The sequence below is a fragment of the Anopheles cruzii genome, chromosome 3 (assembly GCF_943734635.1).
Source record: "Anopheles cruzii chromosome 3, idAnoCruzAS_RS32_06, whole genome shotgun sequence".
Taxonomy (NCBI): Eukaryota; Metazoa; Arthropoda; class Insecta; order Diptera; family Culicidae; genus Anopheles; species Anopheles cruzii.
The window spans coordinates 35,222,266-35,500,942 of NC_069145.1; the positions used below are offsets into that span (position 1 = coordinate 35,222,266).

General features: G+C 47.9%; 32 protein-coding genes across 36 annotated transcripts in view; 18 read left to right on the top strand and 14 right to left on the bottom strand.

Annotated features, from left to right (window-relative positions):
* LOC128272055 (5'-3' exoribonuclease 2 homolog) overlaps window positions 1-1,688 on the top strand; it is a 10,316-nt gene extending 8,628 nt beyond the window's left edge. Inside the window, exon 4 of the mRNA XM_053009781.1 lies at window positions 562-1,688. Coding sequence (XP_052865741.1) covers window positions 562-1,031 — 470 coding nt within the window. The 3' untranslated portion in view covers window positions 1,032-1,688. The remainder of the gene's footprint in view (window positions 1-561) is intronic.
* A 27,498-nt stretch (window positions 1,689-29,186) lies between these two features.
* LOC128272382 (thyroid transcription factor 1) lies at window positions 29,187-55,267 on the bottom strand. The gene is made up of 7 exons (XM_053010183.1): window positions 55,121-55,267; window positions 54,810-55,039; window positions 47,098-47,252; window positions 42,807-42,902; window positions 30,476-30,562; window positions 29,861-29,957; window positions 29,187-29,509 (listed from the first exon to the last, which is right to left on the bottom strand). Exons 2-7 carry the CDS (start codon window positions 54,967-54,969, stop codon window positions 29,187-29,189), a joined length of 918 nt encoding a protein of 305 aa, XP_052866143.1. The 5' UTR covers window positions 54,970-55,039; window positions 55,121-55,267.
* Window positions 55,268-66,153: 10,886 nt separating this feature from the next.
* On the top strand, window positions 66,154-67,912 carry LOC128271757 (28S ribosomal protein S5, mitochondrial). Its single transcript, XM_053009389.1, has 2 exons — window positions 66,154-66,407; window positions 66,478-67,912. The coding sequence occupies exons 1-2, from the start codon at window positions 66,209-66,211 to the stop codon at window positions 67,620-67,622; spliced, it is 1,344 nt and encodes a 447-aa protein (XP_052865349.1). The 5' UTR covers window positions 66,154-66,208; the 3' UTR covers window positions 67,623-67,912.
* A 1,758-nt stretch (window positions 67,913-69,670) lies between these two features.
* LOC128271755 (autophagy-related protein 2 homolog A) lies at window positions 69,671-86,174 on the top strand. The gene is made up of 9 exons (XM_053009384.1): window positions 69,671-69,855; window positions 76,863-77,226; window positions 78,209-78,311; window positions 78,387-80,948; window positions 81,007-81,227; window positions 81,303-84,710; window positions 84,776-84,930; window positions 84,998-85,144; window positions 85,208-86,174. The coding sequence occupies exons 1-9, from the start codon at window positions 69,688-69,690 to the stop codon at window positions 85,436-85,438; spliced, it is 7,359 nt and encodes a 2,452-aa protein (XP_052865344.1). The 5' UTR covers window positions 69,671-69,687; the 3' UTR covers window positions 85,439-86,174.
* LOC128270311 (translation initiation factor IF-2-like) lies at window positions 85,575-93,145 on the bottom strand. Its single transcript, XM_053007712.1, has 3 exons — window positions 93,141-93,145; window positions 92,816-92,907; window positions 85,575-86,362 (listed from the first exon to the last, which is right to left on the bottom strand). Exons 1-3 carry the CDS (start codon window positions 93,143-93,145, stop codon window positions 85,848-85,850), a joined length of 612 nt encoding a protein of 203 aa, XP_052863672.1. The 3' UTR covers window positions 85,575-85,847.
* Window positions 89,310-89,696, top strand: LOC128271760 (non-specific lipid-transfer protein-like 1). Its single transcript, XM_053009392.1, has 2 exons — window positions 89,310-89,436; window positions 89,506-89,696. The coding sequence occupies exons 1-2, from the start codon at window positions 89,310-89,312 to the stop codon at window positions 89,694-89,696; spliced, it is 318 nt and encodes a 105-aa protein (XP_052865352.1).
* Window positions 91,455-92,037, top strand: LOC128271759 (uncharacterized). The gene is made up of 2 exons (XM_053009391.1): window positions 91,455-91,619; window positions 91,743-92,037. Exons 1-2 carry the CDS (start codon window positions 91,493-91,495, stop codon window positions 91,931-91,933), a joined length of 318 nt encoding a protein of 105 aa, XP_052865351.1. The 5' UTR covers window positions 91,455-91,492; the 3' UTR covers window positions 91,934-92,037.
* Window positions 93,146-93,306: 161 nt separating the features above from the next.
* On the top strand, window positions 93,307-95,181 carry LOC128271758 (solute carrier family 25 member 45). The gene is made up of 6 exons (XM_053009390.1): window positions 93,307-93,497; window positions 93,576-93,688; window positions 93,976-94,082; window positions 94,157-94,290; window positions 94,399-94,760; window positions 94,828-95,181. Exons 1-6 carry the CDS (start codon window positions 93,455-93,457, stop codon window positions 94,957-94,959), a joined length of 891 nt encoding a protein of 296 aa, XP_052865350.1. The 5' UTR covers window positions 93,307-93,454; the 3' UTR covers window positions 94,960-95,181.
* A 3,616-nt stretch (window positions 95,182-98,797) lies between these two features.
* LOC128271756 (serine/threonine-protein phosphatase 2A 56 kDa regulatory subunit epsilon isoform) lies at window positions 98,798-113,612 on the bottom strand. Of its 3 annotated transcripts, XM_053009385.1 has the most exons (9): window positions 113,537-113,600; window positions 105,644-105,736; window positions 104,878-105,284; window positions 104,414-104,613; window positions 104,113-104,307; window positions 103,846-104,036; window positions 102,590-102,923; window positions 102,296-102,525; window positions 98,798-102,115 (listed from the first exon to the last, which is right to left on the bottom strand). In XM_053009385.1, exons 3-9 carry the CDS (start codon window positions 105,014-105,016, stop codon window positions 101,731-101,733), a joined length of 1,674 nt encoding a protein of 557 aa, XP_052865345.1. In that variant the 5' UTR covers window positions 105,017-105,284; window positions 105,644-105,736; window positions 113,537-113,600; the 3' UTR covers window positions 98,798-101,730. The 3 variants fall into 3 exon arrangements, with proteins under 3 accessions (XP_052865345.1, XP_052865348.1, XP_052865346.1); XM_053009388.1 differs by lacking the exon at window positions 105,644-105,736 and having other exon boundaries at window positions 113,537-113,612; XM_053009386.1 differs by lacking the exon at window positions 105,644-105,736 and having other exon boundaries at window positions 113,436-113,597.
* A 273-nt stretch (window positions 113,613-113,885) lies between these two features.
* LOC128270313 (tRNA (cytosine(38)-C(5))-methyltransferase) lies at window positions 113,886-114,971 on the bottom strand. Its single transcript, XM_053007713.1, has 2 exons — window positions 114,884-114,971; window positions 113,886-114,820 (listed from the first exon to the last, which is right to left on the bottom strand). The coding sequence occupies exons 1-2, from the start codon at window positions 114,969-114,971 to the stop codon at window positions 113,886-113,888; spliced, it is 1,023 nt and encodes a 340-aa protein (XP_052863673.1).
* A 621-nt stretch (window positions 114,972-115,592) lies between these two features.
* Window positions 115,593-117,684, top strand: LOC128272649 (translation initiation factor eIF-2B subunit epsilon). The gene is made up of 2 exons (XM_053010491.1): window positions 115,593-115,691; window positions 115,770-117,684. The coding sequence occupies exons 1-2, from the start codon at window positions 115,593-115,595 to the stop codon at window positions 117,651-117,653; spliced, it is 1,983 nt and encodes a 660-aa protein (XP_052866451.1). The 3' UTR covers window positions 117,654-117,684.
* Window positions 117,685-118,050: 366 nt separating this feature from the next.
* LOC128273590 (39S ribosomal protein L43, mitochondrial) lies at window positions 118,051-118,676 on the top strand. The gene has a single exon (XM_053011593.1). The coding sequence runs from the start codon at window positions 118,068-118,070 to the stop codon at window positions 118,614-118,616; it is 549 nt and encodes a 182-aa protein (XP_052867553.1). The 5' UTR covers window positions 118,051-118,067; the 3' UTR covers window positions 118,617-118,676.
* A 596-nt stretch (window positions 118,677-119,272) lies between these two features.
* Window positions 119,273-121,463, top strand: LOC128270314 (uncharacterized). The gene is made up of 3 exons (XM_053007714.1): window positions 119,273-119,365; window positions 119,440-120,969; window positions 121,452-121,463. Exons 1-3 carry the CDS (start codon window positions 119,273-119,275, stop codon window positions 121,461-121,463), a joined length of 1,635 nt encoding a protein of 544 aa, XP_052863674.1.
* On the bottom strand, window positions 121,188-128,196 carry LOC128271283 (retinaldehyde-binding protein 1-like). Of its 2 annotated transcripts, XR_008269215.1 has the most exons (5): window positions 127,767-128,196; window positions 122,584-122,767; window positions 122,348-122,507; window positions 121,518-122,286; window positions 121,188-121,457 (listed from the first exon to the last, which is right to left on the bottom strand). XR_008269215.1 is itself a non-coding variant. In XM_053008740.1 (4 exons), exons 2-4 carry the CDS (start codon window positions 122,756-122,758, stop codon window positions 121,623-121,625), a joined length of 999 nt encoding a protein of 332 aa, XP_052864700.1. In that variant the 5' UTR covers window positions 122,759-122,767; window positions 127,767-128,196; the 3' UTR covers window positions 121,188-121,622. The 2 variants fall into 2 exon arrangements, 1 of the variants encoding a protein (XP_052864700.1); XM_053008740.1 differs by having other exon boundaries at window positions 121,188-122,286.
* LOC128271282 (NADH-ubiquinone oxidoreductase 49 kDa subunit-like) lies at window positions 124,476-125,882 on the bottom strand. Its single transcript, XM_053008739.1, has one exon. It carries the CDS (start codon window positions 125,880-125,882, stop codon window positions 124,476-124,478), a length of 1,407 nt encoding a protein of 468 aa, XP_052864699.1.
* A 1,185-nt stretch (window positions 128,197-129,381) lies between the features above and the next one.
* LOC128272878 (formylglycine-generating enzyme) lies at window positions 129,382-130,496 on the top strand. The gene has a single exon (XM_053010761.1). The coding sequence runs from the start codon at window positions 129,415-129,417 to the stop codon at window positions 130,462-130,464; it is 1,050 nt and encodes a 349-aa protein (XP_052866721.1). The 5' UTR covers window positions 129,382-129,414; the 3' UTR covers window positions 130,465-130,496.
* A 178-nt stretch (window positions 130,497-130,674) lies between these two features.
* On the top strand, window positions 130,675-132,236 carry LOC128270315 (uncharacterized). The gene is made up of 4 exons (XM_053007715.1): window positions 130,675-130,775; window positions 130,854-130,949; window positions 131,081-131,170; window positions 131,239-132,236. The coding sequence occupies exons 1-4, from the start codon at window positions 130,718-130,720 to the stop codon at window positions 132,186-132,188; spliced, it is 1,194 nt and encodes a 397-aa protein (XP_052863675.1). The 5' UTR covers window positions 130,675-130,717; the 3' UTR covers window positions 132,189-132,236.
* Window positions 132,218-134,243, bottom strand: LOC128271335 (traB domain-containing protein). Its single transcript, XM_053008806.1, has 2 exons — window positions 133,932-134,243; window positions 132,218-133,853 (listed from the first exon to the last, which is right to left on the bottom strand). The coding sequence occupies exons 1-2, from the start codon at window positions 134,017-134,019 to the stop codon at window positions 132,526-132,528; spliced, it is 1,416 nt and encodes a 471-aa protein (XP_052864766.1). The 5' UTR covers window positions 134,020-134,243; the 3' UTR covers window positions 132,218-132,525.
* Window positions 134,244-134,606: 363 nt separating this feature from the next.
* Window positions 134,607-135,330, bottom strand: LOC128272975 (NADH dehydrogenase [ubiquinone] 1 alpha subcomplex subunit 6). Its single transcript, XM_053010869.1, has 2 exons — window positions 135,108-135,330; window positions 134,607-134,959 (listed from the first exon to the last, which is right to left on the bottom strand). Exons 1-2 carry the CDS (start codon window positions 135,235-135,237, stop codon window positions 134,715-134,717), a joined length of 375 nt encoding a protein of 124 aa, XP_052866829.1. The 5' UTR covers window positions 135,238-135,330; the 3' UTR covers window positions 134,607-134,714.
* Window positions 135,331-135,623: 293 nt separating this feature from the next.
* On the top strand, window positions 135,624-136,094 carry LOC128273235 (ubiquitin-like protein 5). Its single transcript, XM_053011169.1, has 2 exons — window positions 135,624-135,692; window positions 135,782-136,094. The coding sequence occupies exon 2, from the start codon at window positions 135,793-135,795 to the stop codon at window positions 136,012-136,014; it is 222 nt and encodes a 73-aa protein (XP_052867129.1). The 5' UTR covers window positions 135,624-135,692; window positions 135,782-135,792; the 3' UTR covers window positions 136,015-136,094.
* Window positions 136,095-139,080: 2,986 nt separating this feature from the next.
* On the bottom strand, window positions 139,081-159,840 carry LOC128272553 (myosin-I heavy chain). Its single transcript, XM_053010379.1, has 13 exons — window positions 159,730-159,840; window positions 157,557-157,619; window positions 147,596-148,681; window positions 146,361-147,532; window positions 145,025-145,561; window positions 143,663-144,947; window positions 143,367-143,596; window positions 142,202-142,379; window positions 141,185-142,133; window positions 140,459-140,965; window positions 140,022-140,323; window positions 139,489-139,932; window positions 139,081-139,350 (listed from the first exon to the last, which is right to left on the bottom strand). The coding sequence occupies exons 1-13, from the start codon at window positions 159,805-159,807 to the stop codon at window positions 139,081-139,083; spliced, it is 7,101 nt and encodes a 2,366-aa protein (XP_052866339.1). The 5' UTR covers window positions 159,808-159,840.
* Window positions 159,841-174,686: 14,846 nt separating this feature from the next.
* LOC128272603 (cytochrome c oxidase subunit NDUFA4) lies at window positions 174,687-175,668 on the bottom strand. Its single transcript, XM_053010439.1, has 3 exons — window positions 175,517-175,668; window positions 175,205-175,351; window positions 174,687-175,072 (listed from the first exon to the last, which is right to left on the bottom strand). Exons 1-3 carry the CDS (start codon window positions 175,556-175,558, stop codon window positions 175,013-175,015), a joined length of 249 nt encoding a protein of 82 aa, XP_052866399.1. The 5' UTR covers window positions 175,559-175,668; the 3' UTR covers window positions 174,687-175,012.
* Window positions 175,669-176,482: 814 nt separating this feature from the next.
* On the top strand, window positions 176,483-183,844 carry LOC128269655 (saccharopine dehydrogenase-like oxidoreductase). The gene is made up of 4 exons (XM_053007036.1): window positions 176,483-176,529; window positions 182,378-183,200; window positions 183,276-183,629; window positions 183,691-183,844. The coding sequence occupies exons 1-4, from the start codon at window positions 176,511-176,513 to the stop codon at window positions 183,794-183,796; spliced, it is 1,302 nt and encodes a 433-aa protein (XP_052862996.1). The 5' UTR covers window positions 176,483-176,510; the 3' UTR covers window positions 183,797-183,844.
* On the top strand, window positions 176,499-177,371 carry LOC128269656 (NAD(P)H-hydrate epimerase). Its single transcript, XM_053007037.1, has 2 exons — window positions 176,499-176,758; window positions 176,818-177,371. The coding sequence occupies exons 1-2, from the start codon at window positions 176,619-176,621 to the stop codon at window positions 177,368-177,370; spliced, it is 693 nt and encodes a 230-aa protein (XP_052862997.1). The 5' UTR covers window positions 176,499-176,618; the 3' UTR covers window position 177,371.
* LOC128269654 (osmotic avoidance abnormal protein 3) lies at window positions 177,520-179,886 on the bottom strand. Its single transcript, XM_053007034.1, has 3 exons — window positions 179,815-179,886; window positions 179,597-179,746; window positions 177,520-179,520 (listed from the first exon to the last, which is right to left on the bottom strand). Exons 1-3 carry the CDS (start codon window positions 179,884-179,886, stop codon window positions 177,520-177,522), a joined length of 2,223 nt encoding a protein of 740 aa, XP_052862994.1.
* Window positions 183,845-184,300: 456 nt separating the features above from the next.
* Window positions 184,301-185,734, top strand: LOC128273157 (ruvB-like helicase 1). The gene has a single exon (XM_053011081.1). It carries the CDS (start codon window positions 184,333-184,335, stop codon window positions 185,701-185,703), a length of 1,371 nt encoding a protein of 456 aa, XP_052867041.1. The 5' UTR covers window positions 184,301-184,332; the 3' UTR covers window positions 185,704-185,734.
* An 86-nt stretch (window positions 185,735-185,820) lies between these two features.
* On the bottom strand, window positions 185,821-189,918 carry LOC128271648 (glycine dehydrogenase (decarboxylating), mitochondrial). The gene is made up of 4 exons (XM_053009259.1): window positions 189,574-189,918; window positions 189,345-189,423; window positions 186,039-188,629; window positions 185,821-185,970 (listed from the first exon to the last, which is right to left on the bottom strand). Exons 1-4 carry the CDS (start codon window positions 189,811-189,813, stop codon window positions 185,857-185,859), a joined length of 3,024 nt encoding a protein of 1,007 aa, XP_052865219.1. The 5' UTR covers window positions 189,814-189,918; the 3' UTR covers window positions 185,821-185,856.
* Window positions 189,919-192,697: 2,779 nt separating this feature from the next.
* On the bottom strand, window positions 192,698-201,691 carry LOC128274115 (uncharacterized). The gene is made up of 6 exons (XM_053012204.1): window positions 201,571-201,691; window positions 198,271-198,464; window positions 197,559-198,193; window positions 197,284-197,484; window positions 195,159-197,213; window positions 192,698-194,588 (listed from the first exon to the last, which is right to left on the bottom strand). The coding sequence occupies exons 1-6, from the start codon at window positions 201,689-201,691 to the stop codon at window positions 192,698-192,700; spliced, it is 5,097 nt and encodes a 1,698-aa protein (XP_052868164.1).
* Window positions 201,692-210,735: 9,044 nt separating this feature from the next.
* LOC128273978 (piercer of microtubule wall 1 protein) lies at window positions 210,736-211,246 on the top strand. The gene is made up of 3 exons (XM_053012051.1): window positions 210,736-210,867; window positions 210,951-211,059; window positions 211,120-211,246. Exons 1-3 carry the CDS (start codon window positions 210,774-210,776, stop codon window positions 211,229-211,231), a joined length of 315 nt encoding a protein of 104 aa, XP_052868011.1. The 5' UTR covers window positions 210,736-210,773; the 3' UTR covers window positions 211,232-211,246.
* Window positions 211,247-215,790: 4,544 nt separating this feature from the next.
* On the bottom strand, window positions 215,791-239,029 carry LOC128275766 (synapsin). Its single transcript, XM_053014380.1, has 8 exons — window positions 238,765-239,029; window positions 238,321-238,694; window positions 237,812-237,916; window positions 219,437-219,657; window positions 219,253-219,349; window positions 216,380-216,547; window positions 216,031-216,307; window positions 215,791-215,966 (listed from the first exon to the last, which is right to left on the bottom strand). Exons 1-8 carry the CDS (start codon window positions 239,012-239,014, stop codon window positions 215,791-215,793), a joined length of 1,668 nt encoding a protein of 555 aa, XP_052870340.1. The 5' UTR covers window positions 239,015-239,029.
* On the top strand, window positions 221,681-237,750 carry LOC128275767 (tissue inhibitor of metalloproteinase). The gene is made up of 4 exons (XM_053014381.1): window positions 221,681-222,206; window positions 236,137-236,292; window positions 236,733-236,815; window positions 236,915-237,750. Exons 2-4 carry the CDS (start codon window positions 236,154-236,156, stop codon window positions 237,335-237,337), a joined length of 645 nt encoding a protein of 214 aa, XP_052870341.1. The 5' UTR covers window positions 221,681-222,206; window positions 236,137-236,153; the 3' UTR covers window positions 237,338-237,750.
* Window positions 239,030-252,115: 13,086 nt separating the features above from the next.
* The window catches only part of LOC128270421 (uncharacterized), a 39,458-nt gene continuing 12,896 nt past the window's right edge, over window positions 252,116-278,677 (top strand). The window contains exons 1-3 of one of the 2 annotated variants that reach the window (XM_053007818.1): window positions 252,116-252,186; window positions 254,673-255,158; window positions 275,629-275,874. In XM_053007818.1, the coding sequence (XP_052863778.1) occupies window positions 255,036-255,158; window positions 275,629-275,874 (369 nt within the window). In that variant the 5' untranslated portion in view covers window positions 252,116-252,186; window positions 254,673-255,035. The remainder of the gene's footprint in view (window positions 252,187-254,672; window positions 255,159-275,628; window positions 275,875-278,677) is intronic. The other variant, XM_053007819.1, reaches the window with a different exon arrangement.

Genomic DNA, 278,677 nt, shown 5'->3' on the forward strand with positions numbered 1-278,677 from the left:
GTCCGGAGTTTGGGTTCAGGCGCCATGACACTGGTAAAGCCAGAAGTATGTGGTGAACGTTGAGTTTAAAGATACTGAGCGAAGATACCCGTGAACGCGTGGAGTCTCTGGGGACAAATGTGTCCTTTTGTCACGCCAAGCATTCACCGGAGCACACGGTTCAAATTTTGCGCTTCTTTCGGAGATAATTTGGCAAATCGGATGCGCTTCGTTTACCAAACGATGGGCGCGCTATGCTGTGCTATCAATTTACTGCCCTTTAGTTCACTGCGTAAGCAAATAACTAGCATTAGTATTGTACTGTGATAATATATGTTTGCGAATAATTATATTGTTAATATTTGATTGATAGAGTGAGTTTTCATATCGATCTACCCATCGACCGTTCACAAAATTCACCTAAAGTAGTAGTTCTTCTTATTGTGCCGTTATTTCAAGTTTTTTTTAAATTCAAAAACACAATTTCAAAAAGTACGTGCTCACGTCAATTTATTTTTCCTCTGGGCATTCGACAGAACCTATGATAATAATGATCGTGCATGATTGTTGGCATCGTTTCAGATTCTTACAACAACTACTCAAGCTACAACACGGGCAGTAACAGTTCAGGCAGTAGCAGCAATAACTGGCGTAACAAACAGGACCGTCAGCCCAATAATTCAACCAACGCAAACCAACCGTTTAACGATGCTGCTGGCTCACAAAACCGGAGTGTGTTTGAGCAGCTAAGCAGCCAAATTCAGCAGTACCAGCAGCAGATGGTACGTGAAATTTCGCGCCATTCCCAGGCAATTCCGAGCACTGCCCTCCCGAATCCGTTCGCCAACCAAGTCCAGTACAACTACGACACCGGTAATAGTAACTCCGCTAACAACTGGATGGCCAACAATGGCGGACGAAATAATAACAACCATCGCGGTGGCGGAAGAGGAGGTGGAGGAGGAGGAGGTAATGGCGGTGGAAGACAGTTCCAGCAAGGCGGTGGCCGTTACGGGGGCGGAAACCGTTATAATCAACGGAAGCAGTACTAAGAACTAAGTCTAGCGATACGGCACCAGTTCAAACGATGACTGGATAAGTGTGTCGCGGTATTGGAAGTTGGTGCTTTGAACCACCGATCACACAGACTCAACTATGGCGGCATAAAATTAAATTTAAAAGGTATGGCATAACATTGATTAGCGACTCTGCATTAAAATATTCGCAGTTTGTCGAAAAAGGCAAATTGTCGGATCGTGAAAATCGAATTCCCCTCTTTCTTGCTTCCCGTTTCGATAGAGTACAAAACGAATTGGTGTGGTGATTTGTAGTTTTGAAAATGATTCGAAAGTAAGGGAAGCGTGGAGCTAGAAAACAAAAACAGATTTAGGAAAAGATAACAACCAAATCCGACGACATCGTCAGTGAACAGTTTATATCTTTTTGTGGAGTATTTTTATTTAAGAAAACTATGAACGGTAACCATATTTAGAATTCCGATTGTCGCCATAGCGACGTGGAAGAGTATTTTAATTGATTTTTTTTGTAAATAAACGAATGACTTACTTCACCAAACAACAACTGCGGACAGAGAAAGGGTAGCGTAGAAACGTTCCGTGTTCGGTGTAGGTACCGTGTCGGAATGTGTCTGAGGACACCACACACATTTTAATGGAACCATACATGGAAGATGAAATAAATCATTTGTTTAACAGCACCTTCAACGTGAAATTTATCTCTTGATGCACGCATCTTCCATAGAAAGTTTGATCACAACGAAGATTGGCATTGCTACTGTGCAATTTAAGAACAACCATCGACATTTATTTGGCCATGGTCTGCATGGTTATATTTTGAGAAATAATATAAACAATCAATCGGAAAACTTATGTCTGAACTAATCTGGAATAGTTGGAAGTTTTAATGCCAACTTTTGCAAAATTGAATTAACAAAACCACAAAAACATTGCATAAAAACGTAACATGTCAATAAATATTACCAGCACCCCATCTTGAACGTGAACGGACCATCATGGTAATGCCGATTAAAAGTGTAAACTTATCTACTGAGTTCCCAGTTAGGGGAGGGTTTTGTTTTTTCGTTATTTCTCACGATGTCCTTAACGCGCCATAAACGAGAATCATAAAAGTACCCCGCGGTTGGGGCCGCGATTTCCCGGTGGCCTGGTGAAAGAAACAAACGAAAAATCGCTGGGAACCACGAGAGAATCAAACTCCTTCCGCAATCGGCAAGGAAAGCACTCGACGATTTTTCTCGCGATCTTTTGACACTTATTATGTTGTGCAGAAGAAATTTTTCTCAATCTTTGCGCCGTTCGACTTCGGTCGTGGAACAATCGAGTGGTAAAGGTCATCCTATTGTTTCGAGCCACGGCACCCGGAGATTTTTCCGGGCGCATTATGCGCTGCGGGTGCACCGTAGCTGTGTAGCGGGGCTGTCTCGAGGCTGGCGCGCCCGACTTGTCGCACTCTTGGGTCGTTCCACCCCTATCCGATGGTAGGTCGTGGTCAAAAGGATAGCCGGGAATCGGTCCAAAAATCGATGGGAAACGTTTTTTCCGCGTAACTTGATGCTGATATGGATGGCGATTGTGATTCAGGATTATGATCGCCAATGGCATGCGGGATACTGGCACGAAGACGCGCAAGTTAGGCCCTTACTGCACTACCCGAGTTAGTCGAAGAGTCAACGTCCTGCATCTCTACGAATGGTGTATCTCATCTTTGATTTGGTAGCCTCGAATGGGACCCACCATAAAGTGGGAGCACGGAGCAAGAGAAAACTGAATAACGTTGGCGGTGGCATCTAAACAGAATGAACGAGATCCACCAATCGAGAAATTTTTTTTTATCCAATGTATCACCGCCATGGCGAGAGGGTCCCGAAGAGAACAATCACGAAACACGGCCACTGCACCGCGACCGGCATTTTCGGTCAACCGGCGAACGGCAAACTGCTGCTGAGGGGGACATCCTGCGGCCAGCTATACCGCTGGGACTGAAAATGAGACATCAATTAGCGCACCGAAAGATGCCAGACGATGCCAGAGAAAAGAACATTTCCGTTTCTTTGCGAATGTGCAACTCCGCTCCCGTGGTCTCGTGGAGTCGTTTTGAGTTACGCTGGCGGGGCTGGAACGGCTACCACCAACTGGGCGGTCACACGACCTCTATGTGTTGGGGTCTTCACGTAAGTTCTGATTCACTTTAGGCCGTCTACCGAGCGGATGCTGCCGAGCTGCTGGAGGGTTTGATTGAGCATGCGACCGGAGCGCGCAATGCGCTTCCAACTGCGAAGTTTGCCATTGTCCGGAAGGATGTTTCAGTTTTAGCTTTGTGCATATTTTGGGACTTGACGATTGACGATTAGAAGTGATTGGGCCAATGTGCGGAACTAAGAGACATAGTTCCAAGTTAACTATATTTCCTTAGTCTGAAATCTTCTCGTTTGTAATCTTTTGAGAAGTGAATGTCAAGCATTGCATCTACTATATAGCTTACAGTTAAGCTTCACACTTTGGACCAATAAAACCCGCAATCTGCGCGAGCGGTCCCCAAGAATTATGAGTCGACGACGAACGTTATCCAAAACACATTCAAACTGGCGAAACAAGTGACTAGCAATGTTGAGGAGTTGAGGTCCGAAAACGAATGGCCGAGGCGGATGGTGGCGTAAAATGAATATGCAAAAGGCCTGTCGAAAAACTGTGGACCAGCTTTCGCCCGGCCCGGGGCATACACGTTGACAGGTGAGCTCGTAAGGTTTCCATCTCTGCCCACTAGTTACACGCTGGCGGTGGAAGTCGGCGTTTGGCCACCGTCAAGTGATGCACTGAAGAAACCCCCGGTTGAACTGATGATGGCTAACTCATCACTGTCATGGGCTGGCGCCATCAAGAGCCGCTGTTCAGGCAGATTTCGGGGAGCGGTGCGCAGAGTGGTACTAAATTTTTCTCGGAACCATCTCGCCTCCATCTCGGCAGCAGCAATGGCAGCGAGACAACCCACTACTGTGGTGGCGCTTGAAAACGGTAATGATCAGCGGTAATTAACAAAAAAAAGGAAAATAAACGAAATGTCGATCTGAAGATTGCACGTTGGTTTCCTTTAGCTTTTTCTAACTGTCTTCGGCTATGCCCCGAATGTTGTGTTGTAGATATTCAAACTTTCTTTCCACAAAGTCGGATCTTGGGGTGTTAGATCAACATCACTCTGAGTTCATCTTGTGTTAATTCTAGGAAACATCCGGTTGGTTCTAAAAATTGAACTGTCCCAACCGATACTCTCGATAACGACAGAAGTCGCGTTTGTTAGCGACCCATTTTGCCTTATTCAGTATTTCAAGTCCATGGTTTTGAGTATTTTTGCAAATATTAGCAAACCTCGCGCTATTCCGCCTCTAGCTCATAAATAGGATAATTATGCAACCCCTAATTACGATCGACAGCTCAGCGGTGGACCGTGACGGCGTCCGCCGGCAAACGGAGGTGAGGCCGGAGCTTCGGAACCAGCGTCGTCCAGTGGTCTTCCGAAAATTATGGCTCATCAACGCCTCAAAATGGTGTCGCTGGTGAAGTTGGTTAAGCACAGGAAGTGTAGTGGGAGCCGAGTCCCGGGCGCCAGGGCACTTCCAACGCGGGGCTTGCTGGCTGGCTGGCTGGCTGGTAGCCAACTGACGGCACTTGTGTATGCGTAGCCAACGAGCTCTCCAAACTCCCCGCGGATCACTCCACGGCCTGGCCGGCGTTGTTCCCTGCTGCCGCCGCCGCCGCCAGCCGCCAGCCGCCAGCCCAAATTCTTGCGTGGCGCGGAGCGGCCACGCGAGGTGATGAAGTGGAACCACACGAAAGGATGCGCTGCTGCTCCGCAGCTGACGGGCATGCGGAGGAACAGGGCCGCGCTGTTTGCTTTTCTTTCCCATATTTTTCACCGTTTCTGCGGCTTCCCACGTCACGACCGCAAGCGGCGTACGCTTTCGTGTTGGCTGCAAGATCGTTTTGACAGGTTTGACAGTTGATTTCCGCCAATGACTTCGCCTCGCGCGTATCACTCCGATCGGCACGGGTTCGGCGGACCGGACTGCGGGCAGCAGAGGTACTACTACGAAAAACTCCCGGCGACCCGGCCACTTCACTTCGGCGTCACCGCGGAGTCGACAGAGTCGAAAACAACAACGTTGAAACGTTAAGTGGGGGCCACTCGAAAGGAAAAACTACTAACTTTTTCCTTCGGACGCTTCTCTCTTTTTCCCGGCTCCTTTCTCGTTCGCTTTGGCACTCGCATTCAAAAACTATTCCGCGGCTGTCGCTGACGCTGCTGCTGCTGCTTCACTCGCGTTTGCTTTGTGCGCCACTCAGTCTGGGTGTTGATTGGTTGTTGATTGAAGAAGAGTTATCTTTTTTGTTTCCCACAATTTCTTCCCTTGGCTTTTTGTTTTAAGCTCGGCTTTTCTGCATAATTTTCAGCCCTCAGCGAGCGGGCCCGCTAGGCTCCAAAGAGCCCTTTCGACAGCCCGCGGCCCAGGGTGATCGATTTTTTTTTTACTCAAACCAAATCGTCGAATGCGCGTCGGTTGACCGAGTTCTGAAGTTTCCGGCGCACTGCTGCGTGCTGCTTGGCACGCTTCCGTGAAGGATGCCGTTGGGTGAGAATTGGTGCGAGCCTATTATAGCCTAATTTTTTCACCTCATTAGCGGATGTGCGGCGACAGTACTATTCGTTTGAACGAACTTGTTTCAAATTTCGTGGGTCGTGTCATACAAGTCATCCGGTGTGCCAATGGCGTGATTTGTAGAAACAGTCAAACAGTAGCGAACAGATAAAACGAATGAACGATGCGGGAGTTGTGTGGTAAAAATAATGAACGGGGAAAAAACGTCGGAAAGTGAAACAACGCACAACTCTACGCAAAACCAACCTTCCGGGGACAAGCTGTTCATGATTTGTTCTCCTTTCATCTCCGCTAAAGACCTCGCCTTGGTCCGACTCTCGGATTGCATATGTTGCCGACCGAATGTCCCGTTTCCGCTCCCCCCGGGCAAGGCCAACATAGAATGCCAGCGTACATAACAATGTCCCTCGCGTAATTCCACACGGTACCTACCTACGGTACCACTTGAGTCCTTTTAACGGAAACTTAGCCGCAGCATGCTCGGGAATCTGGAGCATAGCGAACGGCGGCGGGCTGGACGAATGGACTCCCTGTTGTCGGCCTGCCCGGGACCGGTGGGAGCCCAAAACCGAATGCGCGGATGTTAGATTTCGGTTATCGCGTGTCCGTTTATTTTAATGTTTGCTTCGTAACACTCCGGCAAGGACATAAAAAGGCATGATAGGCGAGCATGGAACGCGTCATAGCTCAAGTCTTTGGCAGGCCTTAAAAGATGAAATGGGTTTTGGTATCCCTCGATGTACCAACTAAGTCATCTTATCTAAGTCGGCTATGCTAAGCCAGCAAATCGATTAATAGCTCTCGGTTCATGTTACGTCACCTATCGTTTATATGACAATATTCATTAAATTTAATTTATCAGTCGGCGTTTTTCCAATAGTAAATAAAAGTAACCGATGGAGAGGAAATTCGCCATCTTAATGCTACTAAACGCTGTTATACGCTCTGCCCATTAGTGCACAGAACAATTTTCCAGGATGGAAGCGTTGTTGCTTTGTATTTTCGACTTGCCAGTTATCGTTTGACCACTTTCTACATCTTGCATGACCCAGAATCGGGGCAATGTTGGCGCCAAAAATTAAAATGCAAACTAAAATCTGTCCAAAAACATGTGTTCTGAATGGAGTATGCCCGCTGCTGTACGCCTCGGGAAGACTCCGTGTGGCTCCGGAAAACGGAAATGGCTTCGGCTACACTCTCGAGGGGCATCACGCTGGTGGTGGGTTGATAGTAAAGGAGCAATGCCGCGGGGACAGCCCATAGGCTTTTATGGCTGTGTGTGTGTGTGTGTGTGTGTGCGTGCGTGTGTGACTGCAACACCGGTGAGATCGCGCTCCTTCAGAAACAAAATCCTCGAGTGGCCACTCATGATCGAACAATCGATGAACAGCGGCGACGACGACTACGACGGCGACGGCGACGTTGATGATGGCGTATGATATGGGATGCAATAGCCCGCCGAGCGAGTGAGAGTGTGCGTGAGGAATGGGCCCGTAAGGACTCTTGACGATTTCATATGCCATTCGGAAGGCGGGCGGCGAGTCACCGAGCGCGCGCACCGGTGGCCGCGCGGAAAACCGTGAAATGGAAATCCAGCTGCCTCCCATAAACCACTGCGCGCTGCTGGAGGAAGAAAATTGTAGAAAAAAGGGGAAACAGGAACAAAACAACATAAAAAATCCACACACATACAGCCGGGCAGTTCACCAATTCCGCTGGAAAAAACAATACACACTTGGCGCGCAGCGGTAGTAGCGCTTTCGTTAAAACTGGAAAGCGAAAGAAACGAACAAAGGTGATCATGAATGCCACAGACGTTTGACAGCTTGAAGATGTAAATTCCATTGGGGGAGAATGAAGGGGCCGTAGCATATTGGATCGGAGGCTGGCACGAGTTGGCTCTGAGTAGATATGTGGTGCACGATCAGGAAGCAGAGCGTCCGTGTATAACATCGTAGTGAAATTTCTTTGAAATATAGCATTTAAATCTCTATTAGGTACAAATGGTCCAATACATGCATTCACCCATTGTTTTTGCAGCAAAATGATAACCGGCAACCACCTCTTTACAATCCTTTTATTTTATTTTATTTGTTATATAAAAATGTAACAGTGCGTAGGGTTGAAGTGGACCCCACAAAGTTTGCCGTTGTTTGGTTTGGTTGATTGAGCGGTCAAGAATCCACAGATTAAGTTTATATTTTCTTACGGGGCTTCTTGAATTGTAACGAAATGTGAACCTTTATAAGGAATTGACAAAGCTCTTTTGAAAATACAATAACGTATTATTTGATTCACCATGAAACATTTACTACCATTGTAGAAATTTTGTGATTCTTACTGCAGCTCTAATCATTTCTGCTTATGTAGATTTTAGTTTCCTATGAACACTTTCCTATCCTCGAATATTAGTTTCAATCACCATCCAAAATGGTGTGAATCAGAGATTTAATTTATTCGATGCCCTACATCAAAAAGTTGCTACTATTTTGGCGCAATAAAATCTAGATACAGTAGGCAGGAAAATAACTGCTATTGGACACACGGCACGGCCAAGAACCACAAAATAGACAAATGGAATGAAGTGTCAAGGTACTCGAGAAAAATTGACGAAAAACATCGGCGATAAAACACAAGCTTTGGGGTTCAAAAATGTCAGCTTCATAACCGTAATAAATTGTGCACTCACTTCGACAGGATTAATGCCACGAATCGTGTTGCCGGTGCAGCACTTCTAACACACTCTACTAATACTGCGCCCCATCGGTACGCTCATCCCATGTTTGCCGGACATTTGTTTTGTAGATTCTGTGTTCGCCAAAACACGAATCGGTCGCCAAAACACGAATTCCAAATGTCTGTCGATAGTTTCCGCTTCATCGTGAATGATTCAATTTAAAAGTCTAATCTTGGAGAACGCAACACAAAAGTAGACTGTCAAGACAGTCAGTCTCATGCAGATCGTTTTTGTCGGCTACCTTTAGTGTTGATATTCCTCAGTTTTAAGTGGAAAATCCAGGCTTCAAGAGAATGACAATCGAAAATCGAAAAACGAATGAAAATCATATCAGTCCGTGTGAATGAATGCAGAATGCATCCACGCTTAGTAATAATTTTTTGTAGTAAGTTTTCATTGAAAGAAACTTTATATAACTTGTAAATGTTGTCCTCGTTTATGTTATATTATATTGTTTCGTACATTATATTGATCCTGTTAAATAAAATATCCTTAGTGGAAATTCATGTGGAATTGCTTTCAATTGACAACAGAAAAAAGCACACGACTTGCTGAAGGAAGTTCTATATGATTCAAATGGTTCACTTTCCACTTTTTAAAGGTGTGTGTTTCGCAATTGTCGCTTAGATGTCCAACACGGTAGCATTATTCAATGGCGTAGAATGCTCCAGAACTACTACGTAGAAACTCTTATTGTCGTTCCGGTGAACCGGAAGTTACTTCTGTTGAAGCGGCTGAATGACTAGTAAATTGCAGCCTGTTTGGTACGAGCCCTCGAGAAAGTGCACCGCAAAGATATGCCAGTTAAACGCCGAACCCGTGCCCCTACCCGTGGCCTAAGAAACGGCACATACCTCAAACGTGTGTGACGGTACGAATTGTAAAAAAGCACAATTGCAAAAGTAACAATATGGCGCACCCAAACAACGGCGCGTAAAGTGCCGGCACACAGAGAGCCGGGTTGCCAATGGTTGAAAGCATTTCATCCACAGCCTTGATCTGCTGAGAAATAATAAGACGACAAAAGTGCATTTTCACGGAAGCAATTTTGTGCAACGACATAAAAGCTAGAATCACATTTTTGTTACAAGTGCAACCAGAACAATCAACTCGCCCAAGCCAACAAAGTGATCTTTCACAGTCCCTGAGAAATTGTTTCCGAAGTGATGAAACATGTACTTGTTGCTAGGATTTTTGTGGAACCATTAGACCTGGGCCTGGAGGAATGATTAAAGCCGTAGGCTTTCATAGGCAGACACATTTCTGACAATACTCTGTTTTGAATTAAATAATTTGAAGCCTGGAAGATCAAGAGAAATCGCTAGACACGTTTCATCTCTGCTGGTACTTGAAACGCATGCGACGGGGTTTATAGGGATAATTGTGTCGAATACTCTTCTAGTACAGACAGAAATTGAAATGAAACAGAAAGATTGAAATTTTAATTACGTACATACAATGTTCCAATGTGATAATGCCTTATTTGTTTGTTTGAGCTTATCCTCCACGCCACTGACAAACAAATCGAGGAATATAGCTCAATGACCAAACCAGGACGTCTTATCTATTCATTCTTAAGTTTAAGCTGAACCTATTTCCAAAGGTTGGGTGTATGTAATCGTGTTTGATTTGAGTAGGAACTTTATGGTTTATTGCTCTCAATACAAATTTTTACTGGTGAAACAAAAGTTAAATAGCATCCGGAATCGCTATCGTTTTTACCGTCTTACTAATTATATTAGAACTGTTCCGTGCAGAGCAGTGCATCCACAAATCGGTGAATCCCAAGGATAGGATTCAGATTGTTCGTCTTCCGAAAAGGTACATTTTGCGCTGTCTGCAAATCATTCTGTCGTAGCTCCATTATTTCCAAAATGGCTCCCGCTATGTTCGCTCGGTTCACGACCCGTGAATGAGGAAGCGATGTAAAACTTCTCAGCAATCTACCTTCTCAGTTAATCAACACAATCAGAGAAATCCTTCTAAATGATGGCTTAGTGGGGTCGTGTTGGTTAGCCCTATTCAATATTTAAGCTTGGCAATGTGCACAAACAATCAAACGAATGACTTGGGCAGCGCCTTGGAAATCGGACAGAACGCCCATCCACGTACACGGTACACTCTAAGCCGTGGCTCCTGGCACATAATAGTGTGGAGTACAATTATAAAATGCTACTATTAAACCATACAACTCTTTTGATGTAGACTAATGCATAACGCAGTCCATTTCGGTTGGTATTCTTTTAGTACGTTCTTTTCCATACGTTTAAATACCTATGTTTAAATATCTGTGTTACCGACTTTTTGCTTGGGGATTTTCTGGTCGATTTCTGGAGTTTTTATAAATAAAAGATAAATTGATGCATATCCTTAAGGTTATAGTTTTTCGAAACGGAGCGCTTTGGCCCGGTACTTCGAATGAGTCCGAAATTACTTTGTAATTGGCGAAATTGCGGCTAGCGGTAGTCAGTTGTCGCCCCTGACCTATCCGTCGTGAAAACCTTTGGAGACCTGCAACCCTTCTGCGTTGAGCTACAGTTTCGATTGCGCATTCGATTGTGTATTTATGCGATTCGGAGCGATAGCCGCCAATCATGTGAGCGCATGCTCTCGACTTGCCAAATGTATCGAAATTTCGTTTAGGGCGCGCTCTACGCATTCGGCGCACTACTTCCTGTGACATCCGAGAACATATAACCGGCAGGACGACATCGGATCGAATCTCCCGACCCACGCTCAAGTGTGTGTGTGTGAGAGAAAGGGCTGCCGCTGCGAGTGTATTGGTAGGCTCGACATCGATTTGGTCTGTGTTGGTCTGCGTGTAACGAAATGTTGCCTTTTTGACTTCTTCCATGACGGTTCCATTATTTGATTCCGCTGTCTTTCTCTTTCACACCCAGTGGGTGTCACTGGTGCCGATGGGAAGATTCTGAATTCTGGCTTCCGAAAATCAATCACCGGACGCCATCTTGAAATTGGGGGCCTCAGTGTATGTCCCCCGACCGGATGGTTTAGCAGACTTCGGTTGCTCTGCCGTTGTTTGATTCGCGCGGGTTGATGAATTGCAAATCGATAATATGATGGAAGTTGCTAGATTCGCCAGCGGAGGTTTTGAATAATGCATAAAGTGTTTAAATTGAATGATTTTAACGCGGCCAGCAATGCGTGAGCGCAAGAGACGAGTTGCCGTTTGATGTTTTCATGTAATTGTAATTGAATTTGTCTTTGAAATGAAACTTTAACGTGATTTTGAATACTGAACTAACAGTCTACATTCCCGATTTATTACAAATCTTACCTTCTATTCCTATTCCTTTTTACTATTACTAAAATTAAACCCAAGTTTAACCCTAATCTATTTCGAGTTAATCAACTAAAGAACATTTAGTTGGTTTCCTATTTGTAGTGTTTCTATGTTTTTTATCAAGCACGAATAATTTCGTATGATACAGGTTAAGTAAGAAACGGACTCCGTATCTGGTCTCAGTAAAGTAAGTTAAAGTTAAATCCTGCCGTTAAGCAACCTTAATGTTAAAAATTTTAATGGCTGACTGCAGAGAATTTCAATGTTATACCAGGAGAGGATACCAGGAGAATTTCAATGTTATTAATACCAGGTAAGTGCTAAGAATCTTACAATGTGTTTTAAATTCAGCAAAAAAACTTCTGTTTTACGGCCATTTATTTTATTTTTACATTTTCGACAATATTTTGTGTGTATCTTTACTGATTTATTTAAATACTTTGATATGGGACACGATAGATCTTTTCCATTCGATTCATACGATTTAGTCACTACGTTAGTAATGCTAGCTGTATAAAATAGATAAATGTAGCATACTAAATAATAGTTTTACATGTGATAGTTATACCTACGAATCAAACAATATTTGGTGGTAACTTTTTTCAGAATCATAGAAGAATGAGAGGGTAAAAAAATTCAGGCCAACAAAAGACCAGATTGTGATTTCAAACGAATGAAAAAACATTCACGGAACAATCCGCTGGCCGAAGAAAAGTCCGATGAAATAGCAATAGCCAGAACGATGCAGCTAAGTCACGTTTTCGGTCGAAGGATATGGGCGCACGGAATGGTTAAAAATTTTCGGACTGGATAAACAGAACGGTTTCGTAGGACGCAGAGTAGGATCACATCACTGTCCGAGGTTTGAAAAGCTTACGACATGCGAGAAAGTTGATGGCGTTTTCAATAGTGGGATGCTGCCGTGCCTTGACGTGCCCGTTACTGGGCGTCCGTTCCGTTCCCGACCTTCATTTGTAAAGTAAATATTATTTCTGATAATAACCGAATATTTTCGTTCCCTGCAACATGGCTGTGCATTTTTCGTCCACTGACCAGCCCACTGCTGTCAGCCAGCGCTCTTTTTCGTTTCGTTTCGTTTCTGGTTTCAATGTCGTGGTTCCATTCCATTTCTTTTGTCCACCCAATGGGCATCGGTCCATCCACAAATTGGAAAAGAATTAAAGAAAGGGGGATAATATTTTAGGAGAAAAAACGAAATAACATTTTGGCCATTGTCCGCGGAGCGAAGATTTGTTTGAGATTTTGAAACTCCGGCTTTCGTTCCTGGGGTTTTTGCTTCCTTAGCCTGCGTTGCTGTCACTTTGGGGCTTTCGACCGAGAGCGTGACAACAAAGTTTTCTACTTTTCACGGCTTGAAAGCCAATTTTATTGCGCTCAATTATTCTGAGCACAGGCATTGTACGAGTAGAGTGTTGTTCTTGATGGTGTAATATTATCAGAGCAGAGCCGGCGCACAACTTGGTTGATTTTCTTCGATCGCTATCCGAAACACATGCCAGCCACAATCATGCGGGTTTGTTGTTCCAGCCTACTTTCTTGTTGTCTACAAGACACGTAACACTTCACGCTGAGGGTTATGGTTAGTAACTAAGAAGAAAAGAAAACGATATGTTAAATAATCAATTTATTAATTGCTGAAATTTGTGGTTCTAGTGCACTAAGACCTACTAATAGGCTAATTAACACTAGCGAATAGTAATAGTTTAATATTTTTGAGTATAAACCTATTAAAACCATTTTTACTATTGTCATACTTTTGTAATTTCAAGCAACTAGCGAGACTGACGAAGGTGCTATATTTTATTAACAAAATAATTTTAGAACAATTCGACATATCTTACGATACCACAAATTACTCGATTAGTGATGGTATCTGTAGCAATAATTAGCGCAGGATTGTGTCATTACTACCAACAATTCAATGCGATGTCAATCAACACTGACGTTTTGTTACATTAACATGGCTAATAAATTGAAAGCACCTGCACAGTCTCGATGGCCAGGGTATTTTGCATCTCAATAGCGTACACCCGTCCACTAAACCACTTACGTGTCCGCACTTCCTGGTTCTGGAGAGCACTAGGAGGAAGCTCACTTGACACCAAGCGGGTGTGGCAGAGCAGGTTTTCGTCGCATATCGCGATTTTTCCGTCCGATGGCAGGAAAAAGATATGATCACGCCACGTGGCACATTCGGTTGCTTCCGCCGGAACAGTGATACCAATCCGGCGTGACGGGTATCAAATTACGTTCCTTTCATACGGGCCGGGGTATGCGATCGGCAAACCGGGTGTCTCGGGTGTCACGGGTGTCCACCGCATCGCCTCCCAACTAGCGACGGCTAGTGCGTGTGTGTGATGACATTCCATTTCACGCCACATCCACAACAGAACCTGTCCGGGGCTTAATGTGTCGACGACGGTGACAAATTCTGTGCCCGTGCCACTGGACGTGAAGGACCGGCAGACGGGCGCTCCTTGGCCCGGCAGAAGTGGCGCTGGTCAATTCGGACAAGCCGGACGCTGGGTCGCTTTAGGTATGTCCTCAAAAAAAAAATGTTTCGAAGGATTTACTGCTGTGTATGGAAGATGGTTAAAAGTGCAGTGAATGGAAACGGAAAAGTATGACTTTTATAGTACGCAATCAGCCACTTTGTAGGATGTGGTGTAAAAGTTGTAAAGATCGGAATCTTTTTAGAAGAAAACAAAGGAAACATAATTTTGGACAATCCACAAAACGGAGTATATTAAAATTGCTGTTTCTACTCCCTTTTCGATGGGATGAATTTTACGGCAAAGCACTGTGTCTATCGGTACATCGCAAATTCTTGTTCATCAGGACGAATCTGGCGATGGATGAGTCGTGGTTTTTTTTGCTTTTACGTTCTCCAACAAAGGCTGCTAACTGCTGCCAACCGTTCCACACAGAAATTGGCTTTTTCCTGTATAAGGCGCTTTTTGATTGCTCTGGTCCTTCGGCCTGCGGACGAGCTTGGCGCGGTACATGTGTGGGGGACCGCGCTGCATCTCAGTGCCGCAAATCTCATTTTGGTTCCCCTTTGCACCTTCAGCAGGCTACGGACACAGATACAGGCGCAAGCGCGTGTATAATCGAACGAGTGACCAGGAACGCAGGATGAGCTTCCCGGTGATGGGAAATGGGCAAATAAAACCTCCGGTCAGTGGAAAACATGTCAGCGACAGACATTGGACTGCCGCTTTTCATTTCAGTGCCCGCACACACACGCCCGGTACCAGGATCATAGGGCCGGTTAACCTTCGTTAGGATTTGAGTTTCTTGGCCACGCCGCCGATCGATGTGCTCGGGAATGTTTTATGGAAGTAATTTTGGGGTTTGGAAATTGGAATTGAGTGAGAGCGGGGCCTTTATTGCCACCGCCCCGCTCCGATGGTCACAGGCCCCGGGTTAAAGGAGGTTGGTCAAGTCGATTCGATTTTGGTGAAAAATGTTGCATTCTGTTGGTAAATTTCTTAAAATTTCGGAACTAACGACCGATGGTAGGAATTACTCGGACTAATTTCACATTAAAGGACTCAAAGTAGTGCGTTTGAATAGCGAGCCGCTTCTTTAGCTTTGTGTGGTCAACTCACCGAATTTCTTCTACTTTTTACCGATTTCATGCAACCTGACGTCCTTTTTCGACCGCTGGCCTCCGTTTGACTTCAATTTTTGTGGCTTCGATTGAGTGTGCTGCGGTTGCTGAAAGGAAATGAATATTCCGTGCGTTCCGTGCCGATGGGCAAACGGTCTGCGGGCACCACAAATCCCCTATCCCACACCGCACGGGCCGCAATCGGGACGAGAATGGATCGTAGGATTCACTTGAAAAATTTCAATGGTTGAATGCCAATTCCGGGTTCGGACTGCTAATTCCTACCCTAATCCGTACCGACGGCCCCCGGGAACGACCGGCCGGGGATCGGAAATGCCGAATTTCCCAACCCGAAACAACCTTACCCAGCGCTGCGGTCAGTTATATAATATACTTCATTTGCCAGCCTTTTGTAAATGAAGCGCCAGATCTGGATGTAAATTTGACGTTGTATGTCGCTCGCTCGCTCGCAACCGTTCCGGTTGATTGACTCGGGGATGATTAGGTAGGGAAAATCGATTCAAAACAGGAGTTGAACACGTTAATTGACCCAAGCCTTCCTCGGTCCTTGTGTGTTCGAAACGAATCGAAAATGTTCTATACATTGCCGTTGTCCTGGACAATCGAAATAAAAAGGATTCCGGTTTTTATACTCTCCTTTGACCACCGTATTTTATTGAGTTAAGCAAACGGGATCTTTGGCTGGAACTACACAGTCAACAACTGCCTTACGATCACACACTTACACTTTATGAGCCACCAGCAGCCGCTTTGGTTGGTTTCGGGGACACGCGGCCAGCATTCGATCGATTTCACCTCACGCCAATGCCATCGATTCCGCCAGACGAAAACTGGGTTAAAGTCAAGTAGAAGTCAAGTGTTGGCACAAGAAATGGCTCGAAACTGCAGTAGAAATTGTTTTCAAGTGGTTTGTGTCGCTTGTCGGTTTCGCAACACCGTTTGCGCCGTCGCCGTTGGGATCAGCAAGGCGATCGGCACAATGGCGGGCTGCGCTGTTGTGGCGAAACAATATATGGCGTGAGGCAAAAGGTGAGAAAACATTTTAGGACACAATCCACGTGACCATACAAGCGTTTTCCGCCGGCAGTTTGGGGCTGCGGTGGAGTTCTGTAACAGAACATTCTGTGTGCGAAAGCTTCGTTCTTCTCCTAGCAAAAGATCTCACCGACACAGCATGGCTCGGCTAGCTCCGCTTCATTTGACTTTTTCTTCATTTTTTTTGGCCCGTTCAAGGGTCCGCGCTCTTGAACGATTATCTCAGCGGCACAGGCACACGGCTCCTGGCGCTGGTGGTCTGCCCCGAGTGGCCCGGAGTTCCTGGGCCACTATCTCCGGCTTCCCACCCAGTCCTGCGTCATTCATTGCCGCCAGTGCGCTGAGGAGTCCGATGGCCACGGGTCAATCACGGTGCACGCTGCAATCGATCAGCAACCGGCACCTCCACGGCGGAACGCTCCGGTTCAAGTGCCTCGAGGTTGAAGGGGAAGAATTTGAATTTCGAAACCGGCAGCAGCCCGCCAGAGACAACATTCCCGGACGCCAAATGGCGGACGGAACTACGAGTCATCATCGTTATTGTGATTGTGATTCGTTGTTTTAACGAACGAACCGTCTTCGGGCGGCAGTCGGCAGCTGCTGAATGGGGCGGGGGATCGGTGCGAGAGATGTCCGTCGTCGTCGTCGTCCCCAGTTCGTCGTGGGGCCAGTTCGTGCGCAGGTTAGTTAGCAAAACACTTCAGCTGTTACGCAAGAAGTTTACATTTCTAGCGCTGCGCGGTGCGACCAGACCCGTAGACAGGGAGAGAGAGAGCGAAGGGCCAACCCCGCCGTCGAACCTGCTTGAAGTTTATGCTCTGTATGCAAAGCAGTCCAAAGGATCCGAATGCGGGATTCTGTGTGTGTGTTTTTTTTTGCTGGCTTCATTTTTTCTCCCCGATCTGCTTGGTGATGTTGTTTTCCATCCTCATTTGAAGCTCAGCTTCGGCCACCACAGTCTTCTGCTTCTTCGTTCTCGGGTTGTTGCGGCATCCAGCTCCATCCGCAACGTCTTCTCGTCGTTCTGCGACCCGTGCGGCCTAAGGAATCACGCCACGAAGACGCGCAGACGATTTTGGGCAATCGTGCTGGGCTAGGAGCGGAGCGGCACGAGATGAGTTAGCCGGCTGTGGGCTGTGTATGGTGATGAATGAAGATGAATCGATAAGTTTGTGTGTAAATTAATTTCGATGGTTTTCTAAGTAGAATCCACTCGTCAGTCACCAGCGTGAAGTGTTCTGGCGACGGCGAGTCTTTCTTTCGCGGGGCTCACGCAGTCGCGCCTAGCCCCTGGACCGTTAGCTGCCCGTAAACTGAGGCATCCAAATATATTCATATTAGACATTTGCTGTACAGGTTCGAGCCACTACGGGGGTAGCCAGTTTAGTGAATGATACGAACACGTTCGTCGATGTTATTCTTATTTCTTTTTAAAGTTTTACTTCATGCTTATTCATCATAGGTTATCGATTTTGGCTCATTAAGTAAAGCAGATACTGTGACTTGAAACGTGACGTTTTGAGCCAATTTTCGGTAATCACAGATTAGTGACAGGGTAATTAGTACAGGGTGATTCATTAAGGACACATGTTTTCATTTGGTTATAAGAAAACGGTTGAATATTTTTCGATGTTTGAACATTTATTTCAAAGGTAGACTAATCAAATTTCTGTATAAAAACAATTTTGGTTGCAGAGAAATTGAAATTGCATTGCATTTGCAATTGCATTGAGAAATGTGAAAAATGTATTGCCAAAATAGTAGGTCTTCAACTCAAACGGTACGATATTTGAAAAGCTCATTTCCTCGTCGGTGGCTATGTTAATAAGCAGAATTGTCGTTTTTGTGGTTCAGAAAACCCATATGCCGTGCAAGAGAAGCCAATACACCTACAACGAGTGACTGTTTGGAGCGGATCTTCGACGAAGCTGAAGCTAAGAACTTGGACAGCATTTGTTTTTAACAGGACGGCGCTACGTGTCATACAGCGACGGCCACAAACGATATTTATGTTATGCGAACAAACCAGCAACTATTGACAACCTCAAGACCTAAACTCAAATTGCCATTGCCGAAATAGGACCAGATACAATCAAAAATGTTCTTTTAAACATAGGTCGACCGAATGAGCTACTGCCAAGCCAATCGTGGTGATAATTTGACTAAAATTGTTTTACATAAATAAATGTTAGTAGAAGTGACAAATCACGGACAATGAAAAGTGGATAAACCACAGAAGTTTTATACCGATGGAACTGTAAAGCTATTCGAAACATGACAAAAAGTCATAGAAAATGGCGGGCAATAGGTGATTGATTGAAATCGATTTCCAGTAAAACACCAAGAAAAACATCATAGCTTTGTTTATCTTTATCACTTTATGACATTTTCGTGGACGATATGAGTTTCATAGACTACATTTTTATTATAACTTCAAAGTAACAACGAATGCTTACCAACGCTTTGCGGCGTGGCGTTGCGTGGTTAATTCAAAAGAAATTCCAAAAAGGTTGTCCTCGCGGGTTTCATGCCCGGTACTTTTGCTAACAATTGTCATTAGGTGCCGGAGATCGTGACCAAAATACCTTCCGGCCCACGTGAGTGAACACGTTCGCCGCCGACGGCAGCGTGTCAATTAATGGTGTTCTTTCGCGCACCGCCCAGTAACACCGAACCTCGGCCGGGCCTTGGCGTTTGACTTGCGCCGTTCTTGGGAAGCAATTATTTTTTAATAATTCAACCCAACCCCCGGCGGTGGCGACGACGGCGGCGGCGGCGGCCGCGCGTCGGCTTCACACCGTGTGGCCACCGGGAGCTGGACCACCGTTTTCTCGACGGAAGAACCATATTTTCCATTATAACAGAGCACACAACGCACGCACACAGCAGCAGCAGCAGCTCATCGGAAAACAATCAGGAAATCATAATTTGTTTTCACAAAAACATGACATTCGCGTGGTGATGGTGGACGGGGCTAGGTCAAGAGAGGTGCCAGCGGTCCCCGTGAGCGCCCCCGGGTAGAGAGGCCGACAAACGGCCGCGCGCGCGCGCCCTCTGGCACGTGCCGGAACCGGGCGATGACAGGCCAGAGTTCGGCAAGCCGGTCGCAGGAGCCGCCCGGCAACCCGTTCCACCGACGGGGCCGACGGCACGTGCATCTTATTTCAGAAGTCAGGTTAATCCCCTCCGGCCTTCTCCTTCGGCGGGTGGCGGCGCGCCCGTACGGAGGACAACCAAATCGCGAATTTCCCGGAATTCGAAATTTTCACCGTGCGCCGTTAAGCCGCTTTTTTATTTAAAAAAAAAACACTCGCGACCGGGGCGCTACCCGAGACGCTCGGGTCCCCCCCCATATCTTTCGGCGGGGCCACGGTAAGGGATTTTATTTGTTTAATTTATTGCCCAGGTAGCCGCGCCCGGTGGCCAGAAATTCACCTAGGAATGCTCGCCCGGATCGCGCCCGGTGCCACTAATCGCCTGTTATTGGAAACAGGAGCAGCCCGGCAGTCTCCGTCGGCACCGGCAACCGAAGATCGTTCCGAAATCACTTTATTAAATTGCCGTTACGGTTGCGGGGTGCCCGGGCACCGTGGGCCGCTGGATGGCGGGTAGTGGAAGGGAAGCGAGAAACACGATGCCTTCTCGCCGTCGGGTCGCCGTCGTCGTTCCACGTCACCGAAAACCGAACGAAGGGGAACGGCGAATCCTTGGCATTATCCTTGGCGACGGAGCCGCGCTCCGATTCGCTGTTACGTAAATTCGCCTGGCGTGAGCGAGTGAGAGAGAGAGAGCGCGTGAGTTCGCTCCCGTTCCCTCGTGTTCGGGCGTTTGTGTTGATAATTTGTTTCATATGTTCGGATTAAGGACCCCGACTGGCCCTTTCACCTACGGCGAGGACGAGGGAACCAGCACCCGTCCGCAGGCCGCGGCCATGATTTGCGTTTTTTGCCAACGGGTGAGGGAAACCCGGGCGAGTCCGGGGCTTCGGTTTGCAATGTAATTGTCATAACTGTCAATTATCGTATCATCCGGCAACGGTCGGAGAAGCAATAACGGGCGCTCGTTGCTACACTTCCGAACAGGCGTTGGCCAAGGTGAAGTGTGCGGCCAACTAGGAATCGACAGGAACTTGTTAACAACTCCCCGTGGGGCTGGCTGGGGTTCTTTACTCTGTACGAACTGATGCCTCATCCGGAGCTCAAGGGATGTACCGTCTTAACACGTGATTTGCAAAAAGGAAGGTTTTAATTACTACGGTATTTAGGTTTAAACTCGGTAATGTTTTGTAGGGATCATGTTTACAAGAGTATTATGAGATAGGTCTCGTGAAAGTGTTTAGTAATCCAGGGATAACGATCAAATTTTTTTCTCACCTTTATTAACTACAATCTTTCGTTATGGACGTTATACATCATGAGACACCCTTACAAAATTTATCCTTAAACTTATGCAATCTTCGACACAATTTTCTAACATCACAATTACAATACAATTTTCTTTTATCGTCGGTGGAACATTCACTTGCCATGCAGGAGTTCGATTGTAACGGAATTTGACCAGACAAACAAATTTGCCAACAAAAAAATTTTTAAGGGAAAATTTAAGGGATTGCCTTAGAAAAAGGAAAATTGTTTAGTCAATAATGGCCAATAATCTGGCCGATTTACATGTTTCAGAAAAGTGAAAACTTTTCCTATTTTTGGAGAACAAATTTCGGAACCAGAGTCAGATTACCAGAGTTATGATTTTTTGAACACCACCAGAACAGCTATCCAGAACGTAGATGATTTATAGAAATAGAAATACAGAGAACAGAAATACGCAGAGTGAAATGTTAAGTAAGATGATTAGACAAACGATTGGACGAATTGGAAAAGGAGGACAACGAGGTAGGACTAAACGAGGTAGGAAATAAATTAGCAAACAATAATTGTCTATAATATGAGTTTTTGCGCAATTCTAATTGGACTTTAAACTTGGCTCCAACTGTTGGGAATATCTCGACCACTCTAGTACAACAGCTTAAGGTGAGCTGGTGAGCTAGGATGAGCTGCTATTAGCAAAGAAATAGCAATTAATTGCAAAGAGATTTGGTTTGTTGGTTTGTTGCAAAGAGATTTGGGCAAATGACACTGCCTTGCGGAACACCAGCTCTCCGAGCTCCAAGGCGCTGTTTCCCATTGTTACGTTGATCAGCCAACTTGTGTCAAAGGCTCCTTCTGTGCCCAAGAGAGCTTCGAACCTAGTGTGGGTAACCAAATTAGTGTCAGCTTAACTTTTAGGAAGCAAATATCGAGCTCCGATACTCGGTGGGCGTTCGATTCAATGGATTGCAATGAAAATACGTTTTAAAGCCAACCAATTAGGCTTTATTTTCGTACATCAATCCATGCTCGGGACGCTAGGCTTCTCACAACACTAATCGGCGAGCAATTAAAATCATTACGCCTCCGGTGGTGGCACGTATCGGCGGCTACCACTTCTGTGCTGCCTTTGGCACCAACTAGCGCGGTGCGTCCCCTTTTCGGCTTCCGCGAGTGTTGCTGCCAACAATATTTTCCCACCCTTAACCAGGCCACCAGTACAGAGTAGTGTCGGGCAGAGTGCCGCGGTCTCGAAGGTTTCGCTCTAGGAGGGGAAGTCAGATGCCCTCCGGGGTGCACCTACTGCGGTGCCGAAACAAACAGCACATTAAAAACGGCTAATCCCTGGCGAAAACGCGCGGCACGTTGCCATGGGGGAAACCCTTTCGTCTTGTCAGCGCCCTCTGATAATTGCTGTATCAGGAAAATTGGTTTACTCTGCGATCTGCGGACGCACACAGGCCTACGAGTGGCCCCCCTGATGAGCGGGATAGGACGGGATGTGGGTCCTTCTAATACCTCCGCCGCATCTCTAAATGCTCCGTCGTCAGCTTTTGGTGGCCGTCGCGAGCTTAGCCGTTCGTCGCCAACTTCGTCAGTGCGGGACTTTGAAGACGCCACACAGAAGATTGACGCGCTCCACAACAGCGCCCAAGCTCATCCTGCGCGGCCATTGTCCGGTGCGGGGCGGTCGATTCTGGGAAGAATGAGCCCGCTGAAAAGCTGGCCTGTCCGCTTGGCAAGGAGAGAATAAATAAGACCCGGCGACGGACGGACAGTCGGCCCTGTTGTCGAAGGCTCTGCCCTGTCAATCCTTGCTTGGAAAACGTGTGCCCCGTGCACTGAGTAGGCTCCGGACAAAATGGACAGATACTGGGTGGCCATGGCCCGGGGTCCGCGTTTGGAAAGGTCGCAACGCATCGTATCCAGCGAGCATCGTGCCACACGAGCCGATGAATGCACGAGCACTGTAACCTGTAACCCGTGGTTGGGCTTGCGCGTGAAGACGCTATAAACGCCGAGAATGTCCGGGACGGTTAGTCAGCGCTTTTGGATGCGAAGAGCTGTGGGTCACGCAGTACTGGGAATCGCCCGGAATCAGATTCCTGGAGAATGCTCGACGTTCGACGACCACGACGACGACTCGGTGTCGCTGGTGTCCTCCTCCACACGGGAGTTCCGTCGGAGTTGGAGTGCTCTCGCAGGACTTCCCGGCCGCTGGGTTCCTGATGGTGCAGTAATTAAATAATTATACAACTTTGACCACTTCTCGACGGGCTCGTGCCTCGCCGGTGGTCGGAGCGGCTGTCGACAGCATCGGCTACGGGCCACGATAAATTGGGCTTTGGTCTGTCTGACATTGGAACGGTTCGCGGAACATCGGCACGCTAGAGGCGGCGAAAGGAGCTACGGTACACGAGGCCAGTACAAGATACATGTCGAGGCCGGGGTGTGGCTGGGGTGTGTGTGTGTGTGTGGTATGCTGTCAGCAGAACCCCTTGTGCCGAACCCGAACAAAGGAACATTCCGGAGGTTAAAGAGTGAAAAAAGTAACACTTCTGTCAAACGCCGCTGGCTGGCAAACCCACCATATAATCGATTCTGGGTAATTGCTGGCGCAAGTCTTCACAATGGCGTCTTTTTTCTGGCGTTTGTGGCGTGCAATGGGCCAGGCAGGCACCATGAATTGGGGTTTCGATGGGGAGTCGACGCTAATCACATGACAGCGATCCGTTCCGATGTCCTGCGCGTGATGCGATCCGTCATCGCGGTCGGCGTGTTGGGGTACACTTTCTGAGGTGAGGTTCCGTTGGGGCCGTTCGTTCGCCGGTGAGCCCAATTTGTTGTGTTAACGGCCCGCGAAACAATCGCCCGAGCAGTTCGACTCGTGACGGGTTGAACGGCGATGCAAATTTGCGCTCATTAGATTCTCTACCTGTCAGCAAAACTGTCACCGCGTGGCGCGGGTTATCGTACGTCAGGGCGGGTTTGTTGAGTGGCCACCACCACAACCACCGTCTCCCATGGCAAAACCGATGATGGGCCGACACGAAAATTCAACCCTCGGCACGTACTTCCGCGAGGCCCGGAACTTCACGGCCGGAAGTAGCGTTCCCGTAGACCAGCCGCCACGTATAGAGTTACGCATGCGGGCGCCCGAGCAGGCCCAAGATTGCTTAATTTCTTGCCCTATGCCATGAGGGTCTGAGGCTCGGTTGTGTGTGTGTGTGGGTTTTTCTTCCTTAAATCGTTCCCATCTTGCAGAGATACACCATGTTTCGCCGTCGGCCGCCAGCCGTTTCGGAGTAGCAAATGTTGACGAGGAAGTTCGTTGCAATATCTGCAATATCTGGTACCGGTAATAGGGTATCAAATTAATTGCTGCGCCACATCCGTGGAGCTCTGTTAGACTCCTTTGAGGTATGATGTCAAAATTGGTTGCCTTCAAATTTGCGCTATGTTTTAAAGTACAACTTAGTGGAACAGTTTCTTCGGTTATCATTGAGCATTCGTTTCGCAACTATGCTTCATCGAGTTAGTTTCCTCCTTAGTTTCTAGGTTTGAAAATGTAAATTTTCAAGTGGCGCAACCGAGTTCTACGAGTACCCATACGGCTGTTTGAAGCAGATAACTCTTTTTCGAATTTATGTTATATTTTGGTAAATTCATTGATATTTGCGCACTAAGAGCTGTTGACTGTGACAATCAATCGACATTCGGGTCGTGTGAAAACTTTGATCCAGCCAGGATTCGGTTTAGACATTTATATGGTGAAAACCTAAGCCAGTTCCAAGGTTTGCCTTACGAGACACCTAAAATAATCGGATGTCGATAAGATGTGTTGTCCAAATTTTAAATCACGGTCCGGGCAAGGGAACTTTCTTTTGTGGAAAACGCCGAACGTCGAACGTGTGGTTCCGGAATCGGGAAAACTCATCCATCGGTTCGGTGCGACTTTTCCTTACCTGACAAGTTGGAGTCCAATTGTTTACGTCACGTACCCAGGCCGTCCGCCGCGTCTCGCCGCTTCGGGCCCTCGAGCTCCGCCAGAAAACAATAGGACCACAACAAAAGGACAATGCCAAGAGCGGCTGGCGAACTCGATTCGACTTCCCTTCCCCGAACCGAAACGCCAGAACGACGGCTATCTCGTTGGCGAATCACCGTTTCCCTACCGAGGAGGAGACCACAGGAACGTGTCGTTCCGGACCTGTCACAGAGACGCTCCACTGTCACCCCCGGTGCTGACGTTGTCATTGTCGTCGTTTCGAATTTCAATCGCCCAGCCAGGACTCGTTAGTGCCGGTTCGCCTGGAGTGTGGTGGCCAAAACTCACGCTGGCACCACTTGTATCGGGGTTTTAGGTTTTGCGGAACTAGAATTTTGTCCGTTATTTTTGGGTGATGATCTCGACAAGAGTTTTACAAATTAGATTACAGATTACGTCAAACTCTGGGTTAAGTCTGTTTTAGTGACATGTAAATTTGTCTGTAACAATCAATGGTCTAATAACTTATTAATCAAAACAATTTCTAACATTTTCTTGGTCGTTAGTCGTCAGTTTTGTTATTTCAATAAAGATTTTCTAACATTATTGCGTGTTGGCATCAATAGCAATTTGAAACTATTATTTGCCACACAGAACCCACCTGACTGCTAACTATGCTGAAAAATTATGTCAACAATATTACACCATTTCAACGGAACAGAAAATGGGAGAAACCATCAGAGAACTTTAAGCACTTGAAGCGTTGGATAGAATGTAGTAAAACATCAAGAACACGGTCTCATTAAAGCCTTTTACCTTGACGCCCAGCGTGACCTGCTTATGAACCCGAAACAAAATATTGCACTACGTCAATAAATTTTAATATTCATAACCTTTTTATTCCGGCACCTTTTTTGGGGCCCATTAATCTTTGTCGCATTTTCCAACGACACGCCTCCGACGGGGCCAGAGGGTACTTCTCTCGGTTTGAAGACCGAATTTCGCCCAGGAATCGTCTGCCAGTACAACTTTTGTCAGCTTCGCGCACCCGTTGCGCCTTTCCTTTCTCGCGCAAGCAATCAATCCGATAACAATCTGCAAGACGTCATCTTCACAGTTTCGCTCGCCCTCCCCGGAAGAATCTGAACCCCTCCGAGCGACCGGTGATTTCTTCAACTGTTGGCAAGTCGTGGGCGGAACGACCGATGGCGTAGCCAAGACGGTCTTTACGCTGCGGTCTTGCGATGGCAGAAAGAATCTGCGCCTATTCAAAATTCATCACCATTTCAGCGAACACGACGTTGTTTCTAACAACGGGTTGCCCGAAACGGGTTTCTGGTGTGGGGACCCTTTTTTTGGACGGAAGTTTATCTTAATATTGCGCCGGTGATAGGCAGCAGAAATGAAAAATGGCCGAAAAACCAACCGTTTCGTTTTCTTCAGCCTTCGACATCTTGTGCCGGGTTGTGCCCTTGCACTGTAGGACGTGTTTCAGCCAAAAGATTTGATAGCGTGTGCTTTTCATCACCATTTTTAAATTATAGAACATACGAAATACCTAAAGTTTATAATATACTATTATAGTTAAATGTTTTCATTGCTAGCTTTTCAATAAGGTGTTCAAATCAGCAGGATCTTCATGAAATCGCGCAAATTTTGGTCATCGATTTGTCTACAGTGTGCCTTCATGTTTTCGCGTAGTACACCGCATTTAGTGGTGTCGTGCTCTAGACCAGTATGAATACTGGTTGTTGGCTCCATTGCCGGCCCAAAATAGGAACAAAAACTGCATCTGGAAAAAAGGACCCGGGGACCGCATTTCTCTGTTGTCTTGAATACCATTCCTTGGAATATTCTAATGATATACGATAAGATATTCCCCTTTCAGAAGGTCTTAAGAACGAAAAAGGTCTTAAGACGAACAGATCTGGAAGGAAGGGAACGAAACAAGGGATCGCTTCGCAGTGTTTGGACTTCCTTTCCTCAGTTTACCGTTCTCACCTGTTTAATGGATGAATGTGTAAAATTGTGAAGTTCATTTACACCAAAAAAATTGTTTTGGAGAAAGTCTAACTTGTTTATTATTGACTGACGTCTTTCGAATAGACTAGCCGCGATATCTAAGCTATCGGTTTCACGTATTTTTTTAATAAAAATATGAGTAACGATGAAACACGGGCACACAAATTGCGAACATAAAATGTGATCAGCGTGATTTCAAATCAGCTTGGCTTCTTGAGCTCTAGCCCATAAGACGTCGAACGCGGACAAGAACGAATGTTTTATTCATAAGAATAAATTCAATTAATATCATAATTGAAAACCAGTCAATTAGCTGGAGGCACAACATCAATTCTGTCAAGTTCGCACCGCTGTCTTGCGGTACGGTAAATTATTTCGCGACGGCTCTCTACCTACCTGTTCAGGTCTTTTTGCGCGCTGTCCGGCTGCTGCGGGGAAACAATGATCAAGAGACCGGCCAGCGAATGTTTCAGTTATCCGACAACCTGTTAATTACTTCATGTGCCCTCTCCTCTAAAGCATCGTTTGCTCCGTCGTCTTGGCGCAATTGCAAGAAAGCGGATGCTGGAATCGTGCACACCCAGCACGGAAAGAGTGATAGGGCACGCCCGAAAAGGAATCCCGAGGTTCGTTTCGATTCTTTTTTTTCTTCATCTTATTTATTTTCGCTGATTTATATTTTTCTTTTAAACTCTTACGTTTTGTTTTCTTATCCGGCCCTGCTCCGGGGTTAGCTTTGCGCATACACTTTAATCTCGCATCTCCTTGACACCTCGACGGGCTGAGTTTACATATGACTTGCAAACGTTTGCTGGCTGGCTGGCCGGCCAACCTCTACGAACTACGAATGATTTGCACATTTCCAATTCGGGACCTTTATCATTGATACTGCTGCTGGCTACCCTCCTGCCCAACCGTGCGCTCGGCACGCCAGACGCGGTGGTTGGTGTTTCACGTGCTCGGGAACGTGCTCTCGGGGTGCGCTGGCGTTAGTAACAAACAAGTGGCTGCAACACTACTGTATTTACTTTCTCACGAAACACTGGCCACTACAGCGAACGGCACAGTGCACACCCCCAGGCATTTGCGTTTTCGTTCAGTGTTTATTTACTTTATTTTATCATTTAAAAATCATTTCTGGAATCATCTGTTTCGTCCTTAGCCGCAAACTGTACAATTTTGCTACTTGCTCCGTCCGTGCCGTGGACACACGCTTCATTGCCCTGGTTTTGTGTTGTGTTTTTTATTTAATTATTCTTTATTTTCACCTACTCATCGGCTCCTCATCCTTCGGGACACTAGGCGTAGTTTGTTTGGCCGCCGATTAAGTGCGATCGAAAATAATGACGACGACGCATCGAAATGAGATGAGTGCTGCCAGCACGTCCTTCCTTCGTCCTGTTTTGTTAGCAATACCCATTTCCGTAATTGAATGTGTTGAATAGAAATTCCATCGATTTCTGCGTTTGTTTGTTTTTCTGTTTGTTTACGTGCCAACAGTCCGTCAATGCGATCCACACAATCGTTCTGCTCTAGCCGTTAATACGAATTACCTTACGTACGATCGTTAATATATTATAATTAATCCTCTTTGTCGCGCTTATTCGGTTTCGGTGGCTGAGTCGAGCCATTTCAAATCTGTCAAATCTGTCTTCCACCCGGATCCGCGGATATAAACATTTAGAGTTTGCCAGGGCAAACAAAACGATCAAAACACTAGTGCCTCGTGCATCTGGCCGGTCGGTCGGTGTGTGAGTGGGTTTTAAACGATTTTGCTACGATAATTGGTTTGGTTAGTGTTTTGCTCTTTGCTCCTGCTAAGGTTTCGGTTCCGTTCCAGCCGTTCCGTCGAGATAATTCCGCGGTTTCGGCCACCGAGAGCTCGGTTCCGCCCTAGATACTACAGCCTGGTGTCTTGATCGATGCTCAATAAAACAGTTATATACAAACGTGTTACGGTGTGTGTGTGTGTGTGCTTCCTACTTCTTATATTTGTCATTCCGGAATTAGGTACACTTGAAACGATGCGCTTTTGGACGATGTGGTTACAGTTTTTCCGATTTTCCTTGCCTTGTTTTTTTTGGTATTTCAGAATTCTGTCTAATGCGGAGTAAACAATATTGGTGACGTCACACCGACGACGTCCGGTACCATTTTCGACGGCGAGGCCATTTTGAAAACCGCACAGAGACCTTGTCTTGCCGGCCAACCGAACGAAAGCAACAGAGCAAAAGCACAAACTATCGATCGCGGTATCGCAGAGTATGTACAGAGCAGGAGTGCCGGTGTCCGACCTACCGAAGGAGACAGTACACAGCACACAGCACACACACACACGCAAGCACGCACCCACGCAAACATGTCAGCCCGAGGCAGACGGAATACGGAAACGGAAATGGGTCCACTAATATTACCACGCACGCGTCTGCAGCGGCAGGTAGCCGCCGCACTGCTGCTGGTGGCTGTTGGCCATGAAGTTGTTCTGGTTCCGGTAGGCCATCGCCAGGCTGTTAGACATGAGGGCGTTATTGCACGGTTGCTGCAGCATTTGGTGCTGGTGGGCGGCGCCGGCATTGTACGACGACAGCAGCGCCGCGGTGGCCGTGTCCGGCGAGTGGGCGCTCGAGTCGTTCAGCATCACGATGCTGCCGCCGGAACCGCCGGAAGTGCTGCTGCCCGGGCCGCCGCTTCCGTTGCTGGCGCTACCACCGGCCCCGGCACTGCCGTTGCTGCCTCCACCACCACTGCTGCTGCTGCTACCGCCGCCGCCGGAACTTCCTCCAACGCCGCCGGAGCCACCGCCGTTCGAGCCGGACGAACCGGCGGATCCGGCGGTAGCACCACCACTGCTGCCTACGGTGGACTGTTGAAGCGAATGCTGAGCCTGCTGATGCTGGTGTTGCTGCTGCGACGGGTGCTGGCCGTGCTGGGACGGATGCGGTCCATGTTGATGTTGTTGATGCTGCTGGTGCTGCTGCTGTTGCTGCTGTTGTTGCTGCTGCTGCTGGTGCTGCTGCTGTTGATGCTGGACGGCGGCCGCGGCTGCGGCGGCAGCGGCTGCTGCGGCGGCGGCGGCCGCCGCACTGCTGCTGCTGTTGCTGCTGCCGTTCGACCCGCCAGAGCACGGCTTGCCATCTTTAACTAGTACTGGTACGGCCACACGTCGTGGTGAGCTGGCTGACTGGGATGAAAAACAAACCTCGCATTAGTCGACGTCGCCGATGGCCGCAGCGGCGGCGACGACGGGGGCAGTGCCAGTGCCACCATCATGCCACCCGCCGGGTGCCCGGGATGCGCGTACTGGGCCGCCAGCTCGTCCGGATGGTGATGATGATGGTGTTGCTGTACCAAGTGGTTCACCAGTAGCTCGTGCTGCTGCTGCTGCTGTTGCTGCTGCCGTGGATGTAGCAGGTTTTGTTGTGCTTGTAGTTGTTGTTGCTGCTGCTGGAGCTGCTGCTGCTGCTGCTGAAGGCTGTGGTGCTGATCCGGTGTCCGATGGAGAAGCGCAAAGTCCGTGGCCGGCGGCGTAGTACTCGAGTCGGCAGCGACCGACCGTCCATCGTCCGAGGCATCGGCGACGTCGACAACGGAGGTGGCAGCGGCGGCGGCGGCCGCCGCGGCAGCAGCAGCAACAGCGGCAGCAGCAACAGCGGCACCACCACCGGAGAGCCCGGCACCGTGGGACGCTCGATTACTAACCTGATTGTGCTGGTTCTGCTCGGCCATGGCTTTCTCCTTGGCCTGCCGCTTGCACTTGTACCGATGGTTCTGAAACCAGATCTTCACCTGTTCGCCGCCAGAGAGGGGATGGAAAAGTGGAGTGGAAAACGGGAGGAAAACATTAGCTTCGTGTGTGCGTGTCCTAATCCGCAGCGCGCTCGGTGAAGTGGATTGCAGAAGCAGAAGCAGACGCGAGGGCTGCCTAAAGAGCCTTCTTCAGACCGTTTTTGATTTTGTTACGCCACACCGTAAGATGCTGTGCCCCCGCACACATAAACACACGGACACACGAACACAAGGTTCTTCGCGCGTGAATCGCGTGCTGACCTCAAAAAGCCCCAGGACGGCAGGACCAACTCCCCGCAGGACCGAAGCACAACTTTGTCGTTGTCGGCTCCAACACGGGGCACGTCACGCGACTGATTTAATGGGGGGCGCGCGCGTGCCCCAACAGACATCTTGGGCCCCGCCCGGGAAGAAGCTGGAAGTTCTTCAAAGGCGTGTGCGCGGATTTGCCAGGCCATGCCGTCGCCATGCACACCGTCACCCGAACGACCGTCGCGAGCCAGTGCCGGTCCGGGCCGGGTTCTTTGATGATTGCGCCAGCCAGCGCCACACGCGGATCCGGTGTGCCAAGTGCCAAACAGCTCTGTTCCGCTAAGCACCCTTGGTGCTAAAGACCCCGAAATAAGTGATGCAGTTTCATACAGCGCTGCACAAAGCGACCTTCGGGGAATTCGAGGGCCACAAATTAAACCCGCTGCCCGAGGCTCGCGGCCATTTCTGTGTAGGCTTTTTTTGTGTTTGCTACCCCGGCTGGCAGGACTGGCTTTGCGTCCTGTTATCCCGTGCGCCTTGGTACGTGGTGTGAGATGAGAGCTGCCCGGACCAGTTGAATCCTCCCGGGGTGTCTTCTGAGCTGAGCTCGGGAATGGTCATTACTGTTTTACGGCGGATTATTCGAATGGCTTGCACCAAGCACCGTTTAGAAAGTAACTTTAAAGTTCCTTTGCGGTTCGTTAAACTAGTAGAACCAAACAAACTGATATATACTAAAAACTGGAATATACTAGATTATTTTGGTTGGTTTCGCCTTGCTGGACTCTGCGCCTGCACAATGTAATCCCCAATTCGAATACACTTGAGAAAGGTAACACATAAAGTCTGAAACGATCTGCCATTCCTGAGTTAGATAGTCATAACATAACATCTGGAGAAGGTACGAAATTAATTATCTCTGTGCATAAACACTTGTAAACAAAAGCTAGAGAATTTCATCTGTTGACAGTTACTCTTCCTCCTTTAATTTTTTTTATAATTAGCACAGTTGTTCGAGGATGTTCGATAGGTCTTGAATAGAACAAGGAGCCTGGCAACATTATTCATCCTAAGAGACATGCTGATTGTAATGAGCGTCTGTTTCAGAAATTTCCAGAAATTTAATTCCGCTTGTTAATGAATGTTAATGAAGAAGCCAGGAACGCAACGCAAGAAAACGCATTCTGCCAGCAACCATATCTCAGAAATTTGGAATGTCAGTTTATGTCAGAATGTCAGAGTGTGTGCAACACACGTACATATGTTGCATAATTCTTCACTTGGAAATTGGGAATCTCCACAATTTCGGTCTTTTTTGAGGCACAGCATAACGCGTTCCCGTTATTTTTTGGCCACAGTCATAAATCAGTATGTTTCAGTGTTAGTTCGCGAATCAAGGTATCAACTTCTGTGGGATGGGGCTATTCTATCTTCCAGGTATACGGGCCGTGTTTCCAATAGACCACTATTTACGCTTACAGTTCACTTACAGTTACAGTCCACTACGAATTCCAGTTTTTGACGAATTACAACCCAATTTTTATGCGATTTTCAGTTTATTGATAGTTCTCACAGTGTCGCGATATCGCCCAATAACAAATAGATTGACTAGGACCATTTCAATTGTGGAAACACTAATCTTTTTTCCACTTTGGTTTAGCAGAGTAAGGCAAATGAAGAAGCGTCCAACTATTTACTTTTTTCCAAGCATTCAAGCTCGCTGCATGAATTGCTAATTAACATTCATTATTCGGGAAATTTATTGTCAATTTTAATTTTAACAGAAGACTTCAACATAATCAGTCCAGCAGCTTTTCCGCAAACACCATTCCAAAACCCACCATGTTTTTGACCGACATATGTTCTAATTTTCATTTTTTGTTTCGTATTACAGCCAACAGAATGCGCCATTGCCATTTTGCAGCACTAAGTTAGCAGCCTAATGAAGTATGCCGCCACCGAGCTAACGAAGTAATTTCAATACCGAACGCACGTAAAGTGGACCACGTCCGCCGGTGGTCGCACTAGCAAAGCACCCGAATGATAGCCCACAGGTGCAGGTGGACCACAGGATCACAGGTGAGTTTCACTTCGCACGATCGCGTGCTGCGGCCAGGAAGATCTTGCCGCATAAACGACGGCGGCGACGTTCCCGGACGGTCAGATGGGAGTCGGCCATTTGAATGGTCGGCACTCGACACGGCACGCCACAGTGCGCGGCCATAGTTTGTGCCCATCGAGCCACTGTGCCCCCGAACGGAACGTAAACAGTAATTTCGTATTCTCTTTCACGGAACTTCAGCGTTCTCGCCTCGGAAGAGGTTCTCGGTTCGAGGTGCAAGGATATCTGGTTTTCTTCTTTTTTAGGTGAACGGATGAAGGCCCCCGCCAGCCATCCCACCATCCACACCCCACGCAGTCGCTGCAGGCCAATTCGTGTGGCCGGCGACGAGTGTGTTGGCGAAAGTTGTTGAGTTTCTTTCAGAAATTGAACGCTCTAAACGTGTGCAGCCCACTTCGGCGGTGGAGTATGTGGCACCACGCACGGAGAGGGGTCTTCTAGGGTGCTACTGGAGTGCTGTACCAGCGCCACGGTCCAGCTGGGCGGACGGCCACACAAACTAAAGCCGCGCGGATGCGCCTCGGATTAGGCTCATTTCGGGTCTCGGCCGAGGAAGTGAAAGAAAAACTGAAAATGATTTTACGCCCCAAGTAACCACTAGCGCGGTGTTATTATGCAACACTCGAGTGCTGCACAGAGCGGCCCCGAGCCTCGCCCGCAGAACGCGCTGGCTGCATCGGATTACACGAATGAATAGACCCGAGAGATATGAGACCCGGAGAAGGAGCCTGCAGCATTTGCATTAACGCCTTAGCAGCTACTTTCTTGCTTTTAATTATGAGCAGCACTACGTGGCTGGGCCCACCCCCAATGGCACCGTACTGGGCACAATGGCAATATGTGCGCGGGTGAATTGAATGGATTGCAGTTTTTGCACCCGATCCCGGGTGCATGCTGACGAGGCTCTATGCAAACAACTTCTTCAGCAGAATCCTCAATGCCGGCGCACACGGCCGGCGCTTTCAGACGCGCGTCGAGTGTTCACATTATCTCATCAGCAGCTTTCTCGGGCCGCAATTAGCAACGTAATCAAGCAGTGAAAGCCGGTGGGGCGGGAGCGGCCAATCTTTTTTAGGTCCATCCGTTAGGATCTGATTTGAAGAAAACCCCAGGCGGGGCAGCGCGCTGTTGCGCTACGACACGAGGAGCAAACAATGGCTGTCATTGTGCGGCCGCAAGCGAGCATTGCTACATTAACATGTTGCAGCATTTCACCGACATTTCGTGGACTCACGCGTTGCCGGTCTCAATGTTGCTCGTGTGCTTTTATGTAGTAAATGGACCGACAGTCCCGGTTGTCAAAGCGAAAGCACCGTCAAAACCGGCGGCTCCCGTTTATTACGCCATTTTATTCATCAAATCATTTACCACTTATTTTAATTATTATGCTCGCCACGGTGGGTGAAAGAGGCGCTCAGTAGCGTAGGCAGCTCGTGAAAAGAAAATAAATCCATTTACCAAATTTGAATAATAGTTCTCCTAATTACCATTACTGCATTCCGGTGCAGAGCGCGGAACTGAACGAAGATATAGTTATTCTTTGTTTAATTCAGGTTTAATTGAAATTAAACCGTCATATCAATTCATAATCCGCTGCCATCCGGCGAACTGCAGCATATCCGACGGCCCGAGCATTAACTCGCTAGGTTCGACCCATCCGACTATCTATCTTGATCCTGGTGGTTAATTAAGTGAAATTAAATAAATCCCTTTTTGGAATGATATTCCGGAGCAACTTTTGTATTTAAAAACCGTTCTCTGGCCTATGCTGATGTTCCGATGGTAAGTTTTACACAAACAATTCTTAACTATGTCGCCTTCACTTTCAAAATCCTTCACTATGTCGACAATTCAACTTAAATGTTTGGGGTCCTGTCTCGTGATAATGGTCTTCCTTTTTTTCTTACAACCGTTCTGCATAGAACATATCAACAACGGTTTAACCTTGTTGGTTAATATCCGCTTTTCCCGCGTGACCGTTAATTAAGTTGTTCCTTCATTTTTAAAGATTCCACCGGTTTTTTTTATGGCTGCCAACGAGGCGTGCAACCGAGCGCTGATCTTTCACCGATCATAAGCCACCCGCACTCGTTAATTGGCAATAAGCTTCGTGGGAAGGCAAGGCGAGTCGCCTCACCTGATGCCCCGAATGCCTCGAATTCGGCGAACGGTCCGCTCGGTCCGTGCAACGTTTCGCCGAAGGAAGGGCCTCCGCACGCTCTGTTTATTTTGGATTTTCCCGCCAGGACGGTTCGATTCTGGGGCCCGAGAGGACCCGGACCATGTTTACGTTGGCATGACCGATGAACGCCTTCCGGTTCACCGCCGGAGCGGGCGGATTAAAAAGGTAATCATCATGCTGCGCCGCACTCGGGGTCCGCTTCCCCGGGGGCTATGTTTTCTTTACCGTCTTTGCCACCGCCCGACGGTTTCGATGCAAATATCTGGTGTTTCTCGGTCCATTGCCATTCTTGCATTGCGAACGGCCATGAGGCCGTTGGGTTTGGGGAAACGAAAACAAAAAAACATACCAGACCAACCGGATGGGAAGGATTAGGTAGATTATTAAATTATAAAAAAATAAATTTCATATTATAATCACTCGCATCCGGCCAGCGATCGTGTGCGGAATATGGTCGCCATGTCGCGGGTGTCATCCTGTCGGTTAACTGCATGCTTCCCTCGTTCGAGACACTAGCGGGAAAACGCTTTGCTAATGCTAATGGGTCACTAGCCCTCGGGGGAATTCCCTATCCATCCAAGGGCTTACGAAAAACTTTACCAAACGCAACATAATCGGTGCTTGCCAACGAGGAACGTGGCGGAAGTGGCCAGTAGGTGGACTTTTGTCAACTTGTTCAACTTCAATCTTCAACAAATTCTGTATGGGAGATGAATTATGACAAAAATCATTATTTTTTGAGAAATCTTTAAGTAATAATTCTTAAGCACTTTTATTCGAGTAAAGCCCATATGTTAAAGAAACTTTTTACTTGTTCACGTTAACAATGGTGTTCAATGATACAAAAATTTTATAATCAGCAAGGAAAATTGTTTACTGTTGAGCACCAACCATTATTATCCAAAAACCAAGGAAAAAATATTATGAAAAGAGAAGGGAACCGATTTTTTTTACAGATAACAGGAATGTGCGAATTTAAAAAGGCTAGTAAAGGATAGTACAGTACGAGTTGAAGTTCTAAATGGCTTGCCCGTAACGTCATTCTTACTTGATCTAACTTCGATCAAATATGACTTTATTATGATTATTTTAACTGACGACAAAACCTCAAAGAACCAAATGCAGTAGTGCTCAGACGATACTTTGCTGATGATTTGAAAATAATCCGAAAGTTTTATCATTTGTAAGGACGTCCAAAGCCGTTTGGAATGTTTTATAATCAACGGATAAAAGATGGGAAAATGCTTAGGTTTCAAATTTTAGTATTCGGCCTGATTTTTGTACTTATTGTTCGACTTGCGAGTACCATTGCAACAATGTTTGGCGTGCCGAGCTTTTCGGCTGGCTACACTCGATGAAATCGACGAGGATCTCCACCCAGCCGGGGCTAATTTTGCGCCCGGCTTGCGCCGGAACATTCCGAATATACGACCTAGGCCCAGTTCGAAATCTCACTGCGTGTGACGTCAACCGCTCAAGTGGGGTTGGTTCGCCTCGCTTGGCTCCGGCTCTTGGCACGATTATTATTTTTGCCTTCACTTTCCACCGTTGGTAGGCTGGTTGTGTGGGCCACCATCCACCAAGCGGGTTGCATTGTATTTAAGGTTATGTTACCTTTCCCTCGACGTAACCAACCCGGGCCCGGGTTCCCGAATAACCGGGGTGACACGTTAAATATGTCTGACCAAAAAAAAAACAAAAAAATGCAAGGAAAATCCGTAGGGTCATGATTACCAGATGTTTAAGAGAAATCCGGAACGCGGCGCGTCAAGCACCGTAGTGAACCTTGACGGGCTCGAAAGCCTACACGAGACGAGAGCCCCGCACGCATGCGAAACCGACTAGAGGGCAACAACAAAAAAACGGAAAACGGAAAATAAGGAGCAAAACCACTTGAACCGCTTTCAAACCGGGCCGATGCGGCCACCGCCGCCGGTAAAAACTGTCCGCCCTGCCAATTCCGGGCTGGCCGCGCTCTGATTCAGGATGCCCGAGAGCCGCTTGACGTGTGGTGGTGGCGATCCGCAAACATCTGCCAGCGATCGATTATAACGCGCCCGAGGACCTTGGTTGCGTTGCGCGATGGCGCAAAAATGGCGTCGTGTGCTCTCTCTGTGTGTGCGGGTTTGAAACAATGCAAAATCGGAACAGATTTAAGGCTTCCGAGTGTTTCCGGCCCTTGAGCGTCCCGAGTGCGCGTTTGAAAGAACACCCTCGCCCAAGAACCAAAACCAAATCTCAGACGGAAACGAATCGGTGTTCCGTAGTGCCGTCGGGCGAAAAACAATCTTTCAATGTCCTACCGCAGCAGCACGTAGTAGGTGAGCGATGATTACGAAACAAACGACGTGCTAATGTGTTGTTCCAACGCAGTAATCTTACAATTATCCATCCATCCGGTCCGGACGATCACTCGAGGCGATCGATCAATATTTTTGGGAGAGATTTTGAAAGAACGCCCCGCAGAATCTTCCGTCGGAGTGCCGCAGGAATAAGGACGAAGGTTTTTTAGCTTTATCCGCTGTTCGTAAACATCCACCGGGGAAAGCCCCGGTTGCTGCGATTCGGTTCACAAAACCTGCCAAATTTTGTTTCCTGTGCTGATGCTTTCGCCAGGCTGAATGGCTGAATCGACATCGTCTTCCGCCTGCGTCTTCGTGTTTATTGTGATAACCAAATCTTTACTCGGCCCGTTGGCGGTCTCCATTGTTTATGTTTGTTCTCGCTAAGCCGAGAGTTTGCTGTACGCTGTTGTTTTGGCACCAAAATCCGCACCAGGCTTCCGGCTGCGCCATTAACTTCTGACACTTGCTGTCCGTGGTCCCAATCGGGGGAATTTCCATGCTCTGCAGCTGGAAATTCCCCCGGAGGCGGTGACTAGCGTAAAAATCCTTCAAATGGGGCTTTCCACAAAATCGCTCCACTGTTCACTGGTAGCAGGCATTTTTAAAACTGTGCCAAACTTCAAACTTTATGGTTTGAAATACACTCTATTATCAGTATGGCCTTCCTGAACTTCAATAGACTTGTTCTAAGAAGATTCCAATTTATAAATTCCATTCCTGAAGTGAGAAACTGGAAGGGCTTCAAAATACGCTTTCGCAGCTGTGATGAAAAACACGCATGATTTTTTTTGGATCTGAAAACAGATGGAAGTCCCTATAGGCCAAATAATAAAAAATTAATTGTTTTACCAGTTTGCAAGTAATCCGCTAACAAAATTTCATTCGCATCCCACAAAACTAATGCTAATACTTTTTTGGGCGATTTCTGGACACGAACTCATTCCGGAGCCGAAAAACCAGGTTCAAACCACTCCTTAGCCTCTAATTTTGATTCAGGATCATGGTGATAGACCCAAGCCTCATCCATAGTGATGAATCGAGGAACAAAATCCACTTTATCCTATCGAAAAAGTTCAAAATGTTACTGAGATACATGCATTCGAATGCGTTTTGTTCCATTTTTAGCGAATTAGGCACCCATTTTGCACAGAGCTTTCTGAAACCCAATACTTCAGTCAAAATGTTGGTAATACTTCTCAATGAGATGACTAGGCTTTGTACTAAATCTATTTCAATGAATCCACGATTTTTCAATACGATATCCTGTATTTTTTCTACGATTTAAATAAAACTTCACATACGTTCATATGAACGCATTCATAGCATAACAAAAAAAAATTAGACTCGTCCTCTGTCAGCGACCCTAGTATAACCCTAGTATTGAACTATATCTTCATTTATTCCCACGTACGCTATGTTTAACAAAATGGCTGTTGCTGTTCGTTTCCACTTTGATGTTCGCCCAACGTTATGGAACACATTTGGGGCCGTGTTAAACTGCAATTCAACATCATGAAACATTAGACCGCGAAACGTGGGCACGCTTTTATCACCGAGAGAAAGTACCATCCCCATTTCTCTGGCGCCTTGGATAAATCGTCCGCCTGTAGCAAGTAATGGAGCAAATTTCATGCGCAATTTTGAACAATGCAAACCGAATCGGACTTTTGCCGACCATTTTATCTGCCCGTTCTGCCTTTCGGGGATGTTTGAAACGTCGGCAAGGTAAACTACAGCTGAAAGCTGCTGCCGAGCGAGCAAACATTAAATGCAGTTATCACACGAAAACCGACCAAATTGGGAAAACCAACCAAACAACGCGGGAGAAAAGGATAACAAACAGAGCGAGGCGCACGCTGAGTGCTCGGCGTAAAAGTGTATCTTTCGGACGTGAGCTATGTATATGCTACGGGCGAAATGTTTCGCAAAATTGATTCCCGGCTCGCGGCGGCGCGATGGCCCAAAAAAGCTTCAGGAGCACAAGCAAACGCGCGCCAACCGGAAGTAGGCGTGGGCGCGGGCCCCGTGTAGTGTTATTGACGTTGCCACTAAACTTGTTTTATCATTTTCGCGTCCGCGCTGCGCCCGCATAATCTACTCGCATTAGTTCTGCCCAATCTGGGGCGCAGAAGGTAAAAGAGCTAGAGGCTGTGTGCGAGACAGACGGAGAAGTGTGTTGCATGGCAGCCATATTTTTATATCCGGCAACCCGGGAGTCCCTGCGGCTGCAGCCCGTCTGCACCGTATTCATGTTCCGGTTGCGTTAATCACGGTCGCTGCGCTTTACGGTGGCCGTTTCCGGCGCTCGTTTGATTCAAATCGATCGTTTTTTTTGTTGGAGCATTGTGTCACGCTCGGTGCTAGTGCTGCTTCCGGCTGTGCTCCAACTTTGCCGGCTTATTTGGTGTCAGGTTCGCCAGCTCCTATTGCCCCACGAGCGCACAGTAATGGCCGGGAAGCCGACGAAGGAGCGGCCGCTACTACAATGGCACTTAACGACCATGCTGCCGCCCCGTGCGCCTGCCGCTGCTGCCGTCGCTACTGCTGCTCGTTCAGCGGCTGCTTCGATTTCAGCTGACAGTCTCGTTTGTCAAATTGAATTTCTAAAACGAAGTATCACTTGAAACGTTAATCAAAAGTGACATCGTCAGTATGGGAGAGAGTGCGTTTCAATAGAAGCGACCTGCGCATGTGTGGGATACGTGGAGCCAGTCCACACCCACACGCGCAGTTACATAGATTAGAGCCGATAACGGACGCAATCGCGGCCTCAGGAACGATGGCGCGAGTCGGTATCGTTTAAAATGGCGTGTGTCCCGCGGGAGAGTGCATTCTCTGTTCTACGCCCAACTGAACTATTGTTTCGTTTTATTTCGATTTTTGAGTCCTTCTAAAGCTCGTCCGAAAAGCGGCTTAAAAAGTGTTACTACACAGACAGTTCAGGTGCTATAATTCCGGCCACTTTCACGTCTCTCTCTCTGGGATCTGGGTTTGGTAAGGCAGATATTTTTTTTTCTTCATTCGATCACACTTTGCCGCAAGGTTAAGTTTCATCCGATATCGGACGGGACCCGGATCGCTGGGCCCGGCTTCGGTGGTGGTTGCATTTCGATAGCACTTGGCGAGTCTGTTTGCGCAACCAATTGTCAATGGCGACCATTTACCACTCTGGCGCAACCGAGAGAGCGCCCGCGCCCTATTTTTGCGCGTCTTTCTTTTTTATGATCATTCCATTTTTTTGCTTCTTCAAAAAATTTCCCCTTGAGAACGCCAAAAAGATGTTTGTTCAGCAATTCGGGCGAATCGACCCCGGGAGAAGGATTACCCGTGCTCGTGGGTTCTCCGTTCCGTCGCCGGTACGTGGCGCGGCCCGGCATCCCGTCGGTAATCTGATTAATGTGTGTTGTTATTTCGTTGCTAATGTAACAACGCCTTCCGTCGGGCTCCCGGAGGCCGATGCGCACCGTTTTGTGTTGCCAAACAGCATGGAACTACCCGAAACCCCCCCGCTGGGAGACGGTCTGTATCCTGCTGTGGTATCTTAGTAGGTTGGAACCCACAGCAATGAAAGGATTTTCGCGCCTGATAAAATCGCCAAAAAGGGACGGCTACAATGGCCCGGTAAAGAAACCACAATTGGGATAAAAATCAAATTCCTTTTGCGTGGTGTGCCTCATTCGATTGCTATTCATTGCTAGACATCGAGTTTGAAACCGGCAGCTGCTGTAAATTCCAATGTGTTTTCCTGTGGTGCAACCTCCAGCCGAAAAATGGGTAAAGTCCTGCCACGATCGTGCCAACAGATTGAACCGGCAATTGGACGATACCACGCGGTAATCGAATGGTAAGAAACATGTTAAAATAAATTATGTTTTAATCGCTAGAATCGTTGAATAAATAGAAATTTGGTAAAGGAGAGTAGAAGACGATTAAACGCTTGTGCGGAAGTGGAAAAATAATGGCGGAAAATTGGGAAAATCTGTAGCTTCTACATTCAACACAAGAATACTACCGCATTGGCCATTCAAAGGTATTGGAATCTTAGGTAATTAACGATCCAAAGGTCGATTGTTAAAAATTGCGTAAAAATGAGGAACGTTTGTAAAAATTAGGAACGCCTTTCTAACACAATGTGCTGTATCATTGCGAGCGATGCGTGGAACGAAATTAAAAATTAAAAATAAAATGAATAAATTAAATGTACCTTTTACCATAAAGGACCTTCCGGACTACTTCTCGGTTCAGTTTAATATGCCCTGCCAACAATGATATTTTATCAAAAAAACTGTCGCAGATCCGTTTTATCATTCACCGAAAGTTTAATTAGCTTCAGTTTGGTTGATCTATAGAGATTTCTCATTGTCCCCATGAAACCCTCTTGCAATTTGGAAAAGGAAAAACTAAAAACAATTTAGCAAACCACGAGTACTACCTTTACCACTATCCACGAGTACCACCTCTCCTGCTGCCGCCTGATGGCGAACTGCCTTTTCACACTTTCACCGTACCGCTCTCAAGTGTACATTATGCTTCCGCTCGGACAACTCGGATTGTCCCCGGCACCGTTTCCCGACCAGGCGGCTCCCGATGGGCAAACAACCCGATGTGCGAACGGTAGCGGAAGCGATTAGAATCGATTAACCGTCGCCGCAAACAAACTGTCACCGGCAGAGCCCCGCGGCTGGGCCGAGGCGGATTTCGGAGACGCGTGCGTGAAAAATTTCATCTTGTGCGGGGTGTCCGGAAAAACAACATACACAGGCGTCGGCGTCGGTGGCCGACACCCGAAATATCACTGCGAGCGAGTGCCTCGCCTCGTTAAGCGATAGAATAGCCGGAACGGCGTAACTGTCATAATCGCACGGTCTATTACTTCTTCCCACACCAGCAGGCCAACCCTTGGAAAGCCCACGCACGCCGCCACACGCGTCGCCGGTGTCGCGGGGATAACTGTCAAACTCAAACGCGGCCGCGGTCCTAGAGCGCGGGGTGTTCCGTGAAAAAATAAATGACACTCACCACCAGGCACGCACGCACGCAAACACTGATGGTGACACGCGGAGCGAAACGGAAACCCCGGTCCCGGGCGATCGCGGCCATGGGCTCCGATCGAATTGCGCTGCAAGTGGTGTTTGTTTGTTTTATCGAAATATATTATCCCCGTTTCTAGTGCGCCAAATGGGGACGCATCGCGCCCAGTGTAAAGTTTGTGCGGTTGTGGATGGATCGTGTGTTTGTTTTTTTACGGACCAACGCTGATGAGGCATCTCGACACTTCTAAACGGCGCCACGGGTGCAGGCGAGCAAACCGGAAACGAATTGCAACCGCCACGGAGGGCTTACCTGTGTGGGGGTGAGGTGTATTAAGCTGGCTAGGTGCTCGCGTTCCGGGGCGGACAAATATTTCTGCTGCTTGAATCTTCGCTCTAGCTCGTAGACCTGAAAGTGCAAACAAAATGAGGGCAAGTTTCAGTGTTGTTTTCGGTACGATGAGATGAATTATCTCGGCGACTTGTTACAGTATCATCGCCAATACTCAAGCTAATATACTAGGGTGTTCATTAAGTTTTGCGGGTCGATAAACACATTTTTATGCCTTGAAACACACTTTATTATTCAGTATGGCCTTCCTGAATATCAATACACTTGTTCCAAGAAGACTCCAATCCCCTGAAGTCAGAAACTGGAAGGGTTTCAACATACTCTTCCACAGCTGTTATGACGATATCATTTGATAAAAAACACTTTTCACACAAGATTTCTATTGGGTCTGAAATCAGATGGAAGTCGCTAGGAGCCAAATCTAGTGAATACGGTGGATACTCAAACAATTCGAACTCTAATTCATGGATCCCAAAACTAATGCAAACACCTTTTTGGGCGATTTATGGTCACGAACTCATTTCGGAGACGAAGAACAAGGTTCACACACAGGTTCAGCCTCTTGTTTTGATTCAGGATCATAGTGATAGACCCAAGCCTCATCCACAGCAGACATTTTGCAAACAGCTTTCTCAAACTCAATACTTCACTCAAAATATTGGTTATACTGCTCAATGAGTTGGCTAGGTCTTGTACTTAATTTCTATCAGTGATTGGACGATTTTCGAAAACGATATCCTGTATTTTTTACGATTTCAGGCGTTGTGTCTGTTTTTTTACGTTTTTGATATGGATCGTGTTGAAGGCTAGTACGACCACGTTTAAACTCAGAAACCCCCATTTTAATGTACTAATTGAAGGCGAAGAGTCCTTATAGACTTTCAACAATCGTTCATAAATTTTCCTTTGCTTTCAAACCTTAAAAATAAATTCAATCACTGCACGATACTTGATTTGTGACACGTCGACATTAAATGGCTAGTAAAAAAATAATTAAGTGACCGATTGAAATGAAGCTTCGCATACGTTCATATGAAGAGTGTACCAACATAACAAACAAAATAAGGCTCGTAGCAGCGCCCTCTGTTATCGAGGCAAATAACTTATTGAGCACACTGAAAAAAAAAAATTTGCGACCATGCTTTAGGAACGGAACAACGGCCCAGTCCGGTGTTCTCCATTAGTTGACATGTCCTACCGACAATCGATAACCGACTGTGCAGCGCTCCAAACCGAAACTCGTCCAACAAATCACCATAAGCGCGGACCACTGCTGGAACCGCGTAACCTTCTACGCAAATTGCTTACGATTCACGATTTCATCTTTAAATTACATTTCAAAATGCAAACAACTGCGCCAACGCAGTCACAGGTCGTCGTCGCACGGTGTAGCTCCCCACGAGGGGTCCATTGTTGTTGAGCTCAACCGAACCGAACTGAACTGCCAGAAAGGGCACGACCGACTGCGCGCGAGAGAGGGTGCGTTTCCGGTGGGGCAGGGCCAGGCGAAAATGTTCATCTCGGGCAAATATTTGCTCGGCAGGCGGCGCGCGGCGTTCGGAGCGAACATGAAACATGCATAAAAGTATTGACAAACATGCACAAACCCACCGGGTTGGGCAGAAAGGGTCCGCCGCCGCCGTCGCCGAGAAAATCATTATCCCGTTCGGAAGCTGGCTACCGCGCGGCGGTCCTCCCAGTCCTGGCAGGATAACGTTATGATAATCCCCCAATTCCGTTTGCTCTCCATCGGGCTGACAGGCTGACGGGCGGCCAGCTTTGCCCGGCATCGGGGCCGATTCCCGGCTTTAATGGTTCATGGTATTTAAGCAAGAAAAACACCGGCCAAGACACGGGGACTTCCATCGGCGGCGGTTCGGGCCAAGAACTCACCGGGCCGGGGCCAGTGAGAAAGTTAATCAAATATTTAAACGCAAACCGCAGCCCGTCGAAAGTGGTTTGGTCGGGATTATTTTGGACCACAGGCCACCGAGGAGTGTAACGATTTGGGGCGCACCGCGCTCGGCTCGTGACGATCCGATATATCCGCCCGTTGATGATTCACTTTAATCCGGTCCCGGCCCCCGTGGCCAACGGCCTCGGGAGATGACTCTCGGGGTTCGTGCTGATTTCAAGTGGGAAAACATTGACAAATCGATCGCTGCGCACAAGACACAGAAGCTCCGGACAGCGCACCTTGCTCGGCTTGACTTGTGCGCTGCTCCGTGCCACAGGAGTCAGCAGGGGCTGTTTGCATTGGGGATTGTTTAATTTTTTGACTACCATCCGGGGGCTCTGTGTGGAGGGAGTTCCAACGGTGACATCCACTTTAAATTAAAACTGAAGCAAATATTTAAACACGAGCCCCCGGAGCGCGCGGTTATCGACTTGTTTTGTTGTTTTTAATCGGTAGGCTCGCAACCAAGCACACGCACACGCACACACACACACACACGAAACAGGAACGTGGGGCTTCGTGGTTGATTGTGTTGTTTTGGGGTTTGTTGACAGTCGTTGAAAGTTTGGTACCCCCCTTTGATGGCACTTTGTCCCGAAAAAGGGCTCGAAAGCTGATCGTTGACCTTGAGCAACTTGACGCACGCACGTCAGGTGCAAAGGTCCCGAGCAGAGCAACTTACAAACGTCAGCGTAACGTATTGTGCTTTAAACCAGATATTAATGTTGGCCTTCGATTCGCTTCGAGGTTCTTCGTTTCGTCGAGGAGTCTCGTAAGGTACAAGTCGGGATTGAAAAAGGCGATGTTTAATGTGATTGGCGAAGCGTAATGAAGCCCAAGTCAGGCCGGAACCAAAAACGGCGCAAAATGGGTCCCGTTCGTGAGTTCCATCTTTGCCGTTTGCCTAGAACCTTGCGCTGAATCAACCATCTCCGAAGAGGTTGTGCAGGTTGTGCGATGGCGCTGGGTAGACTGGGAGAGAGACAGACCGACCGAGAGAAAGAGTGACGTGGGGGGAAACAAAGGCGGGGAATGACATAGAATGCTGGGAATAAATAGCGACCGGTCAAATCCGTCTTGTTCCTGGAACAGAACCAGGAACAGCGAGCGAGCGCTGCAAAGAATGATGCTGCTGCTGCCGGGTTTTATATAAACACGAAGAAGGTCCAGGGAAAAAATACACACCCGGGGAGTATCTATTTACAAAGCACTTGAAATGAAATGCCAAGTTTCATCAGCAAACTAATATAGGAAGAGCCGCGCATACCGGTCGTTGTAGTTGATGCTATGACAATAGTGAGCTGCAGCCGGAGGAGAAGCAGGGAGATGGCCACGGATACGGTGGCACACGGGTTGAGCGTGAAGCTGGCGAAGCTGCAACGGCACAGCGTCCGCACGGGGTGGGACAAAAACGGCATCATCCGGGCCTGGTCCGGGGTGTCCTGTCGGCAATAGCGCACCAGACGGCGGCGGTGTTGTGACAGTGCCTGCCAGTGTGTTGGTGTGCAGCGAGCCGCGTATTGTCACCATCACCCGGTCAGTCCGGTCGGATCGGTCCGTATTGACTTCAGCAGCGGACAGAGCAGCAGCAGCCAAACGGTAGCGCTAGATCAGCGAAATGTCAACTTTGGCCACTGTTTGACACACACAAACATACGCCGCCAGGGCACGTATCGAACGCGCACAGTAAATGCACCACGGGGACATCTTCGACGGCGTAAGATTTTAGGCGTCCGGTACAGCGATCCGGTTTTCGCTTTTTGTTTCCGACCACAGAGCAAATGCAGATTAGGGTTAAGCGTCGGGAATGAGCCTGATAAGAGTTTTAGTGGTTCAACAATCGGCGAGTTCAGTTTGGCGACGGCTCCATTTCGAACCCCTTAATTCAAGTTAAAGCAAATTAAAGAAAAAGGAACGAAAAGAAGATGATGCGCCTTTTCTTCCACCGCGGCTACCAAACGGATTCGGGTTCGGGTTTTTTTATACCGACAACCGGTAATCACAACACGCCATTGGCAAATGTCCACAACAGTGACAGCTGTCGCTTCAGCCAAACACAGTTGACCAAACAGGTTGGATAATCAGCGTCTCGCGGACGCGATGAAAAACTGAAGAAAAACAACTGCTTTTTGCAGGCACGCGGTGCCCCGGGGGTGGCCATCATCGTCGTCGTCGATCATCTGTGAAGGTCGCTGCTATCAGTTGCGAAACGATTACGCCAGCCTCAATCAGTCAGTCTCGTCGGCAAAATAAAAACGCAAACCCCGAACGCAAATGCAATCGAGCGGCAATTACCTGCGCCTGCGTGAAGAGTACGCGTCGCTTCCGCCGCTGTGCAAGCGGAAACTGCATCGGTTTGGTGTCGGACACGCTGCACGCCGCCAGGCTGCCCATGTTTGACATTGCATGACCCATCGTACCGCCGGCCGAGCCGCCCATAAGTCGAGATACTGGAAAGGATACGAGTAGAGAGAGAGAAACAACACTTTATCAGAGAGAGGTCACAGAATGGCAACGATTTAACCTAAAACAGAGAAAATAATATCATGACATCTTTCAGCATTATGAGCACTGGATTTTATCACAGTCAGCTTACAGGACAAAGCTGACAATAACGACCACGTAACTGCATTGTAACAGATTTTTGGCAATGTTTCATTTAACTCTAATTTAACGCAATCTTATATTAGGTTGGCTGAAAAGTAATCCATTATTTCAGGGTGAAATATAAAACTATATTAAACAGGTTTTCAATGGTCCAATTTGCGTCAATTATATACCATTTTGTTGGAAATGTATTGCCTTTTTAAAAATATGCTTATAATGCCTTTCTTATAGAAGGTTTAGTCGTTATTGACGAAAAACTCGAGCAATCCATTTTCACAATCCTTTTTCACAATTTTCACTGATCTCAGTTTTTGATCACTCAGGAAATTTTCGGAATGCGCGAAAAGGTGTCAATCGTTTGGTGCAAGGTCCGAACTATACGACGAATGCAATAACACTTCCCAACCAAGCTCCCGGACTTTGGGGCGAGTCACTAAAGACGTGTGTGACATTTTGTTGTCCTGATGGAACACAGCACCTCTTCTGTTGACCGATTCTGGTCGTTTCTGGTCAATTGACCGGTGCATTGATTGACAGTAGAGATTTAGTTTTTGACCACACGGAAGCAACTCATAATAAACGGTTCCTTTCAAGTCCCGCCATATACCCGGTAGAACCAGGTCGTCGTCACCGTCGGTCGTTCATTCGGTTTGGCCAAAATTACGCAGATGGAAATTCGATCCATCACGTTTTTTAATGTTAATTGGTGTGGCACCGAAACATCGAGCTTCTTTGTGAATCCAGCTTTGTGCAAATGTCTTAAAATGTGTTGATAGTTAATCTTCAGCTCTTGACCGATGCTCTGACTACTAACATGGCGATCAACTTTGTCATTTTATCAACATTTTCGGAAAACGGAAAAAATTTATCGCAACTAGCTGTAGAGTATTGACACCACAATCGCCATGCAAAATTTCAGCGGCCTAGCTTGAATTTTCACCATTTTCAAAGAAAAACTGTAAAATGTAGCGAAATTTCACAGCTGAACTCACAGCTGAATGGAGTAAATAAAAAATAGTGACTGCATTGTTTGAAGTTTAAAGTTTCAGCTTTAAAACGAGCACAAACTTGATACTGTACGATTGATACTTTGCGAGATATCGATCACTAAAGTAATCTACAGTGAAAATAATGGATTACTTATTAGCCAATCTTATATAATAATTTGTAAGTGTTACAACTTTGATGGAATGATTGATGACACTGTGTCAACTGCACAGGAAGAGCTGAAACTTCGGAAGTCCGTGAGATGAGCCACCGCCATTCGCACGGAAACAAAACCAGGAGAATAAACAAAAGAAGGAAGGAAATGTTACACTAAGTAAAGGCAGTGGGCTTCGTTTGAAGAGTGTATCCCAAGTGTGCCTTGAGCTCCCATCCTCTGCCCGTCGAGTGGCCACATTCCAATGGGTTCCCAAAAAACGCACAACAACCCCGTAATACGCACATCCTCATCGCGTTCTCCAATTACCTTTAGCCCGAAAACTATCCTTTAACTCTTCTTCGAAAAGTGTCCCGAAAGTCATTTTCCGTTGACTCCATCACTTATGCACAGAATTCCTTGTGGTATCCGGGGTTGTGGCAACATAGCAGAGTGTCTTAGACCCGATCAAACAAGAAGTGCCACAGTGTGCTCACTCAAGCTGAGGGCTGCAGGACACAAAGAGTCTCGATGTGGAGAAGAAAAATGTAGAATGTTACCACAAATATGCAGCCGAAGGAAATTTTGGTCGACGCTCGGGGGTGAGACCTAACAGCACTTTCACCACATACACCACACATCAGCCAAGGATACGCATACGCCCTCAAGGACGGTTTTAATCACAGCAAACAAATAGCGAATGGAATGTGACAAAAGAAAGGTTAAACAAAAAGGCCCACGAGACCGACGAGGACTCGGGTTACCGAAAGGGGAACCCGTCACTGGAACACGTCTCCAACGCCTTCGCCGACGCCCCTTTTCGGGTGGGTTCTTAAGGAAATTAGCTAAAAATCTGACTTCCTAATGCTGCGCCGGCTTTAGGGAGCGCTCTGAAGTGCACAGATCCTACGGTCCAAGTAAATCCTTTTTTCCCGAATGCCCGTCGGTAGGCTTCGAAGGCGAATGTAACCGGATACGGCCACACGGCCTGGGTTTCATTGCAAGTGCCAAGCCGCGCCAAATTGGTCGGATTGCTCTCCGCCACCGAAATCTAGCCCCGGTCTGTCCGGGACCCGTGTCAACACCATTTTCGAAGGCAATAAAATTCTCCAATTTCATCCACAACATTCCGGGCCACCCCTCGAACAACGGGACCGGACTGGAATTCATTCCACTGACGAAGGGTTTTGTTTCCGAACGAACGAGGAATTTTCTCGTTGGCAGCTCACTCACTACTACTACACCGAAGACCATAGTCCAGATACGTAGTAGGTCCGAGGCAAATTGGGGTGGTGATCATGGGCTACCGATGTTACTGACAGGCGCCATCACTCTCAATTAACCTGTCTGCTATGAGAAGTTACGTTAATTCTTTTGACGTAACTATAGGAAACCGAAACCAGATTAAAAACCATTGGCAAAACGCTGATTTACTAGAAGCTCTGCGAACCACGCTAGAATTGATAATGCTGAATCCTTTCTTCAAATGATTGGATCGGTGGCGGACCTCGTAATCTTATGTGGCTCAAGGACACATGCTGATGAAAAAATCCACCTTCGTCCAAATCCTCTTATTTTGCACCGACCCGTTCATATCGATCTTTTCCAGCTCGTTTTGTTTGTCAATATTTGCACTCTTGTCTTCGTAGCAACGCGTTTTGCCAGGATGGTTCGAATCCATTGGGCCACGTAATCCTATTGCGTCCGTCCCACTGTTCGGTCAGTGAAGCGGTACGTGATAGTTTTCATCTTTTCCACCACAGGTGCTGGTATACGGTCAGCCTGTCAGTACTTTGCAAGGTCTTAGGATTTATTGGAACAGCATTATTTCGTACGATTGTCCTGATTGTCCGTCTCTACGCAACCGATGCCGGTAAAGGACATCGTGGGGATTTTGGTTTTGTTTTCAATATTTGTGTGGCCCCATCCTATGCAGGGAAGACGTGTCCGCATTCGTAGGAAAACACAAAGAAATGCTGTAAAGACTACGGCAGAAAATCTGACGTTCGTCAACTGGTACACGTCTAAGTCCTAGCCGTTCATAGAGCTACCAGTCGTAAGCGTTGGAGCATTTCTCTCTCTCTCTCTCTCTCTCTCTCTCTCTTTGCTTCTTTTCTGGTCCATCTCTTCATCTCTCGAACATCAGAGTAGCCAGCATCTCGGGTCTTTCAAAGCCAAAAACCAGCCAAAAATGGTAGCCGTGCTGGTAAGTTACAAACGATGCGACCCAAAACGCTCCCTATCTCTCGGCCATGCAAGAATGCCCTCTCGTGGTCCGCCCTTCGTTTCCAGGGCACTTGGGCCACTTGAAAGAAGTTGCACTTAATCGAAAATTTATTGTTTCCATTCCTGGTCGACCCTTCGTTCGCCGCGCCGACTACCAGCGAATGGGGATCAACATTCAGAAAGGCCGACCATGGCCGTTCTACACACCCCATACACGCCGATGTTGTCGTCGCTCGGCTGTCTCAACAAATCAACGCACTATGCTGGCCGCTTACATGTCTGCGGTTCCGGTAATAAACCCTCCACGTTTGCTACCACTATCTGGTTGAACCAATCAAAGTACACCGACGCCGCGGCTGAAGGCGCTCGGGCCGGGGCCGATGATTAAATCACTTGCTTCAGGCGGCGGAAAAAAAGCGTTGCGCCCCCTATTGTGCTCCTGACCACCCTCAAAATCCGGCCATTTAAGGCAGAAAAAAACCGGGAGCCATTGGAACCTACTTCTAGTGAGCCGTGTGGCGGAAAACCCGAAATTGATCGTTTCCTTTCGGTGTGCATCTCTAAGAATGCTCGGGCGGAACCCCTCAGCCACCGAGCAACCAGCGTCTGCTCCTGTCTGGCGAGAAACAATGCGTGAAATAGCGCACCGAACCGGATCCTGGCGTCCGCCGGGGGAAATAGATCCCTTCGGTCGACACCTCAACGCAGCGCAGCGAATTGACATGTTACCGGTACACTTATGCAGAATTAGCATATGCGGCCTTGCTCACAAAAGGATGACCAGCTGGGGCAATACTTTCCAAACAGTTGTAACGTTTTCTTGTTGCAAAACTTATAGTTTGATGTGTAGAATGTTTACGTTTAAAAACAGCAGCAGATACAGTAGGACATATTGATTGATTTTTATCAAGAAACGTAAAAACAGCTTTTGTCCGATAAGTTTCAATACAAAACTAAAAAAAACCATTCGCAGCATTCCTCAGAACTTCGCGGTACCATTAACTTTTCCATCCTGTTGCCAGGACTGCCAGGGTGCCTGAGGCAGAACAGCATCAAATCACCCCGATGCTGATGCTGGCCACAATGTCGTGCCGTGAAGTTTTGGGCGTAAAGTTTTGGGACCAACAATTAATATTATTCCAACCCAAAAATCTAATTTCCCCTCGCTCGCATATTGTGTCTCCCCGTGTCGGGAAAATGCCCTCGGCAGCAGAAAAGATCAACCGCAACAATAAGCCCTCGCTGATCGGTTCATAATTGTGCGGCAAATTGGTTATCAAAATAGGTCCGGGTGGTGGGGCTCGCCGTTGGCTCGTTTGGCTCGTACACTGGCTTAGACGTGTCGTGGTCCCGCTGTGACGAGGGGTGATTGGCTGTAATTTTGGGCAAGCTTGTTGCAAGACGGTAATTCGATAAGCTTAGTAGTTGGGCTTCACTCACTTCTAGTTCTCCGGTATTGGGCGTACCATGAGGAGGCTAATTGACCAAATCGAGGTGAATTATCATATTCAATAAATCCACTTAAAGTCTCCTCCAAGGATAACACAATTTTGCATGTTGAAGTACGAGTTGCATGAAAAAAATCGGCAGATTCACCAAAATATGCCACATTCTAGGTATTCCGTGCAGCATAGCATTATTGCTGTTATTATAAAAGAATGAACAGCGTTGTATTAGCACCAACAAACATTTTGCGCTCAAGTTGAAACACTTGAGGGTCGTCCATTTCGTAGTTTCGAAATCACAGGGCTGGCCTTTTACAGTTTTCGAATAATATCAGTCCAACCCAAGTGTCAAACTTTCAGCTGAATGTCTACCATTTTAGAAAATTAATCGCTTATCAACACAACAACGTGTTTAAATAGTTAAAACTTATTACAAAAGTGGGAATGCGAAAACGATAATTGAGTGACTGTATGATGCGCATTATGGGCTGATTTTTTTCCCTATGTGGACCGTATGTTTTTTTAAAACGATGTAGGGAGGACCACTATCGCCAATTTCAAGCGATTTTTGGGCTGCAATTGAAGATATGGACTAAGAAGATATGGGGTTTCAGCAAGACAAACTACAAACAACAACAAACTTATGAAAGAACGTACAAACTTTATGAAAGAACAAATTTTAAACTTTCAAAACTTAATTTTTCATGCGTTTTTTAAGTTTGATTTTGTAACTACAAAATGGATGTATTTTTTTTCCCTGTATTATATTTTCTACAGATTTCTAAGCAGATTGTTTGATCAATCAGATGGCCATAAGATGATTGAACAAGCTGAACTAAGCGGTTGATTGACAAATTTGTGAAAGTTGTAAAGTCTCCCTCGTAGATAGTCTCGCTTTGTAGCTAGCTTTGAATGCTCGCTGTATGCTCTTTCAATGTTCGGCTGTCTTACATTACACTATCAATCACCGAACCACTTTGGTCTTCATTCTGCCTGCCATTGTTTGAGTATCTCTCTTTCCATATCGTGTTCAGCATCGCTCCTTCTCGATGGCAAATTTCATTTCTGGTCCGAGTAATGAGCGACCCATCGTTACTTGCGCAGCGTCGTGTGTTTGCGCACGACGCAAAAACAATGCACTCAATGCTGGCGCATTCAGCGCGCAAGTCGCCGCGTTCCCAAACGGTAAATCCAATTCCTCGTGCACCAACCGTTTCGTGCACTTTTACTTCATTTCAAACAAACTGATTTGCCAATGGCGCAGGACACATGTTTGTTCACTTCCTTCGCGCTGCACAACCGTCCGTTCGCCCTTGGGTTTATAGTATGCCCTCAAGAGAGAACGGACGACCCAACTGGCCGCCGCAAAACACGCGGAATGACGACGGTTGTTGCGAAGGCCCCCGGACCGCACAGAGAGCCTTCTTGCCGATGCACTGTACTGGTGCATGTACCGTTCTGTCAATATGTGACCATTTATGTGGGTTTGTTTGTAGGTCTTCAAGCCCGCTTACCTCGCGAACCCAGCGCTCGCGTACGGGAGCACGTAACGTAATGGATAAATACAGTTCAAATGCATATATGTTATGGGCCTAAACTGTTGTTAGCGTCGGTGCACCACCGGTTATTTCATAAAATGGTTACCAACTGTGAACCATTGGACCGCTAGTAAAAGAGTCACTGACTAACAACAAGCTTTCGGTTAGTTTTCTCAGAAGAATCAAGGATTTTGGGAAACATTTTGATCAAACTTCGCGGAGCAACGTTTTCGCGGTGTTTGTTTTGCGGTCGAAAGTTGTTTGCATTTTTACAACACATTTTCAACCTTGTTTTCCAAGACAATTGTTGTTTTCTTCCATCACACATCGAGCGCAATAATTTGTGTTAGTTTTCCGCATAACGCGGTATGTGAATGTACAGGGTGCGTAATCATGACAAGACATATTAAAATGTTAAATAACTCCGCCATTTTTCAGTAGATTTTGACAAATGAACAAGATTTATTTACGGTATAGAATGCCGTTTATTGATAATTCAGACTTAGTATACAATATCAATCAAATGACAGTCAAATGACCGCCTCCACACAAAAAGCGGCCATTTTTTGAGCATTTTTCATTGTATTTGACAGCATTTCGGGCGTAATAGCAGCCAGTTCCGCTGTGATGTTAGCTTTCAGTTCTTCAATAGTTTTCGGTCTTTGGCTGGCATAAACTTTACTCTTCAAATAGCCCCGCAGGCAGAAGTCAAAAGAAATTCGGCAACAATAACCACGCATAGATTTCACAGTTGAACGATTATTTTCAATGTACAGCACTACAATTTCAGCCCACTTTTCGGGCGTAAATCTATCTATAACTGAAATGGCATAGACTAACGTTTCAGAATCTGACCGATCTTCCAAAATCGACCGAAAAAATGACGAAGTTATTTAACATTTCAATATCTTGGTCATGATTACGCACCCCGTATTGTTTTCCGGCTCAACATTCTCGAATCAACGACGAAAATGGGCATGTGTCTCAACAATTATTGCAACTACTTTTAAAGTTTAATTTGAGTTATCACATCGGCAATCGCAAACTTACTCGCAAAGCGTGGATCACTGGCGGTCGAGCCGTACCAGCCGGCGGCCGAGTTGCGCATATCGGTGTAGTGGCCGGCCAGCGACAGGTTGTCCGTCGGCGCGCAGTAACTCTGCACGCCCGGACTGTGGTACAGTGGGCCCATCGCGTACGGGTTTGCCATGCTTCCGGTCGTACTGCCGGTGGTGGTATTCGCTCCGAGGGCACTCGGTGAGTTAACGCTGCTGCCGCCGCTGCAATCAAACACCAAAAACACAATCGAATCGTTATGCGGCCACAGAGAGTGTAATCCGCCCGGAACCGAACCAACGTACCTGTAGGGAGAGGGAGGATTGGCGGTCAGTTCCAGCTTGCGGTACTCCTCGATCGGGCTCAGGATGTCGGTGACGCTGAACGGGGTCGAGTGGCTGTGCAGGGCCGAGTTGTGCTGCAGGTTCTGCAGGTGCTGCAGGCTGGTCAGATGGTGGTGGTGATGGTGGTGATGATGGTGGTTTGGCGCCTTGGGCGACAAGCTCATAACCAGATCGACACCATTCAGATCCGGTAACAGTCCATGCTCTTGCTCGGAATCGTCTGGATACACTCCAGAGACACTCGATAGCGTGGTGGACATGTACCCGGTTTCTAGTTCAACCCCGGCCAATACGATAATGTGCCCAAGCCGCCCTGGTCGCTCCCTCCGGTGCTCCGCTCACGCTCACGAACTAGCCTCGGAACATTCACAAATGTTTCACTACACACACACGCGTCCGCGCACACAAACACACACTAACACACCAGAACACTAGGACGGGAACTTTTCGGGATGATCTTCACTGCTCCGCAACTATTGTTTCGAGCACCAGTGATCGAGTTTTCTCCCGCCTACACCCAACCTGTGGTCTGCTGGCTGGTTCGGGTCACTTGTATTCCCTTCCCGCCCGTAGAACGCCTAACAATCCGTTGGACACCGGTGTCAATCAAAACTCTCACTTTTTTAGCCGAGCACTCTTTAGGGACGGAACGAAAACGAGTTCGATTACGGACGCACAGCGGAGCTGAAATTCCCCCGAACACGGGAATGGACACTTTCGAAGGAGCACGGAGCCACGGAGTACGCAGGGATTCGTACACACTTCACGCGCTGATCGACGACGATCCTCACCAATCGCTGCACTGCAACGGATGCTAGTACATTTATTTTCTGCTCTTCGAGGATTCTGCTCGCTTCTCGTTCCTTGACTTCCCCCGGGGCCACCGTGGAGGAGGCGTCCTGGATCTCCTCTTCTACGGGCGCGCGATGTTTACTTTGCACGCCGCCGTCGCCGTCGCCGTCTTCGTTGTTTACGAAATTATGCTCTCAAAGGGTAGCACGCATCGCACTGCGACTGCGAGAGGACACAGAACGGCGAACACACGGTAATCGAACGCGGGGTCGCCGAAGGACGAAACGAAAACAGGCGCAGCCACACCACTCGAGACGCACGCCGAAATTGTCCGTCAAGCGGTTTGAGAGGTCTACCTTACACTGAACTGAACGCCAAGGACCGGTACGTCGTTCCGTGGCATTGCGTGACGTGCCGGGTTGGCCAGACGAGGACACCAGTGTCCTCGCTCACTCCTTCGGCCGGTGCACGATCGCGCCTCCCTTCACTCGCACGCACACATCGCCGATTTTTGACGTCCGTTGGCCACGCCCAGCGAACGCGCAGAAACGCCATCGCATCTGCGCCATCCTGTGGATCGTACTCTCTCTTTCTCTTTCTCCCTCTCACTCGGAGACCCGTCGGGGGCCGCCGGTGGTTGGTTGGTGGGCCTGCGACCGGCCGCGGACTTTCCATTCTCCATTCTCATCGTCATCCGATTGGTTTTCGAGTGCCCTTATCAGGACACTCGAAAGGCGTGTCCTTTTGATGAAATCCAACCGAAAATTGTTATATTGTGTTTTTCCCTCTGTTCGGCGGCTGCTTCTTCGTTCGTGGCTCTCGACTTTTCCTGCTCTCTTTCTCGCTCCGGCACTCCGTTCGCCGTCTCGTTTTCACCCCGCTCGCTATCCTGACGGGGGGTCCGGTCATGCATATTCATTCGAGTCCCGCAGATTCAAGCCGCGCGATTTTCGCACTCACTCTGCAGCTTTTCTTCTTGCTCGTCGTCGTCGTCGTCGTGGTCGCCGTTTTCCCGGCCAGGCTCTCCAAGCCTGCTGGCGTAATTCTCTCATAGTTTTACGCTTTTCCGCTTCATCTCGCCCAAGCACAGACAGCAGCGATTCAGGGGGGCTTCGGGTCCATGTTTTTCGGTTTCGGCATATTGTTGTGCTGCGACAGGAGCGAGAAGGAAAAGCTATTAAACGGAGAAAGCAGGCTACTGTGCGAGCGAGCGAACGAGTGAAAGCAGGACAAAGAGAGCACGAACGGTGCGCGCTGCGGGAAAAGATAGTTTTCCCCATCCATTGCACCGGGTTTCTTTTTCTGGTTATTTCTGTTGTTTCCCGTGCCAATCCCCTTGTTGGCCCCTTGCCTTGATTCACGGCCCGGAACGAGGAAGTGAATGGTTTTCGCGGAGCGCGTTCGGTGCGTTGATGCGATTTGCTTACGCGAGCAAATGTTTTTGGTACGGTCTTACGGTTTTTCTTTTTCACGGTGTCGTTAAAGGGCACAAAAAGCTGACTTGAAGGACGCTAAATCAATAGACCTCGGCCCCCCGGTGGGCGCCGAGCCACGGGGGTGGCTGGTAACACACTAGAACAAAGGGAACTTTTTATTCGCTGTTTCGAAAGAAAACAGAAACTTGTATATATTGCGACCCTGCCACACTCTTGGACTTGGAGAATTGGCCGGAAGATGACGTGCAGCAGAATGATCGAAACGGATCACGATCAAGGACGACTGGCACCAACATAGAGTGATGCAATGAAAATAAAATTATATCACAATAAGACGGCAATAGAACTAAGCTGTGGAGTAATTGGATGCTGCCGTCAATAGAATCAATATTGTATTTGTGTTCTTGACCGGCGCGTTTGAAGTGAGGTGATGCTTTTCCTTTTCATATTGATGATAAACCAGCTTCCCTACTACCAACGGCCGGTGTTGGTGCCAACTAGGGCAAGCAAATGGTGCGATTTCTGATTGAACTTCAAAAGTTTCCCCATACCCACGTCAGCGAAATATTATTTATTAAGTGTGTAAATTAATTAGTTCGGTTTTACAAAGGATGGCATTACTCACCAAATGTCATAAATTTTAAAGACGGGTAAACCAGGTGAACAAGGTCCATCGCAACCAAAGCGAAATTTTCACTTTGCAACGTTTATGCTGTGCAAATGGTGGGATATGAAAGGTGTGGTGCACTATGAGCTTTCAGAACCTAATGCAATTATTGATGGACAATCACATCGGCAGCAATTAATGCATTTGAAGCAAAGCTTTGGCCATAAAACGATGAGAATGGGATAGAAGACATGATAATGACTTCTTATGAAAGTATTGAAAAATGGGTCTCTAAGTGGATCGCTCCTAAAGATTAGGAGTTTTATCGACACGGAATCGAGGAGTTACTTGAAAGACGGGAGAAAGTAGTAGCTAATGACGAAAAACACTTTCGTTAAAGTAGTCATATGTTTGGTTGTTGTACTCGTTGAGTTGTTGTTGAGTCGAAAAAGTCGAATAAAAACCGAAGTAATTAATTTGCAGATAAAATATTTGCGAAAATGGAGCAGAAAATAAGGGCCTTTCGCAGCATGGACACTAGGAAAAGAATAATCGACACTAGAGAACGAAGCTATAGTGTACATTTGCTGTAGCAGCAGACTCTTTCATGCAATCTGGGTTGGTTCGGACTTTGCATGATGAAATAAAACCAACCAGAACTAATCACTTTCAGGGATTTTAGCCAAACGACACCGCGGACCGGCGAACAGAGTGGAAAGGACCTGACTCAGGACAGTAAAGACAAAAATAGAAAGAAATTAGAAAATAGAGTAAGCTGTAAAAAAATGTCCAAGCGACGGCCGGACGCTTGCAGACCGGACGAAGGAAAGTGCAAGGTGCGAGCAGCGCCATCGGCAATGTTGGGAAAAAATAGGGAAAACAACCACAAACACACACACAGCCTTATTAGCAGAAACTCGTAGAGGTGAGGGCACTAGTTGTAGTAGTTGTTGTTGCAGTGTGATGCCACACTCTGGGGGTCAGGCCGCTGTAGAGACGTACGGCACGAAAACTAGGTGTCAATAAAGTACGCTCGAGCGCGGTCTAGCGAACTTTGGAGTGGCCACTTTCATGCTTCTCGAATGCTGAATCTGGCATAGTTGATTTTGCTGCCGCCATGCTCTTGCGCTGCTGCTGCTGCTGCTGCTGCTGCGGTGGCTGCTGTTTTACTTCGGGTTTTTTTAAAACCTTCAGCGATCCCAATAGCTATCCGCTTCGGGGTTGGATATGTCGTCCACTCCTTAATGCTGACCGACAGGACGGTAACTGGTTGCCGATTTATGCGCGGATACGTGGCTACGGTACAACTTCTTGTTTGTGCAGATGCATTACCCAATTGAGCCATGAAGCAGTTGCCTATCGGCACCATGCTGTTTTTATCCAATGGCCGAAGCGTTATGTACGCAAGTTATCCTACCAAACCTTAGCCGGATGTGACGTAATTTTCAAAACATTTTGAACAGGGTTTTTTATTGTTTCGATGTATGATAAAATTCTATAAATTAAACAATCAACTTTGTACTCTTGGAAATTCACTGTGATTTGATCTGAGTGAGCGTTAGTGATAAGCCATTGTAAGTTGCAGGTCAATGAATAAGATCTGCCTCCGATGGCACTGCGGCTGACACGAAGTTCCGCCGCAATCGCGAAGCCACAGTGACGCTTGCGCGGCCACTGAAGTGTCATTGGGAATTTAACGATCCTCGAGCCGCGAGTCTCGCCAAAATACTTCATAGTCAAGTGAGGTACCGTGGCATAGAAATGGTCCCGGAAACAATGGAAGCATTCGAAGCAAGGAAAGGAAAGCCAAACAGCTGTTCTTCAAGGATGTATTTGGATGAGGTGCATCCGCGGCCTAGTTCCCACGGCTTGACGTTTCGACGGGCGTGTGGCAAAATTCTTTTATCGCTTTTGCGAACGGTAAACGCAACGCGCATCATGCCAAGCCCATGAATCACGATGTCACAACAAACGATGTCACAACAAATACACATTTTTCGTCGGTCAAGTGCACTCGAGAAACGCACTTCGCTCCTTCGTTGCTCTTAATCGTGTAATGCTGAACGAATGCGTTGCTGTTTTCCAGGACCTCAGGTAAAGGTAAACATCTACTGAAATGCATCCATAAAATCGAGTTGATCGAGTTGTGCTGCCGGCTTGATCCTTGGAGGTTCCACCTCAAGCGGTTTCAGCCAGGATCGCCCAAGGATCGTTGTGGGGAACGCGCAACTCAAACCCACTGTCCCGTTGGTAACCTGCCAAAGAAAGCAAACGAGATTCAACCTCACACAGCGCATAGTTCATCCAGAAAAACCTGTCGTAGCCATTTTACACACAACCATAACACTTATGATAAGTACTGTCGACCGAAAAGAGCCTTTCCTTTCCCCGTCTTGCTGACAGCTCGAACTTTGGTTGAAGGAAACGATCACTGGCCTCAGCGTCACGGTAACCGAGACGCAATGGAACCCAAAACGGGTGGAACGAGATTGAAGGATAACGTTCCTGGTGCATATTCTTGGTTGTGTGTGTGTGGCGCTCGACCAATTTTTGGACCACATAACTCGCCAGAGTTGGCCGACACCGGGAACGGGGGACGTTTGACAGGAGCACAAATACCTACCTCACTCATGTCAATATACTACAGATTAGGCGCAAGGACTCTTGGGATGGTCGAGTGTGCGACGAGTGATAAGTGAGTGAGAACGCACGGACCTTCAACTCCCGTGTGTGTGTGGTACCTTCGACCTTCGAGCCACTCCGAGCGGAGGATGCGTTTTAAAAATTTAAAAAAGAACCACGTCATCTCAGGGAACTGGACGATGATGGCTTAGAAGACAGCGCAGCGCAGGAGCGAAATGAAGTGCGATTTGCTTCTACTCCGCCTCAACACATATTCGTTGCGGGACGCAATGTGACAAAGCAATGTTTTGTGTTTATTCAGGACGCATTTTCTTCCCCGGTCCTGCGCTTGTGTGGCTTCGTGGCTAGATGTCGATGGATTCTGATTATAGCACTTAGCCAGCACTTGGGTGGTCGCGGATTGCTGTTGAACCGATGGCGATAGGACTTACGGTTTTAACGAGAAACACAAAAGCGAGAGTAAATAGTTCAATTAGTTGAAAGGAGCCTCTCGTGCCAGAGTGGACAACTCGGTTGGTCACAAGCTAAGTGAAGTGGTTGATTGAACCATTCGCATCGAGGGGTAATATTTGGTTTTATTTAGTTTTTGCATCGTTTTACAGAAAAGGGCGCACGCATGTGTGTTTAGTTTCACAACTTGTTTAATAGCTCACGTGTTTACTTTACAAAATTGATTCGGTTTAAGGTTAGCTTGAGACGAAAACATTTGTTGCTGTGCATAAGTCATATAGAAAATCCCTTCACCTATATTATAAGATTCTCGCAGAACGATTGAATGCTCGTGTCAATAAAATTATAGCACATTCTTTTGAAGCATATCTAGCTCTTTAACAATTGTCCATTTGGGCTTAGCGTTACGTGACGGACTACAGTTGGGGTGGTACGCATAGATCGCATTGAAATTAAATATGGTTTGCTAACTTTACTACTCTATCGAATGTGGAATTACTCAAAACAAAGCAATCTCGCTTTTGAAGTTGAAAATGACCTAACACTAATTCGAACTATTTCAAAATTGTTCGAAACGATAAGCGCAGCGTGAAAAATGATAAGTGAAGTACACAACCTTTATCGTCCATGAATGTCTCATTGATTAATTTTCGAAAAGGTAGAACACTCTTTATGTTATACAGAGCCGTCCATGCATCTTCCATGAGACAATTCCTGATTAAAATGCTGGTGCAATTGTTTTTTGCTTCACAGAAATTGACCCGCTGGCTGTTCTGGTAAAATATACAGTAGCAAAGCTAACAACACAGCATTTTGTAATACAATCAAGTAATAGCATTTTCTAAAATAACCGTCTTCTATGTTCTTTAAAACAAAGCTGAATGCCTTCGATGTTTAAAAAACGATCTGTTCAAATCAAACATAGAACCATCAGTTAAACGTTTTGAGATCGGAATCTTTGCTACTGCTTAAAATAACCATTAGTAAGAAGGTAGGTCCATATTCATTCATTACAGAATAGTAGTTTGTTTATGAGTTTACGAGCATAAAATGCAATTTTGTATTCACACCAGCAACATTTGACCAACTACCAGTGCTCCGAATGCGAGTCTTGTGCCGTACGTTCTTCACTTCGGGATCCCACGGAACTGGGAACACTAGGCATTCACCACCCGTGGACTTATGCAAAAGAGCATAAAAGAGAAAGGAAGGAAAAAGAAAGAGAGCAATAGAGAAGCAAGGGAAATGGGGAACAAAAAAATACGAAAACAATTCAACCATTCCTCCGTTAAACGGTTCGCCGATTGAAAGTTGAAGATTAGCGCACTTGAGAACGGGATTTTTGCCCCGTAGGCCTGCGTTTCCATGCCGACAACAACACCGTTTCCACGGGAGGTTGCGCGAAATAAAAAAAAAACAGGAAAAACGCCCTAAGTCAGGACTGCGGAAGTGGGACTCGGTACCATTCATCCGATCGAGCTTTTCCCGTCCGACAAGCAAAATACCGTTGAAGAGGAGTGTAATCGGACGCATTACAGAAAAATGAGTGCTCGCACACACAACCACACAGCGTTGCATTTAATGTAACAAGCAGATTGAGTGTTGTAAACGCCCGGAGTCGCCGAATGTGAAAAATGTTACAAAATAACGTCCGCAACTCCTTGTTTGGAATTATCACTAGCCATTGTGGTTCCGTCGGTCGGGAGTGTCTAGAACCGGGCCTCGAACCCGACTGCAGGGTGGTCATGCAACACCAAAGCAAGGGTCTTTTCAAAATGGCGCCCTGCAGATTCTCTCGGGCGCTAGGTGAAAACCGGCGATATGTAGAATCCTGTCGATTACTGTTCAATTGTTTCAAGACAACTTCGGACTCAGAACGACACTCTATGGCGTCCACAAAGTCATACACAGATTCATATCCCGCCCGATATATTTGAATAGGTCACATACACATAACATTTGATGACTGTTCTATAGCGTAGCTGGAGATAAAAAATTAAAAGCATCAAGCAGACTAATTGAAGGCACTACCGGTGTGTCAAAAGAAATCAAAACTTGTTCGTTATCCACAGCCTCACAAAGTCCATTCAAAGCTGACACTCATTTCCGTGGGCCGGCCAGGGATATCTGTTCCGTCTTTAATGCTTTATAAACATGGATCAAACATTCACTCAACAAACCATTAGGACCGTACCATCGCTGAGCCCGGGCTACGCTTCGTACAGCCATGGTGAGAAGCTTTCGCTGGTTGTTGGCCAAGAAAGATGAAGATTTACGATATGATAGGATGACAAACGGTAGCACTATGTAAACATTACGTCGGATAAGTTTAGCATGCATCGTAACGGGGGTGACCCGGATGCACCGGTTCCGGCAAATGGAGCATGAAACGATACTCCAAGTGTTACAGAACGCAAAGGCGGTCTCGAGATGCAGATCGTAGATTGACTGATAGTCTCGGTCGGCTCATCGGTCCCCGGAGTCGTACCGAATGCGATTAGGCATCAGGCTCATTAGAAGGACCGTACCACGAAGGACCAAACCACGAAGTTCGTGACCGGATCCTGAAATCTGCATCCCAGGTCGCCCGAGGACTTGCATGTGTGAGTAATGTTTAGCAAAGGGGGTCGGCCTGTTTTGCAGGACTTTGATTTCATCTGTAACGTTGGGCAATAAATGTCGGCTTGTCACCGTTGAATGTCGGCAAATGTTGTGAATGATTGATGGCGGCGGCCAAGGCTGGCGGCAACAGTTGGAGCGCGAATCGGCGGACCGAACACTTGGCAAATCAAATGTTGTGCCAAATGCAGCCAGATCTCGATGAACCATGCACGATAAGCTGTTATCATGAAATTTTAATTGAGTGCCAAGCAAGCGTCCCAACCATACAACCTTCCTTTGCATTCCGCGGGAACGGGAAGGACTTTCCCGTTTCCCTCGGTGACAGTTCGACTCACTGTCCGGGTCCGCCCTAAATAATCACCATTCGAGACGTCTGCAGTCCCAATGCCTAGGGTAAGAGGCTTCGCTGTTGCTGTTTCCTTTGCGCTTTCCAAGGCATTTTCTGCGTCTTGCCGTGCTGCAAATGTTTGCATCGAGTTTCACGCCATGAATATGTATTGTTCCGTTGGTAAATATTGAATTGTAACTAAAATAACACACCGTGAATGCGCCCTCGATGCGATTCGGGGGCAAAACTTTTCCCAATTAACAAAAGGTCAGAGAGTGGCAAACGGTAATGACGAGCCAAATCCCAATCGTGTGTGTTGATTGCCATAAAGTTTTTCATAAAGTTTTCGAGTAATTCCTTACTTGGTAAATAATTCATAAAAAGCTTTTAAATTAATTCTCTATGATATATTAAATGGTATTCGCTACTTATCGCTTCAAAGCTCTGGTACTAGCAAGCGACCATAATTTGACTAAGTTATTATTTTCAACTCAAGGAAACGCAAACCAATGTTTCATTGTCCTACCAAAGTACAACCTACAAAGTACCCTGTGGCCAACCCGCGTCTAGGATACGTCCAACCCAACGTAAAGTTCGGTACCAGCGACTGTTACAACTTCTCGCCCGCCACCCTTTATCGCCCCGCAACAGTTCATCATCACATCGGACGAAAATGGCATTGAATTTATTTTGAGCCAGCGAAAGTGTACAGAGCACTTTGGGCGTACTATTTTAATATTAATTTGAAAAATATCGTTCCCATTGTTTGTTTGCATTTTGCAGGCAGCCATGCCAATGTCGACTGTCGATTGTTTGTTTGGTAAAACCCTCCGAACTGCGCGCCCGCTCCCTTGGCCTAACATCGAATCCGTTTGCTGTTGCTTATTTTGTTTACTGGCCACACCACCACGCCACGCTAGCACGCTCTCCGCGCCGCTGCGTTGGACCTACTCAAGCTTGATAGATTTGAGGTTAGGGTTTAGTTGCAAAGTTGTTTAGATATAATTTGGCCTCCGTGGGCGAACTGGTGAACCCCTTGCTTACTGGCTTGCTTGCGACACGATGGTTGACGAAAGCATGGCCCATATAACAGCTAACAGTGTTGCAGAAACAATAACGAAGCACAAGCGCCGAGCAACCGGCCGTACCTTGGAATATGTGAAGCTATTTTAGTGTCTGCTACAACTGCGCCAACCCAACTCAAGGCAATGTGCGGTTCGGCCACTATGGCCACCGATTGGCGAAGGCCGAGTAGATGAAAAAAAATAATTAACATTCAAGTGCTCGGCAAACAGTTCTGCAGCAAAACAGAGGAACGGTGGAAAATTGGCAAATACAAAGCAAATTAGGAAATCGATGACGCACCGTTCCACCACTATACACACTAATAGTGGTTTCTCTTTGCGTAAATCGTGGTCTTAAATATAAGATGACGTATCTGACGCTCTACGTACCAGTTAAAACGGTTATGGTTTCACTTATCAATTTTCTTATGGTGACAAATATTTCTTACACTGAACAGCACAATATTTTCTATTCTTAAGCCCAACAAGCACTGGATACGATTGGTGAATTTTTTACCACTGGATGCTAAAATGTCAATATTCTTTTGCATCCTGATTATCAATTATGGAGTTCATTTCGTCTCGAGTTCAAAACTGCTTATGCATTCAGTTTACAACCACAAGTTTTAATATTGAGTTACGTTGTTCCGGTTTTTCAATAACATATTTAGAACGTTTGCACGACTTTATTTATTTATCGCCAATAATTGTGAACCCATTCAATGTTTCAAGCTATCTCCACACCGATTTTCAGCCAAATCGGTTCAGTCGCTGTTCGTTGTTCGAAAACTGAATTTTGAATTTGAAAAGAGCTCTCCGTTGAGAAAAAGTGCAATAAAAAGCTTAGAAGAGAGGGGGAAACAAGCTCAAAAGAAAGCGCAAAAAAGCAAAGCTCATTATGTCTACAACCATTCTGACATGTAGAGGGCGCTGCTCGTAAATTTTAACCTCCTTGGCCAGAGCATCGAACCTGGGGTCTTAAACGGACATAGGCGCTCGAGCAATTACTGTCACTGTTTTGTAGAAAAAAAACCAAAACAATAATCGTGTTTTGGCATTTCGGATTTCCGGCGCTGCCGGTATTCTGTTTATTGTTAGTGTAGCAAAATGTTGCGGGTTGCAGTAAAGGGCAGCGAAACGTTGATTCGTGCATTTTCCTCAATTCACATCAGCCGCCAAGGTCCATTAAGCAGTGCTGTGAGAAACCATTCATCACTCACTTCGGAAGAAGCCCGTACCGGAACGCTCCTGAACCCAAACAACCCGACATTACATAATGTCCGCAACACGAGTTTCTTCAACAAACGTAACTATTTCTTTCTTCTAGCACCTTTCAAGCGGCTGTTAACGCTTGTTGTTACCTTCGTGTCTTTCAGTTCCGGCCGAGCAAATCTGGAAGGGTGTTATCTCGGTTAGTAACGCTGGCAAAAAGCGTGGCCGCGGAAAGGGTTCCGGTCGCATCACGGCGAAGGATTTGAACAAAGGGCAGGTGATCGGATTCGGAAAGGCCAACATTGTCTGGCCCGGCCTTTCGGCGCCGGTTGTCCGGGGTCGGGAGTTAGTTCAACAGCAGCGTCTGCCAGAGGACAAGGAGCGAGAAGCGAAGCTGCGCCGGATTCGTGATGAGATGGTGAACTTCAAGCGCCTGAAACTGGGCCCACTTGAACGCGGCTGGTCGGGATCGAAGGCTCCGGGCCGTAGCATCGGACCTCCGGATCCGATTGGCGAGGATGAGTTTTTAGGGTTCGAGTCCAAGTGTTTGGAGCTAAAGGCGGTCGTAAATATGAAAGGCAACCACGGACGGAAACGGCGCGTTTCGGCCATGGTCGTCACCGGCAACGGTAACGGGCTCGCCGGGTTCGGATTCGGTAAAGCGATCGAGGGCCGAGCTGCGCTGCGACAGGCCAGGAACCGTGCCGGTCAAAAGCTGATGCACTTTGAGTTGTGCAATGGTAATACAGTGTTTCACGATTTCCACTGCCAGTTTGGTGCCACGAAGCTGTTTGTCGAACGGAAACCGGAAGGCTACGGCCTAAAGTGTCACCGGGCGATACGCACCGTGTGCGAAGTGCTCGGCATTAAGGACCTGCGGGCGAAGTGCGAAGGATCAACGAACGTGCAGCACGTGGTGAAGGCATTTTTCATCGGACTGTTGCAACAGAAACACCACCAGCAGATAGCGGAGGAGAAGGGCCTTCACGTGGTCGAGTTCCGGCCCGAGAACATGAACTTCCCGAAGGTGGTTGCTAGCCCCACCGTGTGCCGCACGGAAACGGACAATAACGAAATACTAGACTTCACACAGTGGGGACTGGGTGGGAAGATTCAGCTGCAGAAGAAGAAATTCCCGCCCTTCTACACCAAGTTCCGGTCGTGGGAAATCTATCTGAAGAAGCAAGAGTACCTCCGCAATCAGGACAAAGTGCGAGTACGAATGCTGGCCGAAACGGGTGAGGTACGCAGTTTTCTAACGGAAAAGTACCCCGAATGCCGAATGGGCCCGGCCCCGAAGGAAGAATAGCGGAGCGGAGGATAATCCTGAGAGGTCGTCGCGCCTTGTTTTAAGCGGCCCACGAACCAGGCAGTGATATAATGGGAAAATGCATACGAAAGTGCAAATGGCAGCAATGCAGAAAACAACACAAACATAGCGAGTCAAACAGCTGATTGTTGTTTGTGTTAGTCAAACATCGAGGAATCCCAGTGCAGGGTTGCGTTTCGCTGAACAGCTGGCTCCGCGCGCTGTCGGAAATAAAGGTTAACTATTAAGAACATTTATTGCCGTTTTATTGAAAAATTTCGTACCCGAAGTGCGGAATACAGTATGGAAAGTCGAATAAAAGATAATTGTAAACCTTCCGTCTATTACCATCCCCTCTTTCAGCGTGGCACAGTTCTCGGTTGTGTTTTTGTTCTGTCAAAACATTACTCCCCGTCAACAGCTTGAACCCTGCCTTCGGTGGCGCAATCGCGTTGGTCCATTTCGTGGTAAACAAAGCACTTCACACTGCAGGACCCGTTCGCTCAGTACACACCGAGCAACGATCAAACACGGCACGGCAGGAAGAAAGAACGCAAATAGCACACGACAGCGCCACAGTTTCCCAATCGCATAGGCGACAGCAAATAGTTTCTCGCCTGAAAGCAGGCAAAGCAATTAAACCAAGCGAAGGTGTAATTTTTTATTACAATATGTGCTAGACACGGATCGCGAAATACGACAAATCAAGCAAACGGGACCGAAAGTGCGCACGGAAAATCGAATGTGAACTTTTTGGGTGTATTTTTAAAACAGCTCCTGGAGTAGGAGCAGCACAGTGAGCCAACGAAAAGGACTTTGTGGGGTGGTGCTGCCAGTACTTTTGCATTTGCTTCAGCCATCCCCATCTGGAGTGGCTTCTCTTTTTATTGCCTGCCAGCCAGTACAAACGCGAGGAAAGCCAGAAAAAGAGAGTGCGCGAAGAGTGTGTGGTGAAGAATGGCGTTGTGAGGAAACTACGACGAATCAAATCCCCCGCTCCCTGCCGTGTTGGTGTAGTACCGGTACCGATCACCAGAGCAACGAGTGGCGCTAGTTGCCCGTGCCTCTACTCTCGTTCGTACAGGCGGTGTGTACAGATGTGTGGGTCAGCAGCTCTCGGCGAGCGCAGCAGTTTGTTTTGATTTGTCGCTGGTGCCCCGTGCCCGTCGGTGTGTGTGATTTGTTTTCATACATCGCGTGTGCGTCGCGATTGCTGGCAGCAGGTAGTTGTGTGGGTGAGTTTTGACAGATTGTCAGCAGTCAGGGTGGGAAGCGAAAAGAGCGTAGCATCATTAGCAAAGAAGGAAGCAGACGAAGGAAGTGTGTTCCGCGAAGAACGGTGCGCGTGGTTGTGCTTGGCGTGAACAAAGAAAACATACGCGCGTTCCGTCCATCGGGTCCGGGGGTGGCGTGCGTTCGAAAGGGAAAGCACAAGGAGGGCAAAGTGAGAAGCAGCACACGGCGTCTTCGTGTAGCTAACGAAATCGCACACCATTGGCGGTCGGCGGTGTGTTAGTAGCAATCAGCGGAGTAGGCAGCGAGCATCACACACGGAGAGTTAGCAGCCGTATTTCTTGGCCTCAACAGAACGGCCATTCGAAGGAACGGGGCAATTGTGCGAATGCAAATCGTTCACCCGTTTGTCCGCGACGATCGCGAGTTTGTCCAAAGGTTTCGTTGACCGACTGCAGACCGAAAGTGCGAGGCCTCATCAAGCGGCAGTTTTATTACAAGAAAGCCCTCACCACCTGATCAACGACAAGAAGGGAATTGGCGAAACAATCCGTTCCCCTCGCCTACAGTACCGACACGGAACCCAGGAACCGCTCGGCAACCGTTAAGTGCGTAGATAAACGTGAACGGCCCGGAATAGAGATAAAGTGACGTGTCGGAACGTGTGTCGTGTGCTTAGGTTAGCGAGATTTGGAGTTAAAGAAAACCTGTTGGTGGGGCCTCGAGCCACCAACAATCTCTAACGTGGAGTCACTAAGCGACACTCCGTCGCCCGTCATTACTCTGCCATCGCGGCCAGTCATTGTTGGCCCGGGACGCAGCCAGCAGCAACATGCCGTGGTATGCTCCGTGGTCCGACGTGATCAAGAAAAAGATCTGCCGGTTTCTGCTCCAGCGCTACCTGGGACGCTTTCTGGAGGAGAAGCTGTCCCTCGATCAGCTGAACGTCGACTTCTACAACGGCACCGGCACCGTCCACAACGTCACACTCTACTGTCAGGTAAGCAGCAATGGTTCCTATGATGTCAGCGCGCGCCTTTCTCTCGGTTTCTTGGATGATGAGTATTCGATTTAAAAATTAAACAGCAGAGGTTACCTCTTGTGTGGCGCATTATCTCTTTACCTGTCGATTCGTCACCGACTGTGCACAAAAACAAAGCGATAAGCATCGACACCCTGCACCCCGTTTTATCGTTGGCCACTTCCGTCCAGTAAATCCGTTCCCACTAGTGCGACGCGTCCTTTAAATGACGATTGCTTCGAACCGATTCTGGAACCGAGCGTGCCTGTGTCTCTTCAAAACAAAGCACTCCGCCGATGACCATTTCGCAATTGCGCGCTGCCTTTTCGTTCCATTTGCGTAAACAAGTGTCACGCAGACCCACCGATTGACGACATGCTGCTGCTGGACTCTTCACTCTCCGTAGCACCGTTGTTGATTCTCGGTTCCGAAGTCGTTGTCGTGTCTCTTGTTTTTATCGCCCGTGAATACGAGAAGTACAGCACGCCGATCACGATCGCCGTGCCCATTGCGTGCCCCTTTCGGAACTTCATTTGTCTTAATTCGTTCGCTAATTATATTCACCTGCTTGTAATTATTATCGTTGGGAGATCGTCACCTATGTGTCTTTATCGCTGCTGATTTTGTATCAAGGTTTTAAGGATTTTTAGTATTACTGGGGTGTTCATTAAGTTCGTAGCGTCGATAACTCAGCGTGGAAAATTGGAAACGGTGGAAAGGAAAATTATGAACGAATGTTGAACGTGTATAAGGACATTAAAAGGGGATTTCTGAGTGCAAACGTGGTCCTATTAGCCTTCAAAACGATCTACGTCAAAAACGTCAAAAAACAAACACAACGTAAAAATCGTAAAAAAGTACAGGATAACGTATTGAAAAATCATCGCATCATTGAAAGAGATTTAGTATAAGGCCTAGCCATCTCATTGAGCAGTATAACCAATTTTTTTACTGAAGTATTGGGGTTCAGAAAGCTGTTTGCAAAATTGGTACCGCATTTGCTAAAAACGCATTCGAGTGCATCTTTCTTTCTTGACAACATTTAAATCGTTTTCGACAGGATAAAGTGGATTTTGTGCATCGAATCAGCACTATGAATGAGACTTGGGTCTATCACCATAATCCTGAATCAAAGTTCGTGAAAGAAGACCCGGTTTGCAGACCGCCCTCTTTCGTCAAGGCAATGCCCCGTGTCAAAAGAGCATGTTAAAAATGGCATTAAGTTCCAGTTTTTCACTTCAAGGATGGAATTTCTAAAATGGGATTCTCTTTGGATCAAGTGTATTGATGTTCAGGAAGGCCATACCGAATAATAAAGTGTATTTAAAACCGTAAAATTGTATTTTTCTCATCGAGGCTACGAACTTTTCGAACAACCTAGTATTTGTGCATTTGTGCTTCTTCCTGTATTAGCTTACTTTTGCCCAAACCCACGATTTAGCTAACTTTATTGGAGCTGATAAGAAATATATTCTCATAGTTGACTGTAACACTATCTGCTAATCATTCCAAATTATTGAATAACAAGTTGTGGCAACCAAAACTCCGATCCATTAATTGATTCGGTTGAAATTAAAGGCCCATATGCCTGCCCATCTTCCTGCCGTGGAAGTAAAAATAGCGCAGTCAGGCATCGGGATGATGACTTTTACTACCCAAGATGACATCTCTACCTGGCTAGTGCCAGAGCTTCTCTCAACAACGCGCGGGTGCCACTGCTCTCGCGAGTTGTAAAAAAGGTTAACAAACCATCGACGGCCAGCTTGTTACCAATACACAGAGACACCCCTTCGGAATGTCTCAGCACTCTAGGACCACGCGCTCTAGGTGTTGCTGGTTTCTGCTGCTGAGTGTGCGGCCAGATTTGTTTTGATTTGGGCTAAAGATACAGCTCAGATTTTGTTGCCACTGCGAACCCGTTCGGGACACACACGTTTGCTGGGGGTTCGCGCGGTACCGTCTAGCGCGGCCAACAACATGATGCTGCATCCCCGGTTCGCAGCAAGAATGAATTGCGCATTACGTATGGCTGGCCGGCCTCCTCCTTGCACACACCACGGGTGCGATCGATGGCGCCGAGGAATTCCGCTGCCAATAGCAAAACACGTCGTCGGGGTGTAATGAGAGCGCCGCGTGTTTGCATTTTCCTTGGAGTTCGCGAAATACTATAGAGATGATAACGGAGACAGTTGGACCGCGACCAAGTGGCGCTAGGGCGCAGTAGCCAGACTTGAAACCCTTCTTCGGGCACGGCCTATGGCCTAACTAAATTGATGGAATTGACGCAATTCTCTAGTTTTGTTTTTCAACTTTTGCATATGTAGCTTACAACGGTTAAGTACGCATCAGTAAATACCTCTATTGGTTCAGCACACCTCCGTTTCGAACTCGTGTGCGTTCCAAGCGCACATTAATTACGCGTACACACTTAACCCGTCACGCCTCATGTAGGGGTAGTTTTTTTTCCCTTCTAGTGTGTGCCGATCGGCTGGATCTATTATTTCTAAACGCTATTTTCGGTCAGCTGAGCTCTGGTGCTTGTGTTTGTGTGGCCACTGCCACGGCATCCGGAAAACCGATGTCGGTAGCCTTGTTCTGCCCAACACCAATACCATTAAGGATGTATTTTTGAACCTAATCTTAGCGGAGTGCTTCAGCAAGTTCTTAGTGAGCTACGGCACACGGAACTCTGCTATATGCGCGCTGCCATGATCCTTCACTACCGGAAGATATGTACTCGATCAAGCGGGGAACCACGCATGCTGTCATTGAACTGGCTCCAATCGGTTAAATCCAATATAGGATGTAGTATAAAGCATGAAATCTCTTACAGTTGAGCGGAGGTCCAGCTGTTAGAAGGAAGTGAGTCACCGATCATTCGATGAGAGGTCAAGAACACACTTCGAGCACGTTCCATCAGGAGCCGACATGTTCCTGGCGAAAGGAAAGCTGTCGAACCACCATCACTTATCCCAAGTGATCTTTGATGATCGGTGCCAAACCGGTTCATCATCCGCCATCAAGAGCAAAAAAGGCGGAGGATCTTTTTTTGGTTCCGAGGTTTCGTGTGGCAGTCTGCTTTCTATACCATGTTGCCTGGTCTTAAATTAATTACGCAGGGATCAGAGTTAAGACCGAATTACAGTGAGTTTGCGACAGATGATCAATTTGTTTCTCACGTATAAATGACCAATTGCAATAATTCCTATGTTTCTGCTAAGTTTCGTTTATGGGCAAACCTTCATAGTAATAGTGAAATGTGTTACATTCAGTTCCTGGATTTGCCTGGTCACATTCATCTGGATTTACTAGCGGGATTCTCCACACGGAAGGGTTGTCTCTTTGTTCAAGTGTCTGGTTCATTTGGCGTGTAGCGTCTATCGGACTGTGAAAACAAGCAAACTAAACCACAGTTTCTTTAAAACAGGGGCTCCACGATTGATGACTTTACAGCGGTGGTATCTTGAAGGTTCGTTCCTTCGGTTTCTGTAGCGGAAGGATAGCCTATGTCTGACGAACAGTTTCAGCAGACAGCAGACGACTTCAAAGTGGTCCTTTTTTGTTTTGCCATCGCTTTCTCACAACCCGGTGATGTGCTCCATCATCCGCATCCACCAGACATGAGCAAAGGCAAAATTAAGGCACTTGGATGTCTTACTGTAGCCACCGTTGCCACCGTTGGGACGAACAAAGAAAATCGTTGCGCATTTGACCATATTGTAGAAGTGCAGTGTGGACGGATGCATAAATTTTCATTGCACCGCACGTTGCTCATCATCTAACCAGGCGTCGATGAACCTTGCTCTGGCATCCACGCCTTCTTCCTGCCAGTCGGCAAACTCGTTTCGGTCGCCATCAACCGCACTTAAGTCACTGGCAAGTAGACCGCTAACACACTATAGTTTTACTGCAAACTCTACTCTATCAAACAAATCTCAAAACAAAAATAGATTGATTCAGAATCTCAGCTAGCTTCGATCGGCGATGAATACGTAATCTCAATATCATGTGGTGCATATTTACTAAAAATATTCACTGCAACACAACTGTGCGATTTACCAACGGTTCGACTCTAAACGTTCTCTAATTATAAACCACAAGACACTAGTTCCCCACCGTCCGTCCGGTGGAGTACAGTTTTCTTTCCATTCCATCGTGTTTTTGCTGAATGAGTTTTCCCTTCCTTGATCCCGTTCGATTGCATCGCTTCCGGAGGCCACCGCAACTATCACCAGCAAACCACCACCAGTTCCTCTAGTGCCGGCTGCAGCTAGCGGCAGCAGCATTTAGCAAAAGGTCATCGAAAATTGCTACTTAGCAACGCAATTTACTGGCGCGCGTGCTGCAGACAAGGATACTTCCTGTATGTTAACCAAGTTGCACCGGCGGTGTGGTTGGCATGGCAAAGAAATACCGCATTACCAGAAGCGAACGAAAGATCCGAGTAAACATACTTTCTTCTTTGCAGCAGATCGCAGGCGAACTGATCTGGAGAACGGCTTGCTGAGGGTGATTTCAGATACAATCTGGTTCCATCGCGCGGTGCATTTGACTGTTGCCTAAATTGCCACTGCCGATTCAATCAAATTCGAAGAATGAACGAATGTGGTCCAATGTCACGCTGAAACATACAAACATACATACGAAAACAAGCATAGTCAACAACCGAACCCCACGAAAGACACGCGTGCCTTCCATTAACAGCTGATTGCGATGGATTGTCAGGGTGGGGTTGGGGGGTCGGGTCGTTTGTCCCCGTGCGCGGATTCGGCTCGAAAACGTGTTTGTGGTGTGTCGCGCGCTGCTCGCGACTATCAGCGAGCGCTCCTTGAACCTGCCTCATGACCGCGTCGCTCGGGCGGAGTAAGTGGATGTTGTGTGTTTATCTTTAATGCCGTCACCGTCTACGCCATCTCGGTATTGTCGGTGTGTTTGTGTGTGTCTTCCGGTGAGATTGGCGAGCGAGATCGGATCACGGATCGAGTCCGGTTCTTGGCACGACCCAAAAATGGATCCGAAACCTTGCCCCCCGAGTCGTTGTCATCGTCGTCATCGCCCGGTTACGACGCAAAATCTGCTAGACCAGATGTATATGTGCCCCAGGGCACCCCCCACCCGGATTGTGACTGTCGAAGGGAACGTGTCTCGGAAGAGGATGTTTTTATGTGCTGTCAGTTTGCCATGTTTTTTGCAATTTTTTTTAGGAAATTTATCGATGAAATGTATTTGATTGGGATTGATTAATGCTATTAAAAAAGGATGCTATTAAACTATCAAGAATTGCTCAGAAAAGTATCAAAATAATAACCAATAATCGTTGAAAAATTGAAACATCGTCTAATAAAAATCGTCTTTCGTTTTGATGGTATCGTATTTTCGCAAGCGAAGTAACCGGCTTAATGCGCCGATTAATTGGACCGCCAGCAATCTAATTGGATCGCAGTTAGCAGCGACACGTTTCCAGGTGGCGAGTGCCATTATCCATTATTGCGGTCCATGAACGCACGACTTTTTTATGGCTTTGGTGTTTCCGAAACACTAATAATACCTAGTTTTTAAGCAGCAATACCTCAATAAAGTTACAAGTTTTATAACCTGTGTACCCACACACACACACACGCGACTAAGCGGCAGAAGACGAACCATCTAACGAACAGAACGAAGACAAATTTCGAATTGGCACCACCCAAAAAGGAAGTGGCTCTGGGTGCCAAATGATGGTGGCAAATTTATCCACATCGCGACCGTCCGTTGAAATTATGCAAACGCGCGGTGTAATTGTTGATTAATATTCAACGAGTATAGCGAGCTGCTGCTTCATTGTTGTGTGTCATCTGTTCGACAACAACGGACGGGCTCGTCGTCGTCGGTAAATAAACCCCGAAGCACATAGTAGCTTGTGACAGAGCTTTCGTGCGACCCTTTCCCGATTGCTTCTAGCTTAGTTGATAGGATTTTTTTTCTGCTGTTGTTAGCTTGCTGGAAGATGAACTTTGAGCCGTAACCCCCTTCGGTATGACCACGCTTCCGCGTTCTATTTCCGCGGCTCTCGGGTATTCTAATGGAAGCACGATCAATATTTTAGCCCCCTATGCCAGAGTGTGGCGACCACGATCTGATGCGAAATGGTGCTCTGGTGTGGTCTTTGATCTAAGCACCGGTCATGCAATCAGTATTTGGAACCATAGGTCAACGGAATTTATGTTCCTCGTTCTGTCTCACACTTATTGTAACGCCCAACGGGTTCATCGATAGTGAGGCCTGAACTGAACCAGACAGCCAGACAGCGGCCACGTGGCGACGCTGTCCTACTGAACGCGCAGAGCATCATTTCCACGTGATCGCGGCATGGTGATAATTCCCTTCATCTGAACCGAAAGCGCAGTGTAGCGCAGGAATGCTGGTTAAGTGATTCAATTCCATCGCACTTACCCCCTTACTGTGCGCCGCCGTCACCCCACACTGTCAAACAATGTGTCTCTCTGCCGCACTTCCCCGCGTCCCTGCCAATGGAGCTGTTTGGGCAGACCACGGTGGTGACCCTGAACGGACGCAACGCGACGGATCTCGCACGCTCTTTGGCCATCAAATGCTACGAGACGCCGTGTGTGTAGGTTCGCTTTATATTTTTGGTTCCCATTTGTGCGTGTGTGAATCCCCCCAAAACTCGAAGTCCACCCACGCCTGGGAAGAGGTTTGGTTATCGCTGTGACCTTCGCAACGTTTATCGACCGTTGGCTTTTGGGGGGGTTGGAATCGGAATAAACTTTGCCTAATTTTTGTACCCTGACGAGTTTAGACACGGTGCCGCATCATGGCCACTAGTGACTTGAGAGGTGACGTTGTGTTTCAAGAACTGTCCGACTCGTTGCGATAATGTCCGTATATCAAGCTTGTAACGGTATCGATCTGTCAATCAACTTCAAGAGTATCTTTATGTTGTAAACTCCTTGCTAAAAGCATTTTTCCTTTCTGTCTTCTTTCAGGCCCTCAATGAACTGTGCGAAGGTCAAGGATGGGGTGTCGAGGTAACCGGTGGACACATCGGATCGGTCACAGTGAACGTACCGTACGAGTCGCTGCTCGCAAAGGATAGCTCGATCGAGGTGTCCAACCTCACCATAAGCGTTCGGCCAAAACCCCGACCTACGGATGGCACTTCGATGCTGGAATCGATGTGGTCGTCGATGTCTAGCTCGATGCAACTGGCCCAGGAATACTTGGAGCGGGAGAGCACCGTCGGGACACCGGATCCTACCAATGGTGGTAGCGGGACCGCCACCAGTGCCAGTGGACTGCCTTCGAGTGCCATGGAAGGGCTAGAAAACTTTGCACAAATCATCGACAACGGTACGGTGATATTAGTCTAGGGAAATTCGACTCGTTGAATCCAGCCCAACCCTTTGTATCAACCCCCGACACTAAGCGCGGTACGCCTCACATTCACATTCTCGCCTCGGCGCGGCCATGCGTTGACCAGCGGTTCCCTCCCGTTGACCTAATTTCGCAGCACACAACGGTCAAAGTCGCTGCAGTCGCTGTAATGATTAGATTCGAAAGTGTTTACGCCGACGCCAGCAACGGGAACTGAACCTTGCCAAAAAGGCGTGGCGGGGGGTTGACAAAGTCCGTTAACGATCGGACGGATGGCGGCTGGTTTATTTGGTGTTCTTGGGGACGCAGTCGTTGGTATGCGTCATCAAACGACCTTTTGAAATATACCGTCGAAACACACAAACACACGCGCGAATATCACAACGAGTCACTTCCTTGTCCGCGGCGTTGTGCCACGCGTGTGTCACAGCGAGGTTCATCAAGTGTCGGAGTCGGTACGGGTACTCTTGCCTGCTAGTTGGTTGATCTCAGTAATGGCGCAATAATACAACGCCACGCGGCAAAGCCCCTGTTATTATGAAGCACGATCATCTTTGTTGCGGATCATGCGCGGTTGGGTTGTTGTTTTTTCTTTTTCGAGTTGTATCGCAAACACGATCGCGACAAAGTAGCTACACACAAGCCCGCAGCCTGAGTGGGGCCTCTTCGCTGAGGTCTGATTTTGTTCCGATAAATGAATGATTGTTTTAAGATTCGTCTCCAACATGGCGATGGAAACCAATTGATGATCTTCCTTTGCATTCATTGTCCCCTTGCCCGTCGGTCCAATGGACACATTCCCAGAAATCACGTAATAAAATATTCAAATGCTAGGCTGAAACAACTATTTTGTTTAAATTTAAAATCAAGCACCTCCTCAGGCACGAGAGTAAATCATGTTGATCATGTTTGATTGGTTTTCTGCTAACGACACGTTTGTTTGCCATTATACTTGCAGTTCTGAATAGGATTAAGGCGAAGCTGTTGGACACAGAAATTAGAATAGAGTATCTGACACCGGAAGGTGACCGTGGTGTCGCTGTGATAGTGAAAATCAAAAGGTAATTTTGGACCAATAAGTTAACAGAAATCGAACTCTCTTCTAATGCGTTCCAATCACACCATTTCGTTCGCAGTATCGACTACCAGAATGAAGCTGGTAACGATCTACCGGACCGCAGCCCGAGGCCATCGTCTGCTGCTGCATCGGATGTGTCGGGTCCGTCGGTTGGTGGCGGCAGCACCAAGCATTACCAACAGCAGCAGCAGCAACCACAGAAATCGTTCCTCATAGCGACACACGCTACGCATCACATCACGATCGAGGGCATCACGTTTTACACGGAAGAGTTCCGGATAGATAGTCCCAAGTTGCGCCGGCGGCAACGTCCCACGGCGCACGACGCTGCCGGCAAAGGCGAAAGTATGATGGCAAGCGAGCAATTCCTCAGCACGGTGTCCAATCTTCCCGACGCTGCTACCGGCGGCTCATTTATGCCCGGCACCAGCTACGATGGAAGCGAGTTCTACGGACGGAGCACCGGAGCAAGCCCCTGTGATACTGGCAGCAGCAGCAGCCCCGGGAGTGGTGGGCAAACGACGGCCGCGCTCGGTGAGGATGGGAGATTTTACCGACGAAGCGACAGCAGTGGAACGGATCGCGACGGAACGGAAGGGGAGGATGAGGACGAAGGGGATGAGCACGGCGAATCGGGCGTGCGTATGTACCCGTCCGGGGAGATTATTGTCGGCAAGGTCACCTCGAAGCAGGAGATCCGGCTGAAGATGAAGCAGGCGGACAATTTGCCGGGACCGAACGTGGAACTCGAACTGTCCGTCGGTTCCATCCAGCTTTTCATGACACCGAGGCAGCTGCACTCGCTGGTGCTCCTGTGCGATGGATTTCTGGGCGGTGCCGAAGAACCGATGCCCGAAGTAAAACGGACCGGCGGTGGAGACATGATGGGCGCCGCTCGCCGACGGCAGCAAGAAGCGGCCGATTTGGATTTCCAGCAAAACATGGCACGCATGGGAGGGGGCATCGGCATCCACCAGGGTTGGTCGCTGGCCGATCCGATGCAGGCGATGATCCAGGAGCAGGCCGAATTCTTGGAGCGCGAGTTCCGCGACGAAGGTGTCTGCTCGGAGTCGATCATGTCATCGAACAGCTCGATGACCAGTTCGTTCACGTCCTCCAGCACCGTCTCTCGCACTACTTCCGCCGCCAGCCGGCGTCGCATGATCGACCCGGACGCGAACGCCGACATTTCCAAGTTCAATGTGCGTGTGGCGGCCATCGCGCTCGTTCTGCTGCACGACGATCTGTTGCTGCTGGAGGGCAGCGATCGGACCACGGACCAGCGCATGGGATCACCCCTATCGGAAGCCAGCGTGCAGCAGCTTCAAACGAAGGCCGATCGGTTTTTCCGTGCCATCGGCAGCCTCGGGTTCGGGCTGAGTGCGAACGACGTCGTTAACGCCGGGCTCATCCTCGACAGTGGGTGCGATAGCAGTCACCTGCGGTTGCTTCTGGCACCGATTATTCTCGAAGGTGACGAACAGCGCAATCGGTGCGGTTCGCTGTTACGCCTTACGGTGGCGATCGCACGGGCCGACTTCCGCGAGGTGCTCCCAGAACTGTCGGTCCCACTGGTAGAGTTCCACCGCGAACAGCGCCCTACGCCCAGTGCAACCAGTGCTCTCCCGAAGCGGCCCGAAATCGCCATCAGTTTCGAGCAAAGCTGCAACGCGTTGCGCGGTGGCACCGGCGGTGGAAAGCGTTTTTCACCGCCCCGCACCAAAATCCATGTCACGATGGCACCGTTTCTGACCGAGTTTGACATAACGCTGCTCGATCGGCTGAGTTCCGCCCTCTATCAGGCCCCTTTCGCGACCTACTACCACGCACACTCGGCACGCACGCCAACCGTTTCGTCGACCCCCGTCGACAGTCCATCGACGAATCGGTCGAAAATGGAAGCGAAAACCGAGCTGCACCTCGAATCGCTGGAGGTGGACTTTCGGTTACGCTTCCCCATTCCGGACCTCCGGCCGATACACGATCCTCAGCGGGTGCCCTGGTGGCGACGTAACGTTCGCCCCGACTATCTGCTGTTGAAGCTGGACCAGGTGCGCACCGTGGTCACACTGAATCCGCATCCACTGTACGACATTTCGGCCAACGCCATTAAACTTTTGTACTACGAAACGGATTCGAAACCCGGTGCCGGCGCGACCGGTGTGAATATTGGTAAAACTGTGATGCAAGAAAATGCCGCCCCAGGACAGGTGCCCGCCGTTGCGTACCCGCGGATAGTGATCGAGATGCCGAGCGAAGAGTCGTTACAGAAAAGTTTGCTGGAAGGTGGTGGCTCTACGGCGGACCCGCAAACGAAAGCAACGCCACGAAGTTCCGGCGGACAGCGTAGTTACGAGGAAAGCGACAGTGAGCCAACGTCGGGCGAGAGCTTCGGTGTGGCCACGGGATGTTCGAAGGAAGACACTCCGTTCAGTGCGAAGCGTGTGTGCCGGGAAAGTGATACGCCGCATTCGAAGGCGGCCACGGGAGCACCGGAGGCGCCGGAAACGTTAACACTGCCGGGCGATACGGAAGAAATGAACACGTTCTGTGCGTGCGCCATGAAACGCTCCAAGCTGCAGATACGGATAGATCTTCCGGTCGTTAGTTTGCAACTGAAGTAAGTTCCCGTGACGATGAACCGTCGTTCGCAAATAACTCCCCGATTTCTTACCCAGGTCGAAGCATCTGTACGAGCTCATTTACAATCGCATCAGCACGGACCTGCTGCTGTGGGAACCAAGCGCTCCGTCGGCGAGTTCTGCGCCCGATGCGCAACCGAACGCTCACAGCGCAACGAAAGTGTCGTTCTGCGAGCCGGAAATAAGCCTTGCCGGAATGGGCATGATGGACTCGATCTACATGCCCTACACAATGTGCCAAAGTGGAATTCAGCTGGGTAAGTGGGACCCCGGGGACACTCCGGACACCAGAGGAAAACAGATCTCTTCCATTACACGGATTTCCATTGCAGATTCCAGCTCGTCCGCATCGAACTCGGAAACGGAATCGGATTCCGATGGCATTTTTTACTCGGTGTACGATCGAAGCACGATGCACGCCTCGGCCGGTGGTAGATCCACCGTGGAACCCGGAACCGGAACCTGCACCGGAAGGAAAGGGTCTTCGCACTCGCAGCGTAAATCGTCACACGGTGGCGCCAGGCTAGCCACCGGTTTGCCGAATGCCGAACGATGTAGCAACACGGTCGCGTTTCGGATCAACATTGGCCAGGGCATTGTGACCATGTTTGCACCGGTTCGCGATGGCCAGAAGCACGTCATTCCCGGGCAGTTAGGTGAGTCGGTGGTTCGGCTCAATTCCGGTTACATCTTCTCGGTGAGCGGCTTCCGTGGCAACACGAACCTGGGCTATCTGTGCATTCAGGCGAGGTCGGCCGAATTTTATCACTGCGGGTTGATACCGACTCCCTCGAGCAACCCGCCTCTGCGGCTCATCAACAGCGTGCTGCCGGCGTACCTCCAGTGTACCCTGTATCCGACACCGAAAAGCTTAACGCTGCACGAACAGCGCGGCTGCGCGAACCGTGAGATGCTCTCGTTGGCGATTCAAATAAAAACCGTACCGGATCTGGCCATCAAGCGCATCCGGATGGCGGCTGGCATTCAGCTGACCACTCTCCGGCACCACTCGAGCCTCCCGCAGCACGCCTGGTTGACCCAACTGCTCGACATGCTGGACGTGGTCGATTATCCGGTGCCGGGCTACACACCCCTCGGCGTGGTCACCGAGATGCATCTGCACCTGTGGGACTGTGCGATCGACTATCGGCCACTGTACTTCCCCTACCGTGCCATCATCACCGTCGGGTCGTTCATGATCAGCAGCAACATTACGACGGCCAGCAGTGGCCTTACGCTGAACTTTATTGCCGAAGACGTAACGCTCAGTCTGGCACCGCAGCCAACCGCATCCCCCGGCAGTGGCCAGTCGGGCTCATCGGCCACCTCCAGCAGCAGCAGCAGCAAAATCACAGTCCTCCCATCGGCCGAGCTCGTTTGCGTGGTCGAGGTGGGACTGTTTGAAATTTCGCTCATGCTCAACGAGCGGGTGACGGTCAAGTTCCCGAAGTTTGATCTGCGCACGGCCATCAACGACGTGCACGTACGCACGTGTGCCGATTCGGCCCGAGCGTTGGCACAACTGATCGGCTACCTGGCAGCCGAAGGCGATCTACTGCTGCTGGTCGACGCAGCAGCGGAAGGAAACGATCCACTGCCGCCGGCGGCCGCTCGGTCATTGGCCGGGACGCCCGGCGGTGGCCCAAACTCGCCCGCAGAAGGTTACTGCAGCGGAGGAGGCCTTCCAATGGGAGGTGAAACGGAAGGTGATTTGCTGCCGGTCCGACCACCGTCAAGTACGAACGCCCCGGTCGTGACGCCGAAGCAACAGGCACGCGTCAACACACTGATGGCCGATGCGATGGAGGAAAGTTTGTACATCGAAAGCACGGCGAGTGGCGACGAATCCGTGGACGATGCGCACGGTGGCGGTGCTGGGGGTGACGGTGTGGAGGTGTTTTTCTTTCCCGACGAAGACCAGACCCGGGTGCACTTCAAGGACGGGGAAGAAAGCAAAAAAGGACGGCTCGGTAGAGCCCGGCTACTGGACAGCAACAGCTGTAAGCGTCGCTTCGGCTCGGACGACGATTCGCTCAGCATCGACGATGTGTCGAGTGTTCCGTCGTCCTTCCACGACGACGACCACTACCTGCGCCAGCATGACCCTTCATCGGTGCCACACGCGGACGATGACAGTAGCAGCATGAATATGCGCGAGTTGCTAAACTTCGAAACCTCCGTTCTGGGGCAACCACCGGTCCACTATGGACCGGCAGGGGACGTCTATGACGAGGACGATGAGGGCGCCTGCGAAGCACTGCCCCAGGTAACGATGGATCTGGGCGACGTCAGCAAGTTGAATCGACGCGCGGAAGGCTCGCCCACCGGGACCGTTGGGGCCGGGGGGCAGCGTAAAATCAGCTCGGACACGGACGATGACTTTTGCATCATCGCCGACGAAGAGCGACCGCATGCGGGCGAGGATGCGAGCCGCAATCAAGAGGTGCCCGTATCGGACGATCCGATACGGATCGTGGACAATCATTTCAGCGTTCCGTCGGGCAAACCGGATCTGCTGAAGGCGCCGGATGGTTTTCCGTCCGCCGTTGAGCGGTACACCATCTGCGAGATGACCGTCACCTGGCACATCTACGGTGGGCACGATTTTCTTACCAAAGAAGATCGCCGCCGTCGAGCGAAACATGCGCCTGGTAGTCAGGCCGTCGGAACGGCAGCGAAAGCGGAAACCACAGCAGCCGCATTCACGGCGCCCGCCTTGCCCATGTCGGAGGCATACAAATCGGGTGTCAGCTACTCGAAGGGATCGCCATCGGTGAGCTTTGGCGGTGCGACGAGCGCGGCCCTCGCCCGCTTGACGTGGAAGACCCGGGGCGGCCAGGAACGGCGTCACGACGTGACGATGGAGATACACATTAGCAAGGTACAGTTTTCGCACGAATCGTACCCGGCCAACACGAAGGAAGCGTCCCGCCAGGTGCTGCTGATCAACGAGCTCGAGATCGTGGACGGATTGGCCGTGTCGAGCATCAAAAAGTTCCTCTACCACCCGAAGCTGCCGAGTCGACCGCAGAGCAAGCAAAGCTCGAACCACCACATGGTGGTCATTAAGGCACTGCACGTGCGCCCAAACCCCGTGCTGCCGGCCCAGGAGTGCTGTTTGCGCGTCTCGGTACTACCGATCCGGCTCAACATTGACCAGGACTCGTTGCTGTTCCTGATCACCTTCTTCAACCAACTCGGAGGTGGCGGTGATCTGAACGATTCGAGCTCGATGGCGACGGGCCCGTACCCGAAAGGCCGATCCTCGCAGACCGTCACCCCCGCCCACCAGCCGCCGGTTATGACGGTCGAACCGGTGCCGGAAGCGGTGCAGGAGCTGCAGGCGAAAAAGATGGTCTCCGAGAACCTGATGCTTCTGATCGAGGAAGAGGAAAAACACAAGGAGGCCCAAGATGGTTCGGCGTACGGCAGCGAGGCGGGCGATGCCGCGCCGATCTACTTCCGGCACGTCATCTTCAGCCCGGATGTGCCGATTCGGATCGATTACCACGGCAAGCGGATGGAGCTTTCGCACGGTTCGCTGGCGGGCCTGTTGATGGGCCTCGGTCAGCTGCAGTGCTCCGAGATACGGCTGAAAAAGATCTCCTACCGGCACGGGCTGCTCGGTGTCGATCGGTTGCTGAACTTCCTGCTGCAGGAGTGGCTGCAGGACATTAAGAAACACCAGTTGCCGAAAATCATCGGTGGCCTCGGGCCGATGTACTCGTTGGTGCAGCTCTGTAAGTACCCAGTCGGAGCCGGCCACTGAGCTGTCGTGCGAACTAACTTTCGCTCTTGTCCACAGTCCAGGGTGTGTGGGATTTGTTCTGGTTGCCGATCGAGCAGTACCAGAAGGATGGTCGCATTGTGCGTGGACTGCAGCGGGGCGCCCAGAGTTTCACCGCCCGGACGGCCTTGGCTGCGCTGGAAATTACCACACGAATCATTCATTTGCTGCAGGTACAGTGGACCGGATAATGCATCGTAGATGTTGCTTAATGGCGGAATTGGTTGGTTTTTCTTCCAGATAACCGCTGAAACGGCGTACGATATGATTTCGCCTGGCCCATCAATCCGTCGGGGTCGCGGCAATCGTAAGGGAAAACGGAAGCGGCTTCACCCACCGCATGACATCCGCGAGGGAATGTCCAACGCCATACAGATCGTGCGAGAGGTAAGTGCACAGAACATTCGCGAACCACGCGAACGGTCAACCCTAATGCTGTCTCGGTCGTAGGGAATTTCGGAAACGGCTCACAATCTGGTGGAAATCACGGCCCTGGAGCATGACCAGAAGGGATACACCGGTGCGGTCGGGGCCGTTATGCGCCAGATTCCGCCGATCGTGGTGCAACCTATCGTGCTGGCCACACAGGCCACCAGCAACGTGCTCGGAGGCGTCAAGAACCAGCTCGTGCCCGATGCACGGGCGGAGGCGCGAGAAAAGTATAAGGACGATGTCGAGTGATTCTGCGCCGCCAGCCATGCCGTCACCGTGGATGGAGTGATTAGGTGTAGGCTACACGCCTTACCCGGCCGAGTGAATACGCGATTGATCAATCGACCAATCGATCGATTGATACTTGTGTTTTATTTTTATTCGTTAATTCATTTAACTAGCATAAGTCTGTCGCCCCTGTCCCAGCTTCCTCCCTCCTTTTTGCGTACCGAGGCAGCTGCACAGATCGTAATGCTCTGGTTTAGTAACTTCCCTTATGCTTCTGTGGCTTTTCGTACTCCATGGAAACGAAACTTAAACTAACGGATGTAAGTGATAAAACGAAAGTTAAAAAATACACACACACACACAACCATTACAAAAAAGGGCATCCTAGAGTGCTGTGCCGTGTTTCCGTTTCCCCTTTCGAATGAGCCCGTCAGTAGGGCGAATTGCAGCAACAGGTCACAATTAGTTGATGTTCGTAGCACGAGTTGGCAAACAGCTGGCTGCACCCGGAATAGCCGCACCCGCTTCCGAATCCCGCTCCATTGAAGCCACCGAAGCCGCCGCCACCGAATCCACCGCCGAATCCACCGCCGCCACCACCGAAACCGCCGAACCCGCCCGGGGCACCACCACCACCGTACGGGCCGTTGTTCGATGAACCACAGCAGCACGCATCGTTGTAGGCTTTCTCGTCGCAATAGCTGTACACCGATGCATCGCACAGGGGGCATCCTGGCAGCGAGCGGGTCCTTGCAAACGGATACGGTCGATGGAACCGAGCCGTGTCCGGGGTCTCTTTCGACTGCATCACGTCCTTCGAAGGTTTTTCTTCCATCGTGCGCTTTGAAGGGTCGTTAGCGGCCACGATGGGAAAGTCCGCATCGGCGGCAACCAGCGGCCGTGGAAGAATCAATTGCTGTATGACGGGCGATTGTAGGATTTTCACTGCGACGAAGAGAGACGAAACATTAGCACTTCTGAAATTTCTTTCCTATCATTTGAGATTTGAGTATGAGTCTGAATGCTGAAGACATAGATTTCACATTTGACCGCCCCACAAATCAACATGGTTCACGATTCAGCACAAGGTTTTTGGGAAGGAAATCGACAAACACACACAATGAAAATGGTGTTCTCCTTGTCTCCAATTTTCGGAGCTCAACCCTGCCTGCTGCCTGCCATAAAAGTGCAGTGTTGCTGTTGCACCCACGCTCCTCGCAATGTATCGGAGTGCTGCTTACGAATACTGGCCGCTACGCGAAGTGTGATTATCATTTTCGTAAAATCGTTTCTCAGATTGTGGTAAATTTCGTGCTGTGATTACTAAATGTTTATGGCATTGGTTTGATTGCTTTTTAATTGATCTACGAATTCTATTTTTACTTTAAATAATTTCAAGATGAGAGGTTTGCCTTTCTTTTAAGAACGGTTTCTTTGCTCACTAAGTCTCGTTCGATCTACTTTATTGCGAACGTTGTCAACTGACTAGCTCTAATTCTAACCTTCTTGTTTCCAAATTCAGAGTGAACTTGATCAAGAACAAGAGTCTGAGTTGTTACCACATGGGGTGAATCTCTTGTGGAACATGGTTGGCATGGTTACATCCCTAGTACCGCATCGGTACATATGAACCTTCTTTCCCAAAATGGCGATATAGCCCTGATATTACAACCACAACTCGGGGATGTTTCGGGGAGCACATAATCAGAAGTCCACTCGAAAAAAAGTACAACCCTCAAACGTGCATCGATAAACCATCACCACCCTCTGCCGATAGCGGAGATACAAGTATCTTAGCCCCCCTAATGCCACACGCTCCTCGCAACGGTTCTACGGCTATGGTACAGCAGATTACCGATATTATCAACCGTTGGTATCGTAGCCATTGCCGCGTGGTCCTGAAGCAGCAGACAAACGGTGCCGACAAACAGCTGCAACGGCAGCGACCGCCGTGTCGGAGTTTCACCTCTTATCATGGTCCACTTATCAAACGTCTACGCCTCTTCCCCAAGCGCCAATTTCTCGCCACCGACGTCACTAAACACGCAGAGGACGTACACGCTGTTTTTCGGAAGAGGTCGCGGTCACGGCCGCGGTGCGTCACCCGCACACCGTCGTATGGTCAGTTCGTTTCGTCTTCACTTGATCGTTAGCACGGACGCGACTTGTTCGGACGCAGAGACCTCAGAGAGACCGATGGACACGAGATGTCGCTATGGACTGATCACCTGGCGGAATGAGTGGTTCCGATAATCCTCCAACGAGCGCCAGCTTCCGCGAGATCGAAGACCGCCCCGTAAAGTCGGCTCTCACAGCATCTCCTCCGTGTCAGAAGACATTCTTGTTGGCCTTTCTCCCCATCGCTCTGTTTCGCTCGTTGTGCTTTCACCGACTCACGTTGTCTCGTTCCGACTCGCTACCCGCTTTCCTACGACAATCCTGCCTGCCGATTTTGCATTATTTTTTTTCGGGAGGACCACCGCTTTGCACGACTGAGCTGGCGGCCTCCTAAACGATGCGAGATCATGCTCCACCTGGACATCGCACATGTCCCCGCTTCCTCTCTGTAGTGTTCTCATTCTTCAACCGGCTATCGTAGCGTTCGTATGCTTCTTTTGTTGTTGTGTGCCGCGCGGCTTGGTGTGTAGCAAGTCGCCCACCCGTCGATCGTTCGGAAAGAGCAGGTTCCCGATTAGCGGTACTTTTACCGCCCAACAGATTCACGCTTCCAGGAGATTCCGACCTCCGTACCGTCGTCGGCCGCTGTTCGTAGTCCGTAGTTTAATTTTTTCAACACACCATCCCCTGAATGCCGGCGTTGTCTGATGAAGGAGAGGCTTAAGAATGTTAAACTCGTCCGCTCGGAGCAAAGTGGAGCTACCGCTGAGACCCACCACCAGGGTCTACATTTTCACGTCATCTCATCGGGGCCCCTGTAGGGTTCCCCGACGCCCTGATGATCGATGGGTTAATTGAAAATCGTGCGGCCGTGCCGTTCCGATGTACCACACGGAATGGTTTGGCGCTCAAGGCGGTTTCGGAACATGAAATTGAAGCGAACGTTGAAGCATGTCTCGAATGTGTTACAAGTTCTCAACGCTCACTATCTAAGACTGTAAGACTGTTTTAGCGACACTATTTGTGTACATATAATATGTTATACTGTACACAATTCTCACGTATCTCCAATTATTAATTTTCATGTCGATTGGTCGGTCTTTCGAACTGTAACTTTTGAGAAGTTATAGGAGGAGGTTTTGTAAATTTTGGACAGATATCCAAACAAGATATTGATATAAATTGTCTGGAGGTGCAAAAGTCCCTTAGAACATAAAGGAAATTTTCGGTTTTACAGACATAATCCAGATCTCTTCAAAACGGATGATCGTCAGAACATCACAAATCAACTTTACACGGAACAGAGACATTATTTCTATCTTGTCTATGATATGAACCCCGCAAGCCATTATGGGCATGGTCTGAAGGGGAGACTAAAGTTTTACATTTCTTCGAACTGTTTTCAACGGATGGCCGTCTACAAAAATCGACCAACGGCATCGAAAACGTTGATGTTTCGGTGGCCAAACGGTTGACGTGTGCTCGCTGTGCGCAAGATTCTCTGATGTATCGCACAACAGTGGCCTCTGATTAGTCTGGGATTAGGGCGATGTCTTGGGGCTGGATGCATTAATCTGTGGATTTACACGCGGTGCCAGTGCCGTATCTATTTGGTGTCTATTTCGGTTAACGTTAACAACTGTCTTACGATAAAAAAGAGTTAGTCCACTAGATGAAGCCGCTCACACGTGGGTGTCCGGCCTATAAAAGCAGATTATTTCCATTGCCGGCGGCAGTTCCGCAAGGATATCTCCTGACAACAAACACTTGAACCATGAAGTGCGACGCCGTGATCGAAAAAATTAAGGCCCGCGTTGCCGCGATCGACCCAAACGGACCTCGTAAGGTTCTCGGAGTGTTTCAGCTGAACATCGAAGCCGCCGATGGTGTCCACGAAATCGGTAATCGTTTACCCCGTGACTGTTAGATCGAGCACGCATCCAAAACTCACACTTTCCGCTTTCTGTTAGTCGTCGATCTGAAGGCCCTTACCGTCTCCGAAGGGAAGGCGGCTTCACCGGATGTGGTCATAAACCTGAAGGACGAAGACTTTATCGCTATCGGAACGAAGCAGGTGCCGGTCAAGGATGCTGTCGCCCAGGGCAAAGTGAAGATGACCGGAGACCAGAACCTTTTCCAGGCGCTGGTTGATGCGATCTAAAGCCACAAGACTGAATTTCTGCATGTCAAAAAATTTATCAATAAACGACAAGGGTTGAAAATTAACAAACGAACTTGGTGTCTGGAACGAACTCTTCGGCAGTGTGTCAAAAATTGATAGAAAGGAATGGCCGTGTGCTGAGCAGATAAGTGGACTACAGTGGAAGGTGAGAGCAGTTTTAGCAACCTCTAGAAGCAATTTGCTTCTACAGATAAGGTAACTAAAGGAGAGAGAAAGGCGCCTAAAAGATGTGCCCGAAAGGGCTGAAGCTGCCCTTAAGCAAAATGTTCATCGGGGCAGGATTCACAACTTTTTCCTAAACGATTGGGGCATTTATCTCGATCATTTGTATACATTTTCTGGTTACCCAATGTTATCCGAAACGGTTTATTGGTGCAATTTATTGGCGTTGAGATTAAGGCTTTCAACTGTTGCTGCTTGATATCGTATTCGAACAAAGGTCAGCGCTCAACTCTGTAAGTTTCCAAGTACGGCCGAAATTAATGAATCAACCAACTCATATCAAATATAGTGCATCTTAGAATGGAACTGAATCTTTTGCCAAAACGTACGCACGCTTCTAACGCATTGAAAATTTGGCAATAACTGGAAGGAAGATAGCCAAAATTGTGACCAGTCACGATACTCGATACACTAGCCAGTGCCAAACTCAAAACGAGCTAACCAGATTAGGGTGATTATATTGAAATTATCAATTCGGTTCGCTTATCAACAGTGCCGCGAGGGCCAGTATTGGGTGTGTACCTCGAAGTTGATAATTTTTGGCCTCATCATCCTCACCAATCAAGCTAATGACTCAACGTGTGCGCCGTGTGCCCGTTAATCACGCCCAGTTTACCGATCAATAAATGTATTAATGTATGGTTTACCAATCAATAATATTGGCAATCTTTTGTAGATACCGTTTGCAGTAAGTAAGGAAACTAAAACTTGCGTTTGGTTATGCGTCAATGCAAGACCTATACTAGAGCGGAGCTAGAAGTATTTCTCTTTCCGGATTGGCTGGATTGAACGTAATCCTGGACAAATTATGAACGCACTAGCTTGACATGTGAATTGACCCGAATGAATCTTCAATTAAAAAGTATCTCTAAATCGTTAACAGAGAGTAGCTTATTCTGGGACACAATAACGCAAGACTGCGTTGCGCCAGCTGAGCAACGCAAAAATATGAATTAGCGGACATCGCCGGTATTAGAAGACGAAGACCTTCCAAAATAAACACTATGGCACATGTAGTGCATTCGTGCGATGCAGTTTCCGACAAACCTAGTTCACGGACGAACCTAACTTTGCATACCTAACTCAACCGGCACCAACTCCGTTGCGTGCAGCGGGAACGCGAGGGATAATTGAGAACGAATTGGTACAGACCGATGGTCTGGTCAAGTTGGTCTGGTCAATTCTCGCAGTAATCCAATTAAAAGAGCTCCACTCGACTTTCGACCACAGTCGCTGACGCTCGGCACTGACCAAGATAAGATGTCTATCGCTGTGGAAGGTGGGTTGCACCAACCCGGTTGGGTTGTCCGTCCGTTCCCTGATTGTACAATAATCGTCGGGTCGGGTCGAAGATCTGCACCGGCCAATCTAGTGTTCGCGAACCCCCCCGCTCCGGGCTCCCCTTCTTGCCTTCGCAAGGGAGTTGCGCAAGCCCCGTCGTCAGATAGATGATGGAGCGATTGAAGGTATAAAACGCGAACTCGGCGGGCGCCGCGGCCCAATCCTGTGCCGAAGTTTATCGAGTCCCACTCTGCCGTCCAGTACGTTCCGCCATGTCGTTGGAAACGGTTATCGAAAGGGTGAAGGCGCGCGTCGCCGCCGTCGATCCGAACGGACCCCGCAAGGTGCTGGCCGTGTTTCAGTTCAACATCAAAACTGCCGACGGAGTCGTGCCGTATGGTAAGTTAAGTGCCGAGCCGAGTGAAGTGCATCCGGAGAACATTGTTTTTGAATTTCCGTTTTCCTTTCCGGTTTTCGTGTTCCACATCTCGTGCGAATGATGGGATTGATGCCGAATCTTAGTGATCGATTTGAAGCAGTTGAAGGTAGAGAAGGGAACGACTTCCGATGCGGACGTGACCGTCGGGATCAGCTTGGAAGATCTGATCGCGGTGAGCGCCAAGACGCTGCCGCTGGCTGATGCACTGGCACAGGGAAAGCTGGACATCCAAGGCGATGCCACCATGGCCGCTAAGCTAGCCGAAGTCATCTAAGTCCACAGCGACCAAGGAATGATCGCGATCTCTGCGGCAGTTGCCATCACGTTCCAGCTACCCTTTCCTTCCGTTTTTCACGTTGTTTGTAATAAAATGTTCAAAACGTGTTTGTGATAAAATGTTTTTTTGGAGACTTTGAACCGAAAGAGAAGCCATTTGAACAATTTGAACTGATGAGACATTATTTTTAAATTGTTGTCGGAAAGGGCGGATTTTTGGGGAGGCAGCTTACAACCAGGAGACGTACATAGGATACTTTTTATCCCGCCTGACCGCGTTCTCGTGAAGGCACTATAAAACGTGGTTTTAAAAAAATGCATCTGACATGGAATAACGGTGTTCCGTAATTTGGTCCCACGACAATTGATCCCAGTAACCATAGACGTTAATCATAGACAAAATTACGTTTAGCTGTTATTTTTATAACTGTGAAAATTTAATCATAAATTTTGTCAGAAATAAATAATCATCAGTATTTTATATTCTCTTTTAATCATCATTAATAATGCCACGACCGACCGTCGAACCTTTTCCGGCACAGCGATAATGCAAGAAGGATACGAAACATTGTGAATGAAACGACTGAAGAAGAACAAGAAATTGCCGGTGAGGAGCACCGCGTTGGTATGGCTCGACTTCGTGCTTCTCAATCACAAGAGCAAAGCGAGGCGGACAGTGAAAGGCTCGGTGTGCAATGCGAAATCGTCGAGCGAACAACAGAGATCAACAAGTAAGATGACTTTCGACGCACCAAAAGATGCTACCAGATTTATCAAGTGCTGATTTGAATCAAGCACCGTTCCGATACGATTGCAGCACTTCCGATACGAAACCCAAACTCAACCCAACAATGAAAAATACTTACACCACGAGACTTACGTCTGATGAAGCCTGAGCCTGAGCCAAGACGACCGCTTTTATAAGTTCTTAAGCACGACCACAGCTCAGTAGGACTAATAGTAAGTGCGCATCTACCTCGTGAAGCTTACAAGACCTGACTCAGTCCATTCACTGATAGCAAAGGGCATGTTTAGCAACGTTCTCCCACACCGTAAACAAACGATCCTTCGGCACGTGCACCTTCAGCTCACAGAGTTTCGGTTATCAGCTGTGCGTTTGTCGGTCACCGTTTCCGACAACACCGCCGGATTGTTGCGCCGGAGCGTAAAGCATGCGCGGACAGATCACGTGTGATCGTCCGTACCTCATCCGGGCGGCGACACGACGACACACCACAATCAAACAGCTGCCACGATCAAGGGCGGACGCCATTCACGAAGTGGCGCGAAATTTCACGATACACACGCGGTGACGCTCTGGCGAGCGCGAATGTTGGAATGTATTAACGACGACGTGTGCAGTGTGCGATCAACACAAAACAACTCAGACGGTGACTCGCTACGATTCGCCTGTCGGGCACGATGCCGGCCAGTTGCAACAAGGACCTGGCCGGCGGATGGTGATTTCGGTGGTGGCTAGTGGGTAAAACAGCGTGCGGCGGGCGGCACGGCGGACATTATGAATCCGATTTTGTGCGATTTTATAGCCGGTTCCTTCGGGGGTAAGTGGTAGTAGCTGCTACGGCAGCCGTGGTGCCGCAATGGCGTTGTGACTTCATCCGTTATCGCCCCACCACCAGGAGCCTGCGGACTGTTGGTCGGTCACCCGATGGACACGGTGAAAGCGTGGCAGCAGAATTCGAACTACGGCATGGGCAGCGCCATGTACAACATCATCATACGCAACAACGGGGTGAGTATAGGCCGTCGGGTGTCCGTGTTGATGGCGGAACCGTCGTCACCGTCAGCGTGCGTGGCCCGTTTACGTGTTGACCCGCGCGACCCATCGGCTGACTCTGTTGTGGCCACGGTACAGGCACGGAAGCGGGCGTGTGTTTATTTCCGTTGGGACCGGTGCCAAATATAGAACCCGCCACTGGCGTCGGTCGTGATGGTCAGGGTCTCGCGTGGCCGTTACCCACCGCTTCCTCCCACACACAAACACACACTAATCGGTTGTCGTTCCCTTTCCCTGAACAGCTGAAGGGATTCTACCGCGGGATGTACTTCCCGCTCATCTCGAACGGTGCGCTCAACTCGATCGTCTTCGCTGTCTACGGTTCCCAGTTGCGGTACTTACAGAAACAGTAAGCATAGCCACGGAACACGGCTCCGTCCGTACCGCGTACAAACCTGCTGATCCTATTTCCGATGGCCGTAGCACCCGCTCGGATCGATTGCGGAAAGCGTACTGGCGGAAGCACGTGTTTATTGCCGGTTCCGTCGCCGGGCTGGCGCAAGTTTTTCTCGCCTGCCCGATCGAGGTGGTCAAGGTGCGGCTGCAGACACTGTCCTGTGAGTATCGCGAACGTTGGACCTTCAGTTATTCATTTAAAGCCACGGGTCTGGTCTCCAGTCAGATGTGCGATACTCAATTCAGTACCCATTTCGCTCTCCCCACAGTTATCGGGCATCCGTGGGCTTGCCTGAAGGACATCTTCCGACGCGAAGGCATGTCGGGCATCTACCGGGGCATCACACCGATGATGGTCCGTGATGTATTTCCGTACGGGGTCTACATGTATGTGTACGAATACATGCTCGAAATCGAACAGCGGTTGCACCGACTGAGCAAGGATCGTGCGGCCGGGGCAACGATCGGGGGTGCACTTCAGGCGTCACTCATTGCGACGGCCGGCGCCGTCGCCGGCGTTGCTTCGTGGCTGTTTATCGTGCCGTTCGATGTGGTGAAAACGGTGATGCAGGCGGAAACGGATCCCACCGTACACAAGAGCATGATGCACTGTTTCCGGTCGCTGATCAAGGTGCGCGAGGCACGCAAGTGCACAAACAAAAACTGTCCTCTTTTCTACCGATTCCGTTAACCCACAGAAACACGGATGGCGTTCACTGTTTCGGGGCAGCTGGATGATCATCGCCCGTGCGGCTCCCGTCAATTCGGCCACCTTCCTCGGGTACGAGTATTGTCTCGAAAAATGTCAAAACGTGTCCAACGCAGCGTGAAAAGCTTCCGGCTCCCAGGCGGACCGTCGGATCCTGCCGGTGCTACCAACGTTGTGCCTGCTGTGTCGGCCTCCTTCCGACGACGACAGAGATGGGATGGACTCGACATAACTCGACGATGTATTTTATGTTCAAATTATTCTAAGTATTTATACGTACGGTTAATAAATGTTGCATGTTGCCCGTCGAGATGGGCACCGCCGTATACAAACCCGTTCACCGAAACCGGCTCCGAAATCAATTTTCGCCCATCGTCGCTTTCTCGCTTTGTTTCATATAATTTTATTTTCCTTATATAGATTTTTTTGTTTGTTTTTAATAATTATATAATATTATTTTTCATTACTTTTTTAAACACTTTAGTTTTACTAACATTTTATTTGTTTCCGTTTTCCTCTGCCTCCTTCTTCGTTTCACCTTCGCTCCGCTTGCCGCCTGGCTGCACAGTTTGTCGGTCTCTCATTTCTTATTCTCGTGTTTACTCTGCTGCAATCTCACGTTTACCATTTCGATCTTGCAGTTTGGTTTAGCACTCACCACTTCGCAGCGTTTGGGTGTTCAACAAGTTTTGCACGGCTTACATGGCTACTACTGCTGCTTCCTGCACACTACCTACAGGTGTGTGCCGCTTCCGATGCCTTCAATCGGCGCGGCTTGTGGTAGGCAGGCTATTTGCTCTCGGGTTCCCTGTTATCTGGCGTGTTGCTTGCCACTGGTTGCATCATGTACATCGTTTCTTAAGGGCGCGTTTGTTTCTGTTCATACTATTGTTTTTTTTCCGTTCTCTATCGCGCCAGTTTTCATCGGCTAACGGTTTGTTCTTTTCGCGTCTATCATTGTTTGTAGTTCTTGTTTTGTTTTTGTTTTGTTTATTTGTATATACTCTTTCTGTTTCCCACTGCTCACACAAACATGCGATGCGATATAGTGTTACGGTCGGTGTTGTTATTCTGTCGCCTACCTTTGTTCTCCACCTGATTTTTATTTTATTTTTTTCGCTTTTGTTGCCTCTATTTTCTTTACGCACCTTCTCTACACAGTGTCATTCTTTGTTTTGCATGTGAACGCCACGCTAGAGTGTTCTTCTATGCTTTTGTTTTGTTTTACTACTTTTTTTATCATCGGCACAGCATTCTTCTACTAGCAAAGCAGGCCTCTAGTAGCCTGGTGTATGGGTGCTTTGTTTTTCCACTTGCCATCGCTCCGCGTTTGGCGCGGAACTCTACAGAAACTATGCTTGGGGGGTTTACACGTGTGTACAGAGTGTGTGTTGTCACTGATAACGGGAAGGTGATGGCGCCGATCTTGCTTATGATGTGCCGCTGAGCGTGTGCTCATTTGTGTATGGGTGTGTGTGTGTGTGTGCGTGTGAGCATACTTATTGTTTTTGATTTCTAGTTTCCAATAAGTTACTGTTACTGCACACACAATTACCACACCGCCGTACTACATACAACTGACTGATTGGGCTTACTTTAAGCTTTTCTGATGTTTCCATTTCTTTAGACAAACAAAATTTGTCGTTTTCTTCCTCATTTCGATTCACACACACACGCACACACACTTTGAGGCGCACACTTTTTTGTTTATTTTTAGTATACGCTGTCATTTTATACGTTGTGGATTTTTTACTTCTTTTTACAATCGCTCCTCGCTTTTAACCCTAATTCTACAACAAAGCACTGCACTGCTTCATTTTTCTTCATTGATTCTACATCGGCGTACGGTACCTTGTTCTGCTGTCTTCCTGCCATGGTGAACGGTTCTAGATTCCTGCGAGTGTCATATGTGCACCGCGTTGTACCTAGCATGGCGGCCACTAAACGAACTGCATCGTTCCGTTTCACATTGTTTTATCTAGGTTCTGCTTCGCAGATTTCTTTTTCTTTATGCGCGCTCATCATTCAAACCCTAATTAGTCCTCTCTCGCACGCACTGGTTTGTAATCGTGTACAGATAGTCTGGGGCTTGCTGTTATCTTTGTCTTGCGCTGCTCTCTCAGTACACTTAATGTTGGTGATCCACCGTACTTCACATCCGATCCTGCTGCTCCTCCTACTTCCTTACGGATCATCCAATGTTTGAAAACGTCTGAGACTATTGATAGCGATCCCATTGGGCTCGCGAGTAGTGCGTGGTTCTTCAAACTCGGCCGTATTGCCTGGGCTGCTCGTTTTGCAGCAGAGCTTCGTGAATGAATGGGCGCATATGGAGTGTGTTGCTGAATGTTGCTAAAAGTATCTCTGCGCCTTGCGAGGCACTACACTGTTTTTGAGATACCATTTTTACGTCAACAAAAGTGGGGGTTACGCCTTACACCTACATTGCGAAGGAAGGACATTGCATCGGCAACGGTGATGCAATTACACAGGTAAAGAAACAAATCTTTTATAGTTGGTTCTATTCAATACACCTTATTCATCTTCTAAGCATCCCCGCGATCAATGATCGTAATACACAGCGTTGCACATTGGCCTGCCAACATAAAGTACACAAAACTTTCATTTTCTCATATGCGTCACACACCTTTACCAAAACGGCCACTAGCTCTTGTCAAAGTAAGTTTACTGACAAAGGGTGTACTAAACAGATTCGATCAAAGTCAATTATAACAAATAGCGTACAAGCGAAGAGAAGAAGGATTATCTAAAAACATACATCATTCAAATATTCGATACGCCCTCGAAAAGGACAAGTGACGAAGAAGACAAAAAAACACAGAACGTAGTCAGCGCAGCACGAAACGTCGCCCATTTACAGCACCATACGGACGAAAGAACTGAAGTTGCCCAAATTCAGTCAATTTATACGGCTCAAAACACAGTGGCTCTGCAATTGTAATGCTTGAACTTCAAAGAAAACATGCAGATGGCGCATCATAGCAACCAGACCACCGGAACCTACACAATCCACACATGTACATCATCGTCAGCATCATCGTTACATACCCTTTCGAAAAAGATCCGCCGTTTGTTCCTGCCAACCGTTCTTCGCTGAAAATGTAGGCATATTTTCGCCACATCCGTTTTTCATTTTCATGATTTTTATTGATGCATTCATCTGTGTGTGTTCATTGCTTCCGCTTTACTGAGTACAGTACTAGTGTTATTATTAGCAGATTAATTAACCGCAACGGGTTGTTTAAATTCTTTTCTACGCTTCCTGTCTGTTACGTTGTTCTGCCTCCTGCGCCTGAACGTTGCGTGATATTCGCGACGTTTCACAAAATTAGCTCTTTACGATAGAACAACCATACGTATAGTAGTATAGCATACGCAAAATACGCTGGATGTGGGCTCATTTGGGATACGCATTTTGAATCAGTGGTTAAGAGTTCACTTCTCTCTGCATGATACACACTGATGTTCTAAGGGTAAAACCTTTCAGAGTTCTGTATGTTTTGACCTCAACTGTTTGCGAAGATTTGCGTGCAGCACTAGCTCTAGTCACTGACCGCTTGTGGTTGCTTACGTGTTCGTGTCTCGAGAGTCTAAAGTACGCGTGTGTGATGAACCAGGTTGGAAAAGAACTGGAGGTTTTACATAACGAAGCTTGTTTTTGGCAATATCCCACCGTTTTACACAAGAATGGCTCTCGCAGGTTTTGTTTCGCAAACGGAACATGTCAACTGGAAAAATTGATGATGACAAGATAAAGCGTGTTAGTGAGGAAAGCGGTAATCGGTTAAACAAAGACGTCAAAAATAAGCAACCGACCGTCTGCGAGTGTAATGAAAAACAAAATTTAAACTGAAATGTCTTTAGATTCATCGTTCATTGAATTTGGACTGCATAGGATTACTGTCAATATGTATCTTTAGTTATTTTTGTAGTCTGTAGTAGTCTGTAGTAGTCTGTTGCGTCGATTTCTGTTGCTAGAAGAAGCACTACTTCTTACGTTAGGAAATAGGTCAGGTCGGTCGATCGGTTTCGGCGCCCGACACTTATGCTTTGCATAGTTCATATCGTGCACAGAGAATGCGCTTAAGACTTGATATTTTATGATTCTCCTTTGTCTATTTGTCACTCATGTTTGCCATTAAGGTGGAGAGCAAGGAGCAGCAGTGTGTGTGTGTGTGTGTGATCGGAAATATGCTTTGTTTTCCGTCTAAACATTGCTCACTATTGGTTGCTTCCCTACTTAAATCGTGTACACAACGATGTGAATTTCATCATTGTTAAAAACGGCCAACAGTTAACGGCGAGCGACCCATTCGAGACATACACACGCACACCCATATACACCCATACACACCCAAACACGCATACCATACGAACAACAAAAGCCAGCCACAGAGCATCATGACACACTCAGCAGTTCTTATTCAACACGCGCACGGAAATCACACTCTGACCCACCACAACATCATCTGTTCCACAAACACTTTCTAGCCCTTTTGCTCGCGTGCTTTTGCCGCCAGTGGTAATCCGCGATGCCCTTTATGCAAAACAAAAAAGTGTTCTGTTCTCTATAAGAATCGATCTCATATTCTCGTCTTCCTTCCATATTCTCACTGCCTAGCGTGTTTCGCGAATAATAATAACTAATTTATAATTATTCATATAACTACAACAAATACACCGCTTCCGTTTTTCTGCTCCTCTATCAGCGTGTGGGTTTAATTTCTAACTTCAGCTTCACCGCAGCTCTACAGTTTTGTGTGTACTCTCTTTTTTGCATGCTATCAAGTGATGTAGTTCCCTCTATTTGCATCACTGTGGTGGTATGTGCACATATTCCAATGATTTTAGTTTTGTGTTTCTTCGCGTTTGTTGTTCTAGTGATACGATGATTTATGCGCCATGCCTTGTTATTTCGCGTTCTACATTCATCACCCACCGCACAGCACAGCAGCACACACCGTCTTCTCCGCCCGAGCGCCTAGTCAAAATCCCCTCCGCAAGTGTCCCCTCTGTTTTAGTATTGTTACTATGTCTAGAATATTAAGCACGGTTGTTTCAGTATTTTCCCATACTTCGGTGTATTTTTGTGAATGTGTGTGTATGGTATCCGCTGGGTACTTTCTTTTAACCTTTTATCATCATTGTTCTGTTCTAAATATGTTTTCTCGTTTTTTTTTTTAGTTTTCCCTTAAATTCCCAATACTTTGACCTGGATTTTTGTTTTAATTTTCACCCTACAATAGTGTTTTCGATACGTACATCGAAGCAACGCCAGCTAAACCCGGTCCCAGTCCGGTCCGGCTGGTGCTGGTTGTATAGCTGATGCGGCACATTTGTTACTCTCTCTGCGTATTGGGAGATGTTTGTTTATGTGTCTATTTAAGTGCCTGTGTGTGTGTGTGTGTGTGTTGTGGTTGGTTGGTGATGTGTGCTTTTTATGATTAGATGCAAATGAAAAGGTTATTTCCTACGGTTTCCGACGATTAGAGTGTTTCCAATATCGCCACACTACGGTTGTATTATCTTCTTGCGGCTTTTTGCTTTTTTTTTGAAAACCCGGTGGTAAAGCGTGTGTGTTAGTTTATCTTGTTGCCAACAGTTATTTTATTCCACTAGAATTGTACACTTTGGGCATGTTTTTATTTGTGTTTCGGCCACATGTAATTTGTTATGGATCTTCTATATATATATATTCTTATCTTTTGTATATATTTCTTCTGGTTTCCTTCATCAACATTTATTTTACTCTTCTGAAAGTCTTTTTGGGCCATATCATTGTGGTATTTGCATTTTGGTAATTTCGCCCGAACGCCCAAACAAAATCAAAAAGCACGAAACGAAAATGAATGCAAAGTTGTCGGAACTTGTTTTTAGAGAGGTTATCACGAGAAGTACTTTTGTTGGTTTGAACAGCTAAGTAAGCTGTTGGAGCGAACCGTTCGAATGATTGAGCGATGATGTTAAACAACAAGCCACAAATAGCAGCTGCCGGTTTGGTTTTAATTTCTTCGGAACAAGAAAGAATGTTACAAATCAGCAAAGGAGCACTCTTCGAAAAAAGAAACACGGTTTAGCACTTTGTCGTATGTACACCTACTAACCATTCGCCTATTGTACGGCTCTCGCAAACACATAGTATAACCTTCGTAACGAGCGGAACGTGTTTGACTGTTTTCCGAGTGAAATACAAGGCTCTGACAGTTTATGTTCCCCCGATCAATAACGTTAGAAAAGGCTGGTAAGTAGATATGTTACAAACATAGTTTCTATAACGCCAATGATCATCGAGGGCAAGATGAAGTCATGTGTTCCATCCCACACTGAATGATTGAACCAATCGCGCAACAAGCAAGAAAAGTCGGTAAGGCGAGAAAGGGATTGCGCATCGAAACAGTTTAACGCAAACCACACTCCGGCAGCTGCATTTAGGCTGTATGATTCGATATTTACCACTCGCACTCGCAGGGGGAGGCGCATATCGAATCTTATCATATTTGTTTCTGCATTATTATCCTGTGTGCTTGCCCTTTGCATCTTGTTTCCACTAGTTTTATTCGTCACTAGTTTTGTTTTGTGTTTAACAATAGGGTAATTAATGCCTTTGTTTAGAATGATTGAATTTGCTTGTTTCGTGATAATATTATTACGTTCATTTAACGATCGAATGTTAGAATATCGTACTACAAATGTTGAGAGGCGAGATGGTCGTGAGCCGCTTTCTGTTCATGTGTTTCTTTCCCTTTTGGCTTGCCGGTCAGTGTACATGATATTCATGTGTGTGTAGTAGCTGCGTGTTCGTGCGTGTTGCTGTACCTTGGTATGCATGTCACTGAAGTTGGTGATTTTAGAAAAAATATTATTCAGTACATCACTTGGCCCCCGCCTCAACCGCAGACGAGTTATGCTGCTGGGAGGTGCCGGAGAGTGCATTAGCGGAACCGGTACCACCAGCGGACCCCGGAGGCTGAGAGCTGATGCCGCCTGCGCTACTATTGTTATTGTTATTGCCAGTCGAATTTGCCGACGAGGGCGACGAGGATGATGATGTTGATGTAACGGTCGGTGATGATAGCTGGTTGGGATTTAGCTGCACATTGCCGGTGCCACCAACCAGCGGCGTGTTGTCCTGTATTAGCCCTCCCGCCGACTGATTGGCGAGCTGATTTTGATCCTTATTTGGCGCACGGGACGATATCTCGAGCTCATTCAGACGCTTCCACAGCTCTTCGCGCTCTCGTTCCCGTCGCTTTTCTCTGCCAATTCCGGGAATGGGTTAGAAGCGGCATCGGGAGAGAGCAACAAAAAGGAAGAAAAAGTAACAGGATAAGTTATGCAAGGACGTATTGGGCACACAAATGCTTTGAGGAAATGATTTATTGAAAGCAACAGCGATAAAACAAGCAAACACCGAACGAGCGGTGTCGAAAACTTACTTCTGCCGCTCCGCCTTATAGCTTGCTGTTAGTTCGTCGAACAACTTCGAATTCATTTCCATAAACGTTTTCAGAACGTTGTAGACCAATGCAACAATCGTCTGGTTCCAGTGCTCCTTGCTGATCCGGTAGAGCGCTGGGAACATAATTGGCATTATAACGGCATTGTTGTCCTCGATCAGCGACATTGCATATTCATTGTTCCAGAAGTAGAGTGCTCGCTCGGCCACCTGGAGTAAGTATTTTATGAATTACACACACGGCTTTTTTTTCTCTACACTATTCTCAACATACCTGGAAGTGGGGACTGGAAACGCACTTGGCGATTTGTCGGAACAGCGGTTCCTGTATTTTGACAAACTGTGGCGGCTCAATCACGTCCAGTATCTCTTCAATCTCCCCTAGAAACATCACCTCCTTCTGCGAGCATGTCTTTGGCCAGAATTTCAATAAACCCCGCACTACTGGTTCGGTCAGGGAGGCGTCCTTCTCGAGGAACTGCACCACGCAATAAGCGAGTTGCGCATGGTATAGGGACAGCACTTTTACTTTGTGTAATGGCAACAGAACCTTCACCAAAAACTGTTTATGTTCTGCCTTCAACGGTAGAGCAAAACCGTTGATTATACTGTGGGATAAATTGAAAAAGAAAAGTAAACAAATTATTACGGACCGAGTAAAACTATATGGAATAATTTGATCTGAGTTTTAGACTCTTTCAAATATTACTTATTGAACTTATAAGATACATCTTACTATGCACAGCACAAAGCATGAAACAAATTACGTTCCTTACACATAATGAGATGGTTTGGAACATTACAAATGTTGCTCAAAAACAAACAAAATGTTGGTCAAAATTGTCTTACAAAGCAAATGTAAAACCTTAACCTTACTCAACGTCCGTTTCATGACAGTTGGGATTTCAAATCTGTGCGGTATTATGTATTTATTTTATGAATCAATTTTTTGCCATTAGCACATGCGCACTAAACATCATCTCGCACGTCAAATAGCACTTCGGATAGTAATTTCATGACCAACTCTGCACCTGCTCCGGGTGTGTTGTACACCACGACGAACTGCTCTCTCGCTTATCGGATGAGAAAATGCACGAATTGAGCGTTCGTGTCTGTGTGTGCGTGTTTCTATTCCGGGAATACACATGCATTGTACTGTACTGCACGGGTGTTGTGTTCGGTAGTCTAAGCTTAGAAGCTCTTAATCTTTAAATGCGATGGAATGTTTGAACTCAATTTCAAACTTGTTCTGATTTCAACTTTTAACACAATTAATAAAAAAGAAACAAAAGTAAACCAACAAGAGTCTCTCTATGTTTATATAACGAAATAATCAATGAACCAAAATCATTTGTAAAGATGAAAAGAAATATATCAATATTTGGTTTGTTTCAGCTATTTAAATGAAATACCAAAAGGAATGAACAGTACATAAAAAATGGCAGAAATAATTGTACATGTTCTTCAAAGCAAACGAACCCTCAGTCAATGTATTGTTTACCTTTAATGCTAGAATGTTTACAATCTTACCTTCCCAAAATCTCCAAGAGCTCGCCGACACCGTTGAAGTGTTCCGTTTCGTATATAAAACGTAGGAATATATTATTAATTTGCTTACGAATAAAAGCACGTAATCCTAAGAATTTCCCATAGATACGATGCAACACGGTTTTCAGAAAGTCGCGTTCCCTCGGGTCTTCGGAATCAAACAGTTCCAAAAGCTGGAAAAGCATCGAAAATCAAGAAATAATTATTACTTGCAATAGAATGTTTACGTTTTAACGATTGCGACAATACCTGTAGTACAAATTTCTGGTCAATGACTTTCTTTCCGAATGTTGCCTGGAAGTCGGCTGATTCAAGAAACCGAAGAAAAACTTCATACACCAGCTGCAGATGGGGCCAAGAAGCTTCTAAGGTGGGATCATCCTCTTCAGGATCGAAGTCAGGGTTTTCGCTAGGCGGCAGGGTTCTAAACAAATTAACCGATATCTGCAAGAAGTTAAGAAGTGAAACCGATCAATAATACTGTTGAATACCTTATCAAAACTCGGTTATCGCGCACTTCAGATCAGCATCTATACCGAAGCGTACGTACCATTTTGATAATCTCCGGATAGACATTCTCCGTCAGTACGCCACGGCCATGTGTGATATATGCTGACAGATCGTTTAGGGCGGCCCGCTTGATTTCCTTCCCCTTCAGATCCGACAGGGGATCCATAAAATCGAAAGACACGCAACATTGTCGCAGCTTGCGGATAAACAACTCCTCTTGCTCTAAGCTGGAACAATCCACTAAAAAGACGCAAAATATTTAACCACGCGAACGAAAACTAATATTATACAACTTCATTCATTTTTGCTGCTACTAATTGAAATACGTTTGAGATACAATCGAAAAACGAAAGAAATGGAAGGTTCCACCAGAGCACTGTGACCGAATGCATGTTCAAGACTTAATACGCATGGTTATTTTCATGCACTTCCTGCCACTGAGTGCTTTTCATCGGGAATAGCGCACCCGTAACCTACGAACCTTCCCCTCGCGTGCTGACCTACCTTTGAGTGATGGCAACTGTTGCAGTTCGACATCTTGTGAATTCCTGTACCGTGATGAGCCCTGAGATTTTTTGCTTTTCTTCTTGAGCGAGCGTTTGGCAAACGGATCGATTCGATCTACGAAGGTTCCAGCCGACATTGTTTGGCCTGCAGGTTGCAGTGCTATGTTGTTGTTCCGCTGTGCTTGTATATTTTACTTCTGCTTTATGAAATACTTGGGTCTTTTTTCGTGGTGTTTGCAGGAGCCCTTCGTGCACTACCGTAGAGTCAACACGATGGTCGAATGAGCCAAGTAGTATTCGCCACCAACGTCGCAAGCTGCAGCATAGACTCCTTAGGGTTCACTCTAGATGTTGATGAGGGCGCCCCGCAAGAGCTATTTCACACACTTCACGCACTAGCACGACCTATACAGCAGAAGTCAAAAATGTTGGAGGGATTAGTTTCCACTGCTGGTACTATCAATCGTAATCGTGTCTCTAAACACGCGTCAGAGTCGTCGACGTATGGTGCAACTTTAGTATTTTTATCCCTTCTATTACAATCACACTATGTGCACCACATAACAATGCTGAGCACAAACTGATGACTTCTTCACGAATGATTTTTGTTGATTGTGATCCACAGCCGTATGTATGTAACATATGTATGTATGTATGTATGTCAACCAGTACATCAACCAAAAGCACCGGTAGAACTTAACGGGATATAATTTTCATCCACTACACGATTAATTGTGACCGCTAAAACTGTCCTCCATCAATACCTTCAGAACACTGTTTTGCAGGCGCTAGTGTCACACCATAACCACCATTTCCCCGGGTTTCTGTGTGCTGGCTTGGCTGGCTGCACAGAGTAACTATAAAACGGTAACAAAAATATTAGTAAACAGTTTTCGTATTTGTCCATTAAGCGCATCGGGAAGTCCAACGTGAACTCCTTCATAAACTGTTTCCAATTGTTGCAAATGTTGCAAATATCACACAAAGATGGACATTTAAAAATTTGCCGCAACACTCCATTCAACCTCCATTGTTCAGTAATTGTTAATTAGTCCAATCATCTTCCGTTTATCATATTTCGTGCAGCACTCATCGATTTGTGCACCTTTTTCACTATTTGTTAAACAGCATCTCACGATATCAGAAACGATATTTTCGTATTTATCTGAAAAAGAGAACAAATGAAAATGTATTAAATTATTGCTGATCACATGGGTTGATTTCAACATATAAACATTGTATTTAATATGATCTTTAAAAACATTTACAAAATATAATTGAACATAGTTACCACCTAACACTGAATTGATAGCATATCACCATAATAAGTCAAGGTAGTTATCGGCCAGAAAAAACGATGTACTGCCTCGCTTCGGTGTGCTCTGTCCACCTGTCCGGTTGACGAAAGTTAATACTTCAAGAAAGCAACTCAATGAATCTTAATAATGATGCTAGCAAGAACTAGTTTGACTTCTTGGCCCTGCCAGTCTACGGAGCGACAGTCATATCCTTTTTGTGCTCTTTATGGTCACAGATACAGATTGAAACTTATGAACGTATTGACGCGCAAAATTGTAAGAAGATCGCCGCTCTTTGCACTAAGAAACCAAACACAATTTAATGTTTCGTTAGTTTTCCGCTTTAGCATCTCTGTTGTCTTAAAGCTGCTCTGATGATGTTCGCACTGTTCAATGTTTTCCTTCTAACTCGATCAAACGATCGGGAAAGGTGACGACGAACATTTGCACGAGCAGCGAATCAACAGCACTAAATCAATTAACAATGACCGGCAAGATGGGTTTGCCGATTCCCACTAGCAATCGATAGGGTAAAAACGGAATGTGCAAGATTCGTGTGCGTATCGAGCATTTCCAAATTAGAGAGCTTATTGTTCAGAACATTCGCTTGTGTTGCAATTATCTTTCATTTCGCAAACGACGCTCGCCTGTGTAGCGGTGAAAACTGGGCATATCAAACAGAATGTATTCGAGAAGGAATTTTCAATGGTTAAACACATGCAAATCGGCGACGGTCGATGGTGGGAAAAAGGTCAATGATTAATCTACTCTAAGCATCACCTGTTCGTTTGCACGCAGCTGCCTACCACCTTCTACCGATCACATGCTGCACATCAGGAATATCATTCCATCACCGGCCTGATTCCCTTGTGCCCCGATGACCGTGAACTTGTACATTCGTCATCTAATCAAACGTAACACTTTAGACCGGCTGACACAATACATTCTCTCGAACAGCATACCATTAGCCGATGAGTAGAATCGTCGTCTTCATTGCGACGATCGAGAAATGACTGCAAAAGTCATTAAAAGGTTCACATGTACAGACCAGGACATGGACCCATAGGTCGACGAGAAGTTGTCAATAGTTTCAACATAGTATTGTGATCTTCGGAGGTTGATGAAATGTAACAATCAGCATTAGTAAGAAGCCGTTTGCTCGCTAGTAAAAGCGAACTATGCTCTAAAATTTGTAAAAACAGTCCAATTTCGACGAGTCGATAGGAGCATCTAAAAATAGGTGATTGTACTTTACAAAAATATCATCTCATGATCGGCGGCTCTCCGAGTGTCGTGTACTCGAAAGACGCGCTCTGTTCAATCTCGTTGGCATTATTATTCAAATGAATAATTAACTAAAGTTATAACTTGAGGCTTAGCAAACATGAATATCTAGAGGATTGTTATTGTTCACAATAGTCCTTCGCAATAGTTTAAATTTCTAAATAGTTTAAAATCAGGATACATATTAAAACCTTGGTACCCCGTAGGCGCAGTTGATGTTACTAACGACCGTAATGGAATAAGATCGACAGCTAGCTACGGTTTCTGGACGCGCCAGTGTCGATGGTTATCGCCAGTTATTCTAATATTCCTGCATACACGGCGTGGCGTGGTTAGACATGCAAAAGTACCATGTGGGTGTATAGACGAAGGCTACGCAAAGATCAATTGAAAAATATGTTTGTACACTGTACAGTTTAGTATACCACTGAGTTTCGCTTTCAGCTGCAGATTTTATTTGTTTCATAGAACGAATCGTCATCTGCCACCAAATATCTTTACATATGCACGTTAAATATGAAATATCAATAAATTCGCGTGAATTCCGTTGACGGTAGGTACAAATTTAGCTGACGTACAGTAAATACAGATGTTTATGTCCGTTCAAACCGTACCATGTGTAACGTTCTGATCAGCATTTAACATAATTTAGTGTGACTTCTTTTGTTACCAATATGCGCGATCATTCGATCTCTATTACGAATCTTTTCAATTATTATCCGTTTTACCCGTGCAAAGCAGACATTGATCGTGTAATGGAACTTCAAAGATCGCTGACGAATTCGCAGGTGTTCCAAGAGAGAATGTGTTAGTGAGACAAGCGCCAGACATGATTGCAGTGCTCCGTCGCGCTATCTTACAACTGTTGAACTGTAGTGATAAAAACTGAATATGCAAACAACCCCGTCGCCAACACTAATTCACACAGTATGTCTTTGCTAGATTATGTAATGTAGCGAGTAAACTCGGCTTAAACTTATGTACAACTTGCGCCTAAAATTCGTCCAATCACACGTCCAACAGTAAACCACACACAAAAAATCCCCATTTTAATACTTTTTTCAACCAGTTACTGATTTGTTAAATCTAAAAAACCAAATTACAAACAAAGTTTAAAATTTTGGCGACTGATGCCTAAGATTCTCTAAACTTATTTTTACGTTCTCCAGCCATATAATCTAAGAGGCCCTTTCACTTGTAATTCACAACACATTCTAAGTGCCATTATAAGCAATCGCATCAGTATGAGCGAAGGCAATGTTGAAAAACGGGACAAGAAACAAATGATGCAAGCGTAGCTAGGACCTGCATAGGATATGATCGAAAATGTGCATGAAAGAAGTAGGCTCTGATTCGCCAATCGTGCATGGTTATCCTGAGCTAAACGAAAGCCACAATCAAATAAGGAAATTGACAAAATTAGTACATGGGTTAGAGACGAGGGATGTAAAAAGTAAAATAAATACCAGAGGGAAGAGTACGGTTGTAGAGGGTATATAAGCAAACGTATAAATGGAAAATAAAAGGGTATACTAAGAAGTAACGGGTGACCCTTATCGTACTAACACACTATTGCTTCTAGAGAATGAACCATGCGCATGAACCTTAAATGTTTCCAATGTGGGATGTAAGTACATTGTTCAATTTTCTTGCATTTCCGACTGCTGTTTCCCAGACTGATTTTCCGCTCCACTCGTTGCAATCGTTGTTACTAAAAAACGCTGCGTTTTTTCCGTACATTACATTGAAATATTTTCGTATCTTTCGAAAATTTTCTAAATATTAAAGCGATACTCAAAGTTCACAAACACAACCACCGCACGCACTAACATCATCACTTGAGCTGTCAAATAAGTATCTGAAGGAACCGACTCGCGGCACTTCAGGAACTCAGCTGAACTCACTGATCAACGTACAAAAGCACACGGATTTGACAGATGCGATGCGCCGCTGCAAATTTTCATGAACAAACTACTGATTTTTGTAAACTTTCAGCACGTTTGAAGGAAAATCAAAGAGTCCTTCGCAAACCTGTATGCTGCTCAAATGCTCTTCGTTAACCCACCACGCTGTGCATACATGTGCTGCTGGTATGGCAGAGAACGACCTCATCGCCCTCTCGCCACCTACGGCACCGTATTGTGCGCGGTAATAGAACGGATGGACGACGAGAACAGCGACGCAAGGTTATGGATCACCACTACGGGATGATAGACACACACACAACACAGCGATTGGGCTACACACTACTCACATGACAAACTTAACTTTGCCACAAATGGAACTTTCTGTTTGTTTCCACCTTTTGCTCTCCCCGAATGCAACCAAACTCGGTAGGCGAGCGATGTTTCTACAAAATTCCCTTTTCTCGTTCCACGTCCGATAATCTTGTTAGGCTGTGCACGGCTAGGCGACCGAAACACACACACCATCCGCAACAAAGCACCATACAATCGTCGAGAGCCTTTATGATATGCATGCAAACTTTTACGCTTTTCGCGACACACAATAGCGACGACCTAGAGGAACCGTGCGCATAGTACATGCGAACGATTGACCTTACTAATCCCACTGCAATTGAGTGGATCCGAGTAAGGCTGGCGATACGGAACAAACCTAACATAAGCGATATTTTCCACACTCCTGTGTCACGGCGTGGACGTTCCGCTGCTTGCACGTATCCGCCACATTCTGCAACGTACTAGCCGGAAAAAACTGAATCGAAAAGCTTGTGCACTACACTACAACCGGTTTGTATCGTCGAACAAAAGGAGCAACCCGGGGTGGTGTGCTGCTGCTGCTGCTGCTGTTACTCTGGTCCTGGCAATTCTGTCACGAATCTGTTCACAGGCAACGAGGCGGTGGCACTGCATAAAGGGTTGTTCAGCAGGGGTCGAGTAAACGACGAACAGCGGCCGCGACACTTAACCGCCTCATCACAAGAACTCGGTGTGGCGTATACTGACACTCGAGTAGTAGCAACCCATAATTCGCAAAGCGATTCAAACACTTCCTCCAATAATATGTAAATAAAAATCAAAATGGCGGAGCGAATTGAGCGATGGGGGCGCTCACCACGCCACTCATTCGATAAGCTCCACCAGGAAAGTGGGGAGAAAAGAGCGCGACGGAGCCAGAGAGAGAGAGAGACACACACAGAAGAACCCACCTCTTGCCCCAGCGTAGGCAAAACTAGCTCACCAGTTTTGTTGACAGCCATTTCCACCAAACAACAATTCCTGCAGGAGGAAAACGAGCAAAGCAAGCTTAATAAATAAATACGGCTAGCATCACGATACTGTGATCGTGAAAAACGTGGTTATAAATAAGATAACTTTTGTGCAAACAAAATAAATCAGATTAACAACAGTCGTTGGAACAATGAACGATGTCTATCTTGAATTCAGGCACAGCTCAAGCTTGTTGCTTTAGTTGCGAAGTTTGAAAAAACCAATTGCTCAATTTACTTGATCGTGTGTCACCTTTATGGCGACTACCGGTCAAATTTCTCCTTTTCGTACTATGTTTTTGTTGAAAATTGAATGGCTGATGAATTTACCGCTTTAAGCAATCGATCTCCATCGATTTCTTACAGAAAAACAACAAAAGTGAATAATGTTGTGGTATTCGGATTAGCGATAAAATGTCTTGTCTCATGTCTTAAAGCCATCAAACATTGATAAACAAAAGTTGTGCATCAATGTTACGATAAACGAAATTATAAGGATAGCGAACGGTTGATACAGAAAAACTCTATTTCATTTTTTCTTCTCTTGTGTGTCCAGACTCAGGTTATTGCATGACCTTATACAGCCAAATAAATTAAATCGCTAGCTCGCTAGACGTCTACTAAAACTATTTATCATAAAATTCATTTGCAGATGACTGCAGATGACGATCGCGCTGCTGCTTCATAACACAGGGAAGTCCTGCGATTGTATGTGTTCGACGGAAGTTTAAAGAAAACCGGCGCGCGGTCATTCGGCTACAATGTGACGCACGGCTACAGAAAGAAAATATGTGAAACCACAGTAAAATTAACGACCCATGTCGTCACGATTCAACTACTCTCTGAAGTCACAATGCGCACGAGGGCAGCGCAAAACGCTTTCTCTGATATAAAAGAAATTTTTCATGTGCATAAACACACCTTTTCCGTTATACTTCTTTCTTGAAAAATAAAAACAAACAAAACAGCCAAAAACATCGTAAGTTGCAATCCAGGTCGACAATATTAACTTCTTTCAAACGAACTCTGCCTATTTGCTCCGAATTGCTGGAAGTTACATTATTACTTTGTCAAAATGATGGAATTAAATTTGTGTAGCTTTCGATATTATTTGAATTCCCTCGAAGACAGTGTCAAGTGACACAACTGCAAACCCAGAGCATTTTACGTTAGAATATCACGGACGATCATGTTGAATGTTCGTCTTGCGTTGTGTCCAAATTATTCAATTCTCGTATCTTGTATCATTAATGCCTGCCACATTTTTATGGGTATTTTTTGTCGACCATAGAACTATGATCGGTTTTGTCTGGAAACCTGGCCGTCATTAAATCCTGTCATATTCTTCACATTTTCTCTGTCGCTGCGGACGGGCTTGTCACCGATACTAGTGACGAATTGTGTCTTTTAGCGGCAATGTTCGAAAACGAACACTTTTGATCTTATTCGACCATTCATCACCGCTAGTCACGCACACCAAAGAAACGTACGCAGCTAAAGAAGCATCACATCACCACGAATCTGTCCGACCAAACGTTGGTTCGCTGAGTTCCCCTCGGATTAAAAATTACGGCAAGTTTAGCTACGACCACGGGAGAGCAAGTATGAGAGGTTCGTGTTCCCGATGAGGCTGATACAATTTCTTGACTTATAGATGTGTTCGTGTACGCGAGCAAACGTGAGAGAACATTGTGTATTACGCACAGAGTGAGCCGAAAAGAGTTTTGGTAGGAGAAAAGATGACGCGCTCGCCCAATCTTCACAAACACATACAAATATTTTTACGAAACAACCACTTAAAGATATGAGAGCCACACTAACCTTCCTTGTCTCGCTCGCTCTTTCGATCGCCACTTCTCGCCGCCCGATATCCTCCGATTGTATTCGTTTCCGGGAGCAGCGATAAAGTTATCGTTTGTCATATCAGTAGCAGTTATTTGATAACTAAAAACGAATTCATCAATCCCGGCATGTTGAGGAGGGTATGTGATTCTCCAAACCGGTTATAGTTACATCCCGATCGAAGCAGCCTACGCAACACTTTTTCCAACCACTCACACACACTTACTTTACACAGCATAAAAATACACAAAAACTACCTTAGCATTGAAAGCGTGCACAGTCACTTGAGAATTATTCATTCGCTTGTTCTCCTTCAGCCGAAAGCGTTCTTGGTAGCTTTAACGGCTAGCGAAAAACCCTCCGAATCCCCCTCTAAATCAATAGAGCACAGCATGTCACCTCAAGTATCACCATTTCCGGCAACCAGCACCTTTGTCGTGGAAGGCGCAGTTTTTTCAATCGCACACACTTCCGTTACACAGCTGCATAGGCCAGTCTACACCTCCCTCCTCCTACTACAGAAGAATCAACCACTGTACACGGTGGTATCCACGGCAAGATATCTGGCACCCGCAACGCCTCGTTCCACACACTCAGTTGCAGGTAAAGCCGTCTCCGAACAATGAAATCACTTCTCAATAATACTACAGACAGACGTCACGCGATAGGCAGAAGCATTGAAATAAGTCTTCCGAGTAAAATGTTTTTTCTTCCAATCCACCGTGCTAGACGTACATTTGCAAGCTCTCTTGAAGTATTCTCGCAATACGGTACACACACTCGCACAGTGACGAACACATTGCTTTACACACTGCACACAAGCCCACACATGTACCTAGGAGCTGCAGCTACGCCGTTTTTTTCAGCCCCCTGACCGACTGTTGCGACATTATTGTGACTTACGCGAGGTTCTGCAAATTCCGTAGAGCTTACTTTTCACCGGTAATCGACTGACTGGCGGTCAATGCAGACGTGAAAGTTTATTCCAACCAACCGACGTGTACCTGCCGAACTCGTCTGCTACCGATTACTGCCTTTCTTCCTTCACACTTTTTTCTCACTCTTTTTCAGGTCGTTCCTACGGAACATATTCATCGACGACTACGACTTTTTTCGTCCGCTCTGGGGCGGTTTTTCGCCGGTCGCACTTGTGCTCGCTCACACGATTTCGCCCGTCATTTAGCTTCTCTTTCTAGCTACGCCCGTTTGACATTCAAATTTGACGCAATCGTCGATCCCCGCTAGGCACCTTTGCCTGTAAAACTGTGACTTGAATTTTGCACAAGCATCTAAAAAAAAAACAGCCCGATAGAAACGGATGGAATTTAAGTAACAATTATTATCTTTTATTTACTAGAGTTCTTCAAGCAAGAAACCTACAACATGAACGTTTACACTATTGCCCAGCAATCGATAGCGTTGCTTTACCGTTACCGCATCAGGGAAGCAAAAATATTCTGGAAAACTCATTAATCTGGCCACTTCTTGCGGTGTAAAGTACCTGACGCGCAGTGTCCTTAATAATGCACATTTTTCGTCGTGTTCGACCGCGTTCGTAGCACTTTGATAAATGTTATCAAAATCCTGTTTTGCAAGAGGAGAGAACACCGATCCAGTTCCTTCGGCGTAATGGGTGTACGCTTTCGTGAAGCACATCGAGTTGGTCGATTCGGATGTACAGATATCCATAATCTGTAAATGTCTCTTCAGCGTCACCTCTTTCAACAGATAAGATTCAATGGCTTCCAAATCCTTGGTGATTGCACCAATATTCACCGGTTGTACTGCAACGGTGTTAGGAAGTTGTGAAATAATTCCTTCAGCATTCCATCTAAAATAACTTCCTTTCCGTTTGGCGATACAATAATATCGGTGACGAGTGTTTGGTATTCCGAATTGGTGTGGAGACAGTATATACTCCTGAAAGATGAAGCCAGCGTTCTGCAGGCGGTCCTTGTACAAGGCACATGCTTGGGACGTTTCGAATCCTTTTACATTTTCCATCAGAATGAACTTCACGGTCGGAATTCCTTCAAGTAGCGAGCAAATATGCTGGAAAGGTTCGGCCCGGCAATCGTCAACATCATTGAATTTTCCATTTCGCGAAAAAGGTTGACACGGAGGAGACATTAGTATCGTATCGATACGCATTTTTGTTATACCGCTCGCGGTCAAACTAAGAATATTTCCATTTCGAACGACATGTTCTCCAAAGTTTTGCCTATAAACTTGATTGGCAATCGGGTTAACATCAAGCGCAGATATGATTTCGAACGCTTTGCCGGTTCCTGCAAATACGAAGAGCGTGGTTAAAATTGCGGTAAGTGATTAAACACCGTTTTTTCACAAACTCTCTAATCCCATTCTCATGCCGCCAATGCCACTAAATAACTCCAGTACTCTGAATGCGCTGTTTTGTTTCGAAGTCGTTGAATCCATTCCTAAATCGTTGTCGGAACAAACTATTTGCAAAGAAACCGATCCGTCAAATGTCTATTTGCGATTGACAACGTGTGCAGTCGAGAAGTAAACAAACCTCATTTACTTCTTGGGGAGATGAATGTGATATAGCTCTACAGTTTCTGGACCTTAAAGGAGCGATAGGAACGGCTAACAGGGAGAATACGGGCAACATAATAGAGCACAAATAGTAATAGGCTAACTTTTATTTCAGTGAAATAATTAGGTGTTTTTTTATAATCAGCGTTATCTATATTTAGGTAACCCTGCCACAAATACCTTTGTGCACCTTTGGCGAATATTTTATTGCAGTAGACGTACAATAATATAAGTGTATTCCACATCAGAGAAAACAACCAAAGAAATTCGCATCTGTCAAACGCAGCAATCTGCTTAACGCAGCAATCTGCAAAGGTATGTGCTTACGTAGAATTGAGAAACATTGAATTCACATTATTATCGCAAAATATTAATGTAATGTTTCTATTTTAAGATCATTAGATCTGAAAGAGAATTGAAATTTGGCAGACTGTGCCTGCAGCAGTTTATTTTGTCAACCTACACTTCTTCGCGTATCTGTTTATCACCAGTATCAACAACATGAGCAAATCAATGGATAAAAAGGAAGTCCTGCAAGCTATAGTAATAGGCGATTCGTACAATGAAAACTTCCAACCATTTACTGGTACATCGCCACTGGTAAGTGTGTTTCGTAAACTAATTTCTAGAAGTCTTATCATTCAAATTATCATCGTAAATCGTGACTTTACTGACTAGGCTTTGCTGCCAATCGTAAACGTGCCGCTGGTCGATTTTACACTCGAAACGCTGAGTCGAAACGGAGTGGAAGAGGTCATCATGTTTTGCAGCAACCACATCGGCGAAGTCAAGCGCTACATCCAGCAGCGTCAAGCCGAAAAGTGCACCTGGTCTATTAACATGTCGGTTACAATTATCAGCTCAACTTCGTGTCGCAACCTGGGAGAAGCGTTGCGTGATTTAGACGCCAAACACATCATTCGGGGCAACGTGCTGCTGCTGAGCATTGAAAGCATCACGAATGCGAACTTGGCACTGCTGCTGGATGAGCACAAGCGTCTCATGAAAGTGGATAATGGTGCCGTGATGACGATTGTTCTGAAAGATGGTGTTGCAGGTATGCGGACCGGTAACGAGTTGTTGATTGCGGTGGAACCTTCTACTCGTCGTCTGCTCTTCCATCAACGTTTGACCCAGCAGCAAACGAAAGACAACTTTGAGCTTCCACTCGAGATGTTTCTCACCAATCGTGATGTGACAGTATGCCACGGAGTTCTTGATCCCCAGATTGCAGTGTGCAGTCAAATGGCATTACCATTGTTTGCTGATAATTTTGATTTCCTTACGCGCGATGACTTTGTTCGTGGCGTGCTAATCAATGAAGAAATTCTAAACAGCCGCATTTACGTCAGCAAGTTGGCGCGGGAAGAATATGCCATGCGCGTCAACAATTGGCAGAGCTACCAGATGGTAAATTTGGACGTTATCAATCGTTGGGTGTATCCGTTAGTGCCAGATATGGGCATCAGCCAGTTCCTTCAATACTACAAATGCTATCGGAACAACATCTATCGCCATGGCGATGTGCGACTGGCGCGTTCCAGCAAATTGGTCGGCGATTTGGTAATCGATAAACAAAGTTCCATTGATGAAAATACGTACATTAATCAATCGACGATTGGTAAAAACTGTGCCGTTGGAAAAGGTTGTCGAATTGAAAACAGTTTCTTGTTTGAAGGCGCTAAAGTTGGCGACGGGTGCGTGCTGGATCATTGCCTGATCGGGATGGGTGCATCAGTTGGTTCCAATTGTAACATTTCGGAAGGCACTGTACTGGGAGCAAATGTAGAAATACCCGCTGGTATGAAAATCGTCAAGCTTCTTGTACAAGCAACGGCACCGGAAAGCGAATGGGCTGGCGTATCGAAAAAACTGGCGGATCGCGCATTCACCGTGCCGGATGAACAAAACGATGAAGATTCCAATTCTGATGACGAAAACGAAGCTAATCTTTTCGATCAACCGACCTATCTCTCAGTGCTGCCAAGAGCGTATTCTCCATCTATTTATGAACCATCTGACGAGGAGTCCGAGTCTGGAGAAGCATCTCCTGTACAGGAGGATGCGAACATTTTCCTATCGGAAGTGGTGGAATCGTTGAAACGTGGTTTTGCGGAGCAAACCAACGCAGAGTATTTGATACTGGAAATCAATTCATCTCGCTATGCATACAATATGTCGCTGAGTGAGGTTAATTTCTATGTAGTAAAAGCTATTTTGCAAATTTTAGTGTTGCAGGAAAACGTTGAAACGAACACTGTTGCAACGTTGCGCAAAATATTAGCATACTTTGGTGTTGTGTTTAAAAACTATATTCGCGATAACGATGCTATGCTCGACTGCTTGAAAGCGTTCGAAGAGATGAGTCAATCGAATGAAACGATTCGCAGCAAAATTGCACAACTGGTGCACTATCTGTACGAGAGTGATTTGATGAGAGAAGATGTTATTATTGAATGGTACGAAGACTTGGACGACGAATCGCTGAAGAAGGCACTCTGCAAGTTGGTGGAATGGCTAAACGAATCCAGTGACGAAGAAGGGGAAGAAGACGATGAGTGAGGATGAAACGATGTTCAATACGTTTTCTAGAATGAGGCAATAAAAAAAATCTTCTTGATTTAAAACATAGCATAATTGAATATCACCTAGCAGAAAATTATTGATGATATCAACAACAACCGAATGTTTATAGAAGCTTAACATTTTAATTGATGATTTAGAGCGGTTTTGGAGCGGTTTGAAGTCGTCATTGTATCTTTCTGTTGGCGATACATATTATCATCAGACTTATTTATGTCTACAATTATTCACCAACTGCTCAATGTTTTGAAAGTTTTATTTAGTCCTTTTCTCTGCATTTTCTAAACAAGCACATAACCAAAACGGTAACGTTAGTAACGCTAGTTTGACATCAGTTATTTCGTTCGGTTTCTCCGCTGCTCGTCGAGCTAAAAGTTTGTTTTGGAGTAAAGCATGTCGAACGCACATTTATTTCTTAAATCAGGGTTCCCAAGAGCACCACTGCAGAATGGAATTGGGCGGTACGTGTGCCAGTTGCAGCGAATTACGCTCAAATACTGCAAAAGCAGCGGATCCAGCAAGGGCATGCGGGAATTTCTCGAACACGAGTTGGTGGATTTCAGCCGGTCGAATCCGGGTGTTGCGGTTTACATCAAGCCGCGTCGCCATCGCACAGCTGTAATTTCAGCGGAGTTTTTGAATGGCGAGCGAACTTGGATCAATTGTCGCAACCACAGCCGTGATGAGATATCAAAATGGGTTCACGTAATGAAGCAATCGAACGGACAAGCGGAAGAAATGCGTTTACGTAAACAGTGGCACACGGACATTCCTAGTGTGCAAGGCCCGTGGACGCCGTTCACGCATCGTCATCATTCAGCCAATACGACCGAGTTTCCTTGCAAAGAACTGTCCAAGCTTAAAATCACCGAACCCAGCGCTACTGAAAAACTGTTGGAATTGTACCAAGCGCAACGAGAAAAGGTGTCTAAAAGTGGATAATCAGCACCGGATGTCGTCAATGTTTCTGTATGCTTTTTAGTTAGTTATGGTAGAATAAAAACAAAACAGTAATGAGCATCGTGTAGGAGTACTTATTCGAAAGAACAATTGTTAGCAATTCATTCATATTTGCTCGTACTACGGCAATTCAATTTGCAGAGAAGTATGGGACCTTAAATTAAATTGGCAGACCGGTTTATTTACGTTTCGTTTCTGTGAGTGGCGTTACGCTGTCAAAAGTCGCGTAACGCAGAACTTGCGAAGTTGTAGCTTTATAAGGATATGCTGATAGCAACGATATCTTAGTTCAAATTAATCAGAGTATATAGAATAGCTCGAGAGCTATTTCATTCTTTTTAACATAGTACGATACGTTAACTATTCCTTTGCATAACCAAAGTTAATGGTTCGTGTAGATGGTGTTTTAGAAAAAGCTGGAAATATGTATGTCGATGGCCAGTTCCGATGTTTATGTGCACTAGTTGGTTTGGAGAACCCGTTATCTGTCAACATACGATCGCATCAGTTAAATGGTGCCCAACAATACTTGCTTTGGCTTCTCGTTCGACGATTTTATTGTTGTCCTCTTTTGCGAGACATTTTCAATGCTAGTACGTTTGTTCTACACTGAATAGTATGTGAGGCTTGTGTTTAAAATGTCTGATACTAAAACAACGAAGTTGGAGAAGGTCCTTCCATCTGATGAGGACCTTGGCCGAAGGAACTGTTGTTGGAGGGAGCTCGCACAGGTAAGGCGTGTTGGCTTGCTGGATAATCCCACACACTTGAACACTGTGTCCATCCTATGTTTTATGGCCCGCAGAAGTACGAAAAAGATCATGCTGAGGAGCTGGAAAACGCCATGGATATTGACGCCGTAATCGAAATGATCAATGATCAAGAAATGGATCCTGAAAGTTCGGTTAGTGACGTCGAAGAAGCTTCATCGCAGAACGAGAGCGGCGATGAGAATCAGGAAGATATCAAACAACAGCTGAAATTGACCGTTTCTTCACGCAAGCGAACGTGGGAGGTGAATGGTTTGAAGGAAATATTAGAGGACCGCGATTTCGCTATGGTGAGCCACGAAAAGGTTGAAAATTGGCTGCGAAATCAAATGCATAGCATTTCAAGTCAGCTAAGTGTTCAATACAAAAAGAAGGTTACCACGGTGACTGAAACGTGCATGGATGCCGATGCCGACTCGCAGTATTCGGTGGACACGGCACAGTATATACGATCGAACAAAAAAGTTAGCAATCGAGTTAAGGTGACCACGATGATCAAACAATATGCCGTTACTAGCAACGTACGCTACCATTCAATGGAAGACATTTCCGACACAAAGCTAGCGAACGACCAGCATACGTTACAAACACCTTCTCGGCGCTATAGTATAACAGAAATGGCGTTAAATCCAACAAGTTCCATAGACAATAGGCGGTCACCACAAACGAAGCCCGTCGTTCGCACCGCCCAGACCACCAATCATCGTACCAGGAAAAAAGTGTTCAAAAAAACAATCCCCCGCAAGCGAGTTGATCGTACGAAATCCACTGAACAACGGTGCCCCCAAGACCAGCAACCGATGCAGGCGGAAATGTATGAAAAAGCCTTAGAGCAGTGTGCGAAAATGAAGAAAAACAAAACGCGCCGTTCCTCCCGGGTCTCCAAAAACAGTGACCGGAAGCTTATAAGCGAAACTCCTCGAAAATACTCATCAACTTCATCGTCCGATGACAACAATGATGAGGAAGTGTTTCGAGGCTCGAACCAGTATGCCAAATCTTCCCAGCAAATGAAAACCAACTTTTCCAGTGCGGCAGAGGTCGCTTCAAAGTTAACTAGATCTCGCGATCGGCAACCAACCTTAAACCAATCCAATCAAAGTTCTTCGTCCGAGCAGGAAATCGTAGAACCGTTCCAGTCAATTACGCTTGGGGTTTCAAAACGCCAGCGGTTACAGAATGAAGCATCCAGTGCAGGCACTGATGTTGGGCAACACAGCCGAAACGTTTGCATGCAGTCAAAGGGCAAGCGCCATGGTGAGGGCTTAGTTATTTTTCGCCCCAAAGTTATACATCCGACCCTACCAGACACCGAGCAGATTTACCTTCGCATGGCTGACTTAACACTGGAAGGCGTTACAAAGCAGCGAGACCTTGAGCTGTTCCGAGATTTCAACTATAAGGTTCATCCAAACTCAATCATCTGCTTCTATCCCAGTGATTCAGAGTGTGACGAATCGCGGTCCCAACATATCTCGGAATCGAGTATCGATTCCTCGCTCGACGCGGACGATCCTATCCTTACTTTCAATCCACGCAATGTTAAACGGCTGAACTTAGTTGAAGTACCTTACCATTTGCAAAATTGTTTCGCTGTTTGGGAAGACGGGACAAAAACATATATTAGAAGAAATGTAAACAACACACATAATAGCGATTCGCTGGTAAATGGGAAGTAAAGTACATAAACACTGTGGCCAAGTTAGTTCTAAAAGAACCAAGCATAAAAAGTCTGCTTAGGAAGGTAAGAGATAAGAAGCAAAACTAGAGTTAATATGTGAAATATATTGAAACATTAAAAGAGATAATTTATTCCCAAGTGTACATTTCAAACGAGTCCTAATACATATATTTCCAGTTTTGTCCAACATGGCGAACGCTTGCACGAAAGTAATTACTGCTTGATAATGAGGCGATTAGCAATCGAAAAGAAGAAAATGATGATTTTGGCTATCCTACAAGATTAATGCCGATTTCGTTATCAGAGTTCACTTCATGTCAAACTAATTATTTTCTATTCACCTCCATTTGCATCCGCTGCGATCAGAAAACACTGTAATTGGAAAAAAACATCTGTTGCTCTGCAAAGAATTTGAATATATGTGCGGTATACCTTTAAAGAGTTTTTTCAGCGTAACGTAAGTAGAAATCAAACTCAGTATATTCTTTTGATTTCACATCCGGACCAATTGAGTCTTTGGAACATCCGCTCTCTTTTTCAATCAACCTCCAACTTTCGGAAGCTGCCAGCCAAGCCATATGTTGAGTTATCGGTAGCTCCTGTGCACCCGTTCAGCGGTTCCTTTAGTGCTCCTACTGTACCCTCTTTGGCCGCATCGGAGTACATGCTCAAGTGAACAGTCATCGCATCGTCAGCCATCAGTTGACTCCGGTACGCTTCCACTTCCTGTTTCCAGAGGCGGATCATATCAGCCATCGGCATCACCCCTCCATATTCTTTCGGCAGCAGACGTTTCTCCAGCTCAATGTCCTTGATGTCGGTGTAGAATCGGATACGGTCGCGTAGCTTCTGCGAGATCAACGACATCCCAAAATCGACTGCCATCTTCATCGCCGGGTTAATATTGCATCCGTACATCTCCCTATGACGCATTGGCAGGATCTTTTCACCGTTCTTTGCGATCCTCACCGCTTCTTTGATTGTGAATAACGTCAAATACTGCAGTCCGATTCCTGTACCAACACCGGCGTGGATGAAGCCTCGAATTTGATTCTCCTCGTTTGCCATCAGTGTTTCGTAGCAAATGCCATGCATTTTAAGCATATCTGCATTAGTGAATTCGCGTAGATCGAATACACCGGGACGGTAGAAGATCACGCGACGCCCTTCTCGGTCACGCTCTGGCAGTGCGAACATGTAGCTGCAGAAAGTAAGCGTTGCGACATTAGAATAAGTTACCGCAGAACTTATGCTCGATTTACCCGAGGTCAAGGAGTTTCGCCATCTTCGGCAGTCGGCAATCAAGATTCTTGAACGCACCCTCGAACGCATTTTTCAGTAGCACATAGCGCTCTATATTTTCCTGTACTACCGGGATCTGAAACTTCTTGGCCCGAAGGAATTTCAGGAAAAAGATTGCATCTACAAGAAAGAAAGCACCGAAAGCAAAAGGGTATAGTTATTTCAATGGCAGGAATGAACTGCAAACCCTACCAACCCATGCGGATTTTGCTGATACGCGGGTTCTTCTCGGCCCACTCGCGCAACATCTGGAGCGCATGGTCACGGGTAGCCTGTGTTTCCCGTAACTCCTCATGGGCGATTTGACGGAGCTCGTCCGATAAGGTGAAACGATATTGATCTGCCTTCGTGATGGCTTTTGTATATTTCATTTTGCGGTCCTGTGATAAAAGAGAAATTGAACTGATTGAACATATCGTCTGAATGTATGAGTATAGATATTTAAAAGTAACTTTCACAGTAACATACAACAAACTTTTAGTACAATTTAAAGACATAAGGCAGTTGGAAAATATATTTAGTAAAACGTTATTTATTATTGTTTTCTATCAAGAGAGACATGTTAGAAAACCGCAATTCAGCAATCAGTGGATTCACAGGTACGACTTTCATCAATTGGCATCCGATATCACGTAACTTATAATTAGCAATGATTTTTTAGATGAAGTAGTAACTATATAACGAATTTAAGAGAAACTATTAAAGTCAAATAACCCCAAGTCATACAAAGCACCATATACACTGCGGGTTGCATGGTGATCAAATCTAAAATATATTTGTCCTTCGAACGGGTTAGAGGAGTTGTAAAATACGTTCAAAAGGCAAATATGATTGAGCGTTTACACATCTCAATGGGTTTTATACATAGCGTAAGTAATATTTGATCACTTTTACAGGGTATAAATGTACCAGAATGGCGTTGATTTACGTTTATTAGCGTTTATTATTGGCCGAATAGCGTTTATTCCGCGTATACCGCGTATAGTACGTCAAAAGTATAAAAAACATAAGCCAAAATATGAATCTGTGTTAGTTGCCATAACAAACGGACAGAGAAAACGTAACCCGAAAGCCGCAGAATAGTGAAACGTGTTTAGCGCAGGTGATTTGGAATGGTTGGCTGGTTTTGTTTTGCCACTGGCAACCGGAACCCACGGACGGCGCTTGAATTAGATATTCTTTTTACAAAGATTATAAGATACGAACGATAAGTAGTAACCCTAGTAACATCATTATGTAAGAGGTCAACCACGCTTTTAGTTACGATTTATGTTACATTACTACGTCACAAAGCGTTGGACTAAAAATGTGGTGAATGTAGGTCACTATGCCAATCTAGACAAATATCATCCAATCGGTCCACTGTGGTTTGCCCGTGATTCAGCTAGTTCCACGCCTGATCCGACGTCGTTATGCAACAATACGTTGGTAGCAGCAAGCGATGGGTGTTTCTTTTTATCTAAAGTGCCTATGCTCCGCAGGACAGTCGGTTTGTTTGACTTTGTAGGACTTTAGGGTGGTGAAACTCACTTTTTCACCGTGATCGTGATATCGTTAGTTAGACCACCTTTATGCACCGTCTGCGACTCACTTCATTCTTCAATAGCACTTATAAAGAACACTTCTGAACTGCATCTCGCCAACAAGGGGCTGAGGAATTCAAGTGTGTTGCTTCATCTGGTACAGCTACGAGGTAAACAGAAGACTTCAACGAACGAAAGGAACGAAACGAACTGCATCGCCGGTTCTTTGTGGAATGCATAGGCAAATATTTATGCAAACATTTTTGCATAAATTTTTGCATTCACTTCAACAGCACAATGTTTTTCCCACTGGTAGGTGGAATTGAAGACATAAAAATAAAATTTAAAAACACGTCAGAAAGTGCTGCTATATGTAGTTTAATAAATTTTGCAGTTTACTTATACTAATTGTGTAAAAGTGACAATAATTGTAGCTACCCGTTCTTTGGAGTTTTGTAAGAGAAATCTGTTTCATGTTCCAACATAACGATTACACCGGGCCGCTTAGTCTGGTTTAGTATATTTTAATAAAGATCTGCAAAGTGACCCCGAGGACATGTGTGTCCTAGCGGTCGATCTCGCCGAACACCACGTCCAGCGTACCAATAATAGCCACCACGTCAGCCAGCATGTGATGGCGCCCGAGTTTGTCTAGTGCGGCGAGATGTGCAAATCCGGGCGCTTTGATTTTGCAGCGGTACGGCATGCTGGAACCATCCGCCACCAGATAGATCCCGAACTCGCCCTTGGGTGCTTCGACCGCGGTATAGGTTGTTCCCGGAGGGACCTGGTAACCCTGCGTGTATAGCTTGAAGTGGTGGATAAGCGCCTCCATTGAACGTTTCATCTCGAGTCGCGACGGTGTCGTCAGCTTCACGTCGTCCGTTTTAACTTCACCAGCCGGCATCTGGTTGAGACACTGTTCGATGATCCGAAGCGACTGGCGCATCTCCTCCACTCGGCATAGGTATCGATCATAGCAATCACCCTTGGTACCGATCGGTACATCGAACGAGACTCGATCGTACGCATCGTAAGGTTGTGCTTTACGTAGATCCCACTTTATGCCGGAACCGCGCAGCATGACTCCGCTGAAGCCGTAGTTGAGTGCATCCTCGGCAGATACGACACCGATGCCAACGGTACGCTGTACCCAGATACGATTGGCAGTCAGTACGTCTTCCACTTCGTCCAGTCGCTCACCAAATTTAGATGCAAATTCGTGAATGTCATCGAGCAACCCGAGCGGTATATCCTGGGCAACACCACCCGGTCGAATGTAGGCAGCGTGCATTCGGGCGCCGGAGACCCTCTCGTAAAATTCCATCATTTTCTCTCGTTCCTCAAACAGCCAAAAGAACGGCGTCAGTGCACCGATATCCAGCGCGTGTGTCCCGACTGCCATGATGTGGTTGAGAATACGCGTAACTTCAGCAAATAACACGCGAATGTACTTCGCGCGCAACGGAATATCAACGTTCAGGAGCTTTTCGACAGCAAGCGAATAGCACTGCTCGTTGCACATCATCGAAACGTAATCCAGCCGATCGAAGTACGGTAGTGCTTGGGTGTAGGTTTTGTACTCGATCAGCTTCTCGGTGCCGCGGTGCAAGAGACCGATGTGGGGATCGGCCCGCATCACCGTTTCACCGTCCAGCTCGAGCACTAGCCGTAGAACACCGTGCGCTGCCGGATGCTGGGGGCCAAAGTTGAGGGCCATGTTGCGGACAGTCTTTTCTACCGGTGCGATCTTGCTGTTCCACGGCGGTATTTTCCAGCGGGATGTCACCGCGTCCGGGTACATGACCGGACCTTTGAATTGGTCTATAAACTCCTCGTCCGGGAACCACTTGCCAGCCTTCCGAAACGTCTGCCTTTGATGTGAGCAGGCGACGTTCCTAAGCAACCCTTGAGCCGCATACATTTTACTGACGGCGCACTTGATAACACTGTTCAGTATCAATAATGCCATCTTTGTCTTAGCGGTGAACTGACAAACTGAATCAAAGGTGTTTCCGCGACAATCGAATACGATGTTGTATCCTTTTCTCTAATGAACTGTTGCTGTTCGACTAGTTTATCGTAATCGAAATTAACATGAACACAGACAAAAAGTACGGAAAAACGTGGCGGCGATACTACGCAAAGAAGCGACGAAGTCTCCTGAAAACGAGGACTGCGCCTACTTAAACAGAGCTGTAGAACATTATAAATGTGAGATTTTTACAGACTGTCCGTCAGAATTAGATAATCATTTTGGTACTGAACTGAGCTATACAAACATTATTTATGCTGTTTTGCTTTTTTGCGTTTTTTTGCAACTCATTTGAAAAATCATCAATCAATTTCGGTGTAAAAAAACTCTCCGCAATAACAACAAATAACGCATAATACTTAAATGTAAGTTTCGCAATTTTCAGACAAAATGGTGTTTGTGGTTAGCCATCTTGATTACCAATCATTAACATCAATGTACCATTATTTTCCTTTTTTTGCAAAAAGTTCAAGGTCGTAGGGTTTGACTGACTTCCACATAAAAACCCGACTGGCCGGTCTGCTTGTCCTGCCTTTATCGTGGGTCCCGTTTCGTTTATTCGAAACTGTGGTGCAGAAATGCACAATGCACAACCCATGCTATATGCTCATGTCAAGGCCACGTTTCTGCCCTGTTGCACAGCTCTTCTGAGACGTCTGCCCGGTGCAATGTGGACACGCTGATCACCGTTAAATGGTAAACACTACCTACTGACCAACAAACTGTGCACGTTGTTACCGTCCACGACTTCAAGTGAATTACTCAATGGTCTCGAGCAGGTTTTTGCGCACTGTTTTGCGGCGACCACTGCCCAGAAATGCTTTAACCGCCCTTCATTATCTCGCCTACGAGACGAGATGCAGCTTTGAATGGATCAACCGACGGGCAGGTGGTCAGGCGGCATCTTGGCGGGTGGCGGTAAAGATGCCGGTTTTCTCATTTCACAGCGATGGGCTTTGCGCGTTTTTCCCTGCTCAAGGTTACTGCTGGCATGCATTCTCAGCGAAATGTGGGCTCCGGCCAAAGGGCAACCCGTTGATGTTTCAGGCGTCATTGTTGAGCGGTTTGCGAAGCGTTTTAGCCGTCTTGCATCAAGAAAGATTATCGTTAGAGGCCGCTTCGAGTTCGATGCATTTTATCGATGCATCAAACCGGTGGACTGACATTAGTGAGATAAATTAGCCCCCCCATGTAATCATGGACTATTCTAGAGACACAAATCGGTCGAAGAAAGGAAACAGGTTCTAATTCTTCAAGAATAGAAGGAAATATAATACGATTGGTTGATAATTAGTGCCCTGATGGTGGACAAACTTCACTCTTACTCTCTAAAAGATCTGTTCATGCTCGACGTTTTATTATTGAATGTTATAAAATATTTTGTTTTAGATGACTTTTAACCTTGATTTTGATGATTTTTTACATTTACCTTTTTTAAACTGAATTACGAATACTAAAGTTATATCGATGTTTAAGTTTATTTATGTGAATTAAGTTTTTGAAAACTTATGCCCTTATGTATGCAAATAGAATAGAAGCTAGTAAAATCGACATCGTTATTGACAGGGATCCTTTAACGCCATCCGCATCGTATGTGGATAACCTTGATGCAAGCTGTAAAGTATCTCCGTGTGCTCAAATAATAGTTATTATGAACGTCATCATCATAATATATAGCCTGTGTTTCTTGTGCCCTTTAGCTCTAAGTGACTCGCGGCAAGACTAAGTCGCTGTTGCTTGAGGATATCTAACGGTGGGCGGTACGGGAGTTAAACAATACTTTGCTCGGGCCGCAACCCGGTACGCTGATTGATTACTTACCGTCCTTGTTCGCTAGCGATCGAAGGTGAAGTTGCTCTTATCCGGGATAATCAAGAAATAATTTCCCTTGCGCTGGCTTGTGAGAGCAATCTGTTGGTCCGCTGAAGTACTTCGCTTAGTTAGCAAACATATTGTTATTGCATGAAAATCACACGCGACTAGCACAAAGTTAAAGCAAATACCTAGCCTAACGTAGGTTGTTTTGCGAAAAACATTTGTCTTTTTTGGCAACCCCAATTGTCCGGTTCTAAGAAGATCGTTTCTCAATCACTAAGCACAAGTCGTCCAATAAAAACGAAAACTGAACACTATTAAATGGCTGGAACACTATTTCATGTCCATAGAAACACTAAACTATGTGATCGTCACACTAGAATGTCGTCCCGAAATGCCCGTCTCGATCGCCAGCTAAACAACGACTGATCATTCGCCGAACGCCAAACGAGAACTGTCTCCTGATGGCGCACGCAAATGCGCAACCCGTTTGCGGTGGTCTCGCAAAGGCGTGGTGGCAACACCCCTACCATTTTATTTACTCCACGATGCCAGCGTTGCTATCACAGGCACAAAGAAAACTGATCTAAACATTGGAAGACAAAAAATAGCGAACGAGGCAAACCTGCAAGACATTGGTGCAACAGTGACCACAGGTAACAGCGGTTTGGGTGGAAAAGAAAGGTTAGGTTTTTATCGTTAACCTTGCGAGCCTTCGACACAGCCAACGTCTTCCCCGTTCTGGATACATTTGGCCAACGTGGGCTTGGCCTAGTTTTTCACGAGACGTAATGTGAAATATTGTTTGTGGTTTCACATAATTTCTTTTTACTGCAGATTTCAGAGCGGCCGGCAAGCGGTTATTGTTTCATAACATTGTGGTAAACTATACACAATTCTCTACTTGTGACTTAACGGCGTTTCGGGAGAAAGTTGCAACAAAAATGCTGGGTCGGCAAGGTTAAAAAAGCGGTAAAATAAAAACGGGTAGCTTCAGAATTTGCCAGCGACAACTGGCGATGAAGAACAACCGTAGCAATCGCTCGTCCTTCCGTACAGTCCATCACACGTTTGAAATTTAAGGTATGTGTCATAGATCAACATTTTCAAGCTAAAATAATAAAATTGTAATTGAAAAATCTTAACAAAGAGCGAAAAGCAATTTGCAAATCCTGGATTGTATCACTAAAATCAAGAAAGGACCGAATGGTCCTGCCAATGGTTCTGGCTGATGCCTTGGACGACACCAGCAGAGAAAGTAATAACAACATCGAGCCGCAAAGGGCTCTTGACTCCAGGACTTCCGACCTTGTTGTAAATCGTTACGAAATTGTACAAGCTAAATTAAAACAATTTTACCACGCCAACAACCCTTAACAACACGTGTCTTTTGAAGAGACACTCTTCGTGCGATACCGGGGAAAATTTCGAAACCGCAACGGTAAAAATGTCCAAATCAAAAAATCGCAGAGATGCATACAACATTGCGTAGAAATGTCAGGAGACTGAAAATAGATTAACTGGCCACACTGAAGTTATGTACACAAATCAAAAGCGTCTGAAAGTGCCAAACAAGTGTCAATAATAATAAAACAAAAATTTTTTTTAATAACAGGCATTTGGGAATTTGTACTCACTATACGTAAACGATAAAATGGTGAAATTAAGTTGCCTCTATCGATTGCTTTTTTATTTAGCGTTTACTGTGAGCTTCGCTAGCTCCGACTGCGGGTGCAATAACAAGCGCGTGCCGGAAGGAGTAAACTCGCCAAAAGAACAAATTATATTCCCAAACAGCGGACTGGAAAGGGCAGAAAAACTGCTGGATTTGGTGGAACATTCGAAGCATTATGACCAAATGAGCCTGATACCAGGAGGAGAGCATCTGATCGGCACCAACGAACCAATCTTCCCTGCCGATCGAGAGTCACCGGCTCGTTCCGTGACCGTCCGTGAATTTTACCTCGATCAGTACGAGGTGTCAAATGAACGGTTCAAGGAGTTCGTGGACCAAACGGGATACATCACGGAAGCGGAAAAGTTTGGCGACAGCTTCGTCTTTCAACGGCTGCTTTCCGACGAGGTGCGCAAAAAATATGAAGACTTCCGTGTTGCTGCCGCTCCGTGGTGGTATAAGGTGCAGGGAGCATGCTGGAAGTATCCCGAAGCGGACAAGGCACGTGGCATCGACGATCGCCTGGATCATCCCGTAGTACACGTATCCTGGACCGATGCTGTGGCATACTGTCGTTGGAGAGGAAAACGTCTGCCGACGGAGGCTGAATGGGAAGCCGCCTGCAGGGGAGGACGGAAACAAAAACTCTTTCCGTGGGGCAACAAGCTGCTCCCAAAGGATCGCCACATGATGAACATTTGGCAGGGCAAGTTTCCCGATAACAACCTAGTGGAGGACGGTTGTGATTCCACCTGTCCCGTGACGACTTTTCGGCAAAATCCATATGACTTGTACAATATTGTTGGGAATGTTTGGGAATGGACGGCGGATTTGTGGGATGCAAACGGAGCGAAACAGGTCGGAGAGCAGAAACCGGGTGTTGATCAACCAAACAGGGTGAAAAAAGGGGGTTCCTACCTATGCCATGAGTCGTACTGCTATCGTTACCGCTGTGCTGCTCGATCGCAAAACACTGAAGACAGTTCCGCTGGCAATCTCGGTTTTCGGTGCGCTGCCGATGTAAACTAATGACGAAACTAATTCGCCGCACTCATTCCGCATGTGATAAACTGAATAAAGAAACTGAAGTTACTTCTTGTTTAATACTGCATTTCTGCTGTACATTTATGATGGTTGTTGATGGGAATTTGAAATTGCTACATTTGAAAATTTTATCCGGCAACACTGACAAATTGAAAGACCGCGACGAAGTTTGACGTTGCCGGGCCGCATGGAGAAAAACAAACGTGTTTACTATTGCACGCGGAATTTCGCCTAGAAAATGTTTCCACAACTGAAGACGCAGATAAAACAAGAAAAACTGAGCTTTTCCGATGTTGGTAAGTGTGTACAAATGAAGAACGAACAGAAGATAATGCGTAACTTGACTTATATTAATGTATTCTTATTTTTCTCAGAGGACACGAATTCGGAAGCGGACGATGAAAGGGCAGCGGCCATCGAAACTATATCTCGCAACATCAAGCAAGAGAAATTAAGTGGTTCCGTGAGCGGTAGGCATCCGTTGGCGGTGTTCCATACTATACAGAACTTGTGTCTTTCTGCTTACACGAAAAACTAGCAGAAAATATGAAGTGACTGGTTGCATATTAAAATAGTTTCTTCATTCTCTTCCTGAATGTAGCGGATGCAGAAGAGGACCAAGAAAGGGCCAGGCACATCGAAACGAAAACCCCAACAATCAAGCGGGAAAAAGCTTCCGATTCCGAGGATGGTAGGTAATCATAGCTAAAGGAGGCTTCATATCAAACTAATTTTGATGTTCTTTTCTACCCTAATAAGACATGCAAAACGATGCCGATAATATCCGGTCCTCAAGAGAGACCACGCCATCCGACGACGTGGACAGTACTATTAAAGAGAAGCATCTTTTGACGCTGTTAAAACGCTGCCAGAAATCCGCCTTTAGCAACGAAATGGAGACAAAGCTGCGGGATTATTTGAACCAGTTTCCCAACATTGGACCTATTTCAAGGGCCCGAGACGTTGAGCTCGATCTTACCGACCCTGACGAAGAAGCATGGGTTATTCAGTGTCCCGCTAGTGTTGATCCTTGTAGCGTGTTGTTAAACACAAAGCTCAATCTTTCGTTGCCGCGTTCGCTCATTAAGAAGTGTCCAATGGCCCTCGAAACGAACGTTCGGACCAACGTGGCGGAAGACGTGATTAGTGTGCTATCCGGTTCGAGAGTAAAATCGTTTATTCCAGCCGGTTTCGTGCGAATCATTGAAACGCTGCCGAGAGTCGCCGAACCAGAGATGCCAACAGAAGTCAACTCGTGCGGTCAGGTACAGGTACCTTTTCCCGAAGAACTTCGCGTGCGACATCCATTGCTGGGTTACGATTATCAGACGGCCCTTGAAGTGCCGAAACATGTACAAAAGCGTCTTTCGACCGCACAACAGAAATCAGATCTTTTGTACAGTTCTTCGAGCTCATCATTTACGTTGAAAAAAACCAAAAAGACAAACGTTAAACCCGAACCCGACGTAGAGATGGATTCCAGCGATCACTCTTTAGTTGCAGATAAAAAGAAAAAGCGAAAAGAAATTAAAAAAGAACCTACCGGTGGTATTTTATCGCCAAGCCAGGATAAAAACGCAGAGGAATCTAGCCCATTGAAACGTAAGCGAAAAAACGTAGAAAATGAAGTGCAGAGCAGTTTCATCATCAAACAAGAGGTGCAGAATGAAGCTGAGGAGGACGATATATCGTGGTTATTAAACATTTAATAAAGCATTAGTAAAGCTAATGTGGCTTTCTTGATACGCAGACGCGCAATTGGGTACTATATTTATTAGCTCATTCGGTCATTGCGCCATGCGGCTTACTGTTTTTCTCCATTCTACAATCACTAGATGTGTTCGGTTCCATATGGAATGATACGTGGAGTTTTGTGCTGGTTGTCAAAGTGTAAACCCTTCCCTATCCGCCCATATAACGGTAACGTCGTCGTAAATCTATATATGTATATTTTGATTATTCTGCAAATCCGCAAAACTCAACTCATCGTAGACAAAATAGCAATCGCTCTCGCGAAAAGCAATAAAGTGCGGGAGACGCAAGCAATCACGCCAATCGGGATCGAGCAAATCGATACACACCGTACGCGGTAACTCCAAGCAGTCCGTATTTGATGGTATACTTTAGCATTCGTTGTCCCAAACTGGCTGGAGGGATACAAGCAATTGATTGGATGCTTTCGGTGCTCACTTTGCCCCAGTGTTTGGCAATACCGGCTGCATGTCCAATGCCGACAACAGCGACCACGCGCACCGGCTGCTCGGTTCCATCCGAATGCTTAATTGGCAGAGCGGCCATTTGCAGCGAGTGGCAAAGGTAACGATCGCGCTCGTCGATGAAGACGCGACCGAACGCCGGGAACTCTTCGGCCATCTCGAGCATGATCTCTTCCAGCAAGTCTTTTTTCTTGCACTGTTCTACCTCCTCCGGGGTGATGTCGTCCATGAAGAGCAATTTCGGAATGAGCTTCACCGTCTGCCATACCGAAAGTCCACGTAGTGCCCGCTGCAGAGTCACCTTGATTTGCCGATCGCCTAGTTGGATGATGCAATTAGGTATTTTCTGCGCTTCCTTCACAGCGCACCGGAACTCGCCGCCTGGTGCCATGCCTAGTTTCTTGGTGAACTTAGCATTCATGCTTAGCAGAAGAATGTAGAACAATCCGTTGATGGAACCGTTTGTCTGAATTATGGTGCGCATTTTGGCTAAGTTCATGTTCTTCGCCTCCTCCAGCAGTGTCTGCTCGTCATGCCGGAGGATGTGCACCCGCGATGGACACAGCTCTAGCATAACCACATTCGGTTGTACGTTGCGCATCACGAACGACACATCTCGCTGCGAGCTTTCGCTGAAGTGCGCCGTGCCCACCAGATACACCTTGGCCCCGTCAGGCGTCGTTAGAACTGTGACCGTCTCCGGGAGGTGACGATCAAACTCTTCCAATGTGCCGTATACTGGTATTGTGGAAGCGGTACTTTCTATCGGCAGTAGCGATACGTTGGCCGTTGTATCACGAGAATCCTTTTCGCCACCCGTCGTTACCGTCGACGTGTCGGGCGATTGAGACATATTAATGCTCACGTCCGGTGCACGCGGTGTGCCTACCTTCTGCTCATCATCTTCTTCCGAAGAGCTTACGAAAGACAGTGTGACATTTTGGCCTAAGTCCGAGCCACTCAAGTCAAGACTGAGCGTGCTGGCAGTGCTGTTGAGGGCGCTCGTATTATCTCCGATACTGTCGATTCCGGTGGCCTGGTTGAGGTTGTTGTTGCGCAAACTATCCAACAGTTGTCGCGTCGAGTCTTTCACAGATTTGCTTTGCTTAACCCGCAGAGTATCGCTCGAGTCGCCGGTTCGGTTCAAATTTTCCATATCTAAGAACCGGTAAATGGCCATCATTAGCAGAAGCAGAGTGCAACAAACTAGATACTACACGTAGGCACGGATCATACCACTTTCAGAAGTATTCAGCATGGTTGAATTTAAGGTCTGGTCCAGGGCACTGTTATACTCGGACGACGAACTAAACGGGGAAGACATTTTGGCACGGCCAAAGTGTAAACAACTATAATACAAGTGCAACAATCCACGTAATCGTTTTCGCAGAGAAACCCGTCATGCGTTACTGAATGCTGGCAAGGTGATTGGATCCAAGCACACTTGTTTCGATGCCAATGCGATTAAACTACTTCTACGGTAAAACAAGAAAACGATATGCTAAAAGTTACTTAAAACATTTCTCTTGCAAAATGCCTTGCGTAGAGACGTGTCATCTACGACTTAAACAATAGCTTTCACAATTCTAACCCGGAGTGCGTCGTAATTCAACACCTGGCGAGAACGCAGATATCTCCAGCTGTCTTTCCAACGTTTGACAGCTCTGAAACAAGCTGCTTTACCGGCCGTTCCCAAAGGGCGTCGACTCAAAGTTTGCGTTTACTGCTGTCCTATTATAAAATCTTTAATGATGTTTATAAGGAAACGATAATAACAAAGATTGTTTAGTGGGTCCAAACCATTGATCGATACATTATTAAGCAATGCAATCGTCTAGCGGATTTTAAAGATTTTTTACAATCAACAATTCAGATAAACCGTGTGGGTCTCTTTCTAGTAAAACAAAAAGCATACCAAGGGTACATTTTGTGATAGATTGGATCGGTTTTACCTTTTATTTACACCGTTTGGTTTTCTGTAACACTTGCCGAAACTACACTTCAGTTTGCGCCATTGTATTAAAACTGGCCCGACAGGAACTTGGAAAGAAAGTCTGTCGGTTTCGGTTCTTGGCTTTCCTTCCAGTAGCGCATAATATGCCCCTTTTGCTTCCAGATTTGGACCGACTCTTTTAGCTCCATTTGCCCTTTGATGACGAGCATGTCGATCACACGAATATCAGAAACGCTCTTGTGTTTGAGAAACTCTTCCCGCAGCTTCTCCCGGCACTGTTCGACAGATTTCGGGATATCGTAGTCCATCACTGGTGACCTCACGGTAGACATAGAAAAACGAGAAACAATACAAATATACCTGTAGTTATTGAAACAACAACAAACGGCGGTGAACTAATCGATAACGCAGTAGCCCAGTGCGGTTCTTATGACATAACACAACACTGCGGTTCTCACCGATGTACGGGATTTGACGATACCAAGCCTTGTAGAGGTTAAGCACGCGTTTGCGTGCCTCCTCGCGGTCCACGGATAAGATCGGTCGCACAGACTGCACCGTTCGGCGCACGGCTTCACGGCTAGCCATTTCCTAGTTTAAGCAAAATCTACCGCGCAGCCTGTTCTGTTCTGCTACCGTGAGAATTCTGCAACAATCGACGATGAAATGTTGTGACAGTTGTTTTTTTTACTCCTTGAATTGTCAAAGTCGGCCCCAGATGTTTTGCACTATGGGAGCGAAGAGAACTCATAATTCGTGTTTATTAACAACTAATTTTCAATCAAAAAACATGAAAATGCAACTAATAATGTCATTTGATGAGTATTTGTTAGCTAATTAAAAAACCCAGTGGCCAGGAGCTTCAACTAAGCCTAAATAAAATGTATTTCTTTACGAACAAATGCCAATTGACACTCAAGCCGTTTCTAAAGGGACGCATGTAAGATTCCAGAAACAAAACAAATAGCATCTCTTTTTATTTACGACACGACGCTACTGAAGTTAGAAATACGGTGTTTGTTAGCTAAAGCTAGGTATTTAAGGTAACTAAAACCAATTGTAATAAATAGGAGCATTATTTTGGATTCGTTAGGGAATTAACCGTAATTATTCTTATGTTGCGCTTTTTCAGGACCACTAAAAATGCTAGAAATTACGTGCAACGATCGGCTGGGAAAGAAGGTACGAGTGAAATGTAATCCTGAAGATACAATCGGTGACCTGAAGAAATTGATTGCAGCCCAGACCGGGACACGTTCCGATAAGATAGTTCTTAAGAAATGGTACACAATCTACAAAGATAATATTAAACTTGCTGACTACGAAATCCACGACGGAATGAATCTGGAACTCTACTATCAGTGAAGTCCAATGACAATCACGGATGGTTGGACACACGGTTTTTGGGCATGTTGATGGACACAATAAAGTTTAATTTTAACGGAATCAAAGCATCGATTGATTTTGTTTGATTTAGGCTTGCGAACGCCAATGAGAGCGTACAATGCGTGCAAGCTCGCTGTTGTAACGGCTTCTTCATCTTCCCGCGCTTCATACGCATATACGGAACCAACTATCAATCTGAGCATCTTCCTCTTGAACACGGGAAGGATGGTTACGCCATGTCTCCATGTCTTAAATGCGTAGGAGTACTGGGATTATGAAGGTTCTGTAGACTGTTGCGACTATCTCGAAATGTGTGCCCCTAAGGGTCCACTACTATCGAATCGATAGCGAATCTATGATTCAATGAATGATTCAATTTAATTCAGTTTCGGGTCTAGGCTAAAATGTTTATGGAATATGAGTCTATTTGGTCTGACCGTGCAAACTGCTAGAGTTCGTAGTGTAAAAATATCGTAGAAAGAAGGAAAAGTTCGGTCTCAGAATGTTCACCATCCACCAACACGTTGAACACGTTGAACACGTTGAACTCCACAAATTAACCAACTCGTTTTCAATCAACTTTATTGTTAAATATCATTTCCCATGACATGTAATCTCATTTGCTGAGTATGAAGTTCTGTATTGTATTATAACGTAGAAGTATCGGGTTTTTGCGTTAGCTATGCCTGACAAAATCATCTTCATAGCCATAGAGAGTAACATCAGGGCTGCTCCTAAACTGTGTTCAGTTCCGCTTTACAATAATCATAGTTGCTATGGATCATCTGCTTAGCATTTTTTGCTTCAATGTAATTCTGCTCAAATATCGGATTTTTCTTACCGAATACCTCTATCAGTGTGCTACCGATATGCGCTGGAGGGCTAAGACACAAAGAACCTTTTTTATTGGTAAAATTTATTGTTTTTGCATAGGGAAACTGAAAGAATAAATAAGCGGGACAATTACCTACCGCGTCAGACAAACAACATAATTTAAGAAACACAATGCAATGTGCCTTGAGTCTGATCGCTCTATTCGCTGGCGCATCACTTTCTTTCTGTTCCATTGTTCTCTTACGTTTTTTCACGCCACTACATTATTCTTACTTTTCAAATCTCATTCTATTTTCACTCTCTTTATAATTAACATTCTAACAAATCCGCTATTCTTTTAGATCCTATCGTATTTTTTCAGGTTTCGCATTTGTATGATAAAGGCCGACGAGTAAAAAAACGAGACAATCAGTCGTACATGTGTGACTAGTAGAATCTTTGCATCTGATTTTCCTAACCTTTTTCGGATGTTGCCTTCTAAGGTTTCTGTCATTGTCCGTTTTAAGCTACTCCATGGAGAATTTGTTTTCAGTGCACGACGAATCATTTTAAGTTAATTTCAAAATTACAATACTTAAACTATATCATTTCATCGGTTGTTATAAATAACAAAACAAAATTAAATATGCTAGGTTTGTATTAAAGAGATTATTGTTTGTCTGCGTATGGTTTATTGTTTCACTATGGTGTGGCCAAATTTGTCCACTGCCTAGCATGTTTTCGTCGTATTTGAAAGATAGGCGATAGTTAGTTGATAGTGCTGTGTATTTCATACTGGCGTTTTAGCATTATTTCATAACATTTACTCCGACGTTCGCATCCCGTGCGCATTTTGTAATGTAATACGTACGTGCTTGCTGACTTCGTCGTTCTCACTGTTTTGTACAATTTTTCTTAGCTACTTTTGCACATGCTACCTTCATTCTTTATGCTCCGTTTTGCTGTGTTCCACTAAATCCTCCAAGTTTACGATAGTTTTGAAAACACTTCGAGTCGAAGCCACCTATTTTGTAGAAAGAATTCTGAATTTTGTTATGGTCAGACAAAAAGTAAAAAGGCTAAAATAGAAAGCTTAAAACTGTTAAATCGTCGTAAAAAAGGTACGCATTGCAATTGGACCTGCAATTGGGTTGAATATTAAAATAAATTTCGAGAACATCGCACAACTTCAAAGCAGAGCAACTATTTTGCCTTAGATCTCCTCTTTACGGAAATAACTAGTTATTCATTTGGCCATATTCTAAAATTACACTAATGTACCTAGCTTGATTGAATGGGACACACCTGTAAATAAGTAAAAAAGCGTTCGGTAGAATAAAGTTACACAAGAAGAACATAATTGTAAATAATGGCCTGAGTCCCTTTGTTTTTGCTGGTACGTTTTCGCATCGTACCGAGTGTGGTCGGCATTATGTCGCAAACTGATACCCATCAAAAAGTAGTGAAAAAGAAGTAAGAGGTATAAATCTACATCACAAAACTTATGAATGATAGTTAGAAAAGATGTATCGTATAAGTCCAGTCGAAAGCGCTACAGTTGTCATCGTGTACCAACTGGAGACTTGGGCTTGGCAGAGGGCAGTGTCCAACAAACTATTAAGCAACTGTGCATTGGTTCTACACCATTGTCCATACTCTCTAAAATCAATATTTTCATAAACCATCTCACGAACGATTGGAGAATGCTTCATCAATGAGGGTAGGTCGAACAATGCACGCGCGCGCATAAATTTGTCTACCAACCTTGAAATCAATAGGCTGCTAATAGATAACTTCTTTGTAATAACAATAAGCAACGATCCTGTGTTTTGTATGTTATTTTTTTGGTTCATTCTCAATTGTTCTACTTTAATTGTTGGTAAGATATTGTTGGTAGGATGATTGGTAGAGGCTCTGTACTCCATTCTATTCGAGGCCATGAATCTTCGTCTTTTGTTTTCATTTGTTAAACGGTAATGCAATGGTGTAGACTAAGCGAAACCAATCGGCGGCCAAATCAGGCTAGCTTAGCCGCGTAGTGGTTCTCGTGTTGCCTGTTTCTGCCGCTTATCATTTTGAGATCATTCTTGGTTTTTGGCGTGGAAATGGTTGAAAGAGTCTGTGGAAAAGGAGCGGGCATAAACATTCCTCTTGCTCAAAAACGCCACATTAGAAATATTTCTACATGTTACCTCACTTTAGCAGCGGTTCTTACTTATCGGGGGCTTGATTCTAGCTTGGCTGAGGCGCTACGAGAGCAGCGCTTGACTGCCGTAGCAGCATCGACGGTGGACGTTGGCCGCCTTTATTGGCGCCAGGCTGTTGCGCCAAAGGAATCTGTTGATGAGGCGGCGGAAGCGGCTGATTGTGTGGCGGAACCTGTGGAGGTTGCTCTGGTCTTGCCGCTGCCGGTTGATTTTCCTTCTGGGCATCCTCCGAGTGCGATTGCTGCCTTCTCAGCACTTCCATATACTCTCGGATAAGGTTGGCAATTTGGAACGCCTGTATTGGAGTTAGATAAAATGAAATTCAGTTTGGAAAAAAATCACTACTGCGAGCTTTTTGAGTAGATTAGAAAAATGCTGTTCGAAAATATTGTTCGAAATATGAGCGTACGATAGTTTCAACCGTTTCACTTACCTGGGCAGTGGTGAGTATGACCTTTGATTGTTTCTTATCAGAGCCAGTGATAATCATAAGACAGTTCATGTTGGGAGAAAACGACAGTATCGATTGGTAATCGTATGTGCAAAGTGTGTTGCGGGAACGATGCTCGAGCAGATGCAGTCCTTTCTGGTCGACCGCTAGCCATAGCATTCGCGGCCAGTTAGAGGTGAACGATTGCATCACATCAAAAATGGTCGCTTTGTGTAGCGGCCAGCTTTGGATGAGATTCAGGAAAGATTTTTTCGCCTCAGCCGGCGTTGTGCCGCGCAGGCTTTGATGGTGCATCGCAACACTGTCGCGCGGGATGTTGGGGACGAAGCGGGGTGGTAAACAGTGCGCCGCTATCGGTCGGTAGTCTTGCACCACATCGGAGCTATCGCCCAGTTCAAGTTGTCCTTGTAGAGCAGTTAACATAATCTGCAAGATAAGAAAAATGTTCGTTATTTGCCGAGGCCAGAAGCCGGATTCAAGTGAAGCACCGGAACCAGATTGAAAGCACTACTCACAGCCTCCATTTCGGTGATTGGAAAACGTTCGGTACGCAAACCGTGTAGCACCTGGTGATAGAGCAATTCCTTCTCGACGGGGTCGTCTAGGTTCATGTACTGATCGCAGAACAGATGTTTCTTGAAGAGAAACAGATGATGCTGCCGGCGACAGGCGGGCGGTAAGTTGGAGCTCTGATTCTGTTGCACGGCCTGTGCGGCAGCAGTGCGATACTTTTCCCACTTCGACATAACGTCAGCAACCTTTTCGTCCGGCAGCAAGCTGCGCTCGGAGGCTCCCAGCACTTCGTATATGGCATAGCCTGTGTTGCGGCACACACATCCAAACCATCCATCCCAAAGCGCCATCCAAAAGCACACGTTAGACAAGCATTAGTTCACACGTCGCACTCTCCACTCCACCAGCGGACCATTCGACCCTGTCGGCCGACACTTACCCAATGCATTTTCCTGAAGACCAATCTTCTTCTTCACGATTTCCATCACCTCTCGAGAGGTCGAGCTTGGGTGGAACTCCACCGAGTGGTACTGGCCGTCCATGAAGTGGAACCGCGCGTAGATCGGACGGCGATTGATGGTACAGATGATCTCCTCCCGGCTTGGTGGCCACTGGCGTCGCCGGGTACCCTGCGTTTTGAAGAAACATTTCTCCGCAAAGCGTGCATACTTGCCCTCCTCGGTGATGAAATCACTAGCGCAACGTTTCAGGTGGCCAAGCAGATACTTGCGGACCACTTTCTGCGGTGGTAAAATGACGCTACATGCTAGCGAAAGCAGGGCCCAATGGCGCAGGTTAACGCGTGAGTTGGGATCGGGATGGTCGGTCGTTTGCTTGATCAGTTGCAGATACAGTTCATTGAGCAGCGATTCCTTGCGCATGCACCGATCCATGATCGATTGTATGAGCGTAATGTGTTCGTCTTCTGCACGCTGAACTGTCTCTCCTGATTTGAACACGAATGTACGCAGGGACAAGACGATAAAAAAATAAACGTCAATGAAGTAACGCAATCGCAATTCATTGATTGATACACATTATTAACTACTCTTACATTACATTACTCTCGTATGATATACGCATAAAATGGGACAAAGATCGGCGACCGAAAAACGCCCGTTTTAGCCAAGGACAAGGAATGCATTATTTGGATTCTTCTACTTACCGTTTTGTCCGAGGCCTGCGTATGTCAGGATCGAATTGAATACCTGCAGCATGGCTTGCTCCTCCTGGTCCGGCAACTTGCTGAGACTTTGGGGTAACGCTTGACGACTGAAGGCCCAGTAGGCGTGTGGGAAACCCTTGTACGTTTCGCCGTGATCGTGCACCGAGCTGCCGTGCTCGGCACGCAGCTTCTCCAAACGATGCTTCGACAGGCGCCGTAGGGTGTTGCGCAGGAAGCCTCCGCTCGGATCTTGCGGTTTGCGCAAGAGTTCAGCGTCCACCAGATGGCGACGGCACACAACCAGGTTGTGGTGCAACCGTACCCGATCTTCGTTCGTGATGCCTTTGCTCTTCTTCGGAGGCACCTCATTCTCGGTGATCCAATTCGAGAGTGCCGGGTAGTACGACACGATTAGTGAACCGATTTCGTTCTTCTGCAACGTCTCAAACACGAAGCACCGCTGCTGATCGGTAGTGGTGCCGCCGTGTCGGTTGAGGCTGAGCGTGATGAAGCTGTCGCTTGGATCGAGCATGATCGACTCTACCTCGGCGTACCGGAACTCATACAGGACGAACTTATCGTCCGGCTTGATGAGTATAATACCCTCGCAGTTCACGCCGAGTATTAAACTGTTACCATAGCTCCAATAGCCACGGTAGGACACGGCGAACATCGTTGTACCGTACAAGGGGTACTGCATGACGCACGATAGGTACAGTACCTTCGCCGTCAGCTCCGTCCGTCCTGAACCGTACTGTCGATGAGCTTGGGCCAGTATCGGCACCCAGAACTGTTCTTCGCGGGTTTTCGAAATGCGCTCCGGTAGATAGCTCGGCACGTCGGAGTAATACTCCGGTTTCGGTTGGTTAGAGGGATCGCCGAGCGCGACCTGGGCCTGCAAGCCGGCCAGTTGTAACGCCACTTTCTCTGACACGGGGAAATCATCACACTGCATTGAGGGAAGGAATGTGAGCAAAGATGTCGATCGATGACAAGAAGGCAAAACGTGTTACTTACCTTTACCACACTATATACGGCTTGAGCGTACAACATGTTAACTTCCACCGGATCCTGCGATAGTTCCCGTGTGCTCTTAAACAAACGCTTCTTGAACACAAAACGGTTCTCTCCCGAGCCCAGGGTGGTGGCGTTTTTGCGCAACGTCGAGCTGGAAGCATGAATCTTTGTTTGCTTTCTACGGAAATTGCAAGAGTCGTCGTCGACAATGGGAAAGCAAAAAAGAGGAGAAAACACATCAAAACATCATCCAGCGACACGATGTCCTCCCTCTGGTTAGCCGCGATTTTGCGTTACGGGTCAGCGTGTAAAAAAGACTTTGTCGCGTACGACAAAGCCGTAGAGGTCAGTTTTCCAGCGTCAGTGTGTGCGCGGTGGTCTTCGTCAGGTGGTATAATACTTGGGCAACTTTGTGCTCAGCAGTTCCTCGGGCAGCTTGAGGTACAACACAATTCGGTACGCCCGACGGTTCACTTTTTTCACTATATTCGTCAGGCGACAGTCCCGGTCTCGTCCACTGGAACGTTCGATTGACGACGGAAAAGGCGAAAAGAGAAAGTGGCCCAAAACGAGGCACATTATTGATACGCGTAGCAAGGGACGGTAGCGTTGAGTATTTACAAAACACAGCTGTGTTCCAAAATACACAAATTACCAACGAACTGCACACAGCACAGCAATCAACCAACACGCATAGCACCGTGTGATGATGAATGAGATTATCAATGAGGTCCTTCTGCAAATATTAGGCAGCACCATATGCTTCAATGCTTGTTGATGAAATCGTTTATATCTATATATTTACAAGGGCTCGGTGCCAAAATCACGTGTTAACCCGACAACGTATGCAGACTACAATATTTTGGCCAAAGATTTGTCAATGAACGCGATGAAGTTAGTCAATTTGGAATCCAGTTTTCGATGCAGCAAAATATCAGTGTTTGTTACAAAGAGAGCTGCAGGGCACATTATAAACAGAAACCATGTACAATTCCCTCAGTGAGGTCTTAATAGGTCAAAGTCTCTTAAGGTCAGTTAGAAAGTATGCCACCCGTAACACGGCAACGATGTCCTTAAACCGTCCAGTAAACTACCCCACAAAAATCGCACAAAGTCACACAATTCACGCTCAACAACGGATTTTCTAAAACAGAGATGTACTTACGTTTCCCAGGCTGCAATAATGTCATACAAATAATCGTGCGACTTTACGTGCTCTTCGCCATCCGGGCGAGATTGGTAAATGGCCCATCCTTCAATATTGCACAACCCAAGCTTTTCCGCTAGCTTCGCGACCGCATCGCTTGCCGTGTCCGTTGGGTGTACATCGATGGCCTTCGTACGACCATCGAGGAAGAAAAATCGACAAACGATCGTACCAAGTCGCCGCATTGCCTGCAAAGAAAATATGAATAAATGCGTACCGCAGCAGTGAGGGGATTGATCCGTTTGCTCACTTACCGCAACCTCCACACTCGACGGCGGATACTGGCGGCATCGGACTTTTGTGTTTTTACAATTATCCAAACACCATTGGACGTACTGCCGTAGCTTCCCTTCGAGAGATTCCAGATTTTTCTTTAGGAAACTAACGAAATACCGGAACAACAGTTTGCTCGGTTGAAACGCGACGATCGTAAGGCAAAGCAACAACCACACCCGGTCCGTCCAGTCCACGCTCGGATTGTTCGTTGCCTGTCGCATGCTCTGCACGAAGATTTCGTCCCTCAGCTCCTCCCGTTCGATGCCTTGCCCGATGATGAACTGAATGACCTGCAGTTCCCGTTCGCTGTTCAGCTCGCCGCGAATGTATTTGCACAGATCGCGAAACACGTTGCACGCGATGGTCACATTCTCCGGATCGTACATGTGTATGTGCGAGGACGGGATTGTGGTACCACGGTAGTACGTGATCATCTCGTACTTCGGCACCATATCGACCGATTTGCGGCCCTTGCGGGTAAGGGTCGCCATGATCGTGCCCTCCGGTGATCGCTCGTGCGTGTTGTAGTAGCTTTCGGCGAACTCGAGGATATCGTAGTACACATCGTCGCGCAGTAACTCCTTCTCGCGCTCGCTAATATCGAGCTGTTGCATCTCTTGCAGCTTCTTCTCAACCCGATACTTGCGCCGCTGTTCACGTTCCGCGTACGGATGACCACCGCCGCCGCCGGTCGAGGAAGCGCGCGAGCTTGGGCGGCTTTGCTTCGGCGACGACGGGCTCATCGGACCACCGGAACCAACGCGCTGGATGGGACTGGCGGACCGGATTACCGCCGGGCTCTTGGGTCGTAGCTTATGTCCCGCTGTACCGTTTTCCAGGTGAACATATGCGTGGTTCGGGACAGCGTGAGCGTGTGGCGGTGGTTGGGGAGCCTCCGGTTGACCGTGGTGTGCATGCGGTGCTTGCGGTTGGTGTGCATGGGGTGGTGGCGCCGGTTGATGGGCATGCACCGGAGGAGGTGGCGGAAGAATTGGATGACTCTGTTGGGTCGGCGCTCCCATCGGTGGTAGTGGTTGCGGAGTTTGATGTTGCGGAATCGGTGGCACCTTTTCGCTGGCTTCCAATGGCGGCGGTGGAAGCTCTTTGAGATGGATCACAGCTTCGTAGATAGGCTCTTCGTGGCGTCGAATGTGATGAAGCGTGGCCGGATGGTGGTGCTGCTGCGGAGTTGGTCGCGTGTGGTTATTGTTCTCGACCGGTGGCGGTGGCGGAGGCATTGTCGGTTCCGGCAACGATGGAGTACTGTGAAGGTGAAGGACGGGAAATTTAGCATAAAAGTTACTTTATTCACAGATCACAGGGAACGTGCTGACGCTTACCCTCCCATAGGTTTGGGTGTCGTTGGTTTGTTGGTATAGTTGTTATTGATATTACTGTTGCCGGTGGCGCTGTGAGCCGGGATGGTACCGTTCACCAGTGGCGCTTTGGAGGTAGCGGTGGTGCCCGCTACATTGTTGTTTCTTTCGCATGTCAAACCTTCGATTTCCTGCTGTATAACTGACTCCAGCTCAACGTCCAGATCTTCTACCAGCGTGTCCATCTTTTCGCCGATCTCGTCAATGATGGCATTCGAGTTCGCGTTAGGCTGTACCTCGCTGAGAAAGGCAAATAAATTGTCCAGATCAACCGAATCGTTGCTTTGCAGGCTGCCCGCTTTCGCCCCATTGGCGCCGATACTGCCTAGCAACTGGCCACCCTTGTCACCGCCGGCAGTGACGACGTTCCCGCCGTTTTGCTGTTTGCAGGCTGCTTGCGAAAGGCGGCTGTTATTATTGTTAACATGCTGTTGTGAGTGCAGTTTCGAGTTTATCTGCTCGGCCATTTGCGACAAAGCGAGTATTTCTTCCTTAGCGACCCTGTACGGTGGGGGATGATACAGTTTTGTGGCATTAGTTGTGCTGGAAATACTGTTCGGTTCGGTTCGGTTGTGGTTCAGTTTAGTTGTTATCAAAGTTGATCTAAACCGTTTCTAAGCTACAACGTGCGCTCTATCAATAGATTTCTAGCAAGCGGTCAACACGAAGAAGGACATGGAGGTACGCAGACACACAGATAATGCACGGACACAATTGGGCGCTGTAGCAAGCCGACTCACCCGATTCTGTGACCATCTCCAGTACTACACAAAGGCATGCTTATACGGTATGAAAATCAAAACAGGCTGTGGTTGGTTCTCGGTTTATGGTTAAAGGTCAATCAGGCAGGAAATGATCAAGATTGCTACGCAAAGGCACTGGATGTAAACGCAAAACCAAGAAGTATAGCTACACATGCTTCCGTCGGTGGTTTGGATTAATCCACCACGGCGGTCGTTACGATCGATAGTGAAATTAAAAGTAGCACCAAAGTTAGGTTTGCAAAGCTGGAAGAATAGTCGAATGCAAAAAATGGGGAATAGTAAATGGGTTATTGAGAAGAAGGATAAAAAATGTCTACAGCTGCAATCCTGAATACTCTCAGACGCGCGGCTACAAAACAAACCAACATGACAAACGAATTGCATACTTTCTTCCACTTGAGACTTCCGCATTCCGACCCCACAGATTGACAACGGCCCATTACCAAAAACAAAGTCTACTCGCATCGCAAAAAACACATCCAACTACTGATACAGTACGCATGGGAGAGACCTCCCAACTATGGCCAAGAACAGACCTTTCGCTTTCCTCCAGCGCCTTTCGGTCGGCTTCCGCTTGGGCCGCTTCTCGTTCCTTCCGTTCCGCTTCCAGTCGCTCACGTTTGCGCATCTCCTCGTCAACGCGCCGCATTTCGCGCAGTGCGGTGGCCACTTCCCGTGCGAACACTCCCCTCAGATGGCTCTGGATGACGATGGCAGCGCGACGCTTCTTGAGGAACTCGATGCGCAGCTTCCAGCCCTTGTAGGCATGTTGTATTTTAAGTGCTGCCGAGCGATACCGTCGGTACTGCTGCTGTTGGCTGTACCGTTTCCAGTTCCGCTGGATGACGAGGGCCTTCGAGTTGATCACCTGCTTCCGGGCGTCCTCCAGCGGTTCGTGGACGACACTGCGTAGGAACACCTTCGAGCGCCCCATCTGCCACTCGGTCGTCGGTACGTTCAGCTCACGTATCACGGCCAGGGCCTGATCCGGGCTGGACATGTTGCGGAACCGTTTCGTGAGGCATTGATATTTCTGCACAAAATCGTCGAACGTCAGGTGGACCGGGAAACCTTCGCGCCGGATACGGATGATGTCTAGCATGCCGAGATAGCGCAGTTGATCGAGAACCAGCTGATCGTCGTAGTCGTTCGGCAGCTTGTCACAGTTCGGTTTGATGCAGCGCACGTACCACGGGTTGGTACTTTGCAGTACGTCCACCAGGGCCTGCAGCTGCTGCCGGAAGGTATCGCTAACCGTGAGCTTTCCCTTTGACGTTCCGCGCGAAACCGTGCTGGTGGTGGAGGAAGCGGCTGACTGGACGTGCTGAATGGAGAGCAGATCCTGGAAGGATGCAATTTCCTGCACGAACGTGTTGGCACTGCGGCTCATGTGATCAAACAGCACGTCCTGCTGCACATCACGGTTCTTGTCGACGAATCCCTTCACGGTGTAGCTAACGCAACCGGCGTAGTGGCGAATACCAAACTCCGACTCCCAGTGACGTCGATCTTGCCCCTTCACATAGCTCGAATGCGGCTCGAACTCACTGTGCAGGTTGGTTAGATAGGCTGTGTCGGATCCTTTGGGCATATGGCACTGTTCCGTGAGCAGCTTGAGAATGCAGCGTGGCGGTTTCTCGATTAACTCCAAGCACTGTGTGTTGTCGGTAAACTGAATGTGGGAAAACTTGATTTCCTCTTGACGGTACTGTGAACGAGTAGAAAGCGGCGTTAGATGTGGAACGATAAAGAACAGCCGGGACAAACTTACAATTTCCTGCTCCAGCGCAAACACGTAATGGTTGAAGAACTTGTGTAGCTTTTCGTTCGTGTAGTTGATGCATAGCTGCTCAAACGAGTTGCTATTGAAGTTTTCGAAGCCGAAAATATCCAGTACCCCAAGAAAACGGTACGCATCCTGCCCCGGGTTGATACAGGTGTTGATGTGGCTGATCAACCAGGCGAAGGTCCGCGAATAGAGTGCCTTGGCCATGGCGTGCCGGTTTTCTCCCGCTTCCTGCAGCTTCAGCGGGATCTCCGTAATGTTGCCGCGTACATTGATCTGTCGCGTCAGTAGCACTTGCACCAGATCCGCCTCCTGCAGGCCGAGCAACTGGGCCACAATCGTCACAATTTCGCCATCTTCCGGCGCCAGCTCGCACCGCTCCCCGTCGACGTCGGCAAAGTTAAGGTTTCCCAACCAAATTATGGCACTGAGCACGCGGAAGATGCCGTCTATCAGGGGCTGTGATATTTGCAGCACGTTGAACGCCAATCGGAGGGCCTCAAAACGCTTCGATTCGGTCGCCACCTCCATGGCCGACTGTTCGCCGGCTTCGGTGCCGCCCGAGTTCAGGTACCGATAGAAGGAAGCATCGCGCAGATGTAGCACGGTGGCCAGCTCATTGTTGGTGCGGCCCTCCGCCACCAGCTGGTACAGCACGTGATAGTTGCGCTCGCCAGGGCTCTGGAACGTGATGCGTGACTGCTCCAGCAGATAGTCCTGGATGATGCACCCCTTGATGCACCACTTGGAATCGAAACACACTTGCATGAACTTCCCAAACCTAGAGCTGTTGTCGTTGCGAATGGTTTTCGCATTGCCGAACGCCTCCAGGATAGTGTTGGCCTCCAGGATCTGCTGCTGAACCCAGGTCGACACGTCGCACGTCACCGAGCACAGGTACTGCAGGATGAATTTGGTTGTTTCCGTTTTCCCGGCCCCTGACTCGCCGGATATGACACATGATTGGTTGGTGTTGTTGTCGCGGATGTTCCGATACGCTGCTTCGGCCATAGCGAAGACGTGCGGCTCCAGGAGTCCCAGCTTTTGTCCGTGGTATTTGGCGACATATTCCTACGGGGTAAAGCGAAACAGCAAATACGACAGGTTAGTCGCGAGATTGCGAAGCATTACGAAGCAATTGCTAATATGCTGCTGCAGTACATCACTATAAAAACTCGACGACATTGTATGACTTTCACCTTTGCCTCATTTCATGTCAACACTTTGCCATTAGTGTCTTTCAGTAGCAGGAAAGTGGTATAATATGGGCCCGTTATTGCACACTGCATATTCGCCGCAGCAGCAACGCGCAGTGGGTCAAGTGTCGCGCAGGGGGTGTTGACCTACTTTTTGTCAAATGAAACCCTCCCACAATCTTCCGCAACAGGCAGGAGGAGTGAAAAGGAACGAGACGAGAAGCCCATTCAGGCCCTCCACAGGAAGTGGCACCTAGCTCAAAGCAAAGCTGGAAAGGATATTAACAATCTGAAGTGTTGGCTCCGGTACGGAATGATATGGCATATCGTACTGCTCCTTTGACCTCAAACGAGAGGAGTCGTCAGTTACTTTAAATTACCTCTAATTATGGAGATTGTATACTAAACTAAGCTCAAGTCTGTATCAAGTCTGTCCCCACTTTCTGTTCATGACTAGTTTATATACTTCCCAATGTGTCGATTGTGTTTCAGTAATAAGTTTCAAGAGCGGTGATTTCATTGCAGAAAATATCGCTTTCTGTCATATGAAAAATGTGTTCGATAGGATTTGCATGAAACATTAACACATCGTTAGTGACTCGTCAGAAGGTTGGCCCGCATACTTTACCTTTAACAGTCTAAAACCTGGCCACACTTGTTAGCTTCAGTTTTTCTGCCCATCACAAATAATTTGTAATCATGGAATTTTATATAAGACTTTCAATGTTTAGAAATATAATCATACGGAAACATCACTTATGCTGTTTCCGAAACTGAAACCGGAATTGATTGTAATGCGGATGAACGGATTTCTCTACAAATTGATAGTTTAAAAGGAATCATGCACATTTGTTAATGAATTCAGTCGTTCAAAAGCAGAGTCGTAAACCAGAACCAAAGTAAATATTTTCTCATTCTCACGAAAAGAAACGGTCTAAAGGGCTATAAAAAATGGCCACGAACCTATTCCTCCTATCATTTGTTTTCCAACTGTGCAAACAACAGAGAACAGAACATATTTTCCATGCCATTGTTACCCCAAAAAGGGCCCTGCTGTGTTGGTGCTACGCCGGCTATAAGCACCGCTAACGGTGGTGCAATTTTAAATTTAAATTTCGAAATATTATCGCCTGGTCAGAAGGAAAAGACGCCAGTAACAGCAGACATATCATTGAGCCACAGCGCACATGGCGGTGGATGGCGTTCGAAGTCAATCCGGCCGGGTCGGACCGCCGCGCACTCATTGGCACTAAAGTTTTTCTTTAATTTTCCTTTTCCGTAGCGTCTAGATAACGATCATAAAAATCGCTCGGCTGCGAAGCCGGCTGCCTGCCGACAAGCCAAGGTTAACACGGGCGACGGCGGCGGCGGTCGCGACCGGCCAAACGGAAAGATTTACCCACCACCAGCGGTTGGTCAAAAAGTGTGATGCGCTTCGTTGGACCTGAAATTCCCACAATTAGCATGGAAGCCCGGGGTCACCACCAGCAGCTATCGACCTCTGGTGCCAACCGCGGCAAAGGCAAGTCCAGCGTTGTAGACATATGCTGTGATAGGGGTTTCCGGAAACTATCCCTTCTGGAGAATGGTATTCTTATTCCCTTTGCAATGGTCCCTTTTGTGCCACGATTTTGGTTTTTTGCTCAAAAACTGTGGGAATTTACTTGCGATTACCGGAGGATTGTTGTTCCCTGAGCGACTCAAGCACTTTTAACGATAGAAGACGCCCAGCCCAGGGGCCCAGCGAAAGTCACTCCCCCCGCCCGTTGGCCAATCCTCGTGCGACAAGATGTGTTTTGCCAGACGCCTTGTACCCAATACTAATCACAGTCCACGGTTTTCACCGACCGTGCGCGGCTAACATGGTCAGATAATTCGTAGGCGAATCCGGAACGAAGATACTATCGTTTCTAAACGACTATCTTTCGTGATAATTGTATTTTATTTGGCACATACCTCGCATAGACCATCGAAAGAAAGTGTTCGTCTGGCCGACCGACCGACTCGCCCAGAGGTATCGCCGCTGCCGCCGGCGCCGCGTGCGGAGAAACATGGATACCGTGTGCAAATCTCGTGTAACATTCACCATGGGGAAGGGATGTTTCTTCTTCATGTTGTGGATGCGCAGACAGCTTGCGATTAGCGAGATTATGGACGAGCTTTTGGCTCTGTCTCCGGAGCAGGTGCCCTGGTGGCCCTCAACCAATAGATGGTGAACTCAAAGCGCTAGATTGGCTTCTTCCATTCACAGCCAACCGACTACTATTGCAAGCGTTAGTGGAAATATTTACTTTGTCTGCCGTAAATGACCGATTGGCTGCCAACGGATTGAAAGAAGGGTATTTTCCTTTATTTCCTTTAGCAGCGGTATTAGGGGTGTGATGGCACCCGCTACAAGATCCTGCCTGCATTTACAACTCGTCCCAAAAAACTGCATTTTTTTGGCCAATCAACCAATCATCAACCAATCAAACAATCAATCGAAAAGCTGTGCGCATCCGACGATCAATCGAAACCCCCTGGTGCCGTTTTCTGTCCAGACGATGCTCGAACGACGAGAAATAAAGAAATTTCCGGCCAACGAAATCGACGACGCGACGAGACACTTTTTATTAGTTTTCGCGTTGGCAAACAGCTGACCTACGGAGCCCGCCAAGCGAAACGTAACCTTTACAAGCCAGTTGTAATTTGTTTGCCCAAGACTGTTCCTCGTTTTGTGATTAGGTTGCTACCCAGCCACCGTGCGGGCGAAGTGACGTCAGCCGGTTGCGATTCTTTCCCATCCAAAAACCTTCTTTCCGGTCGCTGTAGGCGAGCTAGCGCCATCATCGTTGGAATGGCTGGCAGTTACCGGGGGACACTTGAGGCCACACGTGTGGTGAATATGAATTCCTATGCTACTTCCTCTCCGGTAGGGGCCTATACCGTGGGACGTGGGCACACGGTGGCGCAATCGAACTCGATCGGTTGCATCCTATGTACATATGAAAAAGGTGATGGCCGCGTAAGGAGGTGGTCACAAAAGCACAACGCACCGGAAGCACCAATTCCTTTTTTATGCTTATACACCCGTCCAATCGGGCGGTAGATCGGCAGACCAAAAACGGTGGCCAAATTGCGAAGATGTGTTGGTTTTTTCCTAACACACATCCCTAGCCTCAAAGGCTGCTTTTGGCTGGCCCAGCGGTAATCCCTCCGTTGGTTATAAAAACATTTATTGTGCGTATGTAATTTTGCCAATTAAGTCGTTACGCGGCGAGTGGTAATTAGCGGATGTGATATGCGGGCCCGTTAACTGCGGGTGGACATTGCGCCACTTGGTGCCACCCCTTACAAACAATCTTTTCGTTTCGTGACATTTGATAACACTACCAACTGTTGATCACTGTAGATCGTCTGGTACTTTTATCGTATGATTGGCAATTTGTATTAACTGTATTAGTGTCCGGTTGGATCGGATACATAAATAATCGGCTGACCATGCTTTGATGGCTCGAAATGATAGGTTTTTTTAAATTTCATTTTTAATGCAAGCATCTAGATTAGGATCACCAGGATCATTAAGATAAGATCGTCGAGCGCGAACGCAAAACGCTACTAAGATAAAGTAACGATTAAGCGAAGTGGTGATCATTATTTATGCAACTCGGCCAGCGACCAACAACATCCCCCCTGGGGGGTGCTGGCGACTACATTACAGCCCGATGTGTGCACGTCCAGCGATGGATCAAAACCGCCCGTACAACGTTTGTCAATCATGCAAAATTGCTCTCCCGAGAACGTCGGCTGCTGATCGTGACGAGATCGTGGGAAATTCTGCTCCGACCAGCGGCCATCGGTGGTCCACCACTGTTTACTTTGCAGCAAACCATTCTGTAGCAGGTAGCAATTAGAGAGTAGGCTTTCGGATTTGCGCGAGTCTCACCGAGAACCCCAGTGGAGAGCGCCCCCTGGGTTTGTTGTCTCTATTCGCTGGTGACAGGCAGGGAGCAGGCTGGCAGGCTGCGGTCTGTCAGACGATTGGGCAATCGACAGGTAAGCACGATTAATTTTCCGTGGGAAAACTCGGCTCGCTCGCTTGGGTAGCCTGTAATTAGCACCACATAATGATGGTAGTCTTATGCGTGCCACTGGCTGGCTGACAACGTTAAATCAACAGGCATCAACCACAGCAAGTGCAACAACGGCTATCATGTTGTTGCGTGCAGCAACCGTTTCCGAACAGAAAAAATTGAACTGGAAGCCCAAAAAAGCACCAAAAACTACATTCAAGTCGTGTTTATATTTCTAAACTGTTCAGCTAATGAAACATCAAATCGGTTAGGAATGCCAGGGACTATCATTCGGCGTTAATAATACTAATACTTGCTAATACTTAAACCCTACTCTTTGGAATACATCTATGTCTATATTTGTTCCAATTTTCGAAACGGTTCAAAAAGTTCTTTTTAAGAATAACTTTCAACACATTCTTTGTTTCGACTCCTACCTCAACTATTGACTGTGTTCTCACGGACCGGCCTCTTGAGTTTAGCGAATAGCCAGAAATCACATGGTGTTGCGATGATCCCGGAACGATATGGGGCGAGTTTGTGGAGAAATGATCAAATAATAGTCAAATAGTATTATTTGTCGAAAGTTGGTAAGAACTAGTAGGTGTATAAGATTGTTAGGAACCGTTAGTTTCATACAAGGAGAGGTGTCCGGTTCCCGGCTTCCGCGACAGCGATTGTGCAGCGAAAGCCGATCCTAAATCCAGGCCTGCTCCTGCCACCAATTTAGAAGAAAGCACACCCAACAAAACGAAAAGGAAAGTTTTACTACCCCCTAAACCTCTCGTGTTCCACTTGGGACCACCGGGTCTTGGGAGCGAAGAGGCTCCGGCCGAACGAACGGCAGATGGACCAGGAGTGAGGATCACACACGGTGATGGTGATGATGGCGGAGTTTTCCCCTTTTGTCCGCCAGGTTAAAAAGGAGAGATTGCGCGAAAAGTTTCACTCATCTGGCCCCTACATACACACACAGAGAGCATAACGAGCATGGCACGCGGTTTTTTTGGCAAAATCTGTGACGCGACCGGTGCTCCGCGCAGCCTGCCAGGCCGGCCAATTAATTAGTGGCAACACGCCCCGGAGTAGTAGTAATGGAGCCGGGTTGAAGCACCGCATGATAACGGGTTGTTATCATCGCCGGCTAATCCGCGGCCCCGGATCCGGATCGCGGAAACACCTCTGGTCGGCCTGCCGCAGTTGTTGTTGCCGGTTGATTTCGAATGACCGCGAAAATGGGAGAAGGACAAGAGAAAGAGAGAGAACGAGATCTGGAACGGTTCGTCACTCGATCGATCAATCGGTTGGAATTTGTGGCGCTGAAACTGTTGGTGGTGAGTCCAAAATCTGGCCAAATAAACGCCGGTGGTGGCGTGTGCCGGAGCGTAGCGAAGATCGATTCGATTGGAAGGAAATTTATTTATGTAATTATGGGTTGATGGTCCAGCACTTTCGTTGTGTTTGTGGGGAGCGCGTATGTCCGAGTTCCTCTCGAGCAGCGACGCGCTGAATGGGACGCTTGGAATAGGAGTTTGATACTTTCGTTTGAAGCCGTCGTCGTCGTCGTCCGGTTGGCTCAACATCAACATCAAGCCCAAAAACCGCTTCTCTTCATGCACCAGATAGTTCACGACTGGTGTTGCCGGTGGCACACCTTTGGCCCACGGCATGGTGCCACTTTCCTGGCCCCGAAGGAGGGAGCATCGCTTTTGGGCGCATCGCAACCGCATCGAATGTGGGTCACCAAAAGCAGATGCTCCGCGCGGGCGCGCGCGCTCGCCGTGTAAGCCACCTCTTCTCGTCGGAGAGGCCGCGCTCTGCCGGCCCACTCTCTCGCGCACCCTTCATCAACACATCTCCGTCCGAAGACTCACTCGAAGAAACAGGCACACAGATAGGTTTTAGTTTCTTCGTATACCGGTGCCGGTCAGTGGCGGCCGGCAGGAGTTTGGGGGGTCGACCTCGCCCGGAAACGGGAGGTGATCCATGGGTGCGAAAGATGATCAGGCCGTGGGCGCCCAGTGACATGGGCGGAGGGCGAAGAAAAGCGGAGCAAGATGAAAAGCATACTGATTAATCTTCCCATTCCGAGGTGGAAAAACCGTTGGTTTCTTCTCTCTCGCACGCACACTCTACTCGCCGGTAAAAGCGAAAATCTAGGGTCCATAAATGGCCCCCACCCCGGTAGCGACAGGGCCGACCATCGGCATGTTTATGTAGGAGTACGGACTAATGGAGTTTTTTCTGCCGATCCCCGTGGCAGCAACGGCATCCAACGGCTATCTTAATCTCACTCACTCACCGCCAGCGCGGCCAGTTGCCTCTACGCAACCCATTCCGTGAGGGACCGTTTTAGAACAACTTCAAAGTTAGACCCCAGAAGATGCTGCCACAGAGGCTGAGGCCCCAGGAAGATACGGACTGCTGCTGCGGTTTTCCGACACTTTTCCGGAACGACGGCGATGAACACATCACCCGGCTGGCCGGTTGGCCGTCCAGCATTAATCGGCACTCTGTGGCGGAGTCGTAAAAGTTGAATGATGAACTTACTCTCTGCCACCTAAGTGTCGAGGGGCCGTCCCCGAGGCGGTCGGTGAAGCGGCACGCGGCGTAGTGGCCAATTATATTGGCTTTAAAACAATGAGCGGTTGGTGCCCCTTTTATTGGTTCCTTGGCGTTTCTGTAACCGATGTCGTCACACCGTCAAAAGTGAAGTCGTCGACGCGCGAGCCCCCGGAGCGAGACTAGAAATTAATTTGCAATAAGTAGCTCTCACTATTTCTACGACGCTAGACAAGCGGACATTATCTTCGGCCCCGAGACACGGACTCGGGCAATGGCAAATCACTAGTGAGCCATATTTTTTGCTTAGGTTCGCTACTCTAAGTTTTCCTCTTTCGAAAAACACTAGTTTGAGAAAGGAATTTATTGTGACAATGAGAATCAATCAACATTGACCAATGAGCGGTTATTTAATTTTGCTTAATTACAGACATTATTTGACCCACAACTGAGTGTCCAAATTGACTCATTCACCTTATGCGCCTAACACAAATAATGGGCGACGACAACGTAATTGTACGACACTTTCCTCTGAGTTGCTTGAACAACTTTTTTAGTTGGTTTGACAGTGTGTTGAAAATAGTATCAATTGGTTTTTTGAAAAAACAAGAAACATTGTTCCTCAAAATGCTACTCCAAATCTCCAAGAGATCGATACCGATCCGTTCATGAATAGGCGGTTTTTTTTTATTAAACCCTTTAAAAAGCGAGACCCATGCCTGTTTTCTGTATTCTATGTTGTTCGTTTATTGGCACTGCGTACATTTGCCATGAACACTAAAAGGCAAATGAATAAATTGCCAAAGCCTACAAAGAGCATATTTTATGAAAAATTGGCAAAACTATTGATCAAAAACCAGACAGAAGACCTCCGAAAGTAGTGTAGATTATCGAACTTTCCAATTTCATTGTCATTCAGTCGGTGCAAGACGTTGATCAATACTCAAATGCTTTAATTTCCACAAACCAGATCAGATTGATCTGATCTGTTTCTCCCTCACTGTTACTACAGCAGAATTGAATCCTTTCAATGCAGGTGTATGAAAACTTAATCACTTTATTCTATTTTTGACCACAACCAAGAGATTCTGCTGGTCACAACTAAATTGGAATGAATTTCTGTTACTTAACATGTTTAAATTATCCCAACCACTTCCAAAATGTATTTAATTTACTACCGTTGGTGTAACTTAATGCAGTTGTTTTTCACAATCGTTTCCTAGAAGTTATTCGTACAACTGTCCGCGGTTGAGTCGTGTATTTTCGGGCAACTCGGGACCAACACCGAAACCCCAAGCCCCGTGGTTCCCAAGCCAGAGATTGCGACCTGGGGTCATCCCATGGTTCAAAGACCCCTGATGTAAGCGGAAAGCGAACGAAGCATCACTCGCCAATGTCATACAAAGTTTTCCCCAAGAGCATCGTAAATGCCGCAGACCAGTGGAGTCCGCTTCGTGTCCGATGCTGCACACAGTTCTACTGCTGCTCTGCCGCCGGGTTCTAAATTCAGACGCTTCCCCACTGCCGCCGGCCACCGCTTCTCCCCTCCCCTCAGCCTGGCGGTAGAGCATAAAATACGCGCGCGCCACAGCATCACCGGAACGTCGCCGGGACGGGGAGCTCATAACAATCATCGTTTATGATCTTGATCGTTGCACTCGATGAAGCAGCGCAGCAGAAACGCCGTGCCGCATTTTCACTTCTTTTTTCCACAACGTCTCAAAAGAGAGAGAGAAAGAGAGAGTGTGCCAGCAGAATGCACACAACGACACACAGCAGCGTAAAAAGCCGGCGGACAGGAAATATGTTGCATAATACGCGCGCAGTACGACACGCGGCTCTGCATCTAATTCCCCTCTGGAATCTGGGGCCTCCGTTGCGGCGAATAGCCGTTTTTCGGTGACACGTTCGGCAGCCTTAAGCTGGCGTGAAAAAGGCTATGCTCAGCCACGGGGCACACGGGAAAACAAATTTATTGCCACTGAAGTATAAATCACTTTGCTGTAATGGCACAGGCTCCAACCGTTCACCGGGGACCACAGCAGCAGTCGCGGGACGGTATCCCCCGACGTGCGATGCAGTCTCTTCGTTGACAACGCTAACGGATGGGGATTATTACTAAGAGACAACACTTACCTGAGTGTAACACTCGATCTCTTTGTACGGGTTGACGGCAATCAGGATCGATCCGGTGTAGGTCTGTGTGATGAATCTTTCGGTTAAGGAACATTCCGATTCCGATGATACAACTATGTTAATCCCGGGATTGTCCCCGGTGCTTCCGGAGGCTGCGGAAACAATACAACATCTCGCGAGGTCTCTGCCCTTAATTTGTCAGTCCGGGGAATTCTCTTCTCAGCGACGCAATCCGGACATCTCTTGACGTGTGCTGCTTCGTCGTCGTAGGAATGTCCAACGCAACGAAAACTAATTTGTCACCCGGGGGGAGGGACCGATGAGCAAACATTACATTGCTCCAGAGCTAAACGAGATGGACACATTGTTTTTGGGTGACTTTGTTGTTGTTTTTGGGGCATCAAACAAAGCTCAAACGCAGGAAATGCGGGCCACATGTGACACGTGTAAAACGCGGGCTACAGTGACAAAGTGAACAAGCTTATTTATAGCCCCTTGGCCCCTTGGCGGTAAACATATCTTGATAAAACATAAAACATGTTTGTGTGAACACAACGAACATTAAAAGCGCATCGTGCCGGCGCCAAAAGAACACTCTCATCAATGTGGGAATTGGGCCTAAAAGAATTGATTACAATTGTTGGGTGTACATTTAAATTCTCCTCCCGATTTGTCCCGGGCCACGTGATCCTTTACATTTGTCATGAGGAACCGGCCCCCAACAACCCACCCACTCCGGATAGGCGGCTTATGTGGGCAAGCAGCAGTTGCCCCAATTAAAGGCGGACACAGCGCACGGCCCTCTCTATTTTGGGCGTAAATTAGAGTCGCGTGGGCCGATGGTCCCGGAACCCTTTTCCAGTTGAAGTGTCGTTGGCGGTGCTTGATTCGACGTATTAGCAGCAGGCGCGACCGTTAGTTATTGTTTGGCGTGCCGGCTTTTCAATCAACCGACGGGTCGTTTATGCTGGGCACGTGCCGCTCGCTTGATGTAAGACGGCAAGGGAAACCCCGGTGATGGGGTTCGATGTTTCGATGTTTTAGCGGAACCACGCGAGGTGACTCACGCGACGAAAGCACCGCCGCCGACGGGCTCTTATCACCTCGAGATTGGTGCGGAAATTCCAGCATCGTAAACGTCCGCGAGTCTGTGTTAACGGTATTCCGTTGACCGGTATCCAATGTGTTGCCCAATGATCTTTGCTATGCCAAAGGGGGAGAAGTGGCCGAGCGAGCGATCCGCTGAATCATGCAAACGATGATTCAGCATACCCCCAATACAGGAAAGGTGTGATCACCGCCGCTGATGGTGATCGTCGTGATGCTGGAATCATCGCAATACATACTGATACCAACAGAGCGAAGTAGGTCCGGTCTGGTCGCGGGTCTCTCTCATCACAAAACTAACGACCCACGTTCATAAGCGGTTCAATAAAACGATTTTCTGAACTTTGTCTTCCCGTTAGCCCTTTAAAGCTGCAGCTAACCTAGAGAAACCCGCCTGACCGCATGAAAACAGATTCCCCAACAGTGAGTCACCCACCCGGAGGGCTTCAGTCGCGGAAAAGATTCCCCGAGATCAAGCTTTCCCAGACCGCGGAGCCGGCAAAACCGATTAAAAAGCCGAAGGAATTCGGTGGTCCGCACACGCCGCGAACCTAATGGAGGTCGGTAGAATGGTGCCGGCGGCAGAAGACGGATTCACGTCTCCGCGGCCACTGCAGCAGCAGCAGCGGCATGCATCACTGGGCGCGCATCTCCACTGCGCTATGTAGCTCCTAAAAAGCGAAACGAAGAAACTCCCGGGCACGGCCAAAGATGCGTAAAATGCGTGTTTTATATTTATTACGCCACGGTGGTAACTATCTCGCCGCCAGCGCGGGCTCGGGGTGCAGCTCTAAAGTGGAAAAGATCCGAACCGATATGGTCGGATTATGAGCTACGCTTACGCGGTTTACGGTGCGCCCCGTCCGTCTCCGATTACTCGGTGGTGGCGTAGAAAAATGGATGTATTATTTCACCACGCTCGGCGGGGGCCTGCTGGGGAGCTGAGAACATTCATCAAGAAGGACCCCGGAACGAACGCGTCCGAGGAGCTAACGTGATTGACGGGATGTGGGATTAAAGCGCTGAAAATGTAGTGCGCGCGTTTGAGTTCTATGGCAAAGGATACGTATATCTGGTCGCGCTCGTAGCGCACTTTCAGATTGCGGTTGATGCCGTTTTCGTCGATGTCCGAGATGCACGTCATATCGGGGACGCCCTTGTCCGGGGTGGAGCCGATGCGGCCTGAAAAAAGAGTAATGGAAGAAACAATTGAGAAAAAACTGGGACATACTAGTCGTGGGGAACTAAGCCATCCTTCCTTCCAGAGCGCGCGCTCTGTGGCAGAATGTTGATTCTAGGACCTTTTATAATCAGCGAAAGGTGTTGCTCCGTGTTTCCATTCCACTGATGGGTTGGTTTCCACGACTATCTTTAGCTTCTACGGTGCACACCCCGACCGAGAGGGGACAGCAGTAATGAGTGCTGCCGCACTCCAATTAAAGAGAAATTCTAGAATCACTTTCCAAGAGGTTGTCGCACGGCAACTGTAGCCTGTTTCATGTATATCTGTGTTTGCAAACATGATTGCGAAACAAAAGATCCCTTCCCAGAAGCCGGCGCATAACGTGGTGGTGCCGGCGTGGATTCCCGCTATTCCACCGACATCGTGCCCGCTGGGCCCGGGTTTTCCCTAGTCAAAGTCCCTCTGCTGTTCCACTAGACCACACGGTCCTTCGGGAGCCGCAGAGGTCCGCCGGATTCTTCACGCGATCCATTTCACGTCCTCAAGTCGGCAGAGATTCGCTGCTGCTCGAACGCAACGAGTCGTCCACACAACTGGAGATGCAGCGGCGGCGGCGGCGGCAGTCACTGGCCATCGTCCCTCTTCCCGGTGGTTTATTTTTATTGTCCACGGCCCGCCCGATCGGCTTACACTCGCATCTTCTGCAAACGTGGTGCTGCCACACTACTCCAAAAAACCAGTTCCCGGCCAGAGCATCTTTGGGCAACATCGTCGCGCGTTGCCGATATGCGAGTTCTAGAGAGAGTCCGCGTCCTATTCACGTTCTTCGCTTCGTGAGGCTCTTTCGCAAGATTGCTTTTCTGGTTGCGTTATAAATAACTCCGTCTACTGCGCGAGTTGGTGCTCTAGACTCATGAATGACGTTCAAGCCACAGGCATTACTGTACGAACAGAGTCATTTGCCTAGCAGCAGCAGCAGCTGAATGGGTGGCCAAGGGCCGTGCCGTGAGGCTACGATCGAAGCAGACGGCTTGCCGGCTTGTCGTCAAAACAAAAGTGGCGCTCTGAGCGCTCAAAGTTTGTGGGTTGTTGCAAAAACCGCCAAACCGCCACCAGACCGCGGCCGGAGGGCTGCATCAGATGAAAGGACCATTCTCTGCTGGGCTGCTGGCTGGTCGCCCGGACACCTGTCGTCTAGACTTGACTGATTGATTTTAATTTTTGTTGGCGGAGAGAACGTGGACAATATTTAAAGCTCTTATTAAACGTCGAGCCGGCAGCGTTGTCAGCATAAAAAAAGGATTGAAGATGAAGCCCAGGTTTAGAGGAGGCAAAAGTTGTTTTGATGGATGAACGTGGTGACTGGCAGCCAGCACGTTACATCATGATAAAGTTTTGGCTTGGTTGCAAAACGGTAGGTTGCCCGACTCATTAGCGAGTGTTTTAGAGTTTCTAAAAAAGGTGAACAAAATTGTTTACCAAAAATCAGCAATTTGTAATTTTGACGAAAGCAAAAATCTTCGACTTCAACCAAATACGATATTGATTTAGTGATTAGAGTGAGGTTGTGGGTTATTTAGTGAGTGATTGCCGCCAGCATTCTGCGAAAACAAGTTAATTCAACCACGAAAAACTGTTTATTTAATATTGGATTTCGACCGAAATGGTGTGGAAATTGTTCGGCATGAGGGCTACACGAATTGAAAGAAAACTTATAAATTAATGTAAAAGTAAAATTGTATCCGAACTTCAATTGTACGTCAAATCGAATGTTGATCAAATCGGACATTGAATAATCGTACATCGAACATCGAGAGGAAAAATTTATCCCGTTACTGGATTTTCCTTTAAAACGTTTAATTATCAGGGCACATTTTCGTCGATTCCCAGAGAAACGATGATGTTTATTCATTCGTTCGAGGTTCATCGTACGTCGTCACTGTAATCGTCAAACTAATTCAACTTATTCTTTCGACTGAACGTTTGGCTTTATTTCTAAATCTCAACTTTCAGTGGAACGAAGTTCGCGGGCTCGACTAAACATTAGGTTCAAATGAATGACACTAGTGACAAATCGTATACCGATTTGGGGTATGGCAATCGAACGAATTACTTTGAATTTACACATTCGATACGGCGTTCAAAAGCGGCCAGTACTTTCTGGAGGACCTGCCACAAGCGAACAGTAATTTTGCAAACCATCTTTGTCGTTAGTGCATGTGATCATTGGCGTACCAAAAACTGGCTGTCAGTTTCGGTACTCTGCTGACAAAAACGTGATTCGTGTGCCTTTTTATCAACTATTCGAAGCTAATCGCTAACACGCACGCTCCACACCCTTACACCGCACAATCACCGCCTCCGGCCATTAGCGAACTCATTTATGTTGCTGCTGTCTCAATGTCTCAACCCTCCCGGAGGACAAAGGACTGTCTAACAACTGTTCCGATATGCTGCCGAGAGCCGGTAGCCGTTGTGGGGCGAACCTTCCATTCCCTTGCCCGACCCGAGACAAGATAAAATTATCCGAGCTTTGTTTTGGTCGACCCGATTCGGAGGTCGACCTCATTTCTGCAACTGACCCGACGACCGCCACATAGTTATCTTGAGAGGGGCCTCTCCGACAGCATCATGGCTTAGGTCGCCCTGGTGAGTCTGATAGCGTCGTCGACTCCTTGAACTAATCGAGGCGGAGGCCTGTTACGGATCGGCCTGATTTTGGACCACGCCGGCAGCTTCATCTCGGGCGTGTGCGTAAGTAAGACGTCGAAACACGCGGCCCAGGGCTGGACATGAGACACACAAAGCGAATCCGAAAAAGAGAAAAATGAAACTAAGGCGACGGGACACGTTCCTTGATCCGGTGGTGGCCGCGGTTCGGTAAGACCAGGCGTTCGAAAGCGTGCGTCTGACTGACAGCTGTACAGGCAAAAGGCGCGCGTCTGGACGAACGAAACCGAAAGCGTGATTGATACTGCCCCGAGTCCGCTTAGGCAGTGTGGTCATGTTCCTGGCGTGTACGGCACACGACGGCGGCAATGTTTCGTCGCATGCGACTCTTGTCGTGCTGGACAACCCCCTGGAATCGTGTTTCGCACCCGTGAGCCATATCAATTTTTGCACAAAAATACTGCGGGGTCAGGGCAAGGCAGGTAGTCTCCGGGTGGACCCTTAGTTGCCACCAACCTTGATCTTGGGTTTGGGTTCGTAAACTGACCAAAGCCAAGACTCGCAGACAATTGTTGTGCAAAAAACATTCGATATCTCAGTCGAGGACTTGGTTTTGCCGACGGCCAACCTACTAATGCCCCAAACAAAGCCGTCTCCTAGGGTTTCCTGTTCTGGCGGGGTTTTAGGAGTATATGGCCATTTGCTTATTGCCCGGTCAGCAATCGGGGAGTACGATAAAAACATAAATAAATAAGAAACCGCTTAACATGCGTGGCTGCCGGTTGCGTTGTCAACGAGGCTGTATATTGCTTTCGTCGCACTATAAAGCAATACCCAGGCATCTGGACTTACGCCACCACATCAGGCTGCTACTGACCGGCGTAGTAACTCAAAGACCAATGGGCTGCGCGCCTGTCATCGTCGTGGTTGTCTTGATCCGGGGTTCAATTGCTGCGGCATTGAATTACGGCGAGAATTACAGCGTGAATTAGATAACTCGAATGGTACACGAAACGCGCGCCATAGTAGCTAGAGCTAGAGCTGCGGAACACGTCAATCACTGTAAACGGTAATTTATGCCTCCCAGCCAGTCAGTGGTCGAGGGTGGTGGTGGTGCGACCTGCAGTGATACCCCGGAGACTGCTAAGACCCGGAGACCAGATCCGGCAGCCGGTTAAGCGGGTTTGCAGCAATTAGTTCGGTCCCGAGGGAAAGATCAGTATCAAGGGGTCCAAAAAAAAATGGCAGCCCAACTCGATTCTGTCGATCATTTCGAGTCCGGGTGCGGCGGAACGTGCCCCCAGCTGGGAGGTCTTATGCCTTGGGTACACTTTTTGGCGCGCGAATGACGCCCAAGGAATTCGTTCGCTCCGTCTGTCACTGCAGTTCTCTCCAAGAGTTGTGTGGCAAGGTTTTGGCGGAACGTTTGGCTGGTTGGCATTAATTGACGGCCCGCGGTAATCACCATGTCTCTCCACGACGACGGCAGTTGGGGGAAGTTGTGTGGCGGACACTTTTGCTACCGCGATTAGATTCAATTAAGCGACATAAATTGATACAAACTGATCCATAAATAGTCATGCGCGATTTTGCGGCCTCGAGGGCAGCGCAGCTGCTGCTTAATCATGGCGCCGAGCCCGGCGAGTTGCGGTGAGAATTTCGGGTTTTAAACCCCAGGACAGATAACCGTGATAGAAAAGCCAAAAGGGACCCTCTCGCCAGCTGGTTCTAGAGCACTGGACTGACACTTGAAGGCGAGTGCATTGGATACGTTTCGATCGAAGCATGTTTTAAAAAGCGCGCCCGTCGCGTGTGTCTGACAAGTTCCAGGACACTTTTCGCATTATTTGTAGAATGGGAAAAGTAGATTGATTCGATCCGTCACCTGACGTGGGCTCGCAAGAAAAACCTTTCAAATTAGTGGCCTTTTTTTGCTCGAAGTAACACGAGACCAGAGCTGCATGTAGAGGTCGAAAGGGGGCGGGTCTTTTACCAAACATTCACACGGTGGCAATACATGCACGAAGGCAGTTATTTCGAGTGACGCTGACTTTCGATTGGCACGGGAATACTTTTTACCGTGTCCTGTTACTTAGCACCGGGGCGACGGCAGCCGATTAGGTTTGCACTTTCCCTTCGCCTTGCGTACGATGGTGGGCATGTCCCTGTGGTGCCCCCCCGTTACGTTGCAAAGAAGCCATCAATCACACAAACGTGGCCGTCACCTGATTTGCACAAATCACACATCGAACTGTGGGTCCCAGTGGTCCACGGAACGTCAAGTGCGCTGCGCTCTCATCACCTATTAGCTACTCCAGCGTTTCCATAAATCACGGCCCAGGTTGCCCGGTGTCTTGGGCTGGGCTGGGTTGTGCGTGACGCCAGCGGTGCAACGCGCGCTGGCTCTTATCGAAGTCATAAATTAGGCATCTGACCAAACTGTCGGCACACACGGTAGCTATAATTATTGGCCGTACAATCAGACTGCGGACGATTAGTCACAACATAGCGCCGGCCTGCAGATACTTTCCATCTTAGGGCTCCGTGTGCCTCTCTCTCACTCTTTTCTTCACGCTTGAGTCCCGCCGCCACGACCACGATGCTGACCATTAGAATGTCTAACTAGCCCTTACTCGCATAGCAAATGTACATACAATGTAAGTGCACCGTGCCATGTGATCGGGATCGTGTGGCGCGAAGCCGAGCCACAACCCCACCTGATCCTTGTGGGGTTTCTTTTTCTCGATCTTGACCACAGCACCAAGACGATCGCGGCACGCGGACGATTGCGTTCTGGAACAGCCACGTCGTGGTATATGAGAATGGTAAATTTTGGTGAGTTGCTTGCCGGCCGGTAACTAGAGACCGGTGGCCGTTCACTGGCGGCGGTGCTCGCATTGCCCAGTTCGGTTCTGCTTGTTAAGCATCGAATAGAGAATCAGAGCCCAACAGGCTACTGGCGCTGACTTCCCCATCGATGATCGAGCGCAATTCAGTAGACAGCGTCACGCAGAGTGTGGAGAATGTCCATATACCAAGTCTAAAACTTGAAAATGGAAATTGTAAACTGAGTGGTCTACCTGTCAATTTTCTCTCCTCATTCAGCTTTTTTGGCAACATCATGCAAAGGATGTCAGGTCGAAAAAAAATTTATTTAGTTAGCAACCGATTTTTGAAAGGGTTAGACCATGTCGACTTTTGTGCTTTTTGAAAATAGCGTTTTGCGGGGATCGTTGCCGTTCTGCTACCTGTTGAAGAAAACTGCTACAGAATTGCATCAAATGATTGTCGAAGCTTGTTTTTGAATGATCGTAGTGCAGTGAGTGGTTTAAAATTTTTAAAAAGGGCGATTTTGACTTAACAAGCAAAGAGCGTCGGAGGACTACAGAAAAAGGACTTTCTTATGGGACAGAAAGGTGTGATGCATCACAAGCTCCTAAATCCTGCTGAACCCAGGTTAATTCAGATCGCTGTTGACAACAAATGATCAATTTGAACCATGCATTGATCGAAAAACGACCAAAATGCCGTGTCTTCTGGTGCGCCATGAAAGCGCCAGGTGCTCCATGGCCTCCATCATTCATTTTCATCGATGGGATACGTATTGGCTGAGTTTCCTACGAGGAAGTCGAAATTGGATGACTTGAAATAGTGTCCGAGAGACCAAGCAGGTGTTATGGAAGAAAGTTGCGAATCTTTGGCTTTGAAGTAAAAGTTCGGACATTGTCAACGGGACTGTAACGACCATTGTGTAACCCCACCACCACAGAGTTTAGGCAGACAACAATTTTGGGTCGAAGATAGACCCCCTGTGTAAGGCTCACCACACAATCACTTAGCATAATGATGAACCTGTTTGTTATTGGAATTTGGCGGGTATTCACATGCTGACAAACGTGTTTACCGACTTTGTGGATCGCTACCTTTGTTGTGCTTTTGGAAACATCACACAGGTTCCTAACAGCTTAGCCTAGCTTAGGTCCACTTCCTGTTTTTCCACGCGGCCCTAGCAACGTGGATTGACCATGAACTTTACATAAAGGTGTCTGTCGGCTAGTGAGAGTTACTTTTGTTTGAAATGCACACAGTACAATGTTGCGCGCTTCCTGTTTGAGCATGCTGACCATTTTATGACCAGTGAGCGCTGGTTGGCGCACCACTTCGCCACAGCTAAACGACAATCGAGAGTCAGTTCCCTCGAAATGACAAGCCCATTTCTAGGTATCCTTTCACCGGGCGGTGCTGTAAAGTTTTCCGTGCTCTACCGCCTCTTTTCGCGTTGGCCGTGCCCCGCATTCCCCCCAATAGTTCTTGCAGACGACGTTCTACACGTTCGCTCGGGCTCCAAAGGTTGGCACCCAGCAACACGAGCGCGTTCTAGCGTTTCAAATGGGCAAAACAATGTTGAATTTATGCGCACACACAACACTGAAGGGAAGGTAACACTAGACAGGCACTAGCCCGAATATGCTGTAGTAATCATCCGAAAACGAACGGCAAAAAGTCGACGCAACATTCGAAGTGGATCATGAGATATTGATTTTTCGCCTGTCAATCGCGAAAATAGGGCTAGAAAGGGCCCCAAAAAGCTGTAGGCTTTAGGTGGGGCGCCATACGTTAGGATTAAAAATGTATTGAAAATGTTCAACAAAGACAGGAAACAATTGGGCAAGAAACCTTGTTGGTATGGTTTGCTCCCATTTGGGGATTTAGAGGTTTCTGCTCCCCAATTTCTCCACACTCACAAAGAACAATGGGGGGACCAAACGGGGAATGTGCCTACCACATGGCGGAAGTGTCACAGCAATATGTTTCGGGTTCAGGCTGTGGGAATCTCATTATACACTTCTTCAATTTGCGATCTCACGACCAACCGTAACCGGGGGGGGGCGGCTCGACAAATTGATTCTCATATGTTTCGCTTCGCGGCAGTGTCTCTGTGCCCGGCGTCGTCGTCATCGTCGCATGACTCATTTGAAGTGATATTTGCTCAACAACGTGTACCAAACCCGTTTGCCATGAGGAGCATCATCTTTGCCAGCGAAGTTGTACTAAGACACCCGCGACCGACCGGTCATGAATCAATGGCTTTTTATGGACGCAATCGGAAGTCAACGTTGAGCGATGGAGCCACAGTTGGCAGCCGCAACTAGAAAAGTATGACCTTTCGGTGGAGAGCTTCTAGATTTTCTGGGACCATTCGGTGGCGATTTCTTCGCCCTGGCTCTCCACAAATAACTCGTTTTTTGTGTTCGTGGATGCGTTGATTATGAAATTAAGCAATTTCTTTTCGGTACTTCCACCAGCAGGTTTTATATGCCTATGTTTCCACGGGCGTTAATTAGCGAAAAATCGTGCAAATTTCGCTACCGGAAGGGCCAACTTAACGCAAGACTTTCAGTTGAAGAAGCGAACCATGGAAGCGACTTGAATGAAGACAAATTAAGACTAAAGGCGAAGAAAACAGTGCCAAAGGCTGTAAGAGTGCGGTGAAAATCAAATTACGGTGCGATCGGCGGCGATGACGGTGAAAGTGACGTGACGCGGCGATGAATGATGAAAACGATTAAAACTAATTTAATAATTTACCACAACAAATAGATCGGGATTCAAAGTGAACGCTTACACAAACTTTTGCTTCAAAGCGCAAGATTCAATCAATCAGGTTAATGGCTGAAGGTTTAGCCGGTCGAATGTCCTCGAGAACGAATTGGGAACAAATTTAAGCGTATTTTCAAAATCAATCATGCTGCCTCCGTCTCAAACGTCGTGGGATCGTGATTAGTGCGCTCACAGCATAACATGTACCAAATGTTAAGAACAACACTCCGTTCGACCGCCTAGACGGAGAGCCCAGTCGTCGTCGGAACCTGGCGGAACACTGGGGCGCGCGATGTTTCTTACCGCCCCCCCCCCCTTGAAAGTAATTAAAAAGTTTGTAGGACCGGTCGGTTGGGACCGGGCCATGCCAAGAGCTGATAAAAACCGTCAACACATTAGCGGAATGTGAGCAGACCAAAAAAGAAAAGTGATTGGCCCGCCGTAAAATGGAGCACCGTGAGGTGGTTCTACACTTCGGATCGAAACCGGAGAAATCTGACAACTTGTTATCTGTGGTAACACCCACACCCAGTACCAAGGTACTAAGTCGGTTGGCGGGTGGTGCGCAGTGGCGATTATGCAGGGCCAGGCGCGTTCGCGGATTTGCGAAGTGTGTCCACTGAGTGGTAATTAAAGGCACAGCGTTTGTCATTAAATCGTGCCCAACAAGGTGCTCTGGCGTTAGACCGCGCCGCTAGAGCTGACTGGCAGGTCGCAGGTTCGCAGATAAAAGGCCCAGCGCTCGCGCGAGAAGGAAAATGTAATATTTCAATTATTGCGCTATTTAGCGATAACAAGCTGAAGGAAGTAGTGGCTCAATTTATGGCTTAATCGTACGAGCAAGATCCGATCCCTTCTAGTGTCTACCAAAAGGCCGCTACTGGTGGACCGCTATTGTTGAGCGGAACGGCTGTGTTCGATCGGCTTATGTTGGACTCCATCGAGCCCACCCGAGAGCATGGAAAATTAATGACATAATTAATTAGCGCCGGCATGCACGGGAACGATGTATGGCTGGAAGTGTGTCAATCGAAGATCGGTTCCAGTCGGTTCCACGAGCCCTTCACATGACTCTGGGCAATTCGATTCTATGTTGCCGAATTCGACGCGTCTATTAGTCTCGCCCTGGAACACTCACACACACACACGCGGGGTGATCTTGAGCGTAGAGAGAGGGTGCAGAAATGTAGATAACATGTGCTGAAAGTTTCATATTTTGCTCACGAACCCGACCGTCACATGGTTGGTTCGCTGGCGACCGTGGTGCGGCGGCCACACTCTGCTGTGCCAGGGGTCGTTCCCTAGAGAGAGGGAGGCTGCCACCAACTAACCTTGTCGTTCGTTTGGGCGTTGGTTACTAAACACACAGACACACACGAAATACAATGTTTGAAAGCCCGCGCAGGGTCCGGGTCCGGGCACAACATTGTAGTGGGCCTCCTGTTGAGTCTACCTGTGCCGCATGCGGCAAGCATAACATTGTACACTTATTTTGGAGTACCCCACATAAATGCATTCCTTGCGCGGACATGGGTCGGCCGAACACACCGACGACGACCGGCCAGAGAATGCTGTCCTCACCGTGCGCGGCGGCGGCGGTGTCCTTTGGCAGCTGCCGTGTGTCCGCGCTGACTGGGTGGTGTATTATGTGCTGACTGCGGCTGCTCGTGGGTTGATTTATAAATCACGACGAACAATTGTTCGTGGAGAGACAGTGTCCCACACACATGGGAGATGATGGAGATCGGTATCTGCGTGGTTGAGAGCGTATGAAGCAATAACTTCCACTTGTTCTGTCAAACGGTCTCGGTGGTCCGGAGTCAGATATCGCAGAAATGACATCGTTTGTGGGGAATCAAGCACAGCGGACATTGAAATATGAGCGCCAATTAAGTGGAGCGGCTTGTTCAACCTAAGAAACCTTTTTTTCATATTCCTGATGACGGTGTGATCACAGGCGCGTGTCCATAGTAATTGTCATAAACATATGGCGCAAATGACTGCAATGGATTGCCTTCCCTGTTAACTGAGTATGGTTCCCTTCAAGACGGCAAAGTAACGAGATTTATTTTTTGCTTGCTTTTAGCTTATGTTATGAGCAGCATGGACACTCTTTACGTTGATCCAAACGTTATTGCGAGGAGCTGAATTCCTTCCTTAGCAATATTGCTACCTGTCGGACAGATCGAACAATGATTTGGCCACCGAAAAACTATCCTCGAGTCCATCGGAACAAACGGAATTGGGGAGTGAAAAACATGGGAAAAGATGCTACCGAAACAGGACGTTGTCAGCCGGACGATCACGTCGGTGGTCACTGTTTGTGCCGCCGCCGTGTTTGACACACACACACACCATCATGACGGTTGCGCGACGGGCGCAGGAGGTTTGTTTGTATTCGTCGTTTGCCAGCCTTTCTCCTTTCTGGCGCTATGGAAGTCCTGCGCTCCGTCTGACAGCTGCTCGCGTGCGTGCGCACGTGCGTCAGTTCCTCCTTGTTACGCACGTGTTCTACGCTCTGCGTGCGAAGGTGTCGGTGTGTGATGTGTGCCGCTGGTGCCCAGGGGTTACCAGGGGTTCTGGCAATGGGACACCCTTTTCGAGGTTCGAGGGCCCATTGGCAGACCCAGAAAGGAGCGGTTGGTGGTGGTGTAGAATGACTTTGCTTTCTCGCAACATAAACCAGCTGCTTTACCCCGGGCCGCCGCATCTGTGTTTGGAAGATGCATCAAAAGCGAACGTAGTTTGCCCAGCGACAAACAAGCGAGGATTATGGTATTGATTATTTTGCTGACTACAGAGCCACAGCGCGGTTCTGGATGATACAAAAACTCCGTTTGTGTTGTTTCATCTCAAAAGAGAATAGTGAGGCGAAAGCCTGCCTACCAGTGTTTATGAATTTTGACACTGTTTATTATTTCTGCCGGAGTGTCCTTGCTTTATAAATCGTGAGCGTCCGATATCAAAGAGAAAAGGTCGCACTCATAAAAACACAATAAAAAAAAAGTGAAAAATTACGTAAACAAATCGTGAAACTCGTTTTCGCATCACGTGTTCGTGGTGCCAAGGAAAGCCCAACCGGAAGCGGACCACCATTCTGTGAGTCGTTCAATATTCCGGTCCCGTGGCTGCTAAAACCCCATCGGCCGCGACGCGACTCACATGAGTTGGAATAGTGTGTGGTAAAAAAAATAAATAAATTCCCTTCTTTGTATGGTGGACGGTGGTTGCCATCGGCGGCCGATTGTGTCTTGTCTCTTTGGGATTTTTTTTTCCTTCGTCGCCTTGCAACATGTCAGGCGGGGAGCCCGTTCGTAGGACGGCTTTAATTCAATTTTTGATGCGTCGTCGACCCAGCCCAGAATAGTGTGGAAAGCGCGGAATGTAAACAACGCAGAAACAAAAAGACGAACGGACAGTCCCGCATGACGCAAGTTGCATTCTGTGAGGAAATAGAAATGGAAAAAGAGCCACGCGGGAGCCCGGTCACAAAAAAGCTCAACCATTGCGCAATTATGCTTTGTTTTTAGGGCCTATTTCAGTCACGCGAACCGTTGCCACTTAACTTAATAAAAGTGTGGGACCGCCACAAAAATGATAAAACATTCCGTAGTGTCATCAGTGTGTTGGAAGAACTGAGTTCCGTATAATAATCAACTAAAACAATACAATCATTTAAGTGTATCTTTATGTATGACTGAATTTGAAATCCCAGTTTCAGCAGCACTGCTAATGATTGCCAATATTGAAACTGAAAAGTCATTGAACAAAACATAGGTACCGGATGATGATAGGACAACGCCAAACATTTTCTTTCGCACCAATTCTTCGATGGTCCAGCGACCGCACCGAAGGCAATTGAATCATTCTTGTTTAGCGAAACGAGACTCGCAAGAAGTTCATCCATTGTCTTCTTAGCTATCTCTGCCGCCAGTATGCGGTGTCTTATACGCGGCTCGAGATTATTGGACTTCGATAGAAGGAACCTTGAATGCCACTCCAAGAACCTCCGTACGCGGCGCTTGGTTAAGAAGTTATCGGAATCGCGATAACGCGCACGGCTACGCTTGAAAGCGTGGCCGGAAAACAACAACGCAGCACGCACCAAACCGGAACAGACCGGAGTGTGGAGCCTTGTTGGAAGCAGTTCAATTTTTCTGCTTTGCGAATGAGCAGCCAACGTCCGAGAACTATCAACGATGGATTGTTTTTGGCGCAGATTATTAAAAATTGAAAAATATCGGTCTCCGTCTCACATCATTAGTTGATCAGACTGCGAGTATGACGTTAGTAACGAATGATGATATTATTGAGCCAGAAATAGAAACAAAAGTTATGTCCTATTATTAATGCAACAGAGAGAAACCCACCTTCGAGAAACACTGGAATCGGCATGATGCTTGTTTACTTTTGTTACTTTTCTGGCAAGGAAGAATGCTGGAAGCTCAATGGCGCTCTGCTAGAACGTGGGTTAGCAGCAGACGGTGATTGAATTGGTGGCAATTGCTGCCAAATCCAATTGTTTTTATCTTTCTTCCTGGGCCGCTGTGACTATGTAGGGGAAACCCCGACGTTGGTTGCGCCCCGCGAAATGTTGGCAGAACAGCGCGTAAGGATACGTCCCGTTCTGCGTGTGTTGGTGAGCTCACGGGTCGGTTTCTGTGTCGTGCTCTGCCTTTCCTCGGCAATCAGTAATCATCACACAATGCACGCACCGCGTGCGCATTTGAACGCGAAGGCTACTCACACACTGACACACCGAAACTGCACACACGCGCACAGCGCATCCTTTTGCTTCGTTTGCCAATGGCAACGGGCCAAGCCCAGCGCCTGGTTTTTATCGTTGAAATTCGGACCGCGAATGTTGTGCCATATTTTCACACTTTTTCACGCACCTCTTTCGCTGCACGGCCTTTCACATCCCTCTCAACGCGGACTCGAAGGTCCTTAACAGGCGTCGCTTGGACAGCAGTCCAAGGTACTGGTTTGCATGAAAATTTTCGATCACGCCCCACTGGCTGGACAAACGCGCTCGGTACACTTTTAACGTAACTTAATTCGAACTATTTCGCAAGGATTCGTGAAATGGGACTCTGGACTCGCAGTCGCGTAACAAGGACCACACTTTCGACTTGTGGTGAATAAACAAAGCCTCGCTATTCTTTTTCACACCTCCGCGTAGCAGCCAATCGTTGGATAGCACTTTCTTGAAGTCGATGAAAATCCCTCCGTTGGCCCGTCGTTGCTACGGCTACACATCACGATGTACATCACACTCCACATACACTCACCAAACACGCTCCCCACCCAGAACGAGGCGCTTTCTTCGATTTTCTTATCAAATTGCAAACTTCATCCGTGTTCCGTTTCGCTTTCCTTTCTCATACGAACCGTTAGAGCACCAGCGGCGCGCGCTGGATGCGTGTTGGGGCGATGGGTGAAGAAAAAGACGTTCCAGGAACGCCACGAACGGGGCCAGCATGTGTGACCTGTGTGGGGCCAAGATGTCACCGTCCACTTTTGCAGTGCGGCGCTGCGCGACTCATCCTCGGACGGGTGCGGTTCCGCTGTTTTTGCTGTTGCCGTTTCCCTCTACTCGGACACGCTTGGCTTCCACCCACGCTCCCTGTCGGTTTTTCTTTCCCCGAGACTCTTTTCTCTGCTCCACAGTGTCCGTTGGGGTTCGTTTTTCTTCACAGAAGCGCAGCCGGAAAGGAGAGAAAGAAAACGCGCAAACCGAACGACCGAACCGTTGCCGAAAAATCGACCACCTTTAACCGGAACCGCAAAACACGGTAAAATTCGATCTATCTCACACGCGCGCACAAAACGCGTCCGACCCCGGCAAAAGTTGAAGTTTTTGAATTTGTTTGTATGATCCATTTTGATGAATCTAATTTTTTGAACCTAACTTTGAAACTTCGAACCTTACTTTGATGAAGAACCTGACACCCGAGTCAACCCGAATGAAAAATTCTCTCTGTATTTCTTTCTTTCTCTCGCTTAATGCACCCAGCTGGTCGGCTATAACACATCGTTCAATAAGTCCCGAGACTAACCGAGTTCCGAGATTCATTAACATAATCTCCTTCAAGTGTAATACAATCATTCCACGCTTCTCTAACTTTTCAATGCCATGTTTCTAGCACGATTTGTTTTTTGACTCAAAATGAGCCTCAGTAGATCACCTCCTCATTCGAGCCAAATCTTTTTTCCTGGAGCATCTTTTTGAGATCCGCAAAGAGCCAGTAGTCACGGCCCGACGGAAACGGTACAAATCTAATCATGACTCACGAAGAGCTCTGAAACAGATTTGGAAGAACCTTCGTATACATCTATCATAGATTTCAAATTCTTATTTGCTATTCTGCTTCCTAGGCAATTCAGGAACCATCATAGTTCGTCCACCTCCATTTAGTTTCCTCTATTTAGCACCCTCATCTCAGATTAGTGGGTCAGTGTTTTTCGGATAAAATATATTTTAATGCACCATCAACCGCCATTGGTAAGTCATTCTGTTCTAATAAGTCATTATTTCGCACAGCATAAGGAAAATTCGCAGCATGGAATAATTTCTCAAACAGCAGATTTTATTAACCGCGCATCAAACTTCGGACCTCATTTACAAATAAGAATTCGCAACGCCAACCAAACTAGAATAAGCTCCAATAGGCTCGATGCGGGTTTCCGTTACTTGAAACCCATAGTGCTTTTGGTACCATTTGATCGATCGCATTTGACTAAATCAATCATTCCTGCGGCTGTTTTGAACGATAGATTAAAGCGCACTACTATGGGGAACGTTCGCTGATCTAGTCCTTTCGATGGTAAGGATAACTGTTTGCTGTCTCATTCTAGCCGGCGGCTTCTATAGTTGATAATACTGTTTACCAACTTAATCGTACTTTGGAGCCGGGCTTTCGATCTTCGAGTAGTCTCTGACCGGAGAGTAGAACTGTAAATAGATAAACAGAAAGGGTTTGTTTACCACCAGTGCCACGAAGGAGAGAACTATTTATAAGTGGTTTTTCCGCTGCATGATCCTTTGCTTGTGGGAGAACAACTTTATATAACACCGCAATGTCACCTTATGCTGCTTGGTTCTGAATTCCTCCCACGGTTCCGGATTGTTCTTACGGGACCAGGTGACTTCAGGACTACGAAGGGCTAGACGAAGGGTGTAGAACACAGAGCCTGCCGCCCCCATGACAATACAAACGTACAGCGGGATCAGCTGAAGTATGAAATACAAAAAAATATTACATACTTAATTAGTGCAAATAATGTTGATTACTGCAATTTTTGGATACACAAAAGTGCAGTCTGCGCTACACTGTGACGTAACCAACAAACGCGTGTTTTGCCGACAATTTCTGGTTATTGTCGTTTCAATACATACCGCTGGGTTTTTCTTCAAACTAGCCATAGTTAGGCCCTGCATTTTGCTGGATTTCTATAGCTTTTTCGGAGGAAAATTGATTCTTTTTACACACCGCGCACTGGGGCAGCCAGAATATCTTTGAAGGCGAGCGAACCGATTGATGAAAAAACTCTGTTGGAAAAGTGGCGTTTGACGTCTTGGTTTTGTACCGGTTCGTGAGAACAGCCCTATACAAGTTACAAGAACTTGATGATCCAATGTAGAACATAATGTTGCAAGCAAATGAATTCTCAATCGATGTCTTATCAAAGGAATGTATTTGTGGTTTGTTCGCACATGCCATTTATATTTTTGCACATGCCCTTTATCTTGGACGATTAGCGACACATTTCGCATCTACAGATAACAGGTAACTGACCTACGCAAATGCCATTTGCAAAACTTATTGAGCCGTACGAAAGCCATATCGCGAAACGTTTTGATTTGGCAAATGGATTTGTCTGAATTGATAAAAGAAAATAGGTGGGCGATACCGTGTACCGTGGGTCTAATCTGATGGCAAAACGGTGATTGGAAACAAGAGTTTTGAGGACGAATTTCGCATTCAATTCAGTTTCGTGGTTGTTTCGCACAAACTTGAAAACAGCAAAAAAACGCGATAATTAAGACTTTTGGGTTTGTGTTTCGTTGTTGTGTTTAGTTTATAGAGCAAGATCGGTAGGCGGTTGAAGTGCAAGATAAAGAAGAAAATTTCGTATTTCAATTGAACGGACGTTTTTGACATTATTATGTTTATTATAACTTATGCCATTCAATTTATATTTAAATTGAACATCAAATGTTTTAGTCATTTTGTAAAATCCTCGAATACAACATTGCGTGGAAGAATAACCGATTCGTAGCAAATGAACGCTAGCTCACGGGTATGTAACGTCAAAAAAGTAAACAATCACGCCAGCGCTATGTTGCGAATGATAAGGAGCAATTTTGTGCGATCGACAGTAAAAACGGTATGATCCGCAAGTGCAATGGTAATGTGAATATTGATATCTATTAGTTTTGCTTCGTATATTCTCAGTGCTCTGCCGGTTTAAGAACGACGCGACTTTGTTTGGCCACAATGAAGTACCTCAACCAACAAGAGGCTATCGCAATTGACGAGGAATTGTTCAATGATTACAAGTTTAGTGTTGATCAGTTGATGGAGTTGGCTGGTTTAAGTTGTGCCCATGTTATCGCCGATGCTTACACGCCCAACAGGTAGAAAAGAGCCTATAAACTCTTTTTTTCTTGTTATTGTACCTGTTTTATTCTTATAGCTTAAAAAGCAACAAAGTACTTGTTTGTTGTGGTCCGGGTAATAATGGAGGCGATGGATTGGTGGCTGCTAGACATCTTTCTCTGATGGGCTACGATCCTTACGTGTACTATCCGAAGAGAACCGAAAAATGTTTATTTATGAATTTACAACATCAGGCAGAGTCGATGGGAATCGTTGTTAGCGCTGACTGCCCTCGGTCTGAATGGGTGGATGAGGAGTTTGGACTTATCATCGACGCACTGTTCGGGTTTAGTTTCAAGCCACCGGTACGGGAGTCTTTTATGCCAATTATGTCAGTTTTACAAAGTTCCAAGATACCAATCGTAAGCGTTGACATTCCGAGTGGCTGGAACGTTGAGGAAGGACCTCTAGGAGAATGCGCTATTAGTCCAGCATGTCTGATTTCGTTGACGGCACCAAAGCTTTGTGCAAAACATTTGAAAAATGCGCGTCACTATCTTGGAGGACGATTCGTGCCAAAGACCTTAGAAGCAAAATACTCTCTGGATCTTCCTTCGTATGAGGGCAGCAATCTTTTTGTGGAACTCTAATGTGCCCAGCATAGAATCATACTAGAGGAATAAAACTAACGATACCACACTATGGCAGTTGATTGAGTTTTCAATATTTATTAGAAAATAAATATCTTTCAACATTGTTTAAAAACTTTAACTGCTTCAAAACTAAAGCAAAACGGACATCACTTTTGCACCGTGCGCCACCCACTCTTGTAAACGAGTTCTGCGGCTCTACGGGGCCTAAAGTACGCCATTGCAACATCTTCAATTTTAGGAAACGGGCTGTAGTTGGTGCTTTTGCTAAGAAATTCTTTACTTTGCTGCTTCGGTTGGTCTTCGCTCGTGCTCGTGATGGTGCGTTCAAACTGCGGCAATTTGGCAAGTATCATTGTCGAGCTACGTTCCAGGCGTCCGGGGGCCGTTAACGAAGTTTGACTTTCCCGGCCAGACGACTTCGCAGGTGACTTCTCCTCTGGCGGGGGGGACGTTTCTGCCGGCGGTAGTCGCAACCGTAACAAAGTGTCGTCTGGTAGCCGCCATTTACGCAAATCATCACTCCACTCTGACTCCTTTTCCAGATACTCTATGTTCCAATAACGACCATCCTTGCGGAGGATGGGCATCGCTTTGTGGAACAGGGTTTCATAGAACAGAATTTTCTTTTCCAACAGCCTAATGGTAGCAAGGTAATCATCCCTTTCGCGCTGAAATTCTCCCTGAATATCAGACACTTCTTGTTCGAGAGCCTTGGTTCGCTTTCGGAGCGCTCGTATTTGATCATATCGCTTCTTAAGCTCTTGTTGAGTATCGGTACAGTGACCCTGCAGTAAATCCCGATCTTCCGTTTGCTCTATTTTGCTCAATGCTTGGGCTAACGCATTTATTCGCTTCTCTGACGCGAGCTTATTACGGTAGCGCTTTTCCTTAAGCTGTATATCGTTGGCTCGTTCTCCACCGACAAGCGCATCTTTGATCTGTTTAATGCGCCCGTATATTTCTTTCCGGTTGACACCCGGAACCCCCATCGGAACTGGTGCTGTTTCATTCTCGGATGTTTTTTTCGTGTAAATGTGGTTCATTTGTTGCTCGTAGTATGATTTGATTTTTTCTATGTCCTTCACCAGTTCTTGTTTTGCAATTTTCTGCTCCTCGTGCTCCCGCTTCAACCGAGCCACCTCTTGATCGTATTGTAATTTCAATAATTGCTTTTCCTTCTCGAATCCTGCTTCTTCGAAGGTATTTTCGGTGAAATTGTTGGTTTCACCTTTTAGGAGCTCCTTCAAGCGCACTATTTCCTGCTGATATTCGCGCAGCATCGTGTCTTTCGGGTCTTCGTTCACACGTGGTTTGTTGGCTATATTCTTTGCCCGGCTGGCGTACCTCAGCGTAGACAGAGTTTCGTCGTAGTTGTAATCGGCCGGTGAAATGCAAGCGATCATCAGCGTCTTTGTGTTTCCGCCAAGCGAATCCTGTAGCAGGCGGGTAAGCTTCGAATCCCGGTACGGTATGTGCTTGGTTTTCCCATCTACTAATGCCGAAATCACGTTGCCAAGCGCAGATAATGATAAATTAATTTTCGTAGCTTCTTTTAGTCGTTCGCCGGTTGCTCCCGTTTTGCTTTGTCTCTCTGAACCGGCCAAGTCAACCAGGTTCAGTTTGCCGCGTTTAATGGTCGCGCCTTCACCGGTTACACTTGTTGACATTTGTTCCAAGCTGATGGTGAAGATGGAGTGCGATCGAGAACTTTCGATGTTCATGAGTGTTGCCCCTACCATACGATTTTTAGCGCCCATCTCGAGCAGCTCGATGCATTCCTTCATTCCGTGAACTGTGTGAAGGGATAGATTTTGGACTGTAACTCCTTCGCCGGCGATCTCCTTGATCGATAAACTAGTTGTCGGAGTCCCATGGCCCGTACTCGATGATGCTGCAGGCTGCAGCAGATCCCGTATGGTTTCATTGTAAATTTCCAGATAACTAACCAGCACCAGGTAACGGACCTCGTTGGCCAACGATATCGCTTCAAAAATGTGTTCGAACGATCGGGGGATGATTCCGATGTTGTTGGCATTGTTAGGATCAACCGCGGACACGTTGTACGTAGTTCCCTGCATTGTGTGCGATTTGCCGCAACCTGTTTGACCGTAGGCGAAAATCGTAGCATTGTAACCCTCGAGAACACTCTACAATGAGATAAAACGAATGATTGTGTTGTGGTCAAGTCAATTGTTGAGCTTTTGATGATCTTGAATGACTAACCTCAACCAACGAATAGCAAATGTCGCTGTAAATGTTCTCGGTCGTGGCTGCGTAACCGTACGCATTGTCAAATTGGAAAGACTTTTGCGGCGCGTTAGAATCGTTTGGATTGTCCAGGTTAACCACCGCATTATCGATTTCAATCACATTCTGAGGACGAAGAAACGAAATTCACCTATTTGAAGTACAGATCGAACAGATGTTTTGTTCTAACTTACCTTACAAGATGAATGTTGTTCCCGTTTATTCATTGGCCGGCATCGTACAACCACTTTCACGTTTTCGGCCATGGTTTGTTGAAGTTGGTGGCGACAAAATGTGGTGACTAATCAATTTTTCGTTAGGCATTTGGGTTGGGCTGTTGGATTATCACTGTAGCTCACCGACGTGTTTTTGTTTGTTAAATATCTTATACCCTGACGTTACTTCCATGTGGTAGTCGCATGTTCAGGATGATAATATGTTGTGCCCGAGGTATTATTTTTGCCGCAGGACCCACGGTCTCACGTTAATCCTTCACGGATAGATGGTAGATTACTCTGAATGGTGTGTAGATGCCCCATCATAGCGTATATCGAATAATGACGCACTAGCGTGATGTTTGTTTTTCAAAACTGCTCAATTTGAACGAACGTAGGGGAAGAATATCCTATCCTTGTTCCTTCAAAAATGGATTTTTAAAGTGTTTTAATGGGCCTCAGGTCTTTTGAATAGGGCTCAGTGTACCGTTTAACTAACGAAATATAGTTGTTAGTTGTTTAGTATAGTTAACTAATGACTGTAATTTAATAGTTAAACACTCTGTTGGGTTTTGTGTTGATATCTCGAATCTCTATTTCATAAATATCCTTCTGAACTTTTGTTGAAATTCGCGATGAGTTGAAAAAAATATAAATTTAATAGCGTACGTTGCTTACGGAACTATACTGCACCAATATCGTGTCCACAATAAACACTGTGTTGTATTTCGACTTCAGCATTTCTTCAATTACTCGCTCTTTCCGAAGCACCAACGACATGGGTAAACAAACAATTGCACAAAATGGTTCAGAAAGTTCAACTGAGCACTTTCGTCGATGAACTACCATCCATTATAGATATAGGTCAAGGATGGGTGGGTCCTGCACGACAGTAAAAACGGCCAGCGAGATAGATAGACCACAGGTTTTCCTTCAATTCGAACGACTGTTCGACTAGCTTCCTGACACACGTTATCGAGTTACATTCCACCATTTATAGGAGGAATTTTCAGTCATTCAAACCGTTTAAAAGCGGGATAAGCGAGAAAGAAAATCCATCATTAAAATTCAATCCGTCTCACTGGTCACGCAAACCGCTGGAATGGACTTCACAATGACTCAGTAGTTAGTTGGTCCTGGCGCCTATCATTGACCTTGAACCGGTGAATGCACGAATGTTGAACGAATGGGACCGGTGGTCATTCGCGTTGTTGTGATCGCAGATCAAATCTTTCCTATGCCTATGACCAATTCCTTTGCTACGCTCCGATGTCTGTTGGCGAATAACTAAACTTAGACTAACAAGATAGTTCGACATACACGAGCAACCATACACCAGTGTAATGTGAATGTAAATTTTTAATAAACCAAATGATCATCGGTCAATATTTCCTGTTATCCTTAATGATGCCACATTGTACGATAGTATGGATTTGTGATGGTGGAACCGTCGCCAACGCAACAGAACTTAACTATGCACGTTTTTGGTTATTTGAAAATGTATTTCACGTTATTGCAACTGTTTTAAACGCAATCACACAATAATTCACACTGAGGTCTTAGGGTGTAAATGATTGACAAACGGATACTTTTTTTCGATGCAGACGACACAATCCAAGTCACACGAGACGCAGTGGTAAAAATTCGAGACCATTCCGTCGGACGTGCTCGGGTCAACTAAAACTGTTGGCCCCAGATCAGGACCTTCCGTGCAAGTTAAGGAGCACTTTATGTTACATGCTTTTACATCCACACAATTCTTAGTTGCGCATGCTTGTGTTCGGTATCCATAGTGCCGCATTTGCCGAAAGGCTGACACGTGTTGAAGATTTTGTTTTGATTCCTGGTCTTGATTTGCATATATTTACTTCATAGTTAGTGGTTAGTGGTAGAGACTGTCTTTTTAAAATAGGAAACCATATAAATAGTTCCATCGGAATATGTTTCCGGTTTGATTTGATACTATAAATTGTAATGTTGTTAATAGTTACTATTTATAATTGTCGTTATTTTAAATTTAGCATGTCAGTCTAGTTCTGTTGCTGGTTTTGGTACATACCACCCTACCACACAATCTTAACTTTGGGACAATGTTGGACTTTTGGACGCAATGTTGATTATCTCGTCGGTGCGAGTACATTACTTCACAACGGGGGTGCTTGCGGCTAGCGGCTTGATAACGTATTTGCAGTGAGGCATGTTTTTGTTCGAATAACGTTACGAATAGTTTTAGATTTTCTCTAGAATACCTTTGGAAAGGGTGTTGCATTAGGTACTGTAAAAACGTGGATGCTCTATATTGTGTTGGCTAGTTCAAAGTATGAGTATCGTCGATAAGAGATAATGGTTTAGACGGTTCTACGTTCCGTGTATGTGGTGCTGTTTAGCGCAAGGGAGACATTAATTATGATTCAGCAAAATAGGTTTCAGTGGCCGGACAAAGTTGCGATTCGGCCGGACCAAAGTTTATAATCCATATCCATTTAATTTTCAATTTATTTTTTAATTTTCACACTAACATTTACTTTTCTTCCTTTGTTAGCGATGAACATGGCACGGAAGCTCGACGTAGTTATATTTGGTGCTAGTGGCTTCACGGGAAAGTACACGGTGCTGGAAAGCATTAAACTTCTGGCGAATATGAGATGGGCCATTGCCGGGAGAAGCCAATCAAAGCTTGAAGAAGTACTGAAAGAAGTAGGTGATAAGGCCAAAACGGATCTGTCCAGGGTGCCAATAGTGCTTGCGGATGTTAATAATCAAGATTCGCTTATTAATATGGCACGTGATTGTCGTGTGGTGGTAAATTGTTGCGGTCCGTACCGGCTATACGGTGAGCCGGTGGTGAAAGCGTGTCTAGAAACACGCACACATCATGTGGACGTAAGTGGTGAACCTCAGTTTCTTGAGGGAATGCAGCTAAAGTACCATGAAGCTGCTAAGGAGAAGGGAATTTACATGATTTCGGCATGCGGTTTCGACAGCATTCCAGCTGACATGGGAACCGTATTTTTGGAGCAACAGTTCGATGGCGTTGTTAATTCGGTAGAGAGCTATGTTGTCACTAAAACGCAAGGCCGCCGAGAGTTGGGTGGTATCCATTACGGGACCTGGGCTTCTGCCGTGCACGCTATCGCAAACCAAGATGAAGTGGGACATATTCGCAGGAAGCTGTTTGCAAAGAAACTACCCGACGTGAAACCGAAATTACGCGAAAGGCCAACACTACATAAATCCTTCAACGGGAACAAATGGTCGCTGCCATTCCAGGGTGCTGACCGATCGTGCGTTGCACGTACTCAAAGATTTTTGTATGAAACGGAAAACAAACGACCTTTGCAGATGCGAGCCTATATATCTTTCGGGTAAGGACATAATGCTTAAAAGGAAAAGTAGAAATTTGCATAATGTTTGTTACTAATGTTTTTCAACCTTTTTAGCGGATTATTAGAAGTATGTGCGGTATCATTTGTTGGCGCCATATTTTGGCTTATGGTCAAGACATCGCTGGGAAGACAGATGCTGTTAAATTACCCGAGACTATTTTCTCTCGGGATGGTTTCCCATGAAGGTCCGAGTGACGAGGCAATGAACAACGTAAAGTTTACATTGTATTTTGAAGGAAAAGGATGGGAAGACAAGTTGGCCAGCCCAGAGGACGTTTATACCAATCCTCCGAATAAGGTGATTCACACAAAAGTTGGAGGAACAAATCCAGGCTACGGTGCGACATGCGTTGCGTTAATTCTTTGCGCTAGGACTATCCTGTTGGAAGCGGAGCACATGCCTGGGGAGTAAGTATGCCCGGTTTCCAACATATTGCTTCGAAATAAAATTAACGTCTCTTTTTTACAGAGGAGGCTATCTGACTCCCGGAGCTGCATTTGCCAAGACAAACCTGATTAACAACCTACGTGAAAATGGCTTTACTTTTGAAGTTCTTTCAACATCAAAGTTGTAGAAGTAAACATGCATTCAGAGGTTCGCCGTAATGCGTTTTATAATTATTGGTGGCAGTAATAAAAAACAATATTTGTGTAGTTTGTGTTTGAAATTTTGTCGCAATATTCAGGACATTTCTCTGCTAGCAGTCAAAGTATAGTTTGTGCTTACGGGCTAGCGGCAAACCGATTTGGAACGAACCGGTTCAATTCTGTCAAAAGCGTGAACGTGCGATTCGCATTTTTTGTTAGTTTCTGTAATATATTAATGCCGGTACAATAAAAACGTGCAGTGTATTGTGGTTTACATAAATTAGAGCCCCAGAATTGATAACATTACCATGATGGCTCAGTTGTGAATCGCTTTTGTTAAATTGTTTTTGCTCAAGAGTGGTTCGACTCTTCATTATAAACGCGTGAGAAGCCCGCTCTTTCAAACGTCAAGGCAACAAGGTTGGTGTGTTTACCGGCAGTAAACACATTTGCTACAATACACGCCGCAACGAAGCAACCTGCGTTTAAGATTGTCGCGGGAAAAACTCGAAACCGGTGAAAAATGAAGATCGAGGAAGTGAAAAGCACCGTTAAAACTCAGCGCATTGCAGCGCACACCCATGTGAAAGGGCTCGGATTGGACGAGAATGGCGCACCTCTGCAGATGGCTTCCGGACTGGTAGGACAAAAGGATGCACGCGAAGCGGCTGGCGTGGTGGTGGATCTGATCAAATCGAAAAAGATGTCCGGACGAGCGCTGCTGCTGGCGGGACCCCCGGGTACGGGCAAAACTGCCATCGCTTTGGCCATAGCACATGAGTTGGGGAACAAGGTGCCGTTCTGTCCGATGGTTGGCTCGGAGGTTTTCAGCAGTGAGATCAAAAAGACCGAGGTGCTGATGGAAAACTTCCGGCGCTCCATTGGTTTGCGAATTCGCGAAACGAAGGAGGTGTACGAGGGAGAGGTCACGGAACTTACGCCGGTTGAGACGGAAAACCCTATGGGAGGATACGGCAAAACCATCAGCAATGTGGTTATCGGGCTAAAGACCGCAAAGGGAACGAAGCAGCTGAAGTTGGACCCTAGCATCTACGAAACATTGCAGCGCGAGAAGGTGGAAGTTGGGGACGTGATTTACATTGAAGCAAACAGTGGAGCCGTCAAACGTCAGGGTCGTAGCGACACGTTTGCCACCGAGTTCGATCTGGAAACCGAGGAGTACGTCCCGCTTCCGAAGGGTGAGGTACACAAGAAGAAGGAAGTGGTGCAGGACGTAACACTGCATGATTTGGATGCCGCCAACGCGCGGCCGCAGGGAGGTCAGGACGTACTTTCGATTGTCGGTCAAATGATGAAGCCGAAGAAAACGGAAATCACAGACAAACTGCGAACTGAAATCAACAAAATCGTCAACAAATACATCGACCAGGGAATCGCGGAACTTGTACCCGGCGTCCTGTTCATCGACGAGGTACACATGCTCGATCTGGAGTGCTTTACGTATCTGCACAAATCGCTGGAATCGGCCATCGCCCCCATCGTCATCTTTGCCACCAACCGTGGTCGGTGCGTCATTCGCGGAACGGATGACATCCTATCCCCACACGGCATTCCGTTGGATCTGTTGGATCGACTGTTGATCGTTCGCACGTCGCCATACAACATGAGCGAAATGGAGCAAATCATACGCCTGCGAGCGCAAACGGAAGGACTTAGCGTGGAGGACGCTGCCATTCTGGCGTTGAGTGAGATCGGTTCCAACACTACACTCCGCTACGCGGTTCAGCTATTAACACCGGCCAACCAGACAAGCAAAGTGAATGGTCGCACCCAGATCACCAAAGACGACATCATGGACGTACAATCTCTGTTTTTGGATGCCAAGCGGTCAGCAAAGTTTTTGCAAGAAGAAAACACCAAGTACATGCAGTAAGATGTGTGTGACGTGGTTCGGTGCGTGGCGTTGTCCCTCGAAATATGCGTTATGTAAAGCCCAAGGGCCGCAATAAATTCACTCATCGAACTGAATCGAACGTATGTGAGTTTTTTTTTATTCTTGCACATTTATTTTAGCTGGTCCCTTCTTTTATTCGTAATCCGGCACCATTGGAGGACACGTGCAAACGAGATGCTTGTCACCATACAGGTCATCGATACGTCCTACTGTGGGCCAAACTTTTGTCTCCGGTTTGACGAAAGGCTGCAAAAGACGAAAGAACGAGTGTGATGAGTCGGAACAACGAGCACAGGGATAGTGAACAAACTTACCGCTGGGAATGCACCCAGCTCGCGGGGATACGGACGATTCCATTCGGATGATATGGTTTGCTTCTGCGTGTGCGGGGCCATCTTCAACGGGTTCACTCGAATGTCCAGCCGGCCCTCTTCGATTTCGTGGATTTCTTTACGGATAGAAATCATGGCATCGCAGAACCGATCCAGCTCCTCTTTGTCTTCCGATTCGGTCGGTTCTACCATGAGCGTACCGGCCACCGGCCACGACATGGTTGGTGCGTGGAACCCATAGTCCATCAGTCGTTTGGCGATGTCGACCGCTTCGATGTTGGCAGTTTTCTTGAAATCGCGCACATCCACAATGAACTCGTGCGCCACCAGTCCCGTCTTCGGATCGGTGTACAGCGTCTTGAAATGGTTTTCCAGTCGCTTCGACATGTAGTTGGCATTCAGAATGGCAACCTGCGTCGCGCGTCTTAATCCCCGGCCGCCCATCAGTTTGATGTACGACCACGAAATCGGTAGAATGGCCGACGAACCATACGGCGCAGCACTGACAACACCAAAGCTGCGGCCGTCGCTCTCTGGGTGTGGCTCGATGACGGGATGCGTCGGTAGGAAAGGTGCTAGGTGAGCTTTAACCCCGATCGGCCCCATTCCGGGGCCGCCGCCACCGTGCGGGATGCAGAACGTTTTGTGCAGATTCAGATGCGACACGTCGCTACCGAAGTCGCCTGGTCGGCAGAGGCCAACCTGGGCGTTCATGTTTGCCCCATCGAGATACACTTGACCTCCGTGTTTGTGCACCAGGTCGCAAACATCCACGACGTTGTCCTCAAAAATACCGTTCGTCGAGGGGTAGGTAAGCATCAGACAAGAAAGATTGTCCGCGTTCTGTTCCACCTTCTCCTTGAGGTGAGCCATATCGATCACACCGGTCGCACTGTTTACCCGAATGGCTTCCACTTTCATGCCCGCCATCTGGGCCGACGCCGGGTTCGTACCGTGTGCACTGATCGGAATTAGGCAGATCGTTCTATGGGGCTCCCCGCGCGAACTGTGATAGCTGCGGATAGCTCGCAGACCGGCGTACTCGCCCTGCGCTCCACTGTTCGGCTGGAAGGAGATTTTATCGTATCCCGTAATCTCGCACAGATCCTTTTCCAGCTCCGCAAACATCTGCATGTAGCCTTTGGCCTGTTCTCTCGGTGCAAACGGGTGAATCTCGGTAAACTCCTGGAAGGAGCAGGGAATCATTTCGGTCGTCGAATTTAGCTTCATCGTACACGACCCGAGCGGTATCATCGAGTGGACCAGCGAAATGTCCTTGTTCTCCAACTGCTTCATGTAGCGCACCATTCGCGACTCGCTGTGATGTTTGTTGAAAATGGGATGCGTTAGAAAGGGTGACGTACGCCGGAGCTTTGTGTTGTGGATGGTTCGGCTCGTGGCCTGCGGATCGGCCACCGTACTTTCAATGTCAGGGCAACCGAAAACCCACAGCAGGTCGCCAATGTCCGACGTTCTGACCGTCTCATCCATAGCGATACCAATCGTATCGTCATCGAAGTACCGCAGGTTAATCTTCTTCTGTTCCGCTCGCGCCTTAATCTCGGCCGTTGTAGTTCCATTCGGCACCACGTGCAGCGTGTCGAAGAAAGCTTTGTTCAGCTGTCGATGGCCCGCCTTTTCGATACCGGCGTTCACTGTGAGCGCGCAGTTGTGGATGTGATTGGCAATGTTCTTCAGGCCTTCCGGTCCGTGATAGATGGCGTACATAGCGGCCATATTGGCAAGAAGGGCTTGCGCCGTGCAGATATTGCTCGTCGCTTTATCCCGCCGAATGTGCTGCTCGCGAGTTTGCAACGCTAACCGGTACGCGTCCTCTCCGTCCATATCGCGCGTAACACCTATCATTCGGCCCGGTATGAGGCGCGTTAGTTTCTGGCGGCACGCAAAGAAGGCCGCGTGTGGCCCACCGTACCCAAGCGGAACACCCAATCGCTGGGCCGAACCGATGGCAATGTCGGCCCCAAATTCTGCCGGTGGTCGCAAAAGCGTCAGGGCGAGCAAATCCGTGGCCACCACCACCAGCGTTCCATTTTTCTTACAGTCCTTCGACACCTGCTCAAAGTCCTGCACATCCCCGAACGTGTCCGGGTACTGCATCAGCACACCCGATATCTCGTGGTCGCCAAAGTCGATTGCCTTCACCGAACCGAACACCACCTCGATGCCGAGCGCTTCCAGGCGAGTCTTCACCACGGCCACCGTCTGGGGGTGCAGTTTGCGCGAAAGGAACACCTTGCGCCGTTTGTTGTACCGATAGCAAAGGCTCATCGCTTCGGCCGCCGCCGTCCCTTCGTCCAGCAGCGATGCGTTTGCGATCTCCAGCCCCGTCATGTCAGTGACGAGCGTTTGGAAGTTCAGCAGCGACTCCAGGCGTCCCTGGCTGATTTCCGGTTGATACGGTGTGTATTGTGTCGTCCAGCCGGGATTCTCGAAGATGTTCCGCAGTATCGGATGCGGTACCAAACAGTTGTGGTAACCCATGCCAATGTACGATCGCCACACCTCGTTCTTGCTACCGATTTGCCGCATTCGATCGATCAGCTCGTGTTCATCTGTGTTGGGAAGAAAGACGGGCGTTCAGCAGGGAAAAAATTAATACCGCGTCATTGAAATGCTTGGCAAGCGTCGGATTCACTGATAAGCGCCTATCGGTGGGATCATGCGTATCGTTTCGGTTCTCCCAGACCAGGCGGGGGTCAATTGGTTAGTGTTATCAACGGAGGCGCGAAGCATGAATAATGTGAGCAGCATGGGCAGAAAAGGAGGATCTTTCAACGGCAGCTTCAGTAGCACGTCATCGTTGCTACAGGGCCGCGAGGCACGGCCTTGATCCACGAGGCGTGCCAGCTCGGACGAGGTACTTTGGCGCGAAAACAGACTCGGCAACTCGCTTGGTGGAAGTTCCATGTTCCACGTCCTCCATGACGTTGCATGCTTGTGGCTGACCCTTCTTTAGAAGGTTATCGGCGCAATATGGGTTGGGTTGGGACTGAAATGTGTTTCCGAGTTGTGTGTGTTCTGTTTTCGAGGAATGAGGTTGGCTTTTTCAAATTGGCAGAACAATATGTGAAAGAAATATGTGTTTCCTCTCTTCGGATGGCGGAACTCTTGAAAGTAAAATTATTTCCATTAAGGTGATATCGATTCGGGGACGTGTAAAGGTTCCACTCAAGTAAATTTAGTGTTTCCAACGGTCCAATTTTGTAAATGTCTATGCAAACGTGAATGAAACATGATGACTGATGTACAGAGATCCGTGGTACTTACTCATAGGATCCTCTATATTGAGAATACGTTTGAATTTGATCACCTCGGGCACAGCCTTTTCCGACAGTTCGTCGAGTGACTAGAAGGTTGCACAAGAACAAATAAAAAATGATAATCTTTGTTTGACGCTCATCCGGTAATCAATCGAAAGGGCCGGGCTGCACTAACTTCACTTTCACTAGCTTCACTCAGCGTGTTTTATTAGCTAAAAAGCGCAACTGATAATCACCTTGAATCCGATCGAGTTCAGCATGGTAACGACGTCAGTTTTACGGGGGCCAATATGCCGTGAGGCAAAGTCCGGCTTGTTTGGGAAAAGCTCTTCCACCGTGGCAAGATAGCGCTGTAGCTGCAAGTTGCCCTGCATGCTGGCCGACACCCGCGCCAGTAGGGCACCGTGGCGCTGTACACCACCCCGCCGGCAGATAGAGTGCAGCTGCTGCTTGCCAAGGATCATCGTGCGTTGCATTGTAACGGCGTGAGGTCGCAGAGATCAGTAACTGGGTGTTTAGACAATACCGTTTGTGTTGATTATCACTGAACGCATAGCACGGAGGGGCTCACTGATACACCAGGGCAAGTTACTCCACTGGAGGCTCGGCGCACTAGTTGCTGGGCACTATCGCATGCTAGCGTCACAAGGATTGCCAGACGAACACTGTAGCCTTACCACTGGCGCGGGATCTTTCGGCACCGAACTGAAGCTGCCTCCGGCCTCGTCATTCGCTTATATACGGGATGCCCTTATCAGCCGGAATTGCTCCGGCGAGGAAACGATCGTGTGAGCGAAACGATCGTCTCCGATCAAACCGATCCGGAGTAAACAAAAACATTCCGGCATCGACGGCTGAGCTGGCCGCGTTCTTGCTGGCGTTGCCCGGAATTTTTGGGGCCATCGTTCCCTGGCCGGTAGGTGAAATGATAAGCACCGAACATCCTCTCAGCGAATGATGAGTGACGTTCGCTACCGGCACCGAGCGATAGTGTGCATCACGTGCCTTCCGCACACCAGATGTCCCGTGGTAGTCCTTCGACGCTATCGGCGTAACCTGGCGACCTACCGTACGGCCGTTTGTGAATTGGGCGATGTTACTGGCATGCCATCGGAAGAACGATTAATTGAGACGTCTTAGAACATAGCGGCGATGCGGAGAGGGTTGTAAATTGATAATACCATTCCTGAATACCTATTACGTGGTCAGTGGTTCAGCAAACGTAACGAGTAGTGTTTTGAAATATTGTGGTTTGGTGTCAAATGATTCGTTTTAGAGTTTTTTTTTTCATTTTCAATAATTGAAATAATATATTCATGAGCATGCATGCATAAAACATATCATCCGTAACAAGAGAGGGAGAAACAGATGAGCGTGTCCTTCGACGAAGTCATAGTAGCAGGATTATCTCGACATTTGTGATGTTAAGGCCTTTTTCTTCCGATACCAAACACTGTAATAAAAAACATATGAAGTGTATACTGTTTTCAGTTGTATATATTTCCTCTAATGATACCGTCATCTTCAAGGAATCTTTTCGTTATCAACATCGGTGCCCCATGTTTCGGTTTGGCTCAGTTGTAATGTTTTACTTTGGTCAAAACAAAATGGGGTATCGTTTTGAAATGTAAGCATTGGCTACATTCGTTCGCCAGCGATTCTGGGACGATTCTGGGATCGACACGCGCACATGAGGCGAACGTAATTTCGATTTACTTCGATTACATTTGCAGTGCCGCTCACTTCCATGGGGTTTGAGTGTACAGAATGGTTTGGCGAATATACACTGTTTTAATGAACATTCGTAGAATAACTACATGGAATCCGTACCTGTTTACCATTAATGCTATATCAAATCTCAGCTTAAGAACCTAAAACGGCAATAGATAATTGTTTGCTGCACCCGATGCTCCGCGCACAATGGTGGCAAGCGAATTGTAACCCCGGTTTCGGGTGCAGTTCGTTTGCGAATAACGTTAGCCCACGTTCTCCTGTGGCGTGCCAGTGGCCACTTTGAACAAGCTCCGGAAGGAATGGTTGCTTCGGTTAAATAGTACGTAAAGTAGCGAATAGTAACGAATAGCCTATGGTACAGGCTGGTAACACATTCAACACGCGTCCACACCAGACCGACCACCAGAGGGTAAAACCGAGCCACCACACGTGGGCGAAGTGGGTGTACGTTATGCGAATACAACCAACAATTGTGATTTATTTTTCCGAAAATGATGCAAATGTAACAAACAATGTACGAAACAACGGTGCACTCACGCAGTGGATCCAGCGGTCCTTGCTGCGGCGCTTTCATCCTGACTCAATGTCTTAGTCCTGTGGTTGGCTACAGCAGCTGTAGTACAATCATGCTTTCCGCGAGAATGGTATCGAAGTGCTTTGAGAGAGACAGACCGATGCGTGGTGATGCGTTCGTAATTTTACTAAGTACATTTGTCATTAACTACGGCTATTAATACCGACTGCGACGCGCCTCCTTTTTTAGTTCTGCTCTTTTAGAAGGTATTTGATCAGAATCTTCGTATCGGAGCCTGTTGGCAGCCATGTTTGGTTTTGTTTTATACGTTTTTAATGCTAACTGCCACCTACCACCTTCGCTATGTTCTTCCGCAATAGTAAAGTACACCCTATACAACCTTTCATATCTAATGTAGATAGTCATAAGTAGTAAAGTTGCCCTAGCAGAACAGTTGGTTTACGGCTGAAAAATAAAGAGAAAGAGAGAGAGAGAGAGAGAGAGAGAGAGAGAAAGGGGGAAAGAGGGAGAAAGAGAGAGGAAGAAAGAGCAACATAAACGCACCAGGCCTCACGGTAATCGACTAGACGAAACTACTTTTTTTCCAACGAATCCGAGTCGCTTCCAACACTTCAATACGCCTGCCTTACGAGCTGTGCAAGCAACTTACGTAATTCCTGTTCTCTGCTGCATGTGGTATAAAAGTGTGCAAATATATATGTATCTTATATATATATTCACTAACGTTCTAGGTCCATCACTATACCTCACTAGTACAGCATTCACAGCTTCACTACGCATTCGGTTGGAATCTATTGGAATTTGGTGCTGAGAGGGTTCTACTCTGGAACGTCTACGGTGTTTTTCTGAGTGATACGGTTACTAAATTCGAATACTTCACTACTCTCGCGTATTCCAGAGGGTGGCTTCACACCCGACCCCGATTTATCACAGGAATTGTGGCTATTCAGAGAGGACTGGAGTGCGTGTGTGGGTGTGGGCGCACTGTAAAAAGGAAAGCCTAATCGAAAACGGGGTGCACAAGTGGGTTGGACAGGCAACGTTTAGTATCTTCGCCCGTTGGCGATTCCGCTCGGAGCAACGGCGCGATGTTAGTGCAGGGACTTCTTGTTGGGCGATGGCGTGAGGGTAAGGTTCAGCGTGGTGTCATGCTTAAAGTCCAGGCTGTTGTATTTGGTGGGGGAAGGCGACAGGGCACTGCTGATCGGGTAGCTGGCGGCAATGGCCGAGATCTTCTCGTAGTTGAACCTCATGAGAATGTTTTCGCAGCTCTTAATGTGCGAGTGCTCGGTGTCGTGGTACGTTACGTGGCGCAACGTGCCCGTGTGCCGACCAACGTTGGCGGAAGTTGTCGGCGAAAGCAACGGCGGCTGCGTGGGATGGTGAGGTGGAGAATTTTCCGCCGAACGTGTTGTCCGACCGGAGGCCACCGGTGTGGCGGGCATCAGCGATTCCAGATAGGCTTTGCTGATGATCGGTGATGACGGGGACTTGTCGAACTTGATCAGCTGTCCACTGTCACGCTGCAGGTGCAGGGTGTACCGGTCGTGGGACGTGCTCTTCAGTGTCGTCGGTCGTACGCGGGGCTCGGGAAGCTTGCGCGAGGGCGATGCAAGCCGCGGTGACAGCGGCGGGGATTGACTGTAGTAGGAGGCGTAAGTGTACGTTTTAGGAGACTCGCGGTCCAGCGACTGGTTGTCGGAGGAGTAGTCGCTGCTGTGATCCTTGCGGGACCGAACGCTTCCGCTCTTGTCCGCGTCGCGATCCTTGTCCTTTCGCCGGCGCGGAGAGTATTCCTTGCGCTTGCGCGATCTACTGGGCCGGTTGCAGGACGCTGGCCGGCAGCGTGCCTCGTGGGTGGTTGAGTAGTCGTGCACCATCACCAGCGGGGGCTCGGTGGTGCACCCGTTCGAATCGTTCGTGCCGGATGTGGCGGAGTGTGGGGTTTGCGTTTCGAACTGCTTGAGCGACTTCTCTAGATTATCGATAGTATCACTGATGCGATCCGACTGAATGTCCGACTCGTAGTCGCAGTAGCCGTCGATCGCTTTTATTGAGCTCTCGATCGAGGACAGCGTCGCCAGCATGTTTGCATTGGAGCGCTTAAGGTAATCGATTGTCTTTATCGTCGTAATGTAGTCGTCGCCGAGTTTGATCTTGCCGTCCTCGATGCCTTTAATGATCTCCTCCGTTTTGGAGCTCTTCACTTCGTCCGGGATTTGAATCGTGCGCAGGATCTCCTCCTGCCCATCTTTGGACGAAAAATCCGTGGTGCGTATGGATTCACATGACCGGCTGAGCGGCTTCTCACCGAGCGCTTCCGGTTTCAACAGCTCGTCGATCTCGTGCCGGCTCTTGCGCTTTTCCGCCGTACTTTCGGCTGCCGCCTTGAACCTAGCCAGCTGCTCGTCGGTTTTCTTGATCAGCTCGTCCGTCTTGAGATTGCTCAGATCGGTGGGCTTCAACTCGCTGGCGTCGTCCAGCTTGAAGCGGGTCGGTGATTTGCGTGCCAGCAGACGCGACATTTGTTCCTCGGACTTTTTCAAAATCTCCTCCGTTTTGCTCGACGTAACCGGTTGGGACTCCAGTTTCATATCGATCAACGAAAGGCGCTTCTCCAGCTTGTCTATCAGCTTTTTATCGTGTGTTCGAAATCGTGCTAGTTGTTCCTCGGTTTTCTTGATCAATTCCTCGGTCTTGGACGATACCGCCCGCGTGTCGATGGCATTAAAGCTCATGTTGAAGGGTTCAGCGCCGCCCTCGGGTTCCGACGCATTCGGACCCGGGGGCTCCGGCGCCTCTCGTCGTTGTTCCGTCTTTTCCTCTTCCGGAGTTATAATCTCGCGGAAGTTGTCCTTGCGCACGTAATAGGTTGGCTCCGGTGGAGCGAACCTAGCTAGCTGCTCCTCCGTTCTTTGAATAACCAGATCCGTTTTGGACTTTATTTTTCCGGTCTCTACGAGGGACTCCTTATTCGCGGTGCTATTGTCTGGTTTCACTTTAAACGGTTTTTCGGCGATCGGTTTGTCGGACTTTTCCAGCATCTCCTGGGCACTGTGAATTATCTTGCGATCGATTGAATCTGCGTCGGTTTGTAAACTCGGTAGCTGTTCAATGGATTTCATCAACACTTTCGTTTCATTTTGCTTCGGATCGGTGATCAGTTTTTCGAGCTTATCCGGCATCTCTTCGACATTGTGAATGATCTTGGGATCGAGAGAATCCGCTTTTGCGTGTAAACTCGGTACCAGTTCAATCGATTTTATTAACACTTGGGTTTCATTTTGCTTGAGATCGGCGAACCGGTTGCCGGTCTTTTCCAGCATCTCTTCGACACTGTGAATGATCTTGGAATCGAGAGTATCCGCTTTTGCATGTAAACTCGGTAACTGTTCAATCGATTTCATTAACACTTGGGTTTGATTTTGCTTCAGATCGGAGATCGGTTTGTCGGGCTTTTCCAGCATCTCATCGTCGCTATGAATGATCTTGTGATCGAAAGAATCTGCTTCTGCGTGTAAACTCGGCAATTGTCCAATCGATTTAATCAACACTTTCGTTTCATTTTGCTTGGGATCAGTGAACCGGTTGTCGGATTTCTCCAGCAGCTCATCAACACTGTGCCTGATCTTGAGATCGAGAGAATCGGCGTCGGCATGTAAACTCGGTAGTTGTTCAATCGATTTCATCAACATTTCCGTTTCGTCCTGCTTGATGAGCTGATCGGTGCGCTGCTCATCGTGCTCTCTCGACTTTCGCACTATTCTGCCTAGGATTAGAGAGTTTTCTTTTATAATCTCCAACATCTTGTCGCTCTTGAGTGCATTGGCGTCGACCGACACGAGTCCCTCGGAAGCGGACCTTTTGGTAATGTCCTCCGGTGGCAGCTCCTCCACCTTGATGGGATCGTCCATAGAGAATGATTTTTCCTTCAAGAATTTGACGCGATTCGTTAGATACCGCTCAATGTCCTCGGGGCTCTGGTTGCTCTCCTGGGGTGTCGGAGTACGGGCGTCGGCCAGCTGGTACTTCGGTTGCTTACTGTCGGCCATAACGACCGACGACAGGTCCGTGCTGGGTGGCAATAGTGGGCTATTGTGCTGCAGGCTCGTTTTGATCGGAAGCTCCAGCACGAATGATGCTGACATGGACGAACGATTGGAGATGTTCGTAAAGCTGTAGTTGTCGAGCTTGGACGTGTTGTCGCTCCGATCGAGCACGCTTTCGGTGGTGGTAACTAGGGATTCGCTTACCTTGCGCTCCTTGATCACGTTCAGGTCGAGCTTGTTCGGACGCTCCGCCGCATTGATGCGTTCGAAAAACTCGTTCGTGACTCCTTCGTCACTGACCTTGAACAGGTCCGTTTCCTCCACCTCGACCAGCGGAGTGCAACTCTTGGTCGCTTCCACCGTGACGGTATTGTCGGAAGGTATGTTGGCGAGATAGTCTGAGTAGTCCATCATAGAGGATGGTGTTTTCAGCGGACTAATGGTCGACATGCTGACGTACTTGCTAATGTCCGGAATAGGGGAGAGCTGACTCGTGCTCGTAATGGCAACCGAGAGCGACTTGTCCTGCAGCTCGGGAAGTACTGGCATCGTCTTAGGCCTTTGCTGGCTCACCGTGGCTTCGGAGGGGCTTAACAGATCGGTAGCTGCCTGAACGTCCACCTCGGACATTCGGCTGAGCTCTGCGTCATCGTCGTCGTCCCCAAACGACGACGGTTCCTCCTTGATATCGGTCAGCTCGCTGTCGCTCGGCACGATCACAACCAACTTCTCGTCCTCAGGCACTTCCCGGATGATGGATTCCGGTGTTAGCCGCCGCTTCATCGGTGACGCTTCCAGGGAGGAAGCGCTCAACGGTTGATTGTCATCGTCACACAGGGACGTACTCGTGCTCGACTCCGCATCCGATTCTTCGCTGTACGACGATGACTCGCTGCGGCGCTTCAAAGCTCCGGCCTTCGTTCCCGAGGAACCATCCCCACCACCGCTACTGCCCGTCTCCGACAGGTTGCTGATGGCCGACGAAGCGCTGGCCGACTTTTTTAGCTTCGGAGAACTGCCGCGTGCCTCGTCGGCGCGCTGCTTGCTCGGTGAATCCTTTGGCAGGTCTCGCCACTTCAGACTGTTGCGGCGCTGCTTCGTTTCGTCCATGTCTTTCCAGTGCAGCGTTTCGACCGGTTTCGGAGATTTGGGTACGGCGGACTGTTTCGATTGTTTGGAAGATTTCGACGCCCGAACCGGCGGAACGGCGCCCGGCGGTGGTCCCAGTCGCTTGCCTTTGGCACTCAGCAAAGCATTCTTGCCCACGAGCAGCTGATTCACCTGCAGCGTTCCGGCGTTCGGTGAAGGATTCGTCGGCTGCCGGGCAACGGCCGCAGTGAGGATGATATGTGCCTGCCGCTGGCGTTCCCGCAGCTTGTCGTACTGCTTCTTGAGGAGCGAAATGTCTAGATTGATTTTTTCCTTCCCCTCTGCGCGGGCCAAGTTAGTCGGAATACCCAACGAAGCCCGCCGGCCAGACCGTAAGCCCCATGCCGTAGCCGTTACCGCTAGCCGGGAGTCCTCGTCCGACTCACCTTCATCGTCGGAGTAGAAAATCCTGCAAGCGAAATTGGGACATTATTGTTCAGACGCGCCCAAGGGTGTTGGTGCGTGTTGCTTTCGCTTACTTCAAATTCGACGATTCCTTCAGCTGTGTGATGCTGTTGAGGTGTTTCTCGCGCAGTTTCTGCAGATCCGCGATTGGTCCAATATCGACCACACGCTGTATGAGAGCGTTCGCGTCCACCAGACTACCGTTGACCAGTTCCGACGAAAGGGCGCCCATTTTGCAGTAAAAATCGTCCGCCGTTTTGGTAGCCAGTATTTTGCTGCAATGCATAGAGAAGGTAAGAACGGTTAGTAGCGTTCCATTGCGTCAGCCAGTTTTACCGCCTCTCGGTACCTCTCTAAGATTCCCCAAATAGCAAGCGCAGTACGCAACAGCACATCACTGCCTTCGATCAGGATAAGGTCCCACACTCGCAGCACCAGCGGAATCGGCAGGCAGGTGCAGAACAGCGTTAGAAACCATTGCATGGTGAACACATTGGTCAGTGGTGGCTCGAACGCGCCCTCCGGTCCCTGGAGCTTTTGTAGGTGGCGGGCGAGCTTCGGTAGGCGCGTCCCGAGCAAATCCCGGAACACGGCCATATCGGCCTGCAGGCCACCGAGCGAACCACAAAAGTAGCCCGCCGGCAGCAGGCCTTCGATCAGCAGGATCATCACCTTGATCGATTCGTCCTCGCTCTTGTCCATCACCTGCAGTATCAGGGCGCCGAGCATGTTGAAGCCTTGGCAGTAGCCCACCTCCGGGTTGAAGCGAGAGTACCCGAGCAGTACTCGCTTCAGTTTGGCTTGGTTGATGGTACCGGACGGCCCGGAGCAGAGGCTCGATCCGGTCCGGTGTAGGTCTTTCACGATCTGTATGCCCAACTCTTCGTCGTCTTCGTCGCACTGCTCGCTAAGGCATTTCGTTGATTCTTCGTCCCAGTTGAGGGATCGAGTCTTGAGGTACCGATCTGCCAGGGCCATCCACAGCTGGGGAAGAGATGCGTAAAGAAGACATCCAGGCTATTGCGCACCAAACCAATTGCGGCCAGTTACCGGCTACCTACCTTCCTTCGGAACTCGGCCGGCATGCCGCCCGGCAGGCGAGCTACCATCTTCATCGCGTGCAGCCACTGGTTGAAGTCGGACTGGGTGTCCGGGACGCCCATCTTTTTGCTGATGTTATAGTCGGAACTGGAGGCCGACGGTGGCGGCGGTGGAGGAGGTGGTGGTGACACATTGAAACGCATTTCTTCCGACTCTGCAATGAGGCCCGGTTGACCGAAAGTGGCAAACAGCCACGGTCAAGTTAGATTGATAAGAATGCGTGCGTGCATCGGTGTATGAGAATACAAGAAAATTGAACGTCAACGTAACAACTTTGAGCAACTTTAAAATAAAAATAAATTCAAAATCGTGCATAGTGAAGCAGTAAAATCAAGTCAAATCAGTTCCATTTTTTTTCAATGATATTTTTTGATGTCAGTAACGCGCTCTATCTACAAAGAAACATTTCCGCGAAACAATTTAACAAAAACCAATCAAACTTTTGATGTAGCGAGTGGAGAGAATCGAAATCTTAAGCTAAACTTAGCCAAGCGTAAGCAACCTGGGCTTCATATTTAACACTGCCAAGCTCAACCTGTAGCCCAACTGTTTGAAGACTTCCGTTAGCATCTTACGTGCTCGAAAGAAATAGATGCCTAGGAAAAAACAGAACTGCGAACAACCCACAGCAAAGATGGGAAAAATAATGCGCATGAACTCATCTTCTTCTCTACACGTGTTGGCAGCCAGTTTTTCACCGGTCTGAATAAAATTGTCCAGCGAACAGAGTCGGTAGGAATGAGCATGCTGAATTTGGCGAATGAAAATTGCTCCAATTTTTGGGGAATGACGTCGAACGGCGATGAGATCCGATTCGTATTAAAGGCACTTTGTGATGATGCTGTACCGTTTATAAAGTGGTCGATCTTGACCTATCGTTACTTGCAGTGGCGCTTTAGAGGATCCCGAAACAGGATCCCAATGCAAGGTAACGTCGAATACACGCGCAACCACAAGGGAGGCGATGGGATGTATTTATGGACCAAAACAACCTTAATCTTCTTATTCGAACGTAACAGGTTACAACAGATAGGACGGGATTATCGGCACCCGACGATATGAAACCATCATAAGGTCTGGGCCCGGGCTCGACCGGTGGCCCGGTAATCGAAACCAGATCCCCGACACTGTGGGAAAGCCTACCGAAACGACTCAATACGCGGATAAATAAACAAAACGGCATCGGCAACTAAGACGACCGTGGCGAACCTCGAATATCGTTCAACTAGGAGACCTGTTGCCGTTGGAAGGGAAGCCATCGCTTTCGGCGAATGAAATAACATATTCGATCCGAAAACTCCGAAAGGAAGGCCCGAGACGAAAAAGGAACTGCAACCATTTTGGGCGAACGGTAAAACGCGACCCGAGGTACAGTGATCTAGAGGCGAACTGCCCCCGGCGCCTAGGTAGCGCAGGACAAATTGAGATTAATGCTGGCTCCGGCGTCGGTAATGCTGGCGCTGCCATGATGACGGTGAAAGGACAAATTCATTAGGCGATCGGAAGCTGCCTGCTGCCGATGTTGCAAAGAAGAAATCAGGATCAAACATCGGTCGTCATAAAAGTAGCGATATCGTGGGCGTTTTATAGCGTTAGGCATTGGCCTCCGGAACGACGGCCAGCGGATATTACGGCCTAATACTCAATTTTGACCAGATTGCCACTGATTTGTTGTGAAGTGGTGGGCTTTTACGATTGTTTCATGATGAATAGGGCCGGGACGCCGGTTGGAGCTTTGCAAATGGTACTAGGAACACTCGCCCACAGTCGACCTTGGGCGGGGATCCCAACTCGGCGCTCCACCGAGCGATTGATGGTTCGTTAGCGCGACTCCGACTACCGGCCGGTGTTGATATTTCCTACGCCTAAAGTTCGACCCATAAGCGAGCATCTATTTCCATTCAATTAACTATTCATTTCAAATAGTCTCACCCTTGGCGACGTGTCTTTGGTTGCGGGCATCAAAAATAGACCTCCAAATCTGGAGAAAATTTAAAAAAGAAAATGAAGGGTCTATGACCGGGACAACGACGAGCTGGAACCATCATCTTGTTGAGGGCCAAACTGAAAGCCTTAACCGACAAAGAAGGGCACTAACGAGAAGCTATCGCTCGAAGCTTTCAGGCTCGGGCGCGCTGGAAAAAGGAAGCCGATTCGTTTATCGTTGCCCTTTGGAGAAGTTGATGAGCTGTGCTGTTAGCGTCAAGTGTACACACACACACACGCCCGACGCTTAGGTCCCAGGAATTTCGCCCGGAAAAGAAGTTGTTGTATGAAGTGGACACTTGTTCGGTTGCTGCGAAACATGGTAAATGATGAGTTACTTGAGGCGTACGTTCCTATGAAACGACTTGACTTTTAACAGTAGTCATCCTTAAGCCCACCTAAACCCGTGGGTAGATTGCGAAAGGGCAACTGAAGCTACCCGAACTACATTTGTTGTGCGATGCGATGTGGTCCTTTCTGGAGATTTGTCTGGATGCTGGGATGAAAGGGAATATCAACAATGAGCCAAAGAAACAATGCAGGTGAAGTTGTGGTAAACACAGCGTTTGAATGGGCGAAGTATACAAAACACGAATAAATGTACTGTACAGAAAACAACCTAATCAAAGTTGAACTTTACGCTGAAAATATGGTTTCATGGTTTGTTGCTTTTTTGTACGCACTATAAATATCTAGTAACTTGGATAATATTAATAATGCTAAACTAGATAGTCTATAGCGGCTAAATCTGACTAAGGAAGCATTATTGACCAGAAAATATAGCATCATGTTGTTGAGGGCTGCAAACTCCGAACATCGGACTACTAGCGGTAGCTTTCTGCAGCTTGAGCGGTGAATCAATGAGCACGACTACCGAACACTCCGGCCGGAGGAGTAGCATCCCGACGGTTGGGCTGGACAGTTTATTTTTGGCTTTTCAGAGCCTTTGTTTCGGTTTCCTTATGCCAACCCACGTGACGTTGATTCACGCAATAAACTCATGCAATAAAATTGTAACACCATTAAATGAGTCAAGCGGCTGAAAATGAGTGAAACGAGCCAACGAAGAAACTCCACGCCGCGGGTCGAGCTAGCACAGGAGTTGGGTTGTGTCCTCGGGCCCAACCATTTCGGCCAGGATTCGAGACTAATCTACCGTTGGACACGCGACCGGAAGCGCTCGTAGCGGGCGCCGTATCTAAGGTTCCGAGTCTCGCGGCACGTAGGAGATGCGTCTTAAAACGCAACATATGGTTTGGGATAGCGGTTGGTACCTTGATAGCAGCTGACGATTGGGCTGCTATTGGATGCGGTAGGGGTGGTCGTGGTCGTGTCACCAGATGGCGCAGTTCCGCCTACCGTGAGATTTTTAATCGAGCTGAAGAGAAAACTCATGTCAGGAGCTTCGCTGCTGCCGCGCGTTTGTCCCGTGACCTGCCGGGATGGTGGACACTGATTGGCACTGACGGTTGTCGGTGTGGCGTGTCAGGCCACGGGCTGTGGTAGGGTAGTGCTGGTCGATCCTTAGCCGTAGTGCGCCATAATTCATGGTGCTCGTAAATTCCATTCTACAACACCGGCCGGTGGAGCTGGCATTAGGATATCGGAAGTGCGGGCGGACGGGATAACGCTGCTCCCCATACGTTTCCACTAACGATTCCGAGGGGAATTACTATGGCAGGCGGTTCCTCGAGCTTGGCGCTGAGGCTGAAGTACGTAACGAAACGAAACGAAATTAGTGTAACACGGTCAGTGTGCGCTCTGGTCATCGTGGTCTTGAGACGGTGAAGTGAGCGTTGTGATAAAAATTATCGATCGTTCAGATGTCTGCGCGAGTGCATCGGGAATGGTCATTCTGGTTCCTTTTTAAGAGGAATGCGTCGAAAGCAAGAATTTGATAAGCAATCCCTGCCTTGTTTAATAGATGAATGAACGAAAAGTTTCAGGTGCAATGTGTTAACATTAAAACTTGAGCTAAATTATATTAATTCAACTATTTTACGGCATTTGAAACAGGTTAAACGCGACTAAGAAGCAGTTTGTGGTTAGCTTCAACTTGTCTGTTTCTTTATCCTTTTTAACATTAATACAACAACGATAGTTAACCGTTCGTAACGATTATTAAAAACGAAACTCGATATTTTACTCCTTACGTGCCCATGGCTGATGCTCGTCAATTTGACAGGATCTTGATATTTTTTCTATTTTTACGAGTTATGAGACTTTTATGCTAGAGCCATGAGTAGTTTACTAGGTGCTCCGGTCGTCAAACGAACGTCATATCGCCCACAATTGACGATTCAATCTGCAACTGCAAAAGCGCTCCATAAGTCGATGTGTTCGAATGTTTATGTTGTTAGTGGGCCCTTTTCACTTCATCGTTACATCCTTTGGCTAAGACTTTTCCTCCCACTAGGTAGCCGGAAAATCCCAGTGCCAGATAGTGTACTTTTATGGCAGCGAATGCCGGTCGCCGGAGAAGGACGATACGCAGAGAATCATGTTAATTTAACGTAGGTTGATCCTACCCGCGGGACTGGTTTTTGTGCTATACTTCGATTATTGGATTAAAATTATGGATTGGAACTATAGTGGGACAAGTAATTGTTCATAGAAAGATGCTGCATAAATCGTTAGGATCATTTTTTGTCTTGATTTCGGGAGAAAGGATGTAGAAAACAGTGAATTATCCAATAGAAGAAGATACGACCCGTATCCTCGCAACGATTTAACCTTTACCAAAAGAGACTGTGGCCAACGGGAAATATTTTTAAGCGTTGGCGATGGTGGTTTATGTTACGAGAATGTTTGAGCAGCATGCCATACCATATGCCGTTCGTTATCCAAGCGCAGTCGTCTGAATCCGAATGACATTTCAATGTGTACTTCGCGATATCGCCTACACCATACAGCACAATGGAAACCGACTCATATCAGAGCGAGAAGCGAGGAACACAAGTAAATATTCGTTACTGATAGGATATGTAACGTGGGAGGCACAAAACCGGCGGGGTATACTAAAAATATTGCATTTTTACACGTTATGGTGTATTTCTGAAACAATCTTTGGCGAAACGATATAAAAATTGACATTTGAACGCTGCCAAATGTGGCAATAGTATGTTTTTTTGTAGCAATTCAGTGTTTTTGTTTAATTTCCGATGCATTGCGAGCATTGCTTCAACTATTAACGATTAAAGTATTTAAAAAAAATGATTTTCCTATAACATCCTTTAAAACCTTTAATAGTTTTTGTTGGTATCCTATTTATAGCAAAAAGTAAAACCAATTATTTTCACAGTAATTAAACTGCACGGGCCACCTCGTAGCAATGACACCAAGGATTGCTCCACCTTGCGAGTCGATGGATGCAGATGTTACTGCTACATTCAGACACGCAACAATGTCGGATAGTCCGCGTCTCCATCGCAGTGATAACTGTTGGCGTTTATTTGCCGCTACCAATCAGTTCCGTCGTAATCGATCGTTAAGGGTAAGTTGTGGGTGTGCACAGAAATTGAGTGGCAATCGCAAGATTACGCTAATGTGCGTATGTTGTGTTGTAGCACGACAGTATTATGCACAAGCCAACCAGGATCGGCCTCTCAAGGATTCTGCTTGACTCGACCTGTATAGGGAAAAACGGGTTATAACAAGCGACCCATGTGGATGAATATTAAACAGCTCCAAAGGTCACGTAGAGCCACCCTGGAATTAGCAACCTGGGAGACGCTCGACGTGCAGTGAACGGCGCAACGGTCAACAGTCGACGCAATAAAGACGCATAGGATGTTTTATTCGAGGAAAAAGCACGAACGCTCGACACAGAGCAATACCAGATCGAAACTGGGAGACTAAGGAAAGCTAATTAAACATCCCTCGGGCGACAAGCGTGCCGATGCTTATCGGGGAGCCCAGTTATCCACGGGATTTTTCCGGCAAGTGTGCCTGCCGGATGGAGTCCATGACGGTGACGCAAATCAACTGCCGCGTCGGTGCCGGATATCAGCCTGGCTGGCGGAACCATCACTGCTTCCGTATCCATGCGTTTTATGGCGAATTCTTCCGGACGGAGCTCCATTTTTGAGGCCGAGCCGTGACCAGCAATCGTTGTGGTGAATTCAATTAAAAGTGTTGCTTGTCCTGTACAAACGTGTGCCGTGCCGTATAACCGTGGCAAGCTACGAGCCGTCACAGCCATTGCGGCACTTGTTCCGTTGAAGTTTCATCGATGGTATCAAGGAGAAAGAGGATGTTAAATCCGGATTGCAATGTATCCGTCTGTCATGCTCAACGGTGAGTTCAGCCACATATTTAATAAAATATGGTTTGTCTGTGTTCCACTTTTCAGCCCAGTTTCACGGCCACCTGAGCAAGTTGCAAAACTATTAGGTAACAATTCGTTAATTGAGTTTGAGCAATAGAAAGTGTTGGCCCGCTGATAGAGCAGTCGGTAGTGCTCTTCGCTGTCACGCAGCTGGCCTGGGTTTCGAATCCCGGGATCGGTTGTAACTCAACCGGCCATGGTTTCGATTCCCGATACCGGCGTGATAGGGGGGTTGGCGCGGGGCTAACAATCCCGCCCGCAAAAATGAAATGTTAGAGAGAGCACCAGAGATTAACATAGTCTCTGGTGCAGGCCAAGACCGCGCAGCGGTTGTAGCGCCAAAAAAGAAGAAGAAGAAGAATAGAAAGTGTTGGAAATCGATGTTTTATAACAGATTTCGTGTAATTAGTTTACGAAAGCCTAATGATGAATTTGAAACCCATTTTAAAAACTTTTGCTTAATTCCGTGGCTTAACCCTAATTGTTGTCCCAGCACCGTCGCTCATGGACTGAAAAATTATTGTTTGTCGCGAATCAGCTTCCAGTGACCGATTGGTATGACTACTTCATGGGCAACTTGCTTCCATATTGTCCGGAAACGGAAGTGTTGTTTCCTTATTTTTCCGGAAATTTCAACACAGTCGATTTGAAATTTTCCGGTTACATCTGGCAGTTTGGTTGAACGGCATGCCGATAATTGCATCCGCTCGCCCATCTTTTATGTTGTAAGAGCTGCTGCAGAGCGGGCCACAGACGAAAGGAAAACGTGCGACGGTACATTCTACCGATTGAAAACCCATCGGTCAAACGGCGGCAAAGTTCACGAAGCGCGCGTTGAACGATCAGCAGTGGCCGAGATGCAAGCCCGAGACAGGATGGTGGTGTGCCGTTTGCTTCTGGCTACATCACTGCAGACAGCTGGCACCTCATCTGCTGCATGTTTCATTTTTATCGCGCCCTCCCGGGCACATCCTTTCCGGAAGCAACGCTCTGAGCCCTGTTGAAGCTCCATAACTAGCTGGGCAAATGGATGGTGCAAAGCTACGGCGTGTGTCAAAGTGCAACACTGGCCAAGGGGTTCCGCAGTACCCCGCGGGCAACCCCGTGAATCATCTGGACTGGTTCTGTGCGCCGATGGTAGACAATGAGGCAGACACAGGCGTTTTCTGCCCCATCGTCTGGGGGCCCATACTAGCACCGATGGCGTATCAGTGTTCTCGGTACATTATTGATTTTTTCCTTCGCCTTTCGCTGCCTGGGCGTATTCTTGGCTGAACCGTTTTGAGAGTCGCTTAAAAGACGCTTAGAGTTGATCTGAATTAATGCTTGCGACTGGTGCAGCTTGATGAAGCTCGTTTGCGGATCAGGTAATCGAGCTAATGGACCGCAGCCACAGCAATTAATCGGAAACTGAGTATTACAGGTGATTGCGCGGGCAAAAAGAAGCACTATTTGTATCACGTAATAATTTATGGTGTCACCAGCTGTTCCAGGTAGCTAAGTAGAAGTCGTTGTCGATAACATACTTGGTGCTAAACCATTAACGCTATTAATGTCTGCGAAGTACGCCGATTGGTTGAATCAGTAAATCACGACAAAACGGAAACAAGAAGCTCCTTGCGGTCTTATCTTTTACAATCGGTAGCTAGATGCTGGAGCTGATGAATAACATTATTTATCATGGCGATGTCGAAAGGATAGAGAACAAAAGCAGTTGCTCATGTTACAGTGTAGCGTAGACGTTATTAGTAGACGCTTAGTTCAAGCAGTTTTTAACGAAAAAGCTTCCAAATAATTGTTTTAATTTGTGCAAAACATTAAAAAAGGAAAAAGTTAAAATGCCAATCAATGGGTTTCATTTTTGTTGGATATGTTATACTCAAAATAAGATGGCTGTGCTGTAAATAAAAGTAATCTGGCATTGAGTTTGTTTTCTACAATGTGATAGAAAAGAACAATAATAATTTTCTTTTCTCAGGTTTACTGTTAATCTTGCAAAATACATTAACCAGGAATTATTTGTTTTAGTTTCGATTACCTATCATGAACGTAGTTTAATTTTGTTTTAAACAGTTCCATAATTGCTTAAATAGTTCCACAAACTGCATTTAATTCATTTGGTTTTGCATCTACTTCAAAATATTAAAAGCCTTCATAGAAATTTGTCGTGTCGTTGCAGTGAGGGTTACATGTCTATGCGAACGGAAATCTTTTGGGGTCTTTCCAAACGCATTAGGTAGAGGCGTCAAAGTAATAACCTTGTACAGTGGGGCAGTGGCGATGTTTCGTGTATCCTTGAAAATAAAAGGATCAAGAAGAAATGTAAACCTTGACTCACAAACGAAATTTGATATCGCAACGATGCGTGTTATTACATTCTTTACAAATGAACGCGTGGTTGTGCGTGTGACGGTATGTGAAATGTAGGTGTGTATGTGTGTGTCAGTGCGTGAACTGGCAGCGAGTTATGCATATCATTTAGATAAATACTACTACCATTCATAATCGTGGTTAGTCCGTGGTCGGGCGCAGAATGTTTCGGTGTAGCCTTTTCGTCCTGCAGCCAATCCCGGTTGGCGACGGTAGGATCAGACGTGGCTATCGGTCTGACGGTCTGGTTTAAAGTAAGCATCGATACAGAACGCGGCGATAAGTTCTGCACGAGATTAACGACTCGACGTTATTCCAAGTTTCCGTTTCCGGCTACAGTTACCATTTTGCGAAAGAATTTTCTAGAGCAATGGGCACTACAGTGGGAACTCATTTCACTTTACGATCGACCGAAAACGGGAAATCTATAGTAGCAGCAAAAGATCGTTATGCGGAGCATGTTTCGTTGCATCGACGTGATACTACTGTTTCGAGTCTAACTTCGCCACATTTACTGCCCGGAACTGCGGCCCTAGCAAGCGCAGCCATGATTATTATGCTGTATTGATTTTACAAGCGGTTGAACTTTATTTTAAACTATGCTACACTTTTGCACTCGCTGATTAACTCCACGAAGTTGAACACATCAACCACAGCTGTAAGAATTATTCGTGCAATCGAAGTGATTTGAGGTGTTAACCAATTCACGAAATGTGGACGGAACTGTACAACAACATTTTCTTAAAATTTCACGGTTCTGCCTGTGATTCTGCACTTTTGTTTACGATTGTATCCTATTACTTTCCCCGTCCATTACGAAGTTGACCGTCACGGACCACTACACGTGGGCCGTAGAGCTTCGTTTGGGCTGCATTTAGAATTGTTTGCAGACTTTGAGGTACCGCCGCCGCAGCTAGACGCCAATAGTCACGCACACCTAACGCAAGCACACATACGAACAAACGATCGGGTAGATGTGTGAGAAAACAAACACTACCATCATTTTAGTGTGGCTCGTCGCTACTGTCACGCATCGGGGGAACACTTTTCGTAGCGGGCGTTATGCTTAATGTAATAATTGTCACACAATTCTCGTACGCAGCGCAATATTTGTTGTCTACCAGCGGGGCCTTTAGTATCCTGCGTGTAAGCATAATCCTTTATGTTTATCACTAACACTGCGCCATTATGATGGCGGTTCTGTTTTCGCTATGCTTTACACCTGCCGACGATGACACATTGCGTGAAGAGGAAATTTCAGTGAAACAACTTTACGTGTTACGTACACTTGTAACTAGATGCCAGTTTTGGTCAAGCGGATAGTGACCACCGAGCACAGTAAGAATGCGTACTTTGGGTTAATCCTTCCCCATGTTGGAACCGTGCGCGACGATCGATGAACGTTGTCCTAGACTAGTGTTAGAAGCTGGTATTTTCGGTCCTTGCACCTTAATTGATATCTTGATCTCACAAAACACGCAGTTTTGAGCGCCTTCGTTCTCTGTACCAGTTCGGCGTTGGAATTCAACCCTTCGGCTACTCGTTTCAATTCCGTTCGATTTGGTTGGCACTTCCTAGTGGAAGCTAGGAACTAAAACGATAGAGTTACGTAGCAACTGGACAATCGTTCGGTACGCTCAGAATTCACTGCTCTCTTATCGCCTGGCTGAAATCAACTCTATGCACCATATTGTGTAACGTTTCAGCGACAGTGTCGTGTTCCTAATCCAGCCACTGGAAGCTTTTCCATAAGCCCCATTGGAAAACTCCCTCAAACATGTTCGCGATACGAGGACACTCTAGGATCTAGCTACAATCGATGCCGTACTGAGACTGACGGAATCACACCGAAAAGACATTTTCCTCCCCACCGGACAAGGGAGGACCCATGCCATGGTGAGAATTTCCCCTTGCGCTTTTCTCATCGGGCGACGAGTGAGCGGTGAGATTTTCGCACCCACGCCGCACAGTGGGGAAAAGGCGGTCATAAACCAACATTAAAAAGTGAGGATTTTAGTTATATTTGCCTAAAATAGATAAGTTATCTATGACAAATCCGAATTTTTAGCTTTCTGCGTTGCGTAGATTGCGTTGCGTGGTAAAAATTACTCTTTAAAGCCAACTTTAATCGGCTATTTTAACGCGATCGTTAACACATTTCTGCAACGGTAATGTACATCATTAGGAAGATAATAGATCCTTGATATCAAAATGGGAAATATTTACGTTCATACAGTTTATAAACTTTGGTTGCGCAGCAAAACTATATCCAGTATGTTATGCATCAGTCGCGATCCGTCCGTGTTCCCTAGGCTTATTTTAAGAAAACACTTCCTGATGCATAAGGAGGCGCCTGGTCTCCAATGTAGTCTATGAAATGGCCATACAAAACATATTGCCTTTATGAACTTTATGCTTTTCCTATTATGGAGCTTTGAAAGTACGGCATAAATGTTTTAGACTAGATAGGGCATTATGTGCAAGAAAATCTTCTATAGAGAACAATTTAGAAGAAAACACTTTCATTCGGACAGAACATAGCTACATAGCAGTGACCCTAAAACCAAATATGTCCGTCTATCCTATACAAACTCCCCACAGTGCGCCGCCGACATGTGATTTCAGTGTTTTGTTTTGATGAGAAAATCGCGTGGTACATCTGATTTTGAACACACAATTTCTCATTCGATAGCGAAACGCTTTCTTGGGGCCGATCAGGATCATGCGCACAGCAGTCTTTGTTGCACACAGTTGCATGGTCAGTGATAACTCCGTGTTTATAGGAGTATACAGATGTGGGCTGCATTTGCGGCTGGCCGTGTTGGTGTGGCCAGTCTGACAGCTTGTCATATGGTTGGCGTATTGAATCCATCATCACTAGAAAAATACAATACCCTTTACCCTTAAATTGTTTACCGCTTACCGCACTTCCAGCCGCACAGGAAGTAGGGTCTCGAACCGCCGATATGAAACACGTTTTCTGGTTACAGGGTGTAGCGGTACAATGTTGGAAATCGGATTTCATTTTGGAAAATTAGGAATCAAATTAGATCTAGCTCATCGATAAGTTGAATGGTCAATGCGCTGTGTTGATTTTTGCATTCTAGCTAAATACGGTGCTGAAAGTATAAATATATTATTTAACGTGAAATGTTAGTAAACGATGTAGAAGAGTAAGAAATTACGTTCGGTAAAGTTCTCTGGAATAGTTTTCTCATATTCCCTATTCCCTATTTTAAATTTTAACACATGAACAAACTAATTTTTGTACATGCATGATGTTGTATTGATTTAGCGATTGAATTACTGTTAATTGATGATACGTTAGAAAAAATCGATAGATAGTTTCAAGAAGATCACAAAGTGTGGAAGGAAAAGCGTTTCCGGACAGTAATAATCGACCATTATAAAATGATTTTGTATTAATATTTCTACTTCCTATAACAGTCATAAACTATCAACCGTCAGTGTAGAAATAGACTCTTTCCTCTTTCCGGACGATTCACGAAACTTCCAAACTTTGTTGTCGTCGTTTCGCCTCTTGAAACTTTGCAAATGCCGACAGAGCATTAGGCAACGTTGCCATGCAACGGCACCGAGGTGTTGTTTTATCAAATCGTAGTAAACATAGTGCGGTTGTACGGATACCAGTCCTATGTTTAGAAACCGTCCTCGATTCCAGCTAATAGGTAGAAGCCTATAAAAAGGTGGTTCAGGTTGCTCTTGGATCAGTTACTTGCACACTGCCGTTAAAAATCCGTGTGCTGTGCTTGATTTTTAATGTGGTGGGAAATGGATAGTGAAAATCAGAAAATAAGCGAACAAACTGTGAGCACCGTAGGACTCTCGTTGCCGAAACGCATCGAAAGTCCTTGTAAGTATTTGTAGTGCTAAAGCAGAATCGAGGCAAGAACAGACCTGTGCTGCTACACTGTATTTTTTGTCGAATGGTTGTAGATCAATTCACCGGATACGGATCACAGCAAGACGGTCGCAACCCCATTTACAGAACTTCGAACTCCGACTACGGTTACTATCCACCATGCCCGCATACAGTTCCACACAAGTGAGCACAGAGTACCATAACGGCACTTCATTTCATAATTTATGATTTTTCATTACAAAGGTATTTTCCGAAATCGCACAAATTCACTGGCCATCTTCACGAGTGCGGCATGTTCCGCAATTATTCCCTGAACACTGCCGTGGATCGTCCTTACTGTAAATTCAACGAATAAGTTCATTAGGTTTTACCGATATTTGCATCAAATTTTTGTACTAATGAATTCAATAAAACGTATCACAAACCCGAAAATAATGTAGACAAGAATATAATGGAAAGAAAACTAGCAGTGGGTTGTCTAAAAATTAGCCAAAAAAAATGTAGCATTCCCTAATTGGGAAACTAGCGACCGAATAATACGTTGCGCATATTGAAAAGAAGAACCTGGACAGAGAGATGACATCTTAAATGTTGAATCCCCAACAAAAGGAAGGTTATTATACATTAATGAAGGCAATTTATGATGAAAATGGTGGTTTATATTATAAGAGAATCCTCGCAAATGGCCATCTATATGTGAAACTAGGAACCAGAAATTTAAATTCAAATCCCGTTCTGTCTTGGAAGACGGTTGCTCGATGGAAATGCGAATGAACGAGACAGGTGTATGTTTTTGTGTTTTATTTTCCATAACTTCCATTCCATTATTTGCTTAGTTGTTTTAGCTATTAGAATTAATGTTTATCCATGGTTTCACGGTTATCTTTGCTACTTGTATGCATCCTCGAAGGATTTAATGTGTGTCCTGTGTCAATAGTTTAGATGCTATTGTGGTTGCTGTTGCTACGGGTGGTTATCTTTCCTGTTTTCCTGGCTTTGTTGCTATTACGTGCAGTGTAGTGGATTTATGCTTCGTTTCCGAACCGCGCCATCCACACTCCTCTTCGTAGGTTCGGTAAGTTTGTTGTCCTTGTCTGCATATTCTCATCAACCACCACAACTTTCCGGTCCGGTTAAGTTAATCAGCACTCTTTTTGCAATCACTGCAATAATGTTTTTTTGGTTGGATTATTGAATCGGTTGTTCGAAATAACAGAGCGCCCGGCTCAGCCATGCATTCTCGGCGGCTGCTCTAAGGGATGTGAGGTTTGCGATTAACTTTGTTGCGTTCATTTAACAATAACTATTAAACAGTAGTTCACAATACAGTTAGGGTTTTTTTATCAAGCATAGTTGGTAACATAGTAGTAGTTTGTTTTTGCTGCGGCCGTGGAGGTTGCAAACGAATTATGGAAAGTAGATATTCGATACAGCAGGTAATCGGCAGGTGCACGCCGTAGCCGTTATAAGATTCTTATGTGTTTAGTGTGAGACTTCCGTTTTCCGTACGGCGGCGCAGCATGCTTTCTCCTATCTCTGGCGCAGGGCACACGACAAAGCATTTTACGGGTGCAACAAATTTAACAACGTAATTAGTTTCGTTGTCTATTTGGATGATATAACACATACTGTCGGGGAAATGTGTGACGTCACAGATTGTATCGATATTTTCCCACCGGAGCGAGCATGTTCGCCTGTCCGAGTCCCGTCGGTCCCGTCTATTGGTTTGCGCCTAGTAACGATTGGAAACAGCAACACTATGACATTGACATTTTGACAATTGAGGGTTTATACTTATGCCTACGATAATATCATCAACTTGTATTCTTTTGCGCGCACTCCGGTCCACCACCACCACCTAACGCCCAATTCTTGGAAACATTATTTGCGACTTCACTTGAACACGGTTATCGGATCTTTGGTGCTATTGTGCTGGTCACGAACGTGATTAGATTGCAATTGTTTTGGGGGCTAACTTCTGCAAAAACAAGAAAAGATGCCAATGGACAACAGGAACAAGTTTTGTTTTGTGGGTCAAATTTTCACTATTGGTAACTAAGCCGGGGTTTTTAGCGCTTATCAACGAGCATTGTACTATTGTGCTATGCGTTACACTCGGGGTTTGGTAGAGCAGGGAATGTCATCAAACACAATCGCAAACAATTTCGGACACTATCTTGTGTGTGGGTGGGGGGTGTGATGCAAGCGCTATCAAGCTCCGGTTTTGCAACCGATTACGTTCTCTTGACACCCTCGCCGCATTCCCGATGGTTCCCTCCAAACGCTTCCCAGTTGTAGAATTCTGTAAATATCAACTAGTCATATCTTAGTAATATATTGTCTTCATATGATATATAGCTACTGCTGAGAACTTATTCAGAACACACGGCTACCACGTCCCTGGGGCGATTCCACCACATGATGGCGCACTCGGTGGAAATGTTTGTGTTCCCCACGTCCGGCCAGAACCTGCCCGCAGAGAGAGCTCAGCTCAGTTCGGTAGGTGTCGCGGAGTGAAGTGGACTATCTTTCGACCCCCCGTTTTTTTTTCAATAATATTTTAGGTTTTATCAATCTAACAACATTCATAATCGGTGTGTATGCGCCTGCGGTTGCGTGTGCTATGCTTTTTTGATATATTTCCCTTTGCTTGTGGGTTGACTATGCATTTCGTGACGGTACGTTCGGTAGTGAAGTAAGGGGCACAGAAGTAAGTATGATGTGGCTGCGTGTGCTGTTGTGCAAGCTACAAACGCCGCTAGGTGTGTGTGTGTGTGTGTGGGTTGGTAACACAAGGGCTGGTAATCTTCTGGCGAAGTATTAACTCCTTCGGGGAGATGGGTAAAGTTTCCTTTAACACTACACAAGTACGTCTAATCAGTCGTAGTAGTATGATGGTATCGTGTGACGGGATGAACTGCGCAGCAGCACGGGCTACACATGACGTGTCCACGTCCAGCAAGGATGAAGGATGATATGCGTGCGAGCAGCGATAATAATACTGAAGTTGTAGCTGATTGTGGTTACCCAATCGGGCGTAGTGTAAAGACGTACTAGCCAAATGATAGACTGCGATGCGATCCATTTTTGATTTGTACATCGACTAAAGTAGAGTGCTGCGGTCCTTGCTCAGGCCACTCACAGCTGCGCAGCCGTCCCAGGTGTCAGGGGCCAAGTTCGAGCCTCGTAGCTTAGGGGGTAAGTGGTTAGAGTATCGCTTACTAGTTAAGAGTGTTGTGTTTTCCTGACTTCCGCCACTCGTCGCTTCGTTGCCAGGGTCCGGAAAAGCCACAGACCAGCGCCCCACAGTCGCCATCGTGTTTTATTCTTCGGCTTTTGAAACCAGGAAACGTCAGAGGCAATTTCGAGTGATTTCTTATTTCGCACACTCTCCGCGGCAACTTCATCCTTTTATCAATTTAGTTGTTTGAACGCACGCGCGTGTGTGTGAGTGATGATTACATTTAAAAGCTTATCAGATAGAGTTGGAGTTGCTCGCTGCCAAGCAAGTGGAAACAACGAAGAAACGGCGGAGAATGAAGGGACGCTGCCGAGGGCGCACTATAATGGCTGAAAGGACGTCGTCGTCGTCGGTGCCGTTTACTTCAGATCGACGTCGTCGTCGTCGTCGTCGCCGGGTTGCGGCCCGCGGGCCCACGGTCTGCTGCCGGTGGCTGCCAGAGACACGCTCCTGGTGTCCTTCCGGCCGTAGATGAAGTCCGAATCGGACGCGGTGCTGCTGAAGCTGGCACTGTCACGGCTTCCGTACGACCCGAACCGACTCTTGGCGCCGGATCCGGTGCTGGCGGTGGCGGCCGGCGAGAACGGCGAAGCGCCGGTCGTCGCCGTCGGTGGGCCGCCAACGACGGGCGGCGTGCTGGGCCCCGTGACGGCGCTCGTGCCGAAGATCAGTTCCGCATCGCTGAGCGACTCGGTGCGCTGCCGGAACTCCCCGCGGCTACCGTTGCGGCCGAAGCGCGAACTGTAGAAGTCGCCGCCGCCGCTGCTACCGCCACTGCCACCGCCGAGGCCGCCGAAGATGATCTCCGCGTCGGAGGAGGCGCGCTTGGTCCGACCGAACTCCTGCTTCTTCTGCTCGGTCGCCGAGGTAGCGGGCGTCGAGTGGCCGGTGCTGGCCGCGCTCGAGTAGCCGGAGGTCGCGGCCGAGGACGCCACCACCGACGACGAGGTGGAGAACGGGGCACTGAAGCCGGTGGCGGGCGCGGAAGTGGGGAAGGTAGACGTAGTAGACGGTGGTGTTGGGGCCGCCACCGTCGCCGGAGCGGTGCTGGGCAGGGTGGCACCGGTGGCTCCCCCCGCTAGCCCACCAACACCACCACCGGAAGCGCCTGCCTGGAAGCGCCCGGCTAGCGATGGTTGTTCCCTGATACCTTGCTGTATTTTGTAACGATCGTGGTCGTCGTTGGTTGTGATCTTACTGCTAGTTGTGGTAAAGACGCCTCCCGGCGGCTGGCCACCGATGATGGTGGTGGTGGTGGTGCTGGTGCTGGCCAGTATCTTGTCCTTGTCGAAGGGATTGATACGCTCGGTGAGGGCTGGATCGTACGCTGGACGCTTTGGTTCGGCCGGCGGCTCAGCTGTCACCGAGGACGCCGTCGCTGGCGGCACACCTTCCGAAGAAGAAACATTGACTCTGCTGCTGCTGCTATGTACATTGCCGGTGGCGCCGAACTGGCTCGCACTGCCGTTGCAGACACCGGACGTGGCCGTGGCGCTGCTCACGACCACGGCCGATGCTGCTGGCACCGGCGGTGGCGGAGGTTCGGCCGACGGCCGCATGATGACGGTCTCGATCGAGCTCTCGCGCGTACTCAGAATGCTGCCGGTGGCGCTGCCGGCCGAGCCGCCGACGTCGGCACCGCCGCGGGTCTGTTTCTTCTTCTTAGCCAAATCCTACATGTCACCGAAGATACCGGCGAACGTTTTGCGCAGATTCTTCATCGTATCCTCGGCGTCCTCAACCACGGACGGACCACCGGTGGCCCCCGGGGGGGCTCCTGCGCCCGGTCCTTTGCCCGACCGGGCGGCCGATGCCGACGACACGCCCGACACCGAGCTGGACTGAGATGCTGCAAAAGGAACGGGAAGTCTTGAAGTTGTGCTCCTCAGAAGTGATCGCCTGCTGCTGCTTACCTTGTGAGTCGCGGCGTCCAACGCTGGTCAGAGTAGGGGCCCTCTCGGACGGCTGGTCAGGGAAGTCACCCCCAGACTGGCTGCTGAAACTTCCGTGTCGACCGATCGAACCGACTCCCGGGGTGGTGCGTTCCGGGATCGGAGGAGGACCTCCGCCGACGGGCACCGGACGAGTCCCGATCGGTACCGGGGGTGCATCCTCGGTGGGGCTCGTACCACGCGAAGATATCGAGCTGCGTGATACGGCCTTCGTCAGCATCGAAGGGCGGCATACGTTCTGTGAGAGAAAAAGAGAGAGAGAGTGGTTAGTTGGAACTTCACTGGACGCGCGGAATATCTGGACCTTTACCTGCATGCGACCCACGACCAGATCGGCAATCTGGCGGCGATCCTCTTCCTGGGTATCACCCATCAGCGGGAAGGTCGAGTCGGCGGCACTGATAATGAACTCCTTGCCCTCCTTCGAGACGATCACCGCCACGCCGCACACCTCCATGCCACCGAACATTTCACAGACCTGTGTGTGTGGACCAGAATTAATGAGCGATTAGCATGGCGTCGCCGGGTGTTGCCTATTAATGGGCGAGCATTTTAAATGGAGAATCGAATTAGTCAGCCGCCACGCGCGCCCAGCGTGGGCGATCATCTCGCTTCCGCCCTGCCCTGGCTAATCACTTCGCGATCCTTAGTCATCCGCATATCCGGATGTGGTGCCGGCCGTTGTTTTGGGGGCTACGGGTGCATCTGCCCACTGCTTCCGCGCTCCGATTAAAAACGCGTCGATTCGGGCTCGGGAACTCTTGGAACCCTTATTCATCCCGCGCCAAGTGTAGCGCGCGTCGGGTTGGCCTTTCGTATGGCGTCATTGATTGAGTCATTTACCTCGCCCGCGAGCAAGCGAGAGAGAGAGAGCGAACACGGGGGGAGGCACGTGCAAGTGGCGCTTGGCCTGCGCGTGACATCTGGTTCTTGTTGCGCGGCACTCTGGCGGCTGAGATCATCGCGCGCGCCGCGGCGATCGGAGAATTGTGGAGTTTTGTTTGGTTCTCGCAGTTCGTACGTTTTTTTTTCGTCCCCGGCACTTCGTCCAGGTTTGACGCGAGACGTCATTGACAAGCGCAGACCGGGCGTGCGTCGTTGAGCCGGTCTGGAGTTTAATTATGGCGTATTGTACTTAGCCGGCCCGTGCGGGACGTTTTGCATAAACAGACGCCCCCCGCCAGTCCGCCAGTGAACGATTGTAATCGATGTAGGAACTGCCGGCACCGGGCAGTATGGGGGCCCCACCAAAGCGGGCGCCTACGCCCACTGGGCGCAGAATCTTGGAATTCCTTGCGCCCTCGCCCGAAGCTATGTGCCCGGATACATTGCTCTGGCGGCAGTCGGCAGTCGGGTCTTGTTGGGACGGTGATGGAATGTTTAAATTGCCAAAGAGCAACACAGGAGTTTTGAGGAAATAAATGTTGACGCACGCCAGAAGAGGACGTGTCGTCAATTTATGCAACAATGTGCTCAAACATGCTGTATAAGGACATATAATCGCTCGAGGCTTAGTGTTTTGGGTTGTGTAGGGATTTCCCGTTTTTATGATCTATTTGCCAAAAATTATTGGTCCATATGTTAAAACTGAGGTTCGTTTGCCAACAGTTTGGTCCTTTTGGCAATGAGCTGGAACTTTCATTTTTTCAGTGAATCGAAAAAGGATTAACTGCAACTTTCTATGGGCAACAAGTAGCACACATGTATGAATATTGCCAAACATAATTTCTTGCATTTCTGATATTGCAAAGGAAAACAGATAATGGATTTGTCCTAGAGAGCTGACATTATATTGTTATCAAAAAATAGCTCGGCAGATTAGGCAGATGCGGTTGCGAGTTGTTTGGAACTTTTCATTTCAACTGTAAAGTTTTTCCCATCTCATTTCTATGTTTTAGTCGCTTAGTAAAAATGCATTGTTACAAAGTCCCTAAAACATCGCATTGGAGTTGGAAATGCAGGAAAATGTTCCATCTGCTAGAAAAATAATCGAAGATACCTCGAACTCGAATTTAAGAGTTAGCGGAACTGCAAAGCATCAAAAAAGGGTTGGATCAACTGTCTAGGCATTAAAAGGCAGTGATATGTAGCGAAAACATACAAACGGGATATGAAAGGGTTTGAAACGAACGAGATTGTTGTTAATAAAATGATTTTGTGCTAATGATAGATGTTTGATAGACACAGCAACATCGGAGCTAATTCGAGCCCAGTGGAGGCGTTGGAGACGTCAACAAGCGTCGACGACCCGATAAGCACATTACGCTACTTATAATACTACCCACAGGGCATGAAACCTAAACGCTTGACGACTGTAAAGTAATCACACAACGTGCCGTGCCGCACAGCTCTGCTGATGAGGTCAGTGTTGTGTCAAATTGAACAAATCTACGTTCCCGGCGCACACAAATTGCTCCGCCAAAACATGCGAGCCAGGTCCGCGTGCACAGGGATCGCGTTACTGCCGGGCCGGACACGTTGGATTTAATGCCCGATTCAAACGCCACGCGGGCCATGTTGTTCTTTCGGAGTGCAAATGGCCAACTGGACCCGGATTGTGCTCCATTCACACACGTCGCGTACAAAAATCACAACATTCGGGCACACGCACGGCTCGAAATGCGTTTTCCATGTCCACCCTACGGCGACCCGTTACGCCGACGGCCAGATAGGGGTTCCCTTAAAAGGACTAGTCGCCGCAGCACAAGGGACAAGCCGCAAGATTATCTCTTTGCGCCGACGGATTGTAACACCGAAATGAACCGCCCTGTCGTCGTCGCCGGTGTTTTCGGAAGGTCCCAGCCGAAGGCCGCGGACCAGTTTCTGCCCGGACAGCCCGGACGTCGATGGTATCTGCCGCATGGCCTCGCCGTAAGGAGTCGCGCGCACGTTGCCCGCGACGCCTATAAATCATTCCGAAAAACGTGGCGACAAACGCAAACCGTTTAAAGCCGTCAAGATTAAATGCCATAAATAATCGCTCGCGCCGCAAAGTAAACGCACCGCCGGTGCGCAGGAAAAATGGCGACAAAATGGAGGGAAACGACCGCGACCGCGAACCACCGGTACTTTCGCGGATCACCGTGACGCCGCCGTCGGCGGAAATGGACACCCGAAATGGAGTGCGACGCTTAGGAGCCGCGGCGTCTCAATCGGTTTGGCGGCGGCTGTGGCCAGGCTTACCTCGTCGACCCAGGTTTTGTACTTCTCCGTCATCGGGATCTGCTCGAGCATGGCCGACCCTTGGTTCGTTTTCCAGTTGCCGGAAATGGACTTTCTCCTGCGGGTGATAGGCAGACGTTAGAGCATGAGAATGTGTGTCCCACTTCCTGGCTGCGTTGCATCCGCCCGCGGGCGAGTTACTCACATGAACGCCTTGTAGCTGGCGCCGATCTTCTGGATGTGCACGTCGAACTTGGCGTCGATGTATGGCTCGAGGCTGCAGTACGATCCGTTGTCGGAGATGCCCGCACCGCACAGGAGTCCGGCGGCATCCTGCAGAGCGCCCGGGTTGTCCAGCTTGGCCGTTGCCTTGCCGCCGTGGCAGTGGCCAGCCTTCAGCACACACGGGAACCGCTGCCAGGTGAACTGCGGGAGGTACCAGGAAAAGACGACCAAGAATGTGAATGAGACGACTCAGCAACCCCGTCTGATGGATATGGCCGGCAGTGAGCGTGACAGTTCAGAGAGGTTAAGGTCGGCTGAGGACGGCTTAGTAACGGGATAAGGGCTACCGCGGGGACGATCATAATTAATTCATACTTCGGTCTGGTGAGGCTACCAATTTACATGCATGCATATTTTAAATCATAACGATGCTATCGACAGCAGAATTTATGGCGCACGAATTAACGAGGCTAAATGAAGGCCCAGAGTACCAGCAGAGAGCGGCGTAGAAACGCGTGTCGTACATTACTCGTGCTGGATTTACCCACACAGCATGGCTCCGATATATAGAAACTCTGGACTTGAGCCATTTCATTGAGCAAATCGTCCGAAAGTCTGCATTCCAAAGGCATTCACCGGGCCACTTCAGCATGTTTGTGTTCTCGGCCTGCCATCAGCCTGTGCTGGTTCGGCCATGTTTTATGTTTATTTTACCTTGAAAATGTGTGCTACTCCTATTTCGGATCATAAACCCGCACCAGCGGCGACGTGCGAGTGACGAAAAGCAACATGCTCTGCGGCCACTTCTGTGGACTTCTGGGTCCGTGGTCGGCTCCCGGTCGGTCCGCGGGTGATGGAGCGTCGTCTGGTGTAAATTAATTGCAAGCTATGGTGCGGTTTTGCCGTACGCAGTGCGCTTCAAGTGCATCGTTTGACCATCCGGTCGCACTTGCCCCCGCGACGGAGATCCGTTCGCGGCTGGCACCGGGCCAACGAGGAAGTCCGGGTGGCGGGCGACGTTCCGGATCCGACGGTCGATCTACGCCGGGGTGTACATCATTAGACACGCTCCTCGTGCTAACCCGGAGGGATTTTCTGATATTTCCACAACACATTCTCGTGCCCCGGATCCGGGTTGTAAAGCTGTGTTTGATCCACTGGTGAGACCATTTGATTTCAATTTGCTACGATACGTGAAAGCCAATGTTGAGCATTTGACGTATAGCATTGTTTAATGAGGCCAAAATTAAATATCAATAAACGAGAGGTTGTTGGGCAAGCTAAGCACACATTCGAATGCATTCGATGCAGTCACGGCCGATAGGGTATTACTGAATTTATTGTCCAATTACTTTTCAAGAAGCAAATATTTTGAGTCGCTTTTGTTAACCGATCAAAGTGCGTTGAAACATTTTTCATCCTCAAAACTCCCAAATGGCTGTTGTTTCTCAATTAAAATATTAATGAGCAACGTTTGCCGTACATGTTTACACTTCGATCACCATCAATTCCAGTAAGCAGCGGTGCTCCGTTCTTTGTTTGGCTTTTGGGAAAGGGTCTGTCCATTGGCAGTCCAAACAAATGGCCCATCAACGAAATGGAACGGCGCTAATTTTGGACAGAAATCACCAGAATGCTTGTCTCGCCAACAGATGTTGCCATGATGCACCGAATGATGACGCTGATTGCTTCGATTGCTTTTTTTGTGACAAACCTCTGCTTAAGTGCACACGCTTGAGACTTATTTTGTTGAACAAACACCGTTCTGGCACCACAAAAACCGCAAACCAGCCATCGATCACATCGGGCTGCAATCGATCGATCGACCGACGCTTTCATCGATCGATCGTCGTCAGAAATAAGACGATCTCATCACGCTACAGCCCTGCGATTTCATCCCGAACAATATTTCAGCTTCCATATTTCAAATCTGACGATTCCGCTTTAAAAAATCTGTGGGACGATTATTTGCGCACATGTCGAATTTCTGTGTCCTTTATTTTTTATTTTCATTGTTTTTTACACCCACAGCGCAGAGAGTGAGAACCCGTAACTCTCTGAGTGTCCGGGCGGCGTGCGAGAGAAAGAGAGTGGTTTTGAGAGCAAATAAGAGTGAGAGTCAGGTTCGGCGATTCAAAGTCCGGTTAGAACATACAAAGTCAGGTTCAAAAATCGGTTACAATCAGAAACAAAACTCACAGAAATTCAAACTGAAAGTTGAATTTCAAAAATTCGGACGTATTCAGATTCAGAGCCGTTTCATGCTGAAGTGTTTCGTCCTCGGCGTATTATTAACGTGTGTTGTGTGAACGAAGAAAACTCGGAAGATAAGTCCAAGCAAGCATTGAAGTGTTTTTTTGGTGGCACGAGAAAGAGGTGCCTTTTCTGCAGCAGGATCGTGCGGCGCATGCCGGTGACTTGAGAAGACGTAATAATCTGTACCGCGACAGTGTGTGTGAACGGTTTTTATCTGCCGCGGCCGGTTACTAGTGCGCGGGGCGAAGCAATAAACAACGGTGGCAGGTGCTACGAAAGTACCGCCGCTACATTGCACTTTACTACGTGTCGGCGACGGCGGTGTGTTCTGAGGTGTGCAAAGATCAAGGACGATCGTCCACACGCAGCTCCTCTGCCGACAGTTTTCGAGGTGAACCTCAACCGGTGAAGTCACCAGCCGGGCGTGTCTCCCCTATCAGCGAGAATCCTGCGACAATTCGTCCGAAAGCAAACGATTTGCCGACCCGTGTTGAGTAAGTTGCCCTGGAGGAAGGGACACATCTACTACTAATCCTTCCTAAACCTCGGACACAATCTAATAGCCACTGCGGACGGTAAATAGTAATATAATTCAATAGCCGCCGAACAGAACGACGGCGAAAAGGGGGTTTATTGTAGCAATTATGATTTGTGGGGCCCCGCATGGGTTGGGCTGCAAATCATTCACCGGGGTCCTGTTTTCCACCATTTAGCCCGCCCGTTTCCGGTTCCGGCTCGTGGCTCGCCTTAGCGTGTTTGTTTTTTCTGGCACACCAGCGCGCGTTCGCGGAATTTATGGGCGAAAATTATGAACCACCTGTCCACCTGACCCCACCGCGCCGCCCCGCGAACCTCGTCCGAGCGATAGTCGTTTGTGGTTAGCTCTCGCGGTTTCTACAGCTGACCCACGCCGCCGTGTTAACCCACCACCTTGGGGACACGTTAGCTTGAACCGGCGGACCCGCTTTTGGGAATCACGCCAACGCCACGCTGAACACGCTTCGAGGAAGAGCACGCGAAAGATGGTTTAACGTTAAACACAATCACAACCACACACACAGGCACACGGCGTTACTTGATCGTTGATGAGCTTGTTTCTGTTCCTGGCCCGCCCCCACGGACGCGTATCGCCTTTCCCCGCGCGATCGGGTGAGTTATGAAGCCCCCTCGGCTAACTTATTGCTGAAAAGCGCGGTTTGCGGTCTTTATTTTCGTTTTATGTGCTGACACTGCGAGACCGGTCCGATACTGCGCCGTTTCGCGGCAAAAACCGCATAGTTTTACGATGGGTCAGCAACACTATTTAACTGGCCATTTTTGATTCATTGGCCGATTTGAAATGGCCAATGGATGTCCGATCGAATTGTTGCAGAAGAAAGCAAGTAATTTATACCGAATCCGTCACACCAGGATTTATGGGTTATTTGTGACAGTCGGCATTAGGTCTATGGCCCTGTATTTGAAGAACTCTCAGCTCAGACGATGATTGCGTTACGCTTATTCAGATTCATCCGACACACAGGGCGAAAGAGAATGCGCCATCATCCGCGCATAATGTTTTGTTGTGGGATTGGGAAATCTATAAAAGCCATTCTTAGCCGAATGCCATAAAAAAAGACGTTAAACAGTAACCGGAACTCGGTCCCTTACCCCGCGCGAACGCGAATCGCTGACGCAGGGTATTTTAGAACATTCGCACTGCGGCGGCGGTGCAATGTGACTGACTAATCCACTTCAGACCCGGACTGGGGCCAAATTCACTTTCTCAGCGAAACTACTTCAACCGGCGGCCACTTGGGAATGGTTTGGAATGGCGTTGTTGCCACATTCACCAGCGCCGTGCGCTGCGAAAGTAGAACAGCAGACGCGTGCAGCATTTTACGTGGGGCCGTGGCCACCGTCTCGGTGGATCCGATTCGAGAGGTCGACCTTGGCTGGTAGAGATCAGCTCGAATGGCGGAGGTTTCGTTGGCGCGCTCCGGTCGTATCACTCCGGCCCACGTTTGGACGGACCGAGGGATCGTCCAATGGCGCCATAAGCCAAGCCGCCTCTGGGCGCGCTGAGTGTAAACAATGTTATCTATTGTTTTATTGTGATGTCACTGGAGAGAAAATGGAGCTACGGCTCCATCCGGGGAGGGAGCACGGTCGAGGTGAGCGTCTAGCACTTAGTGGAGTCACCTCGTCGGCATTTCCGATCGCCAGACTTGACGGCAGTATTAAGTACATCGATCGAGACGGTGGCGGCGATCGTGTAGATGGCCAGTCGGTAAGGTCAGTGCGACTAACGCCGCCGCAACTGTGCCGATGCTCCCGTCTCCTTCGACGCGGTACGTGCTCGAGCGACGTGACCGGTGCGTTGGGACTTTCCTAGTCGTCGGTGACCTTCTGCGGGTGTGCTTCGTGGAGTACATAAAACGATCGTTGCACTGCCGAGGTCAAAGTGGCACCCTGGACCCACCAAGCCCGGTGGTTATCCGTTCGCAGTACATTAGTCTAGATCATGGCGCACCCTGAGCGATCAATAAACCGACGAAAATTGTGGATCACGTCGGACGGTCAGACCGAAACACAGGCCACATTGCCCGGGGGGGTCACCACACGCGGCACGGACGGATTTTCCAGGAACTCTGATGGATAGGTAAACTCTCGCGTGAGGAACGTGATATGGCCAGCCCGGTGCCCAGTAGATTTATTGCCCGCGGTCATCGGTCCGGCTCGTTCGAAGAACCCTTAAACTAGCGCGTAGTACGTCTTATTCTCGGACCGTCGGTTATTCCCTCGGGAGTTCGCTGGCCACACAATGGCCATCGTTTGCCGCCATCGCCGGTGTATTTGTTTATCGTGATCGGCAAATGAGGTTTCAACCCGTTTTTGGCCCCGAAGCGGGCGCACTTATGTTGGCAAGCTGCCCGCCCCTATTCTGTCCCGCCGGGGATCGATCATCCTGTGATGGACTGACCATGCAAATTGGGTGGCATCGAGCATCATCATCATCGGATCGGATCACGAATAGGCCACCCGGGCCCGTCCTAGCGCGGCTTGATCGTCGTATTTCTGATGCTCTGATGCCGAAACAGGTGCCTCAATATTTTACGACGGCCCCTGGCGGATTGATGCGTGGGATGGATGCGCGGGATGAGAACATAAAAAGGGTTGTGAAAAAAAACAAACAACATTGACCAACACGCGGCAATCGCACGGCAACCGGGGCCGGTTCTCCTCCTCGGGGCTCGGCCTGTGTTGCCGTTTGGAGTGTTTACCAAACAAAATTCCGTCGGCCACAAGCCACGATCGCGCTCAGCTCTCGGTGGTGGATTTTGTGGTTCCAGCCCCAGCACGCGAATGTTCCTTCCGGTGCCGCAGTGTGGGAGGACGCAGCAGCAGCAGCCAGCCAACGGTCGAATGGGTTTGTTTTCGTTGCGTTTCGATTGGTACCGACAACCGACCAGCCAGTCAACCGAAGAAACGCGCGTAATAAATAGCCACACGGGTGCGCATATTTGTTCGAAATAAATATTTGCACCGAGCTGCCGCTTGACTCGGCTCAAACAACGGGAAGAAAGTGTGAAAATTGAACGCTTTCCCGCTTTGTGAACTGCAAGTGGCCCTTAGAGCGCGCGGTGTTTGACGCCTAGATCCGAGGGGTCGAGGTTGAATTTTCTTTTCCACTTTACTTTCAATCCTTATGGAAAAGACGTACACCCAATTATGCTAATCACTCTGGTTTGGGTCTGGTGTAGAATTTTGGAGACCCGATCGCTTATCTATATACAGGGTGTTCCATCACGATCCATACTATTTACATTTACATTTCGTTCTATTTGACAACATTTCGGTAATAGACAACGTAATAGCAGCAATTTCCGCTGTTAGCTTCTAGTTCTTCAATGGTCTTCGGTTGGCTGACTTTACTCTTCAAACAGCCCCACACAAAGAACTCAGAAGAAATTCAGCATAAATAAGCACGCACATTTCCACAGTTTTCACGATTGGTTGAAAGATTATTTTCAATGTAGATCGCTACAATTTCAGCCCGCTGTTTTACCGTAAATTGATTCATGGCTAAAACGGCATAGACTACAGTTTCAGAATCTGGCTCATTTGTCAAAATCGACTTACAAGTAGCCGAGTTATGCAACATTTAAATAGTTTGATTGTGATGGAATACCCTGTATGTATCTACAAATGAATGTCTGTTTTTATGGTTGTTTGTTGGTCCGCTCCACAGTCTGTGGATTCGATTTGGATGTGCTTCGAAGTGAGTTTGAGAAACTGTAGTACTTGTTCTGTGCTTCCTTAATTTTCAACACAACATACGGTGGGGCCTTCTATTGTGTTCTCTTAGCAAACTCTAGAATCTTTCACTCTAATAACTGTTAAATGGGGTTTCTAAACGGTGTAACAGTTCAAGGGCTGTATTTGTCTCATAAATAATTTGTACAAAGATGAGGACAGTTTTAAGGGAACCTTAAAATATAATGGTGCGTTTTGAAATGACTAGCTTTAAGTTAAACCTTTCTAATTTTTAAGCAGTAGGTAATAAATGCATTCGTTCTTTCACTCTCTCTCTCTTGTACGAATGAGACAAAATTATTGAAATCGTCATTAGGAAGTTGTAGAAGTTATAGAAGTAGTAGATTAGACATTTTTTTCAATTGAAAAGGTGGATGTTGGGACCTTTGAAAACACATTTCCAATAATGTCTGTAACGTCTTTGGTAAATCAGCAAAAACAGCTTAACGTCCGTGCAACGGACGAACGGTTCTAAGCGGCCAATCAATTCGATCGATTATCGATCAAAACCTCAGTTTAGCTCGTAGGTCTACGTAGAACTAAGCTGGCAACAGTGACGAAACCCAGTGTCCAAAACAATGGCCGTGTACTTATTCCATCCTCAATTTGTTTCCCTGTGCGCAATCTCGTGCGTGTCCCCGTCCCCGGCCTGTCGGAATGTGTGTTCGCGCGGCGTCGGCGGAAACCACGGAACCTGAGCCGGCCCAAGTCGAGCGGAACCGTCTATAAATGTGTTGAGAATAGTTGAAATTCCTGTGCCCGCCGAATTTTGCGTCACAACCCAAGCCGACAAGCCGAGGCCGACCGTCGGCCGGCCAAATACAGAGACAGACGGACGCGTTTGCGCGGTGTGAGTCAAGACAAGTCAAAACCCAGCCACCACTGAGAAGATAAACTTCCTCCCGGTGGGTCCGTCCTTCGTCTGTCACGGCACGGCATCTGGTTGCTTCCCATGTGATCCGTTCCGTTCGGTTCTTGGTTTCCGTCCCCTGCGCATTGAGCGCCACTTCGTACCGCGGCGTTGCGGCCGCTTTCGGACGCGACGATCGATAAATCAGCTGGGCCCGCCCCATGTTTGTGTGTGGTGTGTGATGGGTTGTCGGTCGGTCGGGCGACCCAAAGGGACACCAAACGGAATGCCGTGGCCCATCGTCGTGCACACGTGGCACGCGAGGTGTGTGTCACTTTCGACAACTGAGCAGAGCCCTCAGCCGGTCTGGCAAAGTAAACACCCCTCCATCTCTGGGGCACCCTTTTTTTGTTGTGGCCGAAAGACCGACTTTTTCCCTTTTCGGCCCCCCCCCCCCCCCCGGTGTCGAGTGTAACTGGCGAAGGCAAAACACTCAACATCAAACCTCGGTTTGCGAGTCGCGCGGTCGGCACACCGCGTAATGGCGTGGGTCAAAACAATTTCGCCAGCACAGGGCCAGGGCCAGGGCGGGACATAATCGTCGGGGCGCAGCGGACGCAGAGGAGGTTTGCCTGTTCATTCCAGTTCGTTTAGCTTGTTATCACCTCGCACACCTCGCGGCGCGCTGCCGCTGATACCGGGGGTTTTTGCATCGCCTAAACTGCACCGACCGACCGACCGACGGCTGAGCCTCGCCCCGGGTGTGTAGCGAAAGTGCATGTGAAACATGAATTGCCACTCACCCTGGTTGGCCAACTCGCGGGCTGACTTGGAAGGGGTCTCGAGAACGCGCAGGGCCGCCATGTGCCATGAGCGAGCGGAGTAACCCCCGAAGGGAAGACTGGCTCCCAGCGATAGGAGGCAAATGTGTGCCACTTTGTGGATCGCTGGTACCGCGGCGAGGTGTTATGGTCCCTGGACGTGCCGTGTGGATGGAAATTGGAAAGTTTCCCCGGTTTCTACAGTAAGGATGTCGAGCATCGAAACAACCCGCGCTAATGGCAGGTGTGGATCTGGGCGAAGGATTTGGAATACGCTACTACAGGACGGTGCTGACACGACACGGGTGTTTACAGTCCACACGTCTCGAGAGTGGTGATCAAATTATCAGGGCCGCTTTGTTCCAGCTCTCGCGGAGGGCGCTCGACTCGGAAGCATTTCCGGATCCGGCTCTCGGGCCGGATCCTAATTGACGGTCGAGTGGATGAAACAATGCAGGATTGTTCCGCGTCCGAGTGCGCGATGCTCATCACGATTTTTTTTCGGATGTGGCCACCCTTCTGTTGGCTGTGGGGTTCGCTCCTGGAAGGTGTCGGGTTGGGTCGGGAGGTGGAGATGATTTATCACCCGCTCGCTGCTCGCGTGGAGTTTTGCGTAACCTGGCTGGCCGTGGTAACCATTCTGAAGTAGATTTGTTTCGTAAGTCCCCCAGCGCCGGTCGGTCCGACAACATACATCAGCAACATAACGCATCGCACCGCACCGCACAACCGCGTATGCTGCGCGCCGGGTCGGTGGGACAGTAAACCCCTTTTTTCCATAAACCCGTTTCAAGCGCCCCGAAAACACACGGTGGATTACCGAAGGCCTCTTGGAAAGTGGTACTAAATTGTGGCCATCGCATCGTCGTGCAATGTGCAGGATTTAGCCAATCGGTTACCAGGGGCGTTATTGATCGAGTTTTATCGACAGACTCTTATCACGACGGAAGAAAGTAACGCGCGGAACAAACGAGCAGATAAAGTTCCAACAGGACCTCGAATTAAGCACATGCGCGCCGCGATGCTGGAAAGTAATGCTGTTGTTGGCCGTTAGTCGACTTGAGGTTTTTTTTCCACCACCTCACGGCTGTTAACCTTTGCGCCGTAGACACGACGGCAAAGATGAATGTGGGTTTGTACGTTATTTTTGCTACAAACGTGTGGTACCAACAACTGGGAGTTATTGTCCAGAAATATCAACCGGACCGTGTACACTTTGCATGCTCAACCAACCACCAACCACGCAGAGCTCTGTAACGAAACCGTCGTTCCCAGCGGACCACTTTGGGGATGATTTATTGTAGTGTAAACTTTCAGTCTGCAGCAGGTCGAATCCAAGTCGCAAGCAACGATCGTTGGAAGTGAAAATGTCTTTCAGGACGTGAAGCAATCAGTGAGTTGGCAAAAGAGAATTTATAATGAGCAAACAGATTATGGCCGCCAATTGAAGGAAAATAAATTTACTGACGATTTTAACGTTGTCCCTCCGATGTCCCTCCCATCAAACATTAACATTTACATTTTTTACAACGCATAAATTCCTTAAATCGTAAAAGATAGCTCCCTTAGTTCATCGTACGTAAAAGGTCCCAATTTCATCATCGGCAGCGCTTTTCTCGTAAATTGTCACAACCTCAGGCTGATTCAGGTTATTTGAAATTTCGGTCGTTTTAAAAGAATTAACAATTACTTTTTCTTGCTTTTTGCTTGCCTCATACTGGCTGGAAAATTTACTGTAGTTTTACTATTAGAACGTTTACTGTATTTCTTTTTCAATAGACCATTGACCATTCAGTATTTATAGAAATGATAAGCAAGGTGCAAGGAGCCCAAGAATTTGGCTAAAATTAGTCTTCTCCTAACCAAAGAATTAGGACTACGCTGGTATAAGTCAAAGCAAAATTTTGGAGCCCTCTAAACGTACAGGAAAAAGGTCGCCTTGTACAGCCTTAAAATAATAAAAAGAAATGTCGGATAGTCAAAACAATCAACTACGGGGGCGATCGATTGAGGACTTACATTATTTGCTTTTCCTATCGATTTTCCAATTATTTATTCTTCACGATGCTCCAATATCTTTCGCAACGGATGAAGTTCTGAGGTGTTTGTTGGAATGCAATCTTCCAACACAATATTGGCGTTATTTTCTGCATACCATTTTTGAGCTATCTTAATGGCAAGTGGCTAAATAATGGCCACAAAATACAGAACTCTTTGACGGAAATGTATCGATTCTACGAGCTTGAAGTTATGAAGTTGTTGACTTTTTTGTCAACACTCTACATAGAATCAACACCAAAGTAATATATATTTTTCGTGAACTTCTGTTATCGGCACTTTTTTTAAGCATTAAACAACCTTTTGGGCGACATCTTGGATGCAAAAGTCTCGTTGGCATTTATTTAAAGTTTTCCTTTCGTCTATCACTGGATTCTAGCTTCAGACCGGCAGTCGAAAACTATCGAAGGCAATGTTTGAGAACAGAACTTACAGTCGAGTGGTGATTTAGTTATGCCACAATGAGACATATAACATCACCAGGACATAGTTTTTGACGTTACACAACTAACGAGGTTTCGCAATGCGAGGAGTTGGTGGTTAGAATCAATTTACAGTGGCTAGATTTCGCTATGTCCCTTAATCCCTCGGCTTGATCCGGCCAATAAGCCACTTACGGGAGCTGAGATCAAAATATCTGCTAACGGCCTTCGCCATAACTGTCACATAACGCCATGTGTATTCGCTGTGACGGGCCGAACGTTTTGCACCACAACTAAAATTATCTTATCGCGTTCAGATCCGAGCCCGGGGAGTGTCGAACTCTGTGCGGCGCAGATTGCACCGCGAATTGCGCCATGCACGGCGGTGAGTCATGGGTGGCGGGTGGCGTTTGCAATCTGCCGGCGTGATAATGCTGATGCCATCAGCGATACTGCTGCCGATGCGGAACGACCCGCGGCGGTCGATGTGGATCGAAAACGGATCGGATGGCGGATTTATGATGATCGTGGATCGGGGATGCAAATCAGATCAAATGTTTCAAAAGCGTGGAATCTCGGGAAGGCTGGCGAAGGAGAACATTCTAGAATCGTTACGCTCCATTAGCGGCTCTCCGGTGCCGGGCTGTGGAGGAAGTGACCCCGTAGAACCCCACCGGTACACAGTGTGTAGGGCGGCCATAAAACCATCGTCAAACCGTGCTCATGTTCGACAAGCTTCTCCCTAGATCGTTTATCGCTGCATCCCGCATTCGGTGCCTTTGGTATCATCAATTAGCATAAATTAGTCGTTAAAAGTGTGTCCCCGGGCGTCGTCGTCAGCAGCGTGAGCACACGAGCCACGTGCAGCGCTGCCGCCGATCGCTGAGGTGTAACGCGCCGCAAGCTCGGCCGTCGGAAGATTGGTCGATTCGGTCGGTCGGTTACGGAAGATGCCCACAAACCAGTGGCGCTGCCCCGGTGATCGATCGTGATCCGGAGCGATCGCACTCGTGTGGTACACGAGCCACAAGATTTACTGCCTTTCGAACGGTTTTATGAGGGGCCGTAGCCCCGTAGGGGCGTTGTGACAATAGCGTCCAAAATGAGATTAGATTCCAAACGCTCGGTTTGTTCTCGGGCGCTTCCTTCGGAGTGAGTTGGAAGCACCGCCGACGGTTGGGAGGCTGTACAATACGATCTGCCGGTACATAGCGGGTGGCCAGTCAACGCTCCGGGGGCGCAACAACGTTAAGATTTTTATCACCTCAATCGATGCCGCCGCAAGCTTCAGAGGGGCCTGTAAGTCGGTTCGTCCGAACAGCGAGCAGCGTGTCCGACATTGTGTATCGATAAGTGCCGCTAAACGTATGCGCAGATATGCGCCATGCTTCGGCACACACACCGTGGAGAGAATGTGCATCGCTAAAGGCAGCTTCCAGCGAGACTTTCGATTTCATGCTGTGATCGTAATGATGCCGTTTACCATTTACGGCCGCTGAAAGGTACCGAAAACTCAATGGAACACCGACGGAGAGACTGCATGACCGGCGGCCAGGCACAGCGGGAAAAAGAAATTTCTGATTGGAACCGTTTACAAAGTCCGCACATTTGGCGGGGAGTTTATCAACTGCCTTCAGGCTCTCCACATCCCAGAGGTCACGCGGTCCCGGAACCTCGATATTTTTGGCCGAGCTTAACAAAATAAGGGCACGTTGTTCCGGTGGGGTTTAGTGGTAATTGAATGGACAATTAAACACGGGTTTCATACGGCCCGTCGCCTCAACCTCGTTTGATTTTATAAGCTCCCCTATAATCCAATTTCCGTAAAGGGTAGTTTCCAAAGCTCGCCTCAGCCTCCCATTACTTTCGTTCACCTAAGCTCTACTCCGCGCCGTACGCCTTGCTGTCTGGGCGAAGGCAAACCTGAGAACCTGTTATTTGCAAATGAGGGTTTCCTTTTAACGTCAGAGCGACACGGAGTGTCCCAACGGTGGTAATTATTGAAATCAATTACAGGCGAAACGAGCCCCAGCCGCGGCGGGCCGCACGTTCTGTTAATGGGTATTCATGATGTTCTAATTTATGTGACAGTTAGTAACTACCGATAGTAGTTGGCGGCACACGAGCAGGAGGATCCGGGACTCGCGGAACTCGTACCGTAACTGGCTGATACTGACTCGGCCGATACGGGTTCGATTGATCGGTACACGTAAAGACCCAAACCGTTTGCTGTTCGATTGGTGAATTTATTGGCCACGGCATCAATGTGCGGGGACGAATCGAGACAGGGGTGGTATGGTCACCGAAAGAAACCGGTTTCCGCAGCTCTCCCAGGTGGCCCTCAAAACTTGCACGATGCTCCGGCAGCAGAGTTTTGTGTGACGTGGCCACTGCCAGGACCATCGATGCATGTGGTGGACATCGATCGCCGTCCGTCCGTCCGTTCTGGTGCACTCATCGTTACGTCACCCAGCTGACGATGGGAAAGTAAACAAACCATTAGCGCCCCCGTCAGTGTGTTACGTTGGCGCCAACGGCGTCGAGTTGCGATTCCCGGCAAGTACCCGGGCGGCGGGTTCCCTAACGGCCATAGCGCTGGTGGAGCGCGTCCAGCGAAGATCAAGGCTATAGACGCATTTCGCATACTCCGGATTCCTCGAGGCGAGGCGAACGATACCGCAGGAGAGTACGCACACGCACGCACCCCAAAGAACCAGGCCACGGGTGCGGGTGTCGGGTCGGGGGGGCTTCGCTGCGGCGACGTCGAAAGAACGATCTCGCTTCGAAGCTGATGACACTTCGGACCGGCTTTCGGTGTGTGTGCGCATCGCGCGTTCGTACTGTCAAAACAAAACCACCGAGAAATATGACTCAATTAAGCTATTTTTAGTCGATACCCTGTTTGATCGGGTATCCCCGCGTTGTTTTGAGACCACGGTCTGCGACACAGCGGCGACGGCGGCACCCACATCATGTCGCCCCCGGGGCCCCCGGGGCCCCCGGGGCACCCTGTGATCCACATAAACTCTCGGCACTGTCGGCGACAGCTGTCACTTTCGCACCTTCCCAGGCGCGCTACCAAACAAATGCAGCAACGTGTGCTTGGATGTGCTGCATCGCTGAAATTGATGAGTCCCGATGCGCAGAGTGTGCGTCGGCCGCCAGAGAAGCTGTGTTAGAGTTGTTTTGAAAACGGAGAAACGGAACAACAGACCCCTGAACTGAACTCTCTCGGTATGTATCTCGCGCTGGCCGTACGGGGTGCTAAAATGGACGAAAGAAAAGGTGAAGAAGAACACTTGAACGGTGACACAAAAGGGGGACACCTTTCATAATCCGTCAGGGCACCCTTTGCCTGGGCTGCTTGGTGCAACCTTTTGACAGCTGCGTATTGCAAACAACGCGGTGTTACGCGGTATCTAATCGCGGTGTCAATTTTCATGTGACGGAACGATGCAACCGTTGGGTCACCCCGGCGCACCGGCGCGGTTCGCCCGTATGCAGGAGTGCTAAATGGCTCTAGATTTTTCGGGAAGTTTTCTTTCATTCCACACACGCCACAAGAAGGGAGGGATGGGACTGCGGAGCATCGCCGCCGCCGAAGTGTTGGCCACGGTGTGGAAGCGGAAAGATAAATGCATCAAACGGTGGCCGTTAATCTTTCCGCCGAGGTCTTTAGCATGTGCCGCGTATGAGAGAGTTCGTTCTCACAGGGATTCGTGGCGGGGAGCATTAAGTTATCGGACGGTGAACGAACAAGCGGCGAGAGTAAGAGTCGTGGACTGAACGTGATTTACGAACGTATCTGTTATGCAGCCGGCTGAACAAGTGGTTTCTGCGTCGTGGGTTTCGGGAAGTTAGTGAAACTTGGCGGTGATTATGAAAGGAAATCACTGTCGATGGCAAGAAGAATGGACGTATGTTCCCGACCAGATTGGGGGTTGACAAATTCCAAATGAGTTCCGAACTGGAGGGTGCCGATTGTGGGTGTCATTGCTCGAGACCCGTGTACGCCGATTGTAGTACATGTGCTACCGACGCAGGACCCGGCAAGTCACACTTAATTTGAGCAGCTAATGGAACGCCCGACTAATGACCGTAGGCAGCACCAGACGGAAAGGCCGGAAGAGTTGGTCTCGGCGCCAGTGAGTAAGCGGACACGAAGAAAACACAACTCTCATTATCATTCTGGTACGATCTCCCGTAATGGGCTTCACCACCAACGCTACGGCCGGCGAATCGATAAATCAACCGGAAGTTGTCTTGGCCCTCGAACAAAAATCGATCGATCTAGAGTAATACTAAAACTCTATCAAATGGAATGTGCCCCAAAATCCGTGCAGATTTCGATCCCATAGGAGACACGGAATCGGTGTCACACACCAACACGTGATCTATTCCAAAGACGCCATTTTTCCCACAGCTGAACCGTGAACCGCTGGAGATATTGCAATCGGAGAATGGCAATATTGAACCGTATTGATTACATTCCCCGGTGGTAGCTAAATGAAATTCCCGTACTGCTGCCCCGTTGCAGCAAGATGGCGACGGTGGTGGCGCAACGTTAATGGAATAATTTTCGCTTGTCGTTCCCTATGTCGCCTCCATATATGGCGCGCGAGAGACCATGCATGCTGACACACTGATCAGCGATTCCAATTAGTAGCAGTGGTAAGTGCATACCATTCCGTCGGTAGGCGAAAAAGAAAACGATAAATGGTGTGAAAATGACGAGCCCAATCGTAGCCGCGCCAACCGCGGACGGTGACAGTTTACATGGTTCCGGTCCGACAGCCAGAGCACCCGAAGGTGCGCGCAACCTCGAGACAAGGTTGACGGGGGGGGGGGATCCGGACACCACCGTAGAATCTTCGCGTCAAGGTTGTTTGGCCGGCGGGGCCTGACTTGGGCTCGTCAGCCGCGGCAGGGGGCCGGATGAGATGATCGTTGCCAAAGTGATCACACTCTCTGTGCGAACCGTTACCGTTCCAAGAATTCGTCCATTTCAAGCACTGAACCTCACCTTCCTTTTTACGGCAAGTGGCAACGGCGAGCGATGAATGAAGGCCACTAGCCATTGAATGAGAGCGTTGGGTATTTTTAGCCGATGACATCGAGACCGGCGAACGGGCTGGGGCGGAACCCCACGCCGCGAGCGCCAAAGGAGCAACGCAACCCGGCAGCACAAGTACCGGGAATTAAAAACTAAACATTTTGGCGAGAGTGTTTGATGATTGCTCCTGGGAGAGACCGACCATGGCCGCGCCAGCGCAGGTGAATTCCACGGAAATGATTTATTCTCACTCTGTCAACATGGGAGTTTCAATTTCACGGCATTACGGTTTCCAGTCCGGAACCAACCCGCTGGAGAAGCACGTAAATCAATTCACCATCAAAATGAGCTGTTGCCAGGTCCGGACACATCAATAATGGAGAGCGCAGCACATTGACGAATGGTCTGTTTTGATTGTACGAGAGACGGTAACAATTCGGCCAAGACCAACTGCCGAACCGCACAGAACATAACTGAACGATGCTACGGCTTTCAGTTCGGTTCTCGGGAATGGCTTGTTTGTCTTGCTTTCCATCGATCGGTGCCAGACAACCGATTCATTTAGCTTTCGATTATGCTGCGGCCGATGGATTTCCGCCGTTTGCACCGGGCCAACATCGTGGACGTCACGAAGAATGGCGTGCATTAAATAAACAGTGAATGAGACCTTTGGTGGTTCTTTGGACCGAAATCCGTACGGTGCGTTGTGATTTCGGCGTTGTTTAAAAATTCGTTTCCTCTCGGAGGTTGTCTCGGGCACGGCGGCGTCACCAGCTGCAGCGGCCGCCCGTTATGGGATTATGGGATTTTAATTTCAACCAAGCAACTGACCGCGCTCGGTGCCCCTCGATTTGCCGCACGTCCGATCTTGAGTAGTCACCGGTTTTGATGTATTTTCTTTCTTCTCTTCTCTTGATCTTGCAGATACAGTGTCTGACGCAATGAAGGCAACTCATCTACCGCTGATGGCGGCCTCCGTCCTGGTGTGCGGGGCCGTGCTGATGGCGCTCCTGCCCCCGGTGGAAGCTTGCAGCTGCTACCCGGTGCACCCGCAGACCGCTTTCTGCGAGTCCGACTACGGTAAGCTGGTTTGGGCGGCGTGTGGGAAAGGTCATCCGTTCCAATAACGTCTCGAGCCGGCCAGGGTCCAGCTTCCCCGTTACGGACGGCCGCAAGTGATTGAGCGCACTAATGTCCTTCGGCAGGATCCTTTTTACGGTCGCGCCCCCCCGAGAAACCAGACCCCAGGTGCTTGCACTGGGATTACGTACAAGGGGGGCGGGGGGGGGGGGGGGGGGGGGGTACGTCACCGCTCCCCATCCGGTTGGGAACCGGAATATTGGCGGCGAAAGCTTGGGGAATTACGGAACAGATAATGACGACATTTTAACAACGTTTGCTTGGTAGTTTCTTAAATCGAACTGTTTAGCTCAATTGGTTTAAAGCTAACCACCTTTTCACCAGGATCCACGTATGAGTAGTTTTTTTTGTTAATTTGCTTCTTCGATTTGTCTTTTCAGTGATCGTGGTTCAGGTCGTGCGTCAAACGGTGTCAAAAAACAGAATGCACGCATACAAGATTGCAATCAAGAAGGAGTACAAGGTAGGCTCGTGTGCAAGCTCGCGATCGAGTCGCGTACAATCGGGTTTGCAAGCAAGCGTCGATCTTTCTAACGTGCGGCTTAACTGTGCTACTTTTCAGATGTCCGAAGATGCACGGGAAGGATTGCGCCACGGCAAGCTGTACACCGCACAGGATGAAGCTCAGTGCGGCGTTAAGCTCGAGCCGAACAAGGTGTACGTGATCGCGGCCAACACCCCGATGGTGGGGCTCTGTAACTTCGTGCGGCCGTACTCCAACCTGACGATCGTGGAAAAGCGTGGACTTGCCGGCGTCTACCGTAAGGGTTGCGGGTGCAACATTGAGCCGTGCTTCGGACCGAAGTGCATCGTGAAGCCGAAAACCTGCAACTGGTCACCGTTACTGCCGAAGGGTCAGTGCGAAGAGAGCTACGGGTCGTGCGTGCCGGCCGGACGGGCGCAGGAGAAGGGATTCCCGACCAAGTGCCACTGGCGTCGATCGCCCCGGTTCGGGGAGTGCGTCGCCAAAAACGGAGGCAAATAGAGGTTGTGACCGTACACCGCGCCGCGTAATATTGTTGTTATGAACGTTTGTAATTTTATGATCCCTCCCTCGAATCCTTGTGACGCTCGATCGGTCGGTCGGACCCAGCCGGCACAGAACGGTTTATTTATCACGCCCCTTTCCAACCCCCATCCCCATACCATTGATGTAAAGCGTATGTTTTATGTTCATTGTGGGCCAATGCACACCACACCCCGAGAGCGCCGTTGGCCGATGAATGTAAATTATTTTCCGTTTAAGTACAAATTAGCCATCATGTAAGCGTAAATTAAACGGAGGGCAGCGCCGGCAGCAGTCGGTCGGTCGGTCGGGTCCGGTGTCTCCGGCCCGGCGCACTGTCCCGGCTGCCCGGTGTGCGGTGAACAATTTTTGCACAATATACATTGTAAAATCCGTGATCGTGTTGTCTGCCGTTAGTTTGGGATGGGTTTCATTTCTTCTTTCTCCACTTACCATGTCCTTCGGGTTAGGGAAGAAGGTTTGCTCCACCAGCGGGAACACATCGCGCCCGAGGCGTCGCTGAAGCTGCAGCAGATGCGCAAACACCCACGGTTTATCCTGCGGTAAAGGGAATCCGAAATTAGTGTGAGTGAAGGTGCAATCCTAGGGCCGCTCAGGTCGACCGCTGAAAGGACTAGCATCAAAGCAAAGGGAAGGAAGCGTTCAAGCGAGCAAAGGAGGCGCTCTACGCGGCGCCTTATGGTGCTGATGGTCATTTAAAAGCCTGAGGCTACCAAGCAAAAGCCAATCGTTATATAGCACTTGGACAATTGTTCGGTTGCTTTAGAATTTTAAACTACGCGCGTGAAGGTGGACGTAGGAAGATGGAGCGTGACTACGGTAGTGGTAGGTGCTACGAGATACAGTGTGGAGATGATGAAGCAGCAAATTTAACGTGTTTCGTTTCGATTTTTTCAGTGCAGGATCAGAACGGGTTGGCAAGCGTTGGGCGTGACCCTTACCTGGAACTGGTACAGCGAGTGGAGCGAGTTGATGCTCGGCACCCCACCATACTTGAGCCCGAGCAGCGTCGAGCGGTAGTCCTTCGAGCCATCCCGGGGCGGCTGGCGTACCAGAATAAAGTCCGGCCGGAACGGTTTGACCTGCTTGGAGCCACCGCCACGGTTGAAGCACACCATCGGGCCCGAGTCGGCGCTGGCGGTCAGGGTGATCTCCCGGAACTCGGCCTGCTCGACGCGGATGTCGTAGTCACTGTGCAGCCGCTTGCCGCGGAAGTACTTCGACCAGTCAGTGTTCTGATCATCGACCACGAGCAGCGTGAAGCACTTGTCGCGGTTGAACGGCTGCACCCGGCTAGCGGTTGATACGGCCGCACCTGTGGAGAAAAAAGAGGTCAGCGTGTAAATGGAAATTAGACGTGCACAAACATTCGCCCCAATAATTACCAATGATCGAGGCTCCCTGATCCCGCGCCGCTCCGGTCAAGCTCTGCACGCGCTGCAGCAGACTTTCGCGCGACTTGGCCGGACTCGACGGTGCACTGGTGCCCCGTTGCGGACCCTTGCCGAAGCTCAGCGACAGCTCGGGCCCACCGGTCGGTGGAGCCGAACCCGGCGGCACTGGTCCGCCGGGCGAAATGGAGCCAGCCGTGCCGGGTGCCGGTGGCGGCGGAATGCTCGGTGGGCCGCCCGGCATCGGTTGCTGCTGAAGGGGCGGCTGTTGGCGCGCTGACGGGGGTAAGTCTTTCGGATCGACATCCTCGCACTCGGAAGACAGGTCTCCCGAGCTGAATCTGCCAATGAAATCACTGCATCAGCACAACGAACCGAACAAAACGACGAAAGACGTGTGTGTGTGTGTGTGTGTGAGTGTACGGACACAACATGCACGGGACACGAGAATGGGGCACCGAAACGGAAAAGTGCGTTTGGGATTGGGCGGGATGTCGGCAGGACGGTTTTCCACCACAAGGAGTATGGCGATCGGAACGGATCGATCGAACGATCGAATAGTAGCGATGGAGTAGTTGCCCAAGTCGATGAGAGTCGATGGCACATGGCGCATATATGGGGTATACGGTAGAGAGTTTGTAAAATGTTTGACAAACGTTGTTGTTGGACACAAGCATACCGGTCAGAGTTTAGCGTTCGCGTCGTCGAGCGTACACGTTTAATGGGGCATTGTTTTGTTTTGGTAACGGCCGCGTCACGTGGACGAGTAACGAAAAATATGCACCCCACAAAGAGAAGAGAGAAAGAGAGAGAGAGAAAAAGAAACAGAGAAGAGAGAGAGAGAGAGAGAGAAACAGGACAACAGCATTAGTACACGGAGGAAGCGCTTGCTCTCGTCGAGGGGGAAACGGAAAGCACATTAAGCTTCGCTCCACGCTGCCCATCGGTGGGGAAATCGTAGGTTACACTTCCTTTGGCCTGCCTGTCTGCCAGCGCGGCTAGAAGCGGCTAGCGGTACGTGCTGTGCACTGTGGTGAGCTGGCGTAAAGGTTGGAAGCTTGACAGTAAGTAATACGTTAAGCGCTGGTGCGATCCGCAGATCGGAAGAAGGTGATCGGAATGATGATTGGCGTAGATCAGAGCAAAGTTGTGTTGGGAGAATAAGCAATAATGAAAACCCAACCCCACGCGTAGCTCTTGTCCAGGTTTTTGGCAACAGTTTTGGTTTGGTTTGCTCGGCTCCGATTCGGGGAGAGCCAGCGGTTTCAAAAGCGTCCCGATAGCTCGATCTGGACAAACGCGGAGTGCAGTTGGATTCGTTTGATGAGCAAGACCAACCAACAGAACACGAAAAGCGATGCCATGAGTGGAATGGAAAACGAAAGCACGGCACACAAGTGTGGGAAACACGCGGAGTTTTGGTGAATTTTGGTGTCTTCGGATCCAGGCAAGGGATGAACGAAAGAAACAGACGCTGCAGCACTGCAGTGAATTCTCATGCATTTTAAATACGAAACCACCGCTGCGACAATGAAAGGGAACGTAAAGGACGTGATCCGAAGGTGAGATGGCGTGCAAACGCAAAACACAAAAACAAAAAGAACGACGGGTACAGAGCGAATCGAGTCACAGGGGTTTCAGGGGCCACAAAGCACACGGATACTTACCGTCGCTTCAGGAAATTAACATTGCTGGTAAAACTACTTTTGAAGCTTGCGAACGACAGTGTGCCGGCTGGTGGATCCTGCTAGAAATGTGGTAATGGAAATGAGAGCAGAAGAGACAGAAATCGGATTTAAAACGAATTCTTTGGGGCAGGTGGTTCCCGGGCAGACAATCCGGGCGTATGTAGTTTTGTGTAGAAGCTGGAGGTTGTGTGAGAGCAGGGTCGGTAAAGGACTGGGTTTTTGCCTGCGTGGCTACCGCAATCTAAGGATTGGAGTTCAAAGTGCGCCTTCCGCCTGGGTGAGTAGGTGACACCTTTCGCGACTCTTTCTTAAGTAATGACATTTTTAATTGTTTCAGCCAGGGTTGCACGGGTTAATAGTTGGTGACGTTTACACAACAAAGTATTGTTTCGAAAGAAAAGTAAATTACATTTAAATGATGCTTCGTAATGGGATGAATTGCTTTCACAGTTTCGTTACGTTACGTTAGCCGAGTTCGGAAGTTGCCGGACCCGGTGGAGCAAGTTTCTCCAGCACTGCTGGTTGAAAACATTTCACAGCGATTGTTAGTTTTAGCCGGTTGGTTCTTAAAGCCAAACACAGTTCCGAACGGCGGAAAAAGAAAACATCGAGTGAGGCGGGTGGCAAGTTTTCCGGTGCACAACCTGACCAACAACACACGGTACGAGGTGCCACTGGGTGGCAAAGTTGCGGTAGCAAAGTCGTCCGTCAGAGGCACCAAACAAGCAAACAACAATCATCTAAAACTTTGTGCCACCGGAGCGCGTGCGATGAGAAGAACATAATGGGTACCGGAAGATTGGTTCGGAACGACGTCGGTTGCGCCGTGACGTTAACCGGTGCGCACGCCATCCGAGGCCACCCGGCGGGAATGATTGTCGTAAAACCTACCACGAAGCGATCGTTATCATTGCGAACCTACTCAATCTTGAGCGAAGAGTTCGCAGCAAGGACCGCTCGGTTCCCTTGGTGGAGGCGCCCAGTGCTCCGCGGATGGATGATTATGTTATCGGAAGCAGCGCTTGCGACTGGGCGCATGTGTGTGTGTGTGTAAGCGTGTCGGTTATGATGTGGACGGTTACGGACGGTTGTTTGGGTGACCGGGTACGGGCAAAAGCGTGACAAGGACATGGAACCTTTCCGGAGTGACGGCGGAGCGTATGAGAATGATGCATAAACAGTGGAAACAATGTACGAAGGAAACAATTATTACCTTTGGCGGGGCGCAGATTCGCCCGCACCCAGCGTCAGATATGGCGCTAATATTGAACGGAACGAAACGAAAGTGAAGGCAACTACGCTACGCACCCGTGTGGCGGCCTAGTTGACTTCCGCTTCCGCTACGACGATTCTGTGGGTTTGTGTTTTGCGTATTTTTAGCGCACGTTTGGGTGGCGCGTTTTGCCTGTTCTTTCTAGTCCGTTTGTTGCTGTAGCCCCTTTCCGGGTGAAGATGGTGCGATGGATTTAACTAATGACGGACTTCGGCGAGAGGCTTTCTGATAACGCGCGCCGTTGCACTTCCTGGGACCCCAATGCAATCCATTTTCATGCCACACGACAACGAGTGCGGAAGATGGACGTGGTTTTTGCATGTGAATAAGGCAGGAAACAAAATGAAAGAAGAAGGAAAATGTGATTTGATGATTTCTCGGTATGCGCAATTACTGTAATGTATACATATTTCTACTTCTCCATTTAAACCTACCTTTTTAAGTTAATTAGCTGCAGTTTCTTGGTAACTCGCCGGGTTGCAGAGAAATCTACAGAGCAAAAAGGGAACGGAATGGAAAATAAAATCTAGTATTAGAGAATTACTAGCAAAGGTTTGTGGATGCTCCTGCCACGATTGTTTTCCATTGTGACTGAACAGTTTTCTACAATGTAACTAAGCTGCTGCGAAAGTGGTTTCACTGTGTTCGAAACGTTTCTCGGCCCCCCAGGGAGATCCTATTGTCTACAAAAGGCGAAGACGTTTACTCGCTGAGCATGAGTGTGCATAGAAAGAAACATCTCCTGGCCGTGTTAGAGCATCCATAAAAGTATGCCATATCCTTTGACAGCCCTTTAAAGGTCTTCATCGTCACTGAACGCTACACTAGGTGTCCGGAGACGCCTGGGTTGGCCGTTTTCACTTCAGCGCAGCAGCGCAGCGTATATTGCGTACGGCAGAACCGAATGAAAAATTCATAAGATAAGCAATCCTTGTCTCAATGTCGCCGAATGGCATTGTAGGGCTCGTTTCGGCGACACGGATTGATAGCGTGTCAGTGGTGCTACCTTAAATACCGTCCACGCATTCGTCTTCGCTTCCGCAATTACCCGTCACTAATGGTATCTGCGCGAGGAAATGAGATATCGCCGTAATTGAAGTTCGCGAGGAAGGGTCGACCTCGGTAGAAATGTTCATTAGTAATTAACCGGAAGAAAGGATGATTAGGACCAAGTAATAGTTCTGCGAAGTGTGTCTTAAGGAGCACTTAAAGACGCAATGTGGTTAATGGGAACCGGAGCTGATAAACACGTTCTTCTCGATTCGCAATCGACTCATGAAGAAAGATCCTTTCATGCTCGCAAACACAATAATGTATAAGTTCCTTTAAAACATGGAGACCAACAAACTGGATGCAGTTTCTTTACTTTATTTTTTCCTTTTTACTTTTTTCTTAGTTCAAAAACGAAGTAAAACGTTGACTGAGCCAGCAAGAAAGCTTTACAATTATAGCGGTCGATTGTACTGTACTTTGAAAAGTGAGCGTTCCTTTGAAGTAGCTTCTTCATAACGGAGATGAAGAGCTGCCTCTTGTAATGCGAATAAAAGAACCCCTTCAGTGAAGACAATTTTGCGAGAAATTGTCGAGACACATATCTTACGTTGCCCTTCTCTCAGGTGAGCGCATCATTTCGAGTGGTTGTATGTGCAAACCGGAAAGAGTTTCCTTCATGGAAGGGTAGTAGGGCTAAGGCTTTAAGCACAAACCATAACCGTGCTACACCTTAAATACTGTAGCTCTTCTAGACTACCGACACGTTACTGTGCGACTCCATTAGCAAATCTCAGAACGAGGAGAAAATTGAATTTCCATTAGAGGAGCTGTTGTGCAAGTAACCATCGTCAGCTTTACCACTGTTACCGGGCATTCCCGGAATCGTTTTCCGGACTCGGACTGGATTGTCATTCCCTCGATGCGTAAATTGTGTTAAGTGGAAATGCAAAAATATTCATCCATTTGCCGACGCCGATTTGCTTCGCTACGCAGACCACCCGTCGGGCGCTAAGTGTAATAGTGATGAATGTCCCGAGGTAGTAATCTAGGCCACAGCAGGAAAGCGACTGGACCCGGCAGCGCCGTTCGCCAACACGAAAGCAGCCCCTAATATTATCCACTAAATAGTAACCCTACGTGCAGCTTTACGCTTGTGGCTTTTTAATTAGAAAATCTCTATAACGCCAGCGGCATGCCTGGGAGCCACATGCCAGCATAAACAAATGCAATGGGGCCACACACAGTGTATGGGCGTTGGGCTTTTCTTTTTGCTGGCGAAAAGTTTGTCCCTACATTGGCTCTGCGCTCCGTTGGTCCGTGTCGCACGAAAAGCGGAACGAAAAAACTGTCCCAACGTGACTTTGAGCGATGATTACGTGCAAGCTCGTGCCATTGATAAATGGTGGTTACCGATGAAAAGTAGTACAGTATTCGCTTCCCAGTAATCCTAATAACCTGTACGACCGCTTTCCAAGGCAGCAAAAGGATGTTCGGTGAGGCTTAGGGCTTATCCATTACTCTTTGATGTGTTTGTAAATCGATGGATTATCCAATAGTGGAAGTCTTCCGGACGCACCGTCTGTCACTCGTGCTAAAGGAAGCAGCTTATTGGCTGAAGCAGCAGCTTCAGCAACTGCCTCAAGAGCTGCACGTAAAGTGATTTTCCTTCTTTCGATCTCGCGTGAACGTGCCACGAATGTGTGTGAGAAGCAGATCTTATGTTAAGCAAATGTTTCAGCAGTGAGTCGATGTTTTCCAGGACACAAACGTTATGGCATTGGTTGTTTAGTAAAGTTTCATAAAGAGAACGAGAAGGTTGCATCGCTATTCGGGGTTGCCCTCAGTTATACATACTATTTTAATGAGATAAAAATGAACTAATTGAATGTAGGCTTCTGAATAAAACTCGCCCGAGGCAAGAGAAACTTGTACTTGCTATTTCTGTGAAACCGTCCTCGCCGTAAAGCTTTTGTGGACCCGATAAGGTTGTGACTTCACCTTTCGTTGGCATATCAAAGGAATCAACAGTCTTTTCAAAATTAGTATCCCATTTACCTGGGATTTTCTCCAAAAAGCGGATTTAACAAGCTTTTCAAATATCCGGTGAATCCACCGGCGAGCGAGGTTGGCAAACAGCATCAAACGATGACAGGTAGTCTGTTTCAATTTAGGTTCGTGTGGTTCCGCCGGAAAGACAGATGGTTCATCGTCGCTTTCCCCGTGAACACCCCGGAGACCGGTCACCAGCCCTATGTCCCCCCTACGCCCGGACGGTCTCATCAGTCAGTGGAACCGTTTTTCTGGGAAGAGAAACTTTCGGCAAACAACCAACCAATGGGTCGTTAAAGGTTCACCGTTACACTCGCACCGTTCCGCATCATCCAAGGTATCGTCAGAGGAAGTATCAAACCGTGGTATTTCTTTTTCCGCGAAAATGTGACGAAACTGGCGCCTCAAGATGCTAATCGGTGCCGGAAATCGTGATATCGAGAGACGCACTTTAAAACTTTACCCTGCCGTAAATATGCGTCCCGGAAGCTTTAAATCATTTTATATTCAATTCGAGAGAGACAGATACTGCCCTAGAAATACGCATTATTTGCCTAAGGAGATCAACAGAATTACTGTCAATTTGCAAATGTTACGAAACTTGTTTACGGTATAAATTTCTTTCGAAATCTTAGCCCGGAGTTTTTTATGAATTGGTCGTTTTGGCCTCTTGCCAAAAGCTAAGAGGAGAGATACTCTCGCTAAGTACGGGGCTAAGCAGTCGCTTCCCGTTTGATTATTGTGAGTTGTAGAAACGTACCGTTGCTAACCGGAAAATGCTTAATTTTATCCGATTTGGTGGGAAATTGCTAATAGGAAATAACTAATTTCATATGAAAACGCGCTACGATGAATGAAAATCCATCCAATTCTACGCGAACCGAAAAATGCGGGAACCCCCAAAATTGAAGTAATTGTCATTATCATGCTGGAGCGAAAGCGATTGGATGTAATTTTCTTAAGAAGTTGGCCTTTTTTGCAATATTCAGTCCATAACGGCTTCAAAGGCTGAACACGAAACGATTCGCCATCCGTAGGCGTCTAGCCTCTGTGCGGGCGCCAGCGCCAGCATAATATTCTGAATCGATATTTACCCAGCGGTCCTCCCACCAGAGCCGGGCGTTTCTGTTGTTCTTTCTGGTGAAAGTTGAAGAAAGCCGCCCGGTGCGGCGCCCGACCACGACGACGCATTTCCGTCCAACGCTAATGATGGGAGGCGCCCCAAAGTCTGTGCAGTTTCTGGTGCCTTTCGTGTTTCGCGGTCTTCAAGAAAGCGAGCACGATATATTCTTTGCGTTTCATGAAGCGGCGTCACCGATTGTCCTGCAGACCCACTGAGTGACATAATCCACACGCCTTTTCAGATGATCCTCCGTGGCATAGCGTTGGACTTCGGGAGGTTTTGACTTTTTATGGTTATAAACGTCCGCCCTTACAACTGGAAAGAATTGAAGAGGACGGCAAACGCACTACACGTGACTCCTACTGCGCAGTGCGTTGGGTGCGCCGTAGTAACAGGAGCAATCTCGGTGTCGTTGACGTCTGCCGAGCGATTGTTGCGCCTTTGACGGGACATACCTCCGTAGTGTTGGAACCCAAAATCATTTATCTTACTTGTCTACATTTCCGTTACAATATTTACGGAGCTAATTCGTATCCCGCACGGTGTTCTCTATATGTTGTCATTAAATTTTCATACAAATTTTCATAAGACATGACCGAAAGCATTATTTTGTTTGGCTTTTCCATGGAACCCATCATTACAACATGTCAACAGTCAACGGATATGATTCAATTAGGGAAGAAATGCGTTGCGTCAACATGAGAAACGTATCGTGTGTTTCTATCAACGGCATACCTCGTGAACGATAGGCGATTGTCGTGGCTTAGGCATTATTATACGACTTTAATGGTTGTATCGCTGAACGCAATGCATAATTATATTATTTTCCTACATAACAACAGGATTAAAAGTGAAGGTCATGGAGAATGCAATCGATTTCTAAGAAAATCTTTAAGAGATGCTCTAATCTGCTAATTGACGTCAGCATGATGGTCGTATGATAATCTAGATATGATTTTCGATCGGGTGCGAGAAGTCCCGAATTAAAATAGTCGAGTGTTTCGATATTTCAGTTCGTTATAAAACTGGAATTGATTGTTAGATTGTGAGATTCTCTACCATTTTATGAACATAAATTTGCGAGAATCGGAACGTCGAAATTGTGAAACAGAACCGTCCGAAAGCGGCTAGACATCACGAGGGCTAATTGTATGCTTGACCGCACATGTAATGTCTGCTATGCTAGGAAAAAAAACCAACTGTATCCAAAAACAATAATACGATAATACGCTTATATTTTTGGACCTTGTTTTTTTCGGAGCGGAGAAAGTTGGCCAAGCGTGAGAGACAACTTTTCTCGGTAAGGATTGAAGAAAAAGTTCCGTTCGGCTTTCGTGCATCGTGCATCGAACTTATTTGGCTGAGTTTGCGGTTTCATTTGTGTAAAGATGTCAACCATAAATTGCCCTTTTATTGCGGTCTTCGGTGCGGTGTGCGTCAATCTATCGACCGAACCGAAATACCAGGGCCGATGGAGACGTAGGGGTCAAAGGTGCAGTTTGAATCCGTGTGGAAAGTGGCATGAATGTTGTAAAGGGTAAATGGGCTGAATCAATGTTTACGGCTCCAGTTTTGTGGATAGATCTGGTGGAGCGTTTTTGCGGCTGTATTTATTTGAAATCAAATAACACATGAGACAGTGCTGAGTCTGCAGTGATGCGGAACCATTGTGAGCACCACTTCAATAATATATTTGCACAAGGATGACAATAAATAAAAATCAATTACAGTGTATGAGGGCTACGTTTCAAAGTTAAAAATCATTTTGAAAAACACCCAATAAAATTATGTAGGTGCCAAAATCTAATCGTTAAAAATGTTTGCTGCTTTTTATTCGTTTTCATTTCTCTCCCAAACGCTCGGAAAAGTCGCTCGGTCGGTGATTTATTCATATCCATTGGTGAAATATTAGACCTAGCGTTGATTGATAAGTCTTGGCTCAATTTTCCTTTTTCCTTTGGCATTAGCAGAGCACAATCAGGGACCAGTCAACGATATTAATGATTGCACGGAACGTTGCAAATTTATTTTCCCTTGCGCCATGTTCTTCACACGTTCTGCTTTACAACACTTACATATTGCTGACGTTTTTGGCACTTTTTACAATAATTTAATAAAATGAAATTCACATTCCGCAATGCTTATTCTTTTCAAAGGTAGTTTATGTTTAAGCAGAATAGTACAAGCTTAAGTCGTCTACTTTGCAGTCCAATTTTGCCGATAATCCGTTTTATTTAGCCTGTTGGGCTGACCGAAGAAATTTTTACAACATGGTTTCACTTCAGTAGAAGCTAAATTTTAACGTTGGTTGCGCCACATATCGACAGTTTTGGTGCTCTCATCACTTGTACCGAAAGTTTCTGATGCTGCGAGAAACATTCACACATTATCGAGCGTTACGTAAGTGGCGGTATTATGTCCTGCACGTGAGTTTTCCACGGTGTTGGTGCGGGCGTATGTGTGTGCTGTCGCGTGTCCACTTTTGTTCGCCTGTCTCGCATTTCCCGTGGTATATTCTCTCCCTGTTTGGAAAACCTGGAATGGCTAACCATAATCAATCCTCACTGGTGTCCTCACGGTGTCAGAGTTCCTCCAGAGAGCCGTTCGGTAGAATTAAAATCATTCTATCGCCAGGAGCTGAGAGGGTCTCTTGGAAGCAATATTCGTTTTCGTATCGCAAGCACCAATAATCTCATTTGCAGCCATGCAAACATCGAGTCACGGCACCGCCAGTAGACAAGCCGACCGAAAGAACGGCAAACAGGACGCGAATAAGAGAATGAGCATCGTGTGTAAGAAGAAAAAAAAAGCGTAAGGCGTAACCATCGACCAACAAGTTTCCACATTCCCGATTACTCCTAGCAAAGATCCAGCACTCAAAAGCAGTCGGCTCACTGTAAGCAGAATTTTTGATGTCGAAAAATCGATCCTGGATCCTACATAAATTATAAAACTTATCGTGCCCCAAAAAACAATCCACGCGATTCGCGCTCCAGGCGGCATCCAGGGACCCGAGTCCGAGAAAATCGTTAATAGCTCGAAAGGTAACCTGTAAATTCTCGACAGAATCGGGTCATCTACGGCGCTAGTCGGTGGTTTGAACCTCGCACGCAAACGTTACGTGCGGCGGTAGAAGTGAGGCAGCGAGCACGCGAACGAAAGGGACAGAGAACGGGAATGACAGGAACCGATTCGCGAGAGGGACGCAAATTGGACGGAGAAGAACCGAGAGTTTGCAGCAGGCGTGCGTGCGTGAGTGACGATGGCAACGGGTCGGGTCGCTTTTGAATGGGTGGGCTTTTCAATGGAACTTTGAATGGAAAGAACTTCCGGGCACCGTGTGCGTATAACCTATCGTAGTATTCACTCCCGAAAGGAATAGTAAAAAAAAAACGAGCCCGGAGGCTGGGACCACAACCAGTGCACTGAAAGTGCATCTGAGAGGCAGCTTTTCGCTTATTGCAAAAGTTGGCCGTTGGCTTGAGTCCACAGCCTAAGCACAGCCAACCGAACGGGGGTTTTCGTCGAGGAATTTTTCACTGGTCACATGGTTCCTTGGAGCGTCCCTGCAAAGCACACCAACACACCTACCTTGCGGCTTGGCAATGGAAGGAAGTTACTCCTACGGCGCGTGAGTAAGATGATAATCCCGGAGCACTACGTTACCGCAGCGAACCGGCGTTATGCGGGGCACTTGAAACAGGGATTCACTGATTTCGTGCTAAACGCTTAGAACAGCAGCCACTTAGAGCAGGCTTAGGCAGGACCACTTTTACTCACACCTGAAATTGAACACAAGCAAAAAGGGCAGAGCCCCGCTGTACCACGCACGGACACGTTACGCTTCGGCACGGAGCGGTGCAAGAATGAAAATCTTCTATTCGACAGCGCGGTTCACTCCCGAAAGGATATACAGACGGCGGTCCCGACGGTTCGTGCACAAATCGGGCCCCTGTCGGCAGAGCCGTCACCAGCTTCGGGCTGCTTCACTCGGATTCGTACGACTTTGAGAGCACTACAAACACCTACAAACACAGGCTCCCCCACATATACGGAGCAGACCACAAAAAAGGAAGAGAAAAAGCTTCAGCTTAAAGATCCGAGGAGCTGAGCTCGTTGTCACCGTAATCGGAATATCGGTCACACGGAAAAAGGACACGTTTGGGGCGAAACAAACAATAATAGCATCACCACTACTCACTGCATTCGACAACCTTTTCAAGGCGGGAAACTGATGGCACAATCCAATACTGAATCGCTGCACGGTAGACGGCGCACGCACCCAACAGTCACGAAAGACGAAGATGTTCTGACTTCGCCGAGGGCTCGAGATGGAAGCTTTCTCTACGGGCGGCAGAATGGCAGAATGCGAGGAGCGTGTAGTGCGCATGGCCGGCACTGGAAGGCGGTTTATCGATCGGCCGCTGGAAGCAGTAACACTCTACTATCAACGGTGGTGGTGCATTTAGTACACGCAGCGTTCGTAAATGTGGAACATCCGCCCGGAACGGTTTGAATAAATCCGTTTGAAAGGGTCGAGGACTAATACATTTGTGAACTCGGAGTGCTTCTGAAAGGGAAGTTGTTGTCAATGAACGAATGATTACGACGAAGACGTTTTCAACCTTATGTTCTTGAAAAAGAAATTTGTACATCTATGCAAGTTTACGTTAACTTCTTTTTCTAGACGGGTGCAGCTGAGCCTTTGGTTCAAAGTATGTCAATAGGTGTCACATCTAATAAAATATCACTCATCGCTCACTGACTCTAAACAAAACGCCAAAGAGTGGTGTGAAGCAGGTTCTTCGGCTCTGAAACGAGTTCGTGTCCAGAAATAGAGCAAGAAGGTGTTAGCATGAGTTTTTTGGGATGCGAAAGGAATTTTGTTTGTGGATTATTTGCAAAGTGGTGAAACAAAGATTTTTTTTTATTATTGTGACCAGCTGTAGGAGAAAATTCCTGAAAAGCAGATCCGGTTTGCAGAAGAAAAACATCTTTTTCTAGAGGACAATGCACTATGTCACAATATCATTTTGATAATGACGAAGACCCATGAATTAAAGTTCCAATTGTTGGAGCATCCACTGTATTCACCAGATTTGTCCCCTAGCGACATCAATATGTTTTCAGACCTACAGAAATTCGTGCGTGGAAAGCGTTTTTCCTCAAATGATGGGGTCATAAATTTATAGCTTTTTTAGCTCTTTCAGATTCTCGTTTCAGGGATGGAATCTCATTGGACCAATTGTAATGATGTTCAGGGAGACTACACTGAATAATAAAATGTATTTCAAACCGTAACATTGTGTTTTTCTTATCGAACCGCAAAATGTATTTAACAGCCTGGTATATAATCTATATTACGTACACTTCTTTAGCGTTTCACCTTCTTTTCGTACTTTCACTGCCCTGTAATCCTCCCTTTCAAAGTGGTTTAAAAGCTACAAAAATAAAAAAATGTGGCTTGGTCTTAGGTATCTTTCTGTTGCTTTCTGAAACGAAGAATACTTGTTCATTGAACTATAAGAAATAAGTTTCAGTGAGTGAATGACAGAGATTGGTGAAACAAGTATTATTTTCTCTAGAGAGATGAAACGATTAAAGCAATTTTTTTGTAATGTATTTTATGGAACATCCGATTTCAAAGTAACTTAGGTTGCCCAACGTCGAAACGAAACGAAATAGAGTTACTTTCGAACTGATTCACTGATTCACTGATTCACGTCAATGATTCGAAGCGTTTCGAATTTCGTTTGCTATTAGGTAACGCTTTCAATGAGCTTTTGATGAAAGCTTTTCTGCGCCGCGGAAAGCTTTCGCCCGAAAAGCTGGAAAGACCACAAATTCAAACCATTGCAACTCACTCAACACAAGCCCCCCCATCGGGGGAACCTTTGGAATGAAACGGGTACGGAGCAGCATAAGCGGATTATGTTCAACAACCCTCCAAACACCACAATAACCTAAACTGTGTGAGTGCGAGAGAGAGATGGATGAATAGAGGCCCCAAGAGAGTGCGCGCGGGCCTTTTTCGCTACGGTTGTGTTCGTGCTTTCGTGTGCCTCGGATTGTTTCGTGTGTGTGTGTGCGTTGTTGATCGCCCCGCTCACTCGCCCCCACACACACACACACGCACCGCACACGATCGATGATGATGATGACGACCTGGTGGAGCTATCCACGGCAACTGAATTCGTTGGGCGATTCAGTTGTTTTGAATAGGTCGCGATCGCTGGACGCGCAGCACACGCGTCGCCCGCCACAAACCCGATCCCGCCACCCGATCGACGGTAGGTTAGGTGGGCGCCCATCCCACCCGTCCGCCCGTCCGCCACAACGGAGCAGCACGGGAGCGAAAAACACGCACATCGGACGGGCAGAAAATTGAGGCTGAAAGTGGAAAGTGCTGTGCATTGTCGTCGTCGTCGCGGAATGGGGGCCCGCGCAACACAAAACACAACAACGGGGCTGTGCGTTGAGCTGCGATTTCCGCGTTACGGAACGGAGGAACGGTGTTGGCGCGCGCGCGCCCGTCTGCTGTGCGCCCTGTGAAAATCAGTGTCAGTGAGCGAGTCCAGAGCATGGACAGCGCGGAAAAACACACTTCTTCTCTAACACACAGCTTCCCGTTTATGTGATGCGCTGACCACAGATCAGGCTCCTTTTGCGACTCACCGAAGGTCACGACACAAGAACGGGCTCCTCGCGGGACTAGTGGTTTCGGTTCGGGGAAAGCCGCCACCGTCCAAGTGACCAACTTCTCACCCAACGTGCTCTGCTCTGCGAGGCTGCTTGTGGTTGTAGGATTTCCGTGTAGTGTCCGCCTGCGCTTGTCTGCGTTTCGAGCCCGATCGCGGTCGGGCTGATCGCGGAACGCGGCGAATGCTTCCGAATTGTGCCTCCGTGTGTCAACTGCGGGTTGCCGGCCAACGGAGCCACGGATGCGTCCTGTCCATAAGCTGCGGTGAACTGGCGCCCTGGCGGTTGGTTGCGTAAGCGGTGCAGCAGAAGGGACCGGGCACCGGGCAGCAGTGGACCGCAACCGAGGCACGGTGGCGGAGGACGGAATTCCTTGTGTGTCGGAATGTGTGTAACGTATGCGTTCGGCGCATTAAAACCGAAAGTGACGTGTGTGCGCGCGTGCGCAGCCCGTTCGCCGCTTGTCGGTGCGTTCAAGTCACTGGCGCCGAGTTTCGGTTGCGTGCGGGAAACTGCACCGAACCAAGGAAATGGAGCTGCCGGAGCTCAAGCAACCGAACCGGGGGTTGCTGTACATGGGTCGCTACTACCCCGGACACCTTTCCCGAACACTGCGGCTTCCCGTTCCGTCTTCCGCGCGTTGGCCAAACTCCTAAAAAAAGCGCCGAGGAAGCCGAGCGCTTGCGCTTGTGACTCAATCGAGGCATTACCTCATCCGGTCAAAATGTGGTCGGCCGTTACGATCCATCGAAGACACTGCGGGGCGATTAAGTAAATAGCCATTATCAAAATGGCCACCGCACCAGAAACATAGCGCACCCCCGGCCCCGTCAACAGAACATGATTGGTGTCCGGCCCGGCCGGTTTAATTGGTTGCTAGTCTTGGTGGGCCCCGTCCGTCCGGGGTTTGAGGCTCAATTACGACAGATTTATTAGACGGCAAACGCACACTTTAATGGTGGCCACTAAAAAGCGCAACAACTGTGCCCTGGAGCCCTTCGCAGAGCACAAGTTAACAAGCCTTTGACGAGCCCTGCGGCCAGCTCGTGAACACGTGTTGAGAGGGCATTTTCAATCCTACCGATCCTAGGATGTAATCAGCCGATCGCCGAACTATTTTCACCCAATTTTGGGGTTGGGGAAACTGACTGGGGTGTAAAGGATGAAACGTGGAACCGACTTCGAAGGTGCTCCTCACGATCAAGGCATCATTTTCGCCCAATCTGACCGGGTCAGAGGTTGATGCCGAAAAGATGGACGAGCCCCGCCGACCGTTCACCGGACAGCTTGCTTATCATGCGCCAAAAATAAGGAAAAAATAAGAGAAGAAAACATAAAAAGCCTGTCAAGGCCCCGTCAAGTTGGCGAGCTGTTTGCTGACACACTCCTGTTAGCTGACACCGATTTCGTGTGGATCGGACAAAAGTCCCCCCGGTGGTTTCGGTGGTTTTGCGTCTCCTGCTCCCCGGCGTTGCCCTCAGACCCGGAGGTGGCTCGGGGGCCTTTCGATGGCTTCGGGCCCGTGGCGTGTCCAACGGTCTTTTGACAGTTTTGAATTACAAATTAGTGTTACGGGATCGTCGTCGTCGTCGGTGGCGGCGGCGGCCGCAAGAAGGTGTGTTTACGTTTGCGGCGTCGGACCAGGGACCAGAATGGTTCTAGTTTTTGCTTTGCTTCTCCCCTTAACCCCCCAAAAATCTGTCGAGATGGTGTGAAAATTTGCGCAGCCCTAACTTTGCTTCGGGTTCTTTTGAATTGCACGGGCTTCACACGAAGATCGGGACTGGCCGGGGTCTTCTGGAGTTGTGGCCGGAGTGTCTGAGGCCAGCTCACCGCTCAAGATCGCTCAAGAGATGAAGCCGTCAGGCGACCCTTTGATGTGCGCTCATTACGATCTCTCGCGGCGATCGAGTAATTTCGTGGTTTCGTTGGATCTATTCTTGGGCGCGCCACGTGACCGCGTCCGGGTGCGGTTGCCGAGCGCTTGCTGTGGGGGATCCATTCGTGAAGAAGCCCTCGCAGACCGACAAAAAACTTCTCACTCATTCTTCCGGTTTTCTCCACAAATTCTCACCAGCAAGTGAGCCAACCAGCCAGCCAGTGTGAAGTGAGGACAGAGGCAGAAGCGGCGGAAGGCATTGTGGAAGTCGGGATTAATAGGAGGATTTGAAGAATTGGAAGCTTCTGCAGAGTGTGCTGGAACTGAACTAAAGCCCAACGGCCGACCGACAGGAGGCAGTAACGCTGGATCCGCGTGGTGTGAAGCTCCAATTTTTCCAAAACGATCTATTGTGTAGCGCCGCGTTTGTGTGTGAATTTGATTACCGAGTGTCGGTCCCGGCGGTGAGCGCCGGTCAGATGTGTCGGAATTGCGGGAAGAAAGCATAACCACAACGACGACACACCGTTCGGACAATCTCAGTGCAACGCGTGGACCACGATGACCGTCCCGGAAGATGATGTTTGCCGCCGTCTGGCACCGGACACGACCAGCAGAGCGGGTCACTCGCTGCGATTGATGCCACTAACGGTGCTGCTCGTTCTGGGCGCACTCTCCGGTCAGGTGAGTCAGTTGAACTTTGGTGTTGCTGCTGTCGCCGCCTCGTAGGCGGAAGTGAATCGGGTGTGTTCTAGGTACTAGGGCTGCGGGCTGCGGGCTACGGGCTTTACGATTCCAGCGAAGTCGCGAAGACGCTCCCCGATTTGCATAAGCACATTCCACGGAACTGCCTGCCAGGGAGGGTGTACGTCACGGTGTCGGCGCCGTGAGTCAACAGCGCACGGCGGGCAGACCCGCGGACAAGTTTGCAGTTTGTCTTCGTCGCAACTCATCACAGTTGATCGATGCCGGGAACTCCAACTCCAACTCTACGGGGTTTGTTGCACCGCTTTCAAGAGAATCAAGGGAAATGCTGCCACATGCTCTGCGGTCTGACACTTGAACGAAGTGGCACCGATACATCGGTTCCGCGATTCCGTCCGGCCGAGCTGTACTTAGAAGCCACTCTCCTTATGCACGGGCGTCAGCATTCTGCAGTTGATGCACTGCAGTTAGAAAGTGCCATAATGGCGAACGTTCTGAGGTCCTTGACAGCGGTTTGCATAAATTTTGGTTTACGTTCCATCACTTTAACATCTGGGCTGAAAAGTCCCGGGCCTAAGAAAGAAAAGGCGTTGGTGTTTCTTTTACAAATTTGGGTTTATTCATCACGTGCGGTGTTTTGTTGCCTTGACAACGTTCTTTTTTTGCCATATGCTACTTTGCTGTATGCCATATGGTCGTTTCTTTGTATTTCTCTTCTCAAGATAGCCGATTCCAACATACCGAGGCCACAACCTTTCCAGACGATTGTTGAGCTTTCGGACGCTTTAGACTAAGTTTACCAGTTGCTGTCCACTCAGGTGACGATCGTTTCGATTCCGGAGTGAAATGAAGAATCCATGTTTCATCCCTTGTCACTCAGAATTATCAACAAGGTCTTGTTTTTGGTTAAAAGTTAGCAAACGAGGCACCCACTTTGAACCGAACTCATAGTCAAATGCTCATGCAATATAAAGTCAACACGTTCTTTTTGGATCTCTACAATGTCAGCTAACTGACGCAACTTCACTTTACGATCATTCAAAACGAATGAGTTATTTGTTTTAGTGTTTTCTGGTGTTACCGCCTAATTTGGACGTTCGCTGCATTTAGCATCATCGGTGTCTTTACGTTTGAAGTCAGCAAATCAACGTTTTATTGTGGTTTCTGAGATGAAACGAAGTCTTGAGATAAAACGGATGAAAAGACTTTTCAAGCAGTTGCATAGCTTGAACGGTATCTTTTCTCATCAAGAAGCAGTGCGGAATTAAAACACGAAATTGTTATCTATACATTGTTTAAAAAATCACAAAAATAGTGTAACTCAGGTCACGCACAATAACTTACTTATGAGTAAAATATCATGAAATTTTAACAACTCCATCTACAGGGTGTAGCATCACGATCCATACTATTTAAATGTTAAATATCTCCGCTTTTTGTCAGTCGATTTTAACAAATTAGTCAGATTCTAGAACGTTAGTCTATGCCGTTTTAGTCATAAATCAATTTATGGTAAAACAGCGGGCTGAAACTGTGCCGCTCTACATTGAAAATAATCGTTCAACCAATCGTCAAAACTGTGGAAATGTGCGTACTTATTAATGTTGAATTTCTTCTGAGTTCTTTGTGTGGGGCTGTTTGAAGAGTAAAGTCAGCCAACCGAAGACCATTGAAGAACTAGAAGCTAACAGCGGAAATTGCTGCTATTGCGTTCTCTATTACAGAAATGTTCTCAAATACAACGAGAAATGCCCAAAACAGGGCTGCTTTTTTTGTGTTTAATGGAGGCGGTCATTTGATCGATATTGTATTCTTGGTAAATTTTAAAAAAACGGCATTCTATACCCTAAATAAATCTTGTTCATTTGTCAAAATTGAGTGAAAAATGGCGGAGTTATTTAACATTTACGTAGTATGGATCGTGATGGAACATCCTGTATGTGTTAGGCCCAAAACTTTCCGGCCCCCAGCTTATGTTGCGGTTGGTTCTTGCTTAGAAAATGTTCATCACTAATCTTTCAAGATCCGTGCGCCTGACCACGGTGGTCGGTTGACCATTAATGATATCGTCATGAGGCGCAATTTTGGCTAAGCTGCGAGATTAATTCTTGACCAAGCGCTACGGACGTCTGGCGAATCGGGACGAGAGACGGTGTGGCAAATGTGTGTCCACGGAGCACGAGCTACGGCGGAGGTTTTTGATTGCTTCCCCGAAACATGCCGCCCCGTTGAGTCACGGAGTTTCTTGGAAGATTCGTTCCCCTTCACAGCAATTATTCGAGGAATTGAACAAAAAAGCAACAGCTTCCACGGGGTAAGAACGGGTTACCAAAGCGGCGACGCGTGAGGGAAATTCTGAATAATTATGTTGTCTGCCGGAGGCTCACGTGCGCAGACGAAGACATTTTGTTTGCCCCTTTTTTCGGGGGCTTTGTGGCCACGCGTGGACATATTGGGACTGGACTGTTTGCTGCATACGCTACGCAGACAATTGTCACCGACGCGTTATGGCGACGCTCGGTACTCGGTGAAATCATCATCGTGCGCGATCCAAGGTGAGCCGGTCGAGGTTGGAGCCGAGCTTCTTGGGGCCGAGGATCGGGTCCGGGCGTAAGCATCTCTACTCCGGCGGCTGCTGTGGCCTCGCCCCTATCGATGACGTTATGAGCGGCTGCAGCATAGCGATTTTCGTACCATTGCGTAACGGTTGGCCACGGAAACCGATTGACATTTCGGCCGGGTGGGTAGCCCGGGGGCTCCAAAAGCTTCACATGGCGCGCAACGACGAGTGCAAAAACGCTGCTACTTAGGAATTCATTCAACAACGACACGGGGCGACACACACGGTCCGTAGGACGGGAAACGTAACCCCACTCGCCCGCTGTGTGCTCGTGTGTGTGCTCGTGGTGGACCGGACCGCCCAGGTATGGGTTGCGAGCGGAATCTCGAGATGGTCTGCGCTCACCTTGAGAGCTGTGAGATGACGTAATGTCACAGTGCTGTGGTGTCGGAAGTCTCAGTAGCCGCGGTCGTGCACGGGAACGGAGGTGACACAGGGCTACACACCTACGGAAGCACGCACATTCGGACGGGGCACCGCCGGCACCCACGTGGGTCGGCCGCCACGGAACATGCGCCGAGAGAGCGATTATGGGATCGTTTGTTTTAATCATTTAATTTTCCCTTCAAACCGGAGTAGCGGGGCCGAGGCGTTTTCGCATGCGTGCTCCTGCGCTGCGACCATCCTAGAAAATGGCTACCAGGAGCCAGGAACCGTGAGACAGCCAGAAATTAAAATCCCATCGAACGAACGAAAGTGAAGTCCCGGGATCCGTGGCGTGCGTGGCTATCCACACCACCACACGACGCCGACGATGACGATAATGATGATGATTGACGATAATTGATACGGAGGACCCGCAGGACGACCGCAGGATGGCCAGACCACGGGACGGCCCGGTCGTTCGACGCCTCATGATTGATCGCCGGTAATTATCAACGCCGCCCAAGAACCCGCGGCCATTGTGGATTCCCCCCCCCCCGCCCCCCGATCATTTTGCGCTGCGTATCGTGCCAAAGGCGTCCCCGGGTCCGGGTCCGGGATCGGGAGATTTAAATCACGCACCGGGAACACCCATCACGCACGACCCCGGTGGCGGTGGCCTATCGTACTAGGGTGTTCATTAAGTTTTGACGTTCGATACCAGAGGGCGCTGCTACGAATTTAATTTTTGTTTGTTATATTGGTACACTCTTCATATGAACGTATGTGAAGTTTTATTCAAATCGGTCATCGGTATCGACGTGTCACAGTATTTTTTACAATGGAAAAAATCAAGTATCGTGCAGTGATTGAATTTGAATTTTTGGAAGCAAAGGAAATTTATGAACGTATGTTGAAAGTGTATAAGAACTCTTTGTCTTCAATTAGAAAAAAAAGAGGGGGTTTCTGCGTATCCACCAAAGAGGGGGAGTATCCCCCGTATTCAGTAGATTTGGCCCCTAGCGACTTCCATCTGTTTTCAGACCCAAAAAAATCGTGCTCGGAAGGTGGTTTTCATCAAATGATGCCGTCATAACGGCAGTGGAAGCGTATTTTGGAGTCCTTCCCGATTCCATCACTTCGGGGATTGAATTTATAAATTGGAGTCTCCTTAGAACAAATGTATTGATGATCAGGAAGGCCACACTGAATAATATAAAGTGTATTTCAAACCATAAAAATGTGTCCTTCTTATCGAACGTCAAAACTTAATGAACAACCTAGCAACAGCAACACGTTGCGGCATCTGATAAATGCCGTCGCAGCCGGCCAGCGACGGTCAAGATCACCAACGATCGGGGATATCGGAGTTTTCCACAATCCACTCCACAATCGATGCCGTATCGGCACGCACCGGAAATGGATGAAAAGTGTTTCCTTCCCGGAGAGCGCGGAGTTTGGAATCGTTCTTCTTTTTCGGGTTTTGCCCATCACGCAGCGTGCTGCGTCATTCCGCGAGGGCGCTCGGATTCCCTTTTGGGGTGCCCCTTTGGGGCGAAGCTCCCATGCTTTCCAACCTTCTCCAACCTTTTCGCTTCGCTTGCGAGTTGCGTTGGAGAGTTTTCCATGGCCGTGCGGCCCCCGGTGGTCGATTTAATTTGCGATTCACTTCCGACATCATTACCCCCGTCGGTGGTGGTCGGCGAATGGGGAAGGAGGGGGATTGGGGGGTCTTGGGTGCCAAAGGGCCGGGTTTATTCCGCTTTTATTTTCGTGTGCTTTGCACGCGCCGCGCCGCGCACACCTGGAACTGGGTTTCCTGGCCTGCAGGCGGCACAAGTGTGCAGTAGTAGTGTGCCAGTTTTATTGTTCGATTGTTTCTGCCGCCCCCCTTGTGTGTGTGTGTGTGTGTGTAGCAGCAGCATACTAATGAGCGCATGGAAAGCGCTGCCGTGGTGGAGGCTTTAGAACTTGGGCCACGGGCACGTTTTCCAGATATGTAGAGCAGAAAGAATCGCTGCCTTTCGGTGTTCTATGGCCCGCTGTTTTATGGCCAGAAGTTGGCCAATGGTCCGAGCTATCGCTTTCCACAACGGCACTCGGATGGGCGTAGTAGCTGGTCATTGGATTGGAGTGCCGCGATAAGATTCAATTAACGCAGCTCGCGTTACGATCAAGACCCGTTACGAGACCCGCCAAAAGTAAGAACGGCACCCCCGGGTAAACGGCTACAAAAAGCCTGCTGACCGCTACGGTTGGAGCACCCTGAGGAACCTGAGAGCCTGAACCCGGAACGCCGATAAACTCGTACGTTCACGCGTGTGTGTGTTTATAATAGCATCAATCTTCATTAGCGCTGCTGATGAAGATCATCTTCCGCTTAGAATAGCGTGTTTTAATCAAACGGCCAGCGGCCAGCGAGCCTTCCCACGCTATTCTGGGGTGTTTACTGTTCAACCAATATCAGGGAACTGTTGCTGTGTGTGTTGCTTCTCGCCGGCTGTCATTTCCCGAACCGTCGGTCGATCCTTATCGTGCTGATTAGCGTAATCATAGTCTTCGCATTGGCGCGCACCGTACCAGCGCCGGCCACCGCACCACAATTAACACCTCGATTAGAACGGTGCTTGAATTGGTGGTTCTAGACGGGGCTTCCTCGTGGCATCCTCGCGAGTGTGGATTCCCTCGCTTCCGACAATTAGATAACAATCAATTAATGTAACACGTAATCGCCACTTGTTTCGCCACTTGTGGCCAGGACTGCCAGGACGCTTTCCCGTGGCTGGGAAAATGATAGTTTTCCCGCGATGCTAATAATCACATCGCATCGGGTGACGTCGCCACACACACCCCGATCCGAAACCATGAAGTGGCTAACTTTCTCCCCGGGGTTCCCGAGGTTTTCTTTCCGGTTACCGCGCTCGGTGGCCGCTCATTAGCATCGGCATGGGTTAAGTGGCGGTCCGCAGAATGGTCCACCAAATGGTCCGACTGAGTCCGGGTAGCTGCTGCAGCTGCACTCCGTTGCGTCATCGTTACGAGAGGGTAGCCTGGCCGATGCATTCCTGATGCTGGGAGTTGCTGGGCCTCCGCCGGCGGGGAGTTTTGTTTTAAATCGCTTCAGCCGGGCATCGGGGTGTCCTGCCACATATTTTGGCGGAGAAACCGGTTCTGGTCTTTCGGTGCCTGAAATTTGCCTGTTCGCTGAGCTTCGTTACGGTGTGTGCCTGAGGGCCGGTTTTTAGGGGGCCTTTGTGATGAGTTGTGGTTTGCAGCACCACTCGACGCGATCGACAGAAAAAGTGATTCCGTTCCGTGGTGAGATGATTTATCAGCCTCAAAACGATATCTAGTGGCAGGTTTGCAATCAATTGCAAACCCCGGGCCCGGTACGCCTGATCGTGACCGATCGGGGAGTGATCGTGGTCCGTGAGCGGGCGTCTGTGAGTAGCATTAATCGGTGCTGGTAAAGCACACACACACACACAGCCTACAGCACGAGAAGTAATGAAGTCACTGCCGCCTGCCAGAGACCGGGTTCCTTGTTTCGCGCGGGTTCGTCGCCTGCCCGGGCGTTGCTGTCGTTCGATTTCGGAAACCGGTAAACCGAACCGCTCGCGCACCGTGGTGCGGCGTGGTGTCTCCACCGTCGGTTTCGGGAGTGGCCGTAAAGGATTAATACACATTCGGCGACCGACCTCGCGCCGTGGGCCGTCGTGGGCGTTAGGTTGATCTCGGTACCTCAGGCTTGGTTGCCCCGAACGGACTTTAAATCATTTGCACCGCGTCCTTCGCGTCCTTCGCCGGGGGTAACAGGCCCCAGTTGTTGTTCCCGTGCCCGTACAGTCATTCATTGTGAGGGGTTCCCGCGTCGAGGGTGCATTGTAACGGACAGTACAACATGGCCTCGCCAGCCAATCAACATAAACCATATTGATTTCGCAATGCAGCTCACAGAGTTCGCTGCATCGAGCGTTCGCTGCTCGGCGAACGGTCAAACAGGTTTTCTGGGCCCCCGCTTGTCCGGGATTCGAGAAGCGATTAAAATTATGGCGGGCGGGCTGGCGGGCTTGGCCCGAGCTAAATGATCCGTCCTGGGGAGCGGGGCACATTTTGGGCTGTTAACGTGTTTCGTAAGAATGTGAAGAAATGTATTTAACTGTGCTGCACGACACACGCCAACACGGGTTCTCGTGATGGTTCCCGCTCAATATCTGGTACCGTTCACTTAGCGCGGACCTGAGCTTAAGGAGGTAGAAATTCCGCTCAGCGATTCCGCTAACGAGCGATTACGGTGAGTGAGGTGGGCAAGGAGCGAAACTCGCCCAACACATGATGAGCCCCGGGCCCAGAAGCTGAAGGTGACTCATGCAGAACCCTGATGCGTAAGACATCGCGCGGCCCAGTGTGTGCCGATTAGTAGAACAACCTGCTCCCGGGATGTACGCAAAGTAACGCTTAATTGCATTGGCCACCAGTTTGCTCTATGAGAGGGGCCAGTGGTGTGAACAAGGTGTTCAACATCTGTTTAGTGCGTTTTGATAATTGGTTTTTGGTGGCCATCTCCTCGTGGCTCCGTCGAGGGCGTTACCGGGCGTTAGTTGGTACGGAGAAGTATAATTTCCTTCCATCCAATTTCAGCGCACAGACCACTGGCGTGGGCCCAAGAATGGAGCCACGGAGAAAGGGCTAGAAGTGCGGGAAAGTCAATTGGAAACGAACGGATCGGTTAGTTCGCGAGGCGGCCCTTGACGAGGCGGCCACCGCCGATTCCGTTAGCGGGCTTAGTCGTGCGCAGGTTTTCGATTATTGGATGCTCCCGTTTAGAAGAGCCCAGCCGAACGGGGCTTTATTTTTTCCCGAAGCAGAACCGAACCGTATCCGCAAGCTGCTGCCACCAGCCGACGAAGTCCGCATCGATCTCCAATTAGAAATGGTGATCGGCTGGCTGGCTGGTTGGGGCTGCCAGCCGCATATCGCGTTTCGACTGGATTTGTTTGGCCGAACCTGGCTGGCATCGTTACGCTTCGATGCCGAGGCGCTTGGGAATGTCGGAATGTCCCGGTGGAGGCGGAGGTTGTATTAATTTCCGATCACTCAATCATAACGCGGGCGTGGCCGTGGACGACAGGTGCAACGCAAATATCAATCAGTTATGCCATCTGGTCACGCCACCGGCGGATTCGAGCTGAATTCCGGCTCCGAATGTCGCACGTGAGTAGAGTGTACCTTCTGGTGCGCTTATGTGGCCTCCCTCCCTCCCAGCAGACTCCTGCGCGGTTAATTAGTCCAGCCACACAGCACCGAACGTCACCGGTCCGTCAGGGTAATGCCGTTTGGGCGTTGGAGTATGACTTCCCAAGAAACGTAATCACTCGCCGGTAATCGAGGCTGCTCCGTGAAGCGAAATAACAATTACACTCCACAGCGGAGTGGAGTAATTAATTGCCCACTCGAGGAACGAGGATGCCGTTGCCGGTGATGCGCGTGGCAAGAACTTCAATTCTCGGCAGCCGCCCCCGATCGGTACTGATAAGTGAAAGCACTAACGGTATCCGCCGGTGCGCTAAACGCGATTGTGACAAGCCACACGGCTACCGTAGGCATCGCGCAGAACGTGGCGGGGCTGGATGAGAGATGCAGGCCGGAACCGGAAAAAAACCCGACGAAGATGCTTCTGTGTGTATTGCTCGTGGAAGCGCGAGGTGTGACTCTGACCGCGGCAGTTCACAGAAGCTGCGCCAGCGCTGACGGGGACGGGTTGTACTTATTAATTAAGGCAATCTGTTTTGCGCACGGCACGGTCGCTGTCGTTGTTGAAAGCTAGCCCCTGGAAAGAACTAGGATTGGAAGCTGATTATCGCTCGGTGACGGTGAGGTAGTGAGAACAAATTGTCATGATTTACACGACGATAGCCCTCGTTCTCGGAACGGGACCAACGAGGGGGCTGCAGGAGGCCACTGAAACACTGAGCTGCTGCTGCTGAGTGGCACCGGTTTGCGGGCTTCAGAACGAGTTGTGGTTGTTGTGGGTTTTTTTTTTGCGAAAGTCTTTGTTGAGGATTTAGTCGCAATGTTGGTAAGTTTTCAAAATCTAGAAATGGTCAGTTCAATAGTCTTGCGACTGTGGACAAATTAACAGCTTTCTGTCATTCGTATCCGGTATCTCTGGTGATCCAACAGATGCAGAGTAGTTGGAAAAACACTGTAAAACAATTTAGAGCAACTCAAAACACGTTAATTGCAGCGCATCTAATCGATTGCTGGAACAGTTCTCCGATTCATCGACAGATGATGTACTCTCCATTGCGAATTGACAAATTGACAAGCTAATGATGATAAGAATAAATTAAATCTAAACAAATTTAACCTAAGCTGAATGAATCAAACACAATAAACCCACAAAAAATGAAAACGATGAGAGTATGAAAATACAGGGTGATCAGTTTTGTAAATTTCTAAATTCCAGGGCGGACATTTTACAGTTCTCGAATTTATCTGTCAATCCAAGTGGAGTTAGTTGAATATCTGCCATTTCAGAAAATGAATCGTTTAACAACAGAACAACGTGTTAAGGTTATTAAAATTTGGGTTCTTCAGCAACAGAAAAATGATTGAAAATTATTTAATCAGACTCGATTGTTTCCATAAATCCCGAGGTGGGCATCTAAACGGTATTGTGTTTCACGCACGCTGTAGATGGAAGAAACAGAGGATCTGATTATGGACAAAATTGGAGAAAATAGAAAAAAACATTGTTTAGAGGCATACACACCTTCCACGAGTATTGATTGCCGCTAAAAAAACTGTTTTGCCATTACGGAGCAAACTATGTGGTGTTCGATGTTGGGCAACCCCTCAAGGATAGGCACGTTTTTGGTGGCCCTCTCGAAAACGGAGAACTGCTCCCACGGCCCATTAGAAAGGTGTAAAAGATGCCATAAAACGAACGAGCCGCCGGAGCACAATAACCCGGTCGCCTCGAATTGCCCCTTTAATTTAAATTCCTTTCATCACATGTCGGATCCGTGGTGCCCAAAACTGCACCCCGGGTGAATGGTTCGAGTCCCGCCGCTTGGACCATGTGTGTGCAACATACCGGGTGCCAGCTCGGGTGCCGAAGTAATTAGATCCGCGCGGCGCACGTAGCTCATGTGCCTCAGGCCAAAGGGTAAGAACCTGAACGCAGAGCCTTTCGGTGTCCCTTCGGAGTGCCTGGGTGACGCGATTACCAAAATGGTCGCCCCGGTGCCGATCGCCTGCAGGGCCTGAACTTGCACTAATCAGCTTATGCGGATCAGCAGTCAAGGCGGCAGTGAGCGGTGGTGCTTTTGGTGAACCGATTGCTTTCAATGGTAATGAGCCATTGTGCGCCAGGGCTTGGTGGACCGGGAATCGACCGCACCAGATCGGCCAGATTTCCGCGATCACTCCGGGCCACGGAAAAGGAATGTCGCGCTATCCGATTTTGACCGATGGTGTTGCGCTCGGACCGGGGTGCCAAGCCCACCACATGGACCCATTGTGATGGTGCCCGCCAGCCAGCACGCAGCACGTGCGTGCGTGCGTGAACTCCTTCAGAATTACGATGTTGCCAGCGAGGACTAGTTCTCGGATCTTCTCAGGGGATCTGCAGCCCTCCGGGGGCGAGAAAACAATGTCAACGACAACCGAGGGCTTTGCGGTCGTTGTGAGCACCTTCTTGTCATAAAACACCATCTGAGGCGCGCCAGCCAGCAGGGGAACCATAAGGAACCCCGCCGGACTGCTCGTTTGGCCGGAATTATGCCCTCCCCGCTGGGTTCGTAATAAACATGCACCGGTGAACGGCAGGGCGACACCTTCCCTGGGCGCGCACACGCCAAGCGGATCCCGGACCTCGGATCGAAATGCAATCGCGATCCTTCGCCATTGCTCGGAAAACGTTTTTCTTCTTCAAATTATTCACTTGATTTTGCCACAACGGTCGGATCGCGCGGACCTCTTTTGTTGTTGGTCGTTCCCGGACGTCCTATGCCATAGTCGTGGTCGTCTGGCTCAGGCGAAGAACGAGAGTGAAATCGAATAATTTCACTAGCCACACCAGCGAATGGCCGGTTCGATCGTTGGTTAGCAATCCGTAGCCGCCCGGTGCTCCGGGCCGTTTTCATCGCGATCGGATTAAGGTGCAGGGCCCGGTTGAGGTCAGGTTTATGGGTTTGTGGCATATTTATACTGCTTCATTGCGTCACATGCTGTGCAGGGTGGACCCGCTGATAGGGTTGAACCGCCCACCGCGGGCAATCGTCTCTAATGATTGCAGCCGAACAGGCAAACTCCAAATGCCTTTCTCGCGAAGGGCAAGCTGTGTCGTGTGTTGTTGAGTTGGTTTTCTTTCCTCGTCATATTGAATGTATTTCCCTTTTATTATTATTTCTATGTTATTTTTGTATTATGTAATATGATCCTGATTCGATTACTTGCGGTTCTATTGTTGTAACTTTATTTGTTCTGCTTTTATTCTGTTTCAAGACCTATCGCTTAACAATATTATCGATAAAAGGCGATCTTTGCGCAAAGTTTTTGTGTAATAATTGGATGGTAATTTTTTTGTCAATATTTGTCTATTCTATATTAACAAATGCTTAACTGTTTGTTCTGTGGAGTTTGTGGAAAATCCACTGAGTATCAATGTCCAGAAGTTGTTCATTTCGATCGTGAACAACTATTTTTTTTGCTCTTGAAGAACTCAGCTCAGCTCAGAACCGCTCTGGGACAACGGCCTCCTGTCCCGGCGGTGGTCCCCTAGTTTACGTCAACAACTGTAGTTAACAACAATAGGTATCGTCAACAACTAGTTTAAGAAAGAACACTGGAAACTCAAGAGTTGGGTTCAAGGCCCGTTTGGTAATATAATGGTATCTCGGGAAAATTGTACATTAAACATTACCGAAATTTGGTACGGAAAGTATGTTTGATTGCAAAAACAATATTCCATTAATTGAAATTGAACGGTTGATTGGCCTGAAAGGCAAACACTTCCTGTTGGGATTCCTTCAACACAGTTACAGTTGTACACTCATAAAAACCCGCTTAGTAACATAACCAACAAGCATATTCCATTTGTTGAGCCTAGTTTTGCAGCCTCGAAATACATACTTGTACCACTTGGCCTATCACATTAGTCTAGTTAATTAGAAAGCTTTCCCACCGCTGCTCTCGGCAGCCGTTGGCAGTGGTTTTCGGAAAGAATACAATTTCCATTTCACTGCCAAAAACCACTGCCAGGAAGGGAACGGTATTTGGCACACTTTCCAAAGCGCACGTACCGTTCGCCGAAAGGTTGGCGTGGTTGGGATGCGTGCATTGTAACCAGCCCACTGGCTGCTGCTGCTAGTTGCGTTCGCAAATCCGCGCGATTCGTACGCGATGGGATGTGGGTTGCTTCTGTTGATTTGGTTTTATTTATTTTTTCTGCCATTTTTGGCAGCTTTCCCACCGAAAGTAGCGGACCGGTCGAGGATGTTGGCTACGCGGTCCACGCTGCGAAAAGGTTTCCGCCATTTCCATCTCGAACGGAACGCAAGACCCGTTCGCCGTGAAGCGTACCATGGCAGACGGGACTTTGGCAGGGCAGTGCAGCACGGCGATTAGGCTCGGAGGCGCGAACGGCGCCAGCGCATCGTATCATCGGCAGCATAACGCATCGGCAACATTGTAGCGTTCCGGTTGCAGTCACGACGACGGACCGGTCGGCTAGTGTGGCTAGTAATAAACGCAAAATGACTCGCTGCAACTGTAATTCACAAATCCTTTCTTGCGGCCGGTGAAGTGCGCGCGGCGCTTTGCGGTTTGTGGTTTCCAGAGCGAAAGGCGACGTGGATAGAACGCAATTCGCGGTCTCGTGGGCGTATAAAATTGGGAGAACGATACCCCCACGGCCAGGACACCACAGGTCATCACAGACCAGGAACGCAGTTCCGCAATTCGCTCGTCGGACAGAGTCATCACTCTCTCAAGCGGCAGCGCGGATATCTACGATTGCCTACGGGAATGCTGCTGCTGTATTGGCCTTGGTGGGCTCCGAGGGTCACCGGGAAACCCACGTAAGCTGTAGAAGGCTACAACAGCAACGGGTGCTGCTGCTGCACGCGTTCTTGACACCTCCTCAACTACTCGCGCACAGCCAGAGTGGGCGACACAAGTGCACCTCGCCTGCGATCGTCCCACTCGTCACCGAAGGCCATCCCGCGACGGGGTTCGTCGCTTGCACTACGCTGTTTCGATCACCGCACGTCCCGCGACCACAGCCGATCACACGTTCGTTGACCGGACTCACCGACTCACCGGACACTGTCCGAAAACAATAGAAACCCCCCGGCGGGGCGGAGTCTGGGCGTTTCTAGCATGCTCTAATTCTTGCCCGTAAAAACGGTTGGTCCAAAAAGGTTGAGTGTCTAAACGCTACGGGCGGGGCGGCGGCCACTAATCGTATGCACACGCACACACACACACACGTGTTCTGGACCAGAACAATGGATTTGCTCTCGAGTGTGCGGGCGCGCCAAGATGCCGAGATCTTCTTTGGCAACTAGACGTCCTAGACCTTTCGTGCGTGCCGCACTTGCCGTTAAGCTGGAGCTAACCTTTTTTTTATTGTGGCGTTTACTGTTGAGACTGCTGCCGTCAGACGTAGACATGGCTCGGAACAGAGCCACGGTTACGGTTGCCGGAGGAAAGAGCGTGCCTAATTTATTTCATTTTCTGCGTGATCTTGAATCAACAGAAGCGACGCGCGTAGGCTGCGGCCGGGCCGTAAACGGCAACGGCAATGAGGCCGGGATAAGTTTAACGAATTTCCACTTGATTAGTGCGGGAGCAGTCAACAGTCATTATCTTATTTTCGAGCTGAAGCCTACTCAAGTGTGCGAGTGCGATAAAACGTCTTCCTTTTTAATATTTAGACAATTACGGCCCGGTTCCGGTTCGGTGGTCGTTGATATGCGTGTGAATTTAAAGGGACCCACCACTTCACCTGGGCAAAGTGGCGTCGATGGAAGTGGAAGTGGAACCACGAAATGACGAGAATCGAAAATCGCTTTCAAGGATGTAATAGCTAGGTGAGAGCGATGTTTTGAAGCTTTTAATTACCTTTTTGTAAACGGCTAGATTCGATTCTCTCATCTGACTGTTGTTTTAATTGTGTTTCGCGCTCCGTTGGTCCCTTGTCAAAGCAGAACACCAAACGCACACAGGTCACACAGGTCTCTGTGCCTGGGCGGAGGTCTTTGGAGTAAATAATAGCATAACAACAAAGAGAGAGCGGGCTAAATGTGGAGCAAATCAACAGCTCAACAGCAACTAGCACACGTTAGCATGCAACATTTAAACAACGGCGCACGCAGGCCGCTTATTGTTTGCTCGACCGATCGGTTTTGCAGCGCCGTTTGTCACTATCCGACGCATGGTGACGTAACCGGCAGCGCATTGCATATGCAAAACCGCCTAGATGCGCCCCACGGATAAACATTCCGACCGACGTCACCGAAAACAGCGACACCTGGGACAAGCAATAGATCATGCTAATGCAACAGCATCCCTTCGGTCGGGCCACCATATGGTATGACCATTCACTTTCCATCATGTCCGCGAAAACGGTTGTTGATCTTTCGGTGGCACCAACGAGTTTCTGGTTTCCTGCATTGAGGTCACTCGCCATTCTGTGGACAAGTGTGTGTGTGTGTGTGTGTGTGTGTTTGATGATCGTTCGGTTGCATAAGGGCGCGTAATGCAGATCGGAGCAGATTGGTTCACGTCCGCGCTGATCGTATCGTTCTAACCCGCCGCTGTGCGATAATTTTCCTGTACTCCCCTGTCCGGTGACATTGAACATCGTCGACATCGTCATCGTCGTGACTGATAAATTGGTGTTGAAACGGGGCCCCCGGAGCTGCGTCATAGATAATGAGTGCACTTTGCCAAAGTGAATCATATCACTGGCATGCATCAACCGGACCGGAAGTGATCAACGGCCAAGTGGCTCCGAGTGGCACGATGCGAAATGTGTGCGAAATGGTGCTTGGATTCTAGAAGGTAGTATGAGAAAACTGGTGGTGCTTGGACAACTTTGTTCCACGAATTGTGCATTACATCAGATTAATAATTGGACTTGTTTTCAATTAAATCGTATGCTTAGATGATATACACTGCTGGTCAATGAAATAGGTAACTGTATTTAAGCTGCGTTATTTGATCATTTTTCAAAACCTATTAAATTCACAGGTATTACAATGATAGCATAAGATAGAAGAACTAAAAATAAGATAAAGATAGTCTAAAATAAGTGAAAAATTCTAGGAATTCGTTTATTACAATAGAAACCTGTTAAAAGTACCTGGTCAATAAAATAGGTAATTCTACGTGTATGTCAAATTTTAATGAATTTACACGGTTTACTCTTTTTCTATTGTCAAAAATCAATATTTTATTTCAAAATTAGTCAGTACCCCGTATATCCACCGTTGTTTTGGAGAACTTTATGCACTCTTCTTGGCAGCGAATCGACCAAATCCTGACAAGTTTTTACTGGAATGGAATACCATTCCTGCTGCACTTTTTGTCACAATTCATCTTTGTTTGAAAACTATTGTCCAGCTAACTTTTGCTTCAAGGTATTCCACAAGTTTTCAAAATGGTTTAGGTCAGGAGACTGACTTGGCCAAGGCGAAACTGACACATTATTGCCATCAAACCACGATATCATAAGCTATGACGTATGCTTGGGATCGTTTTCTGGTTGAACTATCCATCTCAGTGGCATGTTTTCTTCTACGTAAGGCAGCATAAACGTCTTCCATAATTGTTTTATACTCGAGAGCATGCATGGTGCTCTTTACTCTGAAATAGGGACCTATACCAGATCATGAAAAATATCCCCAAATCATGATATTTCCACCTACATGTTTAAAAATTTTTTTTGCAAACCTGGGATGGAATTATTTGCTAGCAGGTCATCAAACATTACACTGAGAGTCCGAACGAAACAAATTTATTTTGGTTTCGTCGTTCCATAAAATATTATGCCAATTTTTCGTAACCCTCGGTACCTTGCCATGAACGATATTGAGCAGCAAGCTGTTACCTCATCTGTAATTTTTTTTAAATCAATAGTGGCACTTTTCTTGCAATTTGCCCTAGTAGATTAGCTTCTTGTTACCGCCTATGGACAGGTTTTGGGCTAATAATGTTATTTATTATTGAGCAAATCGCTCTGGATGCACCAAACGGATCCGCTTTGGACAAAAATGATATGCGATGATCTATCGTTGGTTTGGTTTTTCTTGGTCTAACTCGCGTTTCCTTTGTTTTTTTCCACAACAAAGCATTTCTCACAAAATTTACTGATTTTCCTAGTAGTTCGGCGTTGCTTTTGTACCTCGCGCCTTCGTTGCGTAGATTCTTCACAATCTTTCTTTCCTCAAGGATTGCAATGAGTTCTTCTGACCATTCTAGATGTTCTACCCGGAAATAACCCTTTTTTTAGATTCACAATTGAAAATTGATTACAACAAGACCAATTAAACCAATTTCGTTCAAAAAGTCTGGTGAAATTGCATCGTATACAACGAATTACCTATTTTATTGACCAGGCCATATCAGACTGCTGTCAAAATAAGTGGTAACACACCTGTCACTTTTGACATAAGTATCACTAACATAGCAAAAAAATGACTTAAACTAGTATATCTAAGTACAGTATTAGTTTGGTGATCATTGGTTTAGTAATGGCTTGAGTACAGTTCAAATTGTATCAGCTTCACACAATTACCTATTTCATTGACCAGCAGTGTATTACCAGATTCAATGCTACTTTTAATTTACATCAAGCTCTTTTAGAAATTCTAAGGAGATTTGTCACTTGGAGAAGCTTATTGTTTTAATAGATTAGTCAGGGTGCTGATGAATAGTTACGACTGACAGTCGACAGTAAAATTACACTGCTGATCACTATTACGGAACTTTCTTACTGATGGAACTTTCTTACCGATTTACTGGTTTATCTAGTGTTTGGATTCCGAAGACGGGGCTCAAAATAACTATTGTGGCTGTTGCTGAACGGCATGTGGCGCCGTCCTGTCGTAAAAAACATGTCGTCCATGTTTTCAGCGTCAATTTCGCCGAAGAACCAATCAGCCAGAATTTTTCGGTAGCGTACACCATCGACGACTACGGCTTCGCCTTCTTCATATGGTACAGTTTGAGTTGTAAACTCACCACTTTATAAAGTTTTTCACAGTTCCCAATTTTCTGCAAGCTTATAGCGTTTCATTTCGTAAAAATAAAAGTCTGTTGTTGTTGTTTGAATGAAGAAAATGTTTATTATTTCCAGAATGAAGTTTGATGTTTAAAAAGTCAAGTAATCGGTACTATAAATTCCAAACACTTAATGGATCACCCTCATTCTGATGTTTATTCTAAAGCGAATTGCTTTTGTTGGCATGGAAACGTTGTAATGTCTATTTTTAAATGAAACAGTAATTACAGTGTGGTATATCATATTACTAAATGTGACGCGAGTTGCAACGAGTTTTCTAACAAGCTATTGGACTGCACTTTGCCAATAAAAAATGCTTCTAGTGAACTTTACGGCAAAATCAGCACCGAAATGCCATTAGTTGGTGGAGTTCTTTTCCTAGAGCTCTCCAAACAACAGAACTTACGGAGCCAGAACTTACACATTTAATGTTCCGCTTCTAACAATGTGCAGATGCTGTACCTCTATTTAATATTCAAAACATCTCATTCTGAATGAAATTGGAATGTACAGTGAAAGTAACAGGGTGATGGTTGGATGGGGTAAGTGTTAATAGTCCGAGTTACTGATATCTTGCGACTGTGTTCTTTTTCCAATTTAAGAAATCAAGTTAATCCAATGTTTTGGTCCAATGGAAATCGAACCACTGAATTAGTTTCCGTTTCACAAAATAAGTTAGAGTGAATTGCTATCGATTTCGAATCAAATTTTTATTGAAGAAGGATATTATGTTAAAGCTGTCGGCCACCGTTATTCGTTCAAATTGGTCTGGGAAGTGCCACAGCAATGAAAGAGACAGAATTGTGTTCATGTGATGTTCTCCTGGGTCACACTCAATTCAAAGGGAAAAGTTATTCATAATATTGAACGCCCAGTGCGAGGGACCAGCATTCATTACACCGGCCGCTTGACCAGCCTTATTCAAATGAAGGTCTCACCACTAGGAGGCTCGTGTGGAATGTTTTCAATTGTGATGTGAATTCCCAATGGCTCGTTCTCGTCTAATGATCGCCCGAACGAAGCAGAAGTGTCACCACACCATCCCTATAATCATTAGCGGTGAGTGCGGTAAGGTAAACGGCGGCCAACCATTTGCCAACGGCCCTCCCCAAACGTCTGCAAGCGATCTGACTCCTTGACGCTTGACTGTCTCTCTCTCCATTCGCATTCACGTCACATTTCCGTGTAATATGATTAACGCGCCAACACCACACCTTCAGGCTGTCGTCAGGCTGTCATTTCCCGGCCGGAGGCCTCTTTTTCCGGGCCCCCGTCCGTGGCGTGGCTTCCGAGCGCAGCAAATGTGCATCGTAACCGGCGTCGGTTCATTAAAAGGATAGATGGACGGATGGATGGATGATCACCGGCCACCGGGGGTGGGGATGTGAAGTGTTGAAAATGAGGTTAACTCAAGCGTTTCCCACCGAACCGAAGCGTCACCTGCTCCGAATGTGTCTCTCGCCGCCGGATGGTGATCGAACGGTGCCGATGCGATCGTGAGGCTAATTGTGGGTCACTCGTGGTGAGGGGTCTTCCTCTACCATGGTCTCTGCCGCCCGGTGGCTTCCTCTATCGTTAGAGCAGACAAACATTTTTCGTCGGTTGAAAAATCGACAATTACGTGTTCACGGGCCCGTGGACGGAATTCACGAGGCGCAGCAGCAGCAGCAGGACTATAAAAGCTGCTCGCGCCGGATGCGAACCGTCAATTATCGATCGGGTTTCGAAAATGGAATCAATCTTTCACCTTCGTCGGGCGCGAAGACGATTTAGATGGCGTTTTGATGGCCACCGTTTTGGGCGGTGAAGGCAACAGTGATAAGTGTTGCGTCCGTCAGCCAAAGGCCGGACTCCTAGCGCGTTCGGGACGGCCTGTGTTCGCGTCCTCATAAATTGCCGACCCTCGCTACCACAAACGCTCCAATTATCGGTCCAGATGGTCGCCGGTTATCAGCCATCACGGTGCCGTTAGCACCTTCAACTATAATTTATGCCGCGGCCAGAGTGGGGGAAATGTAGCATAACTTTGGGAGTTTCCGGGCGGGGCCAAATGTTTGAGACGTTTGGTCGATACACTTTCTGAAGGAACTCTGTGCTCTGTCATAAGACGATTTCGGACAGATCGTGTCTTTGAACCCAAACAGGATTACACCCACAAAAGTGACAAGCGAAACAGGACCAGATTCGGGGGGACATTAGCAAACATCTGTTTCGGTGTGGAGGGGTTGTTTTATTTTTAGGAGGTCTGTGTTGTCGTGGCCAAGAACATGTTTTGGTTGCCACGGTACGCAGCCCGCGCAGCAGCAAGGCGCGGTTCGCCCATGCGGAACCATGAAACCGGTTGTAAAGTTCAGCCGCTTCCTTCGACGAGCCGCTGACATTGAGGGTCGCTCCACTTGCTCCGGTTAGCCAGTGGTGGCCGTTTTCGGCGATGACAAATTTGGTGTTCCGCTCGGACATTTAATGGCCGGGCACGTTCCGTTCGCTTGCCGTTTTCGTTTTCTCCTCGATTCCGTCGATTCCTTTGTCACGATTCGATTCGAGCCGGGCCGGGTGTTTTTCTGCAACCGGTGCCACACCCGACCCGGCCCAGTCGACGCAAACGCACTTTCCATCAGGGTTCGAAACGAAATCGAGTGCCCCTTCTCGGTACATTGAAATGGCTCACGAATCGTAGCGTGCGATCAGTCGAAAGGGTTGAAATATGAAATAGCCTGGATCTGCTGCTGGTCGTGCGAAGAGGTTGAGCAATGGAATCCCCTTTCGGCCCTTGCGGTCATCGTCGGGGATCGCAGGATTGCCAAATCGAATTCCGAAAACACCTTCACCGTAACGCGGTTCAAATTATGAGGGTGCCCACCGCATTGCCCAACTGACCGATGCCAACAGCAAGTGAAAGTCACCGGCAGATGCCCAGCGTGATCACCCCGGAACGTCCCGCATCCGACGGGATTTGCATAAAATACCACCGACGAGCTGTGGAACCCCGTTTTGGGAACGGTCCCGGGCTCCGGGGCCTTAATTAAATCAAACATAATGCTTAGCGCGCAGTACGGCCACTCTGAAGCCGAGTTTTTGGACACCACTGGAACGGGAAGGAGATAAATCAGATCCGTCGGCCGGAGGGTATTGTTACATCCCTGGTACTCATGTTTCGATGTTTTCTTTCACAGGTTACGGCACAGGACGCCGAGTTCGCACCGCACGTCACGGCCACCTGCAAGTCGGGCACGATGAACATCCGGATCCAGTTCGCCGGCCCGTACAACGGTGTCGTGCACGCCCGGGACTTTCGGACACCGGCCTGCATGACCTTCGGCAACGGATCGGCCTCGCTGGCGCTCAGCCTCAACCTGCTGGCCAAGTCCGGCAACAGCGAGTACTGCGGCATTCTCATCAGTAACGTGAGTGGCGGTGATGTAAGCTATCTAATTTCCTGCTTCTTACGCTTAGCTTTTAGTTAAATCCCCCCATTACCCCCCCTTGGTGCCCATTGGGTGCGAGTGCGTTTTCCTGCCACCCAGAATGGCCAGATGGCAGGCGGAAGAAATCGGTAATCAATAACACATCCGTGCATTCTGTGAGGCCCGAGCGATCACACGTCGGGTTGGCCGGGGACCTGATAGGCACGGTTGGCAAGAATCACGACCAATGCGTGCTGCAGTGCAGTGCCGCGTAACTAATTTGCTGTTGGGCTGCTGGGCAACAATGTTGGCCACAGTGACCGGCGGAACGGTGGAGCTACGCACCGATTTTGCAAACCCACTTAAGGCACGTTTTCGCTGCAGCAGCAGAAACATTGTTGTCGGCAGGGTGTCGATAGTGTTGTCAACGGGTGCACTAGCCTTCCTGGGGCTTCCGGTGATTTTCGAAAACAGACCGCGCTGTAAAAAGTTTGCAAAATAAGGGGACACTGCATTTGCTGTCCAGCAGGCGTACATTGTTGTGTTGCTTGTGCGAGGCAATCCGTACGTTCGGTCCATAAGTAACCAAGCTGTACTTGGGTACTGTATACGATTCAGTCCCATTAATAATTCTAATATATTTTTGAGAATCATAAGGTAACCTGTTGAAGCTATTGTGCTGCTAGCATTTTTGTAAGCAAATGTTTGTATTATTGTGGCCTAAAACTAACGGGAACCCTTTTTTTTGCCTATCGTTCTGTTCGATTTGGTGCATTATGAGTTCTTTCCAACTGGTCAAACTGTCAACAAAGATGGCTATTTGAGTGTTATGCGTCGTTTACGTAATGCCGTGCGTAAAAAAGACCGCATTTATGCAGAGACAAATCTTGTTTTAACTTCCTTGTGATGTTTTTGCCTCACATTTCGGTGATCATTATGTGATCATTTCTCCATAAACTCGACTCGAGATAGGAGCCGAAACGAAGAACGTGTTGAAGCCTATTCATAAAAATAACTTTTCAGACCGTTTCGAAAATTGAAACAAATTTAGGCATAGAGTCGGTACTATCCTAAAGGTAATGACATAGATTTAGAGGAGTGAAGAAACATTTTTCGTGTCATAAGCGAATTCCCGAAATACATATGTATATATTGTCATTGTATATGTGGAATGTGTCTTCATTTTACGTCCTCTTTAGGTATCTTCAATAATACTCAAAATTTAAAAAAATCAGTTCTCAGAGCTTAAGCCAACGCTATATTGACACTTGTTACGTACTTATTGATCTCAAATCCTTAAAATAGAAAATGGAACATGATCCAAGTTGTCAAAGGATGCATGGTACGTTGCTGTGACCATTATGCCATTGTCGTTACCGAATTCTCTGGGGAAAATACCTTGAGAACGCTTCTTCATGCTGCCATTGAGGCTCTGCTGTGGCATTTACCCATAAGGCAAGCGGGACAACGGTCCTGGAATGGTGCAACAACTCTCCACACTTAATTGACAGCAATTGCGATCATTTGCGATCATTGGCGGACTGATCCCCGCACCAGCCACCAAGCATTCTCCAAGCCCGCCGTGAAGCGATAATCGTTTGCTGATCAGCAAAAAGTGTCTCTAAATCTTCAACTCTCCGGTCTCGGGGGTTGCGCGAAGTCCTTCCCTCAAAGAACGCTGACCGTAGCAACCGCTCATAGAAGGCGCAGAGCGAGAGTTGCATATGGCCATGATAGATGCGCGACAACTTGTCAAACCTGGAGCACAACGGCCAACGGTGACAAGCGTGGACGAGCCGCAATGGTCGCGCCCGACATCCCTCGGGAATGCCTCCGTCATCGTGTGCCTATTCCCGGCCTCCCGGGTTCTTAGAGCTCCGCCCGGTCAATTCTGTGCTAATTATCGTGGTCCGGGGTGGGTCTGCGCGACGGAATGTGCGCATTGCGCAGAATGAAGAAATTACGTGCCCCGGGACCGTGATTCCCACCATCCGTGTCGGAGGGTCCGCGACGTGCAGCCGGGCGAGCCCTGTAATCTCTGATCGCTGGAGTAATGTACGTTCCGCCCGGCGCGGTCCGGAAAGGTATCGCATTCCTTGCGCCCGGATCGAGCCCGGTTCCGATTATTCAAATCCAACACCGAGCCGCGCCGCGCCGCGGTGTCGGTGCTTATCGTGCGACCCGATTTTATTGATCTGCATCGCCTCGCGGCTGACAGACACGGCGCGGAAATGACCGGCCACTCGAAGTAGAGGAGGCCTATATCGGGGGAGGCCATGCTCGGGCCGCCCTTCGGATAACGATTGAAATGGTCTCGCCAATGCCATTGTATGGAAAGCATGCACGGCCACATGGCCGCAGAGCATGGACCGCGCGACAGTTGGCGATAGTGCGGGCGGAAGAAGCAATCATGAAATGCATTTCGGGCCCGACTGGAAACGGTTGGCCGTCACATAATCGTGATCTGCGATCGATTTGACCACACACACGGCCGACGAGATTAGCAGGACGCCCCCACAATGGCCGGATTGTCGGTTTATTTGATCGTTCGGGAAGTTTTCGCCCCGTCGTAGCTGGGGTTTGTGGTACCGTTTCGTAACAAGCTGCATATGTGCAGCTTGTTGCCGACAGCAATTGAGTCGTGTCAACTCCTAGCGGTTCGAGAAAGGCCCCGCCCAACCAGCGGGCAAAAGATCACCGCAACTACGCTAAGCAAATCGAGCAAGTCGATCAATTACAGATTAGCCTATCAGAAGGAGCCCAGCCTTACCTCCGATGCGGAAAAAGGAATTGACCTGAGCCGACCAGACCGTTTGGC

Coding starts and splice junctions, on each gene's coding strand:
- LOC128273590 (XM_053011593.1), top strand. CDS start 118,068: ATGTCGAACGCACATTTATTTCTTAAATCAGGGTTCCCAAGAGCACCA.
- LOC128272553 (XM_053010379.1), bottom strand. CDS start 159,807: ATGACGTGCATCTCGGACATCGACGAAAACGGCATCAACCGCAATCTG. Junction 143,597..143,662: donor CGTCGAGTGTGGAGGTTGCG/GTAAGTGAGCAA, acceptor TTTTCTTTGCAG/GCAATGCGGCGACTTGGTAC. Junction 139,933..140,021: donor CAATCACCGAAATGGAGGCT/GTGAGTAGTGCT, acceptor CTTATCTTGCAG/ATTATGTTAACTGCTCTACA.
- LOC128271282 (XM_053008739.1), bottom strand. CDS start 125,882: ATGGCATTATTGATACTGAACAGTGTTATCAAGTGCGCCGTCAGTAAA.
- LOC128273157 (XM_053011081.1), top strand. CDS start 184,333: ATGAAGATCGAGGAAGTGAAAAGCACCGTTAAAACTCAGCGCATTGCA.
- LOC128269655 (XM_053007036.1), top strand. Junction 183,201..183,275: donor CGAGCCTATATATCTTTCGG/GTAAGGACATAA, acceptor CAACCTTTTTAG/CGGATTATTAGAAGTATGTG. Junction 183,630..183,690: donor GCGGAGCACATGCCTGGGGA/GTAAGTATGCCC, acceptor TCTTTTTTACAG/AGGAGGCTATCTGACTCCCG.
- LOC128271756 (XM_053009388.1), bottom strand. CDS start 105,016: ATGTCGGCTGGAACCTTCGTAGATCGAATCGATCCGTTTGCCAAACGC. Junction 104,614..104,877: donor ACAGTTGCCATCACTCAAAG/GTAGGTCAGCAC, acceptor GCGTCTTTTTAG/TGGATTGTTCCAGCTTAGAG. Junction 102,924..103,845: donor CTCTTGGAGATTTTGGGAAG/GTAAGATTGTAA, acceptor TTTATCCCACAG/TATAATCAACGGTTTTGCTC.
- LOC128273235 (XM_053011169.1), top strand. CDS start 135,793: ATGCTAGAAATTACGTGCAACGATCGGCTGGGAAAGAAGGTACGAGTG.
- LOC128275767 (XM_053014381.1), top strand. CDS start 236,154: ATGAAGGCAACTCATCTACCGCTGATGGCGGCCTCCGTCCTGGTGTGC. Junction 236,293..236,732: donor TTTCTGCGAGTCCGACTACG/GTAAGCTGGTTT, acceptor TTGTCTTTTCAG/TGATCGTGGTTCAGGTCGTG. Junction 236,816..236,914: donor CAATCAAGAAGGAGTACAAG/GTAGGCTCGTGT, acceptor GCTACTTTTCAG/ATGTCCGAAGATGCACGGGA.
- LOC128271648 (XM_053009259.1), bottom strand. CDS start 189,813: ATGCAACGCACGATGATCCTTGGCAAGCAGCAGCTGCACTCTATCTGC. Junction 189,424..189,573: donor TGAACTCGATCGGATTCAAG/GTGATTATCAGT, acceptor GCAACCTTCTAG/TCACTCGACGAACTGTCGGA. Junction 188,630..189,344: donor CAATATAGAGGATCCTATGA/GTAAGTACCACG, acceptor TTCCCAACACAG/ATGAACACGAGCTGATCGAT.
- LOC128271283 (XM_053008740.1), bottom strand. CDS start 122,758: ATGAAATATACAAAAGCCATCACGAAGGCAGATCAATATCGTTTCACC. Junction 122,508..122,583: donor TATCAGCAAAATCCGCATGG/GTTGGTAGGGTT, acceptor TCTTTCTTGTAG/ATGCAATCTTTTTCCTGAAA. Junction 122,287..122,347: donor GCGAAACTCCTTGACCTCGG/GTAAATCGAGCA, acceptor TACTTTCTGCAG/CTACATGTTCGCACTGCCAG.
- LOC128272878 (XM_053010761.1), top strand. CDS start 129,415: ATGGTGAAATTAAGTTGCCTCTATCGATTGCTTTTTTATTTAGCGTTT.
- LOC128272975 (XM_053010869.1), bottom strand. CDS start 135,237: ATGGCTAGCCGTGAAGCCGTGCGCCGAACGGTGCAGTCTGTGCGACCG. Junction 134,960..135,107: donor TCGTCAAATCCCGTACATCG/GTGAGAACCGCA, acceptor TGAGGTCACCAG/TGATGGACTACGATATCCCG.
- LOC128272603 (XM_053010439.1), bottom strand. CDS start 175,558: ATGCAGGGCCTAACTATGGCTAGTTTGAAGAAAAACCCAGCG. Junction 175,352..175,516: donor GTTTGAAGAAAAACCCAGCG/GTATGTATTGAA, acceptor TTCATACTTCAG/CTGATCCCGCTGTACGTTTG. Junction 175,073..175,204: donor TCAGAACCAAGCAGCATAAG/GTGACATTGCGG, acceptor ATCTATTTACAG/TTCTACTCTCCGGTCAGAGA.
- LOC128270314 (XM_053007714.1), top strand. CDS start 119,273: ATGTCTGATACTAAAACAACGAAGTTGGAGAAGGTCCTTCCATCTGAT. Junction 119,366..119,439: donor GTTGGAGGGAGCTCGCACAG/GTAAGGCGTGTT, acceptor TATGGCCCGCAG/AAGTACGAAAAAGATCATGC.
- LOC128270313 (XM_053007713.1), bottom strand. CDS start 114,971: ATGGATTCAACGACTTCGAAACAAAACAGCGCATTCAGAGTACTGGAG. Junction 114,821..114,883: donor CATGAGAATGGGATTAGAGA/GTTTGTGAAAAA, acceptor TCGTATTTGCAG/GAACCGGCAAAGCGTTCGAA.
- LOC128269654 (XM_053007034.1), bottom strand. CDS start 179,886: ATGGCCGAAAACGTGAAAGTGGTTGTACGATGCCGGCCAATGAATAAA. Junction 179,747..179,814: donor AACAACATTCATCTTGTAAG/GTAAGTTAGAAC, acceptor CTTCGTCCTCAG/AATGTGATTGAAATCGATAA. Junction 179,521..179,596: donor TTTGCTATTCGTTGGTTGAG/GTTAGTCATTCA, acceptor ATCTCATTGTAG/AGTGTTCTCGAGGGTTACAA.
- LOC128272649 (XM_053010491.1), top strand. CDS start 115,593: ATGAGCAAATCAATGGATAAAAAGGAAGTCCTGCAAGCTATAGTAATA. Junction 115,692..115,769: donor TTACTGGTACATCGCCACTG/GTAAGTGTGTTT, acceptor TTTACTGACTAG/GCTTTGCTGCCAATCGTAAA.
- LOC128271757 (XM_053009389.1), top strand. CDS start 66,209: ATGTTGCGGGTTGCAGTAAAGGGCAGCGAAACGTTGATTCGTGCATTT. Junction 66,408..66,477: donor CACGAGTTTCTTCAACAAAC/GTAACTATTTCT, acceptor CGTGTCTTTCAG/TTCCGGCCGAGCAAATCTGG.
- LOC128270315 (XM_053007715.1), top strand. CDS start 130,718: ATGTTTCCACAACTGAAGACGCAGATAAAACAAGAAAAACTGAGCTTT. Junction 130,950..131,080: donor ATTAAGTGGTTCCGTGAGCG/GTAGGCATCCGT, acceptor TCCTGAATGTAG/CGGATGCAGAAGAGGACCAA. Junction 131,171..131,238: donor AGCTTCCGATTCCGAGGATG/GTAGGTAATCAT, acceptor TACCCTAATAAG/ACATGCAAAACGATGCCGAT.
- LOC128274115 (XM_053012204.1), bottom strand. CDS start 201,691: ATGAGTTTTCTCTTCAGCTCGATTAAAAATCTCACGGTAGGCGGAACT. Junction 198,465..201,570: donor AATCGTCAGCTGCTATCAAG/GTACCAACCGCT, acceptor GCCTCATTGCAG/AGTCGGAAGAAATGCGTTTC. Junction 197,485..197,558: donor ATTTGGGGAATCTTAGAGAG/GTACCGAGAGGC, acceptor TATGCATTGCAG/CAAAATACTGGCTACCAAAA.
- LOC128273978 (XM_053012051.1), top strand. CDS start 210,774: ATGTGGTGGGAAATGGATAGTGAAAATCAGAAAATAAGCGAACAAACT. Junction 210,868..210,950: donor GAAACGCATCGAAAGTCCTT/GTAAGTATTTGT, acceptor GAATGGTTGTAG/ATCAATTCACCGGATACGGA. Junction 211,060..211,119: donor CCGCATACAGTTCCACACAA/GTGAGCACAGAG, acceptor TTCATTACAAAG/GTATTTTCCGAAATCGCACA.
- LOC128275766 (XM_053014380.1), bottom strand. CDS start 239,014: ATGCCGGGCGGCCCACCGAGCATTCCGCCGCCACCGGCACCCGGCACG. Junction 219,350..219,436: donor GCCAGCTACAAGGCGTTCAT/GTGAGTAACTCG, acceptor TATCACCCGCAG/GAGAAAGTCCATTTCCGGCA. Junction 216,548..219,252: donor ACAAAACCTGGGTCGACGAG/GTAAGCCTGGCC, acceptor CCACACACACAG/GTCTGTGAAATGTTCGGTGG.
- LOC128269656 (XM_053007037.1), top strand. CDS start 176,619: ATGAAGTACCTCAACCAACAAGAGGCTATCGCAATTGACGAGGAATTG. Junction 176,759..176,817: donor GATGCTTACACGCCCAACAG/GTAGAAAAGAGC, acceptor TTATTCTTATAG/CTTAAAAAGCAACAAAGTAC.
- LOC128271758 (XM_053009390.1), top strand. CDS start 93,455: ATGAATCCGATTTTGTGCGATTTTATAGCCGGTTCCTTCGGGG. Junction 93,689..93,975: donor TCATCATACGCAACAACGGG/GTGAGTATAGGC, acceptor TTCCCTGAACAG/CTGAAGGGATTCTACCGCGG. Junction 94,291..94,398: donor GCGGCTGCAGACACTGTCCT/GTGAGTATCGCG, acceptor CTCTCCCCACAG/TTATCGGGCATCCGTGGGCT.
- LOC128271760 (XM_053009392.1), top strand. CDS start 89,310: ATGAAGTGCGACGCCGTGATCGAAAAAATTAAGGCCCGCGTTGCCGCG. Junction 89,437..89,505: donor CGATGGTGTCCACGAAATCG/GTAATCGTTTAC, acceptor GCTTTCTGTTAG/TCGTCGATCTGAAGGCCCTT.
- LOC128271759 (XM_053009391.1), top strand. CDS start 91,493: ATGTCGTTGGAAACGGTTATCGAAAGGGTGAAGGCGCGCGTCGCCGCC. Junction 91,620..91,742: donor CGACGGAGTCGTGCCGTATG/GTAAGTTAAGTG, acceptor GCCGAATCTTAG/TGATCGATTTGAAGCAGTTG.
- LOC128270311 (XM_053007712.1), bottom strand. Junction 86,363..92,815: donor AGGCTCAGGCTTCATCAGAC/GTAAGTCTCGTG, acceptor TCTTCGTCGCAG/TGAAAATCCTACAATCGCCC.
- LOC128271335 (XM_053008806.1), bottom strand. CDS start 134,019: ATGTCTTCCCCGTTTAGTTCGTCGTCCGAGTATAACAGTGCCCTGGAC. Junction 133,854..133,931: donor GCTGAATACTTCTGAAAGTG/GTATGATCCGTG, acceptor ACCGGTTCTTAG/ATATGGAAAATTTGAACCGA.
- LOC128272382 (XM_053010183.1), bottom strand. CDS start 54,969: ATGGCAAACCCGTACGCGATGGGCCCACTGTACCACAGTCCGGGCGTG. Junction 42,903..47,097: donor TACTCTTCACGCAGGCGCAG/GTAATTGCCGCT, acceptor TTGCACTTTCAG/GTCTACGAGCTAGAGCGAAG. Junction 30,563..42,806: donor TACACCTCACCCCCACACAG/GTAAGCCCTCCG, acceptor GGCGGCGAACAG/GTGAAGATCTGGTTTCAGAA.
- LOC128271755 (XM_053009384.1), top strand. CDS start 69,688: ATGCCGTGGTATGCTCCGTGGTCCGACGTGATCAAGAAAAAGATCTGC. Junction 69,856..76,862: donor ACGTCACACTCTACTGTCAG/GTAAGCAGCAAT, acceptor GTCTTCTTTCAG/GCCCTCAATGAACTGTGCGA. Junction 80,949..81,006: donor GTCGTTAGTTTGCAACTGAA/GTAAGTTCCCGT, acceptor TTTCTTACCCAG/GTCGAAGCATCTGTACGAGC.